Raw genomic sequence first — 288358 nt, forward strand, 5'->3', positions numbered from 1 at the left:
GTGTGAGGGAGGATGATGGGATCAATAGGTGGAGCACAGCTGTTATTGAGGGAAGTGAACTAGTTTTGTATGTTATGTGTCAAAACCCATAGAATGTACAACACCAAGAGAAACCAAATGTAAACAGTAGATGGCGGATAATAGTGATGTGTTCAGGTAGGTTCACTGATTGTAACATTAATCACTCTGGTGGGGAATACCGAGAGTGGGCAGGGAATGTATGGAATGTCTTTACTTTTTGCTCAATTTTGCTGCAAAACTAAAATTGCTCCAAAAAATAAAGAAGTGCATTAATATAGCCCTTTGGGGTCCCAGTCTTAGAAAGCCCCACAGGTCATGTGCATTACTGTTTGGAAGTCTATTAGCTTCTCACAGTGAAGGCTGGAGGAAAGGAGGAGGAGGGAAAGTAGCTACTTTATAATCCACCCAGAGCATCCTGATCTTAACAAGGCCTCCCTTAGAGAAAAACGATTTTATCAGAGCCTACACCTAACTGACCTGGGAGAAGAGAAACACCCAGCGTGACCCAGGGAGAAAACAAACAGTGCTAAGGACTTGTGAAGGTCACAGTCCAGGCCTGGGTTCACGAAGAGTCCTCCCTCACACCTCATCCCCATCAATAAGAGGATGAGATCACACATACAGGTATAAATGGAGATTATGAAGTGCATATCAATGAAAGTTTTGCATTCAACAAATTAAGCATGTGATACATAATGTTCATTCTCTGCTGGACTGAGATTGAAAGGATGAGTAGTACAGTATTCCAGTCTCCAGGGTGTTCATTGTCGAGCATTTGAGACCATGATGTATCCAACTAATGATGGTACAGTATGACACACTGCATAGAGAGCTTATCTCATGCGGGGAACTGTGTTGAGTGCTGTTCATATCTGTCTATTGCTCTTTTTGATAACCTTAGGGTACAGATATTAATATTATCCCCATTTTACAGACAGATAAACTGCTCAGAGAATCCCAAGGTCATGAAGCTAACAAGTGGTAAGCCCAGACTGTGAGCCCACCTGGTCTCACTCTGAAGCCAGAGCCCATAATGACTTAAATGTTTATTATAGAAAGAGGATGAGGGGAAAGGACAGAGGAAGGGATGGTTAGAAAAGAGATGCCAGGTGTCACCAAACAAAGACCAGCTGAGTTGAATCTCTAAGGAGGAAGAGAGGCTTGCCAAAGTTCTGTTTTTTAAAAAAAAAATCATATCATTTCATTCTAGAAATTTTTAGGTTTATCCTAAGGTCTTTATTTATTCAACAAATATTCACTCTGCTTTTCCTCTGCCAGGCAAGAAGCAGCACAAGTCAGAACTAGACTAGACCCAGCCTCTGGGTGCCAACGTCCCCAGCCAGCATTTATCCCCAAGAGATTCTGATGGGAGTCAGAATGGATGTCACATGAGTTAACCCAGAGTTCACAGTGCTCCTGGTACAAGGAACACATTCCCCGTTTTGTTTTCCATCTCAAGATTGCCAAGCACATTGACTACGACAGACCACCGGTAGATGTGGAACGCCAACCATGGTGGCCAAACTTCACACACAACACAGGGACAGCAAACCCCAGTAACACCATGTTCAGACTGTGCAAACTATGCCCACTGATGTATTTTTAATGGGAGATTAAATAAATAAATAAAATAAATAAATAAATTTATTTTGGAAATTGCGACCATCATAAACTACACTACGGGTTACCTGAACACAAAATAAACTTTCTTTCACTTAAAAGTTAAAGTCCAATGAAACTAAAAGACCAACATTATTCCCTCTTAACTTCATATTTCAGTTTATCACTAAGCCAGATCGGCAAGATGGGATTAATCATTCTACCTATCTCATAGAAGTTGTTGTGAGAATTAAAAGCCATCTGGGCTTATAAATTGATTCTGCCTCTCTTGATGATATACTTAGTGAATAGCAGTAATAATGATAGCTCTACCTTCAAGAGATTTACCAAGAGGTAGGGCACCCATGAACTGGGTGGGACCGAGCTTAGGGCTGGGACCCTAGATCCCAGGATTAGAATCCTGCACGCCTGGCCCTGAGAGCTGGTCTGACAGGCCTGCGCAGAGACCAAGAACAAGGCAGCAAGACTCAGGCGCAGATTCAGTTGTCACGCTTTACCTGATGTTTCACTTTCCATGGTTTCAGTTACCAGAGCTCCATCACAGGTTGAAACTACTAGATAGAAAATTTCAAAAATAAACAATTCATAAGTTTAAATTGTGTGCCATTCGGAGTCATGTAATGAAATCTCACCCTGCCCCACTCCATTCTGCCTGGAACATGAGTCTTCCATTTGTTCAGTGTATCCACACTGTATATGCCACACACCTGTTAGTCACTTAGCTATCTTGGCTATCAGATTGACGGTTATGGCAGTCTTTGTGTTCAGGTAACCCGTAGAGTAGTTTATGATGGTCGAAATTCCCAAAAGTAGTGATGCTGGCAATTTAGATGTGTCCAAGAGAAGCTGTGCAGTACTGTTTTCAAGTGGAGGGTAAAAGTTTTCAAGTGAAGGGTAAAAGGGGGAAAATTATGTGCTGAGGTGGCTGAGATCTATGCTAAGAATAAATCATTGTGAAATTGTGAAGAAGGAAGAAGAAGTTCATGCATGTTTTGCTGTTGCACCTCAAACTTCAAAAGTTACAATGACACTACATGATAAGTATTTGAATGAGATGAAAAAGGCATTGAAATTGAGGGTTTGGTTGTCTCTGCATTTCTAGGCATCCAATGGGTGTGTTGGAATATACTGGCCCCTGGGAAAAGGCGTCACAGATGTTAGAGCCAGGTGGGACAGCCCAAAGACAACTGAATGCAGGCCCTGGAATTGAGAACCCGTATCTTACATGCATTTTTCTTCCATCAGTGGAATGGCCTGGAGACCCATGTGGATCAGATCCCCAGCTGTGAGGAGAGTTGAGCAAGAGCCAGGAGGCAAGTGGGCCTGAAAGCTCCCTACCCTTATTGTACCGCTGGGGAAGGAGCTGTTTGTTTCAAAATGAGAGGCCACCATCTTGCTTCTGCAACTGTCTGAGACCTCAGGGAGTCTGCACGGTTCCTCTTTCCAAGAACAACTAAAAGCATCTCTGCAGCTCAGCGTATAGCCCAAGGCAGAAGAATCTCTGCATCTCAGAGGCAGGGGCTTTCGAGATCTGCTGAGATGCAAAATCAAATTGCAAAAGCAGATGGTGCTCCAGGGCTCATGGCCCCAGGTGTGAGGGTTGCCTAAATCACATCGGCTTTCCTTTTCCCATGAATTTGAGCTTTTTCAGGGAAAAAGATCTGGTGCCCTCAGATCTGCTTTGCCTTTTAAGATAATGCCAGCAATCTGCCCATAACTTGAGTGCTCTTCTCCTTACACTGAAGTTATAACTGTTTTTTTTCTGCATATTTGCTTATTTATTTCCTTATTTATGTACTTAGCCCCTGTGTCACATACTTCATGGAAACGTCCTTCTCTGAAACAATGGCTGAAAAGAAGTTCTCCATTTTTAAACTGAAATGGTCACATTTACCCCTCACTTTAGCGCCAATTGCAGTCTTAGACACTGGAGTTAGGGAGTCATCTCCATAGAAATACCTGCCCCAATCTCAGCCCACCCAAAGCCACTTATAAAAGCATAGACAAGACCACTCGGAGGGCAGTCATATCCTGCTGTTGAAGTGTGGGTGACTGGCTGGCACTGCAGGTAGGATATTCCTGTTGTGGACAGCAAGGTCGCCAGGAATGTCCACCTGCTGTGCCTCCCTCCCCAGCCCTAGCACATTCTGTGTGAACTATCCCTGGATACACGGTATTCCACCCAAGGCTATGTGCCTTGACACCTTGCACGGGCCTCATGAATGAACAAATAAATGGCGTCCCACTCTTTAACTTCCAGGGCACACACACTGCTCTGGAAAACCTAGGAGCCGACAGGAAGTTGAAACCTTGTGTCATGTGTATTTGGTATATCCAAGTAGACCTTTCCTTCTTTCCACGCCACTTTTAAAACATGTCCCATACAGTATTTTTTGGAGGACAGAAAGAGAGAGAAAGGAAAGAAGAAGCAAGCCAGCCAAGACCCGCATCGAGGGAGAAGGGCATGCTTTCCCTGGGCCTTTCCTTCCTTCCTTTCTGTCTTGTTGCCCTCCCCTGCTGCCCTGCCCAGCATCAGCTGTGGACTAGGGACCCTCTGAAAGTGTCCTGTCTTCCAGGACTCGGTTTTCTCTCCCAAATACCTCTAAGTAAAATGCCTATCGAACACTGGATAATGAAGGGAGCCGGCTCTGGCAAAATCCTCAGGGAGGTGTTTGTTAGAGGAATGCCCTTCCTCTGCCCACTCCCCCTTCCCTCCCCTCCCCCTGTCAGTTCTGCACCAGGTCCTGTGGTGGACCACCTGAAGTGCACCGTTTTCCTCTGGGCTAAGGAGTCAGGCCCTCCGCACCCCTACCCCTCGCTGCTGTTCCTGAAACACCCTTCCCTGCTGTGGCCTTCCCTGCTGTGGCCTGCCCTGCTGTGGCCCGCCCCTGACCCCTTCCTCCAGGAGCCCTCTGGTTCAAAGGTCCACCTTCAGGGCTCACCCCTTACATTCTACTCAAACAGAACAATTCTGACTGGGTTTCTATTTTGCTTCTTTGCTGGGAGACACTTTTTTAAAAGTACGCTCTAAGCCCTTGATGATTCAGAATCTAACTTGAGAAATTGATGAGCCATCTACTTATCAACTATTTCTCTTAATTGGGTTCTTATCATTTAGCATTTTAATTACCTGAAATAAATAGGGATTTTATTTATTTTTTTTTTTTTAATTCTTTTTTTTTTTTTTTTATTGTTGGCTGTTCAAGACATTACATAGTTCTTGATATATCATATTTCACAATTTGATTCAAGTGGGTTATGAGCTCCCATTTTTACCCCATATACAGATTGCAGAATCACATCAGTTATACATCCATTGATTTACATATTGCCATACTAGTGTCTGTTGTATTCTGCTGTCTTTCCTATCCTCTACTATCCCCCCTCCCCTCCCCTCCCCTCCCCTCCCCTCCCCTCCCCTCTTCTCTCTCTGCCCCCTTTACTGACATTCGTTTGTCCCCCTTGTATTATTTTTCCCCTTCCCCTCACTTCCTCTTGTATGTACTTTTGTATACCTCTGAGGGTCTCCTTCCATTTCCATGCATTTTCCCTTCTCTCTCCCTTTCCCTCCCACCTCTCATCCCTGTTTAATGTTAATCTTCTTCTCATGCTCTTCGACCCTACTCTGTTCTTAGCTACTCTCCTTATATCAAAGAAGACATTTGACATTTGTTTTTTAGGGATTGGCTAGCTTCACTTAGCATAATCTGCTCTAATGCCATCCATTTCCCTGTAAATTCTATGATTTTGTCATTTTTTAATGCAGAGTAATACTCCATTGTGTATAAATGCCACATTTTTTTTATCCATTCATCCATTGAAGGGCATCTAGGTTGGTTCCACAGTCTAGCTATTGTGAATTGTGCTGCTATGAACATCGATGTAGCAGTGTCCCTGTAGCATGCTCTTTTTAGGTCTTTAGGGAATAGACCGAGAAGGGGAATAGCTGGGTCAAATGGTGGCTCCATTCCCAGCTTTCCAAGAAATCTCCATACTGCTTTCCAAATTGGCTGCACCAATTTGCAGTCCCACCAGCAATGTACAAGTGTACCCTTTTCCCCACATCCTCGCCAGCACTTGTTGTTGTTTGACTTCATAATGGCTGCCAATCTAACTGGAGTGAGATGGTATCTTAGGGTGGTTTTGATTTGCATTTCTCTGACAGCTAGAGATGGTGAGCATTTTTTCATGTACTTGTTGATTGACTGTATGTCCTCCTCTGAGAAGTGTCTGTTCAGGTCCTTGGCCCATTTGTTGATTGGGTTGTTTGTTCTCTTATTGTCTAATTTTTTGAGCTCTTTGTATACTCTGGATATTAGGGCTCTATCTGAAGTGTGAGGAGTAAAGATTTGTTCCCAGGTTGTAGGCTCTCTATTTACCTCTCTTATTGTATCTTTTGCTGAGAAAAAACTTTTTAGTTTGAGTAAGTCCCATTTGTTGATTCTAGTTATTAACTTTTGTGCTATGGGTGTCCTATTGAGGAATTTGGAGCCCGACCCCACCGACTGTAGATCGTAGCCAACTTTTTCTTCTATCAGACGGCGCGTCTCTGATTTGATATCAAGCTCCTTGATCCATTTTGAATTAACTTTTGTGCATGGCGAGAGAAAGGGATTCAGTTTCATTTTGTTGCATATGGATTTCCAGTTTTCCCAGCACCATTTGTTGAAGATGCTATCCTTCCTCCATTGCATGCTTTTAGACCCTTTATCAAATATAAGATAGTTGTAGTTTTGTGGATTGGTTTCTGTGTCCTCTATTCTGTACCATTGGTCCACCCGCCTGTTTTGGTACCAGTACCATGCTGTTTTTGTTACTATTGCTCTGTAATATAGTTTGAAGTCTGGTATCGCTATACCGCCTGATTCACACTTCCTGCTTAGCATTGTTTTTGCTATTCTGGGTCTTTTATTTTTCCATATGAATTTCATGATTGCTTTCTCTATTTCTACAAGAAATGCCGTTGGGATTTTGATTGGCATTGCATTAAACCTATAGAGAACTTTTGGTAATATCGCCATTTTGATGATGTTAGTTCTGCCTATCCATGAACAGGGTATATTTTTCCATCTTCTAAGATCTTCTTCTATTTCTCTCTTTAGGGTTCTGTAGTTTTCATTGTATAAGTCTTTCACCTCTTTTGTTAGGTTGATTCCTAAGTATTTTATTTTTTTTGAAGATATTGTGAATGGAGTGGTTGTCCTCATTTCCATTTCAGAGGATTTGTCGCTGATATACAGGAATGCCTTTGATTTATGCGTGTTGATTTTATATCCTGCCACTTTGCTGAATTCATTTATTAGCTCTAATAGTTTCTTTGTAGACCCTTTTGGGTCTGCTAGGTATAGAATCATGTCATCTGCAAATAGTGATAATTTAAGTTCTTCTTTTCCTATTTTGATGCCTTTAATTTCTTTCGTCTGTCTAATTGCTCTGGCCAGTGTTTCGAGAACTATGTTGAACAGAAGTGGTGAGAGAGGGCATCCCTGTCTTGTTCCAGATTTTAGAGGGAATGCCTTCAATTTTTCTCCATTCAGAATGATGCTAGCCTGAGGCTTAGCATAGATTGCTTTTACAATATTGAGGTATGTTCCTGTTATCCCTAGTTTTTCTAGAGTTTTGAACATAAAGGGATGCTGTACTTTGTCGAATGCTTTTTCCGCATCTATCGAGATGATCATATGGTTCTTATTTTTAAGTCTATTGATGTGGTGAATAACATTTATTGATTTCCTTATATTGAACCAGCCTTGCATCCCAGGGATGAATCCTACTTGATCATGGTGCACAATTTTTTTGATGTGCCTTTGTATCCGAGTGGCCAGAATTTTATTGAGGATTTTTGCATCCAAGTTCATTAGAGATATTGGTCTGTAGTTTTCTTTCTTTGAAGTGTCTTTGTCTGGTTTAGGTATCAGGGTGATGTTGGCCTCGTAGAATGAATTTGGAAGTTCTCCCTCTTTTTCTATTTCCCGAAGTAGCTTGAAAAGTATTGGTATTAGTTCCTCTTTAAAGGTTTTGTAAAACTCTGCTGTATACCCATCCGGTCCTGGGCTTTTCTTAGTTGGTAGTCTTTTGATGGTTTCTTCTATTTCCTCAATTGATATTGGTCTGTTTAGGTTGTCTATATCCTCCTGACTCAATCTGGGCAGATCATATGACTTAAGAAATTTATCTATGCCTTCACTATCTTCTAATTTATTGGAGTATAAGGATTCAAAATAATTTTTGATTATCTTCTGTATTTCTGAAGTGTCTGTTGTGATATTGCCTCTTTCATCCCGTATGTTAGTGATTTGAGTTCTCTCTCTTCTTCTCTTCGCTAGCATGGCTAAGGGTCTGTCGATTTTGTTTATTTTTTCAAAGAACCAACTTTTAGTTTTGTCAATTTTTTCAATTGTTTCTTTTGTTTCGATTTCATTGATTTCAGCTCTGATTTTAATTATTTCTTGCCTTCTACTTCTTTTGCTGTTGTTTTGCTCTTCTTTTTCTAGGATTTTGAGATGAAGTATGAGATCATTTATTTGTTGGTTTTTTCTTTTTTTAAGGAATGAACTCCAAGCAATGAATTTTCCTCTTAGAACTGCTTTCAATGTGTCCCATAGATTCCGATATGTTGTGTCTGTGTTTTCATTAATCTCTAAGAATTTTTTAATTTCCTCCTTGATGTCTTCTATAACCCATTGATCATTCAGTAACCCATTGTTCATTCTCCAAGTGATAAATTCTTTTTCCTTCCTTCTTTTATCGTTGATTTTCAGTTCCATTCCATTATGATCAGATAGGATGCATGGTATTATCTCTACTCCTTTGTATTGTCTAAGAGTTTCCCTGTGACATAATATATGATCTATTTTTGAGAAGGATCCATGTGCTGCTGAGAAAAAAGTGTAACTGTTTGATGTTGGGTGGTATATTCTATATATGTCAATTAAGTCTAGGTTATTAATTGTGTTATTGAGTTCTATAGTTTCCTTATTCAACTTTTGTTTGGAAGATCTGTCCAGTGGTGAGAGAGGTGTGTTGAAGTCTCCCATGATTATTGTATGGTGGTCTATTAGACTCTTGAACTTGAGAAGAGTTTGTTTGATGAACATAGCTGCACCATTGTTTGGGGCATATATATTTATGATTGTTATGTCTTGTTGGTGTATGGTTCCCTTGAGCAGTATGTAGTGTCCCTCTTTATCCCTTTTGATTAACTTTGGCTTAAAATCTATTTTATTTGATATGAGTATGGATACTCCTGCTTGTTTCCGAAGTCCATATGAGTGATATGATTTTTCCCAACCTTTCACCTTCAGCCTATGTATGTCTTTTCCTATCAAATGCGTCTCCTGTAGGCAGCATATTGTTGGGTCTTGTTTTGTGATCCATTCTACTAGCCTGTGTCTCTTGATTGGTGAGTTTAAGCCATTAACATTTAGGGTTATTATTGAGATATGGGTTGTTCTTCCAGCCATATTTGTTTATTTATGTTACTAAACATGGTTTGTTTTCCACTTTGATTATTTTCCCCCCTTTAGTGTCCTACCTCCCACTGTTGGTTTTCATTGTTATTTTCCATTTCCTCTTCCTGTAATGTTTTGCCAAGGATGTTTTGAAGAAATGGTTTTCTAGCTGCAAATTCTTTTAACTTTTGTTTATCGTGGAAGGTTTTAATTTCATCTTCCATCCTGAAGCTTAATTTCGCTGGAAACACAATTCTTGGTTGGAACCCATTTTCTTTCAGTGTTTGAAATATGTTATTCCAGGATCTTCTAGCTTTCAGAGTCTGTGTTGAAAGATCAGCTGTTATCCTGATTGGCTTACCCCTAAATGTGATCTGCTTCCTTTCTCTTGTAGCTTTTAAAATTCTCTCCTTGTTCTGTATGTTGGGCATCTTCATTATAATGTGTCTAGGTGTGGGTCTCTTATGATTTTGCACATTCGGCGTCCTGTAGGCTTCTAGGATTTGGGGTTCTGTCTCATTCTTCAAGTCTGGGAAGTTTTCTCGAATTATTTCATTGAATAGATTGCTCATTCCTTTGGTTTGAAACTCTGTTCCTTCCTGTATCCCAATGACTCTTAAATTTGGTCTCTTGATGTTATCCCATATTTCTTGGATGTTCTGCTCATGGTTTCTTAACAGTCTTGCTGAGCTGTCTATGTTCTTTTCAAGTTGAAATACTTTATCTTCATTGTCTGATGTTCTGTCTTCTAAGTGTTCTACTCTGCTGGTAGTATTCTCAATTGAGTTTTTAAGTTGGCTTATTGCTTCCTGCATTTCTAGGATTTCTGTTTGTTTGTTTTTTATAACCTCTATTTCCCTGTATAGTTGATCTTTTGCTTCTTGGATTTGTTTATGTAATTCATTGTTGAAGTGATCTTTCATTGTCTGATTTTGCTGTCTGATGTCTTCCTTGAGACTCCAGATCATCTGAAGCATGTATATCCTGAATTCTTTATCTGACATTCCATCAGCTGCAGCTATTACCTCTTCTAAAGTTGAGTTGACCTGCAATGCTTGTGGTCCTTTCTTTCCTTGTCTCTTCATACTGTTCGCGTTCCTTTCTTCTTGGTGAAACTGTTGTGCTATTGAATTTTCCCCCTATATATTTATATTGGTCTTGTATAGTTGCAAAGTCTCCCTCGCAGGCACGGGCGGCGGCTCTGCCCCTCCGCCAATTGGGGCAATGTGCCTACCACGCCGGCAGGCCGCTGGGCCTGCTCTGCCAGTCGGTAGCAGGTCCGCCGTCCTTGCAGGCGCGGGCGGCGGCTCTGTCCCTCTGCGGGCCGCTAGGCTTGTTCTGTCGGTGGTCGCCGTTCTGCCTACTTTGCAGGCGCAGGCAGCGGCACTGCCCCTCTGCAGGCCTCTGGGGCTGTACTGCCAGTGGGTCGCAGGTCCGCCTACTTTGCAGGCGTGGGGGGGGGGCGGCTCTACCCTTCCTCAGGCCACTGGGCCTCTTCTGTCTCTCGGTTGCAGGTCTGACCTGTTCTGATGGTGGTCTCAGTTCCGATTACCTTGCAGGCGCGGGGGGGAGGGGGCGGCTCTGCCTCTCAGCAGGCCGCTGCTCCTCTTCTGCCGGTGGGTCGCAGGCCCGCCTACCTTGCAGGAGTGATTGGAAGCTCTGTCCCGCCGCGGGCCACTGGGCCTTTTCTGTCTGTGGTCACCCTTCCCCTACCTGGCAGGCGAGGGGGGTGGGGGGCGGCTCTGCCCCTCAGCAGGCCGCTGGGCCCGCTCTGTGTTTGGTCCCAGTTCCCTCTACTATGCCGGCGCAGGGGGAGGGGGCGGCTCAGCCTCTCAGCAGGCGGCTGCTCCTCTTCTGCCAGTGGGTCGCAGGCCCGCCTACCTTGCAGGAGTGATTGGAAGCTCTGTCCCGCCGCGGGCCACTGGGCCTTTTCTGTCGGTGGTCACCCTTCCCCTACCTGGCAGGCGAGGGGGGTGGGGGGCGGCTCTGCCCCTCAGCAGGCCGCTGGGCCTGCTCTGTGATTGGTCCCAGTTCCGTCTACTATGTCAGCGCAGGGGGAGGGGGCGGCTCAGCCTCTCAGCAGGCGGCTGCTCCTCTTCTGCCAGTGGGTCGCAGGCCCGCCTACCTTGCAGGAGTGATTGGAAGCTCTGTCCCGCCCTGGGCCACTGGGCCTTTTCTGTCGGTGGTCACCCTTCCCCTACCTGGCAGGCGAGGGGGGTGGGGGGCGGCTCTGCCCCTCAGCAGGCTGCTGGGCCTGCTCTGTGTTTGGTCCCAGTTCTCTCTACTATGCCGGCGCAGGGGGAGGGGGCGGCTCAGCCTCTCAGCAGGCGACTGCTCCTCTTCTGCCGGTGGGTCGCAGGCCCGCCTACCTTGCAGGAGTGATTGGAAGCTCTGTCCCGCCCTGGGCCACTGGGCCTTTTCTGTCGGTGGTCACCCTTCCCCTACCTGGCAGGCGACGGGGGTGGGGGGCGGCTCTGCCCCTCAGCAGGCCGCTGGGCCTGCTCTGTCTTTGGTCCCAGTTCCCTCTACTATGCCGGCGAAGGGGGAGGTGGCGGCTCAGCCTCTCAGCAGGCGACTGCTCCTCTTCTGCCGGTGGGTCGCAGGCCCGCCTACCTTGCAGGAGTGATTGGAAGCTCTGTCCCGCCCTGGACCACTGGGCCTTTTCTGTCAGTGGTCACCCTTCCCCTACCTGGCAGGCGAGGGGGGTGGGGGGCGGCTCTGCCCCTCAGCAGGCCGCTGGGCCTGCTCTGTGATTGGTCCCAGTTCCGTCTACTATGTCAGCGCAGGGGGAGGGGGCGGCTCAGCCTCTCAGCAGGCGGCTGCTCCTCTTCTGCCAGTGGGTCGCAGGCCCGCCTACCTTGCAGGAGTGATTGGAAGCTCTGTCCCGCCCTGGGCCACTGGGCCTTTTCTGTCGGTGGTCACCCTTCCCCTACCTGGCAGGCGAGGGGGGTGGGGGGCGGCTCTGCCCCTCAGCAGGCCGCTGGGCCTGCTCTGTCTTTGGTCCCAGTTCCCTCTACTATGCTGGCGCAGGGGGAGGGGGCGGCTCAGCCTCTCAGCAGGCGGCTGCTCCTCTTCTGCCAGTGGGTCGCAGGCCCGCCTACCTTGCAGGAGTGATTGGAAGCTCTGTCCCGCCCTGGGCCACTGGGCCTTTTCTGTCGGTGGTCACCCTTCCCCTACCTGGCAGGCGAGGGGGGTGGGGGGCGGCTCTGCCCCTCAGCAGGCCGCTGGGCCTGCTCTGTCTTTGGTCCCAGTTCCCTCTACTATCTAAATAGGGATTTTAAAAATGATTGTGGTACTATATATTGAGATTAACTTAAAGGTAGTGAGATGAACTTAAAAATATCACCCCCACCCCAGCACAATTCCCATAGAAATGTGTGCTCCTGGCCTAGAGAGAGGAGGGAGTCCACACTGCGCCCTTAACTGCTGCTGGCGCCCATGGGCAGCTAGAAAGGAAGGCATGAATCGCCATGATTCATGGCAGTGAAAATTGGTTCATCTCCTCTACCATGTAGGCCCGTGGAAGGCTCAAATAGAAACTTAAGAACTCATGAGCAAGAAGTGACTCTGTCAGATGTAATCCCAGAGCTAAAAACATGCATACACACCAGGTGCACTTGCTGTTTTCATACATGATATATATACATGATTTGAAATTATGACTTTAATGAATATTAGAGTATGAAGTTAACTGAATTCCTACACATTAAGAATTCATATAAAGCTTTCTATCCTATGTTGTGCTATCACTAAAAAATTCTTCTTATCTTTATTAGAACCATGAAAATTATTAAAATTCTCTTTATAAAAATATATCTGTAGTTCAGAGAGACCGAGGTGTGCTCGGAACAGTGGAATTAGTGTAGGTGACAAGAGTGCAGCCAGCTGGCCGGATCCAGAGTTGTTTCTGTTGTGCAAGGGCGTCCCAGGGTGCTTATCAACTATCACCAGTATCTTTAGAGGAATTTCTTGTTTCCAGATTTCTCATTTACCTGGAAAACAGTTATGGAACAAGATGCTAGCTGTCTGTTATTCTGTTCTCTGCTCCATCTGAGGCTGCATCAGGGTAGGACCTTCTGGACTTCCATATTGATCATCTCATTTCACCTCCAGGAAGCCTCTGAGAGGTGAGGGTGGTGGGTCACCTACAGGGGGCAATGGAACGAGAGGCTAAAACTGACCCCAAAGTTGCACACAGTTCAGGGTAGAACCAAGACTATGATGAGGCACTTCAAGTCCCATCCACAGGGCCATGGTCAGGTCAGAACATGTCATCCTGGATCCTGTAGAACATCTTGTGTAGACCTCTCCATCCTACTCAGGGCCATTGCAATGATCTCTGGCATAAGGTAGTTCAAAAAGTTGACGAGATGTATTTTTCATACAAAACACTGATAACCACGTGACAAAAAGAGCTCCCTCAGATCAATAAGAACGTGAGGACAAGCTCACTGGGAAATGAGTTCAGGAAACGCAGAACCAGGTGTTACATTTGGGTGCAATTTCCTGAGACTAGGAGAGTGTTCAGCATTACTAATTCATTAATGATCAAACCCAAACCGAACTGAACAGATTGGTATGACCCACCTCTGGCATGAGTAAGCAAAACAGGAAATCTTGTTGAGATTATAAGTCTTTGGAAAGAGCAACTTAGCAACATCTATTAAGATTAAATGCTCAGCATTCTGCTGACCCAGCCATGCTACCAAGCTCATAAATTTTTTCCTTTAATCAAAAATTATTTTTACATGCCATGTAGATGTTAGAAACACAGAAGTGAACAAAACAACGTCCCTGCCTGTGTTCAACCTTCTACTCTGCCCAGGGAAATAATAAGTATGAAAATAAATGACATAATGTTAGATAGTAATTAAATGCTCTGGCTAAAACAGACCAGAGGAGCTAGAAGGAGGTAGAGGTACTTCACTGTAGATAAGGTGGTCAAGAAAGACCTCTTTGGGATCTCAGAGGTGGTGAGTTAGGTAATTTCTTGGAAGAAGAACTTTGTAAGAAAGTGGGAGAATAATGGAAAAGGTTCTGAAACGGGAATCCATTGATGTACTTGGGAAGAAGCAATGGGCCAATGGACTCTGGAAGAGTGATGCTTGTTTATATAAATACCTGTGTAAGGGAGAGCATAAGTATTTGTAAACCTTTTCTATTGGTTGTTGTCTTAGTTAATTTCCTGGTGCTATAACAAGATACCCGAGTCTATGTATTGTACAAAGAAAAAAGGATTGTTTAGCTCATGATTTGGGAACTGAAAATCTAAGGTCGGGCAGCTGATCTGAAGAGGGCCTCATGCTGTGTCACATATGGTGAATGGCATCACATCCTGGGAGTGTGTGCAAGAGTGTGAGTGGCACAGGGGAGAGGGTCAAACACATGTGATGGCCTCATTTGATAGCAGACCACTCTTGCAGTAACTAAATCAGTCACGTGAGACTTGATCCACTCTCTTAAAAGGAGAAAAGCATTAATTCCTTTCAAGGGTGGTGTCCCCCATAACCTAATCATTCCCACGACCCCCACCTCTTAAAGGTTTCATGGTTTATCAATATATCCTTACACTGGGGACCAAGCCTCCAGCATGTGAATCTTTTAGGGGACAAATCATACCAAAGCAGAGCATCTGTAACTCCAAGCTCTAAATGCCCATCAGAAAGAAATGTGTTGAGTAAACCACTTTGTATGCATCAGTGGAAAACTCTGTGCTGTTGAAACAAAGAGGTAAATCAAAGAGCGCGGACATACAAAGTCAATCATGAGGCTTTGCCAAAGGGAAGGGAGAGAGATGCTGCAGCGCTGTATGGGGCCGCTCACGAAAAGATGAATGTGTGCCTACAAAATTAGATATATGTGTATGTATCACAGAAATAAAAATTATAAACCAAAAGAATTATAAATTAGGCCTTAGTTATAAATAACAGGAGGCAGTATTCTAATTTATTTTAATATTTTCTAAAGGGGAATGGACTGGTTGGAAGTGGTCTCATAAGAATGCTAAGTGCTGAATTAGTCAAGGTCATTCAATGTCATTGCTTCTACCCTTCCTGCCTTCAAATGCATCCACCACTTCCCCTTCCTGGTGAATCCTCCTATCCCACATCATGCTCTTTGTATCATTTTCCACCATCCGAAGCCGACTCCTTGGCCCTGACCATTCCCTGTCTCTGTTTTCCAGGATTATTCCCTTGTGTGGTTTCCATGGTTTTTTAAAACCCGTTTTCTGACAGAGCAGGATCTCCTACCCGTTCTGCAGTATTTGAATCCTTCCATGTATCATGGAGCCCAGGTGCCGAGTGCCCTGCTGCAGGAGTTCACGGTGGTAGAATGAATGCATAAGTGGACCAGGGCATGGGTACCCAGGTAGGTCTTGAAGTTGACGCTCAGGGGATGGTCATGTCACCCTCTCTGAATGAAATGACACCCACTTATTGGTACTTTATAGGTGAGCCAACCAAGGCTTACAGCAATTCCACAACTTTATCTCACCAGCTTTGAGTTGTGCTCTGGGGGGTTCCACCTCCTACATGTCATATTAGATCCTGGTGAACAAGCTCGACTTTCAGAACCATCCTCTAATAGCATGACCCTTTTCAGAGCATCCTAGCTAAACTTTCTTGAGTTTTATGATGATTAAAAGAGCACATAGATGAGAACTATTGTGCAACATAGAAAGTGTGGAGTCGAAGGTTTTACCACAAATGCCTCTTTGTTTCATCTACTGGGGGAGGCTGTTAATGTGGCAGAAAGAGCGCTGGGTTTGGAATTCTGGCATGGGGTAGCATTTGTGTTTTGGAACTCATTAGCGGGAGACTTATCCTTCTTTTCCTCCCTTCCTGTCTCAGAGTTTGAGTCCTAGGAGGAGCATGATTAAGACACTGTCAGAAATTGTCACACCAAAGTTCCTTCAAGCATCAGAGTTCCTGTTTATTTCATCTTTGTTGATCATGGATATTGCCAACATTTTTGTTTTGATAAGCTTCTAAGTGTGAATGATTTCTCGTTCTGTTTTCATCTCCATTTCCTGATTGATTGTTATTGCAAAGAAATTCTGACTAACTACCTGGAGTTAGACCCAACCTCACAGGTGAAGAGCACAGTCTTCCATAAGATATGTCTCTGGTCACCAGCTGCAAACCTAGGGTCCTCAGCTCAGTCACAATCTGCCCAACTAACTATAAATGTGTGGGTTCCCCTTACTCCTTTAGGTTTAATAGAACCTGGGAAAATGAATGAATGACTGACTTATAGAACTCTGGAAAAGATTATATGATTTATAACATTTTTCTAGCATTTGTTGATTTTTATTTATGTATTTTTATTATTTTTTCATGATTTTAATGTTGTTATGGTAAATGAGGATTCAAATCATGACCAGCCACCAAAATAGCTGAAGGTCTCAAATGAAAAGCTTCTGTGTCTTCTCCCATGGAATCAGAGTGTATCACCCAATGTATAAAAACATGCCCAAATTACCTGACTCAGGGAAGCTCACCTGCACTTCAGTGTCCAAAGATTTTATTAGGGTTTCATTATGTAAGCCAGAAGGCTGAGCTCAGCCTCCACCGGCTCCATGTTGGGCTGGGAGTGGAGAGGAATCATGGAGCTCAGCTCTCTACCTCTGTAATCACAAATTTTATTGCAGAAAATGAATCAGTTTCCTCCCTCTGAATGTTATTTTTGTCTCTTGCCTAAAAAAATCATTTCCCATACTAAGATCACAAAGATCCTTTTTAGTAGTCTCTTTTAATATTTTGAAGTCTTACATTTTGGTTGTTGGTCTGATGCAAATATTTTTTCTCATTACTTTCTGGGCCTCTGCATCCTATTCTGTGAAATTATTGGGTTGCATTAGTTCTTCTTTAATAGACAGCTTTACCTTCAGTGAGAAAAATATCTACCATTTACACATTACTTTCTACCTGCTATAAGTTGTTCTGAGAACTTTACATTTATTACTTTATATAAGTCCATTATCACACTTTTAGAGGCACAGTGAGATTGAGCAGCTGGGGTGTTGGTGGACAATTACTCACCAGTGGACATGGATTTGAAGCCAGGAGACCCAACATCAGGACTTGCTCTTAACTGACTCATTACTGTTCCTCCAAAAAATAATATTGTACCCTAAAGCCATAATCATAGTTTTTATTCTTCAAATCTCAAGGGTTTAACCTGTACTCATGGAATGGAAAATTCTTAATATAGTTTCGCTCAATTTAATTGAGAATAAATCTCCCTAGATATGCTCAATGTTTATATTCCTTTATGGAATCCAGTACCAGATATATTTAGTTAAAAAGTAAATATTGGGATCTAACCCTCCAGAGACTGTACAGCCAATGTCTCAGAGTCAGCAGGTGATGTATTTTTTCTTAAATATCAGTTCATTTTGCAGACAGACCAGGACTCTTGATGTGATTGCCTGGGATCTGCCTGACCAATTTGTTCATGGGTGAATTTTCTTATCATCAGCCTCCCTTAGCACAGAGGCTGTGTTCCCTATGTAGAAAATCAAGAGGCAAGGCATTTATCAAAAGTTCAAGTGCTAAGAAGAACGCCAATGCTTATCTAGAAGAACAGATTTACAGTTCCATTCCTAACTTTCCACAACAAACTATCAGATAACCTGTAGCCTCTGCAGTAGAGACCTATTTTTCTTATATTTCCACCCAACCCCAGGCAAAAATATCATGACTCTTATGATTTGGAGATGAGATATCCCCACCTCCAAAGCTGAATGTTCAGAGATGAAATGATTATCAGGGCTAAAACCTCATCAGCGACTTAATCCATTTGATGCGTCAGTAGTCTGAATGGATTACTGGGAGTTCACAGGTGGGGTGTGGCTGGAGGAGGTAGGTAACTGGGGTGCATGCTTGGCTCCCCTGAGCTGAGCAGCTTTCCTGTGCCAGGTTCTTCTGTCGTGATTTTCTATTCCACTTGGTCCCAGAGCAATGGAGTCAGTCAACTGTGGACTGAACCTCTGAAACTATGAGCCTCAAATAAACTTTTCTTCCTCTGAGTTGTTCTTGTAGGGCCTTTGGTCACATGACACAAAACTGGCTAACACAATGACCTTTCTTTTTCTCCCTGATGGAGTGTGCGCCACAGCATGACTTGGAAGGAGACTGGGAGGATATGAGAAAGGTGATAAGCAGAAAATGGTGCCATCTTTAAGTCACCACGCGCTGTCTCTGTGCCCCACGTTGTCCTGGGAGTTCTCATTCATCACACTCCTCCCTGAATGAGGATTATGCTTGTTTCACAGTAGAACACTGAAGCTGAGCCAATAGGACCCGTCCAGGGCTAATCAGCTCCCTTGACTCAGTTGTGATCTGGGCTTCCTCTTTCTTTCTCAGTATAATGTCAGCCATGGAACCTACTCATGTCTGCATTGAGCCAGTGGTAGGCATATCTGGAGTGAGATTCTGTTTCTTGTGCTCTCTTACCAGCACTTTGAAAGTCAGGAGGAACACTTTGGAATAGGAGACAGAGGACAAGGAACTCCAACCTTGGGAGCCTCACCTTCCCTATGTGACACAATATCTTCGCGGGGATCAAAACTGGAGCCGTATGCGCAGAGGTCAGTGGATTAGAATGAGGCAGGAGAGCGGATTGGTTAAGCATGGGTGATCTGGGACTGGGCAGCCTGGGTCTGTGTTCCAGATCTGCAGTCTGCTTGCTGTGGATAACCCTGGACCATTACTTAACCTCTGGAAAATGTCCCAGCTCCAGTTACGGGGATCACCAGGAGCCAGAGCGGTCACAGCAGGGGTTCGCCTCTACTGCCTCACTGCCCATCTTTCCCCTGGGGGAGGTTGCAGAGGGCTGGGCTAGGCCTGCCCCCCTCCCACTGGCTGAAAGGCTGGGTTAAGCCTCCCCTGTCCTGTTGGGGGGAGCTCTCTGCCTGACTCCCAGCTCCTGTGTGCTCATTAACTGTTTAATGTGTTCTCTTAACCTTATGCCTCATTAGGATGAGTGATTCTGTGAGGCAATAAACCAAATTCGCCTCTAATGGAACCAGATATCAGCAACTTTTCTTTTTTCTTTTTTTTTTTTTTTAAGAGGCTTACAAAGAAAGCTATTACAGGTTTTTGCCGAGATTGATTTTATTTAAAACCGAATATGTATGAAAGCAGTCAGAGTGGTTCTGACATAAATTACTTTGATATATTGAGCGCAAAGGCAAATGCAATTTCTTTCTCCCTTTTAGCTTTCCGTGTTCAGCAGAGGGGTGTTGATTTATCTTTTTATCCATTTCTACCTGATGTAGGTTACTTTTAACCCTTGGGAAGAAGGGACAGATGGTCTGTGTCGAAAGGACTTGCAGGAGGAGAACAGAAAAGAAAAATGTGATGAAAGAGAAGAGGAGACCCCCCCCACCCCCGTCAGTTTCTGGGTCCTCAATTGAGTCTCCCTGGCCTGTCCCTGCCTTCCAACTCAGCCTGGTCCCCGGTGGCAGAAAGACGAACAGCAAATGGAAGCAGCCTCTCAAATGGAAATCAATAAGCAGTTTACTAGGTAGTTATCTTAAGCTGAATTTTATATAATAAACTATAATTACATACAGCATTAAATCCTCCTCATGGAGAAACAGATGAAGGATGTATTGTATAATAATCTAATTTTAATTTCTTCTCTAGAGTCTATGGATCCTCTTCCGGATGCTTCTATTTCCACAAAATAGGCACTGAAAAGTTCATTTTCTTAGTTCAGAGTCCTCAGTCCCCTGCCTACCGTTTCCAGAAAGTTCTTGACCTTGCTTACAGGGGTTCTGAGCATTTTGTTTAGGGTTCCGCCTCTAGCATCATGTTGTCCAAGAGGCTCTGCCCTCGCCTGTCCAGCGCAGCCTGGGACGCGGACAAACAGTTCACCTAATGCAGACTGTGAGCCGGCTTCAGAAAATAAAAGTCAAAAGAGACATTAAGAAATAAGGACACAGGTCAGGAAAATGGAGCCGGTGGTGATCCAAGCTCTGATGGAGACTGATCTAACAAGGGGACGAAAGCCTGCTCCTTTGTTATGTGAGCGTTCAAGGGTTTCAGCGTGAGGCACTTCTGGAGGTGAACAGGAGGAAGTTGAGAACAACAACTTGGTGGGGGCTTAGCAGTTTATGCCCATCTCTTCTACCTCTGGGCAGCTGGGAAATCATGGCTTTGGACCTGGTGAATTCCAGGACCAGCAGGAATCCTCCCTGTCCACAGGAGCTGTCTTGCAAAGCGCTGTTCCCCTGAGACCCTCTTCCCAGAAGCTTCCCAGAAGCCCAGGGTCCAGGGTTTACCAATTCAACGCGATGATTTATGTGCTGCTCATGACACTTGCCAATACGCGCTGCAGTTTCCCGACTTTCTCATTAGATTCCCAGACAATAAAAACATGGAATTGCAGATTGAAGAGAGCTCAGGTGTGAGGTCGCAGGACCTCCCAGGGCTTTCTGTATGGCCTTCTAAGAAGGCAACCTGGTGCTCCACTGTCCACCTGGTGGACAGGAAACGCCGTCTCCATAGAGCTCCTCACCACAGCCACCTCAAGGAGGGTGCTGGAGACGCGCCTGTCTCCTGCAGAGGGCTTACCAGTCCTCGTCCAGCTGAGTGCTGGTGCTCCTGCTTAGTGCTCCTCTCCATGTCCACATCCCCATCGGGTCACAGTCACTCAGAATTTCTTGTCATCCTTGAACATCTCCTGCCTTCCCCCCAGGCTCAACACACGCTTTCTTTCTTCAAAGGCCATTTCTCCTCGCTCCTCGGGGTACAGCCTGACGTCTTCAGAACCCAGCTTTGCAGCCACCTCTGCAGGAGCATGGCTGCCAGGCAGAGCTGTGGTGGCTTCCCGGGTGTGGCTGGGACCTCCAAATACAGACCAGCACAGTCAAGGTGGGAGGTTGGGTGGCACAAAGGTCACTTCAGTGGTGGACCATGACCGGGGCACTAAAACTGCGGTGGAATAGAATTCAGATTAAAATTCAAACCAAAACAGCTGACACACAACTCTCACCACTGAGACTACTTCCTGAGTCTGGAGAATGTCTTGGAAAGCCACTGAAGAGTGAAGCATTTGGGGAGAACAGATGGGCCGTAGTCGTCTACAGAGGAAGTCCATGTGTCTCTGCGGTGGAACTTTGGCTGGAGGGTTTTGTGTGTTTGGGAGGAATTGCTGAAGGCAAGAGGGGCTGGGCACATCCTCCAAGATGATTCCAAATCAACCCTCCCCAGGGACCAGTCCTTCTTCCAAATGAAAGTTAAGTATTGCTAATGTGCAGTCGTGTTAAATTGTTTGCCTATTGGGTGCACCTTCCAGGACTGAGACACCCTGACCTCTCTAGCACCTCCTACTTGTTGAGGTCAACCAGAAGCCAAGTATCCAAGAAGTTAGGAGATGCAACCATGGAAATCAGCCTCTTAGAACCCAGAGCAGCACCCCAACCAAAAATAGAGAAAGTACCAGAGGAGGGTGATTAAAAAGTAGAGAAGAATCAGCTGCCTTCCCTGGAGATGGCGTCAATGTTCAGATCTGTTAATTAATCCATTTCCTCTTCAACACAGTATCTTATCAGACTATTCAATCTTTTCCCACCTAGTAGCTAAAAAATGTTGTTATACTCTCAATTGCTTTTCTCTTTTTATGTGTGAAATTAGTATCTACTTTGGAATAGGCTGTTTATGTTTTTAGTCTTTGAGAATCAGTAATTTATCTGATTTGCCTTTGCTTTCCACCAGAATGCTTTTTCTTATTGATTTGTAGTACTCTTTATATATTAAAGAAACAAGTCTTTTATTTTTGCTTTAAATTGTACTATTTCTTCAGTTTGTACTTTTCTTTTTTGCATTGTAGACATGTTTTTGTGCTGTCAAACTTAGCAAACTTTTAGATTTTGAATTTTAGGCCATACATATGCCTTCTGAACAGTGTGATTACACATATACACCCCAAAGAGTATTTGTAAGCTTGCAGAAACACATGTCTTCATATCATCTGTATTTATTTTGGAATAAAGTTGGAAATACTCAACTCCAAATCACCACCACTTTTCCTACTACCATTTTTTGAATAATTACTTTTTGTCTGTTGATCTATTATTTCATATTTATCAAATGCCCAAGTCTAACATGGATTCTGGTGTAATCTGGACTTTCTAAAGCACGACTCTGCTTTAATGAGTTTTTAGTAGCGATATGTGGCTCAGACCCAATAGTGCAAATTGATTCATTCTTTAGGTTTAGAGATTCAAATACCAATTTTCTGTTTAACAGTTGGTTAATTGTGGGAAAGGTTTTAACTTTCCTGTGTCCATTTCTTTAATAAAAGGAGGATGACACCTATAATTAAGAAGATTGTTACATGCTGTAAAATTAGGTTCAGGTTCCTACTTAGCCCTTACTTGTTTATGACCTTGGGCAAGTCCCTTAAACTCTCTCAATCTTTTCCCTCATCAATAAAACTGGAGATAATGATCTGGAATGATAAATCCTTTCTTAGAAGTTGGCTTTAAAAGATTCATATTTGCAAGTGCTCATTCTAATATACCATATAAAATATAATTTATGAAATTGCTAATGGAGCTGGTTCCTGAGGAAGGAGAGAAGGGAGAGATGGAGGGAAGGAAACGGGTGCGTCGGGGGAGTGTTTTGTTTTGCATCCATAAAGGAAGGCGACACTTTTGGATACCTAAAATGCTTACTCCTTGCTCTGGCCACCTACGTGGCAGACAATTCCACTTTGCTGCACAGGTGATGTCCTCCTTAATTTGACCCAGTCACGTCTTCAATCTTGTTAAACTACACACACAACAAAGCCAACTCCAGCAAAGGTTAACGGAGGCCCTTGGATTGATTGCAAGTGCTTGTAGAAGGTGGCGTCCCTCACCATGTACGGCGGGCTTTCATTAGGATTTTGTGGCCTGCCTTGGAGTGGCTGGAAACATTCACATGATGGATTGATCAATTTCCAAGTTAATGCATTCACATGTGGTAATGACTTGCTCAGACGCCTCTCTGGCGGTCTGAATGGGCTTGAAGGAATTAAGTAGGACCTCGGAGGAACCAAACTTTCAATTAACAAAGGGAGTTGCAAAGTGTTCTTTTCTAACCTAGAAAATGAACCAAGGCTGATAATTTACTCTTTTTACCCCATGACATATTATGAGGTTACAAAAAAAGCAGCAAAATCTATAAAAAATATAACATCATTTACATCTTCCAATTTGCAGTGCTACTGAATGCATCATTAAGTATAAATGGGTTGCAATAAAAACGCATTAATTAGTCTAAAAACAGCCAAAAAAATCAAGATTTCAAGTTCATTTTGGCTCTCCTCGAAGGATAGGAAGCAACATATTTATATATTTACATATAACAAGGAACAACTAAATCATTGATTTGTGCAGAATACAAGAGGAGGGTATGGAGAAAGAACACGTCGAATGATCATTTCCATAAACCTCAACTGTGTCTCAGTCCCGGGCAATCCTTCTCTGGGTTATTATACTCATAAAATGCCTATAAAAATGACTTCACGCAGTCCCAAATTTATTGTCTGTCAGTGTCCCACAGATCAAATTGTTTGAGTTTACAAGGCGAGAGATGCTCTTCTCCCCATTTGCCACTTTGATTTTCCATGTCCTCTGGACGTGAACACCGATCTGCCCTCTGTACGCCTTTTACCACCCGGGACACAATGGGAGTGTGTGATGACCACTTGGACGTGGTGGACTCGGTGGCCCGGACCTCGCCCTGTGCCATTGACACATTCGTTTTCTAGTCAGCACGGCTTGATATGGTAAGGGATGTTTGGGAGTTTTTAGTTACAATTGTCATTGGCCACAAGGGCTCGATATATTGGCATTGGCCCCTAGTGGACATGGTCACTCTGGCTCAGCACATTGTGCCTGTAGAAAGTTGTGGGTGCTGAGAACAAGACCCCTCACTAAGTCAAAGTGCCCCATTCCTGGGCTTCACCTCCTTTGAAGAATAAGAAAAGATTTTTGTCTTTCAGAGCAGGGAGGGGAAATTGAGCCACAATGAGGTTCTAGAGGACGGGAGGGTGGGCCTTGCAAGGACCGTCCTTCCCCAGGATCAACTTCATCCAGGCCACACAGCTAGTCCTTCAAGGCTGGTAGGCAGCCTACCTACCATTGGCCTCCTGAAGAACTTGTCTTCTCCACAGCCGAGTCCAAGACAGGCCAAGCTGCAGAGAGTGGACGAGGACACAGGCCACCGAGGGCATATAAATCCACCAAGGTTTGTCCCAAAGTCCAAGACCCAAATGTGTTCGCCCCTCGAAACCATAGTTTTTGGTGCAATAATCTGCTTTCTGAAAACGGGAGTGAGCATTTTGGTTGGTGAGGTGTCAGGAAGCAGGAGAGCCCGGGAGAGCTGCAGCCCCAGCTGGTGCAGGGAGACCTGCAGGGAACGGGCAGGGAGACGGCGCAGGTCTGGAGAGGCCTGGTGAATGACGGCCCAGGGAAAAGGAAGCCCTTCTCCCTCGGGCCCTCGTTCTGTGCCACCCGGCTTTCATACAGATGCTCTTCAAAATTGGTGGGCACTTTGCTGCACAATAAGACGTTGAGCAGGGAGAATGTTTGTTATTTTTCTTCAGATCCCAAAGGCATAAAATGGTGCTTGACTCAGTAGCAGTCCATAGAGTTGTAACAAATTGATTACTAAGGGCCTGGGGTGAGCGGACCAGGACTAAGGGTATGAGCAATGCAAAAGTGACAGAGACCAGACCTTAGGCGGCTATGGGTGTGTGACTGAGGGTGGGAACCATTGCTTAGGTGATCTATCTGGGTAGGGACAGACTTTCTTTGAAAACTGGGAAGAGTGGGTGCAGGGAACCTGCGTAGCACAGATTGCTTTCATCTCTGATATGCAGAGGGGAAATCTGTAAGCAAAGCAAACCCTTCTGAACAGAGTTTAAAAGTTAATGGTCTCATCAGCAAAGATAAAAAAGACAATGTATTTCAGAAAATGCCAATAACTAGCCTAATAGATGGTGTCACTGGATTCTATCTGCAATTTAAGTAGAAATAAAAGGAGAAAAGACATTGTGATAATGAGGAAGTAATAAAGCCCTGGTTCCAAAATCCAAGATTGCTACCAGCAATATCTTCTGGAGGGAAAATTATGGTATGTGGATCAGCAAATCTGAGTGAAATACATCCCAAAGAATTAAATAAGTGTACATCTTTTTGTGAGCAGAAAAGAGTGGAGGAAGGAGAAAAAAAATAACAGAGGTTTTAAGCAAGAAATATTGCTCCAGCAATGAAGTTATCACACTGTTATTATTTTCCAGCTCAGGTGATTGACCTGTTTTCCCAGACAAACAGAGGGAAGTTCTGCCGTGGTGGTACAAGTCATGTGGGCTTTGACTTCCACTGACTGTTTTTTTTTTTCCCAGTCATGCTGAGGAACAAATCCTGTTCTGTATCCCAGCATAATTTATTCTTCATTAGTCTAAGCTGGGACTTGCTCATGATTACATTCAATTTAAATGTTTACAGATTCATTTTCATAATATTTCCTCTGGGTTTATTATTTCCATTTGTAAAAATGCACTAAGTCCTCTAAGTCAGAGTGAGCCCATGTAATTTTCAAGGCGCCATCGCTCTGCCCCATGCGAGGCCAGAGGCGTGGCAACAGCTGGGAGTCGATGCTCTCCTTGAGAGCACGCGTGCTCCAGGCCCTTGTGGGGGGTCCTCTGCCTTTTTCATGGGTCCCTCTGCCTGTCTCACCTCCTGGGGTATTGGGTGTCCCACAGTGTTGGGAGGTCAGAGTGGGCTTCTGGAAACAGGTGCACAGTAGGGGTGGCCTTGGTCCATCACGGATAACTATGCTTTGCTCTTCTCCAGGCCTCTTTGCCAGGGTACTGTCCCTCCCTAAGACGGCCCGCCATGTTGCCAGGGAAGTTGTCATGGAAGCACAATAGAGCAACCTGTCTCCTGGAGCCTGTGGGTAAGAAAATAACTTGTGCATTTTTCTATCTTTGAATATGTATTTGTTCTAAAGATCTAGGCTTGGAAGAAGGATCAGTGAAAGGTAAAAATGATCAGTCATCTATTGATCATTTGATCTGCATTTTTAAGAGCACACTACATGTTAGGTTCTAGGTTGGTTCCAAGGGCACGATGATTTTATTTGCTGTTCTTGAGAGTCAACACACAGTTGCTTCTACATAGCTCCTTCAAGTCTCAAGTACTGGATCCATTGACAAGGGAAAGGAGGATTAATGCCCGCTCTTCTTATGTCTGTAGTCATGCCATGTCTACATGGACTTGTGTCCAGAGCCACTGTCGAGACACACAATGGAACCTCCCAACCGGTATAGGTGTGCTACCCTGCTCTCCCAGGCCGGGATGCTGCACCCACCCAGACCATGGCATGAAAGTTAGGGGGTGCACACCTCCAAGTATCAAGAGGGGCCTTGATTCATCCCAGGAGTGTGGGCAGTGAGAGACCAAGCATTCACGACCGGCGCACTGACTCAATTTTACCCAGATTAAGTATTAAAATATTTTCTTAGAAATATTGAACGATAAAGAAAGTTACAGTCATGGCCTGCTCTGAGCTGGTCGAATCCATCTGGCCTATTACACTGAACTGAGCCCACTGTTGTCAGAGTAGTCCATTTGAGGTGGGGTGGGAACAAACTAAAAGATGTCATATAAAAATAGAAGAACTGGGCAGGTTCAACCGGAGGGAGCTTTTAGTGCTTTGTTATCAGGGCTGGAGGGGGAACGTATTGCATTACTCATCTGAAGGATCTTAAGGCACAAGTAACAGCAGACTTGCTCTCTGGGTGCAGCAGGGAGGGATTCACAGTGATGAATAATAGCTGCCCAGTGGAGGAACGAGAAAAATTGGTTAGGACTGTGTTTCCTATTACTGTAGCTGTTCAAGGAGAGTTTCATCAGACAATCTGTCAAGGATGGTGCAGACAAAAGTCAATCATTGGATGAGTGATTGTGCTAGGTAAACTTTTAATGCCCCTTTGATGCCCGAGATCCAATAATTTTCTAAGAACTGGAAGTTTAACACGGAGAACACCAAGATGGTGGATATTACTCTGGTAAGTAAGAGGCGATTCTTTAGATTATAGATCAGCTGGCAAAAAGGAAATAGGCAGGATGTCTCAAGAGGGTACATGGGAAATGGAATAGGTCAACAAGAAAGCTTGCAGCTAGAATTTCCATCTTGATCCCACAAAGAGATATAAATGAGACAAATGGAGAAAATAAGGAAAGAAGATTGAGTCAACTCTGTATTTTTGCAATTACCACTTTACCACTCAGCATGCTATTTATTGGCTTTCTCTTTGCACCAGGAACCATCATTAGAATAAGAAGCCCCTAGTGCCTTCACAGTGTCTATCTGCCTCCACCCTGAGCCGTCCTGACAAATGGCTCTTCATCCAGAGGTCATCGTCAGAGGACCGCCTTCCATTTTCTTGTGCAATGCATTTCAGTTCACCCCGCACCATGTTCAACTCAAAACTGCCCATTTCCTCTTAGAATTTCCTACCGATTCTCTGAGTAGGCCTAAAATCTGGCCCAACTGTCACAGTTCTTTAAAGGTAGAGGCCATGGTTTGAAAGTATCCCTTAAAAGCTCATGTGTTAATACATCAGTATCTAAGTTCCTATGCTCATATTTGGAGGTTGAGCTTTGGGAAGCAATTAGGATTAGGTGAGGTTATGAGATTGGGGCCTTCATGATGGCACAAGTGGCTGTATCAAAACAGGAACAGAGACTTGAGATAGCATGCTTGCTCTGTCTCACCATGTGATGCCCTAGGCCATGCTATGATGCAGCAGGAAGGCCCTTACTAGATGGTGAGCAGATCCTGGCAACGTGTGCTTAAACTTCCCAGCTCTAGCACTATAAGCTGAATAAACCTCTAGTATTTATAAGTTATCCAGTCTCTGTCATTTTGTTATAGCAGCAGAAAATGATCATCCTCAGTTGAATTTTGACAGCAGCTTCTTTTCAGCATAGTTCAATCAATTTTAAATTTCTAACTTCAAAATTGCCCAAACTATCAAGGTGTACTACCATTTCCAGCTGTGTTGGGCTCTTCACATGAGTCTGGATTATGGTTTTATATGGCCCTTACAGTTAAATGGCTGGTGGCTTGTTCTCATCCATAACTCATTTGTGAAATGGAAATAATGTTACCAATCACCCAGACAGTAAGAGATGATTAAATGTGGACAATTTTCATAAATCAAAGCTCAGTTTTTAAGGGGCGATGCTATTACTAGGAAGCCATTATGAAAAGATCCAAATTATTTCACCTGAACTTATCAGTGTCTGAGTTAACGCAGCACCATCTATGCTGTGATGGGCTTTTTCCAGCCATCAGGATGAGCTCATCTGTGTCTGATGTCAGGACTAGAAAGAGCTGAGCACTTCAAAGGTGGCTTCTGATACGATCATTATTTTTTGGAAAATAGTTCATTTGACATGACCCATGCAATTCTCTGTTTGCTCAAATCCAGCTCTTAACTTAACCTGTTTCCTGAGCCTGTACTGATCTTCCTTTGCACAAGCGCCTGCCAAAGTCTCATTACTCACATGCCTTTCAGAAAACCCCATAGAGACCTCAGACCTCCACTTAGCTACACAGAGGCCTCCAGAGAGTCCTACAACAAGGCAAGTTCCTTGGTCTTTGTATTATTCCGAACATGACTTGTCTCCATGTTGCTGATGATTTAAGATATTGGAAGTCTTCTTTGCTAACAATTTAATCCTTCAAGGGCAAGGGCTCTTTTTGTTCACCTTTGTTGCTTCTTGGTTTGTGACTCTCAAAACATATGTTAAAAGTAAGGAAGGAAAAGAGAAAAGGAAAAAGAGAGGTGCAAGAATAAAAGGAGGGAATCAAATAAATCCAAATGAACACCTTTCAATCCTGCATTGAAGGGATTGTTCTTTACACCAGGTCTCAAAGCAGCCTTGTATTTAGGAAGTATCCAGGCACATATGTGCCAGCTTATTCCAGTAGCACATCTTAAAAACAAAAGAGACAAAACCCAAAGTCAGTTCCCCCTTCCCCAGGCTCCTCCACCCCAATCCCTTCCCATGGTTGAGATGCTCTGTGGTCCATCCTGAGCTGAGGGTCCTGCATCCTGCTCACCGCACCTTACGCTTAGGCTTAGCAGAACAATTATATTGCATGGTTACTGGGTTTTGACTATATATTTATTTTGCATTATGTGTCCCGTATTGAATCATGAACTCTGCAAACCCTTGGTGAGATTTTAAGAGAATAGTATGAGACAGTAAGAGGCAGTGGAGATAGACATTTGAGGGATACAGAGCAGGGAGAAAGAGCCATACAGGTAGAAGCAGGTGCCTCTGTGAGTACGCACACATGTGGAATGATGTGGACTGAATGTCTACCGGGTACAACACTAAGCCTTTTATATCAAATTTCCTAATCTTCACAATCTCCTAAGGTATAGGTTGTACTTTTCATTTCACAGAGAAGATAGCAGTAGATGAGTAAAGTGGAGCCTTTCCTTGTCTTAGGTCACCAGGACTGGTCCAGCCAGCAAACCCACCGTTGTAGGTTTTAAAGTCCCTCTTGGTTAAGCATCTTGACTCTCCCGCATACGACACGCCTACGACCTGGTCCCAAATACCCTTCTTCCCCTCAGGGTTCTCTGGAAGCAGGGTACTCCTTTCACGTCTTTTCTCTTTCATTCACAGTCCTATTTAGTCAGAGTTCTCCCCAAAATGTCTCTATCTTGGTGAGTGCAGCTTCATGACAGGGCAGCTGCCGAAGTCATCGTGTTAGGAAATTACACATTCTGGCAAGGAAATGCCCGCTGTGTCATCTTCAGATCAAATCCCCGGAACGCGCTGCATGCTAACAGATCCCAAGGAAAACACCAGAACCTCTGCGCAGCGTCTCCCACGACGCAGAACCTCCCCCCAACCTCTCTGAGGCCCAGATATTTTAAGCAAGTGGTTTCTTTGTAGACTGCACCACCCCTCGGGTTCCCCAGTTTGTCTTAAGAAAACTGGAATCTGTGTCAGGAGAGATGATCAAACACGACAGGCTGCCCTGTTGCCCCCGGAATTAAGCGTTTGCCAGTCTGTGTGGTTTCAGAAATGTTTCCCATCTCTTGGGAACAGAATACCCAGGAGGAAATCCACTGAATCAGGAAGGCGTTCCTCTGAGCAGCCTGGGCTCCCCACTGCCTCCTTCTCTCCCTCCCTTCCTTCCTCTCATTCATTTCTATATTTACCTTTGTTGAAGTGTGTGCTTAATTTATCAAGTCCTGCAGCTCCCCGAGGCTTGTTAGAGAAAATAAAGCCCACAAACCACCCTTACCCACCACCCCTTCTGCAGCAGCAGCAGCCCACATTGAATGTGTGCACCCGATTCCCATTTCTACATGGCCTGTGAGTACGGCTCCCTGCTCCTTACTTACTCAAATAGTGCACGTATACTCCCCATGACAGAAGGAGAGGAATTTGCTTTCACATCCCGGACTTTTAACCCTCCTCCCGCATGCTCACCCCGCCTCCCCAGGGCTGGCACACTGTGTTTATGTGTTACTGCTCTCCAGACATTAACAGCTGATGCCTATGCACCACGTCATGTATACTATATCTTCTACACTCTGATTATTTTATTTTCCTCTAAGTTATTGTTTGGTTTGCCTGTTTGCAGACTTTAAAAATATTAACCAATTCTGTCTCAGATTCTAGCCTTGTAAAAATCTCTCAAAATGTTCAACCCATTAGGTAATCTGTCAATTTTATCTCCTTGGGAAGAATCTTTCCTGCAGCCTGGTGCTTTTACCAATTTGCCTAGATGCTGTCCAGGTACATCCATCAACTTGGATCTTCCCTGTTCTTAGCCCTGGGGATGGATTCCCTGTGCCTATCTCACATCAAACTCTCTCTCCTTAGTTTGCTCCCTAGCTTGTGCACAACACATTTCCTGATCATCGGTGCACGGGATGAAAAGTCCTGGAGATGGTCCATCACAATTTTTTTCTCACCCAATATTTAATTTGAAATAATTCTGTCTTCAGAATTGGAAGTTCCCTGATCCATGTCTCCTGGATCTCACCGAAGCTCTTCTGCATAGCTTCAGAGTTGTGGCGTTCTTTCCCAAGACCTCATAACAAATTTCCATAAACTTAGAGGCTTAAAACTCTAGCTGTTTTAGTTTCACACTCTCCGGGTCAGGAGTCTGCCAGGGAAGATTTTCTTCTTTGCTCACAGAATTGGAAAGTCCAAATGTCAGCCAGCTGAGTTCTTAACTGGAGGTTGGGGGGCGGGGGTCTTCAAGGTCATTTTTGGATTTGGTTTCCTGTGGTCTCATCACCCTTGTCCTCTGAATGTCAGTGAGGGCTGCCCATATCCTGTGACATCAGGCTCCTTTCATCTCGAGGCCAGCCGCGCTCCTGCTGGTAGATCAAGCCCACGGGGATGATCTCCCCATTTCACTGTTAACTTTGCCTGATAACAGAATCCAATCACAAGAGTAAAGTCTATTATATTTACATTATGTTTATAGTCTGGGGCATCATTGTACAAGGAGCAGAGGAATCTTTTTACCTATCTATCATCTACCTATTATTGGTGCCTATTATTTATATAGAATTCTGGGTTTTATAGTGGCATATTTGGATAAACATGAAAATATAATCTGATCCATTTCAGGCCTCCCCTGCCCTTTCCCTGTCCCTCATCCCTTTCCTCTGCCTTATGGCCTTCTGACCATCCTCAGGGCACCCCTTGGTCTTCTGTTTTACCCTCTAGCTTTCGCATAGGAGAGAAAACATGATACTTTTCTGACTTGTTTTGCTCAAATACTTGGGTGTCCAATTCTATCCATTTTCTTGTAAATAACATAATTTTGTTCTCCCTTTTGGGGGGCGGCAGGTACTAGGACTTGAACTCAGGGGCACTTGACCACGGAGCCACATTCCCAACCCTATTTTGTATTTGTATTATAGAGACAGGGACTCACTGAATTGCACAGCGCCTCACTTTTGCTGAGGCTGGCTTTGAACTCACGATCCTTCTGCCTCAGCCTCCAGAGCCTCTGGGATTATAGGCGTGTGCCACCGAGGCTGGCCATTTTGTTCTTTTTAATGACTGACTAAAACTCTGTTGTGTATATACACCGTCCTTTTTTATCCATTCATATCTGATGAACACCTAGCTTGGTCTCCTAATGTAGCTATTGTAAATTGGGCTGTGATAAATGTGCACAGGCATGTATTTCTGAAGTATGTGACTTTAAATCTTTGGAATAACTCCCAAGGAGTGGTGTAGTTGGATCATACGGTGGTGCTGCTTTTAGCTTTCTGAAGAAACTGCATACAGATACATTCCCACCTACAGTGTGAGGCTCCTTTTTCTTTGCATTCTCACCAGGATTGGTATTTGTGTTCTTGTTGATTGCCCTTCTGACTGGGGTGAGATGGACTTTCAGTGTAGTCTTGATTTTGCATTTTCCTGAGGGCAAAAGATGTTGAACACTTTTTCAAATAATTGTAGGTCCCTCCCCCTCCTCCCCCTCCTCTTCTCTTCCTTTTTTCTTTACTTTTTTTTTTTGGTACTAGAGATTAAACCCAGGGATGGACACTTTACCACTGAGCTACATCCCCCAGTCCCTTTCTTTATTCTCTGCTATAGCTCTATAGTATGATTTAAAATTGGGTATGTGATATCTTCAGCATTGCTTTCTTACTCAGGATTGCTTTTGATATTCTGAGTCTTTTTATCTTCTACATAAATTTTAGGATTTTTTTTTTTTTTAGTTTTGTGAATTTCATTGGTGTTTTGATAGGGATCACTTTGAATTTATATACTGTGTTTGAAATCTGGTAAAATCCTAGTATTATTAATTTTGCCTACCTATGAACATGTGAGGTCTTTCCATCTTCTTGGGTCTTCTTCAATTTCTTTCTTCAGTGTTCTGTATGTTTCCTTGTAGAGTATTTCACCTCCCTAGTTAGGTTTATTTCTAAATTTTATTTATTTTTTGAAACTATAGTGAATGGGAATACTTTCCTGATTTCTTTCTCAGTGAATTCACTATTGATGTATAGAAAAATGATTTTGTATCCTAATATTTTGTTGAATTTTTTAATCAGCCTCCAGAAGTTTTTTGACAGACTGTTAAGATCTTCTAGGAAGAAGACTGTATCATTGAAAATAGGTGTAATTTGGAGGGAGGAGTCTTGGAGGTCCTCATGGAAGTGTGCTGGCCAGAGTGTAGATGTATGTGTGTGCTCTTTGGCTCCCGTGGTTCAGAGATTTAAGTGGACTCTTTCCCTCTGATAATTAAAATCTTTCAGTTCTATGCTTGGATTATTATTATTTTTTTAAAAAGGTTTATTTATTTCTGCTATCAAAGAACAGAATTATGACAGTGTAATTTAACAATCCTAATTGGCTTCATTTTAAATTTTAAAATCAGGTAACACTTCATTCCATAAAACAGAATCAGTTTTCCTATGAGCCAAGCACTCATCAAAAATAATTTGATGAGGTAACATCAGATTATTTATTTTGCTTACACAAAATAAGGACAAGGGAACCTCACTATTTCGCCAGTTGAGAATGGCTATTCTCCCTCCAATCCAGATTTCTCTTGGAGGACCAGATGTGTCAGCTTGGTTTGATTAACTCCATGTTTCGTTGTTTTTTCCCCCTGAAATGTTGTCTCTGTTGAAAAACTAGCTTCACAAAGAAGGTGGCAGCAGGAAAATTTCAGAATCCAAAGCTTAAAAATAAGTCTTGGGCAGTGTGGGGTTATTTTCTGTCTCTGGAAGGGATCATCCGTTGTCTGAGGCCTGGAGACAGAGGCAAAGTCCCCAGCCGCCCATCCAGGAGATGTCACTCTCAGTAGCATCTGGTGTCCTGACCTGTGCTCGCCCAGGATGATGGTGGGTAAGAAGCAGTAGGTCACAGGGGCCCCCTGACCCTCTGGGAGACAGAGCTCTCCCTGGGCAGACCCTGGGGCTGAGGGTCAGCGGCCAGGGGAGAATCATGTCAACGACTGTCCCCGCCTGTGGTCCCTGAGGTCCTGGGGCAGGGATGTAGGAGGCAGCTAGTGACATAAGAAGTCCCCGTCCCCAGCCAGGCCGGGCGCCTGGCTAAGCGAGGAGAAAGAAGGTGTCCCTCCTCAGCGCCTGGCCCCTGCGCCTGGTCTCACTTCCTCCCTGGCACCGCCTGGAAGGGGAGGAAGTATACCCAGGGGAAGGCTGGGAACTGAGGCCACCGTCACATTCAAGTTCAGGGTACTGCCTCCCAACAGGCCCCATACTCGGCTCCTCTTCATGGGCCATGTCCCTTCTGACAGTAACGCCCTGCCCTTTATAGGCACAAGGACCCAGAAGTTCCAGGGACACGTCCATGTTTAGGCCCTCAGATCCGGAAGTTCCTCAGACATCCATGCTGAGGACCCCGGATCCCGATCCCGAAGTTTCAAAGGTGCATGTCCATGTTTAGGAGCCCGGATCTGGAAGTTCCTGAGGTGCACATCCATGTTTAGGCCGTAGCATCCAGAAATGCCTCAGGTGCACGTCCATGTTTAAGCCCCCGGGTCCGGAAGTTCCTCAGTCCTCCATGTTTAGACCGTAGCATCAGGAAGTTCCTCAGGTACACGTCCATGTTTAGGAGCCTGGATCTGGAAGTTCCTGAGGTGCATATCCATCTTTGGGCCCTCGGATCCGGAAGTGCCTCAGGCTTCCATGTTTAGGCTCTGGGATCCGGAAGTTCCTCAGGCGCACGTCCATGTTTAGGCCCCTGGATACGGAAGTTCCTTTGGTGCACGTCTATGTTGAGACTCTAGGATCTGGAAGTTCCTCAGGCGTCCATGTTTAGGCCCCTGGGTCCAGAAGTTCCTCAGGTGCATGTCCATGTTTAGGCTCTAGGATCCGGAAGTTTGTCAGTCCTCCATGTTTAGGCCGTAGCATCTGTAAGTTCCTCAGGTGCACGTCCATGTTTAAGGCCCTGGATCCAGAAGTTCCTCAGGCATCCATGTTTAGGATCTGGGATCCAGAAGTGCCTCAGGTGTCCATGTTTAGGCTCTGGGATCCGGAAGTTCCTCAGGCGCACGTCCATGTTTAAGCCCCAGGATCCCGCTTGGATTATTTTTTCAGGATCCCCCTGATCATTTCTTCTACTCCACTTTCTATGTTCTTTTGTAACCTCTTGGTTGACCTTCTAATTGTCCTATGATTTCTTTATTTTCCTTTGGTAGCTTTTCTGTTTTACTTACTGAGAAAATGACTCGACTTTAGTTTCCAGTTATACCCTAGGTTTTCTTTGTGCAATTATACAATAATGGTTATGAAAGAGCAGGGAACAGAGCATGATGACTACTTTGTCCTTCAATGGAAGCAGGCTATTTTATTGACTGTGAGCAACGTACTTCCAGCCAGGCAGACCTAAAGTGCCAGATGTCCTGCATAGTTATATCACCAAAGGCTTCCTTTCATGTCACCAAAATTTACACAGCAGCCTCTTAAAATTCAACTAGTTATTAAAATCTTAACATTGGTTAAGATCAAAATAACATTGTCTTTATCTATTCATCTGTTGTATGTCTATAAAGCACCAATTAAAATAACAATAAAGTAATTGAAGGGTGACCAGTAGAGGAAGGGGAATGGGGAGGGAGGAGGGGAGGGTAAGAGGAAGCCCTGGGTAATGGAGTGGAGCACGTTATCTTCCATGCATGTGGGATTATGTGGAAACAAACCCACTATTGTGTACAACTATAATGCACTAATAAAAAGATTTTTAAAGAAAAAGCAAAATGACAAAGAAACACAGGAGTGGGGCCTTGGCACTCTCAATGGCAGCAACAATGTCTTATCTATTTCAAATCTCTGGCTCCTAAGTGAAAACCTACCACAAAGTAAGTGCTTAATGATTTTTCTTTCCATTGCATTTGAAATAAATTTTCAAATTAAGTGACAAAGCAAAAAAGATTTCAATAAGAAAAATGGCAATATAGAAACAATGCAAAGCCTTTCATTGGTAACTGCTACATTCTATGAAATTAGTATCCTTTATTTATAATTTTCATAATAATCCCATTATTATTATTTTTCCCACAAGGAAAATAATGTTATGCCAGGCCACAACAAAGATGAATATTTGTATAGAGCCTAAATTTATAGATAGTTTAGTCCTTTAGCTAAATACAAAAGGGTATAACAGGATGCTTTAAGAGTATGGAGAATTAGGATTAGAATGACCCAGAGTAGAGGCTCAGCTTTGGAATTTGTTAGCTGAATTATCTTGAGCAAGTGCATGAACATCCTGAAGCTTCCATTTAGCCTTGAAATGTCATCTGTCACAAAAAATGAGTGGACTCCCACGGAATGGCACTTGCGAAATGCCTCACACATGGAAGGAGGTCTGGGAATGGAAGCCAACATTGTGATCAAACGTGTCACAGAATTATCCTTACTACTACTTATGAATAATTAAAAAATATGGTGCAGTACTTGGCATATTATTAATGTTCAGTGCAAGTTTGTTCTTAACTGTCTTTGTTTCCTCGACTATCTGCCCTTGAGGTGATAGACAGTGATGGAGTTAAACGTGGTTATATAGACCCCCGAAAAACTTTCACTTTGCATCATTTTATTATAATTTATTTAATTTCACTTCACATCATTTCATTTCATTTAACTTTACTTGATAATTTTTCTGTTTCATTAAAAATAAAATATTTCATGCATGCAAAGAAACTAGTTAATGTATATAAACATTCATGTTTATATTAGCTATAAGCGTGCACTTTAATTGCCTGTATTTGCAGAAGAGTAAGCAATCCCTTGAAGCTCAGTGGACTAGAAGAATTTCTCGGGTTAATGTGACAGTGGTAATTGAACCAAGTCTTAAAAGAAGAACAGGATTGAACATGAAGATAAGGGTCAGTGACTTCACACTGGGCATTTCAGTGAAACATTCCCCAGGTCTAGGGGACAGGCAAGCATGAAAACATAGCTAATTCCTTACAGCCACTTTGTCACAGTGTCCAACACGAAGGCACAGAACTATTTTTATTATGTACAAAGATAAATACCTTGTAGAGCTCATGTGTTTGACTCCATTATTTAGTACTCAATTTTCCCTTTAGCTAAAGGATTAGTTACAAAGGCTGGGCAAAAAATGTTGAAAATATGGGTACTAGGTTTTCCTTCTAATGGTGGAAAGGTGGGTTTTGGTATCACACAGTTCAGGTATTATTTTATTAAATGATTGATTAAACAAAAGCATATTAATGCTCCAATTATGTGCCAAACAGTGCACTTAGCCATGGGGATCCATTGGTGAATAATTCAAGTCTAGTCCTTGATCTCAAGGAATTTAATATGGTGGAGACAAATAAACAGATCATCAAATACAGTGTAACAAATGAAAAATTAGCTATTATAAAAATATATTTTTCACAACAATGACAAAGCTATTAAAAGCTTAAATATAAAACAAACGTGGAATTGGAGGGAAAATGACAGAGTAGGAAGCACCCAGGGACCTACCTCCTCAGCTAGACAGTTGCAATAAGCAAAATCTGTCAGCTGTAATGATTTTGGAACTTAAATCTATTGAAGGCCTGGCACTTCCAGGGGAAGGTTTGCATGGTAAATTGTGGTTAATTTTGGTCAATTTCAGATCTTAATAATGGTGTTAGCTGCCCACCTTTCACCTCCAGCCCTGTGCAGGCAGCTGTATACATATTCAAAGAGCAATTTGCAGGAGCCAAGGTGGGAAGAAAAGGACCTTGTTCTCTACAGGGTGGGATTGGTGTTCTGATCCCCGATTGTTGCTTCTGATCTCAGTGCAGGCACAGAGGTGGCAATCATTTTTACAAATCCCTCCCCTTCTGGGAGTTGCGACTTTCAGAGGACTTAAAGGTCTAGCAGCCAGTGTATTTTCATTTCTCCTTCATTTTCCTCATTTCCCCTTTTGAAAGCCAGACATTTAAGAGTAGAACATTCAAAGGTAACCACATATAGCAAGAAATTTAAAGTTATTGTGCATGTCCAGGGAAAGGCCTGGGCCCAGGAAAGGACTGAAGAGATCTTAAATTTGCATCTTGGTCTGCCTCTGGCACAGAGATGCCTTATAACAACCAAAACAACCACAGAAGCAACAAACTCTGGCAAAAGGGAAAATTGGATCTATAGAACTAGCACATTAGAGGAACTAAATAGTGAGTTTCAAATAAAGAAAAAGTCAGGAGATATACAAAGAAACAGGAAAATGGGGTCTCCTCAAAGGAAAAAAAAAATAATTAATAGAAACTATCCCTGAGAAAGACTGTTTTACTGGACAGATTTTCAGACAATTGTCATGCAAATGCTTGAAGAGTTAAAGAAGAATGAAGTTAAGTCAACAATTTAGGAACAAAGTTCAAATATCAATGAAAAAGAATAACAAAGAAATTTCAACGCTGAAAAATACAGTAACCCAAATGCTAAATTCATTAGGTGAATTCAAAAGAAGATTTGAGACCGCAGATGTATGAAAGCAGCGTTAATGAGCTGGAAGGCAGTACAATGGAGGAAAGCAGACCTACCCTACAGCACCCAGACGACATCATCAAGCAGACACATTGTGGGGATCCAAGAACAGAGAGAAAGGGATGGAAAGATTATTTGAAGAAATAACGACTGAACACTTCTTCAGTTTTGTAAAGGACATGAATATAAATGTCTGAGGACCTCCTCGAGCTCTGAGCAGGGTAGACTCAAAGAAGCCCACGTCATGATGGAAGGTTCAAAGCCAAAGACAAAAGAGATTGCTTAAAGTGGCAAGAGGTAAGTGACCCCTCACAGACGGTGGATCCTAATACGATGTTCACAGCTCTATTAGAAAATTTGGATGCCAGAAAGCTATGCACTAAGATCCTCAGAGTGCTGAAAGACACTCTGTCGCTCTGAGAAACTGTCCCTGTCGCTCTGAGAAACTGTCCCTCACAAGTGAACATGAGTGTTGTGTGATCTTTACTCCTATATGGACCCTTGCATGTCCCTGGCTAAATAATGCTGAGATTTCACCATGACTAATGACACAGATGGCAGAGAGGAGAGTGCAACTCCTGACAAGGGACTCTTGCTGCCTGGTTGGGGAGAAATCTTGAAATAACTTCCTTTAATGGAGAATATTAACTCTTCATAGGGTAGGGTGACCCACAATGACCTTTAATCATTTGAGGTCAAGGTTGTCTGCAAAGTCAAAATTCTCAAGGTCACCTATGTTGATGTCCCTGATGTACACAGTGGAGCTTCCTTTATTGAGCACCTGGAAACCTCTGGGCCTCTGTGACTCTAACTATGAGGTTTTGAGTCTGCTTCTCAGTTGTGACATCTCTTGTGCTTCAGATTAATGGTTCCTTTATGAGCTACTGAAGAGTAAATTGGCTGTCCCACTTGACCTTAAACTGTTAGTGTCTTATTAATTCTCTGTAGGACTTCAATATAACAGTAATTTACTTGTAATATAAGTCCACTATTTATATTAACAGTAATATAAGTCCACTATTTTTGTAGGCCTTATCCTCATATGTTTCAAATTGTTGAATAATCACACTACAAAGGACACAAGGATAGTTTTTTTTTTTTTTCTGCTGATGAATGCTAGCAAATCAGTCTCCAGTTTATCCCAGAGACTCTGTGCCTCACACGTCTCTTCTTTATTAGCCAGGTGGTGAATGAACCTGTTCGCAGGCATATTCTATCCCTGTTTCCTCAGACTATTCCCAGTGACATTTCTATCAATTCTAAACCTCCTAGAAGCTTGGACCAATATAGGATTAGATGTGAAAAAAAATATTGAGTGAAAACCCTGTGATGGGTAAAAGGTCTGGTATGAGGCAGGCAGACTCTGTAAGCCATGATGTGGGTCTTACATCTGTGGAATGAGAGAAGAAAATAAAAGTTGATACTCAAGCACTGTATATTTGTGACTCTGTGAGACTGATAAGGACTTTTCAAGCACAGACTGCCCATCAGAGGGTTCCCTATTAGGTAAAAATATTCTGGTTCTAATTTTCCAGCAGGTAGGGTGTTGGCAAACCCCACAGCAAATTCTTTGAAGGAGATCTGAATAAGATCATGCTCATCACACTGAAAAGGGGAATGTGGGAAAGGGAGTGGGGATGGGAACAGGAAAGACAATGGAATGAAAGACAATGGAATGAACTTCCTATGTTCATAGGTAAATACAGGACTTGTGAAACTCCATATCATGTCCAACCACAAGAATGGGATCCTAATTAGAATAAGTTATACTCCATTTATGTATAATATGTCAAAATACACCCTACTGTCATGTATACCTAAGAAGAAAAAATTTTAAAAAATGCTTCTGGAAAGTGAAAATGCAAGTAAAGTAAGAAATATTTGAAAAAGAAGAACAACAAAGTGTCTATCTTTACTAGTTGAAAAGCTTATTCTACCACTGTAATTATTTCAACCATGTGCCAATATGCTGGTCTGTCCTTTTGTAACCTGTCTTTACCTCCTTCCCATTTTTCTTTCTTCTAATATGGCAGACAGAAAGCCAAACCTGTCATTTCTCCAGCATATACTCTAAGTGGAAGGAATGGTGCACCTGACTCACTGTTGGCCAGTGGGGTGTGAGCAGATACCTGGTAGCAGAGACAGCCATTCTTGCTAAGGAAGGCAAGTCCAGTCCATTTATGGCTTAGGCTGACCACCCTTGGACTTGTGTGAGACTTATAAATCCTCATTTCATTATGGTGCTTCAACTGGGTGCTAGTATATTCGTCTAAATTAGATTATATTTGCATTGCATACTATAGTATGTTTGTTAAAATGAAAAATAGATAACAGAATTGAGAGTCTGCTTTTAAGTAGACCCTATGACTCTATGGGAATCTGATATTTCAAAAGTTATTATATCAAATCAGTGAGAAAAAGATGAGTGTCTTGATTATTGGTGTTGGGACAAATAGGTATTTGGGGAAGAGCACAGTTCATGTGGGTTTATAATCAGTAGTGAAACAAATATAGGAGAAATTCAGGGTAGGAAAAGTTTTTAAGCAACTCATAAAATAAAGAATCAGAAAGAAAAATAATGATCTCTCTGACTGCTACAGAAAAATTAAAGTCTTCTGATTCACAAAAAGCCCATAAACAAAATACAGAGTCAGGTGATGGACTACAAGAATCCACCTGATATATCTTGAGAGAGATGGAGCTAGAAACAGATACTATAAGTCAGAAGATGTAAGCTATTCTTATGTAGCAATAAGGCAAATGCCACACCCATTTAAAGGGATTTGACAAGCAGTTTCCAGAAGGGAAACTGTAAGTGAAAAAATAATCAAAAGAAAAGATGTTAATCTCTGTAGTAATTAGGGAATTGCTATCATTTTGACCTATCATAATGGTGAGGTTGTGTCTGAAAGGATGGATAATATTAAAAGTGTGAGTGACAATGTATAGAAATAGATACTTCCAGGCACTTTGACAGAAATGTAAATTTGTAAAGTCTCTTTAGAAGGTCTGTTAGTATGTACATAGCTTTTCCTGATAGGACCCATGCTGCTGCCACTATGTCACCACAGAGGAGCAAGGGACATGGGAGGTCTGTCTGAGGTGCAAAATGTGGACTGAATTCCAGGATGCATGAGCTGTGGCTTCAAAGTCATTTACCACAGAGGAGATGGCGAGGGGTGTCATTTGGGAGCCAAATAAGGGGCTTTAGGTCATACCAAGGGTTAAGGTGGGCAGAACAGAGACAGTGGAGTGGGGACAAAGAGTAACAGGTAAAACTAGAAAATTAGGTAAAACTAGAGCATTGGGAGGGGCCCAACTCATGGAGGACCTCTAATATCTTGCAAAGAAGGGGCTCCTATTCATGATGCCAAAAGTCTGTGGTTCAGAATGAGGCTGGCTTCATCAGCACCTTTGTATGACCTTCACTCTGATGGCAGTGTGATGGGCATGGTGCAGATGAATGAAGTCCAGGAGAGAAACATGGAGGACCATAACACAAGGAGGAGTCACAAGCAGGGGTCAGCCAGGAAGTGAGGGTCAGGGGGCTTGGCTCATTCAGTTTAATGCAAGTTGCAAGGAGCATTTAAGTCTGGAGTACAATAAAGAAGAATGGGTGGAGGGGGGAGAAGGCAGGTTCTTATTCTGGAAATGGTCTAGGAAATGTTAGGTACTTTATTTTATGAGACCTCAGTTTATACACAGTGGAGTTGAACATGAACAAGATTACTCAGTGGTATGAAGTTGCTGCAACTCTGGGACAGGGGAAATGAAATGGGCTCAAGGGAGAAAAACTTGAAATCCAGGTAAAGTTCTTCTGCCCTCTAGTTAGGAAATATTGGATGAGTTTCTTGACCCCTCTAAATTTCAGTTTCCTTAACTACAACATGGAGAAGATAATAAGTATCTTGTTTTCATCATGGTGTAGTCCTGTGCCTTAAACAAAATAATATATGTGAAGGATGCTTGTGAAATAAAATTTCAAAAGCCAGCCTGAGCAACTTATCGAGGCCCTAAGCAACTCTGTGAGACCCTGTCTCAAAATACAACAGATAAATAAATAAAAATGGCTGGGAGTGTGTACCCCTGGGTTCAATTGAAAAAATAAAAGGAAAAAAAATAGGAATAATATATCCGGGCTGCAAAGGTTTATGGGTACATTCTAATGAGCTGTGATATAGCGAATTATCGAAAGTCTACACAACTCGCAGCTTGTCCAGGATCTGTCTTAGATGTTGCCTGATTACGGAGTATTTCTGTCTCCTAAGTGTGATTGCAAATCCTTCCAGTGAAGCTTCTCTTTCATTCCTTCTTTTGTTTCCTTGCCCAGAGCGAGTGTGTGTGAGGTGGTGCCTGAGGCACTGATCAAAGGCTGCTGGCATGGTATTTCCATTTTAATTTGAAGAAACTGATGCTCAGAAAGTTGAAATAATTTACTCGAGGCACTCCATTATTAAGTAGTGAAATAAGACATAAACCTTGACATTTCTGATGGCAAAACTCTTCCTTCATAAAGAACTAAATGACATTGGATTTAATTCCTGAGCTGCAGTTTCCTTGTGTTATAACCTGACTTTGGTCCCGTACCTCTCTCCATGCAGTCTGCATGTGGTCCTCTACCCCCACCCTGTGAAAGTACAGGGGGTCTTCTAGGTGACCTACCCAATTAGAAGAACCGTCATGCTGTGTGTGAACCTCAGAGGAGGGAAGACCTCTTCTTGGTGTCTTCCCAGTATGATGTTGTGCCTAATAACCCTGAATGTGCAGAATCAAGATCATTAAAAGAGTCCTAATTACAACTCTCCAGGCATCCAGATCCAAGCATGAGCTACTTGGCTTCAGTAAAATAGGAGAGGATCAGGCCCAACAGGAAATCAGAGATTCTCTACGACAAAGGGCTCTCATATCAGATGATAGATCCCATTTACTTTTTCTATGGTTTGTCTTCCTCATGTGCTGAAAGCTTGGTCCCAGTGTGTGATGTTGATAGGTGGTGAGACCTTTTCTTGGTGGGGCCTGGAGGGATGTGAGCAGGTCTTCAAGGGGGATTGATGCTTTCCTCGACAGGAATGCTCTCTGGGTCCCACAACATGTCCCACAAGAGCAGGTGTGGCACTTCCCCAAATTTCTGTTCCCTCCTTGCTCTCAGGTATGTCCCTTCTGCATGCAGCCAGCTTCCTTTACACTTCTCTGCCACTTGTGACACAGGCAAGGGCTCTCACCAGGGGGCTGGCACAATGCTGTTTGGACTCTCCCTCCACCAGAACCCTGGGCTCAATACACCTCTACTGACAAAGCACCCTGCCTTATGCATTGCAACCCAGGACAGACTAATAGGCCTCTCTCCCACAAAAACGTCTTTCCACCTGTGTCTTGGAAGCCCAAGAAAAAATATTAACCTAACTCAGAAGAGGAAACCAAACCCATAAAGAATTCTGTCATGTTCGAACTTCTGGTCCCCTTGTTTGTGACATTGTATTGTACACAAAATGCTGGTTCAATAAATTTTTAATTAATGATTTGGCTAAACCAATTGATTGAAATTTGCTTTATGCACTTACAGAAAAAATTTTCAGAGATGGAGAATTTTGTCTTATGACATGGCTGGGTAGTCCCTACCAACATTACTCTTTCACAGATAACTGTAATAAATGATGGGACAGAAACTAACTATGACCTCAAGTGACTGGGGGAGGAATTAAAGCAGATGGTTGCTGGTGAGGGACCCGAGGGTGTGGAGTGAGAGGTGACAGCAGGCTAATATCAAGGCCAGGCTGGGTGGTTATAACCAAACAACAAAACAAAGAAACAAACCCTGAAAACAAAACCAATGCAACCTCGTGTTTTTCTGTCTGGCAAGAAGAGAAGACACAGCCTGGTAACTGCAGCCACGGGGAAGTGAGGGAGGGTACCTGCAAGGTGGCAGAAAGAGAGAAGCCTGAAATTCCTCTTTGGAGTTAGCTTCACTCTGCCCAAATCTCACAGGTGACTCATGAGCTAACTAAGTGTGGGACAGAGTCCTAGCTAAGGAGAAAAAAACAAAAGAAAGCAGAAGTTTGGTTTTCTTCAAGGGAGCTAACTTTTGCAATGTGAGTCCAATCAAATTGAGTGCCTTGTAAGACAAAGCAAACAGAAAAGCAATAAGATAAAATCACATTTCACAAGAATATAACAGAATCTAGGGCCTCCAAATATAGCATATCATGTCCAGGACATGATACAAAAAATATCCTTCTCAACAGATGAAGGCCCAGGAATGTCATCCATTGTCAAGAGAAAAATAATGTGCATAAAACAATCTTAAGATAATTTGTGCTGGAGTTATTAGATAAAGATTTTAAAGAAGTTATTATAATTATGTTCAAAGAAGTAAATCAAATAAAGCTTGCAAAAATTAAAAAGATAGGACATGTCAGCAGAAAAATACAAATTTTAATTTTTTAGAACTAAACCCCATTTAATAATATAAATCTATGCCAGTTCTAAGGCTCTCAGATATTGTCCTTCATAAAGGACAGTGGGAGGACAAACATGGTGGAGACTCGGTGAAGTGTTCAGAAGCGATGGCAGAGGGTGCACACTCATCTGCACGAGGGCTTCCAGACTTGCCCAGGGGGCTGAGCATCTAATGTCGTCCCTTTGCCTAGAGCACTATTTCCCAAGTCACATTTCCTCAGATGGCAGTAGGTGTTACCAAAAAAAGAGTATGTGGAATTAATAAAAGAAAGCTTTTAGAAATAACACCTTTTACACTGCAGTACTTCTTGGAGCTTTAAAAGAAAGCAAATGTGTTATAGGAGTTTCTAAGAGGAGAGATGTAGAGAAGGTTCCGAACATGTTTAGCCACAGAACCCTTTGTGCTCCAGGGTGTGTAGAGAAACTAGCGTTCTGCAGAACATAATTTGGGAAACAGAGGATAAAATTCTGGTTATAGAATTCAAACCCTTCACCTTCCCATTTCAGCTCTTCAAACCATTGCCTTCCATGATTCCTCATAAAACGACTATTAACACGTGATACAGTGTCCTAGCATCATGATGTGTTCTCTGTTCCCTGCTCTGAACCATGCTGACCTTAGGTGCAGCCTCCCTCTTTCTTTCTGTTCTGCACATGTGTCTTCAATCATGTCTCAGTGATAAGATTCCTACCCTGAGAATTATGGGATGGACAAAATCTGTGCTTGTTACTGTGACATGCACACTAAGAGAGGATCGTTCTCATCAGAATGTGGAAGATGTAGACGGAGTTAAAAGATGTGGCTTGACTTCTGACCAAAAAAATGGACATTGACTATTTGGGGTTTCTGCAAGGCTCCAGTTTTCGTGAGGCGGGCAATGAGTGTGTGGCCAGTGGCACAGGTTGGGCTGTGGTCAAGGGATGACTCATGAGGTTATGACATGACATCTTTGAAGATGGAAGCTGGATTTGGGAGAGCTAGGTGAGAGTCCCAACTTTGCTCCTGAATGGCTGGGGAGAAGTTGGCAAGTCATTTCCCTTCTCTGGAGTACCTTGGATTCTATGCTTGAGTGGACAGGTGTGACTGGCAGCATGCTTGTGGTACAGGTGAGGCCCACAGGGTGAAGTGGGAGGGGGTGAAGTAAGGAGGAAGTAGATGTTCCTGGCTTTAACCAGATGAGGTGTGCTGACTCTCTGCTTTTATATTTGGTGTCCATGTAGGGTCCCCTAACGCCACTAAGACATGGTTTGGAAACACTTAAACTGGGTGGTTTCTATCTCTGGCCTTCATTTAGATCACTAATCAGTCTACACCCTTGAAAAGGATCACCAGGGAAGCCCTTGGACTCATCACTGCTACAATTTGTAATCGAGGTTTGAAACTCTGCAAAGACAATGCTTCAAATTTTAATATGTACTCACATCAGCCAGGCTCATTTGTTAAAATCTGTTTTGGGAAGTATCAGATGGTGCCCAGGAGTCTCTATATCAAAGGACATCCTAGTAAAAGTTGAGGCTGATGGTTCACAAGTCACATTTGAGCAGCAATTTTCAGAGGGATATAGGTGCCCAATAAAACACCATAATGAGGTGGGGGAGGTTCAGTGACCAAAAAGTATGAAGACTGCTGAATACTGTAGCCACGTTTATAGATTTACAAAGCACTTCTGACTATCAAAGTCTCCCAGAGTCCTGCAAAGATCTACTGGGTTTTTAACACAGAGTTTCCCCAAAGTAATTTTAATACAATCCTTTTGGAAATAAACACGATACGTAACTTTTAAAAGGCATTATGTGACACACAATTTGGAGAAAGTTTTATTATGAGGGGATCATAAAAGCAATGTAGAAATACATGTTTTCATGTGATTGTTCTTTTCTTGTTCCTGTGCTACAAAGAAATCACATTCTTGATTTTACCCCCAAATAATAAAACCCAGTTGTTCCTTTGTATTTGCAGTTTCTACATCCATGGATTCAACCAGTTGTGGATCAAAAATTTTCAGGGAAAAAAAAATGAATTGAACATGAGCAGAATTTTTCTTGTCCTCATACCCTAAACAATATAGTATAACAGTAATTTACATAGTGTTTATATGGTATCAGGTATCTAGGTGGTCTAGAGAAGATTGAAAGTATATGGGTTCTAGGTAGATTATCAACAAACACTACACCATTTTATGAAACTTGAGCATCCGTGGATTTTGGTATCCATGGTGTTCTGGGACCACTCCCCCACAGATGCTGAGGAATTACTGTACAAGGATCCCATTATGGTTTAGATATTAGATGTCCACCAGAGCTCATGTGTGAAGAAATGCAAGGAGGTTTAAAGGTGAAATGATTGGGTTATGAGAGTCTTACCTGATAGGGATTAACTGAGTGGTAACTGAAGGCAGATGTGGTATGGCTGGAGAGGTGGGTCCCTGGGTGCATGCCTTTGGGGTATATATTTTGATGTGGTAAGGAGAGCTCTCTGCTTCTTCCGCCACGTTCTTTGCCATGAGAGTCTACCTCACTTGTGCCCCAAGGAATGGAAGCAGCTGTCTATGGGTTGAGACCTCTGAAACTGTGAGCCCCCAAATAAACGTTTCCACCTCTTATATTTTTTTGTCAGGTCTTTTGGTCATAGAAGTGAAAAAAACTGACTAACACAGCTCCCTTGAATTTTGTTTGAAATTTCAAATGCTAAAATTTTAGAAACAGTTAGAAATAAATCTGTTAGGAATTGCCTTAATCTGATGTTATGGTTTTGATATGAGGTGACCCCAGAAGTTCATGTGTGAGACAATTCAAAAATGTTCAAAGGTGAATTGGTTAGATTATGAAAGCTGTTACCTCAGTGGATTAATCCACTGAAATGGATTAACCGGGTGGCAACTATATGCAAATAGGGTGTGGTGGGAGGAAGCCAGTCACTGGGGTGTGACTTTGGGGTTTATATTTTTCCCTGCTGAGCAGAGTTCTCTTTATGTTTCCTGGTTGCTATGTCCTGAGCTGCTTTCCTCCATCTTTTCCTTCCACTATGAAGTTCTGCCTCACCTTGGGACCAGAGCTATGGAGTCAGTTGACCATGGACTGAATCTTTAAAACTGTGAGCAAAAATAAACTTTTTTCCCTTCTAGGTTGCTCTTAAGTACCTTTTGACCTTGGCAAGGCATAGCTGTAACCTCAGTGGATTAACCCACTGATATGGATCACTGAGGGATAACTACATGTAGGTAGGTTGTGGTGGGAGGAAGTTGGTCACTGGGCGTTCACCTTTGGTGTTTAAATTTTGTCCCTGGTGAGTGGAGCTCTCTTTCTGCTTCCAGGTTGCTATGTCCCCAGCTGCTTTCTATGGAGAACAATTAATTAGCAGGGGTGCACTTAACTGTCTGTGGAATGATTGTTTCTAGGCTAAGGCGTTCTTACCATCTTCAAATCATCTTCAGACCAGTGCCATTGATATCATGGCAGCCTCTTCTGATTGATATCATGGTCAACCAACCCCATACCTCTAGTCTCAACTTTGGGACTAGAGGTATGGGGTTGGTTGACCATGGGCTGAGCCTCTAAAACCACAGACCAAAATAAACTTTTCTTCCTCTCGGTTATTCTTGTGCCTTTTGGTCATAGCAATGCAGAGCTTGCTAGAACACCAGAAGAGGCTGCAATGATATCAGTGGCACTGGTCTGAAGATGACTTGAGGATGGTAAGAATGCCTTAGCCTAGAAATAATCATCCTGCAGACACTTAAGTGCACCCCTGCTAATTGTTCTCCATGGTTACCCCTTTCCCTGTCACCTCTTCTCAAGAAAGAGTGCCAAACATGGGCTTACTACCACTCACTGGGTTGGAGGGTGGAAGAAATGTGTGATTCCTTGCGTCCCACAGAGCTGTGGGAATCCATTAATGAAACAGATGGTGTCATGCTGCCCATGTCCATGCCTAGCCCTTTTCAAAGTGAATCCACACATCCCTTGACCTTCCCAACAATCCAGTTAGGCACGGGTTATCTTCCCTGTTACTAGATGAAGGCGGTGTAGCCGAGAGGATAATTCTTCTCTTTGAAGACCTTTATCTATTGGAAGAGCCAAGATTAAAGGCCATTAGAGGCGTAGAATGTAGCAAACTTCTTTGTGTAATGCACTTCATATATTAGATTGTTTAACCCCAATTACAGATTGGAAAACACATCTGTCCACGTCTCCCTCCTGTTAGTCAGTGGTGCAAAGCTGCCTGTTTGATTGCAGGGCCTCCATTGCTGGAGCCGTCAAAACTTTTTCATCTGTTGGGCTATTAGTGGCTATTGGACCTTGACAATGTGGGAAGAGGCCTCCTAAAGGACACTGAGGGAGAGACCAGACACTCATCATAGAGGAGTTTTCTCTACTGTAGAAGTTTGCCAAAGGCCAACTCTGAATTTCCTTACATGGTTTCCTTTTCTCCTTCCTTTTAAATATATTATACAATATCTTACAAGATGGTGTTATTTCCATCTCATGATTCCTTAATGTCTTTTAATGAGGCACTTTTTTCATAGAGTACATTTTCACATCTTTCATCTAACAGAAATTCTAAAGCTTTTTAAGAAGCACATGATGTAAAATCTCTATCTTAAGATTCATTGAGCTGACATCCCTACCACAACTTTGATTACCTGGAGTCTTGGAAATGTACTATTGAAGCAAACACACCAGTCAGCACAGAAAGGGGAAAAAGTCCTCATAATGTTTTATAGACACCAGGAGGGATAGGCCTCTTGACAGTTCATGCGTATAGATCCAGAGGGGTATAAGGTGATCAGGACAAGGACAGCACTGAGCCAAGGGACCCCAAATTCATTCTGTTGCCAGCAACATACAACAGATTCAGAAACGGATATTCAGCTCAAAAATGTATTTCTAGAAAGAGAGACTTAGACTTTCAACCATCTGCCTAGAAGCCATTCACACTACATCCTCACAGTCATCTTGGTATTTTTCATAGAATTTCACACTCCATATGTTTAGTATGTCTTATAGATAATTTAAGATGCTATTTAATTTTCATGCGTTTGTATGCACACACATGTGCATGTTATCAGCTGAAGTGAAATTCTGTGTGCTGCAATCGGTCCAGCTCAGAGTCCTTCCTATTGGTGGGACCTTGGGCTGGCTGATCTGGGGGAAATTCAGGGCAGGCATAGGGTTAGGTGTTTCCATATGCACCATTTCAGTTACAGGAAAATTAAAATAATGGTAACAATAGCCACCCAGCTACTTATGCTATGCACCAGGCACCCTGCTAGGAGGTTTGCAGGATGCCTGGTTTAATACCATTCATAATCCCACGAGACAGACAAGATCTCCCATACCTAGTGCCATTGAGAATCAATTTAGTCCCACTCAAGACTTGTTGTGTCAGAATTTCTGTCCTAGAAACAAGAGATCTCTGTTTTGCAGGAGCTGTCCAGGGAATTTGAGGCAGTCTGAGGTTAAAGGACATCTGAGGAAGATAAGATGATGCCGTTATCTCAGCTTTGTCCATTAGGCAGCTGAAGCTCAGGGAGAAAGCACGTCCAAGGTGACTGCTGGGCTGTCCTGGACTCTCCACTCCATAGGCGCACTCCAGAGCATCTCCTCAGGCTGCCTTTGTATCTCAAAGTGTGGCGGGAGGCCCAGCTGCATTATCCCCACTTGGCAGCTGGACGGAAGTGCAGACTCCCAGCGCTCTCTCCAGATGGTCTGAGTCAGAATCCACAGTTCACCCAGATCCCCCAGGAGACAGCTTGAGAAGAGCCGCTCTGGACAGAGGACCGGAACTGAAGATGGCATTTCTCAGACTCCATGACCCCGCAAGCTTCCTTTATTTACTAACAGGGAGTGTCACAGAAGAAGGTGAGAAGGGAGAAGGCAGGAGGAACCTACCTGGGAAGCACCTTCCTACAGAGGTTGTAGTGGGGGCGGGGAGTTGAGGAGATAATGTGGGCTGCAGTCACTTGGTCACACTTTGATAAGCGTCAGGATGGATGGGGCTTTCTGGATTGTGCTCATTGTTCTCATGCCATTCAGTGACAAAAGCAGTGGTGCAGGGCCACAGGTGTTCCTGGGTCCAGCTCAGAGATGGTCAGACTTCTGGCTGGGGGGCAGCAATCCCCCTCTTCTTTTCTCTTCCCTTCCCTTCTCTTCTTTCCTCTTCTCTCTTCTTCTTCTCCCTCTCTCTCTCTCCTTCTTCCGTCCTCCCAATGCTTTTAGAAACAATTCCTGACACCACACCCCTCTCTGCTTGAAAAAATAATGATCCCCTTTCCCTGACTTGTTAATAACTGGTATGAAAGCTGTCATCTGATGACCATGTTCCCAATCCAAGGATTAGTAAAAGGAGAGGCAGCCCCAGAGCCTGTGACTTCAAAGTCCATGTTCTTTGCTGATATCAAATATGCCAAAAGCACTGTACAATAATGTACTCACTTATGCAGGGCAAATGAGGTGTCTTTTTATTTTTTGTTCTTTTTCTCACTTAAAAATATATGCTAAGAGTTCATTCTGTTCGTTCTTATCAGAAGTTCTGGGGATCCAAATTTGAATAAAACGGATCCACCATCATGAGAGGAAGACTCATGGGTCATTAGTTAAAAGACAAGGTGCCAAGTTCACCATCTCATTAGCTTCTGCGGAAGGGCAAATTTTAACATAACCCTTGCTCTAAGAATGAAGACAAAGCCGAGTGGGCTGGTTCAGAAGTCCTTGTGAGAACAGAGGTAGAGGAGTTGACGGGCATGGTCTGTCCTCCCGCTCTGTGTGCACTCCTGTGCCATTCACTCACCTACTCACCCCTCCATCCACTCATTCCCCAATACCAGGGACTGCATACTGGCCATTCTTCTCTATGCCTCGGGAATAAGGATTTTTCAGTAAGAAAGTAAACAAATACCATTCCATTTTGCAAAATGTGTTCTACAAGAAATAGAAGAAGGGAGGGACAGTACTGGGCAGGGCGTCTTTACATCCTCTTCCATCATAGAGGATATGGATGTGGAAGCCACCACTCTTGTCCTCAGGCAGACAGTGGGGAACGGCACCAAAAGTCTGCCAGGCAGAGCTGGGAGTGAAGCTCAGGTCGCCTGCTCTGGGTGAGCAGGCAGCATGGAGGAGCTCTGCAGAGGAGCACCCACCTTCCAGCACAGCACTCTGAATCCAGCATTCAGGGTGTGGGGATTTTCAGGGAGGGACTGGCTTTTCCTTTTCTCCCCATTGTTTGCAGCTCACAGTGGAATCAGCATGGCACAGTGCAGTGGTCACAGGAATCAGAGGCTCTCATCCATATCCATATCCTCAGTAAAAACTGTTTGCACTGATAATTCCTTTGTGTCTCAGATTAACCACAAGTGAAATGGGATGGGAGTAATAATGCCAAACCCACAGCATTATTGTGGGGATGGAATTCTACATTTGGTATCTTTTCCCAGCACGTTATCTGGTGGGTCAAAAATAAATATTTACTGAATGATATAAGTGGGATATCCAATCACATTACTGTCAGAAATCGTATGCTTTCCTTGCAAAATAGTTTCTGTCTCTCAGAGGAGATGGTGGAGTGGAGCATGGAACAGCCTCCAACATCTTCATCCTCTATTTACCTGATGAGAAATGATGGAAGGAATGGATGGGTCTTCCTCATGGAATTATAGCCTTCAAGATGTCAGTCAAGCTTCATTTAAACATCCAGGGAAAAAAAATTACAGTTGTTGAAGTTGGTTAGTTCTAACTGTACACCTCAGTGTTTTAAATGGGACACTGCAAAAAAGAGAAAAGATTAATCAGAGAAACTCAGAGATGGAAAAACTTTGAAGATCTGACAGTCTAAACATCTAGTGTATTTCTTTCCTATAGGATGTGATAGTTAATTCTACATGCAAACTAGGCTAGGCTTTAGGACGCAGCTGTTCAATCAAATAATATTTTAGGTGTTTCTATTAAAGTATTTTGTAGACATGGTTGATATCTCAATCAGTTGTCTTTAAGTAAAGGAGATTATCTTGGATAATGTGGGTGGACTTTATCCTACTATGAGGGGAAGGTTGAAAGAATGAACACTGAAGTTTCCTAAAAAAGAAGAAATTCTGTCTCAATGCTTTAATATCAGCCCCTGCTTCAGTGTCTAGACTCTCTACTTGCTCTACAGATTTAGGACTTGCCGGTCTCCAAAATCATGCGCATCAATCCTCTCTCTGTCTCTATTTGCCTGTCTCTGTCTCATGTATGTAAACTCTCTCTCTCTCTCTCTCTCTCTCTCTCTCTCTCTCTCTCTCTTCTGTTTCTCTGGAGATCACTGATTTGATTGATACATAGGATATCTTGGCTCCTATTGAGGCATCTTTTGAGGGGGCTCTTCCTTCCACTGTTGGGCAGCTGTCAGTATTAGAAGCCAATATGAACTTGATGCTTCTGAAAGCAGAGTTTTAAATAGGACACACCTAGCAACACCAGCAGGTCCCCCCTGCTCTGATTTTTCCCATTGGCTGTTCCTCTTATTTACACATATTTATTGGTGCACTGTAGTTATACACAATGGCAGGACATGTTACACATTGTACATACACATAACATAACACAATTTGACCAATATCATTCCTCATCCTTCCCCTCTTCTCCTCTCCCTCCCCCGCTCCCTTTCCTCCACTTTACTGATCTCCCTTTTATAGTCATGAAATCCTCCATACCTTTATTTCCCTCTTCTTCTCTAACTTCCACATGAGAGAACACGTACAAACCTCGACTTTTCTGAGTTTGGTTTACTTTGTTCTCAGGTTCCATCCATTTGCCTACAAATGTCATAATTTCATTCTTCTTTATGGCCAAATAAAAATTCATTTTGTATATACCACATTTTCTTTACCATTCATCTCTTGACAGACATCTAGCTGGTTCCATAGTTTGGTTATTGTGAGTTGTACAGCTATAACGTGTGTATTCCTGCATCGGTATAGTGACTTTAATTCTTTAAGATAGATGCCTAAAGGTGGTATAGCTGGGTCATTTGGTGGTTTCATTCTTAGTCTTTTTAGGAACCTCCTTTCGGATTTCTTTAGTGGTTGTACTCATTTACAATTCCACCAACAGTCTAAAAGTGTTTTTTTCCCCCACATCCCCTCCAGCATTTATTATTTGTATTCTTGATGACTGCCATTTTAACTGGAGTGAGATAAAATCTCAGTGTGGTTTTGACTGACATTTCTCTAATTAATGATTATGTTGAACATATTTTCATATATTTGTTGCCATTTTTATTTCTTTTTTTGAGTTAGTTCTCTTAATTTTCCAATTTATTGATTGGGTTATTTGGATTTTTCTGGTGTTACGAATTTTGATTATTATATATATTCTGGATATTAATATTCTGTCAAAAGATTTTCTCCCATTCTGTAAATTCTCTCTTCATATTCTTAATTGTTTCCTTTACTGATCAGAGGAGTATTGAAATCATTCAGTATCATTGTACTGAAGTCCATCTGAATCTTTGAGTATTATCTAATTTATGGAATTAAGTGCACTAACAATTGGAACATAAATATTTACTATAGATAGAACTTCTTGTTGGATTGTACCCTTTACTGGTATGAAGTTATCTTCTTTGTTTCTTCTGATTAATTTTGGCTTGAAATCTGGTTAACTGGGGATGATAGCTGTTCCTACTGTTTTCAGGATCCGTATGTTTGATATATTCATTTCCAGCCTATAGATCTCTGTGCTTACAATGTGAGTCTCTTGGAAACAACATAGAGCTGGATCTTGTTTTAAAATTCATTATACCAGTCTATGTTGTTTATGTGGAGAATTGAGACCATTTATTTATATTCAATGGTATTACAGAGAAAAGTTTATTAATTCCTGATGTTTTGATTTCTTTCTAATGTTTAATTTGATCATGTTTCTCATTTGTTTAATTACTCTTCAATTGAGATTTATTTATTTGAGAGCTCTAGAGTTTGGTTTTGATTTCTTCTGAGTGAAGTATTTCTTTTAAGTATTTTCTGTAGTGTTGGCTTAGTAGTAGTGAATTCATTACTTCTTGCTTATCTTGCCAAGTTTTTATTTGTTTTGTACTGGGGATTGAACTAGAGGTGCTTAACCAGTAAGCCACATCCTCGGCCCTTTTAAATTTTTTTAAAATTTTTTATTTTGAGACAGGATCTCACAAAGTTGTTTAGGGCATCACTAAGTTGCTGAGGCTGGCTTTGAACCTTCAATCCTCCTGCTTCAATGTTCCAAGCCATTGGAGTTACAGGATTGTGCCACTGCATCCAGCCAAAGTTTTTATTTCTTATTTAATTTTGAAGGATAGTTTTACTGGATATAGTAATCTTAGTGGACAGTTATTTTCCTTCTGGGTTTGAAATATATTATTCCAAGCCCTCTTTGATTTTAGACTCTGTGCTGAGAAATTGTAAGTAATTCTGATTGTCTTGCCTCTACATATGACCTGACATTTCCCCCTTGAGACATTTAAAATTGTTTCTTTATTTTGTATGTTAGGCATTTTAATTATAGATTATCTTGGAGAGGCTCTTTTTAATCTTATGTATTTGGGGTTCTGAATGCTTTCTATATCTGGATTTCCACCTCATTCTCAACATTTGGAAATTTTTATGTTATTATTTCTCTAACAAGGTTATCCATGCCATTAGTCTGTACCTCTCAACCCTTGTCAATTCTTATGATTCTTAAATTGGGCTTTTAAATAACATCTCATAGTTCTTGTATATTCTGAACATGACTATTATTTTCTTTTATTTAATACTGTCTGAATGTTCAAGGTCAGCCACTTTGTCTTCCAGTTCTGAGGTTCTGTCTTCATTGAGTTCTACTGTATTAGACTTTCAACTGAACCTTTTATTTGACTTTTTGTATCTTCATTTCCAAGATTCTTTTTGGTTCTTTTTCAATATCTATATCTTCTCGTTGAATTTCTCATTTGTATTCTGTGCTTACTTCCTTAATTCATTCATTTTTTTCTCCATTCTCTTGGAATTCATTAATAACTTTTATAATCATTATTTTGAATACTTTATGTGATATTTCATCCACTTCAATAACTTTTGAGGCAGATGACTTATGAACTCTAGGAGGTATTGTGTTATTTTTTTTCAGATTTCTTGTATTTCTTTTTGAGATTTTTGCATCTGTTGGGGTGAATTTCTTTTTCACTATTATTTGTGGGCATTTTGAGATCACAACTTTCTATTACCAATGTGTTCCTAGAATGATTTAGATTGAGACTCCTTTTAAGTGTTGTATCTATGGACTTCATGTTAATTATATGTAGTGTTCATGAGTGGGATCTAAGGGTCTCCCTATCTCTTCTTACGTGGGTCTCATCATGAGTTTGGGGTTTTTGTCTCTTTTATTCTTGGAATTAATGTGTTACTAAAGTTCAAGTGTTGTTAATGTGTGTGTGGAGCAAGATGCTGTATTTTTTTGGCGAGTTTAGTTGAACAAGTGTTGAGGGCCACAGCCGAGTCGGGATGACGCATGGCATTTTTGCCAGAAGTAGTGGTTGAGAGGTGATGCCAGCGAGCCATTAAGATGATGACTTTTGAGTTCTCGCAGAGTTCCCGTTGAGTTCCGGTTGAGCTCTCATGGGGATTCCTGAAGAGTTCGCGTTGGTTGGTGAAGTTCCAATGGTGGGAGTTCCGGTTGGTTACAACAGGAGACTGCTACTAACACTGTTCTATCACCAGAAGGCGTAATCCAACCAACAGCTCCATCTATGGAGATAGCTGAGTGGCCCTCAACCCCTGTAGTTGATAGATGGGATCCTGAGACAGGACCTCAAAGATTAGCATGCCCTGTACTTGAGCAGGCAGGAGGGCAACGAATTCACCATGCTCTAGATTTCAAAACAGTGAAGCAGTTAAAGGAGGCTGTAACAACCTATGGTCCTCAAGCACCCTTCACTGTAAGCATGGTCGAATCCATTACCAACTTGAACATGACGCCAGCAGACTGGGCTAGCATGTGTAAATCTGGGCTAAATAGAGGACAATATTTGTTATGGAAGGTTGCCAATGAGGAATTTTGCATGGAGACGGCTAGTCGAAATGCAGCAGCTGGTTACCCTCAAAGAAATCTAGATATGTTGTTAGGAAAAGGACCTTATGAGGGTCAACAGCAACAAATTGAATATGATCCTGCTATATATTCACAAATTGCTGCAGATGCAGTTAGGGCATGGAAGACTTTACAAGGACATGGAGATTTACAAGGTCAATTATCTAAGATAATACAAGGAGCTAATGAACCTTACACTGAATTTGTAGATAGGCTTATTCAAACAGCTACCAGAGTTTTGGGGGACACAGAACAAGCAATGCCATTAATTAAACAGCTAGCCTTTGAGCAAGCAAACAGATGGTGCAAGGAGGCCATTAGACCATGGAAACATGGAGATTTAAACACATATATTAAATTATGTAGAGACATTAATGAACAAGGGCAAGTCTTGGCAGCTGCAGTACAATAGGCTTTAGATGCCAGGCCAAAAACATGCTACAATTGTGAACAAACAGGACATTTTAAAAGGAATTGCCCCATAGGAGGAGGGTTTAACAAAACTAGGTATCAAAGGGGTAGAATACCGGGTATTTGCCCACAATGCCATAGAGGGAGACATTGGGCTAATGAATGCCCAAACAACCATAGAGGGTACTTCATTATCAAAAAACGGACAAGGACCAGGTGTTTACCCACGATATCGTGGAGAAAAGCATTGGGCTCCATTGCCAAAAAATGGACAGGGGGGCCCAATGCTCCAGGGCCCACGACCACAAATATATGGGGCACTGGAGGAACCCAGCAACACCATCAGGGTAATGCCAGGACACAATATCCATCAGATCTCTCATCAGACAAACCAGAGGGAGCGCAGGGTTGGACATGTGCGCCTCCGCCAGAGCAGTACTAACTCCAGAGATGGGAGTTCAAATCATTCCCACAGGAGTAAAAGGACCTCTTCCCCAAGGAACAGTAGGCTTATTGTTAAGACACAGTTCTTCTACTCTAAAAGGACTTATGATAAGTCCTGGGGTAATTGATCCCGATTATGAAGGTGAAATAAAAATTATAGCTAGTTCTCCAAGAGGTATATCAGTAATTTCACCAGGAGATAGAATAGCACAGTTATCAACTAATCCCCATAGAAGTGCAATGGTATTAGATTGGAAGGATCCTGAAGGATGTGAAGGAACTATACAGCCATATGTATTGGATCATCTTCCTATAAATTTATGGGGACGAGATGTCCTAGATCAATTAGGTTTGACATTAACAAATAACATCAATCCAAATGCGTCCACTATTAGGGCTAGACAAGGTTTTAGGAAAGGAAAAAGATTAGGAGAACAAGAACAAGGTATAGCAGCACCAATACAAATAGATCAAGGAATAGATAGACATGGATTGGGTTTTCAGAAGGGGTCGCCGAGACAATAAAAATTACTTGGAAATCAGAAAGACCAGTATGGGTTCCTTAGTGGCCCCTGACTAAAGAAAAGATACAAGTAGCCCATGACCTGGTCAAACAACAATTAGCGGAAGGACATATACAACCTTCCATATCCCCCCATAATACTCCCATTTTTGTCATATTTATCAGTAGGCATCATGAGAGAAGGGCAGGCTTCACTGAGATATGTAGATGCGCTGGGTGTTTCACAGGATTTACCAATGACCATTCCTCCTTTTACACTTTCCTCCAAATTCTCTAATCTAGTTAGAAAGCTAAATTAATGTTAGTTTCCAATAGCTACTCATTTAATTAGAACAAAATCTTAATGTCATACAACCTGGAAACCATCATGCCATCCTGAGCTCAAATGCCTCCTTCCTCCTTCACTGGTCTCTGAATCCAGGAGGTAACCTCCCTCCTGTCATTCTCCATCACGTGCCACTTTAAGTTCTCTTATAATCTACCTGCCTTATAATCCCAAACCACCCTGTTATTTGTTTACTAGCTGATCATCTGTGAACTCTTGCCTGCCATATGTGCTGAAACAACACACATGGGTCATGCTCATTTAGGAACGGAGTGGAATGATGAGGGAAGGGAAAGGAAGATCTCGGAAGAGCAAAGGATGAATGGGAGTTTTCTCCTTTAACCTTAAATAATCATCCCAAGGCCTAAAGTAGATCACAGTACCTCTTCACATAGATGAACAAGAAGGGAGATTAGCTAACCCAGTGAGAGTGCAAGCTAGAGGGATTAAAGATGGCGGTTGGAGGAAGGCTGCATTTCCAGTTGCTCCATGGCTCAAGATTTAAGCAGCAGGAGTACTGCTTCTGAGCAAGGCAGGTAAAAGAGGGAATTCACTGAAATTCAATATGAGACAGCCAAGAGTCTTAGAGACTTGGAAATTTGGGAGCATTGAACAAATAAGAAAGTGTACATTGGAGCCCAGCTGGTTATGACAGCGACAGCAGCAGCAGCAGCACTGGTTAACCAGTGGGGAGGGATGGCACAGAGAGAGGGCACAGACAAATTGAGCATGGAAAAGCTTGTCGATAAGAAAAGAAGCCTGAACTTCACTGATCCAGAGAATCCACAGCAACCTGGTGTTCAGAAAGTGCTCCCTGGTGTTTCTCAACTGGACATGAGGGCTGAGGCAGGAGCCGTCTTGAGGAGGCCATACTAAAGCTTTTGCTGCAGGAACCCTGGGGATCATAGCGAACTCTGCCATACTGTTCTGGTGACTGCCTACTTTCTGGCATAGGGTGTACATAGCAGAACATGAGTGAAACAGGCACAGAGAGGGTTGTACCCAGGAGCAAGAAACATGAAAACAGAAAGGGAGTGTAGCTCACTTTCCCTTTGAGTTTGGCAACTCAATTGATCAGCTGAAGAAGGTCAGGAAACTGAACAGATAAGTGTGAATGAACTCAGGGACTAAGCCTGGGAAGGCCACATTCATGGGCAGTGGAGTGTGTGAGACCCGTGGAGGGTCGGCTCCCTGCCCAGTGGGTAGGATCCTTGGGAGGCTCCTGAGATACAGATTCCCTGTGGAGATCAGCACCCGCCTGGCTCTTGAGGTGTGTTGACCTAACCTTTCTAGAGCAGATACCACCCAACAGACCTCTGAGGCATGATTAGACCTAAGTCTCAGCTACTGGAACTCAAGTCCCTCAAAGAACTCAACAGCAGCCCCACCCTAGGAGCCTATAGATCTGTTCTGTCTGCACAAAGCTCCAATTAATAGTACTTCCCATTCAATCCTACCTTATCCTCGTGAGCAGAGAAGCTGAGAAGTAATTCATCCAGGTTCAGTTTTAGGCAACACCATCTGGCATCCGGGTAAGCAACACAAAAAGAGGAAGGGGTTAACAACCCCAGGCCTTGCTCACTTTCTGTCTCTCTCAGTGTGTAGCCTAAGAAGAAATAGAAAGAACATTCAGACATAGGCAGTGACTATCCATCCTTACTGACAGTTTGACCATTTCAATGCACATTTTTTTTTCATTTTTCATTAAGAATCTTTGTTCCTTTGTTTCTTTCTTTTCTTTTTTTATGATGTTCTTTTATTGATATGATATATATATATATATATATATATATATATATATATATATATATATATATACATACACACACACACATATTTATTTCTTTTTTCTCATTTTTGTGATATTTTTTCCTTTCTTATATTTTGAAAATTGGGGGGTTGTTTGTGTATTTTGTTTTTATTTTTATTTTCTTGTTTCTCTTTCTCTCCTTTCTTCTGCTAACACCCAAACTCTCTTGTTCTTTTTCTCTTTGCCTTTAGGTTTTTCAATTATGTCTTCTTTTTCTTTATAGCCATCACTTGCTACATGTCTGCTGTATTCTCTCTTTTACATATTTAACACTCTAAGTATTCTTTTACCCCACTTTCACAATCTCTTTTCTATTATTGAACTGTGTTTTTACCATCTTTTAGAATTAGTTATTTCATTTAATTCAGTTATTTTAATTACAGTTATTAATATTGTGGGTGACATATTTGACATCTGCTGTTTGCTTTGATGCCAGATCTAGTTCATGGTCATTTATTGTTTTGTCTGTTGGCAATTAAATTGATACCTCCATTCCTATTTCATGGTAGTTATAGATGTCATAATAGGCATTGACTATTTATTTTAATGCTGTATATAGTTTACTTCAGATGTTATGTTGTTTACTTTCCCCATTCATGTGAGATGCTGGGAATCTACTTGGACGCCACATTCATGGGTAGACTCTCTTGTTTGCCGCAGTCTGGATGGGCACAAATCACGAGCCACTCAAGCAGGAACAAACTTTATTTCTGAACTCCACCAGCACACTCCACACACGCTCCCTGGGAACTCTCCCGAACGCCACCCACAAGGCTCCTCCAGGAACACCACACACCAACCGGAACTCCCACCACCAGAACTTCACCAACCAACCCGAACTCTTCAGGAATCCCCACGAGAGCTCAACTGGAACTCAAGGGGAACTCCGCGAGAACTCAAAAGTCATCATCTTAATGGCTCTCTGGTGTCACCTCTCAACCACTACTTCTGGCAAAAATGCCATGCGTCATCCTGACTTGGCTGTGGCCCTCAACATCTCCCCCCTTCTGTTTAATTAAACACCAAGCATGTGGCTTAAGGATCGTGCCTGTCTTAGGTTGTCCAGTACTACATATGGTCTTTACTCGTCATTGGATGAACTGACCTCAAGGCGTCAGCCTCCTGTCTTAGGTTGGTACCATTGCAATTGGATATTACCTGTCAATGACTACCGGTCCAGCATACAGCCATACTTGTGGATAGGCCTTTTCACCAGTGGGGGGGTGAGGTTCTTTGCCTCACCTCTGTTGGCCCCCAAATTTGGCCTTTGCACCAGTGTGGGGGGGTGAGGTTCTTTGCCTCACCTCTGTTGGCCCCCAAATTTTAGACCATATCTCTGCTGGCCTCAATTGAAGGACTCTGGTTTGCAAATGTCCTTCTGCAACTGTCCCCAGAATTAAGCATTCTTGGAATTTGGCCACAGCCCCAAATAGCCTAACCATCTATCCCTTAAACTGGATGATGGACTCATAGATATTCAGCTTCAGATGACATCAGGATTTCCGAATGCATTTCAGGTCTCCAAACTGATTTCTAAAATTTTCCTCTAGATTTAAAGAAGATTCTAGAAGAAACATGGGGTTTATCCAAGGAATCATTTGCACATGAAGTAGAACTTGAAGTGCACATTAATTAAATGAATAACTGGTATGCATTTATTAAGTGAATAACTTTTAATTAGTGCAAAAGGAAAAAAAATGCAGTTTTATTTAAAAAGGCAAGAAATTTTATGCAGTCAAAAGCAAACAAAAATGATTCATAATTCCACAGTTAAGTATTCATCTAAAATATTAGCTACTTATTCATATTTTTAGGAACGTGGAATTGTTAATATATTATTGACATTATATATTGCAACAAACAGCTCTCCAGCATGATTTAAATGGCTATGAAATAACTCATAACATTGACTGTCTATAGTTTAGTTCACAGGATTTATTTAAATAAATGGAAATTTGGCCCCTCCCTAATCTCAGGGAAATGGGATTAACTTTCTTCCCCATTTTAGGCAGATTTATCTGTCCTTGAGTACATACCCACCATAGGAATGAAGTAATCCAGACTTTGGGGATGGTACTAGAAGATCTTAGAAATGGATATCTCCCAAATGACAACTCCAGCAGAGAACATGTGGAAAGTAGCCTTAGAATCACCTCTTTTAAAGCCCCCTGTTCCTGCCGATGGGGCAGAACACAGCCTCTGGGACAGGAGTCCCTTGTGTTTCTGCTTTGCTAGCAAAGTCATAAATTTTCTTTTTCCTTTTTCTCAAAAAAAAAAAAAAGGTATGTGTTTGGGGCGGGGGGGAGCATTAGATTGTTCCCAGGTTTTTCTGTTTTTTGTTTTGTTTTGGTCTTTTTTTTTGCCATTTTAAATATTTCTGTGTATATATTCTATTATACATCTGATTAATTGCTGAGTATGAAATCCTAGAAATGGAAGTAAACGTTAAAGGTGATGCCTATTGTAAAGACCTTTTCCAATATTTATTTTCAAGTTGCTCTCCAAAATCAATATCTTTTCCCTAGTATCCTTCCAAAGAGTAGCTTAAAGAGAAGAAAAGAGGATCCGCTTCATAGAAAATCAAATGAGTCGATGGACATGGAGTGTGCTACATGCTTAGACAGTGATTGCCTTCATCATTCATCTCAGAGCACAGACGTACCAAGGCTGACCGGAGGTTGCTTGTATATCAATGATACCCCATCTTTATCACTTCAGAACTGGCAGTCGTGCGCCTATTTCACACCCTGCCCTTGTTGCCGAAAGCTCAGTCCTTGTCCCTGATGGCCAACCCATTAACAAGGACATGGTTTTGAGGAAAAGGAAAAAGAAGATTTATTGCTTTCTAGCAAAGGAGAAACACAGGGGACCTGTGTCCCAAAGGCTGTGATTTTGACCATTTTTAACTCTCTTGGTAGTGTTAATATTCTTCATTTTAATTTCTTAAAGAAACCATGAACATGTTTGGAGTTATTGGATAATAAAATACTTTTTTCTGTGTTCTAATAACAACTGCCACTTTTGCCCTGACTTCCCATTCAGAATGCTGCTCCTCAGAGGCAAAGATCTCTCACTGTCTCTTTAGAGAGGTTGGATGTTGCCTCCATATTTCTAAATCACACCACAAAGTCACCCTTTCTTAACTGAGCCACTTTACAGTGGAACTCTTCCTTCTTGATACCATATGACTCTGAGAGTCACTGAGCATGGCGACTGAGGACCTGAGCGTGGGGTCGGCTTCCTGGTGGTCCCAGGTCTGGCTCTGCCGTTTACTGTGTGAGTTTTAGCAAGCTACTTTACTGCCTTGGTTTCTAAAGACAGTAAGAAGGGGGAAGAATAGAACCTGAATCATAGGATTGTCTGCAAAATTAATTAGGCTAAGGTATGTTGAGTGGTTAGATCACGACGGGTAGATGGAGATGCTTGAGAAAGAACAGCTATTGTTTTATTGTCACTTGCAAAACTCGCTTAGAGTTGTCTGCTCCAGCAGTTTTCCCCACCAGTTTAGCTCAGCCACTCTGACAGTCAGACCTCTATTTCTCATCCTATTAATGAGAGAGAGAGAGAGAGAGAGAGAGAGAGAGAGAGAGAGAGAACCTTGTGGGGTCCCTACCATCACAACCTCATCTAGTAACCAACTGCAGGCGTCACCTCTAAATACCATCGTGTTGGGGGCATGGTCTCAGTCTGTAAATTTTGGGAACAATACAGACCTTCAGTGCATAACAACAGAATGTGGCAAGTTGGGTGAAACCTTAACACATTGCTGGAGAGAATAGGAAAAGGTGCAACACTTTGGAAAGCATCTTGGCAATGGAAAAATCTAAATCTTTTTATGTATCTATATCTACCTCTTTATCTATACAAATCACAAAAATTTTACTCTTTGGAATCTACTCCAGAGAAATAAAGATGCATGTTCACAAAAACATGTATGAGAATGTTCAGAGCAACATTCTTCATGAGAAACTCAAACACTTAGTTGATGGATATAAAATGTGATACGCCATATGCCCAGGGGTACTGTTCACCAATAAAAACTGGTCCCTGGATGAACTTCAAACATGCCATGCTAACTGGAAGCAGCCAGACAGGGACACCTGTTTCCATTTTTATGAAATGACCATAAATGGCAAAGTTACACAGACAGAAGATCAGTGCTTTTCTAGGCCCCGGGGTGGGGATATTTAACTGTAAAGGAGCATAAAGGGAAAGTTTGGAAGTTCAGAGAATGTATTAAAAATGGGTTGTGCTGATGGTTGTAATTGTAAACTCTTACCAAAAATTATAGAACTGCATATTTATAATTGGTGACTTATATATAAATTATATGTCAGTAAAGCAATTAAACAACACATGGATTGATTTCTATCAGAAAGGAAGTGATTGGCAAATTTATTTTATGTTTTGTTCAAAGTAAATCCTTATAATGAAAAAAAATGCATCCAGGTTTTGTGGTTTGGGCTGCTGCCATGGACAGTGTCTTCTCTGACTTGGATCATTTGAGTCTATCTCTATGAGTCTCAGTTTTTCATGTGTGGTTGGAGAAGGTGGAACTAGCTAATTCTGAAAACCTCTTCCATCTCTGATTTTGTAAAATTTTTCAAACTGATTTAATTTATTTCTTGATCTGTTAGACCCAGTCTTCCAGAAATGTCCTGTAGCTTGCTTTGTTGTGAGGTCAGAGTTTGGAAGAGAGCATCTGTGATTCTCTCCTTGATCAAGGACCACCGAGGAGTGTGCTGCATCTGGTTATCTCCCTCCTAAGGAGCGGGATGCAGCTGCCTGAAAACCAAGTGGTATTTGGCCAACACTTTAAGTGAGGATGCTCATTTTTAACTTATTTTTACATGAGAGATAATTTTATTGTGCAAATCTAGCTCATCACACATAAACAGAAGCATTAAAATTTAAATAAAAATTATTTTTACCTACCAGGGCTTGTTGGTCTAATTTTTTGAACACAGTATAAAATCAGATTATTTTGCTTGAAGGAATTTTAAAAGTGCAGACTTACTCTTTTTTCTTTTCTGATCCTGATGTCTTTTGACATTGACATGATGCCCCTGTGAAGTACTGACGGGGTAATTTGATGTATTTATACATTGCTATGAAACTGAAGTTTTGATGACTGAAGTTCTAAAATGAGCAAACAATTGTCATTTTCTCTCTGAAGCAAGGTTCCTTGACAAGAGGGGTCCGTGAGCTTCTGCCTGACCAGTGGATTTTTCCACCATCTTTGTATGTCTGTTAAATTGTGCATTTTGTAATTGGGGAAATAATCACGGGATATTGGGGACCCACTGGGCTCACTGAGGGTCTGGGCTAAGACTCCATTGCTCATGTCACACTGTGCACCTTCTACACTGACTGCTGGGCCACAGTGGTATTTTGGGTCTCCCTGATTCAGTATCAGCTCAGAGCTTTTGTCCAATACTCCCCAAGAGGTCTGACTATTTCTGTTCCTCCACTGTGCAGTACCTGGGTTATGGTCTGGATAGAGTGTGTCCCTTAAAAGCTCTTGTGATAGTTCAGAAATATTCAGAGGTGAAATGAATGGGTGGTGTAAGCCCCAACCTAATCAGTCCATGCTAGTTTGAATGGACTGACTGGGTGGTGACCGTAGGCAGGCTAGAGGGGTGGGTCACTGGGGCTGCCCTGGAAGGGTGCATCTTCCCTGTGGCCCCTTCCCTCCTCTCTCAGCTTCCTGGCTGCCATGAGCAGATCAGGGCTGCTCCACCTTGCTCTTCTGCCATGATGTTCCATCTCACACTGAGCCCAGAGGAATGGACTCAGCCAACCACCGACCAAACCTCAGTAACTGTGAGCCAAAATAAACTACCCCTCCTCTAAGATGTTCTTGTCAGGCATTTTGGACACAGAGTTGCCAAACCTGACTGAAACACCCGAGTAAGGAGCCATAGAAAGAGGTCATTCTCAGTGTGATGAGACAAAATTGCCTTGTTTGGTACATTGACAGAATTTCCCTGGGGTCCTCCAGTGAGGCTGGTCCTCCCCACTGCCTGAGTCCTAACAAAACCAGTCAGACTGGCCCTCTCTGCCTCCTGGAATCTCTCCCTGGAAATTCCCAGTCTTGGATGCTTGAGTGAGGCCTTCCTCAATCCTGAAGTGGGATCTGCTTCTCTACCAACTGCTGCTTTCCTCATGTTTAGTCACCCCACGGGGATTTGGGGTAAAGTAAGGGTCATAATCTGCGTCACCCATTTATTTAACAAATATGTGTTGTATGCCTGTTGTGGCCAGATACTCAATTGCTTTCCCAGGAGGTAGTGGTGGACGAGAAAAACGTGGCCCCTGCCTTCAAGGAGCAGGTGGCTTTGAGGAAATAAGTGCTTTCGACCACAGAGGAGGAGCACTACGATGGACGAAGTTGGAGTTCCTGGGAGAAGCTGCTGGCCAGGACTCGAAGGCACTGCAGAAGGTATTAGGAGTTTCCCTAAAAACTCCCCGGGCCTTTCAGATAAGGGACCCCTAATGTAACATGGCAATGGGCAAGTCGCCGGTGGGCAGATAACAAGTTGTTTTGAAAAGTTTCTAATTGGTCCTCCCATCTTCCACGCTCGTGGACAGCTCGTGCCCCCCATGAATCTTATGCAGGGCGGACGTGCGTGCACTGTAGGTGATGACCTGGCCTTTACTATGATTGGCCCCGGGGGCTTCCTGGTTTAAGATGACTGACTTTCACTTTCTATATAAGCTAGCACCAGCTGGCAGTAAAGTGCTTCATCTTTGTCACTGCTATCTGTGTGTGCGTTTTGATCTCCCACAAGGAACCTTGGCTTTTCAGAAGGAATCCTGGGAAAGGTGCAGCTAGCCTGAGATGTGCGAGAACATCCAGACTAGAGAGTGGGAGGAAGAGGGGCCAGGGCAGGAGCTCACTGAGAGCTGGATCCTGGAGTAGAGGGAGCCTGACCCATTGGTCCAGAAGGAAGAGGGGTGATACAACCAGAATGAAGGTCTGCACAGGTGAAAGGGGCGGCTCTCCTGGACCTCTTCTTGAGTGAACGTTGGCCTCTGTCCTTGTGGGGCCTGCAGAGCCTGGTTGTAGCAAGAACCTGCCACATCACTATAACAAGGATCCCCCACCATTGATAGCTGACCATGCTCCATATCCTATCAACTCCCCAGCCCCCTCCACTCTTGAAATGGGGTAACCCTGGGCCATCTTCAGTAAGGGTCCTGATAGGTTGGTTTTGGGAGAATCCCCCACCCCGATGTCTCTCCTGAGTGGTTTTCCATCCTCAGGCTGGCTTCTCCTTGTTGGTTTCTGAACTGAGCTCAATTCTAGATTGAAGTATTTTCCCCTCATTAAGATGTTTTTTGAATAAAATTTATCTTTACCATTTCAGTGTCTGGCACTAGTTATCTTTCACAAAAGGAAGAGACTGAGGCTTGGGAGGTAAATTCTTGAGCAGAATTTTGAATTCATAGAGAACTGTTGTAGAGTTTTCTTTTTTTTTTAAAGTTTTTGTTGGTGCGGTATGATTACACACACTAGTGGGATTCATTGTTACATATTCAAATGTGCACAAAACATAATTGAAAATGACCAAATCATATTGTATAGTTTTAAGAATGCTGGTGTTATACTTTATTTACATGATGAAAAAAATCAGTCTCACTGAACAATACGAAGTGTGGTAGATGAATACAGAATATTCAGAAATCCAAGATGAATTAACACAAATAAAATCATATTATTGTTGAATAGCCAAAAGATGGTCAGGCTTCTTTAAGAGTCCCTGCTTTTTAAATTACCATTGAAAAGTAAACTTGGACAAACAAAAAGCTTAAAAAGCAAAGCTCAACAACAAGGCGTTCTCTAGACTCAGTGACGACTGAGCAAAACTCCCAGGTCTAGGTAAAAGGCAGAGACGCAAGGTTGGAGCCAGGCAGGTGTGGCATGAGGAAGGTGTGCGGTGTGCACACAGGAAGGGACACCTTCAGGATCCAGTGAAGTGTCAGCACCCTACCTAGCACAGACCCAGCAGTCCGCTCCTTGTACTCCGAGGGGTCACCTGGCCTGCGCTGTGCCTCCACTCAGGTAACTCAGGCCATCAGGGCCAACCACCTTTCCATGCTCTCTTCTGGAGTGCTCCCCCTCTGCCTGCTGCTGGTCAGCTCCCATCTCTCCTTGAGGCCGGCAAGCAGCAGAAGAGTGCCCGCCGTGGTGCTCAGATGCAAAGGAGAGGCTGCCTTTTGTTGTAGCTGGTGCCTGCTTCTCAACAGCATTCTGTCTATTTTAGGGCAGAGCCAGAATCTTAAACTAGATTCTCCAGCATCTGTGAAGCCCCTACTGGGTCAAAGCAAAAAAACAAGAATGTGCGCTCTCAAAAATTCCTCTCAACTGGAATGAGGGCTCAGCCACCGAGGGCTTAGTTTCTGATCCAGCTGGTATTCGGCTCATGTATTATGTGGACTTGGGACTTGATAGCAGGGACTAGAAAGTGATTCCCCTCTCTGACTTTCAGAGAAACATATTTCCCCACAGCAGCTGGTACCCTCTGCAAGTTAGCAGCCGTTTTAAGGTCTGTAATTTCTTTTTCTATATTTGATCACTTCTCAATCTCCCCTGCTTTGGAGGAAAAAGAAAAGGTTTATCAAGACAAGAATAAAACAATTTGGAGCCATTGATGCTGAGTTTATGTTTAAAGAGCTCTGTTCCAAATAATTTAACAACTCCCTGAATGCAAAAATAAATTAGATTTGAAAAGTTCAATGCTGGGACTGCAGAGAGTTAATAAGGAGCCAGAAATTCTCCTATTTGAGGAAATAGAATTAGCTTTCTATATTTCCTTTTATACTGCCGTTCTTATTTAGTAGACACATTGCATTATATAGTACCATGTTTTTATTGTTTTAAATGTTCTCTAATTTGTATCCTTTCTCAGTTTTCCAAGCATTTTCTAACCTCTTCTTGTGTTTTATCCCCATAATAATTTGTGAATTTGATGGACAAGTTTTTTAATTCAAGTTTACAAATTAAAAAATCAATAAAAACGTTAAAACATTTATGAATATCACTTCAATACTCAGATTTCATGCACTGCATTCCAGAGAGTTTTTCTTTGGTGGATAAGTTAGAAATAAATTTTGGGTTAGATTAGACCCAAGAAACATGCTCAAAGAAATGGAAACATATTGTGAAAATTCTACACCATTATTGTTTATAGAAACTATTTCCTTTTGGTCGGATGGATTTCCACTCTCACCATCTTCTTAGAATGCTTGATAATGTTAATTATTACATTAACATTATTGTGTGTAGAATCCTGGGGAATTGAAGGGATCCTGGGATCCTGTCTTTATTCTGTATTTATTATTTATTTGTTCTCCCTATGCAGTTAGTAAGGAGATGTGCACACAGGAAGCAGAGACAGATGGAAGACGATAGGTTCCACTTTACCTGAATTCTGTGTCTGTCCAGAGTACATGATCTGGGTTCAATGCCTAAGGGGGTCTCCACTCCTCTTGCTGAGCCCTAACCTGAGTCTCTATTTTACCACTTTCCAGCCAATATCATGGAGAGAAGGAAGATCAAAGAGTGATGGAAGAGCCACATAGGAAAGGTGAAGGCGTGGCACAGGTGTGACCCGGTGGAGGAGGAAGTGGAAGGTGTGGACCAAAGGTGCTGTGGGGAGGCCAGGCCTCAGGTAAGGAGAGAAGGGGGAGATGGCTGGCTCTCAGCATGAGGAGGACAGCACACGTGGCCTTGCTGTGCCCTTCTCCTGGATGGCAGAGGAAAGAGAAGCCCAAAACTCAAAGGCCCTTAGGCCCTGCTGGAGGTTGGTTGGCCCCATCAACAACCTGGAGTCTGACCAATCAAAGGCACACCCTCCCCTTCTTCCTCTTCCAAGGAAAGGTGAGCTGAGTGTTCTCATGACCTGGAGTCCCACGGTTCTGACGAAGCACCATGGGCAGAGAGGGATCAGGGCCGAATATTCACAATTCTGCTCCAAACACATACCCCATAGCCCATTCCCTGAAAACTAGTAGCAGCTGGAAAGATAGATTTATTTGTCTTCCTCTCTGTCACCAAGGATGCTCTGGTCAGGATTGTAATATGATTCTTTCTGATATCACAAAGGAACATGGGTCTGGATTCAGATCTGCTTCCTAGCCATGGTCCCTCTGCCACCACTGCCAACCTTGAAGGCCTTTCCGAACTTCTAGACCTAACGATGTTTGCATTGAACCTTTCTAGCAATTAACACCTTGGGGAGCAAGAAGGGTCAAGGAATAGATATGTGTAGCAAAACTTATTTCAGGATGCATACTGTCATTCATTTGATTATCAAAGGAAATGTTCCTCTTACCTTCAGTATCACATTGCCAACCTTGCAAAGACTGGGAGGTCCCGACCCCAACTCCTTCTTCTAGAGAGAGAAGAGTGCAGGACAACTAAGAATACCACTTCCAATTGCATTTTGCTTCCTTCTGCTGAAAAGGTAATATTCTTTCTCTCTGAAGATGATTTCTTTTCCTTTATGAATTCAGTATAGACAATATTCTTCAACCCTGGATCTAGGCATGAAAGCCTAAGTACTTTGGATAGCTCTCCAAACATTTGATATTGGAAATTTGCTTTTCTTAACAATAACCAGTAGGGATTTTTTTTTTTTTACTCCAGTGGCTTCAGAATTGACTGCAGTTTTCCTACTCAGCTACGATTGTTACCATGACATTTGGATTTTTTAGTTGCTTCCTACCCCTAATTTTCCCAACCAGGATGGTTTACCCATGGCCTGGGGTTTTCTCCAGAATCAGGACATGCTGCTCTGTTGTGTCCATTGCTCATGGTGCCTCCTGTTCCTTCCAGAGTTAGATGGACCCAGGGTTGGTACAGTGGCCCAGGGGCCAAGTCTGCCCACTGTTTGTTTTAATAAGGCCTATAAGCTGACAGTGGCTTTTACATGTTAAATGGATAAAAGAAATGAAAATGAGAGTAGTATTTTTTGAGACACATGAAAATTATTTGATTTTCAAGCTTTAGTGCCCACAAATAAAGCTTTTTGGAAACAACCAGCTTTTACACTTCAACCACAGAGCTTAGCAATTGTGTTAGGGACCTTAATGCACCTAAAATACTAAAATATTTACTCTCTCATCCCTTATAGAAAAGTATGCTGCCCTTTGATGTAGAAAAATGAATCACACTTAGAAACATCCACTGGAGTCCCACTTGCCCTTTGCTTGCCCTCTGACCTTGTGAGAGTTACCTTTAATTTTCTCCAGTTGAAGAAACCACATTTTGTCACAAAAATGGTGAAATTTTGGAAGATCACAGAGAAAAGTTCCAGAAACTTTTTTTTTAAAAAAGAAAAATCAGATCACTTGCAAAAGGAGAAATAAGCTGGAGCCTTACTTTCAACAGTGGTGCTGCGTGGTTGTTTGGACACGTGGAGCCAGAAGGGTAACACGCTATTTTAAAGGAAGTATAGAATTGTATGTCCACTCTAATCCCAGTGGCTTGGGAGGCTGAGGCAGGAGGATCGTGAGTTCAAAGCCAACCTCAGTGAAAGCAAGGTGCTAAGCAACTCAGTGAGACCCTGTCTCTAAATAAAATGCAAAATAGGGCTGGGGATGTGGCTCAGTGGTTGAGTGCCCCTCCGTTCAATCCCTGGTACCCCACTCTAGGAAAAAAAAAAGAATTGTGTGTCCAGCTTAAAAGTTAGGAAAATATTAAGATTTCCCTGAACACACAGGGCTGCTGTCCCTTTCTCAGCCTCCTGTGACCGATCATCTTGCAGACTTGGTTTTTAAGGCTGTTCCTTTGTCATAGCTTTCAAGAAGATTTATTTGGAATCAAAAGTAAAAAAATTTCGCTCTCTGTTTCCCAGGATAGATAATTGTCCACTATGAATGTAGTGAGTGTAGAAAGCCTTTATTCTGCTGGAATGGCTGGCAAACAGCTCCTGGAAATACAGGGAAACCAACTGCTGTCACCTGAGCGAGGTTCTCTGAGAAGGAGAGCCACAGGGAAGAGGCCAGACTCCAGGCTGCTGCGGGGTTTTGTTGCTTCAGTAAAAACGCAGCAGGACTTGAGCGGTTAAAGGATGCCCCTCTGCCTCGTGTTTTCATGGCATGATGCAAGACACCGAGTCTCTCCTCCCTCTTCCTAATCACCAGTGTCTTCAAAATCAGGAGGTGCTCTAGACACTGCTACGCGAGGCTATTTTTGGTTTGTAGAGCACAGCAAGGAGGCTCCCTTGGGCTCTGTAGTCAGGGGTCCAGATGTAGAAACGCAGCCTGGGGTGGGAAAGGGGCCTCTGCTCCTCTGCTATGTTTGCCCTGGACCAACTCTTCGCTCCGTTTCCACACGTGATTCCAGAGTTCAGTACAGGGGGCTGTTGTAATTTCGTATCTTTGATATAATCACATGTGGTGCAGTTTTAGATTGGATGAAGGGTACTCATTTATGTGCCCTTTCTAGTTTGGATTTCCAAACTGTGTTTGTTTTTCTAACTTGTGAGAAGTGTAGTCAATAGTTCCCTCCGGGTGTAAGCATCATATGAGTAGCCACCAATCTCACACTCTGTGTGCAGATAGCCATAAGCAAAATGCATGCAGTTATATAATTTAATCTTTACAAACAACCCAGTGACATGATTCTGATTATCATCTCCATTTTATTTATGATGAAATTAGGGCTCAGAGAAGTGAATCGATTTATCCAAACCTGATAGCCAGATAGTGGTGCAGACAACTGTGGACTCAGGTCTTTTTGATTTTACCATAAATGTTATCTTCCGTGCTCATAGCAAGGATATCAGTGCTGTTGGTATCCCCATTCATCATCATCCTGCAGTCAGGGAATCCTCCTGGTACCTGGAGGCAGGCTGCTCATATCTGGGCTCTTGATCCTGACTCTTCATCACACTAGGGTTGATGTGCACCATCATCACACGGGACATTTGTGTGAAGGCCTCTGAGTGAATACACCATCAATGTACAGATGGGGAAACTGAGGCTGGAGAAGGCTTATACCTGGCTTTGCTCAAGTTAGTGGCTGCTCTAGGTTCTAAAATGAAGTTTTCTGAAACTAAATATTTCAGAGGTTTGGTAGAATATCGGATTGCCTACCTACTGGAAGTACTAAATATGTGTAGGTCAAATCAATGGGTGAATCAATGAAGTAGTTTTGTTCCCCTTGTGGGGAGAGAATGTTCCTTTTGTTTTCTTTCTTCTTTTGGTAAGTTCTCCAGTGCTTAGAAGAGTGCTGCTTTTCAAAGGTGCTTACTAAATGCATCTCCGTCAGCTGCATGAACACACTCGAGGGAATGAATGAGAGACTAGTGTGAGTTCCCTGGAGATGAGCTGATTTTATTTCTCCTTTTATTGTCAGTGACTGCTGTGCCTGGATCATAGCAGGACCCCAGTGGAGGTCACTGGATGCTGGTGGCATTTGTGGTGTGGGTACACTACCACCACCACCCCCTCACACTCTGCTGCTGCCAACGCTGCTAGCACTCACAGGGATTCCCATTTTTCTAATGCCTTTACTTCCCATAATGACCTCTACCTCTAAGGATACCATTGTTTTCTGAAGGAGCACAGATGCTAAGTTACTACCCCACATTTTCCCAAGACAGGAGACCAAGCATTCTAAATTTAAAGACTAAGAATCTTGGGTCTGAGAGATGTTTTGTTGTTTGTTAAGTAAGGCACTGTGCAAACTTGTCCATTTTCATCAATAGCATGTCCATGCCATTGGAACCCGGACTTCTAAACCCAAACCCCCTCTCCCAGTGCTCACTCCATCTCAGAGTCCGTCTGTGGTCTCGTACCTTCTGCTTCTGGTTCACAAACCCTCTGTGAGCAGGGGTCAAAGGGGCATGGCAGGGAAGCCAGACTAATGGTCATTCCCACCGTCTTCCTGCTGCCAGGTTACACTCCTAAGCTTCCATCTTACAGATGGGTGTGCAAAGGATGCCCGAGAGAAGAACGGGCCCCGCACTGCCCATTAAGTTAATGAAGGTGGCGCAGCTAATTCCCTGAGAGCTCAGCGATGGAAATGAAGTTCCAGTTGCAGCAGAATAATAATCACCACGTAACACACCGATTTCCATCCTCAACGAGCTTTATGAGCATTAAAATATGAGCCCTAACTACCCCTCTGGGGCTGAAAAGCAGGCATTCCCCCAGTGTGAATGGGTGCCAAGAGGTGGGATTAGAAAGCGGATCCTTTTTCTCCCACAGGTTCTTCTTTTACTAAGCAAACAGGAAAGAAGAGGGAATTCGATTCCAAGAAGATCCCAAATGCATCCCAAGTGATGATATTTCAGCTCCATTTCATTAATGCTGACCAAAATGGAGATTTTATATATATATATATATATATAAAATTATAATAAGTTACTGCTTGTAGCTGCGTTTTGGGATTTAGGAGAGGACTACAAGCTGAGCCCAGTGTCCCAGTTATGGGGGTGACGCATACTCAGCTGTTGATGAGAGGCTCTGCCCTTCCTGAGTCTCTCAGCCAGCAGTTCCCAAATTTTCTCACCTGGGAGCTGCCCTTGATTCTTCCTGGTCTCTAGTCTCCCATGCTCTCTTGATTCTGTCTCCTTCTGTCACATCCCACTCTTACTCTTCATTAGAGCTGCCATCATCTCTTGCCCTTTGGATTGAAGGTGTCCCTAACTGGTTTCCTGATTCTGGCTTCACACCTCTCCTATCCATGACCCACGGTGATTGAGCACTATCGCTCTCCTGCTTGACTCTCTGTGATTGTGCATGGGATAATATAGAGATGCAAATTCATATATTACAGCAGATTGAAGATATCAGAAGATTTCTTGGCATTATCCCAATAAAAAATGCGGTCTACTTCTCCCATTGAATCTAGGCTGGTCTGTGTTACTGTGATCAGCAGAGTATGGCAGAAGCTGAGCTTTCCCAATTCTGGGTCTTAAGAAGAGCTGTCGGCTTCAGCTTTGATCTCTTGGTCTCATGGGTCCACTTGTAAAGCTTGCAAATGTTCTACTGAAGAGAACACCTGTGGAAGTCCCGAGATTACATCAAGAAAAAAAGGGGCTCAGCTGAGCCCAAACTTGTAATAACTCCCTCAAATACCAGGCATGGCTGTGGCTAACTTGGACCCTCCAGATTCCCAGTCACCAACTGGACAATGCTGAGCAACCCTGATCAACACCATGTGGAGCAGTCAGGCTAACTGGAGGAAGACATTGTAGAGAGGGCCACCGCGCTTCACACAGAGGAGGGCTAGAGTGCTGCTGGAGCTCAGAGCTGCAGGGTGCATGTGCACAGGGTCCATATGCATAGGGTACATGGGCATAGGGTGCATGGAGGGGCCATTATTTCAGTGGAAGTTTCCCATAGGAAATGAAAATGTACAAGCCAAGATCTAAAATAAGAGCAGTGCTTTCACATGTGCAAGGTTTGTATAACGAAGACTCAGAGAGCTGGAACCTCTTCATATTCAAGGGCATTCTAATATTGCTTTTGGTGTTGTGTCTGGGTTCCCACTGGAGCAAATCCTATCCAGAGATTAGACAGCAGGCTCCCCAATTTGATCCAGCCATCAGTTCCAATCATTCTATATGCCACTTAGATTCTTGGCTTCAGTTCCAAATAGCCTCATTGGGGAAGCAGGACTTTCCTGTTTGCTGCAAGTTTAGGTGCTCTTTAACCCTAAAGTAAATGCCTGCAGAGCACACATCAGGAATCCCACTCTCAGACATAGATGCACTAGAAAAGATATAAAATATGTGATCCTATATTCCAAGAATTTGCTGAGAAATGTTGTGGTAGAAAGGACCCTGAATCTAAAATCAGAAGTGACACTTATTCTTGTCCCACCAGTAACATTCAGGAATAGAGATAACTGGAGGGGGAAGACAGAGAGGAAGGGTGGATCAAGAATGCTTTATCTATCTAACCAGGAGATGAGCTCAGTATTAAAGGCTGCATTCCAAACGTGTATTTTGTCAAGTTAGTGATTTAAAAAATATTTTTGCAAACATTTAAATATTCAAAGATTCCACATAAAAATAAAAATTGCTATATCATCTTGAAAAATCAGTAGATACAGCAACATAAGACTTTGTCTTATGGCAAAAATTATTGTCATATGGCAAAAATAAGGTGCAGATCCCTGATTTTGTCACAGTCCCCAATATTTCCTTTTGTCTCCTCACTAGTGGTCCTCTCTGCATATTTATTTTATTTAATGGTCTGACCCACGTGGGCATTTTTTTCCACTTGTCTGTTGGCACATGACAACTGTCCCTCCAATTTATGTCTCAGTACAACAACCATTTTATTTTACATCAACATTTTGTAAGTCAAAATTCTAGGCATAGCAAATCTTACATTCCACATTAACTGGCATGTTATGGTGGAACAGTGATCACTTTCCAATTGATTTACTTCCTCTGTCCTCAATTCTTTGTATGTGAGTCCTTCTACTATGCATCCAAAAGTGACTGTTCTCATGTCATCGACCACGTCATGCCACATCATCATTCAGTGTTATCGATTACTATTCCATATTCCCTGCTATCCCCCATGGCCAGGCCACACCCTGTGATAGCAGCCGAGTGGAGGTGCCTGTGTCATACTGTGTATGGCACAGTTAACACCAGTGAGAGGGGTTGCTCACAGGGTCCTGGACTCCCCTTGGACGTTTTCTGAGCTAGGATAATAATTCCAGTCTCCTGGAACGTCCATGTTGTTTTCTATGCCCGTCGGTTCTGTCTTCCTTTGGCAGCCCTCTCGGTTTTCCTTGAGCTCCTACATATGAAATCATACACAATTGGGAGCACCTCTGTTGTCATCAGGTAGAACTGAGACTGATCCTGGCTCGCCACTCCCTAGTGTGAAGATGGAACAGGTCAGTCATGTCTTTAGACCTCGCTTTCCTCATTCTAAACTGGAGTGGCATTTAATGCCAGGATATTGAGCTCTGCAATCAGCATAGCACTCGGGAGTCTTTACCATGACCTACTCACCCCGCTGTGACCTAGTCCTTGTCTATCTTTTCTGGATCATTTTCTTACTCTTGTGCTTGACAGATGCCCCCGAGATTCCCCATGAAAAAACTAAGAGTAAAAAGGTGTGTGTGTGGTGAGGGATGGATTTCAAAAAGGTACAGGGAAGATGCATGGAGTGGAAGGAGATCGAGAGTGAGGGAGGAGGGAGAAAAACAGGAGGAAATGCAGAACGAATCTAAAAAAGTCTCTCTCTATGCTTGTATAAATACTCCACAGTGAATTCCATCTTCATGTCTACTATAAAGCACCAACCAAAGTAAGTGAATGAGAGGAAGAGGAGTAGAATAGGAAGAGGAGTAGATAGGAAGGGGGAAGGGAGGAGAAAGGGTGGAGCAGGGACTGAAATGGAATGAATCAAATTCCATGTGTGTATCATTTTGTCAAAATGAACCCAACTATTATATGTAAGTGCAATGCTAAAACAAACAAACAAAATCTCACTTTCCTATTTCAGTGGGACGACCAGTGATTTAGAAAGGTGACTCTACATGAAGACGATGGAATCAGAATTGGATCCTGAATATGTGACATTAGCAATTTCTCAACCCGTCTGGGCCTCAGTTTTCTCATCTGTGAATTGAAGATAATGATTACAATACTTTCCACAGGAGTTTGTTATAAGAACTAAAGTAGTTAATACATGTAAATTGGGAATAGCAACCAGTAAATAGTATTAGGTGGTTTTATTATTTTAGTCCAGATAAGACTAGAATTCTAATATTCATCAATATATTACCATGCAGACAAATTTGAGAATTTAGGTGTGAAGTAAAAAATAACAGTTTCAAACACATTTTCATAAATTCTTTGACATTATTACTATGTGGGTTGGTTGGAATTTTACCTTAAAAATTTGTACTTTACATTTAATAATATTGAATCCTAATCATAAGTCTTTCCACTCAGTGACAAGTGGTTGAGCATCTGGTTGATGATGGCGTGCGTGTCTTCCCCATCACTGTCATAGTGCTGGATTTGTTCCAGGTTGATAGAACATTACCTATATGTGATCACATTTAATCCAATTAACAGCACCATTAGGTCATCTTGGTAGGACTGGGATTACCTTTCCCCATTTACAGACTAGGAAAGAGTTTATGTGATTTGCCAAATGTCACAGATTATGAATGTGTGTGGGGGGGAGGTGGCGCTTGGAAAAAACAAAAAAATTGAAATAAAAGAAAACTCAGAGTCTATGTTTTGCCCTCACAGGTGATGGTAGATGGTATTTGGTGTTAAAGGAAAGTCAATAAACAGCCAGTTTCAAAAGTCCACAGCAGGGCTTTGTTGACTGTCATCTTTAATGGTCCTTAGATATCCATAAATTATTTTGATCTGTAGTTATTTGTTGGAAAATCTGGTCCTTCAGGTACCTTTGCTGTGTCTTGGATTTTACCTCTAGAGCTGAGTTCCAATCTTCTTTCTGGGATAAGATCATGGTGCTCAACCTTACCTCAAACCACAAATCCCTTAGAAATCTCCCCAGGTTTGTGCCATATCACTCAAGCTGTTTGATGTCTTGGCATTGTGGATTAAGACACAATTTTGTAAAGAGTGTCCATAAATATTCTGGGCCTCTTTTCCTAGAAAAAGGATTGAGAGGGTATAGCCGTATAACTTGCTTTGGCCAGTGGGATGTTAGTGAAAAGTGTCATGTGACACTTCAGAAAAATGCTTCCAGAACTGAAGGAAGCTTTCTTGCATCTTATTGGTAACAGCAATGCATGGAACCTCCGTCTGTCTGCTTTGTGCAAAGTGGCATGAACAAGTAGCAGATTTCGGTGGTCTTAATGTGGGGATTTGGGGACTTTTTGTTATCATGGTACAATCAATTTTGATTGATACAGAAATTGACACCTAAAAGTGAAGGTGTGTACATTATAAAAGCCAAAAAACAAAGTGTTACTGGCTTATAGGTTGTCTGCTGGGCAAGAGGAAGCTATTATTGGAGGCTGGAAAACAGAGATCTATTGTACACAGTGCTGACAATTTTTTATTGGTGGGAACTTGGGTTGCAGATTATGACTAGTGCACTTGTAGTTTTAGAGGAAGTGGTTACATACAGAAAGGTGTTATTCCCTTGGGAAATCACAGGGAATCGGAGTGACTGAGCTAAGCCTTTCTATTTTAACTCCTAAATTATTGCAAGAGCCAAGGGACTTCAGAAGTCTCCCTTCAAGGAGAGGCGGCCATGCTGCACACTTACAGCTCTCCAGGGAAGATGTGCATAACCCCAATGGACAGAATCCCAAGACTTCAGCCAGTGTTTGTTGAGTACCAACAATTTTCCTGGCTTGAGAGTAGAGTCGGCTGCTCTTAAGGACCTGGTGTTTCCAGGAGGGAAGGCAGAGATGTTCACTCACAGCTCGACATGGGACCTATGTCTGGTCTTCACAGACCACCAGCTGTGTGACCTTGAGCTATTTCCTTTAGCCCTGTAAGCTCCACTTTCCTGCATCATCAGATGAAAATAACAGAGTGGATCGCAGTAGATTGGTGTGAAGAACAGGAGAAACTCTGGTTACCATTACTATTACAGTTATATTTAAATTATGATCATAGGGACTGATAAGTGCAATAAGGAAGAAGCAGCCAGGTATGACGAGTGCAATCAAGTGAGGCTCTTGGTGTGCTGCAAGAGCCAGGGAATCATTTGTCCCAAGGTTACTTGGTGGGGAAGTGGATAAAGTGCATTTTAGCAAAGGGTAAGCCTTTCAGGAGAGACGGTGCTGCAGGGGCACTGCTCACTCATGGGATTTCCAAGAATTATTGTGGCTGGACAGAGTGACTTGACCACCTGGGCTCTCAAGAAGGTGGGCGAGAGAGCCAAACACATCTGCCATGTTAGAAATCATTTCTTTGTCTTTCTCTCTTCCAGGGTTGCTAAGAAAGAAAAAAATTATATAGAATTAAATTTCATTCCTTACACCATATTTTCCCATTAAGTTCAGATCCATTTTTCTATCCAAATGTATGCTTTCTTGGGCAGCAAGCTCTGTGACTTTGGATGGCAGTCGGTTCTTTGTACTCCATGGAAAGATCTTTTCAAATGAAAATTATGAGAAAAATCCCATACTCTATGCTTAGAAGGCCTCTATATTCCACTTCTTATCTCACCCATGAAAAATGCTTCTAATTATCTGCCTGCCCCTATTATTTGAAATAGTTCCCTATCAACTATTCAACCCAGATAATTGAGCTAAACCTTTAAAATGGGTTTTTAGTGGGAGAACCAAGCAGTGGAGAATAAGTGGATCTTAGTAAGTAAAGTGTCTCACAATCGAAGGCAGACTAATGAGAGCTTGACAGCATTTGTGATTATGCACATTTAAAAAGTCTAGCTCTCCTGTGATAGAACTGACAGGGGGGCGTATTAGCCCAGTGTCTATAGCCTTCCTCAAGGTGTTGGAACACCGTGTTCAGAGAGATGTGCCGAGATGCTTGTTTCCAAGCTGTCAAATCCATCCTTTCCCCTCAATAAAGCCTTTTGGACAACATTGGCATATTGAAAGGGTTGATTTAGAGCCGCCCTGGGGTACCAGGGCAAGGCAGGCCCCCTTGGAATCTCCCTAGATCCATTCCAATGCAGCCAATATTCCATGCCAAGTCCCAAGACTTTGGAACAGACAGGATGGTGAGGTGAGCACTAGGTTAGGAGTCCTTTCTCTGAATTGGCAAAGCATTGCAGGTTCAATTTCATCAGCTGCTGAGTTAGGCATGCTTGACTAAAGGGTCTTGGAAATCCCTCCTTACTGCACTGCCCTCTGAATTCAAATAGATTCCTTACTGCAAATAAGGGTTGTGCTCAGAGTTAATATTAACAGCTGCTTCTCAAGGTCCTGGGTCATGTGTTTTATTTAACTAATCTCTAATTCTTATTGTAGCACTGATCTCTACTCTATTTTTCTGTTTTATAGATAAGGAACATGAGAATGGGTGATATTCAGCACTTGCCAAAGTTTGCATAGCTTGGAAGTGAGGCAGCATATGCTCTAACCCAGAGAGAACTCGGACCCCAAAGCCAGGGCTCCTTCTTTTATGCTGTTGAAGAAAAAACTACCTGTGCTGGGTTTCAGGATTTCTGCTTTTATCTATAAGCTATGCTTCTGATGGCAGTTGATTTCATTCTCATGTTGTTGACCACTAATAAACTCAAATTTTTGAAGGGAAATAAAATTTCCCCTTTGATTTATCCAGAGAACAAGCGAGAATTGACGAGAACCATCCTGAAATATGTAAACATCTGATCCTATGTAGGGAACGGCACAGACATTAGTTAAATAGCGTATTCCTACGGACCCCAAGGGTTGATCAAAGACCAGTGGGTGAAGAGTCAATCCAGCCCAATTTGAAGAATACATTTCTAAGGACTGTGTACTTGGCAGGATTACTGTTGAGACGATTCAGACGCAGACTGGAGCATCAGGAGTGTGGGAAAGAGTCTTCCAGGTCCGTCCTTACAGGGGGAGATTTTGTGGTAAAGCTCTGATAGGTCCCAGCACCTTCAGGGAAGAGGAAGGTGGGTCCTCACGCCCTGCAGAAGTTTAATGTGAGTGGAGCCAATTGCAGTGGGACAGAGATGAGCAGTGCTCCAGTTCCCACCAGGTCGGACAGAGGGAAGGCAGGGGACACAGGGAGACCCGCACCCTGCACCTGAGGACCAGGTTCTGCTTCCTTCTTTCTAGCTCTCCTGACCAGCAGTGCTGATTTATTTTATTTACATATATACTTGCTCATTTTCTGACTCCTTCGCTGTGTTATATGACTACAGGGACCTTTTCCATCTTATTCATCATCATATAACCCATGACGATGGAATGGCTAATGCATGAAGCCAACGCTCAGTAAACAGGCTTAAATGAAGGGCATAACCTAAACCAAGGAAGAAACTAAGGTAACCTGATCCAAGGCAGAAATCAGAGCAGGTGAAACTGCAGAGATGAAAGAACTGAATGGAACTGGGTCTCCACAGTGGAGGCCATCGAACTGTTCCTGTAGCATTGGTTTGCTCCATCAGTCCATCAGAAAGACTCTGAAGGTCCATCCCCCACTTCCCAGTCCTCAGAGGACCAGAGGCCCGTCTTAGCAGGCCGGAACCCACCCTTTCCCACTCACAGGAGGCTTGGGAGTCTATCTCCTCTTCTCTGGCGAGTTGATTCTATGGTTTTACTGGGCAGCCTGCAAAAACCTCCCATTGCACACCTACTTCCCTCACCCTCCCAAGAATTGCTTTTGACAAAATATCATTCTGGGTCTGAATCCCACATTAGTTTATTGGGAGACTGATCCCAGACCCTAACTTCTGCAGCTCAGTGGCACTGAAGCTTGGGGATTTCATGAATTCATTCCAGTATTCTGATCCCTACCATAGAACTTGACTTAGGGCATTGATTTGTAGGAAAGAAGGAAGGAGAGGGGGGGGGGAAAGGTGGGGAGGGTGGGAAAGAAAAGAGGAATGAATGGAGAGGGGGAAGAAAGGAGGGAACAAGATAAAGGGGAAGAGAAAGAGAGGGAGGGAAGAAAGAGAGGAAGAGAGAGGCAGGTGGTTATGATTTGTATATGAGGTGTTCTCCAAAGCTCCTGTGTTAATGCAGGAGGTGAGATGATTAGATTACGGGAGCCATAACCTACTCATGGATCAATCCATTTGATGCCTTAATAATTTGAATGATGACTAGGTAATGACTGTAGGCCGACGAGGTGTGACTGGAGGAAGTTGGTCCCTGGGGATTCCATATTTTGTCACTATCTCCTGTCTCTCTCTGTGCCTCCTGGCTGCCCTGAGCCGAGTAGCTCTCCTTTGCCACACTCTTCTGCCATGGTGTTCTCTCTCACCCCAGAGCAATGGATTGGCTAACCATGAACTGAACCTCGGAAACCATGAGTCCAAAAGAATTTTTTCTTTTCTAAGTGGTTCTGGTCAGGTATTTTGGTCCCAGCAATGAAAAGCTGACTAACACAGGTTCTTTCCCCAGCCTAATAGTTGCTGTGTTTTGGATTTTTCTGAATGTATTCTCTACACACTGCTGAACTACAGGAAGGGATGTCCTCCTCTCCCACTGAGTCCTTTTGGAGTTTGGATGCCAGATCCTGCCTGACCGAGGGATGTCTTCTTCATCTTAACATGTGTGTCCTTTCCTGTCCCTAGATAATGTCCCCAGAACATGCAGGTGGTGAAGTCCCTGCTTAACCTGTGCACACTTGAGCAGGAAACTTCAACTCAGTGTTATTTTCTGCACCTTCCCATTAGGGGTTAAATTTACCTCCAGAGGGCCAATGGGCAGATTAAATGAAACAACAGCCAGGCAGCTCTTGTTACATGGTCAGTACTCAATAAATTCTCCATCGTTTCCCTTCTCCCGAAGATGCCCCTTTTCTTGTCCTCGAGGCAAGCTGACATGGAGGCTGTCTGCTCTGGAGGAAGGCAAAGAGGCTTCTGGAATGGAGGGCAGAGGCAGGGAGCAGTTCCATTAACAGATGCAGCCGCTGTGGCAGAGAGATTTTCCACTTGGCACCACTGCTAGTTGTCTTTGCTGAGCAAAGATTTGAGCCCCAGATACTGTTTGATTTGCATGCTTGGGGGAATAATAAAAGAACCCTATTATGAGATGCAATGGCCTGTGATCTCATTGAGGAGCTGCAGATTGCTTCAGGGAGAAGGTTACTGTCCAGTGTAGCAAATCACCCCCGGCAAAGAAGAAAATACAGCAATTTCAGAGAAAAAGCACAAGTTAAGCTTCTAGGGCAGAGAGCCCGTGTGGTGTGTTACCTTGGCCCCATGAGGCAACTACTTGCTTCCTGATGAGCTGAGCTCGTAGGAAAATTGGCAAAGTTTCCCCAAATTTGGCAAGTTTTGAGAAAAATTCACCATGAATACATTGCTGCATTCCTATGGTGGATTCTTAAGGAAGACTTTTGGGGAAATGATTATTTCAGGTTTTGCTACCTGCAGAGGATATTTGAGTTAATTTGGTTTAAATAAGAATTGAGAACTGCTGTCTTCCCAGGGAATTCCCCCTGATTACCACACCAAATTGTAATAGCTGATGATTTAATGCTGGGCACCTGACCCAGGCTTGTCTGATCATCTCTTGCAAGAATTTCCTTCACCTTGAAGTGAGAAATTCAGTGTGCCATTCTTCATGCATGAGGGTTCCCAAATGAGAAATGTGTAAGCTCCCAGGTGGCAGATTTCCTAGACCAGGGGAATTTTACTACCACAGGGATAACACTGGATCCAGGGAGACGGGAGGAAAGGAGACACGGGGAAAGACCTGATGTGTTTGGGTTCTTACCGGAACCCCTGGTGCCCCAGCTACCCCCTCATTATACCTGAGAAAGAGGAAACCAGCTGATGGTCTGGGAGCTGTCTGGGCTTGCAACTTGGGGGCTCATCTGTCCAAGAGAAACCAAATACCCACCTGAGAGGAGGCCACTCTCTGACCATGATGGATCAAAGATGAAACAATCTTTTTCTAATTCTGAGCATGAACTTCGTTCAAGCCACAGAATAACAAGTGTCCCCATCTTGGTGAACTTGAGGGACTGCACTATTTTGCGGAGAGCCATAGCCAAGTAGGAATGGCGCATGGCATTTTTGGTTGAAAGGTGACCCCAGCAAGCCATTGAGATGATAATGGTTATGTTAAGATGCGCATTCAATTGGAGATCAGACCCCTGCTGTCTGCCTAGGCCTGCTACTTTGGAGCTCTCTCCGGACTCCAGGAGAGTTCCCATTGGTTGGGGAAGTGCAGGAGGAGGGAATTCCGGAGGAGGGATTTCCTGTTGGAGTAGTGTGTCCCGAGAGAACACCGCGTGCATGGTTGGCGGGAGAATTCCCGGGGAGCGTGTGTGGAATGGCATTGGCGGGAGTTTGGGAAATAAAGTTTGTTCCTGCTTGAGTGGCTCGTGATTTTGTGCCCAGCCAGACTGCGGCACTATTTTTCCAATTGCTTCTCACCCTTGCTCTAGTCGGCCTCCAGAAGAATTTACTAAGATAATCTTAGAGGCACCCTTGCTACCTGACAGCATCCTATCTAGGACACGCCCCGCATCTTTAAAATCCCCTCAAGATCACCCAACTAAAGCCCAAATCTCATAGTAATTTCTTTCCAACACTTCCTCCTGAGATACCCAGCAGTTCCGCAAGAAACCCAATTTGTTTAAATACCGGTGCGCTCCTGGTAGTCTTGGGCTGGAGGACATTGACCTACTGCTCAGCCCAAGTCCTGCTCCCCTGGAATAATCCTGGTATTCATCTGCTTAATTTACCTCTTCCTCTAAGCCAGTTGAGCCTCTGGAAATTGCCATCAAGGGTGTCCTGACTAATGTGACCCCCAATAACCTCGGTATGAAGCATGTGCATGTGTGGTCTTCCCCGAGTTAGCCAACGAGTATGCCTCTCCCCAAGACTCCATTTATTCCATCAATTGAGTTTAGCTGTGCACTAGGCACTGTCCTCAGTACTGAGGACTCAGCAGTAAGTGACACACGTGGGCACCTCACACCATGAGCATTGCATTTAATGCCAGGTGGTTTGCTCCATCTGGGCTAGAGCTCCCCAACGTGCTGAAAGGTTTCTCACTCTTAGAGGTGACTCCTAAGTGCCCCAGACTCAGGAAGCCTTTTGTGTTTATAAACCATGTGGTAAAATGTCTGTGATTTAAGTGGAAAGATAGGTGGCAAATGGTGGCTTCAGTCAGTGGAAATGAAAGTGGAAATGGTTGGATCTGGGTATAATTTGAAGATAGATTTAAACAAATTTGCTGGCAGATTGCATGTGGGTTTTGAGAAAAGGAGAGGCTCAGGTTGTTTCTAAGAATCATGGCCTCTTCTTGGCCAAAGTGGAATTGCATCTCCTAAGTTGGAAGAGAAGAGAAGAGGAGAGGAGAGGAGGAGAGAAGAGGGGAGGGGAGGGGAGAGAAGAGACACATCTTTTGGGTGATAGAAAGGGCAGAAAAGTTGAGGACAAGCATTTGGGTGGGAATGGGGTGGTCTGAGATCCTATTAGACATACAATCGAGAAGGAGATGATCCACACCAATTGTCACTTAGTCCTTTCCTGTGGAACCTGTTTCCTGCTATCTAATGCCTTTTCCTCCAGCACAAACATCATGTTGGTCCTTCCTCTCCACTTAAGCCCTACCTATTCTTCAAAATTCCTTGGCAGCCTCCCTTGTCCATGGCTACCACTCATTTGATATTTACTGCAGTGAGGGTCACTAGGAGAGTACAGCTCCCTGCAGCTGTAAGGGACTCAAGTGCTTCCCACAGGGCAGCCCCTCCAACCCCAAGGTCACGGAGCATTCTGCCTGACACTCTTCAGCTGCTGGGAGCACACACCAGGATGCAGATGAGAGGAAGGAGAACCAGGGGAGAGGGGGATGTGAGAGTCACTACCTATGAGATCTAGGCATGTGAACTTTGTCATTGCAGGTGAGACAGGGAAATCTAGATTAGTCCTGTGTACGGGGGCTGGACTTTGGTAAGCCTCGGGCTCTCTGGTACTGACCTATCACTGTCAAGTTCAGGGCACCTTTCTGTCCTCTCCTCTTCCATGTGTAGATCTGTCCTATGTCAAGTCCAAAACAGAAGAGCAAAGTCCGTGTGGAAACCATCCTGGAATCATGCCCAATAAATACATCTTTCCAATTGGGCCTTTTGGATTTACAAGGTTTAATTCTCCTGCTCCTCTGGAATCCCTCGCGGGTAATTGTGGTTGACAGGTTTACGCCTCATGACGGGCGTTTTGTCACTCAGCTCCAGCTCTTGCAAACGACTTTACAGTCTGTCAAGCCTAAACCTCTTTAAGCTGTGGCAATTGATGTCAGATAGCATTGGCTGTTGTGATTCAAGGCTGAGGCTTACTCTGGCATGAAATAAACTGAATCTTCACAGAGGAAGGAAATGGAAACTAAAGAAGGAGGAAGTTTCTTCCGGAGAGGAATGGAGCCTGGCAGACAAAGACCCACATGGCGCGGGTGCTTCTTCTGCCCCTGGAGCAGGGCAGGCTGCAGGTTGCCCGCACCCTTGGTGTAGGCCTAGGCTCAAACATGGCCGCCGCCAGGGTTAGTCAGCCAGCAAACGTGGCAGGCACCAGCCTTTCCCAGGTGCTTTAGGTGTGAGAACTGGGGACAGCCCCATGGCCATCTTCCATGGCAGTGATACTAATGCCTGCCTCTTGGGGCTCTGGGAGGATGTGATGGCGTCAATCACTCATCCAGTTAGATATTTACTGAGCAGCCGTCATAGACCATTCCCTCTTCTAGAACTGAAGACACAGCCAGGAAAAAATAGTGCCTGCTCCTGTGGAGCAGGTGCTGGGGACAAGGGACAGGCCAGTGAGGGCTGACCATCAGAAAAATGCACAAGGGGGCAGGTGAAGGGAGTGTCACAGAGAAAGATAAGGAGGAGGGTTGGGCTTCCGTGCCTGTAGGCAAGCGGTTGTGTTCCCTCTCACAGGGACCCGCATTTCTTCTTGCACTTTCCGAGGGCTCCCCAGCACCTCCTGGGTCCCTGCATCTCAGAGCCAGCAGTACCACTTCAGTCATTTCACTTCTTCGAGTTCCCTGGCTTCCTCCTCTGCTGCACCTGTCTGCAGTCGGAGGAAGTCCTGTAGGTTAGATTTGGCCTCCCCCATCACCTGGATAAGCTCTCTGTTTTAAGTTCTATGCCTTAAGTTCGTCTGCAGAGCCATTTTTAGCCATGTGGGTAACATTCACAGATTTCTAGGAAGGGGTGTTGCTGTCCCTCATGGGAGGTCACTATTTGGCCTCCCACAGCTGGAGAGGCCGTGAGCAGGAGATCTGCAGATGCCTGGTGTCCTGCCCAGGCCCACTGTGTTGGGCATGAGTTTTTCTGGAGGGCACCTGCAGGAATCTGCTCACCTCTCACAGCATACCCTTCTGACTTTTCCCCACCTCCCTTTCTATCACCTAGATTCCTGATGATCCTCCTCGCCATTCCTCTGCTCCCAGGAAGGAGGCCCAACACCTACCTCCCTGCCAGCACACCACGCTTCTCTGCACATAGTACACTCATCAAATATTTATTGAACACTTAGTATGTGCCAAGCACTGCCCCCAGGTCCTGGGGACATGGTAGTGAGCAAATCAAACAATGTCGCTTTAGTTATGGGCCTTCCTAGGGTGGTGCCCCTGTCCACCTGGCAAATTCCAACTTAACTGTCAGGACCCAGTTCAAATGCTTCCTTCTGAATGTGGTCTTGTCCAAACTTCCCCACAAAAAGGCAGTATCCTACCTAGGAATTCAACTAGAGGCCTTGCACCTACTAGAAGAAAAAGTAGGCCCCAATCTCCATCATGTGGGATTAGGCCCCGACTTCCTTAATAAGACTCCTATAGCACAGGAATTAAAACCAAGTGCTGGGAGCCATTAGCCAAGTAGGTATGACAATTTCCTTGCCAGCGTACCCCATGTTGCTTAGTGGAAGGACTCGTGGAAATAGGACATTTTGCAGTGACATTGCATGTAGGTGACCTTGCTCAAGGACCAGGGCGGATTAGGGTGTTCCCGGTTTAGGATAATCGGGTTTAGGGCATTCCAGTTTAGGGCGTTCCAGGTTTAAGATTATTCCTGCTGGGAATAGGGCGTATCCTGCTGCCTGAGTTCCCCTTGAGTTCTCACGGGATTCAGACAGTATTTTTTGGGAGACAGAAGCCCAGTGGGAGTGGATTTGGGCAGAGAACGTGGATTTCCCCAGGACGTGATTGTAGATGGCTGGTGTGAGTTCGGGAATAAAGAATTGCTGTTTGAATCTACAAGCTGTGTGGTGGCTCGTGATTTTGTGCCCAGCCAGACTGCGGCAACCAAGAATCAATAAATGGGATGGATTCAAAATAAAAATCTTCTTCTCAGCAAAAGAAACAATCAGTGAGGTGAATAGAGAGCCTACAGAATGGGAGCAAATTTTTACCACAGGCACATCAGATAGAGCAATAATCTCTAGGGTGTATAAAGAACTCAAAAAGCTAAACACCAAAAAAAACCCAAATGACCCAATCAATAAATGGGCCAAGGAACTGAACAGACACTTGTCAGAAGACAATATACAATCAATCAACAAGTGGATGAAATTTCTGTAATCACTAGCAATTAAAATGCATATCAAAACCACTCTAAGATTTCTTCTCACTTCAGTCAGAAATGGCAGCTATTATGAAGACAAACAACAATAAGTGTTGGTGAGGATATAGGGGAAAAAGGCACACTCAAACATTGCTGGTGGGACTGCAAATTGGTCCAGCCAATCTGGAAAGCAGTATGGAGATTCCTTGGAAAACTGGGAATGGAACCACCATTTAGCCCAGCTATCCCATTCCCCAGTTTATACCCAAAGGAATTAAAAACAGCTTACTACAGGGACACAGCCACATCAATGTTTATAGCAACACAATTCACAATAGCTAAACTGTGGAGTCAACACAGATGCCCTTGAGTGGATGAATGGATAAAGAAAATGTGATATATATATTCACAGTGGAATATTACTCCACATTAAAAGAGAATAAAATCATGGCATTCCCAGGTAAATGGATGGAGTTGGAGAATATAATGCTAAGTGAAGTTAGCCAATCCCCAAAAAATCAAATGCCGGATGTTTTCTCTGATATGAGGATGCTGACTCATAATGGGGATGGCGGGGAGTGGGGGGGGGAGCACGGGAGGAATGGAGAACTCTAGATAGGGCAAAGGGAGGGAGGGAAAGGGAGGGGGCTTGGGGGTAGGAAAGATGGTGGAATGCGATGGACATCTTCATCGTAAGTACACATATGAAGACACGAATGGTGTGACTCTACTTTGTGTACAATCAGAGACATGAAAAATTGTGCTCTGTGTGTGTACTATGAATTGAAATGCATTCTGCTGTCATGAATAACAAATTAAAATAAATGAATAATTTTTTTTTTTTTAAAAGCAGTAGCCTCTGTGGAAATAACTGAGAAGCAGTTCTCTCTGGACCCTTAACAAAGCAGAGGACAGCGTCCCTCCGTCCCTGGCTATGAGGAGATGCCTCAGTTCCCTCAGTCTCATACCCTATGTGCCTGTCACTCTGGGCCTCTGCAAGTCAGAGACTGTGCTGGCCCCTGTCTCCTCAGTGCTTCCTGGTCTCCTCTTCCATCCAAGCACAGGATCTAGCTCAGAGTCCGACAGAGACACTGTGCTCCCTGGCTTAGTTCTGTGCCTGTAGTTCTGTGACATTCAGCTGGTACACCCAGCTCAGATCCAGCCCAGGGCTGATTCTCACAGGGACACTGAGGGGCCACAGCGTTGCCTCCACACCCCATGATGACCGTCATTCTCTTTCACATCTGCCCTTCATTCACCTGAGTGGACAGCAGGCCACACTGCCTGCCCACTGGCCCATTAATGTCACTCAACCCCTGTAGGTGGCCCCCTGACGTGCTCTTTGCTGGCCTGGACAGCCTTCTCCGGCACAAGCAGACTAATGCGATGAGGAGAATCCAAAGGGCACATTTCCATGCAGATGGGAGTCTCTTCGTATTCCCCTATCTGCTTTTTAAAGGTAGGTGTGTGTGTGTGTGTGTGTGTGTGTGTGTGTGGTGGGCAAGATCTCTGATGAGACCAAATCTTGGAGATTTAAAGATTTTTTTTATTGTTCAAGTTAAGAATTAATTATTCTAAAATGTATGTCCCATAATAAAATTGCAATCAACTAAAAGGATGGAACTAAATAGAATCCTCCAAAAAAGGATGGGTGTGAGCCCTTAGGTAGGTTTTGACTACTCATTTGAACTCAGTGCTGTCGATCGTCACCATCATGCCAAGTTAGCAACAGTAGTAGGCATCCCATCAACTAGAGCCAAGGAGAGGCTCTGAAAGATGAAAAGAGTGTCGAACACCTTATGTCACCCAAACAAAGCAAAACAATAGGTTATCCAGGAGTTAACTTGGGTGGGGATGGGAAATCAAACCCATAGTAAAGCATTCAAATTTACCCAAGGGAAAGAGTCATCTATAACAAGCATTCCAACAGGAGGGAGTGAAAATGATATATTAATATAGGCCATTTTAAGATAGCCACATAGTAACGTGTGTCATTCTGTATAGCAGCTGTATTGTAAGGTTATAATGTATGTCTCCTGTCTTGTGGATGTATATGCAATTAAAACTTTTTGGTTTTGTAAACAATAGTTATAATAATCAATAGTCTTGCCCATCTGCTAGGAGTGGCCAGGGGTGCTCTACCACTGAGTTGCAGCCCCTATCGTTTTGTTTTGAGTTAAAATTAAACCATTTATTTCAGAGTTATCCGATTCAGATTTGTGACAAAGAAAACAGAAACTAAAGAATGGGGCATGGTAGGAGCACTAGGGGCGAACCTGACAGCTCTCAGAGGGTGTGATCCAGCCAGGACCAGGACAGTCCCTGGAGTCCCGCGGAGCCCCGGGTTGGGGGGTGCAGATGAGCATCAGGCCTGCTCCCCACCTGCCTCTGGCCCCGCTGGCTCTCCTTATGCCCTTCCCCAGCCCCTGCGCAGGAGCGACTGCCTTGAAGAGTGCTTCCTCTGCTCACAGGAATGTGGCCCATGACAGACAGGGCAGAGGAAAGAGCCTGAAAACATCTGGGGTGCAACACATCCTCTGTACGCAGTGGCCTTCCCTGAGGCACAGTCTCAGGAGGAAGCTGCCACTTGGAGAACTCCCCTGCCTTCACAGCCTGCCCCTGGTGAGGGAAGACTCTGACTCAAACCCAAGTCCCAGTTGCCACACTGGAAGCAGAATCTGCTTCTGAGTTTTAAAATAGAAATTTGCCTTCTACAAAATAACCCTAGAAGTGCATTCCTCGTTCTCTTTATGTGTAGATGTGTCAATACCTATGTGCATGGATCATACATGTCAATACACATTCATGTGAAATCTACATGTGTGTACCATGAGCATATGTATATCTACAATATGCACAAACCTTCAAATGCGTCACGTGTTACCTATGTGCTTTAAGAGTCACATCGCCACATAATACTTAGCATCACTCAGGGCCACTTGAGTCTAAGTGATAAAATTTTATTCTCTCGGGTTCTTTAAAGTTTCTAGCCCAATCCTCATTCTCACAAGTCTTTGTCCTTGTGTGTGACTCTGAACAATTCACTTGAGGTCCTGAAGATTTTGTCTCCTCTCCTGCTTATACGTATAGGGTCTCCACACGTTGAGAAATGCTCCCCCGGGCTGACTCTCTTTGCTATACAGAACAACCTGTAAAGGCGGATAACTCTGCCATTCTTATTTTGAAGATGAAAATACGATGCTCAGAGAGGTAAGCAACCTGTCCTTATCCCCCAGCTGGTGAGTGATAGAACCCGCACAGAGTCGAGAGTCGTGACTCCCCACCTTTGACGCGTGGTGCACATAGCCAGGACAGTAGTGAGGAGACAGGCAGAGGGCAGATTATGGGGCAACAAGTCAAATAAACATTAGGGTGTCCTTCTTTTCTAGCATAGTTCACTGAGACCAGTCTAGAGAGCACCACTGTCGGATGGGCACGAGGAAGCACTGGGAGGAAGCCGGTTTAGAGACACCCAGCCAGGGACGCTGACTCTCACCTGCCCAACTGCACAGCTGGTAGTGACTCTGAGCTCTGAACCCTGCTGTGCCTGATGCCCGGGCTGGGCTCCTTCAACCCTTCCACATTATAGACGACGGGGACACGGAGGGAGAAAGGCTGGCCGCTGCTGTTTCCTGAGGTCTGTCGGCAGCAGGAGTTGACCCCTGTGGATGCTCAGTTCTGCTCTGCTCAAGCCACCTGGCAGGTAGCCCTGCTGCCGAAGTTGAGTCAAACCCCTCCTCTTCCCAAGGTCTTACTTTAATCTCTAGGAGAGCCTCCACTACCAATTTCTAAAAATTTCCTTTCTCATTACTCTGAGGGAGCTTTTTGCTGAAATCCCTTGAGGCAAGCTTCATCTCTTCCGGGCCCCTCCTCTGCTTTTCTGTATTAGTTCTCTCTGTCACGTGGCCGTGGTTAAGTTTCTTCAACTCTGTAGCATGCACCGCGCAGAAGCAAGGCCCCCTTCATTTTCACAGAGAGCTGGAGCCTTTGTAACCCAGAATGTGCATTTCACATGCAGCCGACTATGCAGGTCCCGAGGGGGCATTGGGGTTAGCCAGGGGCTGGACTTGCAGGACTCCAGCGTCATGTAACTGAATGCAGACCCAGAAGGAAGCTCAGCGTTGATCTGGGGTGCAGAGCTGTGTATCTACAATTGCTTCAGTGAGCTTCCCAGAGCAAAGTGCTTGGAAGGAATTGTCTTTTGTGCACCCAGACAGATTTTACTTACAGGGAATTAAGAGCAAAAGAAATCTCAGTCACTACAAAAGTTAAAGTACTTACAAGTCTTCATAATTGCTATAGTGTGGGCATTTATAGGGTACTCAGCTAAGATTATTAACTGGATGATCACATAATGAAATATAAGAGGTGAACTGGCCTTGCAAAATTCCCTAGTGCATATAGGAGCTTATTTATTTTATGCTTTATTTCCCCCTCCCTAGGATTCATTGTACTCCTATTTTGTAATGGGCGTTTCACATAGAAAACCTCATGGAATTTCCCCAGTGAGGTGCAGATCATCATTCTCACTCATGGATGAGCAAACAGAGGCTCAGTGAGGTGGCAGGTCAGCTGTGGCAACAGCACTGGCTCAAGCCCCGTCTCTCTAGGTCAGGTCTTTCCAAGCCCTCCCGTGGCCACAGGGAAGCTCTCAACCTGCCAAAGGCCCTTCTGGTAGCTCTTAAGACTTCCTGTGGCCCCAGAACCATGGAACCCTGCCCCCTGATGCCCAAGCTCCCTGCTCTGGGCGGTCCCAGCTGGTGTGCAGTGGGCCACGTCAAAGACCAGCTGTAGAGGGAGCAGCCCCTGGCCCAGGATGTCTTCTCCCAGTGCTGAGGACAGTGTGAGATGCTGCTGCTCAGACCTGCACGGTCATTCTCCCTGCTCCGCCTTCTCCTTCAAATAACCTCAGCATTTCCAGGGTTCCTGGTCACCTTCTAGATGGTTCAACCTGCAGCTAGCCCATGTGTAACAGGCAGATTACCAGAATAGGAGTCAATAGTTTTAGGTCTAGCCTGTCCCTTGCTAATTAAGATGACAATTTTTCACCTGCATGAGCCTCAGTCCTTCATGGAGGAGACACTATCTGACTTCCGTCCTGGATTTCTATCCAGTCAAGGGTGAGAAGAGAAGTCACTGGAGTCTGTGAGCACAATAACTGTTGGTGGGGACCTTGCTGGTGTCTGATGTTGACTGTTCATAATTGTATAGATTTCACTACTTTCTCACAATTTGAAAGACATCTTGCCCTCACTTTTTTTTTCTCGTTTCCATTTTGCTCTGATTTCTCTTTCTCTCTCCCTCATAGCTTTAAAGAAGGATTTGGGAAGAGAGATGTGCTCATATGATTGCAATAAAGAAGGCACGACAGGCGCTGTAGGAGGGAAAGGGAGATTATTCTATCTGGCTCTGATGGAGGTGGGGAGAGCTTGCCTATAAAGATGACCCAGGAAGGTCTCAAAGAGGGACGGTGTTCCACCTATTTGGTGGAAGCAAGGAGATGTTTTTAGGCATCAAATAGGCCTGGGGAAACAGTGTTTAAGGGAGATGAAACAGAATCCATCAAAGACACAAAACTAGACTTGCGAGTCCTGGGAGAATTTTAACATATGCCTCCACCTGCGGTCTCCAGTGGGGAGGTGAACGGAGTCCTCCTGAGCACCCTCTCCCCAGCTCCCTCTGTCCTGTGCACACGACCCAGAGCAAATAACTTCCTTTGGGAAAAACACTCTGATGTACATGTTTGGGGATGGTCTGCTCATCGGAGAGGTGCACAGGAGCCATTCCCAGCTACTTCAGTGACCCTCTGGAAGTAATAAAACCTCAGCAAGGGGTCAGCCTCGGGGATGTTAGCGGGAGGGCTGCATTTTCACTAGGAGAAATTGAGCTGTGTTGCTTTTCAAGGGAAATTAAAACTCTGGGATGGGAACTGTCCCTCCTGGGTAGCTCAGGGAAAACAGCTCCAGCATTTCTGTCTTCCTTCTGCCCCATGAATCAGCCCATGCCTGACCCCTGCAGAGCTAAAACTGGTGAAAAGAGGGTCTCCATTAAATACTAGCATGTGGAGGAGGCCACAGGAGGGTGCTCATGTGGGCTGCTTCTCATGGATACCCAGTGCAGCTAACAGGCTCCTAGAGCCAGGGTGTTGGGGAGGACGGCAGGGGGGCAGCAGGTCAGATGGCAGGTTGGACTTCTTTTTTCTGACAATGTGGTGGATCTCAGCTAACCTAGAAATGCTCCTGTGACACCAGGGACAATGTTTTAATAAAAAGAATCCATTTCAATGAATGCACATGTAATAAAGAGAACAAAACGTCCAGGTGTCAGAAAAGAAGCAAAAATTGAAACTTAGTGGGGAACATAGGTGTGGATGCTGGAGCTGCTGCCAGGGGCGTTTGGGGTCCCCATCAGGCAGGGTGTGGGTAAGATGCAGAACCCCTCTGGCTGGGGAATAGGAGCTGGTCTCGGGATCTGACCTTATGCATGGGCAGGAGCTGGTGAGACTGCACAGAGCCATGTCTCTTCACCCCACGCTGAGAGGAAGTGAGCAAGGCTGGCCACTGGGAAGGAAGAAGGACAGGAAATGGGCACAGAGGGGCACCTGGGGACCACTGAGGATGAATGGAGCAGGCACTGGACTCTACCTCCAGCAGGATTCCACTTGCAGTGATGCAGGGGACCTGAGGAAGAAGCTGGGGTCCTCTGGCAGGGAGGTGGGGGAGACTTCAAGGAAGCTAAAGGAGGGTGTCTGGAGAGTCTGGAGCAAGAAAGGCCAGTGCTGCCCCATGCCCACACAACGAGCCAGCAGAACACCACGCAGGTCACCACACAGGTCACCGTGCATGACCCTCTGCACATAGCACAGCTGCTGCCTCACTCCCACGTTCTGAGTCTTGAACCAAGTGTTTCTCGAGGGCAGTGTTGACCAAGAGCCACCCAGGGGAGGGGGTCTGGGAGATGCAGTGCCAGCTGAGCAGTTGGTGAGTGTAAGGCCACCACAGAAACGTGTGGCTTGAGTCTTAGAACTAAGGTGGCCAGGGCAGGAGGCTCAGGGTCTAATCCACACTGAGTCAGAACTCCCACGTTTACACAGAGCTGCCCTCTGTGGAAGGGCTTCGGGGCCACCCTGAGATTTCATTTATATTTACAAGTAAATCTGTGTCTCCGGCTATCACTTGTAAATGTTTTCCACGTGGGCTATGATTTCAGCTATTTGCCTCATTCTAAGACTTCCTTTAAGTCTTTTTTTAACACCAAGTGGATTAGGGCTGGATCACAAATGCATAGCGCGGCAATCATAATGAGGCCATTTGTCACCATAGCAGGTGGGAACAACTGGCCTTTTATGACAGACATAATTTGTACTGTGAGGCTATAAATATGGTGTTATGGAGCAAACATTCTAAGAACATTTGTTACCTGGGAAATACAGTTACAGCGTGGTCTCAGGTTGCAGGCCACAGGTCCCTATGACTGCAGAGCAGCGGCAAACCTTTCAATGTGATATGAAAGGTCTTTGCCTATTTTAGCAAGTGAGCTAGAAACTCAACTCTATAATGACAAGATACAGAACAAATACAGATTTAACTTAATTTTTATGCTAACAGGTATGCTTATATTTGCAAATATTTTCCTTTTTATCTAAGAAGATATATTGGCTAGCTCAGGGCTAATCTTCTCAAAGTATCTGAGTCAACAGACTCTCAACTTTTAAAGGTTCTTTATTAACAGCTAACTGAGTTTCATTTAGATTCTGGTTCAGCTTTCTTTTCTAACCAGGGATGAAATAAGGAAGGAGGTGCTTATAATTCAAAGTGTCCACAGGATGGAACAGAGAGTTAATTTAGTAGAGGGAGATCCTTTCTTCCTGGGCCCAGGTAAGGAATAGTAGAGCTTTCCTTGTGTACAGTAAATCCAGGGGGAGCTTCTGGTGGACCTGGGTTCACATGAAACATGTCTTGTGAGGGTCAGAAGTTTCATGTGAAGTTTCAATTTCATTGATATCAGCTTTGATTTTAATTATGACCTGTCTTTTACTGCTTTGGGTATTGATTTGTTGTTCTTTTTCAAGGGCTTCGAGATGTAATGTTAGGTCATTTATTTGTTAACTTTTTTCTTCTTTTAAGAGATGAACTCCATGCAATGAACTTTCCTCTTACTACTGCCCTCACAGTGTATCCAAGATTTTAATATGTTGTATCAGTGTTCGCATTTACCTCTAAGGATTTTTAAACTCCTCCTTGATGTCTTTTGCAACCCATTGTTTATTCAGTAGCATATTATTTAGTCTCCAGGTGTTTTTATTTTTATTTATCTTTGATTGTTTTTATTTTTTATTTTATCATTGATTTCTAATTTCATTCTATTATGATCTGATAGAACGGTTAGTATTTCTACATGTTTATATTTGCTAAGAGTTGCTTTGTGGCACAATATATGGTCTATTTTAGAGAAAGTTCCATGTGCTGCTGAGAAGAAAGTGTATTCACTCATTGAAGGATGAAATATTTTTATATGTCAGTTAAGTATAAGTTATTGATTACATTATTTAGTTCTATGTCAACTTTTGTTTGGAAGATCTATCCAGTGATGAAAGAGGTGTGTTACAGTCTCCCAGAATTATTGTGTTGTGGTCAATTTGACTCTTGAACTTGACAAGAGTTTGTTTGATGAACATAAATCCTCCATTGTTTGGGGCATATATATTTATAATTATTGTTTTGTTGGTGTATGTTTCCCTTGAGCAGTATTAAATATCCTTCTTTTTAAAAAAAATGTATGTATATGTATGTGTATATATATATATTAGTTGTAGATGGACACAATACCTTTATTTTGTTCATTTTTTATGTAGTGCTGAGGATCAAACCCAAAGCTCACACAGGCTAGGCAAGTCGACGTCATTTGATGTGAGGATGGAACCCCTGCTTGCTTCTGCAGTCCCAACCCTTCACCTTCAGTCTGTGTATATCTTTTCCTATGAGATGAGTCTCTTGGAAGCAGCAAGTTTTTGTTTTTGTTTTTGATCCAATCGGCTAGCTTATGTCTTTTGATTAGTGAGTTTAGGCCAGAACATGAGGTTATTATTGAGATATTATTTGTATTCCTAGCCATTTGTGTTATTTAACTTGACTTAGTTAGTTTTGATTGACCTTTGATTAGTTTTTCCTTTAGTGTAATACCTCCCTCTGCTGATTTTCATTGTTGTTTTTCATTTCCTCTTCTTGGAATATTTTTCCAAGGATGTTCTGTAGTGCAGTCTTTCTAGTTGTAAATTCTTTTAACTTTTGTTTATCATGGAAGGTTTTTATTTCCCATCAAATGTAAAACGTAATTTTGTTGGATATAAGATTCTTGGATGGAAAAATAAAATAAATAAAAAAAAAGATTCTTGGTTGGTATCCATTTTATTTCAGAACTTGATGTATGCTGTTCCAGGATCTTGTAGCTTTCAGGGTCTGGGTTGAAAAATCTACATATAATTTAATTGGTCTAGATGTAATCTGATTCCTTTCTCTCCTGGCTTTTAAAATTCTCTCCTTATTCTGTATGTTAAGCATTTTCATTATAATATGCCTTGGTGTGGATCTGTTGTGATATTGTACATTTGGCTTCTCTAAACCTCTTATATTTGGTTTTCTGATTCATTCTTCACGTTAGGAAAATTTTCTGATATTATTTCATTGATTAGAATGTTCATTCTGTTGGTTTGGACCTCTAGGCCTTCCTCTATCCCTATAACTCTTAGATTTGGCCTTTTTATGCTATCCCATATTTCTTGAATGTTCTGCTCATGGTTTCTTACCATTTTCACTGTGTGGTCTATATTCTTTTCAAAATTATATATTTTGTCTTCATTGTTTGAGGTGTAGTCTAATATGTTGGTCTTCCAAGTGGTCTAATCTGTTGGTGATGCTTTCAACTGAACTTTTAATTTGGTTTATTGTTTCTTTCATTTCAAGGATTTTTGTTTGGCTTTTTTAAGAAACTTTATCTCCCTATCAAAGTAATCTTTGCTTCCTGTATTTGTTTATGTAGCTCTTTATTGAAATGATCTTTTGCTGCCAGTATTTGCTCTCTTATATCATCTTTTAATTCACAGAACATTTTCATTAGTACATCTTGAACTCCTTCTCTGTCATTATTTCTGCCGTGCTGGCCCTGGATTCCAACATTGTGATATCTTGATTTGTTTGGGCACTTTCTTCCCTTGTCTTTTCATGTTGTTTTTGTGACTTCCCTTCTAGCTCTGGGGATCCAAGGCGTTACCGTTTTTACTTTATGGGTTTACTGTAGGGTTCCAATATCTCTCCTTTGAGGGGAAGGACAATGTTAACAGATCCCAATATAAACAATATGCAACCTTAAATCATATAGTTGCTATTAAGAAATTCACAATTTCATCACAATGTACAGAAATGGTGATTTCAATTATTATCTACAATATAATCAATAGGGTTGTAAAAAGATTTACATTTTCTGATGGTGGACAAAGAATAAGGCTTGAGAAGTAAGATGATATGCTGAGGAGGTAGGAGGTGAGGATATAGGGTTATTATATCTTAGGAAGTATGAAAGAGAAATCTAAAGAAGATTAGTAGTAGTAGGAGAGAGAGAAAGTAATTTGGGGTAGACAAGTAAGCTGGAAGACAGTAGATTACCTGAAACAATCAACACATATATAGTAAGAAAAATAAAAATGTTCAAATAGTAAATATTTGGAGTAAGAAAAAAAATATACAATACAACTGTAACATACTATTCAGACACCCCAGCCCTCAGTATCCTAATTCATGCCAAGTACTTGGTTTCACATATGTTGGGGATGTGGGGGCAGGGGACTAGAGAGGGAGAAGAAAGAAAATCTCGAAGGAAGACACCAGGATTGTTTGGGTTGGAGATCAGTGTCTTTCTTGCTTCCCTTTTCGGTCCAATAGGTGGGGTCATCTGATGTTTGCTGGTATCTCTGCCCTCAGGATGGTGAAGGTACCAGGGAGGGAGGGTTGGTCTTGGGTAGAGGCACCTGGAAGTGGGCTGTGGCACCTGCCAGTCCCTGAAGGGAGACTGCACCTCAGGGATCTCTTTGGGGTCCCTCGTGTGATGTGGGCACCTGGTCTTGTCTCCTTATCTCGCCTGAAGACCTCCCAGTTCCTGGTCTCTGTTAGTCTCTAAACTGTATCACACTCACCCACCCTCTTTCTACTTCCTAATAGGGGACCTTTCTCTCCTTTGGGTGCTGAACACCTGCTGCTTCGAGCTGTTTGGTATTGGGCAGTCACTGTGCCAGCTTAGCGGCTGGGAGAGGGGTAATTAGAAACTATGGGGACCTGGCCAGCCAGAGTGGCTCCCACTAAAGATGGTGATGAATGTGACCCAAGAAGGAGGCCGCTACTTTCAGAGATGGGGTATGGGGTCGCGATGGGGGAAGCCAGGCGATGGCATTGGACGATGTGTGCAGAGTCGAGCTCTGTGGATACAGCATGTGGCTGTCAGCTATCTTCAGAGCCTGTGCGATGTTCCCAGGTGCAGGCAGCTTCTGTGCATAGGGGACTGTCTCTGCTGCTTCAGAGTCCCAAGATGGAGGCAACCCAGGGAACCCCATATTGGTAGATGGGGGTCCACATGTGAGTGGCGGCTGGAGTTCCTGCTCATGAGTAGCTTCTGGGTGTCTTGCGTTGGAGCGGCATCTGGGATTTCTGCTCAGGTGAGTGGCTGAAAGTTCTGCGCGGGTGCTGATGCTGGTGATCTTGCTGGGGCACCTGGTAGTCCTGCATGGGCGAGTATTTGGGAGACCTACTGGCACGTGGCTGTGATTCCTGCGTGGGAGCATCTGTAGGGGTGTCCTCCATCACTAGCAGAGAAGCAGTATTCTCACTACTTGAGTCCCAGGTCACAGAGTGACTCAGAATGCTGCCTCCCTCTGGCCCGCTATCTTGGATCTCCAAGTAAGAGATCTTATTTATTCTTCATGGAGGATGATGACTTAGGTCTGCTACAAAGTCTTTATTTATTTTGCAAAGATAACTTTCTCCCAAAAGATCAAGTGCTGCGACCTGGATGCCAGCAACCTGGGCTTAATCTGCAGCTCAGGTGTACTCCCGGGTTTCCTGCTGGGCCATTGTTCCCCTAGGTCTCAGCATCCTCATCTGCACCGGGAGACTATGAGCTTCCTGGGGCCGTGAAAGTGAGGGGGACGGTGGGTGCAGAGTGCTTGGCGTGGTGCTCTGTGGCCAGCTGCTGCTCAGCACTGGCCAGCTGGTGCCTCTCCCAGGGCCGTCCCACCACCTGGCTGGCCTCAGGCCTGCTCTTGCTCTGCAGACCGTTCTGCTCTGACTCTCTTCTTTCTACCTGTGCTGAACCACATCAGCTCTCTGCCTGGGTTTTCAAACGGTTCCCGAGTCAGACCTGAATACTACACCAAACCCCATGCTCCAGGCTCTTCCTGGCCTGGTTCCCCTTTCCTTTCTCCTCACACCCAGAGACTCTGCTTCATGGACACACGTGCCACCCAGGGGCTGCCTTGGAACTTCTCTCCCGCTTCTCGGTGTGAAAATATCAAATCACTTTTAAGATTAGGTCAAAAGTCAGCCCTTGGGAAAACTCTCCCCTGGCCCCAGCAGGCAGGGATCTGGACTCCCGCAGGCCTCTGTCATTCCTCCATGCTTTATACTGAAAATTTCTGTTCCATCCTTAAAGCACAGGAAGAAATTATTTACCTATAAGGACTAGAATACAGTAGGTGCTCAAAAGTAAATGACATCTTCCCCTTCCAGTCACACAATCTGTGTGCCAATGATGAAGCCATTGCTGCCAGTTGTACCTGATAACCTTCCTCTAGGAACAGTGATGGTTTTGATGAATCTTAAGTAGGACAGTACATGACTGTCCTTTGGTATCTACAGGGGGTTGGCACATACTAATGTGCCCCCCCTTCTGCCATCACCTCCTGCCCTCTGTGGCAAGGGAGCAGTGTGCAGAACCTGTCCTGGTGTCTACACTTGCCCTTCAAAAGCTTCCCTGAGGCTCTGGTTTACCTGGGACTCTAACTCTGTCAGGCGTGTTCTATTAGAGGTCTGAGGTGGAGGGAACTGGCAGCCTCTGAACCAGATCATGCTATGGTGCCCAAGACTGCAGATTCACACGGCATTGGTGCCGCTTCGCTGTGAATAATTAAATGCCGGGGAACTGATTTCCATTAAGTAACCTCAAGTCAAACCGACTGATAAATTATCACATTCTCTTCATAATTCTCCCTGAGAATTGTCCAGAGTCAGCTCGTCTTGGTTCTGGGTCCTGGAGGAAAACGAGCGCGGCGCTGCGTCAGCAGTAACTCACAGTGAAGTGGCTGGGGCCTCAGCAGCACCGTCTGCCCCCAGAGCACGGGAGCTGGAGGAGGAGAGGTGTTCAAGGGCAGGTGCTGCCCTGTCTATCCCCCACATGTGCATACATTTATTTACCTGTCGTTAGCCAGGTGGGAAGACACCTGCAAGTACTGCTGGGAGAAGAGCAGCTTAGCTATGTTCGAGGTCTTACGATTTATTTCTAAAGCCTGTACACAAATAGCAGGCCCCCTGAGTCCCCGGAATCTGCATCCTGGATTTCAATTAATGGCGGATGGAAAACAGCAGTATAAAAAATTCCAGAAAGTTCTTAAATATGAAATTGTTGTGTATTAAGAACCATGCTAAATTCATGTGTATGAGTCGTGTGTAGGCATTGCTTTACGTATTGCAAGTAATGCAGAGATGATTTGCAGCATGTGGGAGGAAGTGCTTAGGTCATATGTAAATGGTGCACCGTTTTACGTGAGGTTTTGGTATATGCCAACCCCCTGTAGTTACCAAAGGACAGTCATATATTGTCCTGCTTAAGACTCATCAAAACCATCAGAGCACAATTTGGTTTTTATCTGTTCTTAATTGGGAAATGAGAGCTCCAGGGACTTGCCCTGGTCGCATCACAGAGCCTAACACATAGCAGCAAGTTTCTAGAGCAGCTGTCGTGGCCATGAGATGAAAGTGCAAACGTGGTTTTCACCTGTCCAACCTTTAAACCTAGCTGGGGAGTCCTGGCTCATTCCAACCAGCACTACATCCCCAGATTTGGAACAAGAGTTGTCATGGAGAGGCTTCATCAACACGGGCAACACGTATGGTTGAATAAATAATGAATGAACGAATGAGCTGTGTCTGAAACTTCAGAGACACACTTCCCAGGAAGTATACATTGAGGCTTTCATGAAAGAGGGTGGGAGACGGGCATGCTGGAGCAGGACTCACCTGGCTCCCTCCTCCGGGCTCTCTGCCCTCCCACTGTATCCCTAGGAACTAAGCCCTTTTAAAATTAAGTGAGAACCAAAAAGGAGCCAGTCCTGATCTTCGGCACAAAAAACTGAAAAAAAAAATCATTTAGTAGAAGGGAGATGAAAAGGAAATCTATCCTAAGACTTAATTGCCCAAACAAATTGTGGAGGGGTTTGCCTAACTACCCATTAAGCCATTTTAGATAAAAGGGTTTTTCAGTACCCAACAAAACACAAAGCGATGAATAAAACAGGATTACAAAGAAGTAAATGTAACGGCAAGAGAATAGGGTCAAATCAATCAAACACGCCAGAAGGCTGAGAGAAAAAGAGATTAAATGATAAATCTTGACACCCTTAAAGCTGCCTTAGAAGCAACAAAATAAATGCAATTGGAAGCAGCTGGCCACACCTGTGCTGTCCTTGGGTGGCTCCTAACCATGAGGAGAAGAGCAAAGGGAATAAGGGTGAAGGGAGCGGAGGACTGAATGCAGGAGAGCGAGTCACACTGTGAACGGACTCGGGGCCCTTCAGAGGATGACAGGATGCAAGAAGCCCACATACATTCCATTTTCTAATAGAAGAAAACTACCCTGGAGAACGAGGAACACATTTCAAAATGGCTTTATGCACTTTAGGAACACATGTTCTGAGATAAAATTGTACCCAGTCATTTTATGCCAAGTTGCCCATCAGGCTAAAAGGCAATGGGTGGACTCCTCGCACGCACAAGACTCCTGAACACTTCTCACAAGAGCTGGCGACAAAGTCTGGCTGGCTCAGACACGCTTCCAAACAGTAGACTAATGACTGGAGGAATTCACAGTCTGAGTTTGGCGAGAGGAGCAATAGGAAAAAACATAAAGATTTTGCTCTTGCATTTAAAAAATAATAAGCACACATCATTTTTTTTTTATTTAAAAAGTCAGTATTTTTTAAAAAATAAGCAAAGTTTAGCCCCATGATGAATGACTCCGGGAAAGTCACTCGAGGCGATGGCTTGTGGGGGAAAGGCCCGATCTCAGTCACTGTGTCATGTACCTCCTCCACGCAGCACAGACTTCCTGTAGCCTAGTGTGCTTGGGTCTGCCTGCCAGGTGGCAAGTTACTGGCCTGAGAGTGCTGACCTTGTGAGTGCAGCATGGACACCCTCCACACTCAGTGTCCTGCTTCCACCCAGGAGACTTCCACCCAGCAGGTCCCGATGGAGACATGGGTTTCAAGGAAAAAAGACAATCCCTGGGACAATGCTAAATGTGCAAGGTCCAGGACCAACAGCTGGGAAGTGGGTTTGGAGGGGAAATGAAGCAAAATGACAGACTAGCCTGATTGTTCAGCTGTGGTCCAGAGTGAAGGACTCAGCCTCTGTGCTTGACACTTTCCCAGTTCAGTTGAGGTGACTCTGATTCCAGCATTCTAGACCCCACACTTCAGGGAGCTGAGCCTGCTCTGAGCCTGAGCCAGACTGGGGCTGTAGACATGCATACCTGTTCCTAAGGTAATGACTGACTGAACAGGATGGACCTGGGCACACGGTGAGCCAAAGCCCATTCTGAGTGATGGAGGGCACGTAGGTGATGGAAGAGAACTCTGTACCTGAACGACATGGGTCTAAACATCGATGTCATCAACCTGGGGTTTAGGAGTTAAAGCCATGGCGGGCGCTGTTAACCTAATTCTTCAAGGACTTCTTTCACTGCCCCCCAAGGAGGAAATATTGGGAGGACTCTTCCACGAGCATTCAATAAATAGTAATCAATTATTGCATTTTTTCCTTTATTCTCTTCTCTAGAGCCCCCTTTTCCTCTGTGCCCCACCTTTGCATTTCTCCTTATCCTACATTACCACCGGGACTCAAGCCACCTTTGTCTCTCACCCCTCTTACTGCAAAGTCCCCAGCTGGGTGGAGAGAGTTACTGGGCAGCCACGTCCCTGTCTCCTCAGTAGCCACTGCCGTTTCTGCCTTTGCCTTGCTTTCTGAGAACTGAAGATGTGCATCCCTAACTTCCAGGTCTAGAGGCCACGTGAAGGACAGGGCAAGCGGTTTCCCTGAATGGCTCCCTCTGACCAGCACTGAGCAGGAGTCCCTGTTGCCTCTCTCCTGTGCTGGAAGTCAGCTTGTGGGTTCAGTGGGTCTGTGCAGCGGAAACCCACTGCAGGTCCAGGTTTTGTTCCCCTGGTGATGAATGATGCCAAACACCTTGTGATGTGCTTCCAGTTCATTAGAATATCCTCTTTAGAAAAGTGTCTCTCTTTGGCCAGCTGTTGTGGTGCACGCTTGTAATCACGACGCTTTAGGAGGCTGAGGTAGGAGGATTGCAAGATCTGGGTCAGCCTTAGCAACTTAGTGATACCCTGTCTCAAAATAAAAAGTAAAAAGTGCTGGGAATGTGGCTCAGAGGTTAAGTGCCCCTGGGTTCAATTCCCAGTACCAAAAAAAAAAAAAAAAAGTGTCTCTTTAGTCTTGCCCAATATATTTTTATATGGGTTGCCATTTTATTATTTTTGAGTTATAAGATTTCTTTATGTGTTCTGGGTAAGAAATATATTTTTTTCATATATATTTGTTGCACATACATTCCCTCAGGCTGTGGTTCTCTATTCATTTTCTAACAAAACCCTCTCACAAGCAATTTTAAAAGGTTTTATAAAATTTTATTTATTTATTTTTTAGTGCTGAGTGCTTCCTAAGACCTCTCTGAACATAGCCACCTACTCCAATTTTACAAAAAATTTACCTCATCTTTTGTTCTAGAAAATGTGGTGTTAGCCAGGCCATATGGCATACACTTAGAATCCCAGCTACTCCAGAGACAGAGGTAGGAGAATTGCAAGTTCAAGGATAGAGTTGCCAGCTTGGGCAAACAGTGAGACCCTGTTTCAAAATATCATAAAAATTAATAAAATAAAATAGAAGGGCTGAGGATGTAACTCAGTGCCAAAGAGCTCTGTAGCCTCGAGGAGGGTCCAGTTCTGCAATAAAGAAAAGAATAAAATTAGTTTAACTTCCATGCCTAGATTTATGATCCATTTCAGTTTAGTGTCTCGTACAGTATAAAAGAAGAGTTGAAACTCACTTTTGACCCTTACTGAAGTCTGTCTTCCTCCCGTGAAGTTGCGGTGGACCTGTGGTAAGGGTGTGGGTTTACCCTGGCCTTCTCTCCAGTCCTAGGGAGGTGTCATCTGCTCTGTCGGCTACAGCACACGCTGTCTTGGCGATGGTGGTCTCAGACCAAGTGTATCTACTTTTTTTCCTTCTCTATTTGACCTTATTGTAAGGGTGGGGGAAATGTGAACAGGCTTATTAAATAGAAATGGTGAGAGCAGACATTTTTGCTTTGTTGCTAGTCTTACAGGGCAAAGCTCAATATTTCATAATTAAGCGTGGAGCAGGCTATAGAGAATTCTCGGGGGTCCTTCCTGAATTAAGGCAATCTGATTTGTGGACAGTTTATATCATGAGGGCTTGAATTTTTGGATCTTTTCCACATTCATGTAAATAATCCCCTGACTTCCCCACTGATACATTTACTGTGTGAGTTACACAGCTGATTCCCTTGGGTCACACCACCCTGCTATCACCATCCGTGTTTGGTCGGGTGCAGTCTTCCCTTGTATACTGTTGATTTGGTTAACTAATATTCTGTCCAGAAATTCTGTGCTAATGTTCTTGCAGATATTAGCCTGAAGTTTTCTTTTACTGTCTTGTTTGGGTTTGGTTACCACAGGGCTGTGATGATTTTATACTTGAAACACATATTTAAACTTTGAATTCTTCATTTTATAAATGTTTTAGAGAATTAAGCAACAAAGTGATATGAATCTAGAGTGTTCTTTGTGGAAACGTGTTTTAATGAACAAATACATTTCTTTAAAGGATATACATTTATTCTTATTTTCTATTTCTTATTCTGTTTTGTAAGTTGTGGTTTTAAAAGGAATTTGTTTTTTTATGTGAGATGTCAAATTTATAGGTGTAAGGTTGTTTCTAATATTTTCTAATTCTCCTTTTACTTTCTGTATGATTTGTAGTGATGTCACTTTTTTAATTCCTGGAATTCTCTCTTTGACCATTCTTCCTGGTGATTTTACAATGATATTAGTATTTTTAAAGAAACAATCATCCATTTTCTATTTCATTGGCTTTTTGTCTATATCATTATTTTAATTATTCCCTTGATTTTAGGTTTAATTTTCTCTTTTTTTTCTAGCATTTCAGAGTATATTTGGATACCAACTCTAACAATGTGAGACTTGAGCGTGTTATGCAATTACTCTGTCTTTGTTTCCTTATTACTCAAAAAGGGATAATGCTATTATCTATTTCATATAGTTTCTGTGAGAGCTAAATAAAATAGTACATGAAGAGTGTTTTTATACAAATCTGTTTCATAGTAAGTGCTTAATACTTGTTAGCAGTTGCTAACCACTGATAATAACAGCAAGAGCATGCATTTATTGATTGCTTTAAGGATTGGTTCTCAATGATCTCATGAGATGGGTACTATTAATTCCATCATCTGACATATGAAAGAACAGCAATTGAGAAAGATGTTTTGTCCAGAGAAACAGAGAAAATAAATGGAAGAACCAGCATTAAAACTTCTCTGATTCCAAAATTCATGCTCTTCATTACCATGTATGTTGACCTTAAACAAAATAAGTAGCTGTCACTTATTGGACACTAGCCCTATACCAGTTTTGGAGCTAAAAATTCACTAGGGTTATTTCAGTTCCTCTTCACACCTTGCTGTGACCTTGATGGTGCTGTTTTGAACGTGTTCCCCAAAATTTATGTGGTGGAAACTTAATCCCCAAGTTCATATATTGATGGCATTTGAAGGTAGGGCCTTTGAGAGATGTCACAGGGCTCTGCCTTCTCGAGTGGCCTAGTGCCATTACCATGGGAGTGCATTATTTATTGCAAGAGTGAACTTGTTATGAAAGTGACCTCCTCTTGCTTTCATATCTTTTGCACGTGCTCCCAGCCCTTCCTTCTGCCTTCTACTGTGGATGGCATAGAAGAAAGCTCTCCCTGCATGATGCAGGTGCCCAGACTCCAGAACCATGAGCCAACAGAGCATGCACTGTTTAAAGTCATCCCAGACTCAGGCATTGTGTTACGTCAATACAAAAGCTCATGTGTAAGACAATGCAAGAAAGTTTAGAGGTGAAATGATTGGGTTATGAGAGCCTTAGCCTAATCAGTGCCTTAGTCCACTGATATGCATTAACTGGTGGTAACTACAGGCAGGTACAGTGTGGCTGGAGGAAGTGGGTCACTAGGGGCATGCTTTTGGGATTTATATTTTGTCCCTAGTCAGCAGAGCCATCTTTCTCCCTCTGCTTCCTGGTTGCCATGTCCTGAGTTGCTTTCTTCCTCCACACCCTTCTGCCATGATGTTCTTCCTCCTCTTGGGCCCAGAGCAATGGATTTGGCCATCTATGGACTGAGACTGAAACTGTGAGTGCCAAATAAACTTTTCCTCCTCTGAAATTGTTCTTGTTAGATATTTTGGTCAAAGCCATGCAAAATCTGACTAAGACACCTGTGTTCTTCTGTTTACACATGTTCATTAAGTGAAAACCTCTCTATGGAGAACAGACATTACTGTTTAATGCCCCCTTATAGATAGAAGGCAGTGATTTCTTGTTTCTGTGTTTTCCAGCGTGTTACCCCAGAGAGCCACAGAGTCTTCCTGAAGGGCAGGGCCTTGTGAGGCAGCTCTGCTCCAAGAAGTCCTCACAGATACAAGCTCCTCTCAACTCACCCCTGCACCAACCCTGCCATATGGACTTCAAGTTTTTACCTACCTTTGATACAGGAAGATGGAAGGAGGAAAAACAACAACAATAAAATAATAGCATATGCAGGTTTATGGTTCTGACTCATTTCCACTAGGGTCTAGTAACAAGTTCAGAAATCTTTGTCATCAAAAGAATTTTCGATTGCTTTATAGTGCCTGGTTTTGCTCCAAAATTCTAGGCAGGCATTGCTAATACTTCTAGTGCTGCTTGCAATAGGGTTCATATATTTTGTAACCTGCTATGGATCATTGAGCACCATTGGGTTTGATGGTTCATAAGACACCTGCTTTAACTGCTATCCATCCTGGTTGGAAAATCTTTGTTGAGCCCTATTTATAACTGACAGCCTTAGAATTACTTAGCAAAGGTCAGACCACCATTAGCATGATTGGTTTTAAAAGACTTATCTTTCTTGAACACATCTTGTGTACCAAGATATTTAAGATGCTTTTATTTTTAATTTCTATTTCATTAATCGACAAATAAAAATTATATATATTTATGGTGTACAATGTGATGGTTTGATATGTGTATATATATCACGAAATGACTAAATCTAACTAGTAACATATCCATTACCTCATATACTTACCATTTCTTTTTTGTGGTGAGACCACTTGAAATCTCTCTTAAATTTTTTCCAGTGTTCATTATTATTAACCATGGTCACCATATTGTAGATCTCCTGGACCTTTTGCTTCAGCTTCATTGAAGTTTTTCCTCCTTTGGCCAACATCTCCCCAGTCCTCCTGAGCTCCTGGTAACCACCATTCTACTTTCTGATTCCATGTACAAGTAATCTCAGCACTGTGTGTCCTTCTCAGAGCACTGTGTGTCCTTCTCAGACACTTTCTACTTTCCAATCTCTAGTTCCTATCAGAAAGATATCAAGTGTCTAAGCAGCCCAGCAAGATGTTCTGTGGAACATCAACATTTCTGTGAAGAGAGAACGAGAGGTATCATGGCCTGGGATAATTTGGGGTAGGTATACTGCTGTCCATTCAAGGCAAAAGCAGCATGTCATGGCTTATCTATTAGATAGAGCAAGGGTCAACAAATCTATTTTTGAAAATATAGATAGTAAATAGTTCAGGCTTTGTGAGCCAGGCTATTCAACTCATCACGATAGCATGAAGGTAGCCATAGACAGTATGTCAATTAAGGGGCATGGTTTTATTTTTATAAAACTATTTACAAAAAAGGGAGGCCAGATTTTTGTCTACTGATGGGGCATGTGAACCCCTAAGACAGACATAAACAATTGTTTTCTGTAATTATAGAACTATCCTGGGTTCCAGGCACTGTGTTTATTTGACTCACCAGAATGATCTCATCTGGGACAAGAATGACTGGAGTGCACTCTGTATGACATTTGTGACAGCCCATTGCTGGTGTCTTAAACATATCCTACTGCTATTAGACTCAGACAGGCCAAGGGCTGGACATGTGATTAGGGTCACCCATCCTGCTTTGGTCAAGCAGCTGATGCTAACATGAAACTCCGTGACTCCCCTAGAGTGTTCCAAACACTCTATTTCTATAAGTTCCTCCTCCTATCCAGAATAACCTTCACTTCATTGGTGAGAGAGTCAATGTAGGGAGGAAGTTTAAATAGTAAATATACATATATATTTTTTTTCAAATTGATGGGACTATTATTTTCGGGAATCCTGTGGTATGCCCTCCTTGAAAAGTTGGCCGGGCTGTGCTGGCTTCTACCTTGTTGATGAGTCTTTCTTCTTTCTCCTGCTGGTGGACAGGTCCTCGGGTGGTGTTTCCTCTTCTTTGAAGACCTCACCTCACTGATCCAATTGGCCTAACTATGGTTCTCGGGAATTCTCTACACTTGTTTCTCCTACAAGGACAGGACTTGCCAGCTTTGCGCACGCATGTAGTTTGAAGACACGAAGTTGCTTGATTTGCATGTACGTTTGATATTTGCTGACAGCTGAATGGCACGTGCTGCTGCTGGTGACTGTGTTGGATATCCCACCCTAACCTGGTGCAGGCACTCTCTGTGTTTTATATGTCAGTGACTGCTTCAGCTGAAAAACCGCAGACGCCCTCATCTCTACCCAACATAAAAAGGGTCACCTAGCCCTTCCCTTCTCTTTGGGGATTTTGCATAATTTCTTAGTTCTGCATTTGGTCTATCTACCAATCTAGGGCAAAGACAGTGGCCTTTCCCTCCTTGGGGGTTGAGTTCTTGAGATCAGATGAAAACACTCCAGCAGAGTGTCTCAGAGGCAGCACATAAATAGAGAACCACATTTATTAGCTCTTTTGAGTCTCTCGGGCGCAGAAGTGACTCCAGCCAGAAGCCTGTCTGCTGTGCCCTTTCCAGCTGCCACTTTGTATGTTAATTGCACACCCTTAACATTTATTATCAAATCTGCTGGTCTAAATTCCTCAGATGAAGGGTGGAAGTCGGTCTTCACTCAGGGGACCCATCTTTCTCCATCATTTATGGAAATTAAACCTGGAGTTTGTTTACTGCTGTGTGTGAAGCCCCAGGTGGGGAAATGCTAATCATCCAGGATGGGAAGGAGGCTGAGGCTGGCTGCCATGTGTCCCATCCAATGGATGCACCGTGTGCCTGGACTCTGACTCCTCTCTGCTAGCAGGAGCACAGTGTTAAGTGGCATCTTTTTGCCAGAGGTGCTTTCTATCATCCGAGATAGCATACCTGGCAAAGAGGTTGTAAACATGTAGAAACATCACAGCAGAAGTGTTTCTTTAGTCAACCTGAATTAGTCAAAGTGGAAGTGGTGAACAGGAGCCCAAAGATACATCACAAAATGCATGACACACACTTTTTTTTTTCTTTATTGATAGTGATAGATGAATGCTCCCAGGCCTCATTTGCAACCTGTTTGCTCTTTCCTTAAGACAGTAATAACACACACAGAATTGGTCAAGGCAGAGAGACTTGAGCAGCAACTGACAGTTGATATAATATTTAAGAATTTGGGTTATAAAGGAAAGTCACAAAAACTCACAATAAGCCAAGACTCTTTTGTTTAGGGACAGTCTTTCCATCTACATACTCTCTACAATAGCCAGAGTCACATGAGCACCTGCGTTCCATTCTGAACACATGGCTGGACTTTGCAACACCTGCTTTGCACTGATGGACAGACGTGGGTCCCCACAGCCATGTGGAAGGGAGAAGCGCAGCCACGGAGCAGCCACAGTGCGGTCTCTCACTGTTTGCTCATGCTCTCTCTCCTCAGGGAATTAATCATGCAATTTGGTTCTACAAAATCTGGTCACCTGTTGAGGAGAGACTTTTCAAAAGAGTTTTGGGTTTATTTCTCACCTTACCATAATTGTCACAGATCTTATGCCAATTGTTTTTATTTTTATTTTTATTTTTTTGCGAAACAGTGTGGTGTGACCATTATGTGAAGCTTTTTTTTTTAAATCGTGATGGTATTACTTAAAAATCACTTATTACTAATCTATCTTTGGTGCAAGATTAGGATGCATGGAATACTTGGGAATGTAGGTTAAAAATGAATAATCCAAGTAGACACACATTGTTTCTTCATGACAGTTTAGTGAACATTTTGCCAATCTGGAAAAAATAATTTAAGCCATTAGTTAATAATGTGTGCATCATAGTCAAAGTATTACACTTGAGGAAAATTACGACAGTGTTGGGAAGAATGGACTTAACCAAATTTAATCTTTTGTGTCCAAAGATTCTGCTCCTCTGTCATTGGTTTCCTTATCTGATGACCATCCTTGGCACCACACCTATAAAGGGCTCTTCCCGTTAGTGCTGCAGCCTCCAGGCACACCACACATGCTCACGGAGAATGCCAGGCTGTGCTCCTCCTGTGCGAGGAGACAAATGCACATCCAGATGCCATTATTGTAAGTGGCCTGTGGAACAGAGGTATGCCATGCAATGGTTATACAATGCATGACCATAAACTAATTTGGGGTCTCAGAAAACAGGATGAAATGATTATGATGTGAAGCATGGTACTTCCTGTTTTCTTGGAAAAAATTAAAAACAGGCTCCCATTCCAACTGTAATTATTTTAGAGTGATGTGTCATGGGCCCAGGGGTGCTGGCCAACTCTCCTATCTGAAATGAAGGGTGGGAAGTACTATATTAGGTAATTAAATTCAGAAGCACTGTATTAATAATGAAATTCAGAAGCCCTATGTTAATAGTGAAATTAAGAAGCATTTACTTGGTGCCAGGGATTTTTTTAATTATTATTTTTTAATATCTTTGTTTTATTTATTTATTTTTATGTGGTGCTGAGGATCAAACCCAAGGCCTTGCATGCACTAGGGGAGCGCTCTACCACTGAGCCACTACCCCAGCCCCCCCCAGGGATTTTTATAATTACCTCATATTGCTTTTAATTTTTCTTTTTTTTAAGATCCCTCCCCCAATTGTAAATGGAAGATTCTGTAATAGACCATTTTATAATTAAGGAAAACCACCATAGCATTTCAACCTGGGACTGTGTTTCTTCTGGTACAGTCTACCTTATTGTATATTTTATAGGATCAGAAAGAGGAAGTAATTAATTCTGCCAGAGTTATTAGAAAAGGCTACGTAGATTAAATGACATTTAATCTGAGGCTTCAGAAATTATGCATAATTGTTATCATCTCATTTCTTCTCGTCAAACCTTGGATATGATGGGCTTAAAACTTCATCTGAATTTCATGTGATATGTGTATAATATTGGACTCAAGTACCACTGAAGATAGATAATTCTTTCCATAATAATGTGGAAATAAGACCTCTTATCGCTCAATGTTAATGACATGCAAATTCATGCCAAGACAAGCGTCTGAAATGTCTTTTTTTAATAATTATATCACTCAACTAGTTCCTGCTTCTTTTCTTCCTGTTACTGAGTTCCATAGCCTAAAACCCAAAATAGGTAAAGAAATCTGTCTATATTGTTAGACTCCCACGGCATGTTTCTGATGCCCTGTTTTTCTCTAAAAACCCAGAGAAGAAGATGTCATTGTGTTATATCTTTTCAATACTTAATCTGGTTTAGTTTATCTATGCATCATTTCTCTGGTTTGAAATCTTTAACTATTTCTAACTGTGTAAAGGAAAATAGATGATTGGTAAACAGGAGTTTAGTATTTTCCCCATTTGGTGACATGGGGCGCTATTACAATAGGCTTTTAAGTACCTAGGGTTGATCCAGGAGGAGGAGGAAGACAGTTTGATAGCTCAGAAGGAAAGAAGATGGAATACAAGAACCAAACCCTCTTGGGTGAGAGGAGAGGGGGCCCAGTGGAATGTGGGGAGATCAACTTTAAGAACAGGATCAGGTCACTCTCCTTACACAAGAGAAGACCAAGATGGTGGGTAAACACACCTTTAGTTGGAAGCTGTGGCACAGGAAAATGGTTTCTGTTTCTGCATCTCATTGACAATCTCATGAGCCACTGAGACTACAGGAGGTGACGCATAAACATCCCCCAGGATACGGTGAGAGTGGTGGACAGGTTGTGGACCTGATGAGCTCCATCCTGAGCCCTCTTGGGGAGAGCCCCACTTTGTGTGACAGTCTTCCTTCTGGAATGGGTCTCTGGGCAGCATGGAGTGGTGAGGCTGCTGGTCCCAAGTCTGACAGTGTCTTCTGGATTCTCTTCAAAGCCCGCCTGTTGCTGGCGGAGCAAGAGAGACTGAATGATCAGGAGCACTGGGTCACTCCAGCTGCCCAGCCAGGAAAGACCACTGAGCCTGCCAAGGGGCACCAGGGACTTCTCCCTCTCCTCATCATTCTCCTCTTTGCCTGTTGTGTTGAGTCTCTTAAACTTTTGACTTACTTTTTACATGTGGCAGGCACAATCAATGGCAGCATGTGTCTCCCCCAGGGGAAGACACTTGCCTGCCTGGTGCCTGTTGGAGATCACTCTCAAAGAAGCCTTCTACTGGCCTGCCTTGGGTTGTGTGCTCAGCCTTGGATCAACTGTGAAAGTTCTTTGATTGGTTTAGGGTCCACCCCTTGATCATTTGCTGAAGCTTGGGCCCATGCACAAATGATGCAGCTCCCTTTTGGGTCCTCTGGCAAGCAGAGGTAGAGGTAGCTCTTCTCCAAAGGAGTGGAGAAGTTACAGGTACAACTTCAGGGTACATTCTGTTGATCTGCACAACTATCCCAAACAATGAACTATGGTCACCTATTATGTCCCAGATAGATATCCTAATTTTCAGCCTGTCACCCCAGGATTTCACTCCAAGTTTCCTTTAGGACCTTGCCTGTCTATTATTATTTTGTTCATACACCTTGAACTTCCTGCTCTATGTCTTTTGCTCCTATAGCTCCATCCACTTGCTGTGCCCTTCATTTCCACCTAGTCACCCAGCCATGAGACTCTGGTCAATAAATGCTTATTGAGTTCCACCATGTGTCAAGAGCTGTGCTGCCACAGAGTGAGTGAATTATTGTGTGTATTTTGAAAGATGTATACAACAGGGTGGGCAAGACACACATTACCAGATGGTGTGAGAATGCACAGACATGCCGCTTATCGCAGCCCTGGGTACCTGGCCATCCCGGGGTCACCAGGGGAGGCTTCCTGCAGGGGCCGATGCCTCCCCTGACTCCTAAAGCGAAACACATAGGAATCAAAAGGAATGAGTCACAACAACAGGGGCAGGGTGGGCACCAGGAAGAAGTGGAGGACCCTGGTCTCTGGAGGGAGAGTCTGCATCCCCCACACCTGCCAGGAAGAGGATAGGCGTGGATCTCCTCGGGAGTACTCCTCCAGCCTAGAGAGTTAAAAGGTAATTTGTTTTGATCTCTTACTTTCTCTGTACCTTATAAAGACCTTAGTGTATGTTGAGTTGCTTACATCTGATTCTCCTCCCCTTTTCAATGTTTGAAGTCTTGTTTAAAAAAAGCACTGTGTCACCCATCACACCAACCAACAGGGTGACTCACACCTAGTAGGCAGTATAAACATGGCTAATTGGACCCATGCAATAAACTAGAAATGTTCCCATTTGGGATATGGACGAGTCCTTCCTAGATTTTAGATGCAGCTTGGTGAGGGATTCTCACAGGTCAGAATGCAGATGAAGAGGTTTCCACTTAGGGGTCTCCTGATATTATAAGGAAATGGCAGTGCATTTGGGGAGGGGGCGGAAGCATTTTTATCTATGCTGTAGATCATTGTAATGGGGAGAGTGGTGTAAGCAATTTCACATGGGAACATTTTCTAGCCGCCTGTAAACTCTGGCTCGGCAAATGTCACCCCACAACCACTTACTACAGTATTTATTGCCCTGTCATTAGTTTATAAATCACATCAGTCAGGAGACCAAGGGAGGGTGCCATGCAACAGAAAACATGATGAGATTTTCAGAGAGGCGAAGGAGCCCCCGCTTCCATCTACCAAAGAGGCGTTCAAAGTAAACTCTGGCAATTATCAAGAATCATAACTTTCCCCATAAAAACAATCTGAGCACAGCGTAAGCGGTGCTTAAAATAGCATTTCTCGCCCAAACTCCCTCATAAAGTCGCAGGGCCCAGTCGAGACAGCTATATCTGTCACAGGCCTGCAGGCAAATAAACCTTGGATTGATGGGGATGATGTCAAATGGTATTCCTTTGGGTCTCCATATTCACATTGAAATTCTGATTCCGAGCACTGAATGAGAGCTGAGAGCCAACTTGTTTATTAGTTGTGTTCTGTAGGCGAGAGCTAAGGGATATAAGGGAATTTAGGAGAAAAAGCCCTAATCCTGGTCTTGTGTAATATCACTTAATAACTTGGAATGCTTTATTGTGGTCTCTTGACATCAGAAGCTAGACTTACATTTTCCTGACGTCTCTTTGTTTCTCAATTTGACCTTTAGGAAAATAATTTCCAGAATGAGCCGTTGCCATGATCCTAGAAAGCCTCCACCCTCTCCGATCACTCTTTTACAGTCCTCTTAGTCCCCTTTGGTGTCCACTCTCTGAATATCAGTAGGCCCCAGGCCGTGAGGTTACTCATGAGAGAAGCTGTATCTTTTTCTTTCATTGAATGTCCAGTGTCCAGCACAGATGCTGCCCAGAAAATATGGCATCAATGTGAACAGAGTGATGAAGGATGCATCTCTCAGTGCTGGTGTGCAGGGCACGAGTAGCTGCAGGGGGAGCTTAGGGGGTCTTAGGTCTGCCCTTCGGACTCTAGTGGCCAGCCAACCAGAATTTCTCTGGCACTTCAAGCTGGTGACCACTGGAGAGCTACTTAGCTTCTTTGCATCTCAGTTTCCTCATCGGCAACACAGAAATTGAAATCCTTCCCTTGTAGTTTTTCCATAAGGCTTAAGAAACAAGATGGGGAAAGTGCGCTCTCGGTGCCTGGTACCCACAAGGCCCGCAGCGGATGATTGCTCTCGTGGGCAGGCATAGACGTGCCTCCCACTTAACTCATGCTCAGGCGAGAATCTTCAAGCATCCTGAAAAGCTGTCTCATTTCAGAGGCGCGTGGGTGGGGGAAGGCCATGCGGTGGGATTGTGGACCAGCAGTACCATGACAGCTGGGCCTCATGCACCACAGGAAAGGAGGAGGCAATGGCCAGAGCCATGGGATCCCCTCTTCCAGGCCCTCTCTCCACAGCTCTGCCACTGAGTGGGCTCGGCCTTCCCTTCCCCTACGCTGAGCGCTGAGCAGCCCTCTCACCTGTCAGTCCTCCCTGCTCCTGCCTTCTCTTCTCTTCTCGGCATAAGCCCATCCACTCCAGGTGCTGGTTCCCTTTCTGGTGTGCCCACATCACAGCTCGTCACATTGGCTTCCTGTTTCATCTGTCCTTTGCTATGGCCCTTGTAGAGGGACACCTGGTTCAATTGCTAGGCTTCCCTCTTTGTTCCCTCCCTTCATGGGGTGACTTTGGGAAAGACTTCAACTGAAAATCCATCTCGATGAGAAAATCCATCTTTCCCATTCATAAAGCAGGAATCATAACAGAGCACGGATCATGGCATCGTAAGCACCACATGTATCAATGCAGGAGAAGCCTTGGGAGTAGCCCCTGTTCACAGACAGTGTTCAGGAAGAGGTTAGAACCAGCCCGATGCTGGAAAATATGCAGAAGCAATGATCCAAGGATTTAGAGGCTGTGGCCACCGTCTTCTCTACCCTCCCAGGTGTGCTGTCCCCAGCTCTGCTATCAACTTCCCATCTTCGGGATTCACAGCTTTTTCAGAGAACTCAGAACCTAACTCTGACTTCATTACCAAGTTCACTGCGCCCAGGATGAACCTGGACCTCTCCCCATCCTCTGACTCCCCGTGCATCTGCTGAAGACAGCTCAAATCTTGGTGCCCACGGATGGCTCCAGGGCTTCGATGTTCTCCATCAGCCTCCCTCCACGAAACCCCTGCACTCCCAGGGTGGACACTTATCCTACCCCGTCGTGTTCACACAGCTTGCTCCAGTACAGGTTTTCCAGTTTAGTGATCTCGTAGCCACGGTGATTGTCCCTCATGAATACTTCTTCTCTGAGGCTCCTGGCTCATGGCTGTTTATAAATATTGCTAAAGAGACCTCTGTGACATTGAGGCCTGACATTACTGCTGTGATCTGTGATGCCTGTCAGCGGGTGGGAGTCTCACGTCCATTGAGTTGCAGAGCAGGGAATAAGTACAAAGGCCCTTGACCCTACTTTGGTAGATTTCAGTGAAAAGCTAAGGAGTACTTGAAAACCATTCCCTGAGGGGGCAGAGGTGGGAAGGGACAAGATTCACCTGAACCTTTACAAGAAGAGCTCAAATTTTCTGACCATGTGAGCCCCTGGCCTTGACCCTACCTCTGGCAAAATGCTTTTTTCTATAGGAACAAGGAAGAAAAAAATATAATAGATTGCAACAGAAAGAGTGTAAATCAGAGAGAGGCTTAGGAGAGGCCTGCTCTTCCTCAGGACATGCTGAGCAAAGCTGTAGCAAATGAAATGGAAGTAATGTGACAACAGCATCCATGTGTCACACAGCTGCTGGTTGGCCCTGGCACCCGGTTCTTGAAGGCCCTGTGGGAACTGGCAGTGAAGGGCACATGAGTTCCCAAGAAGGGGGGCCCAGGAATACTGTGCCTCATAGCGGAATGTTCTTCCCTGTCAATTTTAATTTTAAATTGACACGTAAAAATTACATACATTTATGGAGTATATGGCATTTGAGACATGTATACAATGTGTGATGTTTATATCAGGTTAAGTGTGTCTATTTCCCCAAACATTTATTATGTCCCTATGCTGACAACATCTGTTTTGGTCAGCTTTTTCACTGCAATGACTGAAAGATCTGACCAAAACAATTTGGGGGAGAAAAGGTTTATTAGAGGGCTCATGGATTTGGAGGTCTCAGTCCGTAGACAGCAGGCTCCATTCCTCTGCGCTTGAGGAAAGGCCGAACATTGTGGTGGCAAAATGTGGCAGAGGGAAGCAGCTCACATGATGATCAGGGAGCAGAGAAGAGACTCCACTCACCACATACAATGTACATCCCAAAGGCACGTCCCTGACGCCCACCTCCTCCAGCCACACCCTACCCACCTTCAGTCCCCATCCAGTTCATCCCATCAGGGGAGAAATTCACTGCTTGGTTAAGGTTTTCACAAACTAATCTCTTCTTCTCCGAACCTTCTTGCATTGTCTCACACAGGAGCTTTTGGGGGCCACCTCACATCCAAACCATAACGACATCCAAGATCTTTTCTTCTAGCTTTTTATTTTTGTACTATATACTATTTTTTTGTACTTTGTACTATGTACTTTCATGTACAATGTAGAAAAATATCACTAACTAAAGTCATCCTACCATGCAGGAGAATACCACAACTTGTTTCTCCTCTCTGTCTGTGAACTATGTGGACCTGAAAGCATCTTCATGACCTCACTAATCAACTAGTCATTGCATCTCCTTCTCTTTGGCTGATCTCAATTTATCCCTCTTATAAAGACTCTTGGGGTTACATTGGCACCCCTTGGACAATCTGCTCACCTCAAGATCTTTACATTAATGACATGTTCAAAGCCCCTTTTCCACACAAGGTATGATGCATGGGTTCCAGGGATTAAGTATGGACATCCTTTTCCAGGGCATGGGCATTACTCAGCCTTCTGAACTCAGGGTCCTATCACCTCGTATTCCTTAGCCATAGGAGCTTGTTTTGCAAAATCTGATGGAAACCCACTGCTCAAGTAGGGTTGAGAGTTTTGGAGGAATAGACATTGAGAATAGAGACAAGAAGTCAGGATGCTACCCCAGACCCTTCTTAATGATGATGGGGTGTTCAATGTTGGAACATCAAACACCTCATAGGGGAGTTTTTTCCTATACCCTGTGTTAAATGCTACTGTGAAAAATCCAACCATCCTGGGTTGGCAGGGAGTGAAGAGTCCTGGAGAATGGGAAGATGTTCCTCTTCCAACAAGGACACATGGGGCTGTGACCTCAGGGGAGGTTCTCAGAGTTCCAAGACTAAACGGAAGAAGACCACAAATGAGGACACATCTTTATTAAACCAATCGGATAAATTTTGCAAAATTGTCTGCAAAGTAATCACATCTCTTGTGGCATATTACCAACGAGGAAGCTTCAGACTGTTAGGAGAGGTGAGGAAGGTGCATATTGCTTTTCCATCAGAGAAAATAAACTCACACTGTGGGTCAGTTAAGTCAACTTTTATTATGTATTCTGCTTAGGTAAGGCTTGTCAAAGAGAACAAAAACCTATTTCTATATTTTGGCTCTTACACACATAGAAAATCAATGAAAAACAGAAAAGAAAGAGGGAGTTCATGAATATTTAACTTTTTTCTTTAAATTTTGTGTTTTGAAAATTTTTACTTGACAATTACATCTATTGACAGAATACAATGTAATGTTTTGATACATGTACTCATCATTGTAGAACAATTTGATGAGACTAATTAATAGATCTATCAACTCATCGTGTTGTCATTTTGAGTTGAGACATTTAAAATCTACTCTTTAGCAACTTTGAAGTACACATTGTTATTAGCTATGGCAATCATGCTGTGCAACAAATCACTAACACTAATTTTTCCGGTCTAAATTCTGTGCCCTTTGACCAGCATCTTCCAACCCCTTGGCCTCTGGCCAACACTATTCTGCTCTCTGCTTTTATGAAATCAACATTTTAGGTTGCAGGTATTTCTACTTCAAAGGCAGTGGCAATGGTTAAGTATCTATGCCACACGCATCAGGATTATAAGGTGAGTGAAAGCAGAAGCTCTTTCCATGCTGTGGGATCCACTGCCCCAGGGAAGCAAAAGCTCTGGGTCCCTACATGAAATTAAAACTGCCTAATGATTAGGCAGTGGACTGAGACCCACCTGGAGCCCCTTGCTGGAGGCTAAGAAGTCCACTCCTCAACTAGATACTTCTAACCTGTGGAGAAGGAAAGTGTTTTTTAGGAGGTGGGGTCCAACCATCATTCCTGGGATTTAAGAAAGTTTTCAAGGAAAACAGGTTACTCTGGGAGGTTCTGAATAGATTGATACTATAAATTATTATAACTTTGATGTTTAAGAGATTAAGAATCCAATTTTAAATATATTTTTTGTATAACCAATAATTTGCAGATTTAGTCTAATTCCAGAATTAAAATGACCACTGCTAGATGTTGATAATCTATTTTGAATTTTTTTTACATGATATGAGTTAAGAGACATATTTTTCCTGGGTTGGGGGTCGTAGCTAAGTGGTAGAGTACTCACTTTGCATGTGGAAGGCACTAGGTTTGAAAATTTTAAAAAAAGGTATTGTGTTCATCTACAACTAAAAAAGAGAGAGAGAGACTTTTTTTCTATTTAGATATCCAATTATTGTTTTTCATATTCAATCACTTTAGCTTCCAGGTCAAAATATTTCAATTATTATCTTCCACTGAGCTATTTGACCATCCTTACACCTGATGATTATAACTTTAGAGTAAGTTTTGAACTAAGTATCATAAGTCTAATATTATTTCTTCTTTTCAAAATGTTTTGGATATTATAGGGTTTTTTTTTACTAATAAAATTAAAAATTCAAGGATTTGGGATGGGATCATTTTAAGTATATATTTAAATTTGGGAAAAATTGACATCTTAATAATACTCAGTCTCCTGATCCATGAACATGATTGATCTTATTTTAATTATTCTCTTAACTTCTCTGAGCAATATGTCTTTAGTGTCAATATAAATTCAGAACATACCTCATGTTAAATTTCCTGTATTTAATATTTTGTTATTTTTTTCTTATTTTGCCATAGATTTTTGGTTCAGAGAGATAATTTATTTATTTTTATTTTTTTTTTAATTTCTTATTTTTCAGTGGACACAATATCTTTATTTTATTTTTTATGTGGTGCTAAGGATCGAACCCAGTGCCCAGTGCATGCCAGGCAAGCACGCTACCACTTGAACCACATCCCCAGCCCCTAATTTATTCATTTTTGTGTTAAATAAATAAACTTCTTTCCTAAATTATTAGACATCATCACAGAAACTTCCCAGGATTGTAGTTTCCTTCCTGGGAAAGTATTTAATTTCCAATGCATTTTCTTCTATTTTCCAGTATTTTTAACTAGAGCACTATAGTTATACGTATTAGTTCAGTTCACTGTGACAAATTATACATGCATGGACTTTAATAGACTCCATTTCAGTCCCCACTCCCCACAGCCATCCCCGGCTCCCTGCTTTTCTTCTTCTAACTCTCCTTCCTCTACTGATTCCCTTTTGCTCATTTATTTATTTATTTATTCTTGATTAGTGCTTTCACTATATACATAAAGGTGGAATTCACTGTGGAGTATTTGTGAAGGCACATAAATCGACTTTGTTAAATTCATTGTGCCTTTCCTCCCCTTTCCTGCCTTTCTCCTCCCTCTGGATCTCCTTTTCTACTCTAGTGATCTTTATCTCTATGATATCTAATGCCCTCCAAAGAAGGGGCTTTTTCCCTTATTGTGCTCTAGTTTCCTCATACGAGAGAAAACATTTGACTCTTGATTTTCTGTGTCTGTCTTATTTCACTTAGCATAGTGTTCTTTATTTCCATCCATTTACTAGAAAATGCCATAATTTCATTCTTCTTTATGATTGAGTAAAATTCTATTGTGTGTGTGTATACACACACACACACACACACATACATACCACATTTTCTTATTGATGGGCATCTGGGCTTGTTTCATAATTCATATTTGGCTAATATGAATTGTGCTGCTATAAATACTGATGCGGCTATATTGCTCTAGTATACTGATTTTAGTTCTTTTGGATAAATACTGAGGAGTGAGATAGCTGGCTCATATGGTGGTTTTATTGTTAGTTTTGTGAGGAATTTCCGTACTGCTTTCTAGAGTGATTGCACTAATTTGAAGTCCCACCAACAATGTATAGGTGTTCCTTTTCCCTCACCTCCTTGTCAGCATTTATGATTTGTATTCTTGATGATTGCCATTCTGACAGGATTGAGGTGGAATTTAGTGTAGTTTTGATTTGTCAAATGTATTTCTTTACTAGATTGAGGCTATCTGAATTTTATATTTCTTTTGTTCTTTAGAATCCTTATTTTTATTTTTTTTCTTTGTTGTATAGCAAACGATTTACTCTAAGTAAAATTCACCTTTTTTAGTGTATGGTTCTGTGGTTCAACAATCATGATGTTTCACCATCTCTACATGTCCAACAATACTTGACATTACCAGGTTTATTTATTTTAGTCACTTTAATAGATTTTTTTATGGATTTTATTTACATTTTAATATTGACCAGTGATGTTGAGGATCATTTATTTAAGTGAATGTATTTTCTTTGGTAAAGTTTGTATTCCAACTTTTTACCCATTTAAAAATTGATTTTGTTATTTCTTCTTGAGTCTTAAGAGTCCTTTGTGTATTTTGGACAAGTTTTTTTTTTTTATCAGATAATTAATTTGTAAATATTTTCTGTCTGTAGGCTATCTTTTCATTTTCTTAGTAATGTAATTTAAAAATAGATGTGTTATTATTTGATGAAACCCAACGTTATTAATTTTTGTCAATGGCTCATTCTATTTGTGTCATTTCTGAGAAATCTTTGTGCAGTCCAATGTGACACAGGTTTTCTCCCTGGTTTTATTTTGGAGTTCTTATTGTTTTAGGTTTTACATTTACATCTGTTATGATTTTGACTTACTTTTTTCCATGGATACAAGGCTTACATTATGAAGCATCATATGTATGAACATCCAGTTATTCCAACACCACTTGTCAAGAAGGCTATTCTTCTTCATTGAATTGCCTTTGCATCTTTATTGAAAATTGATTGTCTCTGTACTTGTGAATCTCTTTCTGCACATTTTATTCTTTTTCTTTGATTTACATGTTTATCTTTCCTCTTTTCTCTCATACTGCACTGATTTGACTACTCTTCCCTCACAGTAAATTGGAAAAAAATTTACTGTGTGTTAGCATTGTGCTTTCAAAATTGTTTTGCCTATTTTGTCTTCTTTTCCTTTGCGTATTAACTTTACAATCAGCTTGTTGGTTTCTATAAAAAATCCTTCTGGAATTCCATTTGAAATTGCATTGAATGTGCAAAGACCACTGACATCTTAAAATTGATATCCACAATTCATGAACATAGCAAATCTGTCCACTTATTAATAAGGTCTTCTTTGATTTCTTTAACCAAGATTTTGTAACTTTTAGCACACAGGTTTTACAGATATTTTGTAAGAACTATATGTAAGTATTTTGGTTCTTTGGTTCTATTATAATGGTGATGCTTTATTTCAATTTTCAGTTGTTTATTGCTATTATATAAAAATGATCTGGAATTTTAAAATCTTGCTAAATTCATTTATTATTTCACGGATTCTTTGGGATTTTGTACATGGGCTATCCTATTATATGTGAAAAGATACAGGTTTATCTCTTTCTTTTTAATATATGTATCTCTTCTTCTTTTCTTTTTTTTCCATCTCATTGCACTGACTAAAATCTCTATTATACCTTTGAATAAGAATCATGAGTTACATTGTTTCAGATTGAAGGGATTCAGTTTTTCACCTTTAAGTATTAGTTAGTTCCAGTTTTTATGTGTCCTTTATCCATTTAAAAGAAATCCACCTGTAGTTTTAATTTGTTGAGAGATATTTAAAAAAACAGGAATAATATTGAATTTTTAAAGGCTTTAAAAAAATCTATTGAATGATCTCTTTTTTTTGCCCTTATTTTATCTGTTGATATGGTGGGTTTATTGATCTATTTTTCAGTGTTGAACTAGTTTTGCTCTCATTAGGGTAAACCTTACTTGGTCACAATATATTATCTATTTTATATACTTATAAGGAAATCAAACTTTCCCAGAAAAGTTCAATACTTGGTTCTGCTCAAATGGACTGACAGAGACAGATAACAAGAGAGAAAGCATGCCTATTTAATAACATGTGCATGTGCAAAGGAGTCACACAAAGTATTAAACCTCAGAGACAGGCCTGATGGTTGAGACTTAAATAGCCTCTTCCTAGAATAGAGGGAAGTGGGTGCAGGCAATTCAGAGTGGGTGATAACTGAGTTTTAGGGGAAATGAGTGGGCCTGAAGATCAGACAGAGTCCTGAGACAAAATACTTCTGGTCTCTGGGTGTGGTGTGGTGCTTCTTCCCCAATGACATGAGTTAACCTTTCTTGGTGGTTGACATTTCCATGAAAGGATAGAAGGAGAACATGTTCTGCTGTAGCTGGTTGGAGAAGGACCATCGTCAAGAGCCCTCTCCTGCATTTGCTGGCTCCACGTGCTTTCAGTTTAAAGCTCAAAGTGACACATTTTAGGGTATCATTTTTTTCAGCCCCAACACACTGTTGTGGTCAATTTGTTAGTATTTAAAAAAAAAAATTAGAATTTTGGCATGGATGTCCATAAGGGATCATGGCCTGTAATTTTCTTTTTAGATATTGTCTATATTTTTGTCATTGTTGGTTATTTTTATCTTTCAAGAAACTTATGCGTTTTTACTGCTCCATTTGTTATGTCATTTATGATGGTTCCTCTCTGTGATTTTAATGTCCTAGGAGCTAAGGCATTATCCCCTCTTTCATTCTGATCTTGGTAACCCCTATCATTTCTTTCCTTGATTACTTTGGCCAGGGCCTATTCACACTCATTGATCTTTCTGAAGCTTCTGATGTCACTGGTTTTCTAGGTGCCACAGCCCCCCCCCCCCCCCCCCCCCCCCGCCAATAGGTTCACATTTGTCTATTTTCTTCTTTTTTCTGCTTCTTTCCATTTAATTTTCTCTCCATTTGATCTTCTTTCTCTGGATTCTTCTGGTGGAAGCTGGTTGGCATGCAATAGCACTTAGTAAGCTAATAGCACAGCAGGACTGTGTAATGTGTGATTAGCATTTTAAACCCCAGAACCAGCCCTACAGACATGGCAGGGTTTCATCCTGGGCTGGCTGCCGGTCAGCTGGCAGTTACTTGATGTGACTATAGGATGTGACAAAAGAAATAATGAAGCAGCCACCAGGGACAAGAGGACCTTGTGTACAGCACTAAGTAATTGCACTTTGCACTTTTGCTAAAGGCTATTGATAGATGTGAGTTGTAGCAACACTCCTCTGGCTTGAGTGAGGAGAATGAATGAGACTGCGCCCCAGTAGAGATGAACCTCCCGGGTGCCGCTGTGGCGATGCAGAAATGTGATGGCACAAATCTTAACTAAAGAGGGGTGGAGACAGAGGGAAAATGCAGACCAAGAAGGCTGGGGAAGGGGGCTTGGTGACAGGAAAGGTGGTGGTGGAAGGGGAGAATCCACCCGTGTGGCTGCCTCAGACAGGGGTCAGGGAAACAGGGAGGGTTACATATACTGAAAACACGTGGTCTCTCTTTCACGTTTACCTATGACGGGGTGTGTGATTTTAAAAATCTATTTTATTGTTTAAGACATACAACATGGGTTTTGGATGGATGGATGGGTGCATAGATAGATAGACAGATGAGTGAAACAATACTGTCAAGTAAATTATTATACCCGTCATCTCACATGGTTATCTTTTCATGATAAGAGCACCGGACATTTACTCTCTTAGCAAATTTTCAGCATATAATGCAATATTCAATAAAGTCCTCATGCTAGACTTATTCAGCCTGTGTAACAGCAACTTTGTAGCCCTTGACCTGAATCTCTCCACCCTCCCACCTCATCCCCCACCTCCATTCTGTGTCTATGCATTTTTTTTTTAAGGTTTCACTTCGAAGTGAGATGGTGCAGTTTTTTCTTTCTGTGACTGGCCTACTTCACTTAGAACAATGTCCCCTAGGTTCATCCTTTGTGGCACGTGGCAGTAAAAGCTGTCCTGTAAAAGGCAGACTGGTGTGGTGTGTGTGTCAACCCTCTTCTGGCTCACACCTATGTCCTGGTGATTGGTGGGCGGTCTCTTCAGTGTGTTGATTGCTTTCTTTGCTGTGCAGAATTTTTTTTTTAAGTCTGATGTAGTCCACTGCTTTATTTCCACTTCTGTTTCTTCTAGAAATTTTTGGTTTCAGGTCTCACATCGCAGATATGTAATATATATAATATTATAGTATTATATAATTTCTATGATACATAATATATATATATATATATATATATATATATATATATATATATATATATATTTATGGAGAGAGAGAGAGAGAGAGAGAGGCACACACACACACATGCACATACATACTTAATGACACTTGTTAAAGTATAGCCATGCAGAGTTTATTCAGGACCATTGTGACAGCAATGGGTTTTCCTGTGGAAGAGAGAGATTGGCCTCAACTCTGAATAAAGGATGGGCCAGCAGGAATTCATAGCTAAGAAACAGGATGAGAGTAGCCAGGGGTTGGAAAAATCCTAAAAGGGCACGCCAGGACTGACAGAATTCTTGCTAATGGCAAGACACAGTGATCAGACATCCCCCAGTAGGTGGTAGAGATGAGGCTGATCAGATGTTGAAGGTGATCAGATTCCAGGAGTTGAGGATTTTGCTAAGATTCTCACAGGGAAGAGCACAGATGGGTCTCAGAGATCACTCAGAAGCCTGACTCAAGCTTGGTCCAGCAAAAATGTTTGGCTGCTACAACTTTCCATTTGAGAAGTTCAGTGCAACCAGGAAAGGTGAAGCAGAAATTTGGTTGACTCTGTCTCAGTAATTTGTAAAACTCACAGGAAACTGGCTATTATTTCTCACAGAGGGGCTTTCTTTTCTATTCTTTTCTTCTCTGGACATGATGTGTATGTAAAATTCCATTTCAGAGTAAACCATCTTCAGGAAGGCACACAGACTACACTGGCTATTGCAATACATCTAGAAATTTTATAAAATATTTCTGATTCAATATAAATTATCAAAGTTCTATAAATAGGCACCTATATTCCATACAATTTTCAAATATTTTGAAAATTAAAAACAATGCATCAATCGATATTTAAAGTGTAATGTGTTTTCAAAGGAAAAATAATTAATTTTGTGATGTTCTACCAGAAAGTTGCTTTGGCCAACAAGAAGAAAAGCATACTGGGAACAGTAAATTTCCTCCTAGAGAAGGTATTTTTATGGTTGATTTTTATTATTTCCAAGGGAGCAGATGCACATCGTTTTGTGACTATCAAAGTCAAAGAGCACTGTGTCTCTGAGCTACATTCCTCACACTCCTTACCTGGCAACTGCCAGTCCCCTGTTCCCCAGGGGCCACCACTTCATACACTCAGGCTATTTGTTCTAGCACTTAAGTTAAATAACATGCTTGCACCACTATGTCGCATTATATTTATTTAGATATTTTTTCTTGTCTTCATTTGTGTTAGAGCATTTAATTTTCTTAAGTACCACTGAAAGGCATGAGCCCTTTTCTTTACCTGAAACTCTCCAGATAACACCAAAATTTCAGCTAAGTCAATATGCAATGTTTAAATTGATATGACTATGGAAATAGTGTTCTTTGCTGAGTCAAATAGTGTGCTACAATTATGTGTCTTTTTTTTGACACATCTTTATGTTAAATCATATACTTTTAATTTTTGTTTGTTTAATCACATGTTCTCCTTGCTCTTCTCGGGACCTGTCATTAATTCGTGCCTTGAACTCCAGCAGATCTGAAATCTCCTCTCAGTACTATTTTCCCTTTGATAATCAGCTGACCTGCTTACCTCACCTGAAAACCCCTTTCCTCAAGACCTTGAGCTTCTGGTTTCCATCTGTACCTGAGAATGTGGCTGAGGCTAAGGTGCATCAGGCCTCCCAGCACCTACCTGCGGGTGGAGATTGCTCAGTGCGGCCAGGGAGAGGAAAGAGCAAGGGGTTGTCGCTGACACCGAGTTCTTTTGAATCATCTCGGGGGCAGAAGGGGAGAGTGGGCTTTTGAAAGCTCATACTCCATCCTTGGTGCTTTCCTTTCCTTGCTGCAAATCCTTTACGATCGCTGTCTTTCCCCCCTTATCTTTCTTTTCTGAACTTCTTCACCTTCCCGCCGTAATCCTATCCACGAGGATTTTTCTAGTCTTCACATCAAGTGCAGTCTGTAATAACCTGCAATTCACATTCCTCTGCAATTTGTTTTATTCATTCTTTAATTCATAATGTTTACCCTGCTTACTTTCTGAGAAGATTCCAGGTGCCTTGAAATGAAAACATAGCTTTTTATTGGCTGCAGCCATCTGCTCAGAGTCTGCCTCCTCCGGAGCCCCTGCTGCTTGATCTCGGAGGCACCTCAGGCCTCTTCCCTCCCGCCCAGCCTCAGGAAGTGCTCATTTCTGGGAGTACCAAGGTCTGCAGAGACCCCATGCTCCTTGCTGCCTGAACTGTCGGGAACGTGTTGACTGAGTGGTTTTTGGAGTTGAGAGGGCTGCTGACATCTTTCTGGAAGCTCCATCATTTAGGCAGAGAAGAAAAAGGAGAGAGCATGTCCTTTCCCAGAGGTAACTGCATACCCTATGCTCTGCTCTTCTGATGGAGCAGTATTGTGCAGAGCCTCCCATCACCTGTCACCTGGGTGGATTTCTGGGTCCCAGCTAAGTCTCACAAAGATTGTCAGCTCCAGCAGAGATGGCAGGATTAGATTAGCTCCCACCTTTAGCCTCAAGAGAGTCCTCTCTGCTGAAAGTCCCCTGTGCCCCGAAACAGGTGCCAGAGAGAAAAAGGTGTTCTCTCCCACTCTCCAGTACGGCAATGCTGTTGCTTACCCTTCCTGTGAAGCAAAGCAAGGGCCTTGAATCTCCTCCCCTGAAATGTAACAGTCCAGGGCTCTAAATGACCACAGCATTCAAGCAATAAAATTCATCGTCTCTAGCTCTCATGAGCTGAAGGCACAATAGAAAGCTGTATTTCCACAGTCGTGGTCAAAGCCAGAGATTTAGTCAGACTCTGCATGTGGAGTTGAACCCTAAACACAGACTTCTCATGTTCTAAAATTCCAAACTCATTCACAGGGTGGTTAAACGAAAAAGAAAAGTTCACAAGACGACTGCAAACATTACATGTCTTGTCTCTTTCTTACAGAAAAATGTAAAGCGGGACTTATTATTGAACCAAGTCAGACATGGCCTCCTCCTCCTCCTGCCCGTTCAGGAGTTTGGTTTGTGGAGGTGCCCTTGGTTAGGTGTTTCTGGAATCTACGTACTCTCCCTTCAGCAGACTCTTGTCTGTGCCCCCAGACTCTACCACGTAGAATTGCTTAGATTTGCCTCTTGAAGAGACAGTGGGCCCCAAGAGGTCCTGAGCAGGGGCTGGGGGATGGGCATTCTCACTCTGGGTGGGGCTGGGGGTGCTGTGCCATTCAGATGGGCCTCCTGACAGGCCCCTCAGGATTGCAGTTTGATCCTCACCCCCTCATGCAACAATGCAAATGACTTTCTTTTGAACAGTGTAATGAAGGGAGAAGGATTTGTATCCTCTGCTGGACTAAGAGCCTTGGACCGCTCACTTACCATCATATCCCTGATGCTCTCAAAGAAATGCTTAGTGAAAGAATAAGGAACTCCCATGCATGCTTTCCTATTGGCTTGGAAGATATTCACCCTAATTATTTTTTTTTCTTTAATAATACACTCTTTTGCAATGGGATACTGTACAAACAACGTTGGGGATGTGTGTAAGGTGGGTGGTTAGTGCCAACTCAAATCCTGATGCATTTCTAAAAACATAGTGTCAGTCGCTGTCGGTCATCAATAGCTTCAGTGGTCTATCTTGTAAATCCATTTACCAGTATTATGCTTAGTAATTTCATTCATTCATAATCTATCCACTAAAAAAAAATGGTTATTAAGTCTATGTGTCCATCTCTGTGCGAGATCTGAAGACATAAATAGTGAGTCAAACAGGCACAGTCCATGTTTGCATGGAGCAGGTAAGTACCTGCTGGAGAAGGGGAGTCAGCGACGTGGTAGGATGTGAAATTCATCATATCTCAAACGGTGATGGATCCAGTCGTGAGCAAGACAAGCACAGTTCCTGCTTAAATGGAGCTCGTAATGCCAAAAAGGCAAGCTCAACAAACACGCACACAGAACAGGAAGCCACAGATGATGGTTGGAAGCAGAGCATCAGGTCTAACACAGGGAAGAAGGGGTGGGCCTTCCTCTCCCTGCCCTCCCCCACTTCCTGTTCTTGTATCACCACTCAACATGGCGCATGGGAAGTCTGCAGCACATGGCCATGCCCAGTTACAGCCTTCTTCAGCTGGGATGCATCACACAGCTCTGCCCTGACCTGTGGGCTGAGTTCATAGCAGGGCGCCTGAGGAGATCAGGGGAAGTCTCCCGTGAAGGCTGTGCAGCCCTGGAGGAGTGGGCCCTACTCACTGAAGGTTGGGTTGCCTGAGACACCATTTTGAGGGGGACGTGTGATGTGGGGGCAGCAGGTTTACAGGGGTGCTCCAGGGACAAGCACCTGCGGTGAAGGGAGGGATGGGGGACTGGGCAGATAGCGAGGGGAGCTGTGATGCAGTTGAGGCCTTGGCTGACCTCAGAGGGTATAGGGGCTGGGTGATGCTCAGGAGTTGGGGTGAAGGGGCTGGACTTTTAGAGGCTCTCAGTGACCAGCCACTGCATGCTCTTGGTGGGTGGGGACAGTGATGGAGGAGGGGAGGAACTTGGCTGGCTGTGAACCATCAGCACTGAGTCTTGGTCAGCAGGTGGGCATCAGAGGGGCAGTGTCCCAGGCAGGCTATCAATTTACTTCTCCCTACTGAGTGTCCAGTGCCCATAGGCGCCCACAGGATCTATGGAGGTGTCCAAGGGAGATGCCTTTGTGCTGCTGGTGCTCAGAGGTGGACCTTGATTTGAACACACACCTACTAGCTGTCCATGCCTCCCATAACCTGAGTGTCCTTGCAGTGCCTCTGCCACAGCCAATCTCAGGATCTTAGGCACAGTCTAAGCCACATGAGGCCATGATGGTGGGCTCTGGAGTCGGTATCAACCTGACCCTGACTCTCAAGTCCAGGCTCCCTTCTGACACCTCACTGCCAGTGACACTGCACAGGGTTGTCCTGCATGCTAGCCATCTTCCCGTGAGACCTGGATGGCCATATGTGAAGGCCTCCTCCAGAAACCCAGGCCCTGGGAGCTCAGAGCACCTGTGCCTGTAAGCCAGGTGCACCCAGGTGGGGACCCTCCAGCTCCGTCCTCTCTGCTGTCAGAGCTGCTCCATCCCCTGCCAGCAGAGTGACCTGGGCTGCTGAAGATCCATCAGGTTTCCCACCATCGGCCATCATTGGCTTATGGCCCACAATGTGTATACTTGTCAGAACCCAGAGAGGACATCGCAGTTCCCCAGGGCCAGCTGCAGGTAGAGGGCAGGGTGCAGGTGGGGAGGTGGGCTGTGCCTTCCAGCAGAGAAGGGAATATTATTATGGCATGAGTTAAGGATCTGCAGGAATCCTCCTCCAGACTCATCCCACCAAATAATCATTGTTTTGTGGATATTAATAACACTATCTTTTTGAAGATGGTTCTGTGATGAAGTGAAGTTGGAAGATGCTGGGTTAAATGTTGGTTAACTTGGGTTTTTGGCTTTATTTGTACAGGACTCTACGTCAGTGTTTCAGTCCCCGTATTTTGGAGGATACATTTTTTAAGCTGATTTTCTGTTTCCACCACACATTATCTTCTTCAGTTTTCCCAGCAGTTATGTGTCTTAGCTATGTTTATAAAACCATTTTGCAGATGAGACTAACAGATTTAAGAAAATATCTTCATACCCTGTGCCTTGTCCAGGGTCCCGTGGTCCACAGCAAAGGAACCTGGACTCCAGGACTGGTTCACTGGCTCCAGGAACAGTTCTGCTCTTTCTCTGAAGTTCACTCTGCAAAGCCCAACTCTTCACATCCTCACATTGAGACGTTATGACTCAGTTATTAGTGAGATCAGAAGAGTGTTAAATATAAATGTAGCATCAGACAGAAAATCCTGCTTTAAGTTCTCGTTCTAGTTTTTAGGAATTCTTTAGGCCTGCTACACTCATTCAAGCATTCAGACCCTGACCCTCAGGAGTTCATAGTCTCTTGTAGCTCAGCGGGTGGCGGATGAGAGCCAGGGGAGGGTCAGGACCATGGAGCTAAAGCATCAAGACAAGACGGGACTCAGTCATGTCGCGCTCTTTCTTTGAGTTTCACTCTTACAGACCTTTTGGAAACCCAGTGTGATGGTGAGCATGGGAGTGACCCTGTACATTGGGGTGTGAGAGCCCACAGGGCTGTGTGCTGCCGCCTGCCACCGTCATTCCTTCACTGTGACATAAATGGCGCTAGTCATTTAGAACTAACTCATGTCTTGTGTTCTGCTGAAAGAGGGGGACATACAGAGGGCAGGAGGAACAGGAATGGTGGACTGTCATCCCTGAAATCAACCTCTCTTCACCATGCAGAGAGGGCAGGACAGATCCCGGGCTGCCTGCTGGCTCATTTCCTAGGCCAGTCCCAGCCTCACCCCCAGAACAAGCAGCCCGTGGCTGTGGACATGAGGACCACTGCCTGGGACCTGTGAGAGCAGAAGGGCAGAGGCCCAGAGTGCAGAGGACCCGGGAAGACTAGAGGCCAGCGTTGAAAAGGGGGTTTATTGGGCTTTAAGTATTTTAAAAAATCAGTTGGTCATGATAAAACATGAAATATGCACTATCGACATTTACACAAGCAGTGTGAGCACAATGCACAGAAAAAAACAAACACCTGTTAGTGTCACTGTGTCTTTCTTTAATGTGTCATTTTATAAGCAGGTACTCTGTCTTTAATTTCTAACGATGACTGAGAAATGCACTGTGAAGCATGCCTGTTGGCACCTGCCGGCTAGAACTCTGAGCAAATCCTGAGAGTGCTGTTTCTCTTGTCCCCGTCAGAGGCTTCCCTGCATCCACAGCATGGTGACTTTTCCTCTTCCTGTCCCCCCCACCACCCCCACTTCTTGTCAGCCTTCGATGTCCTCGGCACCCAATCCTTTAATCTGCTCGCCTGGACTCATCTTCACACCCCTGCGATCTGTGACTTACAGGTCAGCAGCTGCAAGACTGTCCCTTGAGAAACCCTGGAATGCGCTCGCTGTGGACAGGCTCAGGAAGGAGCCAGGCAGAGGTCTTACCTGTGTCCTCTGCGATCCGTCCTGGAGCCCTGTCTGGGCAGGTCCTCGGGTGCCTTGGAGAAGTCCCTCCCCCAGATGATCCAGTGGCTCAGTCACAGAATATGCACCTTCTGCCCTGGTCCTGTCCTTGGCTGCCTCGTCTCCTCTTATTACTCCCCCTCTCACCAGAATCTCTGGCTAGGGTGGGATGTATTCATCAAAATATATTTTTAACTAGATCAGTTATTTGGCTTGAATACGTACTCCCAAAATTCATATGTTGGAGACTTAATCTCCCAAATCTTTTGTTCCTGATATTTGGTGGTTGGCCTTTGAGAGGTAATGGAACTGGATAAATCATGTGTGCCTCGTGATGGCATTGGTGGCTTTATAAGGAAAGGAAGAAAGACCTTAACTAGCACACCTGCTATCTCACCATTTGATGCCCTTAGCTGTGATATGATGCAGCAAGAAGTACTGAGGTGATGACTGCACTGTGCTCTGGGACTTCTCAGCTTTCAGAACTATAGCCAAATAAGCTTCTTTTCTTTATGCACTACCAGGTCTCAGGTGTTTCATTACAATGACACCACACAGGAAAAGCCAATGAAAAACACTACCCTGAGAAATTAATACATATTATTAAATTTAATCCTCTTAATGAGTAAGAGACAAGTACTATTATTGTTCCCATTCTGTGAATGAGGAAACATAGCACAAAGAATTTACTTCATTCACACAAGGCAGCATGACTAGTAGGCAGGGACCCATTTAGTTTGGCTCCTATATAAGCACTTTTTAAAACAACAAAGCAGTGAGGGGTAACTGTCTGGGCAGGAGAAGAAAAGACCTCAAGTTGGACCTCCTCAGTAATCAGGTATTTTGGGGAACCTGAGTCATACCTGTAAGTGGGGAGTGTAAAATCATCAGTGACATCAGCATTCTCAAAAGGTCAATAATGGAATCATATTTTGGTGTTTATATCTGACTTACTGCTATTGAGGTCAGGCACGGTGGTCCGCGTGCTGACGGTCTGTGGCTGGCTTGAGGTGGGCCAGCAGTCAGGTTGTTCCAAGTTGTGTTGAAGAAGGTGTGTTCTCTGCTTGGTCTTAGGCTCAGTGTCCCGGGCAGCGAGTCTGTATAGAAGGGTCAGATGGGGCTCACGGTCCCTGCTTGAGTCTTCACATGCTTCTTGGACAGGGCACCCATCTTTCACCAACTCGAAGATTCCGCAGCCATTTGGACACCTTCTCAGCCTCATTCTCTCTAACCCCTCCCCATCTTTCACCCCTTGGACTCCTGAGGGACGAAGGGTCGATGCTCATTTTTGTTTTCCTTCTGGCCTCTCTTATAGCCTCCTGCCATTTTCCTTGCTGCTTTATGGACCTGTGCATACTGCTCTCTCTTCAGTTTCCTACTGATTTCTTCAGCTCTGCGCATGTGGGCTGTCTAACCTGCCCTCTGGGGCTTTAGTCGAAGTGACTCCATTTTTCACTTCTGCAAGTTCTATTTGGTTTTCTTATGCAAATACCTGGCTTTCTTGAAAAGATCTTGATTCTGTTTCACTTTTTATTGTCATTCATAATTTAAACATTAAAAAAAATGTACTTATTTTCTAACTCTCTAGTAGTAACATTATGACCTCAGGTCTGAGGGCTCCAGATGTCCTGCGGGTTTGCTTGCCTTGCTGTTCTGCTGACTCCACCCACTCCCAACAGCACGTAGCCTGATGTGCATTGCGACTTTAAATTCTGAGCTCATTCACTCTGATCCCATCTCTGTGAATCCTGGAAGAACTTCCAGAGGAGGTTTGAGGGCAAGTTTATTTTGTACCTTGGTGTTAACCCAAGTCTTGGCTCTATCCTGTTCTGCCTTTCAGACACTCCATGGATCTTCATTGGATGTAAGGAGTGAAATAAATTAAAAAAAAAAGTATATTATCTTTATGTTTCCTTTGAAAAGTATCGACACAATGAAACAAGGTTTTTTGTTGTTGTTGTTTTGTTTTGTTTAAATTGTGAAGGACAAAATGTAGTCCTGGCTGTAGCCCTGGCTTTTCCAGAAGGCGTCTCTTGAGTCTTCTAATGGGCCCCGTTTTATCTTTGCTGAATCAGCTTCAACAAAGTCCGAATTTATGCACCCCCTGGCTAAGCATAAGTCCCCATGGGGGCTCAGTGGGGTCCAAAGGCCATGCCTGCTACCTCCTCTGCACAAGAGAAGGTCATTCTGCTTTTCTGAGGCCAGCTGTTTGCTGGCAACTTCTAGGAGAGGGTTGGGAAGGTCCATGTTGTACAATAAATTGGAAAAAGCTAATATGAACAGGAAAGAAAAGAAAAATGCTTGAAGCTCAAATTGGCCTCAGCCAGTGGGACGGCCTCAGACCAGGCACAAAGCCCTCCTGAGCTGCTGGTGTGCTTTCTCCTGCAGGCCTCGCTGGCTCCGCCTCTGCCCCACCCAAACGTGGGGGTAGGTCCCTGATCTCCTGATGTGACTAAGCTGTCCCCAGCTGCAGGCTTGAGGATTTCTAAGGACCCAGCCCCCATTTGCCACAGAGGCAGGACGCTTCAGTGCCTGGGATTTTATTTGATCTCCCTAATGTTTGCTGACTCTGGAGGTGCAGACAGTCTTTATTAGTCTTGTCTCATCTTAGGAGCACAAAAAGCAATCGCAGGGCACAAGTGACTCCCGTTTTCAGCAGCCTGTCATCCAGCAGCCTGTCTCATCTGGCAAGTCTCAGAAGCACTGTTAATTGGACCACATGGAAGTTTGCTAATTAGTGTGTCCGCCATGCCATTTTTCTGGTTTTGACCTGCTCCTGATTCTTGTTTGAAACCTCAATTCCCTCAACAAGTCTCTGCCCAGGGTCAGGTGGTTCAGCCACCATCCAACATTAGGCTTCCTTAGTCTCCACTGGGTTTGTCCTGGCTTGAGTGACATGTCTATGACTGTGGGGGTGGGAAGCAGATATGAGAAGGAGCCACTGTCCTGCGTCCTGGTAGGTTTAAGAATGATGCCCATTTGGGGGAATTAGCATGAGGAAGCCAGCTGAGGGACACGTGGGTACCCATTAGTCAACCTCAGAGAGGAAGGGCAGCTCTGAGGAGCTGGCAATGACCAAAGCCACTGCAGCTGAAGGTGTCCCTAATGCCTCCAGTCTTTTCTGCTAATACAGGAAAACCCTGAAAATTGCTCCCAAGAATTAAACATAGAGTAGATACAGATCTCAGGTCACCAGGGATCGTGGCATGTGTCCCTCCACCTCAAACAAGGTTTCAAACTGGAAACCTAGCGGGACTCTTCTGAGGCTCAGTTGGGAAAATGGCTCTCACTCAACCTGATGATCTCAAACATAAACTCAAGTCCTGAAGCCCCGCAACTCAAGTCTCAGCCTCTTCCAGCCTCTCCCAGCCTCTCCCAGCCTCTCCCAGCTGGGAGCCTAAGGCCTTAACAACTAAAAGGTCTTTCCCAGATTGACACGGCCAGCAAGTGACAGAACTAAAGCCAGGACATCCCCCTTCCACACTCCCACCCCCAGGGCCCATCCTCTCTGGGCACAGCCCACCCTCTGCAAACAGGAAGACCTAACACATTCTGTGGTGCAGGGAGGACTGGAAGCTGCAGCTCCTTGGGGCTCCTGGTCCTTACCCTCAGCTAGTCTTTTTCATCTGTGGTTTGCATTTGTCCAATCGTTTATAAAATGCTCATGCTTCAAACAAGTCCCTCATCTCCTGAGGGAAAGCAGAAGTGAACTACTCAGCCTTTCCTCACAGTTAAAGAGTGGCAGCATGGCTGGACTCCACATGGCCATTCTCCTGGTCAGCTCCACTGCGGATCCAGGAGGCAGCTAGGGTGCCTAGCAGAAGCAGCCGTCCAGGTCATAGAAGCCACCTGTCACCTGTGTGGTCAGCACTGATATGTAACCCCTCTCTCTATATACCTCCTAGTGGCAACAACAGCTCTCTATACACTCCTCCTTGTTCCTTGGACTGGCCCAACTCCAGCACCTGTGCACACCACCACCTCTCTTAGATGGCCCTGAACAGCCCCTCTCAACTTGTCTGTTGGGGGAACATCTGCTTGTTCTTCTCAAATCAGCCCAAAGTCACCTCCTCTGAGAAGACTTCCCAGGTCATTCCACTTCCCCAAATTAAGGGCTCATGGCATTTAAACACACTGTCATTTCACAGAGTCCTGCAAGGCACCTGGTGCACCCCAAAAGGAAAGAGCTGATGTGGAAAAACTGGGTTCCAGCCCCATGTGCTGTTGACCAGCCATCCACATGTAGAGCATCTCAGGACTTTAACTCTATATATCATAGCTACAGAATTAGGAATTTGAAATGAAGAATATTAGCAATTCTTTTATGGTCTAAAACAGACGGGGTGGGATCTTGAACTTGGCACCGCTGATACTTTGTGACTCACGGGATGGTGAGCATCATCCCTAGCCTCTGCCCACTTAAGGCCAGTAGCAACACCCCCACCTCTAGTGGCAATAACCAAGTGTCCCCAGACATTGCCAAAGACCCCTTGTGGGCAAAAACCTCCCCACTGAAAATCTTTGACCCAAAGTAAAGCAGAACTATAATCTATACATTTTCCCAGATACACTTGATACTTTTGGATACAAATTAAAACAGCCTCCAAATTTCTCTTTCACTAATTTTGTGAAAGATTTTTATGAGGAGGGTTGGAAGTACTTTCAAAAATTTATTGTCTGGGATATGGAAAAATATTAAGTCATTATCCACTTTAGATAATGCCTGGATTAATTTTATATTAATTAGTTCAAAATAATGTTGATGGAGATTAAACTACAGAGTCAGAATGTAGAAGAGAAAAATTCAGAGATGGTTAAATGCTAATGGGGAGTACGCTTCACCCCCCAGTGCTTCTGCCTCCCGCTTTTCAGCCTGTCTTGATTTCACTTCTCAAACCTTGTCTGCCCAAACGTCACTCATGGTGGAAGACACAGCTTACTCACTGTGGAAGGCACAGCTTACGTACCACTGTTCCATGATTCTACTCATAATATCATGTACTTCTCCAGGCACAAGGAAATGTGTCCTTTCCCTGGGAGTCCGCCTTGTATGATCCTGTCCAAGGACCAGGCTGTCCGGACCTTGTGACCCATCTTTCCCATCCCTCCCTTACCCGCAGGAAGCACAGTGGCTCAGTCATCTCTCCTGACATGCCCAGTGTCAGGGCCTGACTTCCTGCCTCCTGGATCCTGGTGCTGCTTTCCCTGGGAATCTCCTTGGGCTCCAGCTGCCTGGCCTAGGCTACCCCTCCTTGTTCCTTGGACTGGCCCAGCTCCAGCACCTGTGCACACCAGCTCTCTTAGATGGCCCCGGACAGCCCCTCTCAACTTGTCTGTTGGGGGAACATCTGCTTGTTCTTCTCCTCTGAGAAGCCTTCCCAGGTCATACCACTTTCCCAAATCCAGAAAAACTTGCTCCTTCTCTGCCTTATGGCCCCCAGAGCAGCTCTATCAAAATGCTCATGGAGTTCTGCCCTACTGTGGTGGTCTCAGCCTGCGGTACCAGCCCTCCCAGCTCTCAGTGACAGCTCCATCAGTTCTAAGTCTCAACTGCACACATACTTCTCAGGGAATCCTGTCCTGGCACGTGTACCCCAGTGGGCAGTGAATCCTTCCTTGGGATACTTTATGGATTTATTCAGTGACTCTCTCCTCCACTGGACTTGAGCATTACGATGGCTAGGGCAGGTTTTTATAATGACAGCTGTCAGTGCAGCCATTTATTGATGTGTGATAGATACTCAGCCAATAGTGGTCGGTGAACATACCTCTCTAGCTCATCCGCTGCACCTCTTCTTCCTGGCAGGCTGTGGGCTCTGCAGGACAGGCACTGTGCTCACTGTCTTGTGAGCTCAGCATCTAGGATAGTGTCCAGTAGTTAGTAACTGCACGTTAACTCACAGGAATCGTCATCTTCATTGCCCCCAGCATTTACTAAATGCTCAGTATGTGCTAGGAAAGGTGCTCAGCACACTACAGAAATCATTGTATTCATTGAACCATCCATAGAAGATACGTGAACCCCCACTTTATAGGAGAGGAAACTGGGACTTAGAGCACTCATATGACCCGTGCTATTCACACCCCACAGCCCCTGCTCCTAACGGCTTCACACAGTCTTGCAGATTAGTGCCATGAATATAGAGACCGCCCCTGACCTCTCTGGTACAAGTGTTTGGAACCAGAGGCTTATTAGTTAAAGGGAAAAAAAAAAACAAGGTAGGGGATGTTCTTAAACGCATATTAAGCTTGAGCACTTCCTTTCAACTTAGGAAAATATTAACACTAAGAGACGTATCCCATGACCTTCGAGGCAGAGCCAGGCTGATCTCTGAGCCTGTTCTTTTTCCTTTTTTTGGTAGAAGTTCTGCCCTGTCTTGGGTAAACTCCATCCACAGCATCCTCTGACTCCTTCGTCTTCAGCAGTGTTAAGCAGCAGGCCTGGTTTTTTTCCGGAGTTTTCACCAGGTGTGGTTTTCTAAGCTCTTGTGTATGGACTGTGCAGCCTGGTGCCCTTCCTGGATCCACATTCTGTGTGCGTGTGACCTGTTCTGAGCCCTGCCAGCCCACCCTCCTGTGGCCCACCCTGACTCCTGCCTCCTCGTCCCCTTCCTCTTCACGGAGTCTCCCGTCTGCATTCCGGTCGTCTATTTAAGGTTTTCCTAGATTCCGCATGACAGAGAACCGCGTGCCCTTGTCTTCCCGAGTCTGGCTCTTGCGCAGATGATGTGATGGCGGCCCATGGTTTTCCACAGCAGTTTTCATGGAAACAACACCATCCCTTCGTGCCCTGTGATATCTTGGGTTTCGTCCCTAGCACATGGCAGACCTGTGGGAAGCCATGGAGCCGCCTGGGCAAGCTGCAGTTAGAGTCTAGAATATTCCACAGGGAACGGGACCCTCTTGGTTAACCGAGTGAGTTAGTTAAATGGGGCAGGTTTTGGAGAGCTTTGGCTGTAAATGTTTTCTGGATTGAATTAAGTTGGATTGAAGAGGACAACCATTCCAGGTCACAGCAATTACTGGGCACATCAGACCCAGGATGCTTGGAGGAGGGGGCTGAGCGGAAGACAGACAGGAGGATGATGTACGGCTGCTCCTCCCTTCTCCTCCGGTCCTTTGGGTCTTCCTGTCTGTTGACGAGAGTTGTCTTACAGCTGTTCTTCTCCACACAGAGTGTCCTTCACCTCACCCAACTGTGCCTCATGAAGACCAGTGCTTTGCCTGTGGTCACCTGCTACAGTTGCCAGTGGCATCCAACGAAAGCAGAAAAGAGAGAGGCAGATGGTGTGCTGACAGGGGAAGTCGTCATCCTTGGCCAAGCGTGCTGCTTTGGGCCTGGGTGCAGGGGCAGTGAGGACACTGAAGGGCAATGGTCCAGCCTGAGCTGCTGAATCAGACCTAGCCACATAGCCATGCCACGGAGGAGTCTAAGTCATGAGTCTTTGGGATGGAAAGGGATGACCCCTTGGCTGCCCCCTTTCATACTCCCAGAGTGCAGGGGACTTTGTGGCGTAGGAGTGAGACCCCCCCTGTGCTCTCTTCAGACCTGGCCCCACAATGGTGTGCAATTGGCCCAACAAGTTCCCCAGCACGTCCTAATGCAGTCATGTCTAAGGAAACTCATGAGTTTTAAAAGCCTGGGTAGCAAACCACACCCAGAGGGCCACATAGAAAGGGGGGAAGGGGTCCCAGGGGAGGGGGAGCATTCTGTACTGAGCACACCTACCTGAGATGGGCTTTGAAAGACCCATCTCTGCAAAGTGGGTGGGGACAGGGCTGTATGAACCCAGGCTTGTGATAGATATGAGGACCACATCCTCATTCACAGCTGGACATGTGAGGCCTGAGAAGCAGGACTAACATCACTGGAAAGTTACAGACACGTTAGGGTGATCTAGCTTATGATGATCACTGTCGGAAACTCCTTCCTTCCCGAGGCAGTGGACACCTCGATCTACCAAGGCTGTGGTCTCCAGCCCCTGGGGATAAGACCAGGCATGGACCTCCCACCCAAGTGCAGTGGTGTCCTCCCCGGGAATTTGGGATGGATCTGAATGGGAGTGATTTGGGGCTGGCCTCTGCACAGAGGAGAGGGGACTGTGGAAGCTGTGGGAATGGCCATTTGGCTACTTTATGAACCCTAAAGGGCGGAGAAAACCAGGGGATACCAGCACAGGGAGGAGGAGAGATGGGGAAGGGTGGAGGGGCTTCTGCTGGGCTCTGGATTCAGCTTCAGTTTCCAATCTCCAGAAAGTCCCTGAAACCTGGCTTCATCCCCATGCTGGAACTAAAACATCATATTGTGTTTTTTTGTTTTTTTTTTTTATAAAAATATTCTCTTAGCTGGGTATGGTGGCTCACGCCTGTAATCCAGCAGCTCAGGGGGCTGAGACAGGAGGATCACAAGTTCAAATCCAGCCTCAGCAACTTAGCCAGGCTTTATGCAACTTAGAAATAAAAATAAAATAAAGAATAAAAAAAGTTGTTGAGGATGTTGCTCAATGGTTAAGCACCCCTGGGTTCAATCCCCAGTACCAAAAACAGTAAAAAAAAATTTTTAAGAGTCCTCTTTTTGCTTAACTAGAACAATCCACCTGACTTCTACTATCCACCATCAGAGCATTAACAAAAATAAATAATCAAATTATAAGCAACTTTGTATTCTAAATGTTTACTAGGTACCAGATAATGACTCTAAGTAGACTGTGATGGGCTATGCTGTGTCCTCTCAAAATCATATTTTGAAGCCCTAACCCCCAGGAGGACTGTATTTGGAGAAAGGACTTTTAGGGAGATAATTAGGGCTAAATGAGGTCATAAGGGTAGGTAGGAACCTAATCTGTTAAAATTGGTGGCTTTTTAATAAGGGAAACAGAGATTCTCTGTGCCCACACATTGGGGCAGGAACCAGAACCTGTTGCCTGCAAGCTAGGAGGGGCACCTTCACCAGGAGCCACAGCAACAGAGCCTTGATGTTGAACTCTCCAGCTTTCAGACTGTGGAAAACAAGCTTCTAAACCACCCAACCATCGTGTCTTGTTGTGGAGCCTGAGCTGAATAACACATGGGCTACTCATTACCTAACCTTACCCTCTGACAATCTGTGCAAAGGGGTATGTCATCATGGCTCATAGTGAGGAGATGGACATTCAGAGGAAGATGCAGGATTTGAACCAGTTCTTTCGACCTAAAGCCCATGCTCATGAATACCGTTGCCTTTCTCAGGAACTGGATCCCCACACAGCCAGCTCCACACTCAGGTTGTTTATCCAAGCTACAGAGAGCAGGAGAGATGAACCCCTGTGGAGAAATACAGGGGTCCCCCTTGACCTCCATGACTGAAGACCGTGGGTGAACAAGATGGGCGGCTGTCATTTCTTACAGGGAAGCCCGTGTCCAGTGCCTTCTCCAGGAGCCTGAGGGAAGCTCCCGCAGGAGCAATGGATGTGCCTGTCCTGCACCTCTCAGCCCTGCCGTACTGTGACTTGGACTCATCCGTGAGTATTAGGCCTTTGGCCAGAATTCCGGCTTTGGAGAAATAGGCATGCAGCAGGCTCAACTTCAGGGCTGGCATCTCCGCCACAGGCAAAAGCTTTCAGGGCCCACTGTTTCCCGGAGCAGCTGGAGGCAGAGGCGCTTGCAGGCAGAGGAGAAGCTTGAAATGTCAGTTCAGGACACATCCCCACCTAAGTGAAAAGTTCCTGCTGCCTTTTCTCAAAGACTGCTTCAGTTAAACTTTAATTTTTTTATGCTATTGCAGATTCATATGCATCATCATAGATTCACATGCAGAGAGATTTCTATGTACACTTTACCCAGTTTCTCCCCGTGAAAATGTCTTGCAAAACTATAAGGCAACATCACAGCCAGGATATTGACATTGATGCAATCTGCTGATCTCATTTAGATTTCCCTGGTTTTACTTGTACTTGTGTGTTTATTTAGTTCTGTGCAATTTTCTCACCTGTGTGGGTTCACGGAGCCACCTCCACACTGAAGACAGAAAGCAGCTTTATCGTTACAAGAACCTTGCTGCTCTTTAAACACCTCCAATTTCTTCCCCACCCACAAACCCCTACCCCGGCAACCACTCACCTGCTGCTCGGCAAATCTATAATTTATTCATTTCAAAAACATTATGTAAGTAGAATAATACAGGCTGCAAACCTTTTGGGATTCACTTTTTCATTCAGCATAATTCTCTGGAAATTGGTCGAGGTGGTTTTGTGTCCAGAGTCCATTTCTTTGAATGAACCAAGTGCTATTCCATGTTATGGATGGACTTTCATCTGTTTATCCCTTTTCTTGCGGACAGCCTTTGGGTTATTTCCAGTCTGGGGCTATTGTGAAGAAAGCTGGTAAAACATACATATATAGGATTTTTATGAGCATAAGTCTTCATTTTTCTAGGAAAAATATTCTGGGGTGCACATGCTGGGTTGCAGTAAATACATCTATGACTACGTTTTAAAGAAATTGCCAGATGGTTTTCTACAGTGTTTTCTGAAGTGTTCTACAATTCCCCAATCCCAGCTCGTGTTTCTTTGCCTTTGATATTTTCACTTTAGTCGGTTGACAGTATTTTGCACTGTGGTTTTACTTCGCCTTCCCCCAATGGCTGTGATGTTGACCACCCTCTCACATGTGTATTTGCCATCTTTATGTGCTCTTCACTAAAATGGCTGTGCATGCCTTTGCCCAATTTTTTTTTTAAATTGGATTAAGTTAGGTTTTTAAAACTGAATTATAAAGTTTTTCTTTTCTTTTTTTTTTTGTTGACATTAAAAATACTAGTCCTTTGTTGAATACATGGTTTGCAAATTTGCAAATATATTCTCCCAACATGTAGCTTGTCTTTCCGTTCTCTGACAGAAGATTTGGCAGAGTGTAAGTTTTACATTCAGATGAAGGTCAATTTCTCAGTAAATCCTTCTATGAATTGGGCTTCTGTGTCCAGCCTAAAATCTCTTTGCCAAGTCACGGGCACTGAAGATCATCTTCTGTAGTGTTTCAAGTTTTGTAGTTTTGCGAGTTTTGTAGTTCCCTATCTGTGTTACTGAGCAGTTTTGGAGGAATAGCTGAATCCAGCCAAACCATAGAACTTAATAAAATAAAAAATGCAATTTCTGGATTTTCTTTCATTGTTTCCTGTCCATATCATGAATCTACTCTGCCCAGGGTCACTTAGACCTGTTTAATGGAGAACACAGTGGCTCCCTCTCTTATATGAACCTCAAAGTGATTATTATAGATTCCCACAGTAAGAGGCCAAAGATCCCAATAAATTTTGTGATTGCTGTCTAAATTAGGTAAAACTGAAGAGAGCAGTGCTGAGGTGAGCTGACTGAACAATAACTGGAAGGACCACGTCCAGCCTCCTGGCTCCCCCAGTCTTTGGCACAGTGACGTAGCTGCCTGCCTCCCAACAAGGGTGGCCACTCCATGTCAACTTGAAGTTGGCCAGGTTTAGACAGTGGAGATGCCGACATCTTGAATTAGAGGCACGAGAAAGGATGAAGGAGGGTCAGAAGACACGTGGCGAGGAGGAGGTAGCCCCTCACACCGGGTGCTGCAGCCCCTGCGGCTGTCCACTGTGCCGGCAGATGATGATGGGGGCCATGGTTTGCCATTAGCAGACTCATGTGAAGGGCCTATCCCCAAGCTCAGTACCAATGATACAAAACACAGTACAAATAAATACTTAAAAGGAAGGCATGGACGGGCTCTCAGCAGTCTCTGAGGATTTGTTTCCCATTTCATCTCCTCTGGGAATCCTTTGGCACATCCCAGGAAGCATCATCCTGCTCCCCTGCTTACGCCGTTTGAAGTTGTCGATGCACCTGTCTCCTCACTGGCAGGAGCCTCTGCAAGGGAGAGAACGTCCAGTTTATCTTTACTGCCGCAGCATTTAGCACATTGCTGGTCTCAGAATAGATGAGCAAGAACTAAACGCCAGAGATAAAGAATGCTAACTAGATTATCTGCCTCTGCATTACAGTGCTGCTCCCTCTGGAACCACAGGGATCTCCTGTGTGTCCGTGATTTCATAATCTGGGAAAGAAAGAACACAGGCGCATCGTGGCAGACTCAACCCCTAGAGCAGCCAGGGCTGCTTCTGCCTTCCAGGGGCAGCATGATTGACATCACTGGTGGATGAATCGCTACCCTGCTCTCTGCCACTTCAGATAACAGTGGGACAGGAAAAAGAAAAAAACGAATATTTTTAAAACCTTGCTTATTCTTAAGAGCTGTTGAAGGATGAATCAGAGGTGACAGGTGTCAGTCAACTCTCTTCTCTTCCTTCAAGACCACATTTTAAAAAGAAATAAAAAAAAATCAGTACATATATATATATATATATGTTTTTTCTTCTTATGTACAGTACATATACATATATATATTCCCTTCTTATGCAAAGTGCATAGCTCCTTCCTAAGCCAAGTCAGTGCTAGGACACAGGGTAAGGCCTGAGCGGAGGTAAACATTGCCAAAGACAATGACCCCCAGGAGAAGGCTGATCTGGGCTTTACACTCAGTAACAGAGCATGACTGGACCCCCCAGAGGGGGGGCCCAACAGGGTTCAGTGTTTTGGAGAGAGCCTGGGAATAAGGCAGCCTTCCATCCTGCCAGAGGGAGAGTGAGGGACTGAGAAATGGATGTGGGGTTGGGAATTGGAACTGAGATCTCTCAAATAAGGCCACGACCACCAGGGCTTTCAGAGAAAAATGTTCTGCTTGCCAGTGAAAAAAACAAACCAAGAGAGATCATCTCTCTGCTGCAGTGGGAAAAATCTCCCGAAGAGTTGGTTCACTAGTGCTTTAGATTCTGCCCTTCGTTAACCTACTTTTGTAGTCTGGAGGACAGAAGCTAGAGAATTTAAAAAGTCTTTGTGGGTTGATTGTAGCCTTGGGCACTGAACAGAAACAAATGCAAACCCTTATGGAGGTGATTGTCAGCAATCCAGACCACCAGAGATTCTCACCGGCCAAGTCTCTCAGGAGATGAGCTCACAATCCCAAACTGTGGAGTGCAGGAAGCCATGCTTCGCCTTTGGTGTGCGTCAGCAGGAAACACACCTGATTAGGCTCCCTAGAAGTGCGGCTTTGAATTGCTACATGCAAAACATAATGAAGGGAAGGGAATAAAATATGGGAAACATGAGAAAGGTATACTACGTGGTCAATAACATTTTGGACATGCTTTAAGAGAGCATACAGAGCCTTTGCAAAAGAAATGTGATCACTGAAATAAAAAATATTTTGAGCAAAATAAAGAACAGTAAATTAAATTAGACAGCTTGGGAATCAATATAATCACTTGACAGGAAGAAATTACCAAGAATGCAGAACAGACAGATCAAGAAATATAAAATATGAAGGAGAAGAAGAAAAACGGGTAGAATGCGAAAGTCTAGCCTCATCTAATAGTTTCAGAAAATAAAAGGCACGTAAGGACACAGGGAGAGAGAACTCTTCAAAAAGAATTGATGATGAAATTCCAAAACCACCAGATTTAGGTAGCCAACCTGCTGGAAAAGAAACCCAAACTTGGATGCTTTGTAGTTAAACTGCTAGACATCAAAGATAGAGATAAAAGTCTGAAAGGCAACCCCAGAGAAATGTCAGATTGCTGAAACGGGATGGTGGGGCAGCCCCCAGTTTTCCCTGTGGAGGCCAGAAGACAGAGAGCAGATCTCTTCAAAGATGGAGGGAAATAACTTCTCCAGTAACATTTCATATCCAGAAACACGATCATCCCAGAGTGAAGGTGAGTGAAGACATTTAAATGAGCAGAAGTCTGTCACCAATGAACCCTCACTGAAAGAAGTGGGGACACCTATGTCATGCAGAAGAAACTGAGCCCGAAGAGGAGGCTGAGAAGCAGCAAAGAACCCGTAGCGTGCCTGCAAGTTGGTGGCAGCCTGGGGCGCACAGAACCAGCGGAGGGAGAACATGGCTTGGGAAGAACAAGGTGGAACAGAAATGCTCAACCAAGGTCTTCAACGGGAGTGAAAGGAGATGAACCGATTTTTAAAAATTAATTAATTAATTAATTTGTTCTACATGAAAGCAGAATGCATTTCAAGCCCAATTTTTCATTTCTCTGGTTGTACACAAAGTAGAGCCACATGGTTCATATCTTTACACATGTACCCAGGGTAATGATGTCCATCTCATTCCACCAGGTGAACTGACCTTTGTATTGTATAATAGATAAAGATATGATTAAATGTCTATTTCATTAACTCATTTGGGGGAAAAGTTTTAAAAAGCAATGACTAAAAGGAAATAAATATAGTATATTCATTTGAGAGCTGTAGAAACAAAAACTAGTAATACAAGTATTATGTAACCAAAAGTAAAGACACGATAGGAGGAAAAAAAAAACCATAGAAACACAAGTCAAATAGAAAGCAAAATAAAATAGTAGAAATTAATTCAAATATTTATATAAGTATTACTTATATAAATATACTTATATACTTTAACAGATTATATAAGTATTACTTATATAAATACCTAATTATAATTGGTATCATAAAAGTCAAGAATGTCAGTAATCAGAAAAACTTATTTTTTTACTTAATGATATTTTTGTTGAGGCCCTTCTACAAGATTGGCATACTCTGATAATGCACAAAACTAACTAATTTTCCTAAGATGATAAATGAGCTAATCTAGCAATATATTATGTAACAGAGACTAATTTAAACAACCAGAGGGAAATCCATTTATTCATTAATTCAATAACTTTCTAGGATGGTCTAGGCTTTTTTTCATTGTGTTCAAAACAGCTATTTACATTAGTGAACAAAGCAGACAGAAGTATGGTCCTGGGCATCTGACCTTTCAGTGGGTGGAGATGGGCAGTTCTCACAGAAAACAAAATCAATCATGAATATCTCTTGAGGAACTTCGCCATAGGTTTAAGGTCTCATTTTCCAAAGGCTGTGTGCTGTCCTTCAGTGCATAAATAAAACTTTGCTCTTGTGGTTTGAAATACTTGCTGCCACTTTAAGAGGTCCACAGCCACTGAGCCCCTCCCTGAATAAGGAGAGTTGCCCTGCGGTGACATGGGATGTTCCTTTAAGACTGATGCTAGGCCAGGGGAGGCTTCAGGTGCGTCCCGGCCACACCTCCATAGCCATCCTGTGGTTCTGAGCCTGCAGCTCAGCTCTGCTGCCCTCCTTGCCTGAGACTGGAGCTGCCCCTTCAGCCTGGACCCTGCAGAAAACCATGGAGCTGCATCCCACTCACAGGGACAGTGACCACAGAGTCCTTGTTGGTCTGAACTCTTAGACCTTTGGGGATCCTTTGTTCTGCAGCACAACCTGAAAGCTAAGCTGCATAATACACGAATGAAATACATTCGGCATTTCACCATGATTAACTTAGAGGTGATGCCCACTTCTCCACTTCAGGAACGTGGCCATCCTGCAGTGACTGAGGGGGCGGCTCCTAGGAGGGTTCTTCAAGAGGGTAGTTTCAGACAGAGTCAAAGGAGGACTCTCGGTAGGCATGAGATCTAGCTCTGCCCATTGCTTGCTGGTACTGTTAAGATTCTTGACATAAAAATTTAAAAAGAGAAGATAGTCAAAAGAAGATACTGGGCTTCCATGGCCACTTGCAAAATTGAAATGGGAATAATAATAATAATAACAACAACAACAAGAATTCTCTCAAAAAGTGAGCATGTGGGTTAGATGAGAGATGACACCATAAAAGCATTTTGGGAAGAGTAGTGAAAATATGTCAATTATTATAGCTATTTTTCTGAGCTCTGCTCTCAAGTCCATCTCTATAAGTGCTGGAGGTATGGCCGTGTCTTCTACAGGAACCCTCCTAGGACTTCAGGTTGCCTGCAGTCCTGATGACCATGCTGTCAGAGCAACCTCTGGGCTGGTTAATTCCTGTGAGTCATGCTGCTGGTGGGCACTGGGGGATCAGTAGTTCCTGATTAGGGTAATATAGTTTAAGCATTTGGACTGCTTTCAAGCATGGATACAAGGAGGGAGCTGGCCTAGGTCACTCAATAATTCATCAGTGTTTTTCATGAAGAATTTAGAAAAGCACAGAAATTATTTAACCACACTTTCTAATTAGAAACCGGAAAGTACTCCAGACGCACAGAAGTGTTAAGCAAAAGAATACCTAAGGATAAAAGGGTTGCCTTCTTACTAAATGTAAGTCATGTTATAGTCAAATTCTAAGCCAGCCTTTTGTTTTTAACTTATTATATAGCATGTAAGTGACTAAAATTAAATGCACAATCTATCAGTTTTTAGAGGAAAGATGTGAAATACCGCACCACTACAAACTCTTGTGCATGCATGTGTGTGTGTGTGTGTGTGTGTGTGTGTGTGTGGTGGGAGTCTAGAGCATCCAACAGATTTCTTCCTCCTTTTAAAAGATCTAGCAAAACAATCACTTCAATGTTTATAGCAGCACAATTCACAATAACTAAATTATGGAATCAGCCCAGATGCCCCACCACAGATGAATGGATTAAGAAAATGTGCTATTTATACACAATGGAATTTTACTCAGCCATAAAGAAGAATAAAATTATGACATTTGCTGGTGAGTGGATGGAACTGGAGAGCATCCGGCTAAGTGAAATAAGCCAGAGCCAGAAAGTCAAGGGTCAAATATTTTCTCTCGAATGAGGAAGCTAGAGGAAAATCAGGGGAAGATGGCAAGGTAAGGCGCAGGGGGCTGAGTATCATAGAGATAGGTAAGATCAGTGGAGTGGAAGAAGGAGATGGGGGGAGGGATGGGAAAGGGAGGAAATGCGGGATGAATTTGACAAAATCACATACATGCATCTATAAATATACACAGTGAATCCACCTTTATGTATGTCTATAAAGCACAAATCAAAAGTAAATCAGTAAATGGGCAAAAGGAAGATCATTAGAGGGAAGAGAACAGGGGGAGGGAGGAGGGGAGGGAAAGTGGGGAATGAGAACCGATTTTGTCAAAATGAACCCAACTATTAGGTATAACTATAACATTCTAAAAAAGTGGTGTGTCACCCCTTATTCCACAAAAGAGAGTTCCAAGTGCAGAAGATGTCCTGGAGACACTGTTTTGTCCATGAAAAAAAAAAAGTTATATCTTAAAGCTGTGAACATAATATTTTTACTGTGGCAATCCTATTAAATTATCACTTTTATTTTTTACTTAAAAAAGAACTTTCTTTTTTTCTCATCCTGTTTTCCCCAGGAGCAGTGGGAAACCCACACTTGTCTTCCTGAGGCTGCATCATGTACTGGTGTAGGATAGAAAATGGCTGGTCACCAGTGAGAGATCCAAGAGCAGCAAGGGGCACATTTTTTATCTTATCCAGATAAATATGTAAATTGTGTTTATGGGAATACAGGGGCTCTCCACTAATACCAGCCACTTCCCTCTGCCTCCAAGGGCTTTCAGTAGCATGTGGCGTGGAGAAGAGTCCTGCAGAGTCTCAGGCAGGACTGTAAAACTGTGCCTTGAGCATTGTCCCCTATCCTGCTTAGCCACTGGGTAAGTGTCCTTCATGCCAGAGAAGTGCTCTGTCAAGGACATGTCTCCTGACCCTCCATGTTTCTATCAAAGAGATCAGTCCTTTTCCCCAAGTCAACCTGTAATTCCATGTCATCTATCTTGACTGTGCAATCTTGCAGACTAGTCTCCATCCACTGCTCCAAGATTTAGGGCCTTTTGCTGTCTTAAAAGTTCCCCATCTTGGGCTGGGGATGTGGCTCAAGCAGTAGCGCGCTCGCCTGGCATGCACACAGCGCTGGGTTCAATCCTCAGCACCACATACAAATAAAATAAAAAGATGTTGTGTCTGCCGAAAACTAAACAATAAATATTAAAAAATTCTCTCTCTCTCTCTCTCTCTCTCTCAAAAAAAAAAAAAAAAAAGTTCCCCATCTCTTGAGAGCTTCATCATTTCTTTAGGATCGACCCAATGCTTGGTGTCATCTAATCCTTCTCCCAGTTTAACATGATTCAAGATGGCAGCCCACAAGCATTGTTGATTATTTACCCCATCTATCAAAACATTCTAGAAATTCCCCTAATAGCTACATATGTATTTACTTCAAATTACATGCAATATATATATATATATATATATATATATATATATATATGCATGTATATGTATACATATATATTAAGTTGCTAATGTTCAAGCTTTTGATCTATGAAACACCCAATTACATATAGAATAATTCAACCGCATGTGTTATTATAATAAAGCACAAAAATATAAAGGCAAAAAGGATAATATAGATTAAACAGTGATGTATTTAAAATTAGCCCATATCATTTTATTTTTCCTAGCACAGAGAACCTTTTTCTCCACTGAAGCATGTTATTATTAATAATGTTCTGCACACTTAGATGTTAAATGTCCTTCTAATTGTAATGGCTTTATACTCTCGTTAGCTGATATCTCAAGACCTTCCATACACTTGAAGCAAGATTTATCATTAAGAATAGTGGCTCATAAAACCATGTTTCAAGTAAGTGGGCCATTTTCTCATTGTCTCTCTTTTTCAATTGTCATTATGATATTCAAGCCATGAGCTTTAATTTTTTTTTCAGGAATACTTTGGACCATCCATCTATGTATATATCATTGTGAGACTTCTCTCCAGGTTTTTCAGACTACAGAGCATCTGAAAAACCTGTAAGCAAGTAAGTGTGACTTTCATGTAAGTGTGACTTTCATAGCCACCTGTCCCTGCAGTACATGTTACCCCTTGACAGAGGGACTAAGGTCTCAAAGTCAGTCTGCATGTTAAGTAGGCAGAAACTTTACTTTTATTTCCATGTTAAAATACAAAGAAAAAAATATACCTAACACTTTTTTCTTTTAAAAATGAAGTATGTAGTTTAGCCCTAAGATCCAAAATATCATTATCTGAATTTTTTATTGAGGCATAATTGAAAAATAAAAATTGCATATATTCAAGGTGCACAATGCATGTTTTGATACATATTGTGAAATGATTGTCACGATTACCACCATCAGGCTAATCAATGTATCTGTCACTTTACTCATCGCCTTGTCTGTGTGTAGCCAGAACACTGAAGACCCACTTTCCTAGCAGCCATCAAGTATGTGAACATCATCATCAAACACAGTCATCATGCTGTGCATTGGCTGTCCAGGACTTGTACATTGTACAAGGGAAGGTTTGTACCCTTGGACCAATGTCTCCCAATTTCCTATGCATCTGGGCCCTGGCAGCCACCATCCTGATTTCTGCTTCTATACTTTTGGCATTTTTAGATTCTGCATCTAAGTGAGATCATGTGGCTTTTGTCTTCGGGTGTCTGGCTTATTTTACTTGGCAGACTCTCCTCCAGGTCCATACATGTTGTCACAAATGGTAAGAGACCCTTGTTCAAAACCAATCGCCTCTCTTTCCATTGTTACATGTGTGTTTATCAGTTTCTTTAAACAATTCTAAGTCCTGGGTGGACACTTAGGTGCCTTAGAGTTGTAAATCATTATTCTCCACAGGCTGTGATGACCTGGGAGTGCAGGTAGCTCTTCGACACCCTGCTTCCCTTTTCTTCCTATGTACACTCCAGAGAGGGATTGCTGGATGGCAATTTTTATTTTTCAATTATGCCTCAATAAAAAATTCAGATAATGATTTGGTGGTCCATTTTCAAATTTTTGGGATCCTTCATACTGTTTTCCACAATGGCTGTACCAGTTTAAATTGCCACTAACAGTGTGTAGGAGTTCGTCTTTCTCCTATCTTTCCAACACTTGTTCTCTTTTGACTTTTGATAACAGCCATTATAACAGGTAAGAGGTGACAACTCACCATGGCTTTGATTGCATTTTCCTGATGATTAGTGATGTTGGGTATGATTTTTGCACATCTCCATTGGAGAAATGTCTATCTATTTGGGTCCTTTGCCTCACCCCTTTTGTGGCAGTGCTGAAGATTGAACCTAAGGTCTTTTTATGCCAGGCAAGCACTCCACCACTAATCTACAGCACCAGCCCCTGCCCATGATTTTAATTGGATTGCTTTATTGCTGTTGAACTTTATATGCTATTTAGCTATGATCCTTACATATGTTGGATGTTCACCCTTTACTGAATATGGGTTCTGCCACATTTTATATAACATTAAAATAACATTTTATCTTATTTTATGTGCTGCCTTTCCATTTGGTTTGTTGTTCTGTCATTGTGCCAAAATTCAGCTTAATGTTGTTCCACTTGTTTACTGATTTATTTATTTTTGCTGTCTGTGCTTTCAGTGTCACATCCAAAAAAAAATCTTTGCCAAAACCAGTGCCACAGAGTTTTTAATCTATGTTTCTTTCAGGTATTCCACAGTGTCAGGTCTTAATCATTTGAGTTGATCTTTGTAGATTATATTTTTCTTTGCCTGTGAGTACCTAATTTACCAATATCACTTTTTTGTTGTTGTATCTTGTAATTTTACTCAATGGATTAGTAAATTCGCTAGTTCTGAGAGTTTTGTGGTGGAGTCTTTAGGGTTTTCTCTGTGTCTGCCAACAGGGACTATTTAGCTTCTTCCTTTCTGACTTGGGTGTCTATGTTTCTTCCTCTTGCTCTGGCCAGGACGTCCAGTGCCACATGAGATGGAAAATGGTGAGACTCAGCCTCCACGTCTCGTTTCTAATCTCACAGAACAGCTGTCACTTTCCACTGTCAGGTTCCATGTTACCTGTGGACTTGTCAAATATGGCCTCTGTGGAAATCCATTCCTTACACCTTTAATATGTTGAGAGTTTGTTCCACAAATGGATTTTGAGTTTTGTCAAATGCCTTTTCTGCATCTGATTCTGTCTTTGCCTCATTATTAGTCTATTTGCATTTCCTTTCCTGATTCTGTCTTGGCAGGTTGTATGTGCTTAAGAACTTAACCTTTTCTTCTAGGGTATCTACTTTGTTAGCATGTACTTGTCTTTTATGATACTCTGTATTTCTGTGCTGTCAGTTACAATGCGTCTTTTTCATTTCTGATTTTATTTAATTTTCTTCTTTTTTAAAGTCCAGTTAATGTTGTGTTGATTTTAATTTTTCCAGATACTCTTAGTTTTATCTATCCTTTTTACTTTTCTAGTATATGATTTTTGAAAAATTCCGCTTTGATTTTTTGTCATTTCCTTTCTTCTGCTAATTCTGAGCTTAGCTTGTTCCTCTCTCTCTAGTTTCCTGAGGTATAATGTTGATTTGTTTATTTGAGATCTTTCTTCTTTTTTTAAATATAGACACTTAATGCTATAAAATTTCCTCTTAGAATTGCTTTGCTGATTCCCATAAGTTTTGGTAAGTTGTACTTCCATATTCTTGTGTAGTGAAAACCTGAGGTTCACTTGCTGGTTTTCTGTTTGCAGAGTCTAGCCATTGCTACAGTGGGGTATAGATTCCCTACTTTTATCATATTGTTGCCTATTCTTTTTTCAGATGTTTAGGTCCTCCAATACTAAGTGCACATGTATTTAGAGTTGCTATTTTTTCTTGCTTTGTCAGTTTTTATATTTTTTGTTTAAAGTGGGCTTTTGTTTTGTTGCATTTTGGGGTGCTTGGAGTTGAATCTGGGGCTTCATGACTACTAGGCATGCACTCTCCAACTGGGCTACACCCCAGACTAAATTATATTTTGCCTAATGTACCTACAGCTGCCCTTGCACCCCTGGGTTTTTGCTTGTGGAAAGTCTCTGTCCTTCCCTTCACTGTCTGTCTGTGTGTCCATAGAACTGAAGTGTATCTCCTGTAGGCAGCACTAGTTGAGATTTTTTATTTCAATCCATTCATCCACTCTGTGGCTTTTGTTTGGAGAAGTTTTATGTAAACCCATACGCATTTATGAATTTAGGGCAAATGATAGGTAAGTACTTCAAGGTACTGGTGATAGGTGAGGGCTTACTCTTACACCTTTGTCCATTAATTTCTGATGGCTGGTGTAAATTTTCTCCCTTTTTCCCCCTTTTTTGCTGTCTTCCTTTGTGATCTGATGATTGTCTGCAGTGATGTTTTCCTTCCTTTAACTTATAGGTATCTCAGTTTGTGGTTACCATGGGTTTACATAAGACATCTTACAGTATGGCCATCTACTTTAAGCTGAGAACAACTTAACTTAGATTATGTATAAAAGTTCTATACTCTCTTCTCCCACATTTAATGTTTCTGATATCAAAATGTATACTTTCATATTGAATATCCCTTAATAAATTATTAAAGCTATAGTTATTTTTAATAGTTCTGCTTTTTAACTTTTATAATAGAGATATAAATGATTTAGATACTACCAATACAACATTAGAGTATTTTGAATTTTGTCATATCCTTACTAACATTTTCTTCCTAAACTTCTGGGTTACATTGTACACCCTACCAGAAGAAATATTAATTTACCAAGAATCACAAGCTTTATGGTCAAACAGATCTGAGTTCAGAGCTGTACACATAGCAGCTGGATGACCCAATCAATCTCAATTTTCTAGGTTTCAGTTTCTTCCTCAGGAGAGCTGGGTAAAGTTGGTGCAGCAGATCCTTTTGGGAAATGTTTTCAACCCACAGGCTCTTATGCAATAACTGCCTGTCTCACCCACTCAGGGAGAAGAAATGTTTGGCTCAATGATCTTTCCTCGCTGGCTGAACTCAGTGACAAGTGTGGTCCTGGTCCAAGCTGGGCTGATTTGATTCTCTTTTCCTGGAATTTAGAGTTGGGACATTGCATTGATAAACTGTGTAGCTGGGGCTGGTGCCTAACTGAGAGTTCAAGTTGTTCCACTTCTGGGCAAACAGGTCATTTACTTGCCATAAGAGGAGAGAAATAGAAAATGCAGGTTTGCAGAATGAGATCAATGAAGCAGGTACCCAGAGCAAGGCAAGGGCAAAAATTAACAGCCGAGTGAGCTCTCTAAGCTGACTTGAAGGACAATTTTGTGGCTCTCCTACCTAAGCCCTTGCCCACTTAGCTTTTCAAGGGAAGATGATAATTGGTCTAAATGGACTCACTTGATAAGTGTCAGAAATGAAAGCCTGGAAAGCTTTCCTGGAAAGCGGAAGAAAGCACAAAATGATATGTTGGCTGTGTCCAAAGTCTCATCAGAAGGTACTTCCTCTGCAAGGCTACAATTATAGCAGGTTTTACCCTGAATTGCAATGAATCATTAAAAAAAAGCAATTATTGCCAGCAACCCTTGTTCTCTGGCTGAGAGTTGAATAGGAAATTTAACAGTATTATGAGAATTTCTTCCAACCAAACTAATTCTAAGAAATGGCATAAATTGAATGTGTGTTTATTTTTTTTAAGACAAGCTTATCTTAATTGAGTTTTTCATAACTGTGTTCCATTGGTTACATGGGAAATGGGAAATGGGGAGAGATTTATGGGGAAGCAAGTGTGTGAGTGGCTAAATTAGCTCTTCTCTGGACTCTTGTGTGGGCCCTTCCCTTACACAGTCTTGTCCTGCTCCACAGCACCAAGGACTGGGCACCATGCAGGGGGCTGCTGAGGCTGTGACTGGCACCAAGATGGTTTTAGAATTAGAGTAATGACTCAGGAGCATTGTGGAAACCAATGTTTCCAATTTGATGTGTTGATAGAGATGAGAGACTCCACCATGTTAGTGTCTGACTGAGTGACAGCATTTATCCATTATGAATGAGAACAGTATTCCCCCATTAGGAACTTGTGCCAGTGCAAATCCAAGGCTGTTAACCTTACAACATTCATAACATCATGCTAATTTCAAAGATGAGGAAAATGGAGGAGCTAGGCTGTTCAAAGCCACCCTTTGAGCAGACGATGGGGTGGTGTCCAGCCAGGGTCTGCCCACTATGAAACCCAGGAACTTAACCACGCTGCTGTATTGCTTTTTAGCTAGATAGTATATTTTGAATGCAACATATGCTACCTGAATGAATCATATGGTTTGTGAGGATTATAAATGTTTTAATTGGAACACTATCAATAATGATATATATATATATATATATATATATATATATATATATATATATATATATATATATATATATTCTTCCTTTGATAGTGATTCCTTCTTAATTAACAGTATTCAGTGAATTACTAATTTCAATTAAATTTTCCTAGTAGTTGAAAAAAGTCCATTATGTTGCAATGTCCATAATGTTCAATGACACCATGGAAAAGATAAGAGTATCTTTCAGGACTCCTTAATTTAAAAGTGACAGAAACCCACTTTTAACCATTTTAATGAAAAAGGGAATTACCTAGAAAGACACCGACTTTGTCCACACAGCTGTAGGGCGAGTCACTCAACACAATACGTTTCTTGGGGACATCAGAGCTCTCTTCTGCACTTGCCTTACCTTTTCTTCCTCTTCGATCCTGCCTTCTCTGCAAAGGTCAATTGGCCACCGTATGACCCAGGGATTCATCCTGAAAACTGAGACCAAAAAACTCTCTCAATGGTCCCCCAAAGAGATGTAGATTGGTACCAAAATAATCCCGAGGGATAGAATGATTTAAGAGGCCTACAGTTGAATTTCCTCACATCTGTGATGGTCAGTGGAGGAGATTTCTAATTATCACAGGAAAGGGGCCTTTTGTCCTATGTACAATCCAGTATTTAATTGTAAACAGTATTTACAAAAATGCTCAGCACATATAAAATCCCCCAAATACTCATGTCTAATAAATGTGTACCTTGTTCACAGACAGTATTCCTCCTTACAAAATGATGTCCAAATGATACTTTCATCCCCAAATTCAGGGTTTTAAAATGTCATTTTTCTTCTCTCTGAAATCTAATTGGAGCTTGGAAAGATTATGGAAACTTTGGGCCAATGATAAATATGACTGTCTGCTTCCCATAATATATAGTCTTGAGGCAGAACACAGAGTCACAATAAACACCTCATGGAGGACAGGGACAAGGAAGGAGTGATCTTCAGTGGCCCCGGCCAGATGTACCGAACCTGGGTGTGTAGGGAAGGACACCCACTCCCAAACCTTGTCCTGCTTGTGAATGGCAGATCGAGTTCCTCACCCGGCTGACATGATTGCCAGGGGACCTGCCTACCAGGTGATTTCCCTCATGTGGCATCGCTTGGCCATTCCTAAGAGGTGCAGGCAGTGAGAAGAAATGTCATGCTGTTGCCAAGCCTTTACTTAGTCTGCCTGAGTGACCCTGGGGACCGTCTCAGGGATCACATAATATAGACTGTTTTTTTTTTTTATGATGTTTAGTGTTTCTCTAACCATAAATATTCTTTAAAATCCCAGTCAGCTATCTGACAGTTTCATTTTCTACAGAGTGCGGGACTGATGCGGCAAACGATGTCTGATTATTGCCTTTGAATCAGGACCCTGCCCTTTGGATGGCTTATCAATAGGCCTGACGTCCTGACTATCCTCCTTGGCCCCAGATTAATGGCTTCTGTCTTGACTCTTGCCTCAGAGGAACGCAAAGACCAGGCTAGCAAGACAAGCAAGGGCAATCCTCCTCCCTCCTCTCTGCGTTCCTCCATGCCAGGCTACAGGGAAGGCTTCTCCTTGCGAGGTGGGGAGAATCCAGATGCCTTCCGTAATTATCACGGCTCTGTCTTTGTTCAGACCACTTTGTCCTGGAGTAGAAATCCTGGTTCTGCAATTCCACAGAGCACCTCCCTGTTAGAGCCTCACAGTCTGGCATTGCTAAGGCCAGCCACAGAATTTTCTTATATAAAGGGATATACCGTTTCCTTTTCGTTTTTAAATAGATAAATCTCCCCCTTGTTATAGAAGCTTATGGAAAACTAACAGCACAGCCTGAAACCCACCATCTCCCATTTGTCTACCAAGTCATTAATGTTCTGTTGTATTTTTTTTTTCAGGCACAAATTTAAAATCTCAAGACACTGCTAGCTAGAAACCTATAACCAAATTTTTTTTCTATAAAATAGTTTCAAATTCTGGCTAGAGAGGAGGGGGAGTAGGCGCAGGTGATGAAGATCCGCATCTTGTCCTGACAAGCCGGCTCCACATTTCACTCCCCAGAATGCTCATCCCCATTTCAGACACCAATTTCTCATTCTCGGTTGGTGTTCTTTTAGTTTGAAATGTCCAAAACCGAACCTGATCTAACTGAAGGAATCAAACACACACTCTAATTACAAGAATACTGAGTAGAGACATCTGGGTACACAAGAGACAGGAAGAAGCTGCTAGGCGTGGCTGGATCTACTCTGTCTCCCATGGCCACTGTTCTCTGCAGAGCACCTCTGTTCTCGCAGGTTTCTCCACGTGGCAGCAAAGGCGCTGTCAGGCAGAATCATAACTTAATAAATGGGAGGGGAAGGAAAACGCCTTTGTTGTTAGTTCCGGCAGAATATCCCCAGTGAGGGCTTGTAGTTTGTGCAGCATGTATTATGTGGACATTTCTAAGTCTCTTGTGTGACCTGAGGGATAAATCACTGCAATTGACCAGGTCTCCGTTTCAGACTCATCCTTGCAAACATGAAGGGTGGGGGTCTGTACACAGAAGAGGCAGAAAGATGTTAGGTAAATAAAGCTCACAGGAAAATAATTACAATGCTCTGTGATACTTGCTACAGTGCAACCTGCCTCTGTGATCCTACAACTTATCACAGAGACAATCTCATGGTAGGTATTTTAAAAATTAATTCATGTGGGAAGCAAGCAAGCAGGAAGAGAGCTTAATGTGAATTACATGGTTCCTTAATGTGGTTACATTCTGGAGACTGTTGAGGCTGCTCAGGAAGGCTTGTCCTGGTTCAGGGGCTACGTGGATGGGCCTCTATTGTTGGTCAGCAGAACCTGCAATGCGGGGAGGACAGGGAGCAAGCCATGCATTCCAAATTGCAGTGTTTTAATAATTTCCTTAATGGCAGGTGTGCTGGTGACTGCTCTCTGGCTGCCAGTCAGCCCGTGTCATTCCATGCATAAAATCCTCTCAGGAACTTTGTAGCACACACCTGGTTTGACAAATACCAAACGTGTCTTTTTCACAGTTGCTACTGTGTCAAAGCAATTTAAAAAGTGAAGAGAGATCTGGCAATCATTTTATGCCTTCAGTGAGTGGCTCTCCCCGTATAATTGACAATTTTTTCAAATGTTGGGACACACTCAGGGCAGATGTTGGAACCAGCAGAGCTGGGGCCCTTGTAGAGGTGGAGCAGCATCACTGCAGACCTGTGCAGAGCGAGCTACACCATTTTCATAAACAGTGGTTTATTGGTGATGAGGTGAGACCACTCTTCCTGTCATGCCAGAGACTAACTGGCCTTCCTCCCTCCCTCAGGTAGCTGGAGAGTGACAGCTTGCTCCGTACGTGTACACCCATATCTAGCCCTGCATTCAAATCCATCTCCGGGTAAGTCCAGCATGCATGGGGGGTTCTCACCAAGTAGATACAACCTCTTCTGGACAGAGACTGTGGATGGCCGTCATTGTATTCTCAATACCTGCTGAGACAGAAAGATGGACCACCATGGACACCAGGAAAGGGGTCTCAAAATAGAAAAGGAGGAAGAGACCATGCCAATCTGGAAGGAAACACCAGGCCTGGAGAGCATCCTCTCACTTCCCCTGACAGCTTCACCCATAAAGGCTCTTCCTTAGTTACCCACCCTGTGCCCCTAACAATGGCCAACCACAAAAATCTACCCTTGTCCCTCAGATGTACCTAACCCTAAGGTTAGGCCTGTCCTATTAATTATGTAACTAAGGGGTTAAACTTGTGCTCTTTTGATGGACCTATTAAACCCAGAGCTTGAAGAGCTTGATTGGTCCATGCTAATGTCCCTCATTTACAGACTCCACCAATCACCTGCCCTGGAAGGTCCAATATACCTTAAAAAAAATAAAACCCATACAACAGACACCCATTGGCAATCCTTTCTTGGGACCACTTCCTCTTCAGAAGCCCTGCTTTCTTTTTATTATTCACATAATCCCAGTTATTTAGCTCTCACTCTTCATTCATTCTTCAAATTCTCACGACAAAGAAACTGCCATCAAGCTCCATGTTACCTGCCATGAGGTCAGAGGTCAAAAACAGCATAAAATTCACAATAAAACAACATAAGAAGAGTCAGTAGGGGAATTGATTCAACACACCACACTGTGATCTAACTACAGAGATGAGTAAAACTGATTCTGTGTCCCCAAGGGTTTGCTCTAGTGACAGTGGGTGAGCAGCCGTCCACAGTTCAGCAGGCTGGGGCTGGAGCTGGTGGGGGGTGTCCAGGGGGCAGCGGTTGCCTGGAGAAGGATCAGCGATGATTCTATAAAGCAAAGGATTTAAATTCCAGGAATTCCCAGAAGGGCCCTGCACAGTGGACTGTTCATAAATACCCGTTGATTGAATGAATGAGCTTCACGAGGTGCATCTCGGTTTCCCAAGAGAAGAAATGGGGATAGAAAGGCAGGCTAGGTGAAGGGATGAGCGTTGCAGAGGCTCAGAGGCCTGATGGCACCTGAAAGCCCTGCCCTGAGATGGCCTTTTTCCACTGCTAAATCCACAACAGCTGCCTGGGACTTCACTGTAGACCTCCCCCTGCCACAGAGGGCTTGCTTCTTCGGCTTCCAGCATGGTCTGTCTCTGGGTCCTCTCCTATTGCCTTGGCAACCACGGCAAGGTCTTCTCTGGGGCTGCTTCGTCCTCCCTTCCTCCGGGAGCTGCTAGGATTCCTCAGGGCTTTGCTCTCCTCCACTCTTCCCTGGCCAATCCCAGCTCTTCTTGGCCCCACCATCATCTCAGGAAACATAACTCAAGACGTGCGTTTCTAACTCCGAGTCTTTCCAATTGACGGACATACAAACCATTGACCACTTGCCTATTTATTGTTTAAAAAATGTGAAATGATGTTGACACCTTATTTCCCCCAGGCCATGGGGAGGTGGTGAGAGCAGCCGTGATCTCTCTTCTGTGGCTACCTGGCTTGGAGAACAGCGGCCAATTCCTGGGTGGGGTGAGGGCTGTTGTGGAGAGCACATGACGGGACCGTGACCAAGCCTGGGGAAGATGTGAGAGGGTGTCAGCTCATCTGAGACCTGGACAGTCAGCTGAATGCAGATGGGCTGAAAATCATTCCACCATGTGCAAAGAGAATGGGTGGAAGTGTCCAGCCTCACACGTAAGACAGCCAGAGGACACACTGTGCCAGCCTGTGGGGCATTGTGTGGCTCGTCCGGTGCTCACTCCAGGTCACAGGCACAGCCTGTACCCCCAGACGGTGGGCAGCCAGCGATGTGTCTGTGGCCTCAGAGAGACCAGAGTCACATTTGCCTCTTTGTGGGTCGAGGTTGGCCATAGGCTGGAGAGGCAGGTTAGACAATGGCAGTGAGACGGGTTCAATGTCATTTCTCATGTTTGTGCTTTGAGATGTTCAGTTTCAGACATGGGTGGGCATCCAGCTGGAAATGTTCGGGAAGGACTTGGATATAAGGGGCCCATCTCAGAGCCACAACCGGGACTGGAGTCCTGATTCTGGACACACTGGCACGTAACCTGAGGACAGCTGACTCCAAAGAGCACGTGAGCTCGTTCAGCAAGAGCACGCAGCCAGGGAAGGAACGGGATAGAAGGAGGGCAGGAAAAGAGAAGGGGAGGGGAGGGGCAGAAGGGGAGGGCAGAGGAACTGGACAAGCCCTGAGTTCACCATCAAGAGCAGCCAGATGCACTAGGGCCATGGAGTCTGCGCACCATCGACAGAATAGAAAGGCAACAGGCCAGCGTGGCCAGCCACCCAGGGGGAAGGAACCTCCGTGAGGAGAGAGACGGAGAGTACGTGGCACAGTGTGGTGCAGGCACCTATCCAGTGTAAAATGGGAGGAGAGCCGGAGGGACCAAGAAACCGGGAAGCTTGGCTGACCTCCTGAGCCCACCACGGGTGCCCAGGGTGCTCTGCACCCCACTAGTCTCCTCAGACAACTGCTGCACATCGCCAGCACCCTGGAGGCTCCTGGGGTCATGGTCACTTGGCTCACATTTCATTCAGCCCCGGGTCACGGGGAGGCAGCCGTACACAATGCTGGCTGAAGCAGGGTCAAGCCCTGGCTGCGCCCCTTGCTGACTCCCTGGTCTTGGGCAAGAAGACCTCTGGATTTCAGTGTCTCTTTATTTTAAACAAAGCTGAAGATGCTTTTCTCGAGGTGTAAGGAGAATGATAACTAATAATTGGAAGGAAGCAAGCCAGCGGTAGGTGCCGCAGTCTGGCTGGGCACAATCAGGAGCCACTTGTCAAAAGAAACTAACTTTATTTTTAGAACCACACACGCCAAACAAAACAGCTCCTCAGGAAAAACCCTCAGAGCCCAACTGCCACCACCGGCTTCCCACAAGCCTCTCTCTCCCACACCAGCTTCTCTCCACCTCCCACAATCCTCCTGCTCTTGAGGCCGATTGGCTGGGTCACGTGGGCGGAGCCAAAAAAGTCCCCCAATGAGCAGCTCCGTGGTCTGAAAGGGCAGGGAAACAGCCCAATGAGCATCACCGCAGAGGAGCCAATCAGCTAGATGTTGCTGGGGCGCTGTGAGCCAATCATCAGCCGGCAGCTGGAAGTTTGCTGGGGCCCCTTCGGCTGTGGCTCTCAACAGGTAGGCAGTCAGCGGGTGGTTATCACTCCGCCACCCTCTTCAATATTTTCTGCCTCTACCACATCTGGTGTTTTACTTATCTTAGATTCAGAAAGGTCAAGGAATCTGCACAAGGTCACACAGCCAGTAGGGAGTGAACAAGGGATTTAAAGTTTTGCTCTGTCAACGGAGATTCAGTTGGGGACCATTTTCCCCAGTGCAGGTGGCCCCCTGTGTGGCAGCCATGGGGGATGGACCAGGTAAGGACATTCAGGTGCTCTAGGGAAAGGGCCAGCACACCTGCCTGCCTACGTGCAGGATTCTGAGGACACCCTGCTTTCCGCTTGCTTCTGGGTCCTATTGGAAAGAGATTCCCGGGATCCAGTGCGTTGAGATTCACAGCAGGCAGAGTGCCAACTGTTTCCTTTGGAGCTTCGCATTCTCCACTTAGCCTCTAATCCATTATTAAAAGCAAACAAGTGTGTTGACCGTCCCGCATGTGCCTTCTCAAGCGGCAAATGAATCTTGGCTCTCCACCCGCTCAGAGCACTGCTGACGCAGCCTGCACGGGCACCGGGGAAGAAACCGGGGCTTTTTCTTCTAAAAGTCATGTTTGCTCGCTTGCTGCTGCTCCCCACCACCTCTCCCTCCAGGCAGAGCTCCAGCACTCAGCAGCAGCTCTGAGAAGGGAAGGTCACCGGGACAGCAGCGCGTGCTCCTCTGTCCCTCTCTCAGCTTCAGGAGAGCCTGCCCCCATCCTCGGGAGGGTTCTCATGGCCATTGGCCGCCTCCTTCTTTCCGTCTTTCCCTTCTCTGGGACATGACCCCAATGGCACCCACATCTCCTTTGTCACCATCAGGAAAGCCACACCTTGGGAAGGGCTGGAACAATTGACTCAGGGCACCTCCTTGTGTGTCACCGTGAGCCCCTCAAGGAAAAGGGCTATGCTGTCTAATTGTCCTGTATTCCTTGCACAGGACAGAGCAGAACGAATATTTTAAGCGAATTACCCAGTGGAGTTCAGGAAATCCATGATTAAACAGCACGCCTTAGTCACCCGTGGCCAACTGTCCCTGGGTCAGGGGACTGCCTCCGTGCAGAAGCAGGGCTGCTCCTAGGAAAACAGGGATGGCGGATTGGGGGTGCTCCTCCCCCAAAACCAGCTCTTTCTGCTCTGCTGCTCTGACTTTGGGTACATTGTCTGTCTCCCTCTTTCCCAAGGTGTGGGAACGATGACACGATGGCATAAAGTGATCAGCGTGGCAGGTAGTGGTTATTCCATCCAGACTCTTCCCCTCTGCCAGGCATAATGACAAGGTCCCCTTTCATTGACAGTTAAATTTCTGCAGGTGCTGCCAGAAAGCTTGGTCTGAAACCACGTTCGCCCAGCCTCTGCCTCTGAGGGAGGCTACTGCGTTACCTGCTCCTGTTCCTTTTCATTTCAGTAAGAGACTTGCTGCAGCCCACGGGTGGACCCCGAGCAGCTTCATGCTGCTTTTGGAGTGGGCCTTGTGCCAAATGGCGTGTGTGGCCACAGGGCTCCTGGTTATTACTCAATCCCTGTTGCTAGTTTACCTCAATTTCAATGTTTTAGGAGCTGCCCCAAAGCCAGAGCGTGGCCACTGCTCATTTCTTCCTTTGGGTAGAGAGGGGGTCTGCTGAGAGTGGATGCTCCTGGGTGCCGGGTTCCCTCCTGTGGTCAGCTGGCCAGCAGCAGGTCTGACAGAGCCCTCGGCATGAATGAAGACAGGCCCTTGCAGCAAGTCGTCTCTAGTGACAAGAGCACTGAGCTCCGTTGAGTCCCCCCCCACACACACATTTTTTTTTAGTCCCATTTCTTCTCCCTGCTGTCTGCAAGGGTGACTTTAGCTCAGCTTGGCTCTCTGGGTCTCCTCTCCTGACACACAGCAATGTTTTTTGACTTTGTGCTGATCTTTGGGTTTCCTTGCTGGATTAGAATTCATAGTCGGCCTCTGGTGTTGACCCTGGAATATAAGATTATTGCACCCCACCCCATGATCTCATTGCAGAGGTAATAAATGGCAATTTGTAGGGTCCAGGAAAGAGCAAGGAGAAGGCAGATGGGTAAAGAAATTCCCTGGGATGACTCAGTCCTACAAGCTCCAAATGTTCCAGAGGCAAAGCAGCAAGTGCCTGGTGGATCCCAGGCTGACCCAATGACAGCAAGCCCGGAATGCTGGAAGGAAAGGTGCAGCTGGAGATCGGAAGGCCCCTGACCAAGCCAGACCAAGACAGGTTAGGACTGTGAGGAAGAGGATGTGTAGGAATTCAGAATTGGTGTCAGGTACAGAAGTAGGGTCAAAGACTGAGTCTCTCACACACACACTCCTGTTGGTCTGGACTTGACTGCAGTGTACCCCACTTGGCCAGTTTCAGGGGGCAGCACTCCTGTGCTTCTGTATCAGACCATAAAATGGTTACGCTCTGGAACTGTTTTGGCGGGTGAGCAGGCTCCTTGCAAAAACTGCCTTTATTCTCCTGTTAGTGACCCTTTTACTTAGGCACAGATCTATGTGGAACGCATTCCAGTCGGTAGCATTTCAGGTCCCTTTTCCTTTGGAGTAGGGCAGACTCTAAATGGCATCCACCAAATCTCCCTGGGCTTGACGAGTGTCTGCCGCTCTGCAGTGACATATGAATACAGTGGGAGTAGTTCTTCAGGAACCCAGTTTCTAATCCTGCCAAACACTTGTTTCCTCAAAGCTTTGCAAACAGGACGTTGTTTCCCCTTGAGGTGGGGTGCCCTGTGTTGCGATGCTGTTTCATAGAGGAAGAGCCTGGTCTTCTGTTTCAGCGAATTCATGTGAGACGAGACCAAGGCAAGGGATACGGCTGCCCTGCAGCTTCCAGAGGTCACTGGATCCCCCAGGACAGTGGCCTGCACTGTGTTGGGTCGCCCTCGCCACGCCCTCACCTCTCTGACCTTTAGCTTTCACCTGATAAAATAAAGGTAGCATTGTCTCCTTAGCAGGTTCAAAGAGGATTGGTAGCGCGATGCTTGATTCCCTGAAATAAAGGCAATAATGATGTTTAGATTATTGACACTGTTTTGAGTGTTTGAGTAGCAGTAACAAATTACAGGTGTCCGGAGGGTAGCAAGCAAAACTCATGTGCCTGTTACAAGATAAAGGCTGAGATGGGTTAGGCGTTTCTTAACTGGTCTCCTTTTATTCTTAATCTAAGTAGGTATTTTCTACCTTCTCCTGATTTCACTCTTTTCCTCTGATTTGTATTAAGTAAAACAGTTGGTGACCTGGAAGTTGGAGATCAGTGGACACGCAGATCTTTCCTCTGCTGAGGTCCATTCCTGGCTAAAGTTGGCACCCTGGTCTGTGTCCTCCAATGGTGGAAGAAAATGCAGGTCTCTGGACCTCTTTTGTAAAGCCAGTAATCCCATTCTTGGGGGCTCCACACCATGACCTACTCACCCCCTAGGTCCCCACCTCCTAGTACATTCTCCTTGGGGTAGGATTCAGCATGTAGATTTGAGGGGTGTAAACATTCAGACCACAGCCTGACCTTGATCAATAACACTAAATTTCATTTAACACTAAATTGCATTCTGCTCTGTGTCTGATGTTCCCTGGAGTATTTTGACTCCCTCAAGGTATAAACTATGTCCCATTCATTTTAAAAAGCATATTCCTATGTTCATTCTAGCCAGTCGTGATTCAGCTAAAACTTACCTAAAGTTTTTCTTTGTTTGTTTTCTCTTTATTTTTTCATTTCTCAATGGGAAGCATCCATTCCCACTGGGCAGTTCCTACGTCTTATTAGTCTACTATTGAATATTCAGGGCATTTTATAACTCATCTTATTTTAAAAATTCACATAATGCAATGGAGAAAACCCAGATGGACCTTTACATAGACCCTAACTCATATGTCAGTACCTGCGACACAGGTAAAAATAAAACTTTCAAGGACAGTGTTCAGAGGAAACCCCCCTAATTCATCAAACAAAAGGCATTGACTTACAAATGGAAAATCTCAGAATCAGAAATCAAGCAGAGGTAACCTTCACCTTCATTTAAAATTCTGTGCTTAAAGTTTTGGAGGCATACACACTGAAGACTCTAAGTTGGATTCGTGTTTTATACAACTGTCTGGGATTGAAGGTTGTGTCCTCCCAAATTCCTGTTGAGGCCCGACTCCCAAGTATTTGCCTGCATTTGGAAATTGGGTGCCTGGGGAAAGAATCAGAAGTAATTAAATTTAAATGAGGTCAAAAGAGTGGCATTCTGTTCTTATTGGATTAGTGTCCTTAGAAGAAGAGACAGATCAATCTCTTTCTCTACCTCATGCTCTCCTTCCCTCCATCTCTCCCTCTCCCTCTCCCTCTGCATGTACCAAGGAGAGGCCATATAAGAGCATAACAAGAATGTGGCCTTCTGCAAGTCAGCAAGAGTGCCTCACCAGGAATGGAAACCATCCCTGCTTCCAGCCTCCACAACTGAAAAAAGGACTAGCTATTATTAAGACAATTTTGTTATGCAGCCTGAGCTGACGAATACACAATCAAAACAGCAGGATGGCTGGGGCATCTGGTAGATCTCGTTTTAGTTTTTTGAGGAAGCTCAATTCCTAAAGGCCTCACCTCTTTGTAACATCAGATTAGATATTAGTTTCTGAATGGATCTAGAGGGACACCAGTACTCAGACCCCTGCACTGTCTAAGGAGTGCTCATGAGCTACATATGTTCATGTCTAAAATAAATATCAGCAAATAGCAAATGTGTGTTTTGAGAGCATGCCAGCCTTGATTGAAGTTTTTAGTATGTTAATAGCAGGTGAATTCTCTTTAGTTCACATCTTTGTAAAATCACTGGAGTGGTACGAAGATTTCCTTCGTCCTTGGGATTATTTTATGGGGCATTTCTGTGCTCAGTCCTCACTGGTGGAGGTGTGAGGAAGCTTGGGCCTCCCTTACCTGCAGTGAAGGCAGCAGGTCCAGGTAGGGCTCAGCCTAAAGGCCTTCGAGGTTCCCCAGGTGAGGGTGCCTGTGGCAAGGTCCCCCAGGGCACTGCAGTCCTCTGCTTCAGAGGAGCACCTTGTCTTTGCCCTGCAGACCTGCGTGTGCTCCCTCTTTGCTTGTAATGCAGAATCCTTTCCCGTCCTCCTAAGCTCCTTCTTGACACTTTCGATGCCCTTTTCAGGCCGACTTTGATTCCTCTTCCCTGGTCTGAAGATCCAGACACAGTGTTTGTGGAGGAGGGGGAACACACTACACACCTCTTCCCTTCCCGGCCCTCACAGAGACCCCCACGTGGATCATCATTTGACTTTAGGTCAATTAATTCAGCTCTGAGGCTGCTGACTCATCTATAAAGAACTGCACCAATTCTGACACCCAGGGATTCAACATCAGTAAACCTTTGCGTATGAACATTAAATTGTATAATGCGAAAACTTCAATGCCTTTTTAGAAGATCATTCAACTAGACGCTATTAAAATGTGCACACTTTGCAACAGGAGAAACACTGTGTACCTGGATGCTGACGGCTAGGGGAGGCAGAGGGCCACTGCACACAGGTGCTGGCTGTCAGGTTAAGTGGAGAAGACGTGCATGAGCATGGACCGGCTACCCTTTGACATGGACGAGAAGACCACAGAGGAGCTTTGGCTGGGCTCGCTGTCCTCACAGTGCTTGGCCTCGAGTCTAGCTCACTTGCAGTCAAGAACATTTAGTGTCTATAATTACTTAATTACCCTTGTCTATTTTTGTTGACAAACTAAAAGTCAAGTCATTTAGGGCACAAGTACAGTTAACGAGATAAGCCGGAAATTAGGATCTCTCCAAAGCCATTCGGAGTCCCTATAATGAATTCTGCTGATTAAAAAGCCCTCACAGACTTGTTAGTGTCTTCTTGATTGTTCCTGCTCACCAGGTTTCTCTGAGACTTTCTCCTTTGCCTTCTGGTGATACAGGAAATCCAGGGATGTGTCTGTGTGGCTGCAGAGGAGGGCCTGGCCATCATACAGGGTTGGAGCTGAAGGCATCTCAGTGGGCATGGGGCGGGTGCTTGTACTTCATAGGAGGGGGACCAGAGACTTCGAGAAAGGAAAAGAGTTAATCAATGTTTTGATCCATGGACTCCTATTAGCGCTGTTCTGAGCTTAATACAGGAATTTCTCCCCATCCTCAAAGCATCTCTGACTCTCTGGATGATTTCCCAAGCACGTGGCCAAAGACTTGCCAGCCTCAGTTCCTGATCATGATTTCTCCACATTCCAGTTCCTGTCCTCTGTGCCAGCTTGGCTTTGCTGCACCTCCATCTCAATGCAGGCACCAACCAGCCACCAACCATGACAGGGCAGCACGAGAGAAAGCCAGAACACAAACCCCAGAAACCAAACACCTCCACTGGAAGCTACTCCCAGCCCCACATTGACCAAAGCAAATCAAGCAGCCTCCCAAAGCCAGCAGCAAAGGCAACTTCCCCAGAAGACCAGATGAGGGCGATAGAGAGATCAACTATCCTGGTTGCCTGGGACAGCAGGTGTACTTCATCCCCAGAACAAGGCAGTCTCAGGAAAACAGGAAGTTAGTCTCACTGGAGGAAAGGAATACTGGTGAATGCAGCATCTGCTACATTTGTTCTGCCAGATTAATAATGTTTTTGAGCCTGAGCAACTTTCTTGAAAAAAGGAAATAATACCTACCTGGTAAGTCGGTTGTGGCGCATGCAGGGCCTTATCTGCGTTACTTGACACAGGCTGATGGATTCACGCGATTACGAAGCCTTGCAAGTGCTGAAACTTCAGGACAGGTCCGTAGACTGGAAATTCTGGTAAGAGTTGATGTTTTCACGTTGCAGACTTGAGCCTAAGTTGATCTGGAAGTGGACTCCCTTCCTCTTTGAGGAACCTCAGTCTTCTCTCTTGAGGTCTTCAACTGGTTGGATGAGGCCCACCCACATTATGGAGGCTAATCTGTTTTACTCAGACTTAAATATTGATCATATTAAAAATAATTTCACAGCAACACCGAGATTTGTATTTAACCAAACTACTGGGGATCATAGCCTGGCCAAATTGACATAAAATTAACCATGATTCATGCCTGCAATATTTTTAGTACAGTGTTGGCTTCCAGTGCGCATCCAATAAATGTCAGGATCTTTTCTTGGCTTTCTTTTCCAAGAATTTATGAATTTATTTTATCATAGGCAGACTCTGGTTTTAAAAACTCAAAAATATTGTGGAATGATATTTCCCGGTGCAAAAATTCTTCTGCCTTATTTTGGCTACTTGGTAGGTCATTTGCCCAACACAGTTAACCCTGTGACGGAGAGGTACATTAAAAAATATTAATTAAATGCTCACTGCCTGCTTAGAGCTCTTCAGAGCACCACAAATAAGAAGGCAGGGTCCACAGTTGTCAGAGATCCCAAACACTAGGGCAGGGGCCCTCATGGAACATAACCCCACCTCAGCTTTCATGAAAGGCAACAGGCAAATAGGAAGGAGGGAGAAACCCATGTTGCCTAGAAGCTCAGGAAGAGTTGCCGGGACTCCTGGCGTTTATGCTCGTAGGCAGCAGGTTGAAAGTAGATTAAGCATAGCCCTTTACCCTGGAAAAGCAGGAATGTTCTTGGTGTCATCTGGTGATGGTAAGACAGCTCAGGCACAGAGAGCAGAGCAAACAGAGTGTTGTCTTTCAAAATGCCACAGGACCTTCTCACCTGGTCCTTCGAACATTCCTGCAAGTACCTCTGAGCCTTCCTGCACACGGTACAGGGCCGGGGGCTGCAGGCTCATGCTTCTCCCCGTCCTATCTCCAGCTCATCCCCCGTTGTTATCAGGCCAAATCCACATGGGCTTAGGCTCAGATGGTGGGAACGCTTCCTCCAACCATCTTCCATCCTTTGTACAAACTTACCTTCTGTTCTGAGTCATCAGATGACACCAGACATATTTTTACTGTGGCCTGTGGCACTCTGTACTCTGTGTACATCTTAGTCCCACAGAAGCAGAAGCCCCTGCAAGACAGGATATTTATGTTTGGTTTAGTCACAGGTCCAGCCCTGTGGCCAACACTTACTGGAAACTCAGTAGCTGATGGGATTAATGCACAGCAGATGAAAACAAGGAGCTAAATAACAGCTATTGTTCAGGAGAAGCAGATGCACTTCAAGTTAAATTCAATACTGGGACAGTTTAGGATTAGTGTTTTTCATGATGTCACCGTCATAACTGGTAATGATGCGAGAGAGACAAATGTGCTGAGAAATTTTTACTGAGGTTCTGCAGTGAACGGCACGTCTTCTATTATGTAAATCCAGGATGTGGAGTCGCTGACAACAGACCGTGGCCTCTGGATTAATGGAAAGAAAAGACACAAATAAACCTTAGCTATGAGTTAAAAGCACTTGAGAACAGATGTCTCAAACACAGCTATCACACAAGATCAGAAAGGCCAGGAAAGTACTTTAAAATTTTTCTCTTTATTTTTGGAACAAAAAATATTATTTCAAAACATTATTTCCCTTTATATTTTGAGCAGATTGGTTACAGGTTTGCCTCCTTTTGGGGTGTGGGGTGGGGAGATGTGCTGGGGACCCATGTATGCTAATCAGGAGCTCTACCACTGAGCTTCTCCCCCATACCCCAGATTTGCCTTTCAAGTATTATTACCCCCCTCCAACAAATTTTGGTTTATTGATCTCCTGTATATTTTTAATTTTCCTCACATGAATTTTTGTTCCAGTCTTTGTCATTTCTGTTTCTATTATTTTTAGGTCTTATGCATACAGAAATGTATGTAAATTATAAATATAAGCCTAGTTATTATTTTTTTAAATGAACACATGCATGTAACCACAGCACCCATCAGGAGATCAAGGAGAGCATCAGCAGCCTGGAAACCCCCTGGTGCCTGCTCTGATTTGGTTATGGATGCCCCCAAGTGTCCTGTTGGTGCAGGGAGACTCAGAAGCAACCCAGTTAGGTAACCTGGCCAGCCCACCGTAGTTTGTATGGACTGCTCAGCTGATGACTGCAGGCAGGTGGGCAGGGCTGGAGGAGGTGGGGACCAGGGCTGCCCCAGAAGGGTGCATCTTCCCTTCGGCCCCTCCCCAGTACCCCACCTCCTGGCTCTCAGGAGCTGAGCAGCTTTCCTCCACCATACCCTCATGTCACCATGCCCCACCTTGCCTTAGGGACCCGGGGTCTCATGCTCGCTGGGCAAGTCCTCTACCACTGTTGTTCACCAGTGTGAACTAAACCTTGGAGATTGGGAACCAAAATAAACTTCTCCCCCCTAAGTTGTTGTCAGATAGTTTGGTCACAGAGGTGAAAAACTGACTTAGCACGTGCCCTGCTCACTTTCACCTCCTTTATGAAAATAATCACCAACTGACCTTCTAGTCACATGGACTTTTTGCAAAGAGTGTTGATCAGTTAGAGAGTATTCATTCCTTTGGATCTGGATTCTTCAATCCGATAGTATGTTGTAATTTAAACCCATTTTGTTGAACATATATGTACATTATATTTTTCATTGATATATAATATTTCTTGTGACAAATAATAAACATACCATCAGCTTTCTGTATCCTTGGGATCCTTATTCACAGATTCAATAAGCTGTAGATTAAAATATCAAAAAATTACATCTATGACTTTTTGTCACTATTCCCTAAAATAATATAGTATAATAGCTATTTAATAGCATTTACCTTGTATTAGGTATTATAAGTCATCTAGAGATAATGTAAAGTATATGGGACAATGTGTGTAGGTTAGGTATTTGTGTGTGCAAATAGTATTCATTTTATATAAGAAACTCAAGCATTCATGGATTTTGGTATCCACAGGAAGTTCTGCAACCAATCCCCCAGAGACACTAGGAGGTAACTGTGCTGTGATTTTTTTTCCATTTCATACTACATGGAAGTTCACATTTTTAATATTATAGATACAGTGTTAGTGGGGCTAATCTTGCACTTGCCTTGAGCTCATTGGGAAGCAGGTCGGCTGGATATATGTCTGGAGGTGGAAATGTCAAGCTGTGGTTTCTGTCTACGTCAATACTGCCAGGCGGTTTTCCAGAGGAGGGGATTGGTGATTGTTTCACAGCTGTAACAGAGCTTGTAACGGAGGTTTTCTAGCCATGTCAGCTCTGGGGCTGGGTAGGGACATCTCCTTTAATTTAAATTTGCAGTTCACTAACAAACCATTCATTGAGCACCTGTTCAATGCTTGTTGCCTTTTCTTTGAAACATATCCACTTTTTTAAATTGACTTTTTAATTCAGTTGTTTGTCTTTTATTCATCAATTTGTGAAAATTGTCTATACATTTTGGGTCAGGTTTTTATCTTTTCTGTTATCTAATGGCTTTTCTTTTCATTCTCTTAACAGTGTTTTTGGATAAATGTTCTTGATTTTAGTGCCGTCTATATTTTAGTTTTCTAGTCTTCTCCTACAGAAGCAGTGACTTTCACATGAAGAACTCTGCCTTGGTCAAAGGTGGTAAATGACTCTCCCCTGTTGGCTCACAGGAGCGTGGCTGTCTTTCCTTGCAATTCACATGTAGACTTGTGATCATTTTGCAGACTGACAGGTGGAAGTCAACGTTCTTATTATTTTTTGATTGTGTGGTTGTGTTTTCATGTGGACAGAGAACTGATTCAGGAACTAAGCAGACTGTCTTTGGGTGTGTGGCTGTGAATCTAGAGCCGATTATGTCCCATGGTTTATTCTTGCACCAACATGTATTATCTGAATGACTTCAGCATAATAAAATTTTTGCTATCAAGTAGTTCTTCACATTTAATTTATTTTATACAATCTTTTTAAGGTTGTGTAAAATACATACTTTCATATTGATTTGAATTGCATTCATGACATGGATTATTTTGGAGAGGGTTGCCACCTTTACCACCTTGAGTCACTGATGCAGAAAATGCTAGATACTTAGGTTTCCTGTAGACACAATATTTATTAAGATATTATTCAGTTTGTTAAAATGTTTTGAAGTTTTTAATGTAGGAGCCTGGTGTATATTTAATTGCACATCTTTTCCCGAGAACTGTAAAATGATATCCTAAATGGCATATTTAAAAATTAATTTCTAATGAGCTACAACAAGAAATGCAGATATCATCGATTATTTTAACAGATTTCAATGGACTTTATTTTGGGGGAAATTTTAGACTTATAGAAGAATTGAGAAGGCCCAATGGAGGTCCCATAATCCCCACTAACCCAGCTCCCCTCTTATTAACACCTTACATCAGTGTGGGACATTGTTACAATTGATACAATAACAACAAGAAGCTATTACTGAAGTCCAAAGCTGGTTCACTTTCCTCAGCTCTCCCCATATGAGGTGCCCTGGGTTTCCCCCGGAGGCCTTCTCTGTCCAGCACTCGTCTTGGACCCCAGCTGCCTTAACGTGTCTCCTTAGGCTCTTCCGGGGTGGAAGCTGTCCAGACCTTTCTTATTTTGGGTGGCCTTGACTGTTTCCAAGAGTGTACTCACTGGCCATGCAGTCTTAGCCTGGTTGTGTCCTTCAGGTTTTCACTGCAATTGCATAAACCACTTAAAAGGAGGAAAGATTTCCTTTGGCTCATGGTTTACGAGGTTTAGGTCCATGGTCGGGGGCTCCAAGGTGGGCCTGAGGCAAGGCAGAACATCCTGGCAGAAGGATGGGAGTAGAGTGGCTCACCTCCTGGTGGCCAAGAGCGGGGGGGGGGGGGGGGGGGGGGGGGAGAAGGGTAGGAGGGTGGGGACAAGCTATAATATCCAAAAGCAGGACTCCAAGGGCTTGTTCCTTTCACCCATGTCCCACCTCCCACGGTCCCTCCACCTGCTTTTGCTGTTATCAGCCCCTTGGATTTGCCCTGTCCTTGTGGGTGTGTGGTGACATCTCCTGGCTGTCTTAATTTATGATTGTTAATGACAGATTGCTTTGAACGTCTTTTCACCTGCCTATTTGTAATTTTGAACTTGCACGTGAAGTTGCAGGCTTGTAGGACTTTATGTACGATATTTAATAAAACTGGTTTTGTGCATTATTGACTTTTTCCCAGTTTCATGAAGGAAAACAACTTTCAATATCTTGTCATCAATAACACTGTTTAATAAAGGTATTTTGTGTGTGTGTGTGTGTGTGTATGCCCCCACATTTCAATGTAGATTTCATCTGTTACCTTAAGGAAAATTTTATTTTCTTCCTAATTTGGTGACATGGTTATTATTTCACCAATGGTTTTATTGATATGAAATTTTCATGATTTCTAGACAGATTAACTTGCTGTTACCTTTCTGGCAATCTTCTTGCCATGTATGTCAAGTCTAAATAGGTATGATAAAATGAGGTGAAAAGAATTTCTTATTTTACTACTATCTAGAAGAATTGTTATAATCTTTTTCTTCCTTAAGCATTTGGAAGAATTCATTAAACTGAGATAATTTTTATTTAGGAAGATTAGAGATGTCTTATAGCATTGATAGGATTGATTTAAGTTTGTGCACATTTTCTATTTTTTTTAGATCAGTTTCAGAAAATAGTAAATTTTCAAACCTATGGGCAAACTGTCATTTATGCTTTTCAAAATAATGTTTGTCCTATTTGTAGCAAAATCCCATTTCCATTCCCCATATTTATAATTCATAGCTTCATCATTCTTTTCTTGATAAGTTTTTCAAACTACCTATTGATTGCATTCTTCATTTCAAATGATTAGCTTTTGACTGTGTTAATTTTACCTCCAATGTCCCCTATTTTTGTTAGTTTCTACACTTGTTCCAATTTTGTTCCTTTTTTGAGAAAGCAAAATTTTCCATTCTTCTTCAAACTTGTTGAGATGAACACATAAGATTCTTGAATTTCCAACTTTTTTCTTTCCTAAGGCATGTGGTCAGGATTACAAATTTAATTAAAATTTTATGATATGTTTTGATAATCTTACTTTCATTGTTAAGGCGAGATTTCAACAAATCACCCAAGATGATCTTGAAGCAGGAGATGGAAACTTTATTCACCAGCTGGTGGGCCAATGGATAGGCTGCAAGTCTACACCTTCGACCCCCTCCCGGGGTTTGAGTAACCTTTTATAGTCTAAAATACTAAAGCCTAAGTGGTTGTTGCTATGATTCAAAACCATAAACAAACGTCATGGGATCTAAAATCATAAACAGAAAAGAAGGTGAGCTAAAACGTCTGTAGTTGTGTACAAGGTAAAGAATGGTTACTAACATCTAGAAAAACAATCTCTGACAGGGTACGTTGTCCAATAAAAATAGGAACCAAAGACAGAACACTTTTACATTGTATAAGAATCGCCATTTTGTGTTGCCAAACATGCTATTAAGCAACTGTTGATGGGTACAGAGGTGGGGCTTTCCCTGGGAGAAGCATTTCTTACCTGATGTGCAGTCTCAGGGCAAAATGGAGTCTGGTCATTTCCCATATAGCCAGGCCCATAACATCATTACCATTTACTTCAAACTATTTTCTCATTTCAGTTTTAGGATTATTTTGTTCATCTGTGCATTATTTATAAGAACATGCCTTTTCTTTTTGTTGTTGGTGGTGCTGGGAATTGAACACAGGACTCCACACTTTAGGCAAGTGCTCTATTTCTGAATTACCTTCCCAACTCTTGAGTGTATGCCTTACTTTCTAAATTCATTTGGTGCTATATACACATAGAACAAACGGGAAGAGGCTCTCCCTAGGTTGCTGAGGCTGGCCTCTAACTTGTGATCTTCCTGTCTCAGCCTACTGAGTTGCTAAGGCCATAGGTATGCCAGTGGGTCTGCATTTGAACCTATTTTGTCTTTATATAATTGCTGTCTAGCTTATTCCCAGTTCAGTGAGACTATAAATTATTTTAATCTTTGAAATTTTCAGAGACTGCTTTATTGCCCATAATGTAGTAAATGTTACATAAATGCACATTTCAAAAGATTGTGTTTGTCATAATGGCTGCATATGGCATCCTATATATGTTGATTAGTTCCGTTTATGAATCCTCCATAACCAAATAAGTAATTAAACTGTTTTGAAATTGGGTTGTCCTCTTTGTAATACTTAATTTGCTTTTCTTTTCTTCATTCATATTCCTAACATTTATTTTTTTCGGGGGTCTCTAGATAACATCTGGATTACTCATTGGAATCCATCTTTCTTGGCCACCAAGAAATGTAAATTATAAATCTCAGCATGACACCTGTCCAGCTCCTTGGCTTCCCCACTTAGGAATATCTTGGGTGAGGTGGCGGAGGCTGCCAGGCTCTGTATTTTTCCATCAGTGGCATCTTTGATCCTCAAGTATTAGCTCTCCCAGAAACCATGGGGTTCATTTGCTTTCTCCCACCCTGGGAGAGTGCTGAAATTGGCATTTTCTGCACTCATTAGGACTTCCTTGTATTCTATTGTGTGGCCTGTTTACCTGGAGTATGGGTAAAAAGTCTGTCAGTGCTTTGCAGGACAATGGGACACAAAGTGGCATAGAAAGGCTCACTCGTTTGCCTCCTCTCAGGGGCTCAAGTGCTGCTCCCTCGGTGGCTCTCAGATATATTCATCTTAGTTATTTTTATAATGAATCCACTCGTTCTCTGTGCTCTCCACAGGGCTTCCGGCCTGTGACAAGCCGGCTCTTCATTACCACAAGTTGAGCTATGTTTTTGTTTGTTTGTTCCTGGCTTCCTGAATTGAACCCATAACTCATTTAATTCCCACATGGCTTGTTTTTATAAATAAAAACATATCAGGCCATTTCCTTCTCCATATCACACGCACTCCATCTTTCAGGTTTTCACTCAGTGCTTTCACGGTTCATTTCAAACCATTTTGCAATTTTTCATTGTGATATTTTTCTTAACCTCCAAGTAATTAAGGGAGAATATTTTTTTAAAAGTTTCAGTCATATGCTTTTGCTTGTTAACTTAAAAAAGACATTTGTTCATTTCTGGTTTTGAAGTGATTGAAGTCACTCTCAGAGAATATGCTGTCACAGAATGGCTCTGGGGCCGGCACCCTTGTCATCCCCTGGGAGCTTGTTAGAAAAGTCGATTCTCAAGCTCCCCACAAAATTATCAGAGGAGCCTCTAGGGATTCACCCCAGGTACCATGTGACCTAATAAGCTCATTAGGTGATTCTCATGCACAACAAGTGTGAGGAGTGGTGGCTTCAGTAACATGGACCGTTGACTGCTTTCAACACTTAATGAATGGTCATTTCTGTAAAGTTCATGCATCTATTTGTTGGGTGCATTGTTAATTTACTTATTCAAAAATTTATGTACTTTCTAGTTATTCAGTGTTTCTTACAAGTTTCTGTTGGGAAAATATTGAAACCATGACTTTTCTTCTTTGTAGATGTGTCTTTATATTTACTTATTCAAGAACTATTCATTGATATCCATTAGGTACCAAATACTATTCTTGTTTAATAGTAAGTAGTGAGCAACTTCCCTTCTATTAATGCTATTGTGTTTGTCAGTTTTCTGTTGCTGTGACCAAAATATCCAAAGAGAACGACTTAGAGAAGGAAAAAGTAATTTCAGCTCATGGTTTCAGAGGTTCAGTCCGTGGCAGGATGACTCCATTGCTGTGGACACAAAGTGAGGCAGACATCATGGAGAAGAGCGAGGTGGAAGAAAGCAGCTCAGGACACGGCAGGTAGGGAGCACAGACAGCACCTGGGTGCAGGAGCTGGGGTCCTCTCACTCCCAGGGGCACCTCCTCCAGGCACACTCTGCCTGCTCCCAATTATCTCCCCTGAATCCATTCAAATGATTAATCCATGAAATGGATTAATCCACTGTTAACAGCTTTTGTAATCAAACCATTCCGCCTCTGAACATTCCTTCATTGTCTCACATATGACCTCTCAGGGGTCACCTCATATCCAAACAATAGCAGCTGTTTGCTTTAAATTCTTTTAAAAAAAAAAAATACTTATTTTTACGTCCTCTGAGAAAAAATGTATTGCTTAGAACGTGTATTGTATGCATTTTTTCCTACCTATATATCTAATGTTTCTTTATAGTTATTTTTGGTATGTCTTGGGTCAATGAGAGGTGAAAATAGTTTTTAATTGTTGTTTTGATAATCTCCATTAAAATGTTGATTAATTTGGCATTTATTTATTGTGATCACATGTATATTCAGATATATATCTATGAAATTTGTTTTTTTTTTTGATAACTGTTCTATTTGTGCTTATTTCATGAAGTTGATAATCTATTTTAAAAATTCTTGCATCGAAAATCATCTCTCATCTTTTCAGTATCTTGGCATTTGCAACAGGATTATAATATTGATTTATCAATTGATTCAATGCAACGTCAACCAGATTACTTTTGTAGCATGGAAAAATTAATTCTAAAATTTACATGGAGTTTCAAGGCAGCTAGAATGTCCAATATTTAAATGAAAAACAAAACTCAAATCAGATTACTTCCACCCAATTCCAATCTTATAAAAGTACAAGAAAAGGAAATAGAGCCATGGGAACTTTTGATAGAATAAACAAAATGGCCCAACAATTGGTAATTGAATTTGTAGAAAGAAAAGAGAATGAGGCCAGTGAAGCAAAAACATGTAAATCAATAAGGGCAAAAGTGGCCCCAGAGTTGATGGAAACATCAAACTGAAGACCCAAATTTTGCAGCAAATTCCAAATAGGAAAGCTTAAAACAAAAACAATTTAAAGAATTCCAACAATCAGTTGAAAGCAAAGATAAAGTGAAAACCTGGATATTAACTAGAGAATAAAAAAAAAAACACATTTAATACAGGAAAGTAATGATAAGAATAATGGTATAGCTGAATTTTCACCCAGTCTTGGGGACCAAGAGCCAATGGAGCAAGCCTGAAGGTAGAATAAAAATATCCCTATCTGCAAATATACACCCCACAAGGACTGGGATGGAGCCTGCACAATGTTAGGTAAAAGTCAAGTTCAGTGAGTGCAAAGTCAATGGACCTGCAATCTATAAAGCCTAAAGGACTTCTTAAGTTGCAGGGAAATAATAACACAAGGAAATGTGTATTTAACAGAAGGGATGAAGCCCAACAGAAATGTTAAATAAGAGGGCAAGCATATAATTGATTCTTTTTTCCAATTCTGGCAATTGACTCTTTAAAGAAAAAACAATTTTACTGTAGGATGTAGTGTATCACACAGAGAAGTGTAAATCTTATCCACAAATATCATCACAGATCCACAAACCACCCCCCCACACCAGGAAAATGTTGGACCAATTATCCAGGTATCTCATGACCAAGTCATGTTGTCACATAAAATTGGGCAACACAACTATGCATCTAAAAACAGAGTTCATCTTTACAAAACAATATGTGATAATACTAAAATTAAAAATATAAATCTATATTCACAGTTGCCTATATTGCCTGCGTTTTCTTATTAATTTGTGCAATAAGTAGAGCCAAATCTTGGCACAATCGTTCAGTGAATTTTCAATTCTGATATCCTCCTTTTAAGTTCTAGATTCTGCCTGTGTTTTTTTTTTCCTGTAGTTTTCATTTCTCTGCTGAGATTTCTAATCTATTCCTTTAAATGTGCATCCTTTCTTGAACACAATTTTGATAGCTCTTTGAAAGTTCTTGTCAACTCATTCCATCATCTGAGGCATCTCAGAGACAGTTGCTGTGGATTACAGTGCTAGTCAGCTTCTTGTGGCTGTGACAGAAATACCTGATCAGAGCAACTAAGAGGAAGAAAAGTTTATCTGAGCTCATGATTTCAGGGATGTCAGTCCACAGTCAGCTGACTGCATTGCGCTGGGCTTAAGGTGAGGCAGAACGTTATGGGGGGAGGGGTATTATAGCAGAGGACTGGGGAAGAGAGAGAGAGAGAAAGAGGGAGAATATATGGGAGTATTCAGGGACAAAGGAACAAAATATAATCTTCAAGAAGCCCCTCGTGACCTACTTTCTCCAGCCATAACTCACCTGCCTGTAGTTACTACCCCGAAGTCTATTCAAATGATTGACCCATAAAATGAATTAATCCACTAATTAGGTCACAACTGTTGTAATCTAATTATTTCACCTCTTGTAATCTAATTATTTATTCCTGCAGTAGTTCACACATGAGCTTTTGGGGAGATCCCTCATATATAAAGCACAGCAATTCATATGTCTATCTAGGTCACATTTTCCTGCTTCTTTGCCTTTGTAGCATATATTTTTTATTGTATGCTGGGCCTCATGGATCTATGATCCAGATTCATAATCCATGTGATTATGCTCAACAGTGGCATTTTGCATATGAGAAAATTAAAGTTTCCAATATTGGCTGAAACATTGCTAACAAAGATGCCCTAGAGACCAGCCTCACACTGCCATATTTTTGTCTTTTCACCAAAAAAAAAATGGCCCCTAAGCATGTCATTATGACCAGCCATTCCGTTAAAACATGCTTTCTGCTTTTGGAAGGATAGACACTGATAACCTGTATGTCCCCAGGTAATTGTGATGGTCAGGTGCTCCCAGCTCCCACTTTTCTCTTTCAGCAGGTCCTCTAGACAAACAGAAAGACCAGGAGACCTGGAGAGTCTTCCTTATCAGGAAGCTTCTTCCAAAGAGCAGAAAAGTACCACAATAAAGAGGTCCAGGACCTCGGAATTTGAGCTCCCTCACCTCCACTGGCCCCTAGGATGAGCCCCCAGGCAGTGCCCTCTCCTTCTGAGCTCCTCTGTTCCTCTGTTGTCATCAGCTATCATAACAACAGTGACCTCACAGGACTGGGTTAGACGAAAGGAGATGGATTGTGCCAGAATTGGAGGTTCAAGGTAAAGATTTGATAAATATTCATTGATCCCAAATATAAGACTGTACAAAGGATGAAGGAAGGAGCAAAAGCCGAGTTTTGAGTTGAAATAGCAAAGATTCTCTGTGAGCTTGAAAGCTGGTAGGTTTGTGAATCTCTGTTTCTTTATTTGTAAAATGGGAGTGATACTGACTATCATGTGGGGGAGCAAAGCAGATTAACTGAAACGATGACGTAAAAAGACCAGCCTTGGGCTTGCTACAAAACCTCCATATAATTAATTTCAAATTTTTTTGCTTAACACTAATCTTTTGTGTTCTTATATGGATATATTATGTTCTCTGAGGCTTTAAGGCAAAAAAAAAATCACTGTTATTCTTAATCCATTCACATACATGTACACACATGCACACACACACACACACACACACACACACTCACACACACTCATTCCCCACTTCTGCTTTCCTTCCTTCCCACATTTTCCTTTCTGCATTTTATTTCTGCTTTAGGCTCAAGTGGATTAACTACTTCTGAGCATTAGAGACTGAGATGAATTCTCCCGTGGAAATCTCATCACAGATGGTTGGGAGCCGCGCTGATTAGAATGCTTATGCTGTGCCAGCGCAGGACACGTTTAGAGGTGAGGAAGATAAAAATATTTCTTTCTTAAGCTGAGGATTTCCCAGAAGATAATAGGAAAAGAGTCTAAATCAAGGTTAAAAAATGAATACATTATCTGTTTGATGTTTACCCATTGGCAGGTCTTATAAGTTAAGAAGAAAGTGATATCTTTGAGGAGGCTCGCATTTAAAATCAGTTATGAACAAAATCCAATGGCGCTGAGTGTTTGCATTAGATAAGCTCCCCAAAGCCTCTTTCCCAAAGGGGACATCTCACATTTCCTTCTGTTTTCCTTCCTACCATTCCACCGATGCAACACAAGGGTGTGCTGGACCATGGGAGGCTCTGCCCAGCCGCTGTACACTGGGCAACCTTGGGCGAGTCCCACACACCTGATGAGCATCCTCCTCTTTATTTGTAAACCCAGAGGGTCCATATCACTGTGAGATCCTCTTCTCCTCTATCCCCACATGCCTGTCCTGTTTCTGCCCTAAGTATCGCTCCTGAAGGCAATGTCAGCAGCTCTCCTACTTCTAGTAATGCCCCTCCAGGTCATTCTGTCACACTGTTTCTGGAATCATTTTTCACAAAATAAAAATGTGAGATTATTAAAAAATACTCTTTGAATATGGCAGAGACCTTCGTAAACTTCCACCCTCTACCAAACCAATCATTGTTCATAGGATCATGTAGTATATACAAATACATTTTGCATTAGTTGCTGGGGCAGAAACAAGCAACTGTTCACAGAATACCCATGTTTCCTAGTCTCCCTTTAAATTAGATTGAGGGCAAGTGACCTGGGCCAATGGTCTCAAGAGGCAAGGTGCACCTCTGCTGCAGCTTCAGTGACCTTGATGACCCTGGGTTCCTTCTTCTATGAACATGGAAGAGAGCTGTTTCACCCACATTAGACTTTCTCTGAGTTGGAAACAAACCTGTATCATGTTGCACTATGAGCATCGAGCGCTTCTTTGTTATCACAGCAGAGCAGAGCACAGCCTAACTCATAAAGTTGCCAACACATTGAAATTTAAAAAGTTCGCATAGAAAGTTTGGTGTGAGGTTTATTTGAGAAACTAGAAAATCTAAATGTCTGCTGCCGGTCAGGATATGTGCTGTCTCCTTTACCCATAGTCTTTCCTTTCCCTCTTAGTTCTGTCAACTGCCCGACTGATGGGTGTATTTGAGTTTTTGATCTCTGGCCTGCGGAAGACAATTTAGCCCCTCTAATATGTCCTAGGTGCCCTTCCTGATTTGTCCCTGCAGACTTAAAATCCAGTACCAAACATACCGGCAGTATTGTACAGCCTGCAGGTGCTCAAAGATTTCATTGCATTTCTTGCCTCCGGTATTTTGATCTCTGCCTCGAGTGTCCTTGCTGCCTTTTTAATTTGGTGGATTCTTCTTCATTTTTCAATATCTGCCTGCTGTTTTATTTCATTGGGAAATCTCTCCCATGTCCTTGTTTTCCTCCCAAGCAGAAAGACCCCTCCATTCCAACACTTAACCCCTTGCTGTCTCCTTCGTCTGACTCTCAGGCCATGCATGGTACAGGGCTTAATGCAGAAAAGGGACCCCCACGGATGCCCTGGGGTTAACTGCTGAATTGTGGAATTTGTTTTTCAAATTTCAAAGCAATGCGTGCACACAGTAATGATTCCAATAGTACAGAGAGCTCATGGCGGAACTGAATGCTGTCCCCTCCCCAGTCTTAATGCCACTATTCAGAAACAGGCTCTTTTCATTCCATCTCTGCTCTTACTTATTCTATTGTCAGTCTCCGCGGCTCCAGGTGCTGTGCTTAAACTCCATTTCCTGATGGATGGCTTCCCCTGCTCCGCTGTCCTCTCCCCAGCATTTGATAGTTCCATCGGCTGTCTTTACCACTCTAATAATAAGCTTAGACTCTTTTCTCTATTCCTTTTGATGGCTTATTAAATTTACCTTCCCTTTCTTGAATTTGTCCTCCCCTGCAGCTGCCATCAGGTCATGTTGGAGGCGACTTTCCCTGCTGTTCATGTTCATAGTTATATCAAGTCATTCAAATGAATTTCGTGGTCCTTATCTCAAAATCAGACGCCCCTTCCCCAACACTGTGATCTCCACCTCGCCATCCCACCACACGCCTACCCATGCCCTTCAAGACCCAGAGCCCCTCGTGCTCCGTCAGGAAGGCTTCCAGACAAGTGTGCGCCTCCTTCTCTTCAAGCCCGTTTTCTGTACTGTGTCCTAAATCATCATGAAGGAAGGGCAGCCGGGAGCTGACTCAGGGACTGTCCCAAGCACTCTGTGTATAAAAAGAAATATGTTCTTGTAAGCTAAGTAAATCAAGAGGCAACATTTTTCTTTGTAGACACAGATTAGACTTAATGGAGTGAATTAGTAAATCCAGAAATGGGCCTGACTTGGAGCCAAGACCATCATTTTTGTAACAAAGGGATGCTTCTAAGGCTAATTCTGCAGTCCTCCTAGGGGAGCTTCTGGGCTCCCTGAGGAAGCAGCCCCTGCAGGAGGCATAGGTAGGCAGAACCACCTTGAGTTTTACAATATGATTAACTCAGCACTGGAAAGTTGGACTCTTGGGTCCCCCACCTAGATCTCGCAGTTGTTGGCTGCACAATTAGAGGCAAATGAGTTTAATCTCTCTGAACTTCTTCTGCAAGAACTTGAGAAGTTTGAGGTCATTTCCCAGGTCACTTTGAACTCTAACAGGCAATGATATCCTGTCCATGGTAAAGATGCTGTGGTCTCCTTTTCCTACAGGGTCACCTGTGCTCCCATGGATGAAGGGACTCTTAGTGAATCACTTAATGCACATCAGTTGTTGAGTGTACCTAGCACTTGTGGTCATTTCTTCAGGAAATCTATGATTTTTCTATAGGAACATACCCTGACTGTCTGCAAATGTGACATTGGAGGGGCTGACTACAACTTTTATCCCTGGATTGACCATAGGACTCAGTCTCAGCTACCAACCATCCAGCCACGAGATTCACTCTGAGATGGGCAAGGTCCTCACAGAGTGAGTCACACTGTTTATCAGATGCTCATGGGAAGAGACCTCTTGGATTGGAACCAATACTGAGATTACAGTACTGGGTTCTGGTAAGTTTATTTGGGAAATCATCCAGTAGGAGGAACGAGGAAGTGGGGAAAGTAAGAAAGAGAAAAAAGGAAAATCCAATGTCAGGATGGGTTTTCATGTTTCAGCAAAATAACCAACAAGAATTGATTCAGCCAGATTGTGCCACACCCTCTAGACCTGTCCACTGAAGAACTGGAGGCCAGGGGCATCCATCCAGAGATCTTGACTTGCACAGGCTGTGTTTTTCCATTGATGGCAATTCCCCCACATTTTAGTGCTACGCTTGAGTTTAGACCCATATGGCTCCTGCAACACTGAAGGCTCTGTGTCAAAAAGCAGAGAATCGTGATAGGCACCGTATGTGGGATGCTTCAGTGAGCCGTGAGGCAAGCTCCCCCAGGGTGAGAGCAGCAGAGAGCACACAGGCTCTGCAAGCCTGTTCACGGGAGAGAGCAGAGAGTGTGAGGAAGTCTATTTACATACCTGACTTCCCATGATACCCAAACCCATGTTGTCCCAGGGAGCAGTGGGTGTAGGATTGGAGAGAAGCCAGGTTTATTTCACTAGTAAGTCTTCCTCTAGCAAAAGAAGAAGCTTCAGTGGAGGAATAATATCCTAATTCTGTTGAAAATGTGCATGCAAGACTTTTAAGCCACTAGTTAGGGGTCAATACATGGTCAAAGTACAAACCTGCAGAGTGCAGTACTGAAACCAATGCAATCAAAGATGCTCATGTAGAACCTTAGAACTGAAATCATTAGCTTGCATGTCTACCTCTTGTACTGGAGTGTGAATTCCTTGCAGGTAGCAACTGTACATTCAATACCTTCATCACATGGTGACTGTGGGTGGGGTCCTCTCCTGAGTGTGTTCTCAAAAAATAAGTAGACAATTTTGAGAGTGTAGATTGTTGCTCTACAACCCTGTGAAGAAAGAAGCAATTAAGAGAAGAGCTGGTCTTTGTCAGGAGGAAGTGAGAACGATGCACTTATTAACAACCAACTAGGGATCCTTGCACACTCTGATGTTGGTGCAAGAGAGGTGGAGAAATAAGGCCTGGAGGGTACAGTGGAGAGGCAGACGTTCCTCTCAGTGATAACTTTAGTGAACCTGGGAATACAGAACTTCACTGGGATTCCTCAAGAAAGATTTAAGAAGTGTGGCATGAGAAGTAGATTCCAGATGCAGGCAGGAGGTGGGTGACTGCCGGAGGGGTTGGGAGAACCAGCTTTGCAATCAGCCCTCCCCGATTCTAAACTTCATCTCATACTGGGCATTCATAGAACTCTGGAGGTAGCCTTGGAAAATTACTTGACCTGCCTGAATCTCAGCTTCCCTTTCTCTAAAGCACAGTGACAACAGTGTCTGCCTCACAGAGAGCCATGCAGAGCCGCTGAGCAACACAAGGGGCGGACGTGGCACAGTGCCTGGCTAATGCCAATGAAGGCAGGCCTGGCACACACCCCCAGGATTCAAGGACACACCACAGGAAGGGCAGGGAGCTGAGGTCTGAGGAGTCTGAGTGCCAGTTCTTCAGTCTAGACGTCATCCCAGGAGAAGAGGCAAGTGTTTTCTAAGACATGAGTGGCGTGATGTGAGCTCTCTTAGGCTATTTGCCTAACATTTGAAGAAAGATTGGGATGGGGAGGTGTAGTGAGCTCAGAGTGAAAAAATAAGTAGGACCAAAATTAATAATTATGTGAGAGGTGTTGAATGTCCTCACTGAGGCAGTGACTCCAGCAACAAAAGCCCAAAGGGTTGAGGAGGCGATGTGTGTGGGACTCACTCGTTAGATGCTATTGTCAAAGACGTGGGAAGGAGAGCCGTCAGCGTGGTGGCCTGCACCAAGCTGGATGGACCTATTGTGTTGCTGGTGATTGGTCCAGGGGTGGACCGTGGAGCCCACAAAGGCCAGGCGATGTCTGTGGAGGGTCTCCCACTCCTAGGAAAGCCCATTCTGCCAAGGGAAGTGCTGGGTGTCTTTATAGACAACGATGCCCCCAGTTGTTGTGGGCAATCTGTGGTCAGTGTGGCAACGAAGCTCACACAGACAGCGTGGAGACAGAAGCCAAGAGAATTGAAGTGAAGTGTTCTGCAGCTGGACACCCAGTGCCTGCCTGGTCTGCCCTCCTCCAGACTAATCGTCATATGCAATAATGACGTTCTCTTCCTGTTTAAGCTGGTTTGTGGTGGGGTTTTATGCTACACCATAGTCAAAACCATCTTGACTACTATACATAATCCTGGGTGGATTAGACAATGAGGGAACAGGACAAATCAGGCAATCCTGCAATTCCGGCCTTTGTGGTTGGGTGGCTTAAGATGCCAATCATTGAGTTAAGGAACACAGGAAGAGGTTTAGGCTTGGGGAATGGAAACTAAGCCAAGTATTTAACACAGAGATGGTTCGGAAGCCCTTTGGAGTTGTTAAATGTTGAGGGGATAGGACGAGGGGGAAAGTAATGCAAATTAGATGGATAAGATAATCAGCTCTAAGAAATGAGATCTAAGTCAAACTTCATTCCTTGAAGATTTCATTCAGTGAACCACATGTCAAAATAGCCCCCAGAAGAGAGATAAAACAGAGCAGCTAATGACACACAATTCCTAGCAAATGATGGGGCCACACACTCTACAGTTTGGCCTTAACAAGGGCCCAAGGAGTATAAGGATGTGAGGAGAGAGCAGAGCTGAGGGGGGCACATGGGCCACATGCCATATTATCCTGCGGCCACCCCAAGGCCAGCTCTGTCCCCATACCCCTGAGCCAGGAGGCCAGGAGAACCAGAATCACATGGCTGGCACAGGGCAGAACCCAGGTCTATCTGCAAAACCCTTTGTTGTCCCCACTGTGACACAGTCTTTAATAAAGATCCAACTTCTCAAGGGATAACAACCTGTATAAATGTTTTACCCTCTTTGCATGTGTCTAGTGGAAGGTTCTGTGACTCATTTTTCTAATTATGAATCTCACAAGCATCCCGCCATTCTGCATTGTGAGTGGAAATTATTTAATAATTGCCTTCAAGCAAAAGAGAATTTCTTTGAAACCAGTGTGGGATATTTCAGAGACGGAGCCTTCATGATCGTGATATTTTGGATCACTGTCAATCAGCTGTTCTGCCCCTTCACCTACTTCCTGTGGGAGCTGGGCTTGTCCATATGACTGGTTTTGATAATGAGATGCTAATGGACATGAAACAGGCAAAAGCTTGGCATAGCCTCACGTGATTACACTCTGCCTCTTGCACTTCTTCAATTACCATGAGAAATGCTTGCCCCAGGTGACCTGCAGGTCCCAAATGAATGACAGACATGTGGAACAGGGCTGTTCCAACTGACCTCTGACCTGCAGGTTGAAGCAAAGGCACCAGAGCTGCCTGTCGAGCAGTAAGTTTGAGGATGAAAACTTACCATTAATGCTACTGTGTTCTGGGTAGTTACGCTGCAGTAGCTGACTGACGGAATTATCCTTCATGTAGATTATGTTTACTGATGACTCTGAGTCATTAATTAGTTCAACTACTATTTACTTGGCAGCTAAGGTCCTTGGCTCAGGAATAACTTGTGAACACTATAGACACAGGGAGCCTGTTGTCATGGAGTTCCCAGCCTAGTGGGGAAAGAGGTTATTTAAATGAAGTATTGTAACATTTTTCTACTGCTCGAATGGAGAACATAGGAAGATAGAGAAACCGTGGTGCTGTGGGTCTAAGGTCCAGGGAAGCTCTCTGGAAGACGTAGAGTCTTATTTGAAGATAGAGTAAAGTGAAAGACCAGGATTGGAGGACATGGGAAGGAGAGAGTGAGAGTGGAATGGGGGAGGTCACATCACGGGGATAGAGGAACAAGGGCCATTGAGGACAGGAGCACTTTTCAAAAACCTGAGAAGTGGTGAAGGGTGAGATTGGCGAGCTGACTGAGTCCAGCTCATATACATGTTTGCAGGTCTTTTGAAGATGTTTTAAATTCATTCTGAGGGAATAAGAGGGCAGGGAATTGTCTTATTAAACTTGAAAGAATCCATGCATCTTCCGCTTCCAAAATTAAAAATAACTTAGTTTATGCAAATAACACATTTTGCAAATTTTAGGGTAAAATCAAAAAAAAATTTAAAAGACCCCTTCCAAAATCAACACACCCACTCTTAACGACGAAGTCTAGAGCATTTCTAATTAGCAAGGAACTTGTTTTGTGTCCTGATCAACACACTCAGAGGGCTGTGTGGATAATTTAATGTTAGGGTGTGAACGTGTGCTTCTCCTTGGCTCTTATTACTTGCTTTAGATGTTGCCATGGGTAACCAAAATCTGTTCCAGAAATTGGCAGTAAGCACTTACAGAAAGACCGGCAATAGAAGGAGAAGAAAAATATTTTCTTAAGATTCCCCCCCGCAAAATATTTTCCCATGATTCCTCCTCTGGGAGTCTCCTAATGTCCCAATCATCCCTTGAGTGGCTCCCCAAGGAGACCATGAATCCCACCAGGGAAGGGCTGTGCCACTCATATTCAATCATGAACTCCCGTTTGGTGATGCTGACAGTTACGATGATGATAATTCATTATCTGCGCCAAATTATCTTTTATTTTCCTTTCAAAGGCACATACGGAGAGGGTAAGTATTGGCAGAAGGTAAATTGGTGTGCATGGGGATAGCTCAGTCCCTGGCACACAGTAGGAGCTCAATGCTTACTCGTTGATCACATGAATGAATGCAAGAGTGAAGGACCTGCTGATATAAATCCGCTGGCCGCTCCTCTCCCAGGTTGTGGATTTCATGAGTATGCAGAGCAGGTCTGCTTCCTTGCAATACCTTTGGTACCTGTCGTGGCACGTCACAGGCAACAGTCATCTGACGTGACAGGTAGGCAGGCATTAAGGACTCAGTGAACGAGCAAATGGGTGAAAGCAATGAATTACAAGTGTCTGCTAACAGGAAATAGGTTGGAATCCAGGGTTAAGGATGAAAGATTAAAGGAAGTTGGGTGAATAACTGAAGCAGAGGCTGGAGACGTGGGAAAGCAGATGAAAAGGAGGAGCGTGAAGGAAGCCAGAGAGGTGGGTGGACGAGCTGCCCGGGCTACTTCCAGCTCCCAGTCTCCCCAGCAGGGCCTCTTTCCTCTCTCAGCAGCTTCTTCCTCAATTACTAAGTCTCAGCCTGGATGTGGCACTGTGATCTTTCAGTTCTTTGTAATGATGACGATGATGTGGACAATATATGATGTAGTAATTAATCACCTAGACCAATTATCTTCTGTTTTTCCTTCTAAGGCAGATAGGAGAGGTCAGGCATGGACAGACAGAACATGAGCTCCCCCCTGGAGTTTTGTAGAAATGGCAGGTTCCTTTAAGCAGTGACTCTGTAGGAGATCCAGGAAGACTGACCCTTCCTGAGGGTGGACTCCACCCATCCCCAGGCTGCCCTCCTGGCGCGCCTTTCAGAATACACAACTGGGTCTCGCCATAGTTCATCTGGAAACAGCCGCGCTGATGTACCTGGGGACCCCCCACCCCCAGATGGCTCGGGGCCAGCACTCACAGTCTCACCCTGGACCCCCGGCTCCCGTGGGGGTCCTCCTAGGGGAGTTTTGCAATCGAATCTTGACATCCCTTCCAGGGAGATGAGGGAGGAAAGACAAGCCTGGTGCAGAGACCCTCTTCACTGCAGGCCTGAGGGTTGTTCCCGAGCTTTGTGGGCAGCCATTCACCACAGGAAGGCTGCCCGCGAGGGACCTCTCTGGTTTTCTTTCCAGTGAGAACTGTGTGCCTACGGTTCAGACATCAGACATTGCCTCAGCCGTGGGCAGCCGTGCTTACCTTCCCCTCATTCTGGAACCTTCTTCTGGGGCATGGAGTCTCATTCTGGACCCTCCCAATCTGGAGATCTAAACTCCCCGAGAACAGGCCTGAGGGTGGAAAAACACCATCTCTCCTTCCTTTCCAGGGACAATCCCAAGGACAGCACCATGCTGGCTGTGAAGTACATGCCGAGGAGCAGTGAGGCGGGACAGCTCCTACTGAGCGTCTGCAATGTGGCAGACTTGCTCCTCAGCCCCCGCAGAGACTTTTTAACCAACAAAACACCGTAATGTACCTGCCATTACTCTGGTTTGTCCTCCTTAAGAGAAAATAGAGTCTGGGGACTATTCCATAACTTTCCCATGTCCTGTTATCCGTTAAGCAGTTAAATAGAAAGGCAGGAATCCTCCCTGGCCCCACTAATTCTCTTGTGCCCAGCTGGCTGTCCCCAGAGTCTGCCCTAAGGTCTTGCTCCTCATGAAGACAATTAGGCCACTTGTGGTTTCTCCTCCAGGAAATGACATCCCAAGTTCTGACCAGGTCTGGACCTGGAGTCTGGCGTCTCCTGTCCTCCTCTTGCTCCTCCTCCTCATCCTCTGCTCCCAGTTACTACCATCTAGAAGCTTCTCTCAGAAACTGATCTGCTCACTGAGCATTACTAACTCAGTGCCATTAGGGCCACGGTGTCCCTGTTTCAGGTCTCAATTCCTGAGCAAGTGCCTGCTACGGTGAGAAACCCATTCACAGCAAGGACGATGGAAATATGGTCTGGTGGGAGACTTTTTGGAGGGGTTAGATGAGGGCTTTAATGTGCCCCCCATCCAGCCCCCAGAAACCACATCATAGACTCAGCCATTCACCCTCCCTACTTACATAAGTAGTGATTCAAACCTGAACAAATATCCTAAAAACTATCACTAGAAAATGTCCTAATGAGCAACCTCTGAGGCTTGGAGAAGTCACAGCTATAAATTATTACAGGAAGAGAGGAGGGGCCTGGTGATGTCAGGGACCTAGAACAGTGCGGTGTGTGGAGCTGAGCCCTGCAGATCCACAGCCCAGATCATGAAGAGAGCAGCTTACAGTGCAGGGCTCACGCGTACACACATGCTCCCTGTGGCACTGTTCACAGAAGCCAAAGGTGGGGGCAGCACAGGGGCCCATGTCCAGAACAGGTGGAGAAGCAAAATGCCTCATCCAGGAGGAGAAACTGCCAGGGTTATTACCTACTCAGGACAGTCTGGCCGGCTCAGGACCTTGCAAACACTGATATTCTGTGCTATATTGCAATATTTATACGCCCATACTGCTCTAGCACGTGAAGTGGCTCCCGCTGATGTTAGAATAGACTTTCAACTGCTTCCCCTCGCCTTGGACACTCCAGGTAGCCATCCATGGTGCTTTCCACCTCCCCTGCTGCAGTGTTCTTCGCTGGCTGTCCACAGAGCGGCTCATCTCAACCCAGGAGTACAAGGGCCCCAGAGTGCCTCCCCCTCCCCACACCACCAGTAGCCCTCTGCTCCTGCCCTCTCTTTCACCATGTCCAGCACCTGACTGGCTCATGGCTATGGATCTGCGGCTAGAGCTGCCACCTGTTCCCAGGTTACATCCTTCGGAATCATAGAAATCTGTGTGCATAAAGCTGGAGGTAAAGTTCACGTGACATAAGTGACCATCTTACCTTTTCTAGGGGTGCAGGGAAGGAGTGCTAGGCCCATTCTCATCCTTGTGCAATGGGTCTCCAGAAGGTCTTCACCTTGCAGGACAGAACTCCACGGAAACTCCATGTTCACAAAACTACAGGGCCCTTTGACTTCCCCACAGCCCCCCTCTATTTTCTGTGCCCAGAACTTGACTGCTGCAGGCACCTCCCATGAGGGGATCATATAGGACCTATCCTTCCCTGTCACTTACCACAGTGTCTTCAGGGGCCACCTGAGCGTGTCCAAATGTGCTTCCTTTTTAAGGCTGAACGAGAAGAGCTTTGCAGCAGGGGAGGTGGAAAGCACCGTGGACGGCTACCTGGAGTGTCCAAGGCGAGGGGAAGCAGTTGAAAGTCTACTCTAACATCAGCGGGAGCCACTTCACGTGTTAGAGCAGTATGGGCATATAAATGTTGCAACATAGCACAGAATAGTGGTGTTTGCAAGGTCCTGAGCTGGCCAGACTGTCCTGATAGGTAATGACCCTGGAATTTTCTCCTCCTGGATGGGGCAGGGGTCAGCCTGAGCAAAGCTGAGTCTGACTCTGATGTGTCCATAAACCCCAGAGGCTTCCAGAGCCCCACCCCTGTAGGGCATGAAGCCTGGGGGGTCAGATTCCCTGAGTTCCAGTATTGGCTCTTCCCCTTAGTAACTGTGCCACCATGAGCAGGTGACTCGTCCATTGTGCCTCACTTTCCTCATCTGTGGCCTGATGCTGACAAAGGTCACTCGCATTGTTGGTGGATGCTCATGAGTCATCCTGCACAAAGCCTCACGCATGGCAGGAGCAGCTGGACTGTCAGCTGTTGGTATTAATGTGATTATGCTGGATTTTCAGGGCCTCTGGAGGAAGCAGACACACAGCAGAATCTTTGTCCTCAATTTGGAGGTGAGGAGACATGATCTCATTCTATATATAGAAAATGCACAGGATCTGGTGAAAGACCTACCAGGGAAGCTGCGGTGCAAGAAGATGGCTGGATCTGTTTAAGGGATGGACAGCGTAGGACAGACACTGGCCCAAGTGACCAGCAGGTGGAGGAGGACTGGCTTTGGCCTCTTCATGCTTCTCCACTGTGTCAGCTCTATGGCCAGCTTGGGCCTCAACTTGCCAACTGCTCAATGTTTCTGGCAGAGTCACTACCTCCGCAGGGCCCTGGGTTGGATCCCTTTGTCTCTGTGGGCTTCGGCACAGGCCTGCGGGTTCTCTTCCAGTGCATAGTGGAGGATGCAAGTTTGGAAGTCAGCAGGTTGGCCGTCCCCCAGCCTCAGCTTCCCTTCCATTATCGTGGGCTGCACTGCCTTCCTCAGAGGACAGCCGAGATAGTGAGTCTCACCAAGTGCCAATGTCTCGTGTGCCACCAGGGCTGTTCTCTTTCTTTCTGGAGCTCATATAAAGTTTCACACAGGCAAACAGCTGAAGGAGAGTCTTCTAGAGTCTAGAGCAGCCCCAACTATCTCAGTTTCCCCATTAACACCAGCAGGACAGATGCCAAAGTCATTAGGGAAAATGACTTGTCTGTCACGGTGCCTTCATGTACATTTGGTCTTTGCAATAGTTTTACTAGATGAGTGCATTATTATCTCCATTTTATTGATGAGAAAACTGAGGCTCAGACATGCAGGGTAAACATGGCCCAAGAGTGGATCATGGGTGCCTCTGACTCCCCCAAATTATCTTTATATTATCACTTACAGCCTTTGCACCTCATGACACAGGGCTGTTTGTAGCTTTTCTGGTCACCTCCAGCAGTGCTCTACTTGTGCAGGAAGTTGGTTTCTTCTGCATCCTGTCCACTACTCAGCTGGGAAGTTTAGTGACTCACAAGAGAGGACAAGGTGGGAAAGAAGCACATGACTAAGAAGAAGCCCCCTTACCCTCCAATAGGCACCCCTGAGAAGGCTGAGCAGGGTCACCAGATTTAGGTGCACACACAGTTAAATGTATCTGTCAAACCCAGGAGTGAGAGCAGCCTCCTGTGTTGGGCAGGGCAAAAAAGAGGGCAGAGGCTTGGGGAGGGTCTCAGGGAGTTGACACTGAGGGCCACTTCTCCATTAGGGCTGAGGCAAGCCTCCCCACAGGGCTTCTCCACAGGAGCACGTGTGTTCTCAGCAGTTGGAAGGATGCCCAGTGCCAACGCCACTCAGGAAGGGCAGGGGGCCAGAGGGAGACTCCCAAGTCCCTGAGGCTTTCTCTAGTACAAAAGAGACCCAATATCTCTCGTTGGTCCAGGGGCAGGGGAGCAAGGCACAGGGCAGCTGATGAGAAGAGCCAGGGGCCCAGCAAGAGGCCTTTGTTCTGATGGGAGCTGTCACCTCCTGAGCCAGAGACTGAGACACCAAGAGAAGATGGGGGCTGAACAGGGGGACCGGTGAGAGGACTAGACAGGAGGGAGTTTCCCAGTGTCCCTGTGCTTCCGGGCTGTGTCTCCCAGGCAGCCTGTGATGAGCAGGGGAAGGGGGCACCCGCAGAGACTGAGGCGCCTGAGGAAGGCAAGCCCAGCCCTAGGGGCCTGGCCAGGTGGCCAGGAATGCGCAGAAGCTTCCTCTCTGCAAGACCCCACTGTGGGGCGGGCCCTGGAAGATGAGGTTTCTTCACAGCAGCATCTCTGCAGAAATTAGAGGATGAGTTGTCAGTTGGTGACTAGTTTAAGAGCGTGTGTCTCTGTTTCCTCTCCCCAGGGGACAGGGGCCAAGAGGAAACGGGGAGCAGATGAAGAAAACAAAGAAGGTGCTCTCTCTAATTGGCAGTTCAGGGACTTGCCGACCCCAGGGTGTAGGAAGGAGGAATGGCATTCTTGGCAGAGTGAGTGCTACAGAACACCAGAAGAGCCCAAAGGAGCAACCAACAGCTGTGAGTCCGGGGCGCCATCTCGGGGGGAGGCGAGAATGGCCGCCCCAGGCACGCTGCGTGGCCTCAAGGACAAGTGTGGTACTCATCTGCTGGGGACAACCACTGGAAACCAAGAGGGCCAACGAGGGGCGCAGAAGAGCAGTGAAGGGTTGCCCTGAAGGTAGAGAGACAGGGAGAGGCCACCCGAGTGAGAGGACATGGGCATGAGCCTGCAGGACGTGCTCATGACAGTGCAGGCCCGGTGTGCTGGAGAGAAACTGTTCTGGGTGTTGGGATCAGAAACCAAATGTGGAGCGTGTTCTGTGTGCCAGGTCGTGTGTGCAAATGTACTTCCTTCTCTTCCAATCACACCCTGGTTATTTAGTGCTAGTATTTCACTTTTAAAAGCGAGTAAATAAAGGAGGTGCCCAATGTCACACCGCCACGGAGGCCAGTGATGAGGGCATGTCTGTGCCTCTGGCCACTTGGCAAACTCCTTCACCTCCCTGAGCTTGACTTGTCTTTTTTTTTTTTCTTTCTTTTCTTTGTTTTGAACCCAGAGGCACTTAACCATTGAGCCACATCCCCAGCCATTTTTTATATTTTATTTTGAGCCAGGGTCTTGCCAAGTCACTTGGGGCCTTGCTAAGTTGCTGAGGCTGACTTTGAACTTGCAGTTTTCTTGCCTCCGCCTCCTGAGCCTCTGGGATTACAGGTGTGGGCCACCGCACCTGGCGCGTTGTCTTTCTGACATGCTCCCTTGAGCAGGCTTCAGAAGATGGCATCAAGTACAGCAGCGAGAGGAAAGCAGATGGCAGCCCATGGATCCATTCTCCCCTTGGAGTTGCAGCTGGGCACTTGGTGGCAGCGCCCTGGGCACATGGCTGCTAGGATGGCCTTCCAGCCTCCTTGGCAGCTCCATGTGGTCATGTGAGTGAGCAGAAGTGACTGGCATCTGTTTTCCCGTCTGGACCTTTGAGACATTGGCATCTGTTCCTCAGACTCCCTCCCTCCCTCCCTGGGCGAGGCTGTGACCCCTTCAAGCACAGAGACAAGCACAACCCCAAGAATGGCTGGCAGAGAGCCTGACGGAAGCAGAGTTTGGATGAGCACAAGAAGTGGGGTTCCATGGAGAAGCCACCTCCAGGTTCAGTGGGGCCAGCTGGAAAATATGAGGCCGGAAGAAAACAGTTTCCACTCCCTCCATGCCTCTTGTTTTGGGGGCTTTTTGGCTTCATTTCACCTAAGCCTTAGCTTAGGATGGAAACCGAGGATTGAACTTGGTCTTGCCATAAGCAGCAACCTAAATTGTATGGCCGCAGAGTGGGGGGAAACTGGGAAATAGACAGCTTACATAAAGAGGCAGATTCCAAAGCCAAGCGTCAGCACCTCCCGTGGCTTTCCCAGTGTGCACCTCGGTACCCGCCACAGGATAATAAATTGTCAACTAAGCACCAGGGGCTTACTTGCTTTGCCTCCTGACCGTCCACAAGCCTGGTATTGATATTTTGATCACATTGCAAATGGGAATACTGAGGTTAAAGCAGGTCATTAGTCTGCTTAAGATCGCACAGTTACTAAGTGGCAGAGCTGGGATTTGAACCCAGGCGTTCTGGGGCCAGAGCCCGTGGTCTTGACGATTTTCCTATGCTGTCTTTCATAGTAGTGGACCCTCACTCAATGTATTGACTGATGGAGATGTGGAGAAATGGGTGGTTCTGGGCCACGAGGAATGAGTTAAAAGGAAAGGGAGAGACTTAAAAGGTGAGCAAGAAGAGATAAGCATGTTCATGATGCCTTCAGAACAGGCAGTATTCCCTCGGATCAGGAGGAGCCGCCTCATCCCCCTCCTTGCTGCTCACTCCCACACATGCTCTGAGCACTTCATTTTTTTGATCGTTTGCAATGCCAGGGATTGCACACAGGGCCTTGCACACCCAAGGCAAGCACTCTACTACCGAGCCACTTCTCTAGTCCTTGATCTCAGCTTTTAAGGGTGCTGCAAGAGCCTTCTCACATGTCAGCCCCCAAGCTCTATGTATGACTTCCTCATGTTGAAAACGGTCTTCACCATGGACTTCATAGTGACCGTGTTTCAGGCCCACACAGGGTCTGACACAGTCTGAGCCTCTGTCACTGAGCCTTTCTGCTCATCACCCCAGCAGCAAGTTGGGAGCCCATCTTGCTTTCTTTGGGTTTATGAACACCTGAACAGTGGAGAAGAAGGGTTGGTTATCCACACAGGAAGACTAAACAGGGCTCAGTCAGGTCTCAAGGCAAGATCTGGCTAAAATCCTCACTTGGTCCAGAGAGTAACCTCTGAGGCTGAGGAGAGAGTCATTGATATTATTGGGATTAAGAAACAGAGACTCTCTATTTACCTCTGTAGTTTTCTTTCTTTGAAGTGTCTTTGTCTGGTTTAGGGTGATGTTGGCCTCGTAGAATGAATTTGGAAGTTCTCCCTCTTTTTCTATTTGGAAAGCAGTATGGAGATTTCTTGGAAAGCTGGGAATGGAGCCACCATTTGACCCAGCTATTCCCCTTCTCGGTCTATTCCCTAAAGACCTAAAAAGAGCATGCTACAGGGACACTGCTACATCGATGTTCATAGCAGCACAATTCACAATAGCAAGACTGTGGAACCAACCTAGATGCCCTTCAATAGATGAATGGATAAAAAAAATGTGGCATTTATATACAATGGAGTATTACTCTGCATTAAAAAATGACAAAATCATAGAATTTACAGGGAAATGGATGGCATTAGAGCAGATTATGCTAAGTGAAGCTAGCCAATCCCTAAAAAACAAATGCCAAATGTCTTCTTTGATATAAGGAGAGTAACTAAGAACAGAGTAGGGTCGAAGAGCATGAGAAGAAGATTAACATTAAACAGGGATGAGAGGTGGGAGGGAAAGGGAGAGAGAAGGGAAATTGCATGGAAATGGAAGGAGACCCTCAGGGTTATACAAAAGTACATACAAGAGGAAGTGAGGGGAAAGGGAAAAATAATACAAGGGGGACAAATGAATGTCAGTAGAGGGGGCAGAGAGAGAAGAGGGGAGGGGAGGGGAGGGGAGGGGGGATAGTAGAGGATAGGAAAGGCAGCAGAACACAACAGACACTAGTATGGCAATATGTAAATCAATGGATGTGTAACTGATGTGATTCTGCAATCTGTATATGGGGTAAAAATGGGAGCTCATAACCCACTTGAATCAAAGTGTGAAATATGATATATCAAGAACTATGTAATGTTTTGAACAACCAACAATAAAAAATTTTTTAAAAAAAAGTAAATAAAGGGGACATTTAATGTAAATAGACCGGTATATATTAAAGTCCAGTATGTATCATATATATATATATAAAAAAAGAACTATGTAATGTTTTGAACAACCAACAATAAAAAATTAAAAAAAAAAAAAAAAAAAGAAACAGAGACTGAGAGGAGCTGCACAATTTGGTAGAGAACACACAACTCTATGGATGAGGCCCAAATCCAGGTCCTCGTGGCACCAGGCCCACATCCTTATACTCTGGCACTGGGCCGAGCTGCAGAGCCAAGGCCAACACACGCGCGAACAGAGCAACTGAACCTGAATGAGAGCCGGAATGAGCTGGGTTCCACCTGCACTTGTAAACTCTGATGTGTGGTTTTCCATTAAATATTTGTTCACCCCCATTAAAGCATCTGCTGTTAGATGTGAATTAATTAATGATGAGTTATAGTAGCTAAAGAGTTGAAAATCTGGCTTTCCTTCCTTTTCTGCTCCAACAATGGTATTTTATCCAAAGGAATGTAGCCAGTCACGTTTTGATGTTGATTCTAGCTGTTCTTATCATAAAACAACAAAATTAATCTCTCTATATGTACAAACTTATCAGGGCAGCTGAACCTGAACAAAGTTTAACTTCCTTGAACTGTTATCATGCCCTATCACTTAAGGTTTAAGAATGACTTGAGGCTATTTCTGACCAGTAAGAAATTTTTTCATTCTGTCTACTGTGGTGTGACAAAGAGACTACTTTATTGTACCTTGAGCTGGGTCCTCAAGTGCAAAGATTTCTGTACCTTAATAGCAGGTTGCTGGCAAGAAGGGAGAATCCAGGACTGGTAGACTGATTTTGAGTTTAGAACACTTGGCTGATTTGGGTGTGGTCAAGGAATGGGTGATGCCCACAGCAGTGTCTCAGGGAGGCAGAGGACTAGCGCAGGAACCTGGGTATGGTGGACCTGGCCTGGGAGCAGGACATCCTGGGCAATGGGAAGCATGCTCTAAGGAAGGTGGGTAGTTGTCTTCTGACTCCTGATGGGAAACACAGGCCTAATCACCTTCTGTATTTCAAACATGTCCATGGTGATATTCCCTTCTTCATCTTGTATTTTAGTAATTTGAGTTTTATCTTTTTTTCTTTTCATTAGCATGGCCAGAGGTTTACCTATTTTATTTATTTTTTTCAAAGAACCAACTTTTTGTTTTGTCAATTTTTTCAATTGTTTCTTTTGATTTCATTTCTGATTTTAATTATTTCCTATCTTCTACTGTTTTGGGTGTTGATTTGTTCTTCTTTTTCTAGGGCTTTGAGATGTAGGTCATTTATTTGTTGACTTTTTATTTTTTACTGAATGCACTCAATGCAATAATCTTTCCTCTTAGTACTACCTTCACAGTGGCCCAGAGATTTTGATATTTTGTATCAGTATTCTCATTTACCTCTAAATTTTTTTTTTTTTCCGTATTTGGTTTCTTCTACTATCCATTCATTATTCAATTGTATTTTATTTAGTCTCCATTTGTTACAGTAGCTTCTATTTTTTATTTTATTGTTAATTGCTAATTTCATTCCATTTATTCTACATATGTCTGTGAAGTCTAAATTATTGATTATACTATTTAGTTCTATAGTTTCCTTATTTAGTTTTTGTTTGGAAGATCTGTCCAGTAGTGACAGAGGTGTGTTAAAGTCACCCAGTATTGTTGTGTTGTGGTCTATTTGACTCTTGAAATTGAGGAGGGTTTGTTTGATGCACATAGATGCCCCATTGTTTGGGGCATAAATATTTATAATTGTTATGTCCTGCTCATATATACTTCCCTTAAGAAGTATGAAGTGTCCTTCTTTGCCTCTTCTGATTAACTTTGGTTTGAGTCTACTTTTTTCTGAAATGAGAATGGATACCCAATTTATAGCAAGCAAAATTAAGTTTCAGATTTGAAGATGAAATTAAAACATTCCATGATAAACAAAAATTAAAAGAATTCAAAACTAGAAAGTACACTACAGACCATTCTCCACAAAATATTCCATGAGGATGAAGTGAAAAAAAGTGAAAACCAGCAAAGGGAGGATCTACCCTAAAGGAACATTCAACCAAATGGGAAACTAAAACAAATCAAAAACCAGAAATAAATCAAAATTAAAGGAATACAAATCATATCTCAATAATAACCTTAATGTTAACAGCCTAAACTCATCAATCAAAAGACATAGACCGGTAGATTGGAGTAAAAAGCAAGACCCAATAATATGCTGTCTTCAAGAGACTCACCTCAAGGGCAAAGACATCCACAGACTGAAGGTAAAAGGATGAGAGAAAACTTATCACTCATATGGATTAAGGACAAGAAGTAAAATCAATAATCAATAAATGGGATGGATTCAAATTTAAAAGCTTCTTCTCAGCAAAGGAAACAATTAATAATGTGAGGACAGAGCCTACAAATTGGGAGAAAATCTTAACCACATGAACCTCCAATAAAGCATTAATCTCTAAAATATATAAAGAACTCCAAAAACTTAACACCAAAATAACAAATAACACACTCAATAAATGGACTGAGGAACTGAAGAGACACTTCACAGAAGAAGAAATATAATTGATCAACAAATATATGAAAAAATGTTCAACATCTCTAACAATTAGAGAAATGCAAATCAAAACTACTCTAAGATTTCATCTCACTCCTGTCAGAATGGCAATCATCAAGAATACAGGCAACAATAAATGTTGGTGAGGATGTGGAGAAAAAGGTACACTCCTATATTGCTGGAGGGACTGCAAAGTGGCACAACAACTATGGAAAGCACTCCTGGAGATTCCTCAGAAAATTGGGAATGGAACCACCATTTTGCTGAGAGCCACAGCGGAGTCGGAATGGCCCCTGGCATTTTACCAGAAGTATAGTTTAGAGGCAAGCCATAAAGATGATGTTGGATTGAAACAGGTTGTGTATTCAATTGTATATTAGACCTTTACTGTCCGGTAATAGGATGGCTCTTGCTGCCTCGGGCGCCCGCTACTTTGGAGTTCCAGTTGAGTTCTCGCGGGTTCAGAGAGAGAGTGCACGCGCAGCCCAGGGGAGGGAGTTCCGGTTGGTGTGTGGTATTCCTGGAGGAGCCTCGTGTTCGGGAGAGTTGGGGGGGGGGGAGCATGTGTGGAGTGTGCTGGTGGAGTTCAGAAATAATGTTTGTTCCTGCTTGAGTGGCTCATGATTTGTGCCCAGCCAGACTGCAGCACCATTTGACCCAGCTATCCTACTCCTTTGTTTATACCCAAAGGACTTCAAATCAGCATACTATAGTGACATAGCCACATCAATGTTTATAGCAGCTCAATTCATAATAGCTAGACTATGGAACCAACCTAAGTGTCCCTCAATAGATGAATGGATAAAGAATATGTGGTTTATATACTCAATGGAGTATTACGCAGCTTTAAAGAAAAGTGAAATTATGGCATTTGCTAGTAAATGGTTGGAGTTAGAAAATATCATGCTAAGTGAAATAAGCCAATCCCACAAAACCAAAGGTTAAATGTTTCTCTAATATGCAGATGCTAATTCACAATAAGGCGAGGGGCACTAGGGAAGAATAGCATTACCTTAGTCTAGGTAGAAGGAAGTGATGGGAGGGTGCTGAGAGCCATAGCCAAGTCGGAATGACGCATGGCATTTTTGCCAAAACTGAGTGGTTGAGAGGTGACGCCAGCAAGCCACTGAGATGATAATGGTTATGTTTAGCTGTGGTTAGGTATCAGTCATGGTTAGGTATCAGTCCTCTAGGATTGATTCCAAGATTAACTTGTGGTAAAAAGGTCACACAATTTTGACATTGTTTTATTATTTGTCTAGCTTGTTCCTTAGTTATTTTAAAATGCTTTTGTAAAGTATTAGCATTGACATGGAACTTTTTATGAAAATTTGTAGCTTCTTCTAGTGTAGAGAAAATATGTATGTCATGTGTAGTTTTATCTGCTAAATCATTGCCCAAACTGAGGGCTCCAGGCAATCCTGTATGTGGCTGATATGTCCTATAAAGAATGGATCTTTTCTGTCCCAGATTAGACTTTGTATAATGGAAAGCAAAGAGAAAACAGTAGAGGAAGGGGAAATCCTACCAGCATCTTCAAGGGGTACTATAGCATTAACTATAAACTGACTATCGGAAAATAAATTAAATACAGAATCTTTAAACATCACAAAAGCTTGTAATACTGCATTAAGCTCTACCTTTTGAACTGATTGTTTGGGTACTAAAGATGTAAAAGTTTGATCAGGTGTAACTATTGCTGCTGTACCATTATTTGACCCATCAGTGAATATATTTGGAACATTCATGATAGGTGTTTTTCTTGTCATTGTTGGAAAAATTACAGGATGCAATGACCAAAAAGACAATAAAGGATTAGATGGTAAGTGGTTATCAAATGAAACATTAGATTTGCACATGATTATTGCCCAAGTATTTAACTCATTAGCTAACTCATCAATTTGATTCATAGTATATGGAGTAATAATTTTATTGGGTGAAATTCCAAACACTCCCTTTGCTGCTTTTATTCCTTTGAGTATTAATTGTCCTACAGCCTCAGGATACCTAGTAAGAATAGTGTTAGGAGAACAAGATAAATGTATCCATAATAATGGACCTTCTTGCCAAAATACTCCTATAGGAATATTTTTTGTTGGTAGTACAATAAATAATAAAGGCAAACATATCAATTCTATCCAAATGCATATTTTCCATATATGTTTCAATGATTTTTAATGCCTTTCTTGCTTCAGGCGTCAACATGCGGGGTGAATTTGGATCTGATGGACCTTTTAGGATATCAAATAAAGGTCCCAACTCTCCTGTTGGTATACCTAGATAAGGCCTTATCCAATTTATGTCTCCTAATAACTTTTGAAAATCATTAAGTGATTTGAGTTGATCTACTCGTATTTGAATTTTTGGTGGACGGACCATGGTTGAGGATAATAGAACTCCTAAATAATTAATTGGAAAATTTAATTGTACTTTATCTATTGCTATCTCTAGATTATAATTTTTTAATAAGTTTGTAAGTTTGGCATAACATTCTAGCAATATGTTTTTAGCTTTGTGTGCTAATAATACATCATCCATATAGTGAAATATTTGTAGTTCAGGATTTTGATTTCTAAGTGGCTGGATTACTTTGTTAACATAAATCTGACACATAGTTGGGCTGTTAGCCATCCCTTGAGGGAATACTTTCCTTTCATATCTCTGATCGGGACCTTCATGATTCAGTGCAGGGATAGTAAATGCAAAACGTGGACTATCCTCAGGATGAATTGGAATTGAAAAAAAAAACAATCTTTAATATCCATAACTAAAACATACCAGGTTTTTGGCAAAGCAGACAATTGAGGAATCCCCGATTGAGCAGGTCCCAGAATAACCATCTCATTATTAATGGCTCTTAAATCTTGCAATAATCTCCATTTACCAGATTTCTTTTTGATGACAAAAATGGGAGTATTATGGGGAGATACAGAAGGTTGTATATGTCCTTCTGCTAATTGTTGTTTGACCAGGTCATAGGCTGCTTGTATCTTTTCTTTAGTCAGGGGCCACTGAGGAACCCACACTGGTCTTTCTGATTTCCAAGTAATTTTTATTGTCTCAGTGGCCCTTTCTGAAAATCCAACCCATGTCTGTCCGTTCCTTGATCTATTTGTATTGGTGCTGCTATACCTTGTTCTTGTTTTTCTAATCTTTTTTCTTTCTTAAAACCTTGTCTAGCCATAATAGTGGGTGCATTTTGATTGATGTTATTTGTTAATGTCAAACCTAATTGATCTAGGACATCTCGTCCCCATAAATTTACAGGGAGATGATCCAATACATATGGTTGTATAGTTCCTTCACATCCTTCAGGATCCTTCCAATCGAATACCATTGCACTTCTACAGGGATTAGTCGCCACTCCTAGGCCTCGAAGCGTTTTAGTGGCTTGTTGTAATGGCCAATGTTTTGGCCATTCTTGATGAGAGATGATGCTAAGGTCTGCACCTATATCCATTAGCCCATTAAATTCATGTCCTTGAATATTTAGTTTTAGCATGGGGCGAGAATCTAAATTTAAAGAAAGCATAGCCCAAACTATACCTATGGAGCCTAATCCCTTGGAACCTCTTTCTACAGTACGACTGGAAAATTTATCATGTACGCTGGGTATTATAAGTAACTGTGCTATTCTATCTCCTGGTGAAATTACTGATAAACCCTTTGGAGAACTGGCTATAATTTTTATTTCACCTTCATAATCGGGATCAATTACCCCAGGACTTATCAAAAGTATTTTTAGAGTAGAAGAACTGCATCCCAATAATAAGCCTACTGTTCCTTTGGGAAGAGGTCCTTTTACCCCTGTGGGAATGATTTGAACTCCCATCTCTGGAGTTAGTACTGTTCTGGCGGAGGCACAGATGTCCAACCCTGTGCTCCCTCTGGTTTGTCTGATGAAGGATCTAATGGACAATGTGTCCTGGGCACTACCCTGATGGGATTGCTGGGTTCCTCCAGTGCTCTGTATATTTGTGGTTTGGGGCCCCGGAGCATTGGGCCCCCCTGTCCATTTTTTGGCAATGGAGCCCGATGCCTTTCTCCATGATATCGTGGATAAACATCTGGTCCTTGTTCATTTTTTGATAATGGAGTACCCTCTATGGTGGTTTGAGAACGGCATTCATTAGCCCAATGTCTCCCTCTACGGCATCGTGGGCAAATACCCGGTATTCTACTCTTTTGATACCTAGTTTTGTTAAAACCTCCTCCTATGGGGCAATTCATTTTAAAATGTCCTGTTTGTTCACAATTGTAGCTTGTTCTTGGCCTGGCATCTAAAGCCTGTTTTACTGCAGCTGCCACGATTTGCCCTTGTTCATTAATGTCTCTGGCATCTAAAACCTGTTGTACTGCAGCTGCCACGACTTGCCCTTGTTCATTAATGTCTCTACATAATTTAATATATGTGTTTAAATCTTCATGTTTCCATGGTCTAATGACTTCTCTGCACCAACGATTCACTTGCTTATAAGCCAGTTGTTTTATTAATGGCATTGCTTGTTCTGTATTCCCAAAAACTCTGGTAGCTGTTTGAATAAGCCTATCTACAAATTCAGCGTAAGGTTCATTAGCTCCTTGTATTACCTTAGATATTTGACCTTGTAAACCTCCATGTCCTTGTAAAGTCTTCCATGCCCTAACCGCATCTACAGCAATTTGTATGTATACGCCAGGATCATATGCAATTTGTTGCTGCTGATCCTCATAAGGTCCCTTTCCTAACAACATATCTAGATTTCTCTGAGGATAACCAGCTGCTGCATTTCGCCTAGCCGACTCCTTGCAAAATTCCTCATTGGTAACCTTCCATAACAGGTATTGTCCTCCATTTAGCACAGCTTTACACATATTAGCTCAATCTGCTGGCATCATGTTCAAGTTGGTAATGGATTTGACCATGCTTACAGTGAAGGGTGCTTGAGGACCATAGGTTGTTACAGCCTCTTTTAGCTGCTTCACTTTTTTGAAATTTAAAGCATGGTGAATTCGCTGCCCTCCTGCCTGCTCAAATACAGGGCATGTTAATATTTGAGATCCTGTCTCAGGATCCCAACTATCAATGGCGGGGGTTGGGAGCCTCCCAGCATATGGAGGTGGCACTGTTGGTTGGACACTTACGCCCTCTGGTGATAGAAAGGTGTTAGTAGCAGTCTCCTGTAGAGGTGGCACTGTTGGTTGGACACTTACACCCTCTGGTGATAGAAAGGTGTTAGTAGCAGTCTCCTGTTGTAACTTTTCCCCTGATGGCTTTTTCTGCTCTAATCTTTCTTCCTCTGTCTGACTAAGTTGAGAGACCTTCTCTTTTACTTGAATCAATATGTCTTCTCCTTCCTCTACCATTGTCTGAACTGAAGGCTTTGGACTAAGAAAACAAGATACGAATGTCCATAGTGGCAATGTGCCAACTGGCAGAGTCCCTGGGCTTTTCTTTTCTATTCTTTTTAAATCTTCACCATGATGGTTCCATTGTGATATATTCAACAACTCCTCCTTAAAAAGCCATGGGCTACATTTTTGTATTGTATCAACGTATGCCCTGACTGTTCTTGATTTTACTGAGATGCCTCCTTCCTCTATCAATTTACTTAACACTCTTTCGGTTTGTTTTTTACTAATTTCTGATTCCATATTTCTACTATAATACAACCCAACAAGATAACACCAAACAAAACCAAAACAGAATGAAACAAAATGAAACATCAAAAAATCATTATAATAGCCTTTCTATCCTCCTGAAATGTCCATCCGTCCTTTCTCCCTATCTGTTCCTCAGACGCAAATAGTTTTTCCTCAGATGTGAGCGGTTTTTCTTCCGTCTCACTCATCTCCAGGGACAGGCAACTTAAAACAAAAGCAAAACAAAAGAAGAATCTTAAAATGGCTACCCATCCTCTCGCCCTGCTCTCAGGGGTGAACAGTTTACCTTATCACTTACCCTCAGTCGTTCCCCATGCGGCCCACCAAATGCCGCAGTCTGGCTGGGCACAATTCAGGAGCCACTTTATTTTTAGAACTTTATTTTTAGAACCACACACACCACACCACACAGCTCCTCAGGAAAAACCCTCAGAGCCCAACTGCCACCATCAGCTTCCCACAAGCCTCTGCACCTCTCCCACTCCTCCTGCTCTTGAGGCGGATTGGCTGGGTCGCATGGGCGGAGCCAAAAAAAAGTCCCCCAATGAGCAGCTCCGTGGTCTGAAAGGGCGGGGAAACAGCCCAATGAGCATCACCACAGAGGAGCCAATCAGCTGGCAGCTAGAAGTTTGCTGGGGCCACTGTGAGCCAATCATCAGCTGGCAGCTGGAAGTTTGTGGCAGCTGGAAGTTTGCTGGCAGCTGGAAGTTTGCTGGGGCCCCTTCGGCTATGGCTCTCAACATGTATTCAGTTGTATATTAGACCCCTGATGTCCGCCTGGGCCTGCTACTTTGGAGTTCTCGCAGGGATTCCCGGAGAGTTCCCATTGGTTGGGGAAGTGTGGGAGGAGGGATTTCCGGAGGAGGGATTTCCGGTTGGCGTGGTGTGTCCCAGGAGAAGGCCATGTGCATGGGTTTGGCGGGAGTTCGGAAATAAAGTTTGTTCCTGCTTCAGTGGCTCGTGATTTGTACCCAGCCAGACTACGGCAGGAGGGGAGGGGAAGGGAGGGGAGGGGAGGTGGGGGTAGGAAAGACAGTAGAATGAAACAGACATTATTACTGTATGCGTATATGTGACTGCATGACCAATATGATTCTGCAACATGTACACTCAGAAAAATGAGAAATTATATCCCATCTATGTATAATATAGCAAAGTGCATAAACGTACTCTACTGTCATATATAGCTAATTAAAACAAATTTAAAAATTAATAAATAGATAGTATTATAATAGAAATGTTTTAAAAAAGAGAGAAAACACATGCCTGTGTCAGGTGGTGCAGAAACGGAAGGGCAAACTGTGAGTAAAGCAGAGGTTCAAGTTGGAAACTGAGTCACAAAGACTCAGAAGGTGTTCAGTTGGTCAGTCTCTACCACAGGAACAAAACATAAGAGGTCATGGTCAAGCAAAAGCCAGCAGCCCAGTCTGAGGGCAGACCCCGTTTCTGTTCCACCCATTGCTGGTAGGGTGGGCTCATCCTTGTTCACATTTTGTTCAGTGCCGGTTCAGGAAGCAGCTGGGGCAGCATCTGGGGAAGACGTTGACTAGCTGTCTCTGGTGGGGATGGGGGAGTGAGGAACTGACCACAGCTGGATGGCTAGCTGTTCTGAGTGTCTGCACTTGAAAAGTTCAATGTGTTTTGCTTTCTCCAAGCCCAAGAGTACCTTCACTTCAAAGTTAGCCTGGTAGTATGCATGACGGACGGATCCAGTGACCTCAGCCACACTACTGCATATCTATGTAGTTTAGAAATGAGGTCTACTTGAAATGACCTAATTCCTTGCTACTCAAATTGTGGTCCAGGGACCAGCCCATTGGCATCTCATGTGAGTTGGTCAGGAAATACCCTTACTTTGACCTACAAAACAGCAATCTGCATGTCGCATTGGCCCAGGGGATTCCTGTGCATAACACAACTTAATCACTGACCTGGTTCATTCCATGATTGGAAGGAATGGCGTCCTTCATCCTGCCACTGTGTTCTTCAGCCAGGTGGCATAGACGGAGATCCATGGGTAGGAAGAGTGAGAGCACAGCTCACCTCCAACATTCACTGAGTGTGTAACCTTAGCAATCAATCCCTGTATCAGTCGTGATCTTTTTATCTGTAAAATGAATATGATAACATCTACATCATGTGTGTGAAGATTATTAACGTTGACAGCTGATAGGCACCTATGGAAATGGCAGAGGAATCCCGGAGATTCAAGTTCTGGGAATCTCCACTGCTCCACACTGCAGCCAGAGGCAGCACTCTCTTCATGGTTTAGCTGCAAGGGATCCTGGTAAATTGGTGGAAAGAGGAGAAGCAGAGCTGGTGCATGAATTGTAAAGGCTTCTGTCCAATAGGAGCCTCCTTCTTCATCTCTGCCCTCTTAGAGATGGACACTGATGCCCTCACATATGGTCTCAGTAGGTTCTGATCCTGGGTCCAGACCACCTCCCTCTGTGGCAGAGGGGAGGTTCTAAGTGCTCTCACCAATTTGCCTTACCTTGAGCTGCCACAGCTAAACCCATGGTGCTGCCACCTCAGTGCTCATGGGTTAGCAGGAGAGCTTCTGCAAAGTAGGTCCCTGAAGCCCACCCTGGGGCTCTGCAGAGTAGTCAGAAATGGGGCTCAGATATGCACACTGCTGGCCCCTGGCCCATATAGAGCACTACTGTTGGGTGGCCTGGGGACCACACTTGCAGGAGCTATGCACAGGACTCGAAACTGCTCAGTGCAGGCCACAGCTTCTCTACCTCCACCCCTCGACCATGCCCAGGTGCTCTGGAAACATTTGTGGAATGAACAAAGCCCTGCCAGTTCTGTGCTGTTTCTGTTACTTTCCAGCTGTGGAAACTTACCCTGTATACCTGTATATCAGGAATGTGAAACACCTGTATATATCCAGAACCTGGCACCTAGTTCTATGCCCAGTCTATGATTTCTGGGATAAATTTCTTGCCATAACAAGTAACTATAAACTAGTGTCTTGAAATAGCAGCAGTGTCTTCTCTCACAGCCCGCTGATGAGAAGTTTGAGATGGAGGTATCTGTGGGCAGCTCCAGGTGAAGGTCACTGGGAGGATCCTGCCTGGCCTCCTCTGCAGACCTCCATGTTCCTGGACGTGGAGCTGCAGCACTCCCAGATGCAGCTGTCTTCACACAGTGTTCTTCCTGGGCGTCTGTGTCTCGCCCCTCTTGTTGTAGGAACACAACAGTCACTGGAGGTGGGGTCCTTCTTCATCCAGTGTGACCTCACCTTAACCAACTGCATCTGCAAAGACCCCATTTCCAGAGAAGATCCTGTTCTGAAGTTTTGGGCGGGTGTGGATTGCAGGAGAGAGGACACAATTCATTACCCTGCCCTCAAGAGGAGAAGAACTGACCTGTCCCATATAGTTTAAGAAAGTCAGCAAGAACATCTCCTCCTTCTCTTGGTCACATCTCCCTTCCCTCCCAGAGCTAATTGACAGCTCCCACGGTGGGATCCTGTGGCTCTTGCTCTGTTTTCCTTTCTCTATTCAATGGTTATGACGTGACTTCGACAGGGCAGGTCTTCAACTCTGAATCCCCCACTTTCTCCTATGGGGTGGTCTTCTTCTCAAAACCCTCAGGGTCCCCATGCCAGCAGGGGTCGTCACACCCTCAACAACCACCAACAACTGGGAGGATGGAGGTAGTGGGCTGGGTACATCAAGTTAAAGGGAGGGAAGGAAAATCTTCTTGGATTGTAAATATTTTTCTGGAAGATCTTGGTGAAAACATGATTTTAATGAAAAGAAGCACAGTTCAGATAAAGAAAGAAGTGTCCAATATCTGTGGCTTTTGAAGAATAAGCACCACAGACTCAAATCCACCTCTTCTTCTGGGATTTTCCATGTGGGTTTACACTCCTCTGCCTTGGGGGGCGCAGGTGTGAGCAGGGAGGAAGGAGAAGGCTCAGAGCCTTAGTCTCTGGGACAAGACCATCTCGAGGTGGCCCTGCTATGCTCCTAACCTTGAGTCTCCCATTTCCTGCCCCCTCAGCAGGCTACACCAGCCAGCAGCCTTCTACGTGGCCGTGTGCTCTGCTCACTGCCCCTGCTGCCTGGTGGCCTTTGCTCCTGTCCCACCTCACTGACACTTGGCCCCTCTCAGGCCTTCCTCAGGACTCCCCTTGGCCAGGAACCTTCCTCATTTCCTTGAGTTTAGGTTCGGTTTCCTCCACTGTCCCCCATCCTTGCCTGTGGCTCCAGGCACCCCAGGGTCCCAGCACATGTTGCCTCTTGCTATTATCCTGTCACTTTCTCTTAAAGACTGAGGCCACGCGAGGCACTCAGCACACCATCATTTCTGGACGTCCTGCAGATGGTCTTGCGAGGGGTGGTTCTCAACACATGCGTAAGCACCAAGGAGGAAGCCCTGAGTGGGTCGGTGCAGGAATGAGACCGCAGCCGGGGTACCCTGTCACCTCCACCAAGGCGCCCCCGCAGGCCTCCTCCCACTGCCACAAGGCATTGCAACAGCTCAGTGGCTGCAGACAGCACGGGATATATTCTTGTACAGTTTTGGGGGTGAAATGCCTGAAACACTGCTGGCTAAAGCCAGGAACTCAGCAGGGTTGCATTCTTTCTGGAGCCTGTGGGAAGACCCCTCTGCTATTTTCTGGGTTCTAAAAGTGCTCGCATTCCTCGACCCAGGACCCCTTCCTCCATCTTCAAAGCCAGCAGCACAGCCTCTTCAATCTCTCTCTGACTGCTGCCTGCCTCTTCTATTTATCAAGACCCTTGGGATGACCTTGGGTCTACCTGGATAATACAGGAAAATTTGCTTAATCATACCAGCCAATTCCTTTTTCCATATAAAAAGATTATTGTAGGTTCCAGGGATCAAGAGGAGGATATCTCTAGGGGCCTCATGCTCCCTACCACAACTCCTCTAGCCCCAGGTGCCCTCCTGATCCCCACCCCCAGCCAATGACAGGAAGGTGGCCAGTCTCCTTCCCATTCATGAAGCTGCACAGTTGTCATGCAGGCTCCACTTCAGAGACCCATCCCTTTCCTGCCTGGGTAAAGACCTCCTTCTCAGCTTCCTTAACTGCACACATGAATGAGTCCCCAGGGATGCCATTACCCTGCTCACCAAATGTGCACATAAATGAGTTGCCAGCTCAAAATAGCTCTTCAGGTGAGAGGGAAATGTGTGAAGGCAGCTTCCACTTGGAAGATGATTTGATGAGGGTGAGTGTGCTCCTGAGGACGAGGGAGAGTGAGTGTGCAGAGGGGCCCGGGGAGGCCCAGATGGTGCTTGAGTTCTCCACTTGCTTGTTTTCCTGGTGCTCATTCTCTGCCTGGTGCAGAAAGCAGTCTCCCAAGAAAGGATGCTGATATGGATGGATTGGATCTGGAGGCCCCAGAGGCCCATGGATTGAAGGTTGGTCACCAGCCCTTGGTGCTACTGAGAGGTGGTGGGACCTTTAGAAGGTGGGACCCTGTGGAAGGAAGTCATTGAAGGTCATTGAAATCATGCCCTTGAAGGGAATATGGGGACCCCAGACTCCCCTTTGTCTCTTCCTTCCTGGTCCATGAAGACCTGCAGCCTAAGCTCCTACCATGTTTGCTATGCTGCCACAGGCCCAAAGCAACAGGCTGTGACCTCTGAAACCTCTGAAGCCATGAGCTAAAATGAACCTCTCCTCTTTTGACCTCAGTTATCTCAGGTGTCTGTGATAGTGAAAGAAATCTGATGAGCACATGTGTCCTCCCTTGGGGGCCACGGGACCAGGCAGTGGAGGTGTGGGTTACATACACCTTCACGTCCTCGTATCCCAGAGATGTGCTGGGAATTGGCCACAGGCCAGCCCTGAATTTGAAGCTCAGGAACAGGCAGATGAGGTGCCCAGTGCCCCATGGGGGTGACAGGTGACCACAATGGAAGACTGAGAGTAAAGGGCTGGACACTAGCTGAGGTGGCCAGAGAGGGGACGGCTGAACCAGAGCAGAGGACAGAGTCAGTCCATGGCCTCCACATTCCAAACTGAGATGTCATCATGACCAAGGCACTTTGGAGCAGAACTGCTTAATGTGACCCAGCCCAATGTTAGTGTCCGGAGGCAACAGAGGAATCCAGACAGAGCAGCAGGTATTCAGCTGTCTCCCACCTGTCAGTGTGTGCTGGCTCCTGATCCTCAGGGAATTCACAGAAAGCTTGTGGGCTCCAACCAGCCCCTGGCTTTGTGTCATTTCTGAAGAAGCCCCATTGGTGACTGCAATGTGAGGTTGGAGGAGATGGCCTGGGTACAGCATGGGCCACTGTCTCTCTCTCCAGCTCCTACCTTTCCACCTTTGGGCCCTGTCCACACTGTAGCTGGGACATGGGCTTCTCCACGGTCTTTGTTCTCATCCTGATGATGTCATGACAGTCCCCACCTCAGACAGACCATCTGAGCCACCTGCTAAAGCAGCTCACCTGTCTGTTCAGTCTCCAGGTCAGAACTGGCCTGTGTCCTTCAGAGCAAGCCTGGGATTGCTGTCACTCTCCTCTGCCCCTGGGGTTTGTCTGCTCCTTACCATGAAGAAAAGGACATTTTTTCTGGCTGTCAGACGCTGAGGCCCTGTGTCCAGGGCTCGCTGAGCAGGTACTAACTGAATCAATGTGCACATGTATGCCTGATACACTTTTAAATATTCCCTCTGTCTTATAAGAAGCATCAGTCAAAGACACTAAGACCACTTACATCAGATGCCTGGTGACAGCACAGCCGAGCCTTAGGGTCCATGGAACAGAACCCCTGGGATTTGAGTGGGAATTCCCAGGTGGGACTCCTGGCTGTGCAGTGACTTGAACATGAACTCTTGAGGACAGGCACATGTTCCAGTGCCCACACAGTGACCATCCCTGAGTCCTCCAAGAATACATAGTGTCTGGTCTCTTTTGATTTTTCTTCTACTAAAACCACTTTGCCTTTGTTCTTCACATTTCTATTTATTTGGGGGGAAAGCCTCTACTGTACTTCCAGTGTGACTGTTATTTAGGGTCCTCCCTCCCAGCCTGAGACGGGGTGATGACTTAGAACGCTCACCCTTTCCTAGCTCCCTGACGGGGAGGATGTTGGAAGGCCATTTTGGAGTTTCCCTCGCTAGCAGGCAAAAGGAGCACAGGACTGTGGCAGTGCATAAAACCCTCCCAGTCTTTTGAATTTGCAGATGGGGCCCCAGCTAACAAATTGGCCCATCGGGCTGATGTTCTCTGTCCTTGTTAGCGCGCGGGATCCAGCCTGTCTCTCTTCTAATTGGAGTTTTACTTTCTGAGGCGGAAAGTCAAGCTTGGCACAGTTAAAGTGCTTCTTTGTTTATGCCCACTTGCCTGTGATAGAAAAGCCACTAATTTCCCAACAAAGAAGCTGGTGGCCTCCACTGGTCCTTCTCTGAAACTAATTTTCCTCCTTCCTTTTTTTTTTTTTTTCCCTTTACCTCTCCATTCTTTTCCTTTTCTCCCTCCCGGCTTCTATTCCTCGTTGCTCCGATTTCTTCTTGGGTGACCTTGGTTAAGTTACTTAACCTGCTTTGGTTCATTTCCTCCTCTGTAAGATAACAGAACCTCACTTACAGTTCTGTTTCCAATATTAAATAAGAAAACACTGGGGGTCCTCGACAAGCTGCTCTGTACATTCTGCTGGCCTCGTCACTGAGAGCTGCTATTCTAATTCCTGGGTTCTCACCCTCTCTCCGTCCTTCTCTTTCTCCTATTCTCTTCCTACTGCTCTCTTGTTCCTACTGCTCTCTTGTTCCTACTGCTCTCTTGCTTATTTCTAGAACATGAATCTTTCCTCCCTTTCTTCCTTCTTTATTTTCTCTTTTGTAATTCAGCTCTGGTGATTATCTAAAGATTAGCTTGATCAGAGACACCTTCTCATTTATCTGAGATGCACAGTCAGCCCCAGGGCCCTTTGAACCAGCATACATCAGCACAGAGCTGGTTTATAACATTGGCATTTGCGGCGTCAACTCAGTGTTATCTTACGTCCTCTCCAGCAGCCAACGGATCCCAGAGATAATCGCAAAAGGGTTTATGTTTCTCTAATCAGGAAGTAAGAGCACCGAGGAAACCACCTCTTAATCTAGGGTAAGATTTTCTCTGGACAAAACAAGTAAGAAATATGGTTATTATGCTAGGACTCTCGTCCGCCCCCTCCTAAATTGAGCAAAGGCTCATAAATTGTTTGCCCTGTGTTTCTGGACAGCTGTTTGCTGACTCTCTGAATCATCAGCCAACGTGTTGGCATCTTATTAATCATGGGCTGTTTCTGTTGCCTATTTTGGTGAGGAATTCGGCTTGCTAAAGGAATATGCCACTCAGCAAATAAGTTTGATACCAAGTGAGGGTGACGGTCAGCTCCTTAGATGCCCTCCCGTGTAGGCATTTTGTTTTCCTTCAATTTACAGCACCATTTGTTAACATCTCCTCCGTGTCAGGAAGCACAGATGTTTTTCAGAGGGATTTTTCCATTTGTATGCCTAAAGGGCTTGGGTTTTTGTTTTGTTTTGTTTTCTTCTTCCAGTTCTCTGCACAGGACCTTCATGCCCTGTCCAAATGCAAGGATCGACACCTTTTAGCCACAGGACAATCAAAGGCTACCATGCTAAGTTACGCTGAGTTTCATCCTGCCTGCTCCTGAGCCTGCACCTGACACAGTGCTGGACTCCTTGCAGATCCAGCTGGCTCTGCTCATGACCTCTGCAGGTGGAAAAATGTTTGTCAATATGCAGCTGAAGGGTGGAGGAGGAGTCCACCCAAATGGGGGAAGTTGGAGAGCGTGCTCTTTTTGCAGCAAATGTGAGTGGACTTGGAACCCAGGGCTTGGATTCTAGGAACAGCTGTGGCACCCTTTCTTTGCTGTGTGGCCTCAGATGGGCATTTCATCTCCTTAGGACCCTGTGTGCTCATCCTGTCCTTCCAAGTGTACAGATTTGGGTTAAAGACCAGGTGAAACAACAAGACATGAGGCCATTTGTATGTATAAAACAGTGAGAACTTTAGTAACTTTTTTGTTACTGTCTTCCAAAAACCAAGATGGCACCTGGTGGACAAGCTGACATTTATTGAGCATTTACTATGATTTGGCAGAGTTCCATACACTTTTGCATGTGTTCTCTCATTTGAACCTCAGAAAAATGACAAGTTGTAATTCTTCTTATTTTGTATATGAAGAACCTAAGGGTGAAGAGGTACAGCACCCTACTGGATGGTGCCCAGCAAGCTAGCGATGAACACGGGCCTGAACCTCTCTTCACTGTGACAAAGCTCAGTCTTTTATGCTATAGCTACTTGAAAAGCCAAGCATGCTTCTCCCCTTCTATGGAGAACAAAGTCTAGCAACTTAGTAAGGGAAATCTTTGCCAAAAGGATGCACAACGTGTTTGATCAGATCAGCTGCAGGCATCAGTGGCACTGGCCACACTTTCTGCTAAATGTTTATTGAGCAGCTCTTATGTAGAAATGCAGTTGTTACCGGTTTCTTGGCTCAGGCATCTCCACCTGTCCTTTGGTGATGAGCAATGAGTGCAGAGCTCGCCTTGCTCCATAGGCAGGCCTCAGACGAGTTGCAAGAATCTCCCATTTTCAGGTTCTGCCTCTTTGATGTCCCAGTAACTGGATAAGTGGTCTGTTTCGCAGCTTGGATGCAAATGGGACACGGTGGTTGCTGGCATTAGGACTGTGTATTGGGAAACAACCAATCACTGCTCAAACATGGGCTCAGAACTGGTTCCATGGCTTTCAATCAATGAGCTCTCTCACCTGGGCTCTGGGCATATCTGAGCCTCAGTTTCCTCATCTTAAATATAAGATGGGCAGGGGTGTCAGGTATGGGGACAGCATGCGGCCCTCTTCCGGCCATCCCCACTCCTTACCTGTCGGGTTTTTCTTCTCCATGGTGGAGGAGGTTCAGGGCTAACTGAACTGGGGAGAGTTGGGATTCCTCGGTCTTTATGCACAGGAAGCCCCTGAGCTGTTTTTCATGACTTTCTTCCATGTCCTTTTATAATGAAGCATCAAAGATTTTTCTGGTTGTCTTGTTTTTCCTTTTCCAATAGTAGCCAAGATAACAATCCTCTTCAGCATTGGCCATGCAATACAAGTCCTTGCTAATTAATAGTGGCCTCCATAGGGTGAGATTTCTATAAAAATAAATTACACATATTCAGGTGTCTGGGTTTTGCCACCATTAAACTTAACTGCCCTGTTTGTGTTTCTTGATCGCTCTGTTTTTTTTAAGGAAAAGACTTTTAAAAAAGAAGAAGAAGAAACTACATTACTTCAGCCAGGAGCTGGGAAGAAGCTGTCTTTTTGTATTTCTAATATCTTCAAATAAAATATGTTCAAGCACTCCCAGCCATCTGCAAAAGTCTGTTTGGAGAGACAACTACTTCCCCTGCCAGCCGCCCCTGATTCTTATAAGCATCAATTCTATTTCCCAATTCCTTTGCTGGATTAAATTTATGAACTGCGCAGCCCTTTGGGTGATAAATCTGTTGATTGTGACCATTTCCTCTTTCCAGCTTCCAATTAACATGATTGGTGTGGAATCCACAGAGACAGCTAAGGTCTTGTTACCTTCATCTTGCAGCTCAGAGCTGAGTCAGCACCAGGGCCAGCAGTGCTGCCCCCCTTCATCATTTCTCACACACCTTTCAGAGCATTTAACAATGGCTCAATATTATTTCCATTTATTTATTTTTTGAGAGGGGGGCTCTGAATATAAAACTGCAGATGCAGCTTATAATATTTTTTTAAAAAATATTCTACTCAGTATGGGGAATTTCTGTAAGTTTTCATTCTCTGAGTAGCTTCAGTTTTGCTTAGAAAAATGGATCCAGCTTCTAATCAGTACCACAAATGACTGCAACACATTTGACACATGCAAAAGGACACAGAGGAGATGGAGAGGGAGGAAGTTCCACCACACACACACACACACACACACACACACACACACACACCTTTACCTCCCTGCCGTCATGTCATCTCCTGACCCTGGGTGTCACCATCGCCATCACCAGCTGGTATTCTGGGGCTGTGGAAAGTAACTGGGTCCAGTCTGTGAACCACAGTTGATTCTGCTCCTGACTCTCACTTATGCGCTGTGTGATTTGGGGTGGCAGTACTTCCATGCCTCACTCCCAATTCCATCATCCATTTAGAAAAAAGTAGGGGGTGATGAGTGCTTACCTCTCACAGGTAGATTCTGAAATAATGTGAGCATTCTGCAGCAGCTGAAAGCCAGTGCACAGAGATGCTCTTATCTCATAGTGCACTGAGAGCTGTCACTCAGGAGCCAGAGGGTTTGGGTTCAGATTCCAACCCTACCACTTCCTGGATATATGGCCTTGGCACTCTTTGTTTCAGATTTCTCATGTATAAAATGAGAATGATAATCATAGAAAACATTTTATTATTGTGAGATGAAATGCACTAAGAGCTAAAATTGTGATAAACATAATTATCATCTAAAACACCAATAAGCCAATATCTGTTGAGCACCCACTACAAGCCGAGTGCTCTTCTAGGTACTTGGCATGGCCTCCTGGTGAAGGAGAGCCTTCAAAGTCAGCTGGAGCATCAGATTTAGGGGGGACCTTTCCTGCACTTCAGTCTCTGGCTAATCTAATCCTCTGGCATGAGCTCTCATAAGAGATGGCCTGCTCATCTCAGCACCTGTGACTGTCACAGATCTACTCTGCATGTGCTTATGTAAGTGTCACTCAACCACAAAACCCTGAGCACAGAAACTGTGCCATTGCCAATGTTTAGTGCAAGGCCCAGCACCTGCCAAGAGCTCAATCAATATTTGTTGAATGTCAAATGGGGATACAGTCCTGTCCCTTGTCAATTGTTGTAAATTCTACAACAAAGCTGTATTTAAAAAGTATTATAGAAACTCTAATGGTGAAGAGCTGACTCCACCCGAGACTCGAGGACATCTTCCTGGTGCAGGGCCATGAAGGGTGACTAACAGTTCCTCAGGCTAGGGGGAGTGGGGCACCAGGCAAGGAAGAGTGCACACCCAGGTAAGGAGGGGAAGTGTGTGGGGTGCTGCTTGGCAGGAGCATCAGGGGGCAGTGTCTCCCATGGGCACTGTGTTCGATGCTTTGCACCTGGTTGATAGTTAAAGAATATTTTCCACAGAACATTGAATCAAAGGGCCAGTGCTCATCCCCAAGGAGAATACAAGGTATCTGGCTGTGAATAATAGGCACAAGGGTTGGTATTATTTAAGATATAGGTTCTGACTGTGGTGATAGAAACTAAATGGAAGAATGGTTTAAATTAAACATTTGTCTTTCTCTCACAAGCAGTGTGAACGTTAAGAGGGGAGGGTGGGGATGGTGGCCGCATGGACTAGGGACTGGGCTTTTCTCTCTTCTCGCTCTGCCATCTCAACACAGCTTTCATCCCTGGGACCTGGATGGCTCCTCTAGCTCACACCGTGCCATCCCCCTAAGACAGTGGATGGGTGGGGAAGAACTTGTCTCCCACTGGTAGCTACCTCCAAGAGAAGTTGGGAAATAATCTTGAGCTGGTAACCATGCATCCTGCCAAGATTTTAATTACTATAGAGGGAGCAAAAGCGAATATTAGGATGACACTTTGACACCTTGGCTTCAGTGGCTTCTGTGCATGGTCAGGAGCTTGCAGAGATTGGGGGTATTGAGATTGAAGTCCACAAACATAAAGCTTGAGAGAGTTGAGCTCCCGAGAGAACTCTGGTTCAATCTCAACCTTCCCTGTATGTACAGACAAACTTGGTTCAGTTAGAAGGAGATTTTTTGAAGGACACCTGCCAATGCGTGAAAATACTCTGACATGCACGTTCTATTAGGAGAAGTGACAGGAGTTATTTGCTACTATTAAAATACAAAGCCTACAATGCACAATTCCTTTATAAACTTGAATTCCTTCATTGTATTAAAAACAAGCTTTATAGTGTGGGAGAGTGATGTGTATGTTTTAATTATTTCTGCAAGATTTAGGAGTCAGTGACATAGAGATCGCAGTAGGCTTTGTCTGTTACAGAGTATGAGAGCTTGCTTGCTATGCTTAGTAAGGCCTCCATGATTGATGTCACAGTGGGGTTAGAGGAAGTCGGGCATTACAGAGAAACTAAAGAAATGCAGAGTCTGGGTAGCAGGTGAATCCCCTGAAGTGCTCCCTCAGGATACAGGGAGGGGGCAGCCAGTGGTATTCTTAAAGTGACTCTAAGACCAGGATTTAGACAATGATAATTACATGCAGTTCCATATCTTTATCAGTTATTTGTCAGCAAATATCCCCTCTCCTCTCCCTCCCTCTCCCTTTGGAACAGATTGGACTTCCTTGTTTCATAGACTCTTGCATGGACAACAGAAGGTGAGCATATTTAACAAAAGCACACAATACAGGCGCTGTTTAATTGTGTTTGCATGCAGGCTGGCTCCTGGGCACCAGTGATTTGCCTTGAGAAACTCAGGCCCAGAAAGGCTACTGCATCCTCAACCTGGACCCCATGATGAAGACAGGTGGAGCAGACCCAGACGCAGCCTGCTGCCAACACTGCTGCCTGAAGCAATTCTGCCACTGAAGATCATCCTGAACGCACAGGAATAGATGTGCTTACAAGCCTCCGAGTTTTGTAGTTTTTATGCTGCATGACTAGTTCACCAAGACACCAAGCTTCTTAATTCTGCTTTGATTTGTTTCCTATGTGAATCGCAAGTTAAATGCATTTTTAATGCAAACACAGTTCAAGGAAGATGGTAGGGAGAGGCGCGTGAGGTAGGGCTCAGCTCCACACAGTCATTCACAGATTCAGGCCTTTTATCTCCTGTCTGCTATGCCCCATGGTCTTAGACTCTTCCTCCAGAACGTATGCATGTGTCAGCAGGTGGGTGAAGGTGAAGAGAAAGGGCCACTCAGAGATTCTGTTATTCTATGGACATTCCCTGCACCAAATGGTCTAGCTTCATTTCCAGGTGTAACAGAAAAAAATGAATAATTAGCCAGTCTCTTGCCTGGGGAAATAGGATGGAGAAACATGTTCCTAATCATGGCAAAACAGGGACAGAGGAACACGAGGAGAAAGAACATGAAAGAGTAGCTATCAGTGAAGGCAGGGTACAATGACTTTAGCAGGAAGCAGTACAGGAGGCAAGAGCAGAAATGGGATCAGATCACAGAGGACGTGGTGATTTACGGCTTCAGCTGAGCAGACCAATGTCTTCCAGGTGTTAGGGAGCCCTGGAGGCATCATAGCCGCCCATGGGCTGATTGGATCTGCAATCAGGAAAGTTCTCATGGAGAAGGTGGGCAGAGGTGGAGGAAGACCCTGCGATGATGCTCCAGGAAGCTCAGAGCCTGACAGGGAACGCAGGGAGTGGACTGGGAAGAAGCAAATCCCCAGAAAAGATGAAAGACCCAAACATGCACAGTGACCAAACCAAAAGACAAGTCTTTGAAAAGGTCCATGAAGCAAGAAGGCAGGAACAGGGAGGAAAGGTGAGTGTCATAGGTGGTTCAAAAAGGACAGGATCAATCATTAAGCCCAAATAAAGCAGGAGCTCCCCGGGACCTGCCACCCAGGCCCTTCCGTGAGACCCCACTTTGCTGTGAAGTGACTCTCCACCTTTTCTATTTCCATTGCCAAGTTTGGCTCTACGGGAGACCCTTAGAACAGGAAAGCATTGGAGGTCATCCAGACCAGTATTTCTAAACCTTCCTTGCACATCAGAGTCACCTGGAGGCACAGCTGTGGAAAGCTGGGGACCAGCCCTGACTTTCTGATTCAGTAGGTTTGAGCCAGCATTTGGGAATTTGCATTTCTAACAAGCTCCGAGGGGATGCTGACCCTGCCCAGCCACAGAGGATGCTTGAGCACAGGAGAGTGCAGCCACAGGCTCCTTCAACAGTGAGAAAGCGGAGACAGGAGAGGGAGAGAGGCAGTGGCCAGAGAGTACTCAGCAGGAGCAGCCCCTTTTCCCTCCCAGTGCAGCAATGCCTGCTGGGATGCCCCAGCATGCAAGGAAGACGGCTCAGTTGGTCTAAAGTCACTGCGTATGTCTCCAGCTGCTGTTGAGTACCAGGATTCAGTGTCCCCCACCTCCCTGTGCAGGATGACTGAAAGCTCCCTTGGCCATTTACTGGCCAAGACCAGGGAGTACAGAGGGAGAGATAATGGGGATCAGCACCTTTCCACAACCATTCAGGAGCAGAGTTGGCTCGGAGCAGGAAAATCTGTACATGAGCCGTCCTAAGTCAGCTCTGTCCGCCACCACTCGGCTCCAGCCACTTCCCCGGGCACTGTTCCCCTCCTTACCTCACTACCTCGCCACCCAAGATGGCCTGTATGCTGCTTCCCTGGGCTCCTGCCATAGGACCTCCTATCAGAGCAGGGTTTTCTCCAGCAGTAAGTGCCAGATGAACACCTACCAACGGCCTGAGGGCAACTCATTGTGTCTTCTGCACCCAGATCAAGCCTGGGGTTCCACTGTGTTCCAGCCAATATCCAGCTGAGCCCATAGAATGTATAGTGCAGAGCACAGCAGGGGGCATTGAACACAAGGAATTCATTGCAGAGGTGTCAGAAAAGCAGAGGCCGAATGTGAGGCAACTCAGAGCTCAGTGACTACAGAGAGCTGCCGCCCCCAGGGCTGCCCTTCCCAAGCTAGGGGCTGGCACTGCCCGAGGAGCCAGAAATTCTGTGGAGGGTCTGCTCATGGGTCTGGCTAAATGTCTGCACACACAGGCTGCCCGGAGGAGGGGCGATAGACCTGTTTCAGGGAACTGAAGCCATGGAGAACAGAGTAACTAGAACAACCAGGGGAGCTAGACCCGGCTTGAGCTACCAAGAGCCCCAATGGCAAAGGAGCCATACGACTGCATCAGACTCCACCTGATGCAGAACAAGAAGGGAACAAGTACCTTGCCTTCCCCTGCTGCTAGGCTGGGTGTCCTCCAAGCAGAGCAACAGCAGGGAGCTGTGTGCGAGTCTGTTACAAGAGGGGAAGCAGGAGTGGCAAAGACAGGGATTCAAACAAGGGTGGGGTTCAGGGAACCTCTAATATCAACCAGGTCCTGCAGGGAGCCTCAGAGTAGCAATTGCATTACAGTGTGTCCTGGCTTGAGGTCACAGAGATGGGTCTGTACACCCCAGACAAGTCAGTGATTAGGAAAGGTTCCCAGGTGGCTGTGTCACCAAGGGGCACCTCCAGGCAAGATGACACCAGCACAGTCCCACAGAGAAGACCATAGGTGTGAACCTGCAGCAGCAGACACTCAGTACCCCAAACTAAAGGGGACACAGGGACCTAAGCGGCCCCCACCAGTGGCTGTCCGTACTTCCCACTCTCCGGTCTCCTGATAGGCTTCCAGTTGGCTGGACTTGACTCTTGGGGTTAAACACTGAGGGAAGCGGAGGGAGGGAGCAGGCAACTCTCAGAGCAAAGGAGCAAATGACAGGTAGTAACTGCTCAATAATATCTGCTAAGCTGAATTATGCTTCCCCACATGTTACAGACTTTTCTGGCGTTTTGCAAAAATTGGATCTGTCAACAGGGGTTGAAGATTTACCATCACTAAGGAAATAGTTTTCAGTAGAAAATTATCATTTGCCTAAGAGTGCATGACAGATACTGATTTTGTGTCAAACATACTACAATTTACTCAGCAACCTAAAGAGAGTTGGAGGGGAAGTCTAGACTCAAACTTGAGTCAGATGGAGTCCAGCTACCCCCAACCACCTTCAGAAGTATTAAGCCAAAAAAAAATCACATCTTTTTTCTCTTTCAAGTACAGAGTATGAATTTTAAACAAAAGTCCAGAAGTCAGCTGAGGTGAAAGTATGGTGCAGATTTGAGTTAAAGCCTGGGAATCCAGGGCAGGGCTCTGCACACTGATGTTTGCTTCACAGGATCCTCCTGGAACACACAGTGTGCTCCTCCTCTAGTGGCTCAGGGGACTTCCCCGTGTGGCCTGCTGCTTAGCTGTTCTTGAGGGATTGTCTGGAATACCCACCCACTTCTCATAGCCCAGTGCAAATGTTAGTTGACGGAAGCTATCGGTTGTCCAAGAAGACCTGGAATCCAGAAAATGACACATGCCAGACTCTCTGAAGAGACCACAAAGAGAACTGTGTCAGAGAACGTCAGTGCTGGGTCCCTGCGCCTCTCAACTCACCTCTTGCCCTGTCATTTCTCCAAGGTGAGTATGAGTGTCCCTCTGAAGTGGAGAACAAGACTGAGGAAGATCGGGTCACTTAACGCCAGCCACACATCTGCAGGTGACAAAAAGAGGACTGGAACGTGGATCCTACAAACCACAGCAAGTGACAGCCTAATAGTGGCACTAATAATTAACACCTGGGGCTTGGCCTCGGAGCAGTCTGCTGCCCCCACCTGGAAGCGGACCCTCACCTCGTCCCCTCACCTCCTCCCCTCACCTCCTCCCCTCACTTGACCGCTCCCTTTCTGGGATATTTCCTGTTAGTCCCTAAGCCACACCCTCCTCTGTGCCACCAAAGCCCACTGGGCTTCCCTCATAGTGACGCAGCACTGTGTCCCACAGACTTAATCTGCAGGTGTCCTGTGGGAACGCACCTTCCTTAGCGTGTCTGCACTGGCTTTCACAGCACAGTTCCCATCACGTAGAAAGTGCTCAGTTGGTTCTCCTGGATCACTGGTGACAAACAGCATCTAGTCATTGTCTCATTTGTCACTCCCTAAAAGGCCACATGAGAAAAATGCATGCAGCACCTGGAAGTTTCCTAATGAATGCGGATTTCTTCCCATCTCCGTCTCCCATTCGTCCATCCTGACTCCATAAGGAGAGTACCTGTGTGCACAGACTGCTCCCCCACAGCAAATAAACTCCACATTCGAGTGCTACATTGCAATGCTTTGATTTACACATGCACTGTGAAGTGCTGACCACAACTGAGCTAATTAACATACCCCTCACCTCACATTTTTGGGCAGGAAGGGTGAGAACACCAAATCTACTTACAGGAAATTTCAAGTATACAATGCAGTATTTTTAAGTATCCATGCTGTACATTTATCTCAAACATCTTGTAACTGAAAGTTTACACCACTTAACAAAAGTCTCAATTTCTGTCCACCCTCACCTAGCCCCTAGCACCTCCCTTTCTACTCTATTTGTGAGTTTAGTTTTTTTTTTTTTTTTTTTTAAGATTCCAATGTGAGAGAAACCCTGGGCTACCTGGCTTTCTGCTTCGGACTTATGTCACTTAGCACAATGACTTCTAGGATCATCTTAGGTCCAGTCTGTGGCAAGGGCAGGACTTCCTTCTCTTTAAAGCTGAATGGTATTCTACCTTTTCTTATCCATTCAGCCACCAGTGGGCACTTGGGCTAAGTCCCTGTCTTGGCTATCACACACTTGACTTGATTAATTTCATCCTTTGCACCTCTTCGGAGCCTTTGATTACGAGGTGTTTGAAGGAATTTATCAACGGATCTCATTACAACAGCACACATTAAACATCATGAGCGAAAGAGCTGGCGGTTTCTGAATGCACACCTGAACTTCCACCAGCATCGATGGGGGTCTTTCTTGGGTCTGCCGGCCTCCTGTCCTCCCTGAGGGTGTCCAGCTTCTGCTCAGGACTCTGAAGATTCCTCTTGCCCAGACAGCACCTGCACACTGACCCTCAAGCTAGACAGCATGATGGCCAAGTGACCTGCCTAAAGGGCTTGATCCTTCCTGGCTTCTGTTCTCTATGAAATGGAAATAGCGAGGACACAATTTTAACAGGGTTGTTAGATCATGGCCTCTGAAGTGCTTAGCCAAACATCAGTGCTTAACCAAGTGTCAGTGCTTAGCCAAGCTCCAGCACCTGCAGCAGCGCCACACTGTTTTGTTCTATGCATGTTCACACATGTTTACATGCAGGTTTTGAGGATAGGGAGCCCCTTCTTCATTAGATACTTTTCTGTGGAAGTTGAGGGAAGGGATTTTCTGCTGAGTACTTCTGGAAGAACAATTCTATCCCTGTTGCCCATTTCCAAAGCACATTGAGACGTATTATTATGAGCCTGCAGGAATCCTGGCCCATGCTGCTGCTCAACTAGTGGGAAGGGAGCCACCAGACTTTACCACGAGACTCGTGTTTTCTCTACTGGTTAAAAATCTACGATGGAGAAAGGATATGGTGATGTGTTAGTTCTTCTTCAAACCACTGACCCTTTTCTCTCTATTTCACAAAGTTAAAAAGTGAGGCTCCTGGAGGTCGAGTCGTCACTTTAAGAAAAGTGACAGAGCTACAACTTGAACTCCATGCTCCCCAGCTCGGAGTCCCCAGCTCGGAGTCTCCTTTCCTCCCTGCTGTTACTAGCATCCAGAAGGCCTGAGCGAATCCAGGTGTGTGGAGATGACCCACCTGTCAGTAAGCTCCACTTCACACTTCAGGTGCAGAGAGAAAGCTGGCTGGGCTCCTCGTGGGCATGGGTGAGGGCTGGTGTGATCCCCTGCACTGAAGAAAGAAAGAAAAAAAAAAGGAAAGGAAACTTTGATTCATTTATTTAAACATCATGTCCTTGACAGACCCAGTTTTATCACCTCCTAAGCAAGCCTCCTTTTTGTAACCCAGGAAGTTGAAACTCACAGCCCTTCAGCTTCTTCCCCAACATGTGAAGAGTTTGGAAGTCATTGCTGCTGTCTTTGTAGCCAAATAAAATCCCCCCCCCCAAGTCCCTGAAACCAGCAAGTCTTCTTAGATCTGTCAGACAATCAAGGCCACAGGGCAAATTGCTGTCCCCACACTGAAGAAATGCAGGTGGATGCAGGGACCCCCCAGCTCACTGTGTGCAGAAGTCCACAGGTAGGACCAGCATCCGAAGGGATGACTTGGATGATATCTGATGGACTGATGGATGCTCAGCATGGACTACTGTGAGAGCTGACTACTCTGGGATGGGGGCAGGCTGTGAGGGGCCGTAGATCATGAGCTTTATTTTTAGGCACTCAGCTTCTCAGGGTGGATTTTGGGGAAAAAATCCTTTCATGCTTCCAATAAGAGAAGGAGAAAAGCAGACATTTAGAAATATGCCCAGAGCTCTCTGTTCTCCTCATTAAAACCTGTCCTCAAGGGAATCTCCTTTACAGAGCTGACTGCCCTGGGAAAAGGGTAATAGGCTACTCCTGCTAGCCTTCCCCGCTCACCTGGGCAGGGACTAGAGGGAAGCTGAGAAGCACTTGCAGAGGTCACAGTGCAAGGACACAGGACCCAATCATAGGACTACAGAGCCTATTGAAGGGCACCTTGGTGGCCCTTACACACCAGCAGGGACCTGTGTGGCTGCAGATATTATAGCTAAAAGACCTGCGAGCCTCACACCTAGTTTTAGGAGAATTCTGTAAGGAAATCCAATGACAATAGTGGGGACTAAACCAGTGGATACAGTAGAGGAGATTTTAGCCTTGGCACTCGAGCTGTGGTCAAGAAGGTAGCCTGACCCCCGGCCTCACAATTCCACAACCTTCCACCACAGGTTCCCCACCCCAGATCCTTCCACCTGGTGCATCTCACGCCACTTTCCACAGCAAAATCACAAGGCACACTGGAAGGCACAAACTCAGTCTGAAGAGAGATCCGGTGCCAGAATCAGACTGAGACGTAGCAGGGATTTCAGAATCATCAACTGGGGAATTTGAGCCTATTCATAATTGTCCCAAATGGGAAGCAACCAATGCCCTTCAATAGATGAAAAGTTAGACAAACAGAAGGATAGCCAGACAGCAGACTACTATTCAGTGATTAAGAGAAAATGAACTTATTAAGCCACAAAAAGACACGAGAAACCTTGAAGGCATGGTACTAAGTGAAAGGAGCCGATCTGATGAGCCCACAGACCACGTGGTTCAGCTGCACCATGTTCCAGGAAAGTCAAGATGGCAGAGTCAGGAGGGAGATCCTCAGTTGCCAGGCATGAGGGGAGGAGGGTGTGAGGGGAAATGGGATGGACCACAGGGGATGTTTAGGGCATGTATTATATTGTAATGGGGAATACATGACATTATTAATAAGTCATTAATATATAATGTCAAGACCCATAAAATGGCACAACAGAAAGAGTGAGCTCTTAGAAAATTTTTTCTTTGTTAATAAGGTTATGATCAATCCTGGCTCATCAGTTGTAACAAATGTGCCACCCTAATGCACAATGTTACAGGACAGGGGACACTGTCAGTAGAAGAGGAGGTGGATCATGAGGAAAACTTCCATACTTTCTGCTCCATGTTTCAGTGAACCTAAAATTGCCCTGAAAATAAACATATAGAGAGAAACTGATACACAGAGAAAAAGACATACAGGTAGAGACAGAGAAGGAGGCAGAGAGAAGAGAAGCCAGGTACCAGGGCCAGCAGAGTTGTTAATTTAATTTTATGCATCAACTTCAGTGGACTAGGAGGTCACTAGTTGATAATACATTATTTGTGGGTGAGTCTGTGAGAGTGTTTCTGGAAGATATTTGCATTTGAGTCAGGGAGTAAAGATTGCCTCACCAATGTAGTGGCAATGTCCAACATTTTGGGGGGGTCCCAGGAAAGAAATGGTGAAGAAAAGGCTGATTTGCTTCTTCTTTTCCTGAGCTGGGTCATCATCTTCTCTTGCTCTTGGCCCTGGGGCTCCTGGGGCTCTGGACTCCATGCTCTGGGACTTAAACTTTGGCCCTGGACTGAAGGACACCACTGGTTCTCTTGGTTCAACAGTTTGCAGACGGCATATAAAGGGTTTTGGCCTTTGATAATCACATGGACCAATACCCACACTAAATCTCATTTATCTGTATATTTCCGAATCTTGTTGATGATATTTCTCTGGAGAACTCTAATATAGCTGTTCAGTATGGGAGGTAAAAGAGACTCCATGAAATCAAAAGAAAAAATCATTATGACTTACATTAACCTCATTGATTTTGTCTGTTTTTCTAAATTATTTATTTATTCTAATTTATTATACATGATGGCAGAATGCAATTCATTTCATATTACACAAACAGAGAACAATTTTTCAAGTCACAAAGTATTTTCACACCATTCGTGTCTTCATACATGTACTTGGGGTAATGATGTCTAACCCATTCCACCATCTTTCCTACCCCTTTTCCCCCTCCCTTCTCCTCCCTCCCCTTTGCCCTATCTAAAGTTCCTCCATTCCTCCCATGCCCCCTGTCACCCCTCATCTCCATTATGAGTCATCATCCTCATATCAAAGAAAGTATTTGGCCTTTGATTTGGGGGGGATTGGCTTACTTTACTTAGCATTATATTCTCCAACTCCATCTATTTACCTGAAAATATCATGTTTTATTCTCTTTTAATGCTGAGTAATTTTCCATTGTGTATATATACTAAAGTTTCCCTATCCATTCATCTACTGAAGGGCATCTATGTTGGTTCTACAATTTAGCTATTGTGAATTGAGCTGCTATAAACATTGATATGGCTGTGTCCCTGTAGTAAGCTGTTTTTAAGTCATTTGAGTATAGATCAAGGAGTGGGATAGACAGGTAAAATGGTGGTTCCATTCCCAGTTTTCCAAGAAATCTCCATACTTTTTTTCATATTAGCCGCACCATTTCATAGCCTCCCCAGCAATGTATGAATGTGCCTTTCCCCACGTCCTCGCCAACACTTATTGCTGTTTGTATTCTTAATAGTTGCCATTCTGACTGGAGTAAGTTGAAATCTTAGAGTAGTTTTGATTTGCATTTCTCTAATTGCTAGAGATATTGAACATTTTTTTTGTATGTTTGTTGATTGATTGTATATCCTCTTCTGAGAAGTTTCTGTTCAGTTCCTTGGCCCATTTATTGATTGGGTTATTTGTTTTCTTAGTGTTAAGGTTTTTGAGTGCTTTATATATCCTAGAGATTAGTGCTCTATCTGATGTGCTTATGGTAAAAATTTGCTCCCTTTCTGTAGGCTCTCTATTCACCTCACAGATTGTTTCTTTTGCTGAAAAGAAGATTTTAGTTTGAATTCATCCCATTTATTGATTCTTGGTTTTAATTCTTGTGCTATAGGAATCTTATTAAGGAAGTTGGGGCCTAATGCCACATGATGGAGATTTGGGCCTATTTTTTCTTTCATTAATAGCAAAGTCTCTGGTTTAATTCCTAGCTCCTTGATTCACTTTGAGTTGAATTTGTGCATGGTGAGAGATAGAGGTTTAATTACATTTGTTACATGTGGATTTCCAGTTTTCCCAGCACCATTTGTTGAAGAGGCTATCTTTTCTCCAATGTACATTTTTGACACCTTTGTCTAATATACTTGTAGTTATGTGGGTTAGTCTCTGTGTCCTCTATTCTGTACCATTGGTCTACAAGTCTACTTTGGTACCAATACCATGCTGCTTTTGTTACTATTGCTCTGTAGTATAGTTTAAGGTCTGGAATAGTGATGCCACCTGCTTCACTCTTCTTGCTAAGGATTGCTTTGGCTATTCTGGGTCTCTTATTTTTCCAGATTAATTTCATGATTTCTTTTTCTAATTTTATGAGGAATGTGAGGGATGCCCTCTTTCGCCACTTTTATTTAACAGAGTTCTTAAAACTCTTGCCAGAGCAATCATACAGAGGAAAGAAAAGGGGATAGGGATAGGAAAAGAAAAACTCAAATTATCACTATTTGCAGACAATATGATTCTACATCTATAAGACCCAAAGCCTCCCACCAGAAATTTCCTAGAACTAATGAATGAACTCAACGAAGTAGGTGGATATAAAATCAACACCCATAAATTAAAGACATTTCTGTTTGTATGTGGTGCTGAGGATCGAACCCGGGCCGCATGCATGCCAGGCGAGCGCGCTACCGCTTGAGCCACATCCCCAGCCCTTAAAGACATTTCTGTACATCAGTGATAAGTTCTCTGAAAGAGAAACTAGGAAAACCACCCCATTTACAATAGCTTCAAAAAAAAAAAAAAAAAAAAAACACTTGGGAATAAGCCTAACAAAAGAAGTGAAAGACCTCTACAATGAAAACTACAGCATGCTAAAGAAAGAAATTAAAGAAGACCTTAGATGATAGAAAGATCTACCTTGTTTTTGGATAGAACAGAATTAATATTGTCAAAATGACCATACTACCAAGAGCACTGTACAGACTCAATGCAATCCCAATCAAAAACCTCTTTGATTTTGAATGCAGTGAAAGTTCCTTTTTTGTTTTGTTTTGTTTTGTACTAGATTCACAGTGAGTTTTGGTCACTTACCAAGGAATGTCTTTTTGCCTGTGGCTGAACTTGAACCAATATCTAAGTCAAGCTAGAACAATTTTATCAAGCTATAAGCTACCAAACACACACACATTATAAATTCATTAAAATTACAAGTGTTTTAGCTTCAGAAATTAAAGAGTCAGTACAATGGCCAAATGTTACTCTTTTGATGTGTGAATATGCGTGTGCAGGACAACAGCTGCTAATAGTTGGCCTCCCTCCTCTCTCCCCTCTGCCATTCTCCCTTCTCCCTCCACCCCTCCCTGTTCTCCCCCTCCTTCCTCCCCTCCCTCAAAGTGTTCACAGCCCACAGCTAGGGGCTTTCTCCAGTCAGAACCAGCTGAGAGGAGTCAGCCAGCAGTGTGGATCTCCTTGGTAACGCGTTGCCATGGTTCATGGTTATCCTTGGTACAGCCCTGCCACTCCAGCAATGAATTCTGGTAAATGTGTATAATTGGAAGATAAAAGGTGACTGAAGTTTGAACTGATTGAACATCATTTGTAATTTGTGAAATGGTTGCTCCTTTGCTGAGGGAAACAGCTTACTGAGCTCATTTAGCCATTCGGGGTGAGCTAGACAGAATCAGGCTTCAGTGGTGCAAGTTGTCCTAGAACATGAACTTTCTGTTCCTTGGAACCTCTGAGTACTTGCTGTATAAAAAAAGAAACCTGTCTAAATAAACTACTTCAAGACAGATTTTTCTCTTACTTGTGACTGAATGCAATCCAGTTTTAAATAATATATCACCCATTATTATAAGCTTTAGTGAAAGTATGCTACAAACTACAACTCTTTGGGGGGTAGGTTCTTCAAGGATACAAAGGAAGAAATAAGAACATTAGTTTAGAAACTGACCAGGAACAAAGCAAATGGAAATCTTAGTGACAGCAAGAAGCAAGAGTGGAAGCTCACACTGACTTGGGAGATGGTGAGCCTCTTCCACGCACAGAAACATACTCCCATATGTACAATGCACACAGACAAACAGGAAACATGCACACACATACATAAATACAGGTGCATGGGTATATGTAATTTTCTCTCTATATACACACATGCAAACACATGCATGCATACCCTAAAACATGTATATACACATGAATGTACATACATGTATACATGTTTCTATTGACTATAGCTGTCTCTCTTTCTACAGAAACCCCACATACACACCCTCAGGTCTTGCAATTTCAAGAAATATAAAGGATGCTCACACTACTTGGGGAGTATTTAAGGAATACCACAAGTTATAAATGATGCAGGGACATTTGGCTGCAAACACATTGAGTTACTTCTGCCTAATTGTTCTTCAACACAACTCTTGTTGCCAGTAATAACAAATGCTGACAATCAAGAATATGGTCTAAAATGGTGCTTTATATGCATATTTTTAAAAATCCACAAATTATTCATAAGCAGTTTATTGAAACAAATGATCAAGGGATAGTAAATGGAAATATGTTGTTCAACGTTCGTTTTTATGAAAGTTTAAGTAAAATGCACACATTATGTTATTTAGTGAGTTTCTCTGCATTTATTCAGCAGTGGGCACAATCTTGAAGACTCTCGCCCTGTTTGTTGCTGTTGATTTTTAATTTTTTCATCCATGAAATCCCCTCTTTGGGGTTTGTTTGGGATTCCAAACCCCATAAGCTGTCTGTGTGGGGGCAGAGGGATATGGGCTCATGGGAAGAGAAGGGCAATGGGTGGAGTGATGGCAGGCTCACAATGGCACCGTGGGGCCCTCCACCATCCCTGCTCTGCCTCAAAGAGTTTGTCCTCTGGATGGGGGGTATCAAGTGCATCCAGAAGAACAGCATCTCTCTGAACATCCTATGGTGAGCAAATGAAGAGCTGGTGCCCCGGGAGGTTCATGTGAAGGCCATGTTCCTGTCCCCTGAGCCTTACACATCCCTTGGTAACGTGTTGCCCACAGAGCATCAAGATATTACCAGTTTCTAGAAAACTGTGTGAAGGCTGTGCTTTGTCATCCCCGACCCCACTGGACCCCTCCCTGCTGATCCATCCTAATGGCCAGGGGATGGTTTAGATTTTAGGGAGAGTAACCCATTTTTCCTCACTTGCCTTAACTGAAAATCCCTCATCTTAAGGAAGCTCTGGTTGGGGGCAAGTAGCAGGCTCATGGAGAGCCTGTGATGGCTTACCACTGGCCTTGAGACAGTCTTGAAATGCCTGCCACACGAGACTATGAGGTGGCACTATGTGACGTTCAAGCCTAGGTATCTGGGGCTTTGCTGGAATCTGTCAGTATAGACCACTATAGTTGACTTTTTATTGATAAAATCCAGCTTTAAATTAAGTAATGCAATTTATAATAATTTATTTAATGTAACACAACAAGATTATTATAAATGCTTCTTTACAAAGTCTCTAAGAAGAAAGCTACTAAACAAATATTAAGTTAGCCACTCAATATAAAATTTTTAAGGTGCTTAAGGTCAGTATCATAAAGTATTATAGAAAAATATTTCAGAGCAAAAATTTGTATCTTTGGAAATCACCCAATGCAAGATTAAAAGTGAGGCTTAAATGTTTCATCAGAAACTTAAACGAATGAATGAACTCTCAAGAAAATGAAGGACTCTCACAGGAAATTAATTCTAGTGGGGAGACGGCTCAGAGATAGCAGAAAAATAGCCCAAGCCAATGAAAGCATGAGTCTTGCCCCTGAAGAGCTAGACTTCTGTAAAAAAAAAAAAAAACAAGCCAGGGCTCTAAGAGAAGAAGGGGAAAGATCCCTTGGTCCTTTACACACAGCAGACCCAAATTCCCTGAGGCAGGTATTAAATTTGAGCTTTAATAAAATATCTTCAAGACCTTAGTCATCCAAAGCCAGAATCTGGCAAGGGCTTCATAAAACAGGGGAACCCTCTGGGGCTGGAAGCAGGTTGTGCTGGGATGGCTGAGAGATCTCAGTAGGGTGTACCAAAGTGTCCTGGGACCCGATGACACTTCTAGAGAGCTCAGACCCCAGATGGAGACCTCCCCCATGGCCACCACACCCTGCACTAGCTCCTCCTCCCCCAGGGAAAAGTGGGATTCCTTGACCTGTTCCCAAGTTTCATTCTCCCTCCAGAGCAGGATGCGTGGGCTTCAGGGAGCCTTCTCTTAATGGAAAAAAAAAAAATCCCAAAAGCCTCGAAAATGATATTTTGGACACCTCTGCTATTCTAGGTCTCCTGACTCCTCAAGTGTGTGTCGCCCACTTGAAAGGGATGCACCTGGCCCTGGAGTTGTTCCTCCAGCCTCGGGGGAAGTCAGAGGCTCCCAGGAGAGGACCCCTTGTGCCCCCTGTTCTCTCTCTTTCCAGGAAGCTCACATGGGGCCTCTATGTTAGTGTGCTTGGGCTGCCCTAACAAATAGCATAGGGCCATGAAAACAGCAGAGGGTAAGTTTCTTATAGTTCTGGAAGCTGGAAGATCGACCTGAAAGCCATCAGGTTTGGTTTCTGGTGAGGACGTTCTTCCTGGCTCAGAGAGCTGCCTTCCCTTTGTGGGGGAGGAGACAGGGAGAGAGTCTCACATCTCCGCCTCTTAGGACCTGTGATACTTATTCTTCCCTTCCAAATGGCCCTGTCTCCAAATGCAGTCACATGGAGGTTAGAGCTTCGACATTTGAGTTTTGGGGTGGAGACACCATTCAGTCCTCCCAAGATTTCAGCCAACCGAGGGCTTTCCCTGAACTGCCACATCTTCCAGGAACACCAAGGCACCTCTGCCATAAAGGGGTTTCCTTGTCATTCTTGTCCAAACCCTGCATTTTCCTACCACCAAGTCCTGAGAGAAGAGGTAAGTCTCCTACAGGGCTTAGTCCCCCATCCAGGGTGACTCCAAAGCAATATTCTAGTCATTTCATATTATCTTCCTGTTAGTTAAACTACTGATGTTCAAGAGATTGTATAATTATTCATAGGAAACCTGAACAGTATTATGGTTCATGAGGCTGTATTCTAAAATGGAGATGATGCATTAAGAATCCTATACATTATTTGCATTCTGTAATGCTCTAGTTTTGACATGTCTTGCTTCTGTATTGGATTTTGATTTCATTACTTCATTCTCTATCACATAAACCACTGTAACAGTCATTTTGCAAAATCACTTCAGCAATCACTTATTTCAAATCTTAAAGGCCATATTGGGTTGTCAAAAATTGCATCTAATGTTGTTAAAATACAATTGTGGCAGTAGCCTGTGGTTTACCTAAAGAAATTTGCATTGGTGAAAAAGAACCCGTTTAACATGTATAAGTCTGTCAATATAATATGTCCTACTTTAACAGAAAAGGAGAAGGAAAGATCATTTCAATGGATGTGGAAGCATTTCTCAACAGTCAACACCCTGTCACAATAAAAATAGCCGACAGTACAGGACTGAAGGAAACTATCCCAACATAGCAAAAGCCGCACAATGCAAAACACTTTTCCTGTAAGATCAGGAGCAAGACAAGGATGCCCTCTCTTACCATGTATTCAAAAGAGCACTGGACGCCTTAACACAGCAAAATCAGGTAAGAAAATGACATAAAGGGCTCCTAAGTAGAAAGGAAGACATACTAATATTTTTACTTGCAGAAGGCATGATCTTATCTTCAGAAAACCCGGAATCTCTCTCTCTCTCCCTCTCTCTCTCTCTCTCTCTCTCTCTCTCTCTCTCACACACACACACACACACACACACACACACTGACACACACTCTTATTTAAAAATAGTCAAAGACTTGGACATTTCTCTGAATAAGATGTACAAATGGTGAAAAATCAAACGAAATTGTATTCAGCATGATCAGTCTTTAGAAAAATGAAAATCCACTTCATACCCATTAATGTGGTTATTGACCAAAAACAAAACAAAACAAAAACAGAAAACAACAAGTTCTGGGAGAATGTGGAGGAATCAGAGCCTCACCTAGTGCCAGGGGGAGAGTAAACTGGGGCAGCCCATCTGGAACAGGTGAGTGGCTCCGCACAGAATCAGAATGGAGATCACACAGGCTCCAGCATCTCCACTTCCGGTGTGGACTCCAATGAACTGAAGCAGGGGACGGAGCTGCTGGTGGTTGCACAGTCACATTATTTGCAATGACCAAAAATTGGAAGCAAACCAAGCATCTGTCAACAGATGAGTGGATGAAGACACTGATGTATGCATACCATGGAATATTATGTGGTTTTAAAAAGGAAGGAGATTCTAACATCTGCCCCATTGGGGACATGAAATAAACCAGACACAAAAGGACAAATCCCATTCATCCGAGTTGCCTACGTCAGTCAAATTCATGAAAACAGAGAGGAGCGCAGGGATTGCCTAGTGAATCCTTTTTTCTTTTTCTTTTTCTAGGAAAAGAAGCGATGACTTGCTGTGTCAACCAGACCATCAGTGTATCTCCCTTCAAAGCTTCAATGAGTTAAGGTTTTCAAAAATAGTGTCCTGGACTTTGTCCAGTGCTTCAGATGCTGTCTCCCTCTCTGGCCCTCTAAATGGGCATCAGTATGAAAATGAGGTGTGGAGCCCACACTGGCTCTCACGGCTGCTTCCAGACAGGGAAGGTGAAGTGGATGTAATCAGGCCTGATGCTCGATTCCCACCGCTGCTGCCCAAGGCCTGGGCTGGCTGCCGCCTTCCAATGCAGCACCACTAGCTGAGAGAGGGTGAGAGGGGAGCCCAGGAGCTGAAGGAGAGAGCTCACCTTGAACTCATGACTCCTGCTGCTTCACCATGGTGCACGCTGGGAGCAATCTGGGCTTCTTCCCCCTAGAAGAGAGCAGCAGCAGCATGCTGGGGGTCGTATCTGTCCACAGCAGCCGCTGCAGGGGCTGGCACTCACCGCCTGCAGACCCACAACCTGCTGCCACATCCCCTCTGTCACATGCCCCCAGCCACATAGGGGAGCAGGCATGGTGGCAGATCTTCAGGGCCTAGACAAGGCGAGTCCAGGACGGAGGTGCTCTTCCTGGCAGAGTGTGGGGGGGCCAGACAGAAACTTCAGGAGCTTGGGATGGAACCTAGCCCACCTCTAATTCTGAAAATCAAAGTGATCACACCCCCTTTCAGTTTTAGTCTCCTCATCTGTAAAATGGAAACCAGGCTTGCCTGGCAGGCTTCTCTCCAGGACTGACCGTGTACCACCCAGTGCTGTCTCCCAGCGCCCAACAGACCTCAATCTCCCTGACTCTCCCCTCTTCCCTCTTCCCAGGGGAGGAACGTGGGTCCTGCTGGGCACTTCTGTTGTGAGCTGCTCCATGTGCCCAGAACGTCTGCCCACCACTTTTCAAGCTGTAAGGCACCCTTCGCTCTACAACTCAGAAGTCCTTTCTCCCCGTTAGGTGGGCGGATGTCGCCCCTTCTTCTACGGAGACAAATGTCGCTGACCGGCTTTCCCTCCTGTGCTCCATTCTGTGCCGGCCATGTTTCTATCATGAGGCTCTTTCCTGAGTTGTTGCTTCCTGGTCCTCGGTCTCCTGTGCTAGTCCATGTTCTATCCTGGGGGTCAGCAAGTTTTTGTGTGTGTGCTGGACATGATGGCTTTGTGGGCCATGCAGACCCTGCTGCAGCTGCTCATCAAAAGCAGTTAGAGGAAACAGGTAAAGGAACTGCTGTGGCTTTATCTATACACACAGGCAGACTAGGACTGAGGGCCACAGATTCCAACATCTGCTCTCTTCCATTCACCTGGTATGGAACTCAGCCTCACACATGTCCAAAAGGTGGATTTGGCTCAATTCTGGGCTCAAGCCTACCTGAATGTTCTTTTCCTTCTAGGTGTGTGGGTTCTGTCCCTGGTGAACCAACAACAGTGTGAAGGGCTCCTGAATCTTGATGCTATGGTTTTTTTGTTGTCGTTGTTTTTCTTTTTTTGGTTGGGCCCCAAACACGGGCATGTGATGATACACCAAGGATGCCGTCCGTGGAGTCAGAAGGCCTGGGAAGTACTCTGGGTACTTACTGCATAATTCCAGGCTGGCCATGCCACCCTTGTGAGCCCCTGGTTCTTCATCTACCAAGTGGATTATGTGCCTACCCAAGATGACCTCACGCTGCGCTGCTCAACTGACCGGTCCCTCAAAGGTGTGATGCAGTCGTTCCTGTTGTGTCGTGGCTGGACTCAGACTCCACTTTCTCCCATGCTGCACACCTGGGCTAGTAGGAGAGGCGGGCCTCATCTATTTCATCCACTCATTTATTTAATTAAAGATTTAAGATTGGGAAGGCATTGAATAAGGAAAGAAACCATCCTCACAGGCCAGCACAGACTCAAAGGACATTCTGAGCGTGACATATTTGAATTCTTGTCGTCTAGTTCTGTTTTTATGCCATCTGGTGATTTGGGCTGATGAACGGGGGCCTAGGATGAGAGAAAGCCAAGTGCTTGCTTGGGTTGTCACCCTGTGGGAAGCAGTAGGTCACGCATTATCTATGATGCTCCAGTTAGAGAAGGGATTGATGTGACACAGACTGTTCCACAAGGTCTCTTCTCCCCAAGGCAGAGCCGCGCTCCCCGTCCCTCACAGAAGGCGAGCATGACATTGAGTTAGAGCAGCCAGGGGAACATGGTGACAATGGATGGCAGCCCTTGTAAACTGACCCTTGGGGAAAATTAAAACACAGACACACACAGAAAAGACACTGCTCGGCCATCACACCTCTTGCCTTTCCTCTTTCCCTTGCCTGGAAGGGTGCTGGGGGAGCACCCCTGAGGCCACAGTCTAACAGCTGCAGCCTGGGGCCCTCCATGACCTAGTGGAGCAGAGCAGCCCCGACTTGACCCTTCACCTTGGGCAGGTGACTGAGCGAAATCTAAGCTCCTCAGGGTTGTGTTTTCAGCCCCTGGATTTGAAAGTCCGTTCATGACAGTGTTTTCTATCAATGTGATTTATCTACCCGATTAACCTCTCTCCTTCTTGTCTTCCCTTCCACGTCTTGCTACCTTCCTCTTCTTTGCTGAATTGCACAAATCCATAACCACCAAGGTGAGATGTGCTTTGGAATTTAAATTTTACGAAGTTAATGTGATGTACAAGAGCTGATCGTCCCTGGTAAGGCCTACAGCTGATGCAACTTGGGGAACTCCTTCAAGTGAAAGATACAATTTTTTAAAAAAATTTGTTCTTTTTAAATACACATGACAGTAGAATGTACTTTAACATATTATACACATATGGAGTGTAACTTATTCTAATTAGGGTCCCATTCTTGAGGTTGAACATGATGTAGAGTTATCGGGTTCCAAAGCCCTGCAGTTTAATTCCATCTGTTTTACAGTAGACCCTGGCTCGTGGCATACCCAGGTTCACACAGTCAAATAACATTGTTGGCATTTTCTGCCCGAGATCCCCAGTTGACTTTATTACCCTTCCAGCAACCCATATGAATACTCCACCTGGAATCAGTGAAGACTCTAAGTAGCCTCTCAGTGAAACAAGTCCTCCCTTTGACTTACTTAAGGTTGGGTTGGGGCTTGCTGTCAAATAAATTCTGTAAATTGTTGCTTTCAGAACTTTTTGGATTTTGTATGTGAATATGCATATGAGTAACAAGTGGTCAGCTCTTGTTAGGCACTGTGAGGAGGGCTACCCAAGTACAGCCTGGACCCTGGCCTTTAAGGAGTCCCTCCCTCCCTCATTACCACATAGAACCTGAGGAAACGGCTATGATATTGCTACTTTCAGAAGAGAGCTCCCCGGAATGTCTGCAGGGCTTGGCGGCTGCTGAGAGCCTCCTTCTGGTGAGCATTATGGGCGGGGCGGGGGGGGGGGTCCAGGGACTGCTGGGAATCTCTGCTGCTGGCCACCAAGATGTTGCCTGATGTTCACCTACATAACACGGCATGTTCCAGTGTCCCAAACTGGGATATTTGTTGAGTCCTTGCTCTGTGTCAAGCATTGTAACTGGTGCCCCATCTACATGATCCCATGTAGTCCTCCCAATATCCCTACGAGGCAGATCCAGGACCATCTTGAGGCTCAAGGTTGAAAGATCTCAGAACTCACCTGACACTCAGGCTGTCTGAGGCCAAAGCCCAAACATGGGACCACTTTTACTCTGTCCCTCTTTGAGGTAAGTAATAATGTCAGGATGATTCAAAGTCACGAACACAAGGTGCTGCCTTGTGTTCAAGTTCCCACAAAGCTTCAGAATCATCTGCCCTTCCTCTGCAGGGGACGCCCACACCTCCACCCTCTTTTAGTCTGATTCCGACCTTTCTGGATGACGTCCTTCTAGATTTTAAGACAATGTTCATCAAAAGAAGAAGACAAAGCACAGTTGGACTATGACTAGTTTTTGTGGTCTTCCAAACATCTTAAACTTTTTAATATTTGAACGTGGCAGTATTGTATAAAAATCGGTATATCAGGCCTCTCTTGAGAAATTGAGAAGTGTGTTGACACCAGGCTTGCATTTTTCCATGATCATAATTGGCAGACTCCAAATCTCAGGTAGGTCCCCTCGTACACCTCACGCTTCTCCTGATAGCATTTAACATGAGTGATAATTGTACACTTAGTTTGGCGCACACACAGGGACTCCGTGTTCCCTAAGAGAACAAGTTCCAGGCTACTTGCTTGTGCTGCCTGCTCAGAGACTAGGAGGGAGCCCAGTCCAAAGTAGGCAACCAACAGAGACTTGTTAAGGAAATTAGCACCTTTGGATTAACAAGGAAGGATGACAATGTAGAGGTACTATGTTCCCAGTCACATTTTGCACCGTTGCTATGACAATTCATTAAACTTGGCCCTTAGTATAGAGCTGCTTCTAGGTGTCTTTGCAAAGTTGATCTTTAACTGCCAAGAACAGCTGCTATCTGGGCCCAAATGTTGGAAGTATAATGACTTCATAGTGGTATCTTTCTTCCACTTAATGACCCTAAACATTAAAGAAATTAGAATTGGCAGGGTCTGTGGGGCTATTGTTTTTTAACTTACTGGGCTTTCCAAATGGTTGCTTTGTGCTGCCAACTAGTATAATATTAAAGATTTATAGGCAATAAAACAGAGACAGGTGCCTAGCCTGAGTTGTCATGAGCTGCACCTGGGAAAACAGCCTCCGACTTATGCTGCCTGATAAGACAGTGATTGGCCATTATTACACCTTGGTTTCACAGCTTGACTTCCTTCAGAGAACCGTAAGGTCCTCAAGCATATGTTTTATGATCTTACTAACAAGCATCAACCGTGACACATTGATGATAGGGAAAGTCCCTTAAAAGACCTTCTGTAGAGCGCTTGGCTTTAGGCCACAGTTGTTAGAGAGAATCCATTCATGTAACAAATTGAGCAACGACCAAGGGTCCAACAGCATCCACACCACCCAACTCCCCCATGGAAGGACTTCTGCAGCCACGTGGTTCCCGGGTTTCCAATGAGTATTTTCCACACCTCTCAGGGGGTGGGTTCTCCCAGTCTTTCTCCCCGGTGTTCTTAGTGCTTCGTCAGTTCTGCCGCACACACACCTGGCCTCAGGTGAGAATCTGGTAGCCCCATCTCCAGGGGGAGGCAGAAGCACATGCAGTGTCTTCTGCCTGCCTCACCTGCCTTGAGTATTCTAGCTCATTCTCAGGTCCTCATTTTCTCATCTTTAAAATCAGGAACGATTTGACTTGCTTCGTATCGTTGGGAAGAATATCTGGGATAGTGTGTGTGAAGTACTCGACTGTACAGATGGTATTAGTAAGTATTGAACTCCCTGCTGTCTAAAGTACAGGAAGTGTGCGCGCTTACCTATTCCTCTGAGCTCTTGGCCGAGCTCCTGCTGAACTGAAGGACAGCAATGAAAAGCAAAAGAAAAGAGAGAGGGAGATTCAGGCATCAAGTGGTGCAGGCCATGGAAAGGGAGCAAGGACTAGAACAAGTGGGAAACCCAGAAGTTCCCAACAGTCATCCAAGGAAAAATAGGTCAAAGACACATGAACGGATCCATCCTGACACAGGACGGATGGTCCACACAGCCTCGGCAGGCATGCTTCTGGACGAGGTCCTGCCAAGAAAGATACACTTTTCTATGTTAAGTGTTTCACTCTCATTTTTTTTCTATCATGAAAAAGATTTTGTCTTCTGTGGTTGTCTCCTACTGCATGATAGATCCAAGTCGCTGGGCTTTACGTGGTCCCAGGATCAACCCAGGTCAGTCCTTGCCACAATTTGTCCTTTAAGGTAGAACATGGAAAATCTTCCCCATCCCCTGGGCCCCTGCCTTACTGCACTACTGACTCCAGGGTTCCACACTGAAAAGCAGGTGTCCATCCTTCATCTCGAGGGGACTGTGGCAGTGTAAGCGCACCCCACCGCTGGTCCTACAGCAGCCTACCCAGGAAGTACAGAGGAAGCAGGACAAGGTCCCGTCTCATGGGCCACTCTCTCATAGTCACCCTCCACCTATGTAGACACAAACTCCATATTGGTCCGTGTCCCCAGAGGGAAGTACCACTCAAGGGATTTATCCAAAGAAAGCTTAACCAAGGGACACTTTTTCAGGAATTAACAAGGAAAGTGTCTAAGGAATTATCAAGGGTTAGTGAAGCGTGCAGGAGCCAGCAACCCCAGGAAACATTAGCACCCCATGTTAGAGGAGTGAGAGCCTTAGAAGCCACTCTTTAGTAGGAGGGTGACCACACAGGGATACAGCTGCTCAGATCTACATGGAGGCAGAGAGGAGCCAGGGAAGGAGCACTCTCTACTCTCTCCCCCCCAACACACACACACTCTGCTGGAAGACCCCACTGATCAACCAGAGGTCAGGAGGGCAGGGAGTCTGGTTCTGCATATCCTAAAGGGCAGTTTGCCTGGGCACATGGAAGGACAGGAAAGGGTGACGAATGGATCTGGGGACACCTGGAATATATGCAGCACAAGCTCCCAGTGTCACAGGTTGGATTTCACGCCTCCCTCCCTTTTGCTCCTCTGATGCTCTGGGACCCTGGAGGACATGGGGTCAGGGTGTCTGACTCAGCTAACATGTATACACCAAGGGTGAGCTCCCTGATAAAGCGGCTCCTCCTGTGGAGCCCAGACCCTACATCTAGGTGTTCTCCTGTCCTCCGCAAGGTTGTCACCGATGGTCATTGTGTTGATCCTGGTCCACACCCCAACCAGCCAGATGGCCCATGACATGGTGCCGGTTCTCCATGAGGCCCTCTGGACCTGCCACGGACTTTCCCACCAGCACCACATTTGCAAAGTTCAGTTGCCTTTCATCAGTGGTGATGTGAGAAAAGCAGCTATTCTAAAATCAGAAACAAAAACAAGCAAAGAAAAAAAAATCATTATCATCCTTTTGCAGATTTTCCATGCAAGTAATCTTTTCCAGAATAAAGATATCCTCAATTGTGACTTGTGATGTGGACAAAGTTACCTGCTGGAAACTTTAAATAGCAATTCCACAGAGAAAACAAAGCAAACAAAGTAAGACAACAATAACTATATAATGAATGCATCTGAAAATATTCTCTGTATCTATACATTGGTGTATATTGATAGATACACGTTATTTGATTGTAGTTGTATTAATTGTTAAATTACGATTATAAGTCCAGCAAAACAAAACTAAGATAATGATGAGATAATCCCTTCTTATCTAGCAGCCGAAGCAATACTTATGACTGTCTAACTGGCAGAGTATAGAAAGGGTTTCTGGGAGTTCTTTATCATAGGTATTTCTCCTAAACCTGCTGGGATCCAGGATAGGGTCCGGGTGACGCAGGTAAGGAGTGAACACTGAAGAGGTTCTTGTGGATGATACAAATGTCTTTCAATTTTTCAAGAACACATGGAGTGTTCTTAGGGCACTGCCATTGGTTAGCAGCCCTGCTCATTAGAATAACAAAAATGAAATGCAGCACACTCCTCTGCGGCTGGTGGTGCAGGGAAGAGGTACCTTCAATCACTGCTAGTGGCAGTGTGAATTTTCAGAACACTTTTGGAACACAAGTGTCCTGCAGAAAAGAAATGAATCTGCTGAATGTGCTTCATATTATTGAAGAGATAGCCACTTTCTTGTCCCACACTTTACTCTCCCATGCCTGTAATCAATGATGATAATATGGGCTGACTTTTTATATCAATATCACTGAAAGTCAAAAACACCCATAGCTCCTCAACACTTTGGAATTCATTCCACAGGAATTAAGGCATTAATACTTAAGGACAGAGATTCTGATCAATTGAATGTTGGGTTAAATGAAGTAAGTTATAAAAAAGAAAGTAAGTTTTAAAAAAGAAATTCAACAAAATGGTTGAATTCTCTCAGAAATGACATGAAGGACAGAGGGGGCTAAGTGGGAACAGAATTGGTATCTTTGTGCAGCTATGATTTTAATAGCACCTTTTAAAGCCCCAAAAGTGCCATTATGGAAGGTTTCTAGAAGCCCTTAGTTCTTCTTGATCATAGCATCTCCCCAGACCTCACCGGGATGGTTACTGAATTTCCTTTCCATAGTAGAGCTCATCAAAATCATGTGTAGGATTCTGCTAAAAACAAGCCTGATGTGGTCCACAGAAGATCCTGGGCCTCCAAGTAAGTGCAGGTCTGGTGAAGTCCTCAGTAAGAAGGGGAGGAGGCACGTGTCCTCTGTGGCCTGTGCGTGACGGGCAGAGAATGCAGGGATGGGTGGGTTCTTTTAATGCATGAAGATGAAAAATGGAAATGCAATTTCACGCATCCTACCAGATGCCTCGGTTGGCCCTCTGCATAAATTGGAATCTGCCGTTCACCTCTTCTGGGGCCTTGTTTCAAACACAACACCCTCCAGTTTTCATTTATGGTCTTACAAATTCATCTGCTGTTCCCAGCTGGGTCTGTGTCCGGGGCTCAGAAATGATATCTGCAATCATTAGGGTCTGAGGGAAGTGGGAATGAGAGAGAGCCTCTCTAATACCATTTCCATCCTTTTGGACAGGACTGCCTATTACTCAAACCTGTCAAGTCACACGAGGGTTGATAATGGGATACTGGAAATAAGGACCAGCCAAATAGGCAGAGCTCCATCGAGATTCAGATTCTAGCTGTTTCAGGGTGTGAATTCGGGGTAGAGGTCAGAAATAAACATGAGGGCTTTTGCAATGAAATCTATCAAAATTATGCAGTGTCTGGTTCTAAATTTCCTAAATTTTTTAATAAGAAGTGAAAAATGAAAGCTAATCTCCAGGTGGATTTTTTTTTTTGTCTCAAATGCAAAACAGATAATAACAGTAGACTCCTCACAGGCGGATTCTGAGGCTGAGGAAGATAAGTACTAATCCACCTCAAATCAGGTGTTGAATGAAGCAGGGGAAAGAGACAGACAAGTAAAGTGAGATAAATACCCGTGGACATGAGCGCCCAGAGAGGACAGCTGACCCTGGGTGGGGGTGTTCAAGCTGTGAACTCCGTGCTCCTCATTCAGTAGGTCCTCGGTGCGTGTTTATTGAACATGTGGATTATCAGCTTTGTTAGCTTTTCGTTGTTTTTCAATTAACTTTTAACTTTTAAAACTATATGCTTCACATTTTCATAGTCAATATCTACTTAAAAACAGGAAGAGGGATATTCTACTAAGGGTGCCTCCATGACCAATCCCACTTGCCCCTGTGGCTCTGGGTCTTTCATCTCTGTGATGGGACCTTATGAAGTCCCAACCCCTACTTCCTCAGGAGGTGACCTTATTGGGAGACATCTTTACAGAGTTCACCAAGCTAAAATGGTGTCCTGAGAGCAGACCCTAGTCCAGCATGACCAGTGTCCAGATGAGAAGGGGGTAATCTGGACACAGACACAGGGAGAACGCCTTGTGAAGATGATGGCAGCAGTGGGGGAGGGGGGCTCCTTCCTACAGCCCAGAAGTGCCAGAGATGGTCAGTGAAGCACAGAAGCTCAGAGAGGGCACGGGAGCCAACCCTGCCCCACCTGGACCTAGACTTCCAGCCTCCAGAACTATGAGGCGCGTGGGTCTCCTGTGGAAGACGCCCGGCCCTTGGCTCAGCACTTTGTTCCTGCAGCCCTAGCCCACCAGCTCAGGGGTCAGGCCTTCTTTATGAGTTGCCCTGGCCCAAGGAGCCACATGGAGTCAGGCATGTAGTGGTCAGCCCTGAGCCAGGGCTGCACACAGTAGGTGCTCTGGAACTCTTTCTGTGGATGGTTTCCCTCTCCCCTTAGTCTTTCTCCCTCTTTCTTCTCCATCCCCTCTCCCCCATGCCCCTTGCTTCTCTCGTGATTTCCTGATGAAGGAATCTGCAAGTTTCCAGAACTTGTCAGAGCTTGAGATAGGTCAAAATACAACAGACCAAATGCCAAGAGAACCCCTCGACCCTCCCCGCCAAGAGGACCTTGTCCAAAGCCTGCAGAGGAAATGGCTCTCAGAGACAGTGGGAAGCTTATGGCCCAGTGGTTACTGCTCAGCCTGTCCCCGTCCCTGTTTCTCTTTCAAATACGCAAATTTGAGAGACCCGTTAACCTCCAATTCCAATAAAGCTAGAAATACTTTCTCAACCTAATTTTTATACTTAACAAAGTTCTGTGAATCTTTGTGAAGATAATTGATGATGATTTGCAATATTTTTCTTAACATTTGCAGTGGTATAGTACTATTAAAATATATGTATGCATATAGACACCTCCATACACAGATATAGCAATTTATTTAGTCAATCCTCACACTGTAGGTTTAGCAGTCTTGCAAATTTTGTTATTATAATGGTTGATGTGATAAACTTTCCTGTACAGTCAAGTTCTTTAAATTGTCCAGTTAATTTCTTAAGCCGTGGTCCAATTATTTCTTTAAGGAACAATTTCTCTAGAACAAATTTAAGTCTAGGGAAATGCAAACTTTTGGATATCTTTCACATAATGCCAGATTGCTTCCCACAAAAGATGGGTTGCTTCATTCTCCCACCAGCAATGTATTAGAGAACCTGTTCCCACACCGAATACCATCTCTCTTCCACACGTTGCCAGCTCAGCAGTCTCAGACAGTTTTCTTCAGGAGCCATTCCTGTTTGCCGCCTTCAATCTCCTGGTGTGCTCAGCAGGGCTTCACCTTGTACGTGCCACCCCCTGCTCCCTCTGCTCTGCTCTGGGTCCCCAAGGAGAGCTTCACCCAGACCCTCTTGTTCTCTGGTGTCTCGCTGGATTCCATAGGATGGTGGCCACCTGCACAAAGCATCAGAGAGTAGGCGAGAGATTCCCCTTTGCAAGGCAGCTGGAAGGTGGCTGTGCTTCTCTGTCTATGGGCACCAGGTTTATGGGAAGCTCCTCCATCAGCTACTTCCAGAGACTCTGCTGGGGTCTTGCTGGGGAGGGGGGCTCTCGTTGCTGCACAAGACACTTCCCATGCTGGCGGGTTCCCAACCCTGCCCACACCTCTTCAGATAGCCCCTCTGAGGTCATTGTCACTTACTGTGTGGTGCATGCCACCCAGGGCAGCTGGCACCCCTGCAGTCTGAAGCAGGCTCAGCACTTGCCAGTTATATATACTTAAAAAGATACACAACTATATGATTAATTTTTCCCTTTTTCTTTTCCTTTTCTTAGTCATATCTCATTGCCAGTATTTTCCCCAGGTTTTTGATTCTCACGTGCTTTCTCCCTGTGGTTTTCAAAAACAGGAATTCAAAAAGATTTAGTACAACTTGAGACCAAGGGAAATCTAATTTAACAAAAAGTCTGAATTCCAGGATCATTTTAAAGTTACATAATTCAGAGTAAACGTAGCTATGGAAAATAGGGAAATGGCCTAAAAATTCTTTCTGAAACAGAGATAAACCAGACATAATTTAATGAATGGAAATGCTGATGTGAATGAATACTTTGTAAACTGGGCTTCTTTAAATGATTCCAAGTATTTCCTTAGGCGAGTTAAACTTTCCTCTTGAGACTGGTGCTCACGGTACTCCCTGGGGGTCCGAGACATTTCCTCCTGACTTCCAGCTCAGCCAGCATCTCCCTGGCTAATTGGGAGCCATTTCTACACCAACCTCTGGGGGAGAACCCTGGAAGGCTACTATTCTCACCTTCATCGTAAAGTGAGAAGGGCAGAGTTCACAGAGGTGAAAACCACATCAGAGTCACACAGGAAAAGAAGGAACAAACCCCTAAGTCCGCTGGAAAGAAATTTAAACTCAGTCCTTTTACCTCTAAGCCCAGTGCTCTCCCCATGGTACCAAATACCACACTGAGTGCACTTCAATAGAATCATGAATATTTAACAAAATCAGCCTCAGCCTGTGTGCAATGATGCTTCTGAAACATTCAAATTCAGCATAGGCTGTTAAAAGATACTTGATACTGAAATAAGGACCAAATACAGTCAATTGGAGAAGAAATTACAAACATAATGAGTTATAAGCACCATGTTTAAATGAAACAAACATTTTCACAAATCCTTCATGAATAAAAACAAGTATCATGGAAACATATCAAGAAGCAGGTGATAAAGTTTGCCCACGTTAGCATCAGTTTAACTGATACACCCAAATGGATGTAAAAACTGTTAGTGGAGGCTTCTGGAAATGGGCTACCCTGAATGGGAGGTATATGTAGCATCAGAAAGTCTATTGATTTTTGGTAAGCTAACAAGAATTAGTGGGCCAGAAAAATGTGTCTTCATTTTCTTCATTCTGAGAATAATAGACTGTATAATAATAGGAGTGTTATCACAAGTACAATGTCAAAATCTCTTGGGTGAGCCTCATCCGAAGCAGTTTTGGTAAAACATATGGCATTTATGGAAATTCCTCCCTTTCAATTCTTGTAATTACAGAGTTCAGCTGCTTCCATGTGATGCAAGCAACTTGCCAATAAATAAAAAGGAGATAAACCAATCCTCCCACAACGCCAGAGCAGCCCTGCTAGAAACAGCGGCCAGTGAGAGAGGGAGTCTTCCAGAGACAACGTCTGGAATATGAGGGTGTGCTGGCACCGAGTTCAGGCTTACCCCTCCAAGTAATGTACTTGGAGAGACCGACGGTGTTCACCTAATATGGTGGCATCTACCTATACCTCAGAATCCAGTTGTGGGAAGACGGCATCTTTCTGACACACTTGCAGCCTCTCCTCGGCTTCCCTCTACCAACCGCCTCCGTGGACTTGACAGTAGACGTCTGAGGCCTGGTGAGGGTCAGTGGGAATTGCAGGGATCTCAACAGAAAATTCTGGAGAAGGATCTCCACTCCACCCCCTCACCCCCAGTCAGATGAGAGCCTGGTAACCAATGGCAAGACTCCTGAGTTGAGGAGCAGAACATTAAAGAACTGGAAAGAGTATGGTCTGTGGAGATCTAGAACCCCCAGAAATCTGGGGGCTGGAAAGATGTGTGGATCTTCAGGTCTCAGAGCAGCTTTGTGGGAGCAGGAGAGGTAGGCAGAGTGGTCTCTGCAGCTGAGTGTGAGGGATTGCTGGTCTGTAGGGAGGACAACACCAACCAGTTCATCTTTAGGGGTCAAAGCTAAGATACTGATAGCTGAACTTGAGTCCCACTGAATGGATAAAAAATGATCCATTTGAGAAGGACCTAACAGGAGAAAGGAAACCCGAGCAGATGCTTTCAAAGGGCCACTTACTAGCAAAACACTGCTGAGAAGACAGGCAACAAACAAGATGATAATACTTAAGATCGCGTGATCGCAGAGAAGACTTCAGAGGGCCAGATGCAGTGGATTCTCATTATTGGTGGTAGTTTCTTACAAAGAAGATAAGAGCAAATACTGCACTCTGCTGCTAGGAGGGATTAAGGGTGGGCTCCTGGGGAAGACTAACTTTAGAACAAACACCTCCACCAAGCCAAATCTGATGATGTTCTTTGTCTTAGAATCTTAAAGAGATAAAAACATTTCTAGTTTTCATATAGAAAAGGCAAAAAAATAAAAAAATGAAATGAATCAAACATATACAAGTAAAAGCAATATTTCATATAGAAATACTCCTGTGAAAATTAAAATTTGTAAGAATATAAAGGCAAGGTACTTCTTGTTAGGTGCAGGGCAGGCTGAACAAACGTTAGCTGCAGGATAACCTGGGCACTCAACCCCCCTCTGTCTGGTCCTTTATAACCTGTTTGCATCAAGTCTGAACACTCAACCCCACTCAAGTCTGAACACTCAACCCCACTCAAGTCTGAACACTCAATCCCATCCAAGGCTGAACACTTGACCCCCACCCTTCGGGTGCAACGGAAACCCACATCTGACCCTGCCCCATCTGCCTGAAGGCAGAAGATGACACCCTTAGCAACCACTGTATGATCCAATCACTGTACGCCAACAAGGCAGCTTGCAGACCCAGAGACCCCATTAGATTTTGGCTACAAAACCTCTCTCCTGCCGGGCCCCTCTCTCTTGCTTTCGCTGTCTCTTGCTCTCTCTTTCTTCTCTCACTCTCCCGCCCCCTTCTCCTCTTTCTCACTGCTGCAATAAAGGTCTCTTGGTCGCTCTGAGTGTAGTGGTCACTTCCCTTTCACTTCTCATCCATAGCTCCAAATTAGAGGATAGTGGAATGGCATTGTGAGACTGCTAAGAGGAAGGATTTCACCGAATAATTCTTATAAGGATATTTAGCTGTAGGTGTGAAAGAAATTTATCTGTGAACATGCAAAGGTTCAGAGAACCTATCAGTCACACATCTCACCTGGAGGAAGTCCTGAAGCAAGGACTCTGGCTGAAGAACAAATGAACCTAACAGGAGACTTTAGGAAAGGGGGGCTCAGGGAGCTGTAGCAAGGAGAACATGCATTCTAAACAAAGGTGTAGCACAGAGACAGGTGCATAACAACCAGGGCAGACCCCCAAATGTAAGGAAGTGACGTACTTGGAAATAACAAAGTGCAATAAACACTGAAAGGTGAAAAAATAAATCATATATAATTGTTTTTATACTGTATGTGAGTTGTCAGAGGCCACCAAGCTTATTTTAAGAAAAAAAATGATTTTCACATTAGTAACAATAAATGAATTTAAGAAAAAGTTAAAAGTTGAAAACAAAGATGAAGATATATAAGGAATACAATAAAAAAAGCTATAGTAGCACTTTTAGTATTTGAGAAGCTGGAATTACACCATTTACATAGCATATGCACATTTATAATCATGCATTATTCTTTGTTTTTGAGTGTATATTATACAGTTTACATACATTTAACAAACATTTGCAGAAATCAATCATATGCATGACTACAAAAAAATCTTAGTAATTTCCAAATGGAGATGTGTTGAAAGTCACAATGGTTATAAAAAATTAATAACAAAGGATACCCCAAATTATTAATTACTTGAAATTAAGGGAGAAAACACAAGATGGCAAATACATCTGAAATTATAGACAAAGAAGCAATGTAATGGAGAAAACTTTACAAAAACCCATGTGCCACAATAAAATCAGTAGTCAGAAAAAAAGTTAGAATTTCTATCGACATTGTTCTGTAGGAAGGAAGACAAAATATAAAGGAAATTAAACCTCTCTTTAGGAAATACGGATGAAGAACAGATAAAAAACTCTGAATGAAGAAGGACTCATTCAAGTAAAAACTGAAACTAATAACATACATAAGAAAAAACATACACATTTTAGAACATATTTAAAATTTTGGTTCTTTGAAACTGTCCATGAAATATATAAATGCCTTATGAAATTGAGTAAGAAAAAATAAAAATAAAATATTCATGATTCAAAATTAAATGGGTAACTTAAACACATACATAAAAGAGTTTTAAGAATTAAAAATGAATAACATGTAAATCCATATAGCAAATAAATAAATAAACATTTTAAAAACCTAAAAAAATGCAAATTTTCCAATCAAAATGCAAACTACCAAAACTTCTCAGAAAGAATAGAAAATATGAGTAGGCAAATTATCCAAGAAAGGATTAGAAATGCTATTAAAAATTTACTCTTTAAAATAGGCATCAGAACTAGATGACTTCACAACTGAATTCTTTGTAACCTATAAAGAACCCACATTTCCAAGATTATTTAGAAAAATGGCTTAAGAAAAATGAAAAGCTTATCCACACAACTCTTAACCCAGCACAGCCCTAGGACTCCACCTGGCTAAGTTTTGGAAAGATAAAACAAGGGCAATCATTAAAACACTACGGATCAATCTTATCTCTGACTTGGGCTGCAAAATTTGCAACATCAATAAACAAGACAATGCTGTGGTAGTGTTAATTCCTAAAATGCAATACCAGGGAATCTATTAATATAACAATAATAAAATTGCAGTGCACAAGTGTATTCTGCACTGATTGCACTAGATACTCGGCTGCATGACTCTCATGTGTTAACACACTTGCTCTCTCACTGGGTCATTGCAATCACAATTACCGTTGAATTTTGAATGTAAGAAGCCCAACACTGAAAGAAAATAGGCTAAACTCCTGTCGTCACACAGAGAACTTGTGGTGGGGCTGGAACTGCACCGGGAAGCCTAGCTCCTCGCTCCTGGCTCTTCACCACGCCAGTCAGTACAAAGGTAGTGATGGGGCAGGAGGGAGGTGGGCCAGAGCACATGTATGGACACTGGAAAGGAACTGACACATTTCCCAGCTCTTATGACTTTCTTTAAGAAAAACACCAATCGAACCTATGCAATAATTTGCTAAGTGCTTCTACTCCTAAGCCTCGTTCCATTGAAGATCATGTTTAAAATGATGAAGCTCTGAAGGCCTTGCTCCTAAGATCAAGCACGAGCGGGGAGGACCGCTAATCCCATCAGTGTTCCATGTTTTTGTGGGTTTTCATAAATGCAGTGTGACATGAAACGAAATGATAAGGTAAAACCCTGTGGAAGAACCCTCTGAGAGGTTGCCCCAGGGGTTCTAATCTTCAGTCTGAGACCACTGTTTTTTCGGCTCCCTCAGCATCAGGACCGCTGGGGTACTGGGTCCCGTCACTTCCCTGATCCTGCCACCCCTCCAGCCACCACATTGTTCTGCTCTTCTTTTGTGTCAAAACCCATTAAAGTGGCTGTTCTGGTTCTGCTTGCTGCCCACCCCTGTGTTTTTACCCCCTGCAGGCTGGCTTAGGCCCCTGCCACCCAGTTCCAAGTGCTGGTAGAAGGTCACGCGTGGCCTGCATGCTGGAGAAGGCCCACGTGGTGCTGCGGCGGTTGCTCTGACTGTCCATCCAGACCCATTCCCACAGCTGCCAGGGGTGTGGGCAGTTCCCCGCTCAGAGGTGAGTTCCTCCCTGTGAGTTTCCCAAGGGACCTCACCCAAGCTAATGTGCCCTTCCTGAAGGCAGCCCACATCCGGGGACTGTCCCACAGAAGGCTACCAACATGGGCAGCTTCGCCTCAACTCTGGCCGTCTCTGAATGGCTGCCCCAGCTCCAGAGCGCCTGTTGGGGCAGCAAGGCTTCTACCATCATGGCCTCACTGTTCAGCTTCTCCCTCGGCCCAGTTTGGGGTCCCTTACTGTCTTTCAGACATTATTGAGACTGCAGCTCACAAGACATCTTCCTAGAGGTCTCAGGGGCTGTTTCCCAGAGGCTCTAGCCTGTGGCAACCTACAGAAGTATGGAGGCCAAGGTGAGCACGGTGGCACAGCACCGGCAGCTCAGGAGAGTGAGGCAGGAAGATCCCAAGTTCAAAGCCAGCCTCAGCAACTTAGCAAAGACCTAAGCAACTTAGCAAGGCTCATTCGCACCCCCTGATACGTTCTCATATGGCTGCCTGGTTCTCCACCTAAAACATAAGCCACCCACCACCTTTTACTCAGTATGCTTCAGTGGTTCCTCTTCCCAAATTTTAGCAGAGTAGTGCTTAGAATCACATCCTTGATCCCTTCCCCATTCTGTTTTCCCTTGATGGTGATCTTACTCATTTCTGTGGCTTTAAACTTCATGTATGCACAGAGAACCTCCCAATTATCATCAGCACCCCCCAATTAGCTCATTCCACAGCCGCCCATCTCAGTTGGAGGAAACGCCATCCGTCCAATCGCTTAAGCCTAAATCTTAAGGTGGTCCCTGTCTCCTTGTCAGACTCAGCCTCCAATCCAGCAGGAACTCTGGTCCAGCATTTATCTCCACCCTCTGACCGTACCTCCACCGCTCCTTCTGCTCAGGGCCACCATCACCTGTGTCCCCCTCCCTAAAGGAGCCTGTCAACAGCTCTTCTGGTAGCTCTTGAGTCTGTTCTCAATGAAGCAGCCAAATGATTCTTTCCACAAGTTAGGTCAGGCCACGTATCTGGTCACAATGCTGCAGTGGCTCCAGCAAGCCTGGGACAGGAAACAGAGCCTGGCTGCCCCTCCACCCGTACTGTCTGCAGGCCTGAGGTGCTGACCACCTCCACCACAGTCCATGCAATGGGCACACGGGCCGTGCCACCTCAGTGCTGTCCAGGATGTTGGAGGCTCGGTGTGCGTGCAAGTGTGTGCAAGGAAGCCCGGGAAGCCAGCAGGGGGAGGGGGCGGGGTAAAGGAGTAATACCCTTGTATTTCCATATCGGAATAAAAGCAGGTGTGTTGATCATGCCCTGCTGGAACTAACAGGCATGTCCTGCTCTCACTCAAGTCCTGTTCAGCCACTCTCCTGTAATTAAAGCTTCTTTTTATAAGTTTATACGAGAAAAAGCAAAACAAAGCAACCCCCCCCACAAAAAAAAAAAAAAAAGACAAAAAAAATACCACCATGGCTCTCTACCCCTGGCCTCCTCTTCTCCTCTTCTGTGGCTCCTCCCCCACTTCAGTCTGGCCTCTGTCCTCCGGGTGGTTTTTGTCCTTTGGTAGCTCCTCCCAATTCCAGTTACTCTGAACCCTGCAGCCCATGGGCTCCACCAGGCCAGCACCGGGGGCTCTTCACCCCAGCACCTGGAGAACCTCGGGCACACAGCGACCCCAGCCAGTCTGCGAGGAATGATGCAGCGCATGAATGAGGTAACACGATGTATTTCTGAAGACACTTTTATGTATCTATAAAGCTCACAGAAGTATTTAAGCACACACCTCCTGGAATTAACAAGTTTGGGTTTGGTGAGTTGGCCGGCTAAAAACGCTATATTTTATTTCATTTAAAAAAAGAAAGCAGGCTAGAAATGGAAGCAAAAGAATAGTTTCAAAAGCTATCAAATACTTTAGAAATAAAATGATCAGAGTGTATGAGACATGTATGAAGAAGCTATAAAATCTTACTGAGGCCATTAAATTGGATCGGAATTAATGGAAAGAGAAATTGTGTTCCTAGTTGAGAATATTGAAAATAATAAAAAAGGTCAGCTCTTCAATACTGATTTATGTATACATTAAGTGAACTGTTAATTAGAATACCTTTGCTTTTGGGAATTACATAAAACAATATCAAAATTTAGATGGAAGTATACTGCCTGAAATTTACAAGAATGTTATCAAAAGAAAATTGGCGAGGGATTCATAGACAGTAGAATACAATGCAGCCAATTCAGCCCCAATAAGTATGAGATTTGGATAGGAACAAATACTTAAGTAAAGTAGAACACAGATTTCAGGATGAAATACCATTAAGGACAGAACACAAGGATCACAAAGGTGACATTTACTACAATAAGGGATATAGTAGGTCTATTCAGTGAAGAATTTTGACACAATAGGTCATTTATCCAAAAGAAAACTGCCTCCTATCTCTCCCTTTACTGACAAACAAAAGTAGCCATAGATTAAAATATAACTACAAACAAATAAACGGAATTCTCAGCAAATTTCAATATATCCATTAATAGAATAGAAAAGATTTTTAAAAGTCAGAATAGAAAACCCAAAAGCTACAAAATAAATAAATCCTATTAAAATGGAGATGTCAGGGATTAAATCAATAGATGAATTTTTAAAAATTATTTCAAAATAAGATATTTGCCATACATATGACTAATATTATTATGGATGTAAAAATCTTTTCAAATGGATAATTAAAAGACCTGATACAAACATGGGCACTGGATATGAATAAGCAATTCACAAAAGAACGACCTCAATTGTTACTAATGCAATCACGAGAAGCATTGAGCCCATGCACCAACCAGAAGAATACAAATTCGACTCCCCGCAATACAACACTTCCTACTCCTAGTGAGACAAAGACTACAGAAATCAATTTAACCTACTGCTGGCGGAAACACAAGGAAAAAGAAGAGTTCATATTATACATCACTGCTGGCAATGACCCACACTGTGTGTCTCTACCGATCAAAATGGCAACATCTTTTACGAGGCCCCAGTAATCACATTTCTGGGCTCTGTCCCAAATGTGTTAAGACACCAGTTAAGTTTTTAATTGGCAAAGAAATCAAAAACATAGTGTTTTTTCACCAACAGGAGATCTGATTACCATTATACCCATTCCATATGGTGGGGTGGGCGTACTATATAAATTTTCACTGTGGATTCTCTTATAGTTAATTATGAGTTCACCCATGGCAGTTCATATAGACCTAACTCACTGTGCTTAATGACCATGTGTATATACATGTACATACATACATGTGTATACACACGTACATGCACACACTTACATATGACCTATATATGGTCACATATAATTTTAAAATAAAATGGTGATATGTTTTTAAACCTCTGTATACGTGGTAGGGAAAGAGAGAGGGAGGCAGGAGAGAGAGAGAGATGTTATCTGATTATCTGTAAATGGTGGGAAGGAAGGGAAAGAGGTTCTGTCTCTGATAAAATACAGCAATGTAGCAGCAGGCAGCAGGGGGAATTCCTGTTTCATGAAGGTGCTTCATAAACTTTGATGTGTCAAGTTTAAAAAGGAAGTTCTAGGTCCCAAGGAAACATTTTATGGGACAGAAACATTTTATGGGACAGAAAATGAAAAGTCATTGGTTGTGGTGGAAGAAGGATTGGGAGGTCTTGAGGACACTCTACAACCCAGCTGAGGCCCCAAAACAACTCCTGAAGAGGGTTTGCGAAACCGCAGGTTCCCAGAGAACAGTCTTTTCAGACCATTTCTCTCCAAGGCTCCCTGAGGACCCTCAGGACCACAGCTCCCTATCGTGGCTCACAGAGCTCCTGACTCAGTTTAGTTTAAGGAATCAGGATTTGGTGTGTCAGTAAAAGCAAGAGCTGCTATCCAATCAATAGTGGGGACTGCTCATGAGCAACAGCAACAGGAAGCAGACTGCTTCAGTTGAGGGGTTATGTAAAAAAATATAAGAATCGCTCAAGCTCCGAAAATATCAATTTAACACTGCCTCTTAAAATTGCTATAAGATATACATAATGTGCATGCATGCTTATTTTAAGAACATGTCATTATGACTGCCTATATGTATATGCACTGCAAAATGTCTTATGAAGTCAAAATAGAAAATTTAAAGAAATAACACTGTGATTTTCCTTGATTAATTTATTCAGTAAATTTTTTCTAATGATCCAACACTGCTTAATGATTCTGTTCCTTTCCTTTTGGGGGATAAAAGTCAATTTTTTTCTCATTTATATTACAGTTAAAAATTAACATGAGCACAACAAAGAGCTTACTAGGTCACTGATCATTGCTGCAGAATTTATTATAACAGACAATTGGAAGCCATCCAAACAGTAAAATATGGGGAATATGGGGCACTTGATAAAGGAAATCCTAGTGTCCTCCTTTGATTGTGTAGTATGCACATAAGCACTGATGGTTACCCAGAGTTAGGCTGAAGTGTGGCTTCCCAGCTCTTCAGTAGAGTATACAATAGGAGTACATCAAAAGTCATTAGCTTCTGACTCCCTGCTTATGAAGTCTCTCCCAATCACTGCTGAGTGTTCTAGGAGAATGCGTCCTGCATGTTCACCACAAGTACAGACTTGAAAGTCTGAACTTGAAGCTTACAAGTGGTATTTTCTTTCTGCCTGCTTCCCGTGTTCCTTGAGGTTTGCAGATGTCCACCACCTTCCAACATCCTGCAACCAGGGTTCACTACACCCACATTTAAGTCTGGCCCCAGATGCTTCTGAAACCACAGTTCTCCTGGGTACTAGAGAGGAGCAAAGACCCTAGAGATCTAAGTCAATGTCTTGTTGTATTTCCTTAAGAAGTGGGGTAAACCTTAACTTTCATGAAGCTCTCCCTTCAAATTTAACTGCAACGTCCTTTAACCCTCAAGTTCAGGACTAAGTCCATGTGGTCCTTCAAGAACATGAGGTTCATGCCACCTCACTATTTTTCTTCTGCCCAAGGAGTCTGGTTTTTATCATCAAAGCAACACATGCAAATATGTATGTGAGGACTCTTTACACCTTCTCTCCCCTGATGCCTGACCCTGCCTGTGGTCCCTGATCAAGTTCAAACCATCCTCTCCTTTACACACCCATGTAAAATTACACTTGGGAGTTACACTAAGCAAAAGGACAGGCTAAGAGATTTCATGCAATCATGTATAAGACGTTACAGTGATTAAATATAGATGACTTGTTTTATGAACTTTTTCAATTTCCCATATTTCCAAAGATGAGCATAAATTGCTTCAGTCATAGGGTAAAAATGACAAAAATGTATGAAAGATAAAATAGTTTAATGTATGAATAATAAAATGTATTGTTTATGCATGAGATGTCAGATACACCAGTGCTATTGCATCAAATTCTTGTGCTAAACCTGGAAGGTAACATAGAATTATTCCTGATTCATGGAAGAGAAAACTGAAGTTAGATAGAATACCCTGGGGGATACAGTAAGTGATGTGAGCATGCATTGTTTCCCTCTGATCCCCCCTCCTTTATAATTTTTTAATTTGTTTTATTTATTCTTTTACTGGAACTTCACAATTCTTCTGGTGTTTCCCCCTCCACTCGGCCTATGCGCTATCAATGCCATTGAGGAGTCCGCCCACCAGGCCACAGTTCATTGGTCCAGGGTGAGCATGTGACATGTGACCCAATCAGACTCTTCCTGAAATGCATGAATGGGTACTGAGGGACGCAGCCAGCCCCCTCCATGGTGGTTAGTGTGTGAGCTATGAGGCTCTGCAGCCCAGGATCCCATTCCCATGGCCCCTGGACGGATCAGTCCAAACCCAGACCCAGGGAGAAAAGACAAAGGAGAGAGACCAGCAACACTTTCTCTCTGAGTTGCCCTGGAGCTTAATTCTCCAGCGGGGTGTCCCAGGTTTCTCACTCCTCTCCTTGGGTAGTATAAGCTATTTTTCTGATGTTTGAAACATTTGCAACCCCCAAATAATATTAGGACTCTAGGTTAAGTGGAAAGCCAGGACTCAGGCCTACTTCCAAACCTCGTTCTTCATACATATAATTGCCTCCCATGAGACAGGTGCCTCCCAAGAACCCTGGGTGGGTGGGGGACAAAGAGCAAGGGGCATTGTGCTACAGTTCACAGATGGTCCAGCCAGTACCCCTCCTCCCGGCTCCACTTTAAAGAGATTTAAGCTTCTCAACTTTCATAAGCAGTGATCTCAAACTCGGCTCCCACCCTCAGGATCGTATTAGTTCTCAGATTGACTCTTGTGTTCCTCTGGTCTTCACATGGCCTTGGGCTCAGGGATGTTTCTGACTGCAACAAGCTGCCCTGCAGGAGGGTCGGGCCCTAAAAATGCGCCACAATTTCTCAAGCCCTGGGAAGCGTCCCTTTGTCTGGAGCAGATCCCTGCCAGGCCTGAGCACTGACCCTTAAGTACAAGGGAAGTCCTGCCCTGACCGGCTCCACCATACACCCTTCCCTTCCATGTCTTTAGATCCCAAACCCTGGAGCCTCCAGGCCAAATGCCAGAGAGTCGAAACTCCCTGAGAGAAGCTGATGGCAAGTGAAAGGGTAAACATGCCTTAAATTGAGAAAAAATGGGCTCGAATTCAGTGACCAATGATTTGACCTTGAACTGACCTGCTTTAGATTTTTTTTTTTTTTCTTTAAGAAAGAGTGCGGTCAAGCTGCTAGGAAAACATCATGGCCTTTGTACTGAAAGACTCCCTTCCCCTCTGTTCATTTGTTTCTGCTTGGAATGTATAAAGTTTTTGACAAATATTTGTAGAGTCCCTGAATATCTCTGTTTGACACTGTCTTGCATGATAATTAAGAGTGCACAGCTCTGACTGTACCTGAGCTGTGTGTTTTGGGGAGGGTGTTTGTTGAGCATATACTATGTGCATCCTTGCTTTTCATCTCTGGATCTCCCATATCACCTCGGATAATATTTGTGATAATGATAATAACTAATGTGCTATAGGAGGAATCCAGGGGCTAGCAGCAGAAAGAAGCTACCCTCTCAGACCACAAAACAACTTGGTTAAATGAAAGGGGGATTTCCTTTCTGAACCCCACAGCTTGTACCTGGACATATTCAGAACCAATCTACCTGGATAGACGCACTGCAGGGCATAACCTGCCCTGAAGACCCTTTGCTCTGTGGGCTGCTGTGTGGGGTGCATGAGAAAATGCCCGTTTGATCTCAGCTCACATTAAATTCTAAATTGCTAGGCCATTGTGATTATAATTTCACTATTGTTGCATTTCTAGAACAAGAAGAACATGGTAACCGAGTGAGTAGCAAGTTAATTTAGAACAGCTAAAGTTTTTTCATTCTCCTTTTTTTTTTTTTTTTCATTCATCTGATTTTTCCTCCCTTCAATTCGGGCTGTTATAGGCTAATCGAGGGTAGGTGTGGAAGATGCTAAATTAACTTTTTAAATGCACAAACCCCCACCTGTTTTAATCGGCCATGTAGGCTCTGAAAGACAGCAGCTGCTCCAGATTCCTCTGTGCTGGAAAGGGGTCAGAAGAGCAGAGCCATGTTTTGCCGAGCCTGTCTTGCTTTGAACGACCTCTACCGACATTTGTCCCCGAGGCTTGACCTCTCGCAGTGCTCAATCAGTAGCACTCCAGATTGCTTTGCAAAGGCCTCGTAGGAATTTGAGCTATCAGTTAGGACTGGTGCTCTATGATTTGTGTTACTGTTGGCTTAGAGCTTAGTCTCCTAAGAAAAAACCCTCTGACCTGTGGCCGAATCCCCAGAACTGGAAGTTGTTCAAATAACAAAATCTGTGCTGTGGAAGTCAGACAAGACTGAGCTCCATTCCACCTTGCCTCACGCAGGGTGGGGTCTATGCATGCAGGGCTGGGGGCTCCCCTCCACCTGATAGCAAAGGGGGAGGTTGCTGACCACAACCTGTCCAGAACATTACAGTGGCCTGAGCATGGTGTCTGTTTTAGAATACCCTCTTGCTGATGAGTTCCTCCAGGGAAGAGCTGCTGGGATGCAGAAGTGATCAAAATCATGTTAGAGCAGAAACATTAAAATTGGAACCAATTAGCATAAAGACAATGGTCTGTGAACTTGTTGATGTTTGAAATATCTCAAGGACTGTTAGAGCAAGAACAGTGTGTTCCAAGTGCACCTGGTGTAGGTTTAGGGTAATTAGATAGAAAAACAGGGGAGACATTTGCCTAAGGAGGATTTTCATTCACAGATGCCCAAGAAGGGTTGGGCTGATTCAGGAAGTGAGCTCATCAATGGAAGTGATCACACATGGTTTACAGTTGCGTACCAGTAGGGTAGAGAGGACTTGGCCACCTCTTGAGGATGGGAGTCTTCAGTTCTCTTCTATTCCTTAGTTTCTGTGAGTTTAAAATCTATTTACTGCCACCCCTTCACCCCAGTTGCCCGCCTATAATTGAGGGGTGAACTTTTGTTGCTCAGCACGTCAGAGGTGTATTCGCTGACTTGTCACAGAAGAGGTGTCTCTGAAGGTCCAAGGAGGTCCCATAGGAAGAAATTCATTGAATCAGTACCATCGGGGTTCTTGGCAGACGCCAGGGGAAAGACTTTCAGCACCTGCTGGTCAGAGGCATAGACAGAGGCGTATCTAGGAAAGCAAACTCACATTCAAGGGTAAAGCAGGCAGTCTCCAGGGAGAGACACTTTGTGGTAAAGCAAGAAATATACATTCCAGGGAGAATGTGGCCATCTTGAAAGTGAAAAATGTGGTTTTGGGGTTCCCAATTCTGCTTTTAAAGGAAACTTGGTGAGGGGTGGTTTGGGAAGGTAAGGAGTGATCTTAGGATGGGTTCTGGTATCTGGGGAGTCTCAGGCCCTTGGTTTGATGTTCTTCATTATCTGATCAATAGATTGGAAAGTTCCTGAAACTACAGGTTCCTCCAGATACCATGTCTCTTTTTGCTTAATTGATTAATTGGGGGTTAACTAAAATGCACAGGTAACTTTACAGCTTTTCAGGAATTTGGAAGTAACAGGACTGGAAGGGAGAAGGGCTTAGGAGGTGACAGGTCTGGAGAAGTGCACAGACCTTCTGGGTTAAAATCTTTTTTCCTTGTCCTTCCTCTCTGCCTCTTTCCTACCTAGTTTTTATTCTTTCTATCCTATCACAGGCTGACTCTACAGACACAGACATAGAAGAAACATGTGTTAACCATAGATGAATGGCAAGATGCAGATACCCAAGAGGACAGCTGAGGACCTGCGCATCTTGGTAAGCTGGTAGCACTGGCTCAAAATCCAGTTCTAAGCCTCTCTGACACTTCATTAATTCTCTGAGACCATTCCTTCCATGACCTTTTCTGTCTCTGGTTCCTGGACTCACACCCTCTCTGCCTTTGACCTCTTAAAGCTCAGACACCAAACTTGGCAAAGCATCACCTTCTACCAAAGGATCCACTGCCCGGAAGAGAATTAGTGATCTGTGTAGACTTATCAAAGATTGGAAGCACATGGGAGTTGGGGGGACTTTCCTTTTCTCCAAAAGATCTCTGGCCACAGCTTATTGGGTGGCCACTGCCACATATGGTCTTTAGGTTCCTCTTTTCTCTTTGACTTTTCCCTAGAAGAGTCAAACTAAACTTTTCTCCGTTCATTATGCAAAACACACACCCCCCCACGTAGTTACAGCAGCTAACTCCACTAATTCCTGCCCCTGCAAGGTGGGATTCTGAGCTGGGGACTAGACCCACCTTCTCTTCTATTTATCAAAACCATTTATAAAAGCATTTCTTCCCCACTAAGATAGTACTCTACTTCTCATAAAGTCTCCTGAGTAAATAAGTTGTTCTTCTGCTGCAGGTGTGTTTGTGTGTGTGTGTGTGGGGGGGGTGGTGTTTGTGCACGTATGCACGTTGGGAAGGTTTACCAAGATTCTTAATGAAGTGAGAAACTCTTTGCTAAAGATCAAGAGGGAACATTATTAACTGAACCCAAACTGACAGCTCCTGAGATCTGAGGAGATTTATTTTGTAGGTAAGCAATCATCTCTTAATAAAATTGTGAATGATGCGTGGGAGAACCGGGCAGGCAGCAGGTAAATGAAGGGAAAGTAAATTTAAAATGTCAAGGGAACATTGAACAGGAAGAAACAAGTGCAGGGCGGGAGGACTTGGAGGAGAAGAATGAAGATGTGCAGATCCAGGATTTTCAAGAAAGAAACAAATCTGACGATCCAGGGGGAATAGACTGCTTTGACCACCCTAGATGCAAATTTTGCTCCTTGCTTTTGGGAAAAACTTTAAGAAACTGCAGAAAGCAGAGGAAGAACTAGAGTGCTGGCGTGTTTGGAAGCCCGGTCTTATCAGAGAGCTGAACACCCTGAGCAGGCTGGGTTTGAGGAAGCTCAGGAGAGAGACCGTCCCTTGTTTCAGGGCAGGGTGGGTGATCATGGGAAGGAAGATGGAGACGGTCTAACCTTCCAGAAGCAGGGACAGGAAGGAGATGTCTCAAATGCAGCCTGCAGAGGGGTGTGCCCCTGATGGAAAATGGTGAGGTGGTGCAGGGAATGATGGCATTGTGCATGCTGGGATGGTGGCAGCAGGGTCACATGGGCAAGTAATCTATAGATGCTATCCTAATCAGAAATTGAACTTCATTTATGGCAATGTACAGCTGATTCTCAAATTCATATGGAAATGCAAACAGCAAAAAAGACAAGACAATATTAAGAAAATTGGGGAATTCACTCAATATGTAGCTTCTTCTAAAGCCACATTGGTTAAGGCATTATTGCACTGGTGCAAGGACAGACAAATATAACAGTGGACCAGCGTACAGTCCAGAAACACAGCCTGTCAAATAAGGATACCTCATTATGGTAAAGGTGACACTGCGGAGTGGTGAATAATGAACAGTCTTTTCAGTAAATAGTGCTGCGTCAACTGAAATTCATGTGGGAAAAAAAATGAATTTTGACCCCTATTTTGTCCCTTACATAAAAATCAATTCCATGTGGTTTTTACATCTAAATGGAGGAGTTTGAAAAAAAAAAATAAAACTTCTAATAAATTCAAAATGGATCATAGACCTAAATGTAAAATGCACAGTTATAAAAATTTCTGGAAGAATTCATGGAGAAAATCAGCATGACCTTCAGATGGGCGATGGGTTTTCAGGTACAGCACCAAAAGGTGCTGTAAACTTTAAAGATCGACTCTCCTACAAAAGAAAAGTTAATAAGTTTGAATTCACTAAAATTAACATTTCTTACTTTGTGAAAGACACTGTTAGAAAATGCAAGGAAAAGACACATATTGAACTAAAATATTGAAAATCACGCATTTTATAACAGAATTATATGCAGAATATGCAAAGAAGTCTTAAAACTCAACAATAAGAATAACAACCCAACTGAGAGCAAGGAACAGGTCCCAACAGACAGCTCACTAAAGAGACAGGCAGATGGTGAGCACGTGTGGGAAGAGGCCCATGGCCAATGACCCCTGTGGAAGTGCAAATCATGACAAGGAGGGACTCCTCCTCATACCTGTTAGAATGACTAAAATACACAACAAGTTCCGTGAGGCTGTGGAGCAAGGGGACCTCTCAGTCCTTGCTGGGAAATACAATATGGTGCCACCCATTGAGAACACAAGTGGGCAGTTTCTTATAAACATAGACTTACTATGTGACCCAGTAATTGCACTCCTAAGTGTTTACCCAGTGGATTTGAAAACTTATGCTTACACAAAAAGCTGCATGCAAATGTATTTAGAAGTTTTTATTCATAATCCACAAAACTGGAAACAACCCAGAAACCCTCTGGTAAATGAATGGAGAAGCAAACTGGGGTGTGGCCACGCTGCTGAGTGCTATTCAGAAATCAATCCGAAGGAATATCAATGCACACAGCAACATGGATGAAACTCAACCACATATTGATAAGTGAAAGAAGGCAGTGTGATAAAATTACACACTGTACTCTTCCATTTATATAATATTCTGAAAGACAAAACTTTAAGAGAACGGCTCCTAGTTGCCATGGATATATGGGAGAGGGTTAAGTAAGTGAAGCACAGGGAATGTTTTTTAGGGCTACAAAACTATTTTGTTTGGCTAGATACTGGATACATGACCCTGCATTAGCCAATATCATAGAACATCACAGCAGGAAGAACAAACCTTCATGTATGCAAATTTAAAAAAAAAATAAGGGGGCAGGAAAGCTCAAGATAGAAGGCAGACTATGGAAAAAGAATCTAAATATATTACAAATGTCTGACATAACCTTTCTGAAGGAAATGGAAGAAAAGAAGTGCTGATCTCTGTAACTTTAGAAAGGAATGGAAGCTGTTAGATAGACCAAGACAAAAGGAATGATACACACACGCTGTGCCTCAGTGGTTCACAAATTTTGCATGGAGGTTAATAGTCCTGACTTCCTAAAAAATATATAAACAGGTGGTAGATGGTGGAAATCAGATTTCTTGCTGTCGAAAGAGGAGATTACAGACAAGTGGGAAAGCTGGAATAAATCGTATGATATCAGATTAGAGTTGGAGACACCGCTGTGAATGACTGCTGAGCTTACATGGCTACTAGGAGACAGGCATAACAACAATTGCAGATATGTGGACACATGTGTGCCTGGCTTTCATGCACACATGTGTATTTCTCAGCTCTGTCCTGTGAGAAGGCCTAGGAGCAGTGACACTCTAGTAGCCATAATCGCCCTTTGCACCCAGATCTTGGTTTCTATGTTCCAGTAACAGAAATCAGGGTTCCTTGGAAAAATGCTTAATTCTAGGGCATCTGGAGAAACTTGCTGCGCTAGAAAGGAAAGAAGTGGATCTAAAACAGTAAAAGAGTAGCGTTGGGTCAGAGGAACGCGTGTATTAATGGGAAGAGCCATTGGACAAACCTCAGACAGCGTGAGCAACAAAACAAACAAAATAACCCAAAATTTAAATATTCATGGATGCATATGAACGATTGAATCAATACATGGGGGAAAAGAGAAACCCCCATACAGAAGAGATCCAAATGTACCTGCTCTGAGCACAACTCCTCAGGTAGGCTGCACTTAGACTCCAAAAGCACAGTCTAAAGCAGGGGTCAGGGGCACCTGTGCAGGGGAGACCCCCAGCAGCACTGCCCTATCAGGTATCAAGGTCAGCACAATGAGCCATGTTGTATATCCTGATGTTGTACTTTGAGAAGACACTTTGCTTCTATCACTTTCCTCCAAAGTGAAGCCCTATTCTACACAGGAAAAAAAAAAAAAAAAAAAAGACCGGTCCAGATTGAAAGGAATTATGCATAATGCTTAACTGACGTTCTTCAGAATTGTCAAAGTCATCAAAAATAGAGAAAATCTGAGGATGCACCTAAAGAAACAAGATAAAATGTATTATGGTATCCAGAATGAAATGCTGGAATGGAAAAAGCATGTTGGAAAAACCTAAGAAAATCCCAATCAATTATGGAGTCAATAATAATGTAAAATAATGGCCCACGATTGGCTCATCAGCAGTACCAAGCTCACCTTGCTAAGGTAAGATGGAGCTTCAGCAAGATGGGCAGAGCTAACAGGCGCCCTCTGCATTATCTTTCTAACTTGTCTGGAAATCTAATATTATTCTCACATGCACATTTATTAAATTATAAAAATAAAGCTTCTAGAGGAAAATGGAAAGTATGCATATGACCTAATAACAGGGACATTTCCCACCTGTAAAATGCTTAGAGTTGAATGACATTGAAAGTAGGCATTTCTGTTCATCAAGTGGCATCATTTAGTGAGCAAAAGCAGAAGCCACAGAATGGGAACAAGATGTACCCAGAATAGCCCATTCTTCCTCCCTCTCCCTCTCTCTCCTTCTCCTTCTCTCTCCCTCTCCCTCTCCCTGCCTCTTACACACACACACACACACACACACACACACACACTCAGAGTTCTATAAATCAATGAAAGTCAGACAACATAATTGGAGAAAAAACAGAAACACTAAACATGATAGTCAATGAACATGAAAATGTGTTCGATATCATCAGGGAAATGTAAATTAAACTCATTGACCAGAATGGCTAAAATATAAAAGACTGAAAATACCAAGAAAGCATTGCATTGGAATTCAGTACTTGACACAAGCATTTTTGTAAAACCTTGGGCAGTGTCTGCTACTCTTGGACATTAACATATTCGCATGCCCTGTCCTTTAGTAATCCCTAAGTCTGTCCCAACTCATGCACAGGTGTGCTTGCTCCAAGACTCATACTAGAGCTCAGAGCAGCAGGTCCTGGGCCAGTGGGAGGCCAGGGAGGATCTGGAGTACAAAATGCAAGGGTCATGCTCAGGGTCATCCAAGTACTGACCTCACACTCGTACAACCTTCAGAGTGAGTGCTTCCTTAAATTGTGTGGACCACCTTTCCCAAAGGTACCTGAGAGTTAAGTCCATACCCGTGACCTTGGGTGACCTGGAGTCAGCACTGACTCCTTATAGTTTCAAAGTCCACTTCCTTGCCCAAGGCAAGCCAGACTCTGAGATGGGATTTAAGTCCAGAGCACCCTCCAGGATCACACTGAGACTGGCTTTACTGAACTCAGTCCGTCTTTAGCTTCTCCTGGGCCTGGCCCAAGAGCTTCCTCCCTCCCACTCTATCCTGCTTCCCTCCCTCCTTACTGGCTTCTGCTAAGAACAGTCCTTTAGCGGATCACACGTACAGGAATTCCTGTCTCTTTCTTTCTAAGGAACAAGACCCAAAGTGATAGCCGCCCAAATGTTTATCATAGGCAATGTGTCAACAAACCCTGTGTCCACATGACACACAGGAGCAAGGCGTTAACATGGCTATGTGGCCACATACTGAAGCCCACGGTCACGTTGTTCAGGGAAGGAGTGGGCACAATGAGGGACCCCTCATGAACACCTAAAGTGAAGCTCTAACCAGCATGACTGCTCTGTGGTTTTTGCAGAGGCCTGTGATTAGTCCTGCAGAGCAGTGGAGCTTCCAGAACCCCAGAATCCCTCTTCTCTGAACCAGGGTAGAGGTTAGATGTTCATGCATTGAAGGAAGATAATCTTCCAGTTCCAGTTCAACGAAGGGAAGGGAAAGAAACCTTAGAAAAGATTTATAAAACAGATTCTCTGGGTGTCCTGCAGTGACCCCCTGGTGGTTCCTGGCCACGGCAGCCTGCTTACCCCAGGCTGGGGAGAGCCCCTGTCTTATCTAATCTGAGATATTAGATTCCAGATTAATATCAGATTCCAAGTTAAATAAATTTTACTCCACACCAGGAGAATTTGTCTTGCGAAGGGTTCTAGAAATAGCAGGGTTTCTGTAGAGAGAATAGTGGGAGAACCAAAAGGACAAAGAGAAAACATTTTGAGACATATGGTGTTAAAAAAGATCTCATTATCCAAAGCTATAAAGTCTCATTCTGTTTTGAAGGGAAAATGTCAGGTGCCTAGCGGAGAACGGGAGAAGGAGACTGCTTGACATTTTTTCATACCTTGAAGTCACTACAATTCTATTTCAATATTGTAATTAATCATAGTCTCCCCACCACAGGGCCTTGAGCTCAGCTGAAAGGGCAGGACTTTTAGACTCGGCCGGAGCACGGTTCTCTCTCGGCAGCGGGCTCTTCCAGCTCTGTGCTGCTGGAAGCTCACCAAACCTCCCGACCCGCAAGCTTGCTCATCAGAACAGTGGGCACATTTCCATCCTCTACGTGTACAGCCAGGGAAAAGCAAGTCACTAGGGGTAGGGAGCCTTGGGCGTCTTGGAGGTCAGCCACAGCAGCGTCTTCGCCTTCGCTTCTGGCAGCACTAGGGAGCATCAGCGTGCTCTGAGCCCAGGCTTCAGGGACTCTCAAGTGTTTTATCCACTCATCCAGCAAATAACTGTGGATTTCTACCCAAGGCCAGAGGCCTGTCTGGGCCCATGAACACAAAATAAAGGCCCCCATGCCAGAAAATCTACATTGTCCTGGAAGGTGCAGAGACACACGATAGAAAACAGGGAGGTGACGATCAGCATGTGGAGCTAAGAAGGCTCAGAGCACAGGAAGACACGGGCTGGGTGATGTTCTCTACGCCAGGAAGCCAAGGGATCCTGGCATGTGAGGGCGAGGGTGAGGCTGGGCACCACACAGGTCTCAGGTGCTCCAAGCTTGGGGAGTCCTCTCTGCTCTTCGTGAACACAGGGAGGGAAGCGACCCACCCAACCGTAAAATAAAACCCTCCACTGCACCCAGGGACCTCCGCCATCCCCCGTCAGTCAGGTCTAGACAGCGCCTTCACAGCAGGAACTGTGGCTCACACTTTCGTCCTCTCTTTAAACTTTACAGCCTGTGTCAGTAGCAAGAATACAGTGGGGAGAGACCAGGACACCATGTGATGGTCCCATGCCTCAGTGTCCCACTGGCTTGGTCCTCAAATCAGAATCCTTTCAAATAACCCCTGGACAGATGGACTTTATAAAGGGGTGTATCCACCAGCAAGGTCCGCGGCCTGGAGGGCAGGGGAAGCTTGGGTTCCTTTCCAGCTTCACGCTTCCCAAATGCATGACCTTAGGCCAGTCAGCCTCTCTAAGGCTTGGTTTTCCAAGCTCTAAAATGGGATTATAAAATGTGCCTCACAGGGGTGGGTTTTCATTTTACTGCTATTTTTTGGTGTGGAAAACCTGTTAGTGTTGGGTATTGGAGACAGCACCCTCTTCGCGGGGCTTACATTTCAATAGAAGAATGTGGACGACACACACACATAGACACACAGACACACACACCCACAAAAACAAACAAATAAATAAATACACCTCCAGAATTTTTAAGGACAGTGTCACAGTGGCGAGAGCTACCCCAGAACTCTCTCCAGCCCTATGAGGGGAGTGATGGGGCTCTTGTGGAGAGAAGCGGAGCCTTCTGGGCAGGTCTCTCGGCACTGGGCCTGTGAAGAGGGCCAGTTTCAGGGAGGTTGTGGGAATCGGGTTCTCAAGGAAAAGCCGACCTCAGGATGGTGTGCAGAGATCAGGAGAGGGGATGGATCCATTGGGAGGGACAGATGGATGCCAGGACACGGAGGACTCATAGGTTCTCTTAAACTGTTTGGGTTTTACCTAAAAACAATGGAAAACCATAAAACGTCCTTATTAGTGGATTATTATGATCTCATTTTATTTAAAAATTCCTCTACTACATGGGCTTAGAAGGAGATCAGGATAAGAACATGGGAGTTCTGTTAGGATTCTCTCCTAGGCAGAAAGATGGTGTTGACTTAAACTAAGGACAAAGGCTAGTCAAAAGCAGACGAATTTGAGCTTTAGCTTGGAATATAGTCAAAAACCCTTGTTGGCAGATTGCTTGCAGGGTCTGGAAAAATGGGAAAGAAAGGGCAAAGATCCTCATGCTCTCAGTTTAAGCAACAGGATGGATTATGTTCACAGGAGAAGGATGTAAAACATTGCACACAGCCTCTCTGCACTACACGGCTGTAGGACTGAATTCAGGGGTGAGGCAGAGCCCGCACTCAAGGTGACCTAACCAAAAGCAGTAGTGACTCTCACTGTGGGTGTCAGGTGGCATGCTGCTTGCCTGTGTGGGAGCACCCATGGGCATCAGGCGGCATGCCGCTTACCTGCAGAGGCGCACCAGCTGCTCTGCAGACGAGGGCAGAACTCTGTTTCTCCCGCTGCTTGATTTGGTAAGCCGGCTCTTTCCACCTCTGAGGAAAAGTGGCTGTGGGTTCTTTCCAGCTCAAGTTCATACAGATGCCACCTAAAGGAAGGGGATCCCTCCTGCTCCAGAGTCCAGGTCTGGGTGCTAGGGAGTGAGCAGGCTTCAGTGTCCCTCGGTTACAGAAGGGAGGGACATGGCGTCCTGGGCTTACTCTTGGGAGGTGGGCTGGCTGTGAGTCCTCTCCTCTTGGCATGCCCCTTCTCCTGTGAAGAGCTGTGCCAGTGCCACCCACTCCTTTAAATCTGGATGCCCCTGCAATTAGTATTGAACAGTAGAGCACAGTGGAAGTGATGTCCCGCCCTGGGCTTTGGGAGCCTCTGCACCTTGCATTCCCATCCTCTTGGAAGCCAGCTCTGTGTGAAGACTCTTGGGCGGGACCTACTAATGACAAGAGGTCATGTGAGAGAAGCCCAGGCGGTCCCCACCAGTTCACCTTCTTTCCTGAAGCCCCAGACATGGGCATGAGGCCAGGAAGGGTCAGGATGGATGTTCCATTGCTGGGCAAGCTCCCAGCTGTGGCCACACAGGACTGAATGCCCAGTGTACAGAACCCAGTGCAGAGTGAAAACATGGAGCCCTCTGTTTAAAACAAGGCAGAAAAGAAATGCTAACTAGATGTATTAAAATTTAAAGTTTCCTCCCTTTTGTCCATGTGGTGTCTCTCAATTTGTGGCATTTAAAAAAAGTGGATATTTAATGTTGCTCTAAGTAAAGAAAATTAAAATATTAATTTATTCGCATGAATTTTTCCACTCATCTCATCTCGTGCAATTCCAGTATTGAGTGCAAAATTCAGGGCATTTAACTCATATACATAAATCACTGAAATTTTGCAATATTGTATTTATGACTCATGTCTGAAGGTTGCCTCCAGAGGACTAGAAGCAAAGCTCAGGAGTAGGAAGAGTGGCTCTCCCTAAGGACACTGATGGGAGGATGAGACCCTCCAGGACCTCTAGGGTATCTGCCTGGCAACATGGGGTTGTTCATGATAGCTACTGATTTCCTCTTCCTATGAAATATTAGAATAACGCCCCAGGGAGTGGTCCAGGGTAGAGAAGTCAAGCCAGACATTTTATTGTCCCATGACCTGCCATCCCAACAGCAGTACACAGAGGGTTCCTAAGAGTCCTGCAACTTCCCTACCTGGATGTGCTGGTCACTTGAATCGCACTTGGCAAGAGGCCAATCTTGCAGCCAAATGAGAGATGCCACCAACAGCCCATAGAGCAGAACCACCCTCAAAAGGCAGACAGTTCACAGAGACACAAACACAGAAAACAAACTGCTGATTATTGTGTTAAGCTACTGAGCCGGGGGCACAGGTGACATACAGCTGCCTAAATGTCAGAGCACTCATGGTTGCTGTGTGCCTCCTCTGTTCCCCTTTGCCCTTTATGAGCAGTCGAATATCCCGTGCCATTATCTGGCCCAGTCTCATCACAGTACACGGAGGGTGTGGTTGGAGATCATTTCTCTCCTAGGTCCATGTGGCATCTGAAGCGTTATGTTCAGGGAATCACTCCCAAGAAGCTCAATCTGCAGCTGGACTGGATTAGATGACGGGGTTTTGGACTTGGAGCCCCAGCCTGATGTCAGGAGTGGGTGAACTTGGGATCTTGGGAGGGCCTGAAGGTATTTTGCACACACAAGAGAATTGAATATTTGTAGCCAGGGTGAAGGGTAGTAGACCATCAGCCAAGAGCTCTACCAACATTTCCTCCTCCTGTCTCTGCATACTGCTTTCCCCACCAAGAGGGGAGCCGCTATTTTCGTTTTGACCCTGAGCTGGCCTGTGATACAGAATGCAGTGTCAGTGTGCTGTGTGACTTTGAGAATGAGGTCTTACGAGACCTTGCAGCTTCCCCTTCACTCTCTTGAACTGCCCTGGACACCCCAGCCCCTGATGAAGAATGCAGGCTGGCCCTCCACAGAGAGTAGCCCACAGGAGGACCACCTGGGGTCCAGCTGACCCACAAGTGATGGGTGTAGTAAATTATTATTATTTTTAAGCCAACAAATTATGGGGCCATATGTTACGCAGCAATTGATGATTGAAGTTGGGGTGGGGCTCTGTGATGGACATCCCCAGGGCAAACATGCAGAAGGAGGAGATAGATTAATAGACAGAAGGAAAATAGAACCTAGAAATGCTCTCATCACTAGGCTGTCCTGTCCATTTCTGGCCCTTCTGTCCATAAATTCTGCAGCTATTTTTTTCTCAAAAAAAAAAAAAAGAAAGAAAAAAGAGGAGCCTACTATTCCATATATAAGTGGAAATAGACCCATTTCTTTTGCAGAGATGCTCAAAATTGTTTTTACCTGATCCCATGGCCACACATCCTTGCTGAATTCTTAGTTCTCAGCAGGTGTATTTTTTCATGGACTGTCAACCTGTAGATTTTACAAGAATTTTAATTCCTCTTGACACACCTGGTATATTATGGTGGAGAAAAAGCAGAGAAAGTTTTTCTCCTTCTAGGAAGAGAGAAGGGAAAGTGGATGGTGTTTGTGAGGCCCTCCTGAGGTCAAGGAGTCCGGTTCAGTTATCTTGGTGGATCAGGGAGTGTCCTGGTTAGTCAACCTGACCTGTCCCTTCTGCTCTTCAAAAGGCTTTTCTTTGTCCTCTGCTCTCTGACCAATTTGTGACAGGTGCCAGCAAGGACCCCTTTCCAGACTGGCTGCAGTCTCTTCGCAGTCTGCCTCCTGTTCTCTCTGCGGCCTGGGGAGTTGTGCAACCAGTGGCCCCTGCATCTACCGGGATTAAAGTCCCTTCTGCGGCATCTCCGCTGAGGTCTGAGTCATCTGCTGTTTGGTTAAACTTGTAGAAATACCACTGACTAGTAACCAGCAAGAGAGTTTGGGTCGGATGCTGTGAATTCAGGGACACCCTTGAAATCTCTGTTGCTTATTAATAGGTCCCAAACTCTCCATGTATCTGGATTCCTGGGCTGTGTGTCTTCCTGGAGGGAATTGTTCAGTAGGGGACAGAGCTAATGGGTCCTGGCTGTCAATCACAGTCATCAGAGACGCCATTTTGTGAGGAATAAGAAGGGTTAGATTTCCCTCATCTTCCAGCTCCTTCTGGGTGTGCTACTTTCACTGGGGTAAGGAACTAGGATTTGGCCAATCCACAAGTCTCATGAATCTGATTTTTGGTGACTGGGAGTAGGAAAGACCTCTAAACAAAGTGCCTGCCATTCCTTTCCTTCTCTCAAAAGGGCCAGTCTGGATTGAAGGTTGCCCGTCCACCACAGCCCCGTAGTGCAGACTGTACGGGGGAGAAAATTCCTCCTGACGTCCTGATATCGACTGCAGCGTCCTGGGAGTGTCAGTCTCAAAAGGCTCAGGGTCTGAGGTGTAAGATGCAGGTTGTCACAGTTCCCCAGCTGCTCGGTTACTGCTGCAGGGGCAGGACCACCCGGCTCCTGGAGGCCTCAGCCACCTTGACCCAGGGCAGCCCATGTTAGAGACACGGCTTCTGACCTCTGGTTCCTCCATTGAACAGAATTCCTTCCAAAAGCTCAACTAAAAGTAAATCAAGAAGGAAGGGAGGGAGGAAGTGTGGACTTGGGAGGAGACCCCAGGTAGACACTGGCTACAGGCGTGGCCGGATGTAGTGATGCCAACCATCTCTGTTTCTGCCTTTATTTTGTCCAGTTTTCTGAGTGGACTTCATTCTAGACTGGGGATTCCTGAAATAGAGAAGATGTCTCTCTACATCCCACACCCACCCATATTTTTTATAGCTTATGATCCTCAAAAAAAGATCATTCACTTTCCCAAATCTATATAATGTTCTTCACAGAAGACGCCTGCTTGGTCTTGGCTGCTTTGCTTTGTTGAGGACCGTGGAACTGTCCAGCACCCAGATTTTATTCTTTTGCCTATACCCAGAGAGGGCAGGAGCAGGTGATGGATGACCAGTCAGAGGAAAAGCTGGTTCCTCTCAAGGAACATGGGTCTGAACAAGCAAACAAATAAATAACTAAACACCATCAACAGTGCCTTCAGTTTCTATTATGGAGGATGACGTGTCTTTGCGGGTTCAACCTGAGGTGGCCCCTGAGGTTTCTGCAGCTGTCGAGTGAAAAGCAATACTCAGGAAAGAGTCCCAACCTTGCACGGCCAGGGATTCCGTGTCTGGAGTTTGCTGAGGGTCCTGCGGCCTGGACGTTCACTCCTCATGCACACGGGCCTCTCAGTGCCTTCCTGCTGTGCCTTTGGGTTCCTGGTATCTGGACCCTCCATGGAACCTGCCAATGGCCAGTGGAAAGCCATCCCCTGATTGCAGCTTAGGTGACACCGTGGGCTGCTAAGTGCCCAAGTACAGGTGCCTCCACCTGCAGTGGCCCCAGACCCTCCAGGACACTGCTTTGTGTTTCCATGGTCTTGGAGGGTCTTGGGGAGTAGCTTGTCACCCAAAACGCAGGCACAAAGGCAGAGTGAAGAGTTGCAGATGGCTGGTCTCCGTTCAGCCCCAGCTGAACCTGTCACTCTTCCTCTCCAGTTTGGGACCTTTGTCCAGCACCAACTGTGCACGCGGCTGGCTTCTCTTTTAAAACAAGCCATTGCTCCTTGTCCCTCATGCCCTGGGAGAGAAATCCCACTGCTGGGCTGCCTTCTCGACCTCTGTTCTGACTCCATTATGAGATGAACAGTTTCTCTCCGGCCTTGGGCTCCAAAGGAAACTATTGTCCACGGTTGTTTTGGTTCCAGGGAATTATTTGGTGGAGTCTGTTCTTTCTTTTCGAAAACTAGAATGTGATCCAGAGTCAACAGCCATGTCAGTGCCCTGGAGCCAGCCCTGGTGAGGTCAGGCAGCAGCCCTGCCCTTCCTTAGAGGCTCTTCCAAATTCAGAGGCCCTGAGGCAAGCTGTAGAGAGAAATCACTTCTTGCTTATGAATCCTTTTCCTGGTTTTATTTTTTTTTTTAAATCCACATGTTTAGTACTAGAAATATAGAAAATATATATTTGTCAAGAAGAAAGTCATATCACTCAAATTTTAGAATTAACCGCTCTTAACACTTCAGTGGGCTTCTGACTTAGAGTGACTTGGAAAACAAGCGCACCTCTGGGCCGAAAGTCAACAGGAAAGGTGAGTCCAGGTGCGGGTGGGACAGCTGCCCATTCTGGTTACTGCCTTCTGGTCAATGTTCGTTCTGCCCTTGGGGCTGCTTTCCTAATAAGCTGAGGCTGCAGGCTTTGTCCTCCGTCTTCAATGGCAGAGAATGCCCTCCGTCCATGCCCTGGCCGTCCCCTCCCCTGCAGTTCAGATGCACGAAGAGCTGCTGCTATGGAGGAGGCAGCGGCTCAGGCCACTTTGCTTTGCAGGAGTTTCCTGGGTTTGAAGGGCAGCGTGTGAGACGGCAGTGTGTCCGGCAGTTGCTAACGGTGGGACGCAGTCATGAGCAGGAGGCTGCACTAGCACGGTAGCCGTGGCCGTGGCCGAGTTGACACCTGTGTGTGCTCCACGTTTTCATGCTCCAAGTCAATGTTTCCCTCAATTAACAGGCAAGTATTAACAGAGGTCGGTTATGAGGGGGTTTGATGGCCAGTTAGAGGAACAGAAAAAGAAAGCCCCAACAGGAGAGATGGGAGGAGCCACGGGGAGATAACCAAGGAGACTGAGCCAGTGTTATGTGCAAAGAGCACAGGAACGAGGGGAGGAGGCCCGGAGGCACAGGAGCTCAAGGAGATGTCCCAGCCGTGGACAGGAGAGCCAGAGCAGGTGCAGCATCTGAGCAAGCAGAGGTCCAGGACCAATGCCCATTACCAAATGGACCTCTGAGCGGCTTCCCCAGAAGAGAGCAGAGAAATTTGGAACTGCTTTCAGAAATGACCCTTGGTGGCTAGACTGAGCTGCTCGCCCCGTGACCCCTGCAGGAGCTGGACCACATGAAGACATGGGTCATACCTGGTTTGTGCAATCATTTATCTAGGCTCTCTTTTCCCTCAGAAGATAAGATGCCAGAAAGTAGCATAGAACCATCCCCCCAGTAACGTTTAGGGCAGGGCTGTCCTGGGTAGAAATTCATGATTTGCTGAGTTAGATCAGAGTGAAGAGATGGTGAAGAGACTGGGTGGAGACTCCAGTGTTTCCAGCACCCACAGTCACCAAGCTCTGCACACACAGCTGAGGGCCTTGCCGGAGTGTACAATCGTAAGCGAGGGGGCCGCGTTCAAGTCCCAGCTGTGGCACTGAGGCTCATGCCTCTAACGTGACTCCAAGTGGTGGGCAAAGAGCTGGAGGAGGGGGAAGGGAGAGTTCCCTGAATCTATGAAGAAAACCGAGAAGGAAGGGAGACCGAGAGGAAGAGAAGGCAGAGGACAGACAGAGACCAAGAGAAACGGGGACGAGGGCTGGGGGAAGGAGAGATGCAGGAAGAATAAAATAAGGGTCCAGAGAGTCAGAAGGGAGAGGGAGGGAACTGGCGATGTCAGTGTCTGTTGCACAGCTCCAGTGGCAGCCTGGTCATCTTGAAGGCCTAAGGGAAGAGCTAGCCTTCCACCTGCAGCATGTGCTGTACGGGCCGGTGGAGGATGGCAAGCCCCTACAGCTACGGAGAGCGGCGAGGTCAGATGCTTCACACTGGACCACCGAGGAGGTCCACAGTGCGGTGAGCCATGCACCTCCCCTCTGCCAGTGTGCTCCTGGGCTGAGCACTCCTGTCAGCTACGCGCTCGCTCATTCATTCATCGGGGGGGTGTTAGGACTGCACAGCGAGATGGCTGGATCCACTGCTCATGGAAAAGGCCTTCCTGCCCTCCCCCACCAGGAGCAGTGTGCTGGCGTCCTGGGGCAGGGCACGCAGGGCTCCTGTCCATCCCTCAGGCATGAGCGAGGCTTGCATGACCTGGCAGTCCATGCTCAGCAGATGCTCTGTGCTGTGTGCTGAAAGAGAGAGGACATCAGGTACAGAAGCAGAAGGCCATGCCCACAGAGGGCCCAGGCTGGACAATGGCAAAGTGACATGGACGTGCCATTTGAGGCCAGGGACTCCAGCCATTCCCTCTGGGCGAGGAAGGTAGAGGGAGGGTCTGCAGACAGTGGCAGGAAGAAGGCTGGAGAAAACGACAGTGATCAAGGAAGCCAGAGAGGCTGGGTGTGTTTTAGGACAGGGTGGCCCGTGTGGCGGGCAAGGTGGCAGGCCTGGGAAACTCCAGGTAGGAGAGTCCAGATGACCCGGAACCCGCAAGCATTGTCACCAGTGTGAAAGTCGGCATTCCGCATGTTTTGCACAGATCCCTGCAACAAATGTGGAGATGGGAGAGGGGCACCTGTGTTGCAGTTGAGAGACGGGTGCCCTAGGATGCTCACAGTTAGGTTGGGACCAGTGAGCCCCACAGTGGATGCCTGCAGATAGAGCACCAATGCATGGTTGTCAGAGGGGCAGTTGGGTGGGCAGAGAGTTGGGTGGAACTGGGACTGGATTTCCCTGAGCTGCGAGGCTGTGGACAATTCCCACCAAACTCCACTGAACTCTTGGACAGTCTGATAGACACCACTCCTCTCCCGACTCCAGGCAAGGGCAGACTGAGCTGGGATGAGCCCTTTGTTGAGTGAGGTGCCACCACTTGCCTGCCTGTGTCTCCGCTTGATGGTGGCCCACTCTGCAGCCCATGAAGCGAAGGCAGCACACCTGCAAATGATACGGAGGCAGGGAGGTGGGAAGGAGCAGGGTGCAGACAGAAACCCATGCAGCCACTCCTATCTGCACAACTTCAGTCAAGCTGCTTTACTTTTGTGCTCCTCAGTGGAGGGGAAGGAGAGACACCAACTCCCTCTCTCTTACTTAGTAGAGTTCTGAAATCACAGTGCAGCCCCACCCACAGGCAGTGCTCAGAGTGGGTCCCTGCTGCTGCTGCTGCTGCTGCTGCTGTTGCTGCTGCTGCTGCTGCTGCTGCTGCTTTTGGAATGTTGCTACTACTCACGGTGGCGCTGCTGCTTCTATTGCTGATACTAATGCTGCCACTGCTGCAGCCTACTACTCCATCTACTAAGAACTACTTGGGATGGTGTCCCGGGGACATTCCACCAAGGAAGAGGCGTTCCTAGTGCATATCATTTGGAGCCAGGTTTGAGTTCCAATGGAGACCTACTACTGCTCTCCACATAGCAAGGTCTGACCTCTGTTTGCTCCTCTGTAAAGTGGGAATAAAGTGTGGTCCTGCTTAACTGTGAGAACCACAGGAGATGGCTGTAATTCAGAACAGAGGCCAAGTGCTTCCTCTTGAGCAGAGCTGGAGACGGGTGGTCCTCTGGCTTATGTCTGAGGAGCTGGTTGGGGAGACGCCTGCTGCACTGCTCTGGGACCTGGTTCCAGTCCCTCTGACCCCTGGCATTGCAGGAGAACTGAGCTGAGCAAGGCCCTCATGTCTTGGGGTTCCAGGCTGCCACAGCCAGAGAGACCTGGGGCAGTACTTAGCACCTGCTCTTCACCCTGCTCTCACCTTTCCTCTGCTCCGTGCTGCTTCTCACCCTGACCACTGGCTCCAGGGAACAAGCCTGAAGTCTCTGGTGGCCATTGTGAGTGGATTAATGCCAAGATCATGGGAGTGGCTTGGTATCAGGGGGAAGGTCCCCTGTGAAAGAGAGTTCAGGCCCTCTATGCCATTCTTGCCTTTCCACCCTCCACTATGGACGCTGCGAGAAGGCCCTCGCCAGACCCCAGCCCCTGGCCTTGCACTTCCCAGACTGCAGGACTAAGGAAGTGAATTTCTGTTCTTGACAAACTACCCAGTCTGTGCTCTTCTGTTAAAGCGACACAAAACAGACTAAGATGCCTGTTTATTTGCACTATTAGCACAGCTAATAAGTGGCCAAACCAGCACTGGGATCCTGTTTTACCTGACTCCAAAATCCTCCAGGGCTGGGGTTAAGGGTCCTGCTCCTGGTCTTAAATCTGGTGTTTCCCCCAACATCTTGCAGTGCTGGGTGGAGTCTGGTGCCTTTTTGGAACTCAGAAAGGATGTGTGACCCTGTGGGTGGTGGTGAGGGGAGAATAGGAGGTCACAGTAGAAAGCACTTTGTGACCTGTGAAGTGAGGGGCTCATGAAAGGGCGATTCAATGTCGGTGTGAAGGGCTTAGTGACAGGGGCAGAATCTCCTCCTGGGTTGGGGCTAACAGTGACGGTGTGGTTGTCAGGAGAGGTTCCCTGGCAACTGTGGGCCCGGAGGAGCCAGAGCCACATGACCAGTGAGCAGCTCCCTTCTCCTTGCCTTCCACTTCAGACCCTCACAGTAGGGCAGCCATTGTCCCTGGCTGCTCAGGACCGTGATGTCCCCACGTGGAACCCTGTAAGACACCCAGTGGGAATGGCCTCAGCCCATCCTTTGCTTCCGTGATCCTGCGCTTCTGGGGCTTGGATCCAGAATGTCCAAAGGTACTTGTGTTAATATTTTGGTCCCCAACATGTCACCATTAGGAGGCAGTGGAACCCCTCAGGGGTGGGGCCCAGGAGGAAGTCTCCGGGTCAGTGGAGTGTGCCCAGTGGGGGACTGTGGGCCTTGGTGTCTCTCTCGCTCTCTGGCCATGGGGTATTGCTGTAGCACATGCGTCCACCCTGAGGTGCTGCCTCCTCACAGGCCCAAAGCAACAGGGCCAACTGATCATGCGCTCAAACTTGTGAAACTGGAAGCCAAAGCAAACTTTTTCTCTTTATAAATTGATTATCTCAGGTGTTCGTTACAGCAACAGAAAGCTGATAAACACATGTACTTTTTCTTCTTCCTGCAAAAGTCATTCCACCAAACAAAGAGATGGTGGGCTTGGTTCTTCAATGGCTGCAACACAACAATCTCTTGTGAAATAAATAAATCCTTAGGTAGTAACGCTCCCGTGCTCGGGTCTTTTGTTGGCCTCTGAATGCATCCCTCCCTGACACAGGTGAGGAAAAGATGAGACAGGTGATGATGGGGTGGGGGCAGGGCAGGGGGGGCAGGAGAGGAAGCAGCTCAAGGAGCAACCTCATGTGGAGGCAAGACCTGAGCACGCGGGCACCAGAAAGAGCCCTTGCTGGCCCAGCTGTGGGTGCCCTGAACCATCCCCTCAGCTCATACCTGGTTGGGGGCTGGGGGTGCCTGTCAGGTGTGGGCCCAGAGTGGGCACTCATCTGCTCACTGTCAGGTCCGTGGCAGTGACTTAGGAACAAAGCATGAAGCAGCCCGTGAACGCGAAAGAAACATCAATCAGGCGCCATCAGAAACGCCTGTCAATCACGGGATCTCCTGGCTAACATCTGTCAATCAGCAGGGTCTCCTGACCAATCCTGGGTCTCAGCCAGTTCCCCTGACCAACTCCAGGGGGACAAGGGACTCTAAAAACACTTTTCCTGTCCAAGCCCTTCCCTGCCTGCTGCAATCCTCATAAAATTCCAGTCCCTGTCGAGTCCCCAGGTTTCTCCTCAGACCCTCCTCCTGTCCACTGGGTCTGATGGAGTTCCGCCCAGTGGTGAGTCTCAGATAAAGCCTCGTCCAGCGGCCTGTTAAATCTGCCTCCTTGGTCGCCACCATTGCCTGACCTCACACTCACGTGCAAAGCAGACCCTGAGCGTCAGTCTGCTCTAAACACACTGCTCAGTGTTTCACACGAGGCCTGGTTCAGCCCGCACTGCTGAGACAGCTCTACCTCAGCCCCAGTTTCTAGCTCAGGAAGCCGAGGGCCACAGAGGTACACATGCTGTCTGAAGTTCCTAACCTAAGACTCAAGCCGGGCCCTCAGTTCCCAGTTCTGGGCTTGAATTCCTGAAAATCACATGTTCACTCCTCTCTGAAATCTGAGTGGAAACAGCCTGGTCCTGCATGTCCACCCCGATCTGTGCATCACGCACCCTCCACAGATCTGTGAGCACGTCTGTGCCAGGGGCTGGGCATTCTCCAGCTTCATACCCCAGGGCCTAAGGTATTTTCTGAATAAATAACAGTTGGAAAAAGTGAGTCAACTAATTAACTACAAAGATTAGATTTGGCACAACCAACCAGAGGAGACGAAAGCATAAAATCCAAGTTCTAGCCACAGGAGACAAGAGCAGGGTGAACTCTCTCTCTTTAAAAAAAATAAAATTAAAAAAAAAAAAACAAAGATGTTGTGTCTGCCGAAAACTGAAAAATAAATATTAAAAAACTCTCTCTCTCTCTCTTAAAAAAAAAAAAAAAGAGCAGAGTGAGCTAATGATTGACATTTCTCCAGGCTTCTGTAATTTCATTATGTAAATTTTAATATTAATGAATTATTAATGTATTAACAATGAAACTGTTTTTATCACATTATGTTGTGTCCATTTTTAAGTGTATCTCTCTTTTTTCATATACTTAGAATCCTTTCCAAGATTTCTTGATGTAGTAAAATCTAGAAGCCTTGCCCTCAACAAGGCTCATGAGGACTCTGTCAGGTCTGAAACACATCTTCTCTCTCGTTGTGAGAGGCATGCCAAGTGCAGGAAATCATAATTACGCTCTGAAGCAGATGAAGACTGCATCTCTTATTAATAGCTGAGATAAATTGTGTACACCCTCCAAGCTCGGTCGATAACGATTCGTCAAACTTTGTTACCAACATCTTTAAAAGCTGATGTGAGTCACAGGGAGCTATTCTGCACAAGATTTGTCATCTTGATCCGAGCGGGAGATGAATTACTAAATATAAAATGCCATTTTGCTGTGATTCATGGCTTTTTCAAGCTGACAGAAGTCGGAAAGGGATATAATCTTTTCTCTATTTCTAAAAAGTGTAGTCAAAGGGTCTGGGCCTTAGTTTCTTATCAACTGAACAGGGATCAGAAAGAGTGCCTGCAAGTCAACTCAAGGAACAGCTTTGTCACCTCTACTTTCTGGCACTCCTCATGCTGGGAAAAGGGGCCATAATCCATGTGCGTCTGTCCAGCAAAATGACAGGTTCAAAATGTAATCACCCTCCCCTCTGGACATTGTAACTAGGCTTCTTCCCACCCACAACAGAGACAAAAGAGTAACCTGAAACTTGGACACCCTGCAACCCCTCCTGGCCAGGAACATGTTTCATATGCAGATTTAGGTAAGTCTCCTATTGACCTAAGCATTTTGATTGAGTTCTTGCAAATATCACAAGTGACTTTGGTGAGGGAGAGAGAACCATGAACGTAAAGTCCAAAGGTGCTGGAGGCTACCTGCCAGCAGTGTGTGCTCTCTGCAAATCATGAGCAGAATGCAGGGACATCTGACAAGCACCTGGAGGGAGGTATGTCCCCTGTTTCTAGTGACAGGGTTGTTAGGAGGATCAAATGAGTTATTGTATATGAAGCACTTAGGAGTGGCCTTTGGTTTGAGTGTGTGAGGTTGCTCTGTGCCACCGATCACAGTCCAGGTTCTGTGGATAGAATTTCTGGCTCTGATAATGGACTAGCCTTGAGCAAGTCCAGGCCCTGGGGTGTGCCTGTCTGTTTTATCTGCCCTCCAGGATTATTTAGTATCACTCATGGAACACAAAGGGCACTCAACAAATCTTGGCTCACATTTCTGCCATAAATAAAACAGATAAATTATTTTACATAACACTCTTGCTATTTCATTAGGAAAAAGTACAATGACTTCTAAGTGTCCTTGAAGCTTTGGTCAGGATCTTGTTCAGCCACTCACCTTTACCTCCTTATATGTGTTTTTTAATCACAAATTTCCCACTGGGAGAATTTCAGGAACAAAAAGCACACGGACGTGAACAGTGGAATGGACCCTCAAAAGCTTGTGATGCCCACTCCTGCTGTCGTCCCCACTCCCACCGTGGAGAGCGGGGATTTGAATCATGGTCTGCCTTCCTCATGGCTGGGTTGCTCTGGGGACTGCCTGTGAAAAAGTTCAGGTTGAGATGGCCCAGTTGTTATGGTGATGCCGGCCTAAGGAAACTCTGAAAAGGTCAGTTTTACCAGTAGAGGCTTACCAACTCCCAGGGCTAGAGGATTCTGAGCAAAACAAGATGCCCCTCATGTCTCAGCAGTCCTGCGTCCTTCAGATCGCCTGCTTTGCTGAAACATTCCCCAAAATGACCTTTTCCTGAAATCTGTATGATAAATGTGCTGCGCTGGCTCTGGGACAAAGTCCATCAGGTTGGCTGTCCACCTGGGCCCACCTTTTACTCTCTATGTGTGTCTGTCTCTATGTGTCTGTCTCTATGTGTGTCTGAATTAACAGCCAGGACTCAGATTGAGATGGGGCCGAGGCACTTCCCGGTTAGACCTGCCACCCCCCCCCCCCATTTCTCTGTCCTCCACTCTCTGAGAGCCTCTTTCTCTGCTCATCTTAGTGATTCACAGGATCCTGTCTTACCCCTGATTTTATTTAAGTCTCTCTCTCTATGTGACAAGGTCTCTTTCCTGGCATGCTGACGGGTCCTATCTCTCTCTGCCTGACCTTCTCCTTAGCTTGACCCCTGAACCTCCACCTCTGCTTGCCAGCACCACCAGTCCATGTCCCCTCCTCTCCCACCGCCGACTAGCTCAGGTCGTAGGAGCTTGAAGACCTGGAAGTCATCTGGATCCGATCCTCTCCTTTGGCTGTCACATCTCTCTGGCAGAAAGTCCCATCAATCCTGCCCCTTAAACATACCTTGAGCTTGTCCCAGCTCGTGGTTCCTGCTGCAGGACCTGGCACTGGTGCCTTGGCCTCCTAACCAGCCCCCCGGGCGTCGTTACCACCCACACACACCTCCTGTCCTGTCTCTTTCCTCCCCTACCCCAATGATCTTTCCACAATGCAGGCCCGACTGTGTCACCGTGGCTACTTTGACCACCTGGCAACCTCCCTTCCTACTGCAGTAGTTCCCCAGCAGCCAAGGAGAAGCGCTGGGCAGAAGCTGCCCAGGGGTGCCATGACTGAGGGC

The sequence above is a fragment of the Marmota flaviventris genome, chromosome 15 (assembly GCF_047511675.1).
Source record: "Marmota flaviventris isolate mMarFla1 chromosome 15, mMarFla1.hap1, whole genome shotgun sequence".
NCBI lineage: Eukaryota > Metazoa > Chordata > Mammalia > Rodentia > Sciuridae > Marmota > Marmota flaviventris.